Below are 282,224 nucleotides of genomic sequence, written 5' to 3'. Positions count from 1 at the left end.
AAACAAGCTTATTCCGGCCAACAGCTGGCCAGTAAGAAGTATTCCATAAATGTCTATTAAGTGCACACTGAGAGGTGGCGATGGACTGGGGAGCCAGTTCAGACTCTGGGGTCCAAAGGCAGTCCTGCTGGCTTCTCCCTGTGGAACGAGCTTCTCTAAGCTTCAGGCCAGACATTCAGTATTTTCTGTTTGCAGACCATCTATCTCCTCCCGGACGTAGTCTTAATATATCCACTAATGGGCATGGCTGCATGCCAATAAAACATAGGTGCGGACACCTATGAAATTCAATTTTCATAGGATGTTCACATACCGTAAAATATCCTCTGTTTTCCCCCCGACCATTCATAAATGTAAAAACCACGCTTCGCTATTAGCCCAGCCAAAGCTTGTGGTCCCATAGTGTGTGATGCCGTGTATCCAAAACGTTCAGAAGAGAATAGCCACAGAGACAGCGAGCAGATTGGTGGTTGCCAGGGGCGAGGGGTGGGGTGGCGGGGTGGGGGGTGGCTGCTCATGTGGATGGGGCTTCTTTTTGGGGTGATAGAAATGTTCCACAGCCAGAGGTGATGGTTGTACAGCACTGTGAATGTCCTAAATGCCGCTGCGTTGTTCCCTTTAAAATGGTTAATTTTATATTACGCGAATTTCACCTTGATAAGAAAATTATATACACATGTATACATGTGTATAATGAGCATGCATATAATTAGCATACGCACAACATGCAAAGAATAATACTATGAATGTAGTTTTGATAAATATATGTTATTTTTCGGGAGGGAGCGTGCGGGAGCACGTGCATGTGCGGGCGCACACGAGCGAGCGGGACAGGGGCAGACAGAGGGAGAATCGTAAGCAGATCCACTCCACGCTGAGGGTGGAGCCAGGCGGGGGCTCGATCTCATGACGGTGAGATCGTGACCCGAGCCAAAATCGAGAGTCGGACGCCTAACCGACTGGAGTCACCCAGGCGCCCTGACATTTTGACTTTTTTTTTTTTTTTTTTAAAGCTGTAAGCCAGCGTGGGCCAGCCCTTGATTTAGACAAATAAATACACGCAGCTACCAGCACTGGAAGGCCTCTTGCAGGAAAAGTCCTTTATATGCAATGTCTCTTATCTTCATCAATATGTGATGAGGCATTCTCATGTCCCTTTGATGGATGAGGGACTGAGGCTCAAAAAGAGAAAGCCATTCAGTCAAGGTCACTGAGATGCCTAGGGTTCTGGCTGAGCCCCCCTGTTCCTTCCATCGCTCACCATGCTACACAGACCTTCTGTGAGGATTAAACAAGAAAACTACACGTAGGGGCACCTGGGGGGCTCAGTCGGTTGAGCGTCCGATTTCGGCTCAGGTCATGATCTCACGGTTCTTGAGTTCGAGCCCCGTGTCGGGCTCTGTGCTGACAGCTCGGAGCCTGGAGCCTGCTTCCGATTCTGGGTCTCCCTCTCTCTCTGCCCCTCCCCCACTCACGCTCTGTCTCTCTCTCTCTCTCTCTAAAAATGAATAAACATTAAAAACTTGAAAAAAGAAAAAAAAGACAACTACACGCAGTTCTTCAGTGTATCGCTTGGCATACAGTAGGTGCTTAATAAGCGTTGTTCCCTCCTCCTCTCCCGTCCTCTGTATCAACAAGACTAAGACCACTGTGGCCTCACTGGCAGGAAGACGATGCGGGATTCTCACAGAAGTCCATCGGTCATCAACCAAGTGAGAGTCAGCACCCTCCCCCACATACTCACTACTTAATTGTCCATAAGCACCAGGAAAGTTCCGGAGATGGTGAGGCAAATCGGAAAGCGCCCTTTCTTACTGGGCCTCGGCTCTGAGCACAGCAGCAGCAAGGTGCTGACCGGAAACAAGAAACCCACTTGTAGGGGCATCCTTGCACACGTTACTTCCCATCCCCGAGAAACGCCGCACTGCCATACATCTTTGCAACATGGGGAGCTGGGTTTGGCAACATGCCGCAGAAAGCTTGCGCAAACCCGGGCAGAAACACCCCAGCCGGCCCAGCTGGGAGTCATTGTCCAGTTGCTGCTGTCCAGCAGCTATAACTCCTCTAAAGCACTCATAGCTTGTCTTGAAAGCTCAGCTGTATTTTAGGTGACGTGTTTTCTGTAGAATTCCTAAGTACTTGCTCTTGGGAGTTGGGCCAAGTGCACACAATAGCTATTTGGGGCAGAACAGCTGGTAAAGGGAGAGGCAGTCTAGACTCCAGGAGAAAAGCAGAAGGAAGTAGAGGATACTGGAAGTGGTCAGGACCCAGTTAAAGGAGACTGTAAGCTCCCTGCGGGCAGAAAGGGGCCGGGTAGTTCTTTAGCTTCCGCTCCCTGTCCGGCAGAGCACGGAGAGAGGGAGCTCAATACTTATCCATTGCTCAGACTAAAATCTTCTGATCTGTAAGCTTCGTGAGCCCTTAAAGATAGATGGCAGGAGATGGTAAAAGCCAAGCAGCAGACGCACCCTACATACAAGCCTCTCACAGTTACAGACATCACCAATCAATCCCAGACAGACATCAGACATCACCAATCAATCACAGCACTGTTTCCGAGCACTGAGGCCAGGTACCATCTCAGAATCTGTGCCCGCCCGGTGCTCAAAACAGTATCCATGGATGGGAGGGAAATGATCTGTCCCCACTCCACCGGCCGCCCGCTTAGACTATTCACATTGACTTGTTAGGGGAGGATGAGAGGCCTTGGCAAAGACATCAGAATGAGGGCATCACCATCAAGAGGCATAAAGCTCCCAACCGTGAGGGTGACAGCAAGGTACAGACACAGAGCCGGTCCCTACCCTTTTGGAACTTACCAGTGGCACTTAGGGAGAAGAGTGGTCATTTACTTAGCATTATCAGCTCACTTACCAATCACATACCCTCTGTAGATGCCCCTTATCGTCCCCTACTTGCCAAGGAGAAGTCACCCAGCTGGAAAGAGGCAGCCCTGGGCACCTGTCTCCTTCTCCAACAGCATCATCACCTGAGACATCACCGGGACACATTCACATGGGTATGTGCGGCCTGGATAGCAGGGCGATGGGAACCGCAGCACGAGGGACGCCGTGCTCTGAGCCCCCCACTGCCGGTCCTCTCCCTCCGCCTGGGATCCCCGACCCGGCTCATCCACTCAGACAGCAGACACACTTGGGTGTCTACACACACCATCTCCCATGGCACAATGCAACCGAGGCCCAGAGAGGTTACACGACACACCCAAGGTCACACAGGTAGAGTGGCAACCAAAGGCCACATTCTCTCCGTTCACTGGAGGCTCTGAGGGTGGGTTCTGTTCGCCAGGTGCTCTGCTGAAGTGTCTCACGCTGCCCTGGGAGGTCCTCCGTGGGTGGCCAGCATCCTCACATCAGGTTTCAACACCAGGCCCACAGCTGGGCCTGGGAGATGAATCAAGGGAGGCCCCTGCCTTTGGGGGGGCTCCCTGTCTGGAGAGGAAGCCAGGAAGGAGAACAGCTGCTTACATGGTGTCTGAGCTTCCTGGGGCTGCCGCAAAAAAAAAAAAGAAAAAAAAAGAAACGAAAAGACACACACTGGGTGGCTTAATACAACAGAAATGCATTCTCTTACTGTTCGGGGGGCCAGAAGTCTGAAATTAAGGTGTTGACAGGGTGGGCTCCTTTCAATGATGTTCAGAGGCAGAATCCGTCCCAGGTTTCCAGGGGCTCCCAGCAGCCTTGGCTGGTAGCTGCATCGCTCGGATTTCTTCCCCCCGCCTTCACGTGGCCATCTTCTCTGTGCCGGTGTCTCTGTGTCCTTTCTCGCACGAGGACGCTTATCCTTGGATTCAGGGCCCAGCCTAACCCACGATGATCTCACCTCAAGACCCTTAATTACATCGGCGAAGACCCTCTTTCCGAACAGGGCCGCGTTCGCAGGGACCGGGGGTTAGGACTTGGACGTATTTTTAGGGCCACATTCAAGCCACTCGCTATGGTGACAAGGAAGGTCCCAGGGGAAGGGCTGAGGAGGAGAAAGTGTGGACGGTCCCACAGGAGCAGAGAGCCACCCACAGAAGCTCCCGTGGGGAGCCGCAGGAGATACCTCCAGTCGCTTGCTTGCTCCAGTCCGCCCGTTGAATGTTTACTGAGTGCCTACTGTGTGCTGGGCTGGGCTGGGCCGGGCCTAGAGAACACAATGGATCCGGTGTAGACCTGCTCCCTCCCCTTCCGTGCAGCTCACGCACTACTTGTGGGAGTGACAGAAAAGAAAGCAAACAGTCGGATAAAAATGAGCAACAGTAAAAACTGTTATAAAACAAACCAAGGAGGCAGAGAAAGGAACTACACAGCATGGGCGGGGTCAGCGGAGCCTGAAAAGCCCACACTCACACTGAAATGTACACATGATGAACTCAGACACCCTTTTCTTTTCTTTTTTAAAATTTTTTTAATATTTATTTTTGAGAGACAGAGCATGAGCGGGGAAGGGCAGAGAGAGAGGGAGACACAGAATCGGAAGCAGGCTCCAGGCTCCGAGCTGTCAGCACAGAGCCCGACGGGGGGCTCGAACCCACGAGCCACAAGATCATGGCCTGAGCTGAAGTCGGATGCTTAACCGACCGAGCCACCCAGGCGCCCCTTGGACATCCTTTTCCAGGACCAAATGGTCCTGGAACCACTGGGTATTCACATGCCAAAAAAAAAAAAAAAAAAAAAAAAAATTTTTAATTCAAGATGGGTCATTCACTTATGGATAAAATGCAAAACTATAAACCTTCTAGATGATAACATAGGGGAAAATCAGGATGCCCTTGGGTTTGGCAATTTTTTAGATTTAAGACCCAAAGTACAATCCTGAAAGGAAACTATGATATGCTGGCCTTCCTTAAAACGAAAATTTTCTGCTCTGCAGAAGGCAGAGATTCTCTGCTAGAGATTCAAAAGACAAGCCACAGATTAGGAGAAAAACTTTGCAAAACACCTGTCTGGTAAAGGACTGGTGCCCAAAGTATACAAACAACTCTTAAAACTCCGTAAGAAAACAAACAGCCCGGTCAAAACCCGAGCCAAAGATCTGAGCAGACCCCTCACCGACGAAGATACACAGATGGGAGAGAAGCAAATGACAAGTTGCTCCACATCAGATGGCATTGAGATACCGCGAATTAGAAACATCCATGAGATACCACCACAAACCTATTAGAAGGGCTGAAACACAGAAAACCGACAGCACCAAATGCTGGCAAGGATGCGGAGCAGTGGCAACTCTCATTCATTCGCTGCTGGCGGGAATACAACTGGTGCTACCACGTTAGAAGACTGGGGGGTCTTCTACAAAGCGAAACATAGTCCTAGCCTATGATCCATCAATCGTGTCCCTAAGAGTTTACCCAACTAACTTGAAAACGTGCCCGTGCGCAAAGTTGCACATGAATGTTTACAGTAGCCGTATTCAACATAGATTCGATCGAGCACCTACATCGCCAAAAACTGGAAGCAATCCAGACGTCCCTCAATGGGTAAATGGATACACTGTGGTCCCTCTGTCCATATCACCGAGTATGATTCAGCAACGACAACAAAAAGAAACGAGTTCTCAAACCACAAAAAGACGAGGAGGAATCTTAGACGCGCACTGCAGAGCGAAAAGAAGCCAGGCTGAAAAAACTACCTACTGTATGAGGTACAAGTATAGGGATTCTGGAAAAGCCAAACTATGGGACCTAACCAGGGATTCGGGAGGAGGGAGACAGGGAGAGGTGGATGGAGCCCAGGGGACTTTTAAGGCAGCAAAACCATTCTGTATGATGGCGTAAGTGTGGACACACGACGTGCATTTGCCAAAACCCAGAAAATGGAAAACAGCCAGAGTTTACCCCCGACTGTCAACTGTGGACTTCAGTTAACAACGATGGATCCATACTGGCGCATCAACGGTAACAAATGCATCACGGGAGGGCAGGTGTAAGTGACAGGAGAAACAGTTAACGGGGAGGGGGCGTATATGGGAACCCTGTATACTTACTGTCCATGTTTTCTGTAAACCTAACAGCACCCTACAAAAGTCAAGCTCACCAGTTAAGGAGGTGGGAAGGGAAGATGAGCCCGAGCCAAGCAAGTGGAAAGCGAGAGGAAGAAACGCTTCGTAGGGGTCACAGCAAGTACAAAGCCCTGGAGGGGGGCATGTGCTTGTGTGTTCCAGGACCCGCAAGGAATCCGAGAAGGAAGGGAGAAGGACGAGCTGGAGGGGGCCGGAGGGGCTGCCAGAGGCTGAGGCGGAGGGCCAGAGAATCATACTCCTTGGGGACCAAATTTGATTCCCTCAATCTTTCCCTCATTATCATATGGGGAAACTGAGGCCCAGATAAAGGCAATGAGAAAAACATACAGTTGGCTCATCTAGCCCGAACCTGCGGGGAGCTCACGGGACATCATCAACTCCACACGTCCACACCACGAGAAGCGTGACTCTTACAATACCGCTGTGCAGTAAGGTACCATTACGATCCGCTTCACAGGCAAGGAAGCAAGCCCAGAGAGGCAAGGCCACTTGCCCAAGGTCACACAGCCAGTGGTCAGTGGCTGAGGCTGACGCTGAACCATCACAGTGGCCGCTGCAAGAAGCATGTGCGAGGTCAACTTGGAGTCTCCAGAAGCCCAGGGAAGCCGCACTGGGGATCCCTGCCCCCTCCAGCAACGGTGCCTGGCACTGAAACACCTCTGGATCCCCATCGCCTGGCAAATAGGGCTTATGTTTGCTGAATCTACAGGCGGGTGAATCACAGTGAGGTGACGCACTTCTGAGGTTCCTTCCCGCTGGGGAGGGTCCAGGATTGTGGACCCCGTGCCCGTGTGTGGTGCCAAGGCCACTCACAGGCAGTGCCCCTGGGCTGTGGTGGTCCAGCTGCTGTCAGTGACCAAGCCGTCCTGGCCCCAGAGTTTTCCAGGTCCAGAGCTGCCTGTATCCCTCGCCACCTGGCCATGAGACTGGGGCTGGCCATGAACGCCCCCCGGTCTGGAACAAAGGTTCTGGAGTCAGGAGACCAGGGCTGGCTGTCTCCCGACTGGCTCCGGGTTACACCAGGAGATGCTCTCCCGCTGGCACTGGTGTGGCTCCCCCTTTCTCCAGGTCCTGACTCACACAGCACCTCACGGGTGAGGTTCAAAATTTCCCCATCCTCTCTCTCCCCCTCACACTCACTCACTTCCTATCCCCCCTCCCTGCTGTATTCCATCCCCTGCGATATGTTTCCAAAAGGCTCATATTCCCAACATGCTTGTTCATTTTATAGCCCCCAGTGGAAGCCCCCCGAGGGCAGGGGGGTTTGCCTGCCTGTTGGCTGCTGTGCTCCCAGTGCTCACTCAGTGCCAGCGCACAGCAACAACGGAGCCAGTCCCTTGCAGCCAGGGCTGTGGCGTGGGGGACCCTGCTGGTATATTCGAGATGCCCACCCGACAGTCCTGTTCTCTGTCCTGTGCCACCACCGCTCACTCCCGCCCAGGGCTGGGGCTGTGTTGGGGGAAGAGACTGTCGTCCCCAGCCTCTTCACTTATACAAGTCAGTAAAGGCACTAGGCCTCCCAGCCTCTGGAGAACCACCAGCCTCTCCCCGAGCCCCCCAAGCCTCAGTTTCCCTGGAGGGCTTCCTTGAGGGAGGGCGTCTCAAAGACTTAACATTTGTTGATGTCATCGTGCAAGGTTTTTTGCAGAGTGATGGGCATAACAGTGGGTCGGGCTTAGTGGGTCCCCAGGAAATGAGAGGCTGAGCGTCCCCACCCATCGTGAATCCTGGGGACCCCAATCCCCCATCCATGAGGGTTCCCAGGAACCTCACGCCAAGGCCCTGGGACACAGTCTCCCCATCCATCTAGGATTCTGGGGACCCCTCAGAAGCTGTGGGCCAATCTCTCCAGCGATCAGGGGTTCTGGGAACCCCTCCGAGGCGTTGGGGACCATTCTCCCCATCCATTGAGGGAACCCGGGAGGCCCCGGGACCCAGTGTTCGACTCAGAGCGCCGGGTCCCGGATGCCGCCTCCGCTCCAGGTCTTGCCAGTCCCCGAGCAGGCGGGAGCCCACGGGGCACCCCGGGGATCCCTGGACGTCACGCTGCTGTTGTGGAGCGCGTGTTGACGCGTCGCCGGGGAGACGGGCGGGGGCGGGCCCGGGAGGGGGGCGCGGCCTGGCGGTGCGCAAGGGGCCGGCCCGGCTGCGCAGAGCCCTGGCGGCCGCAGTGGCCACGGCCGCCGCCGCCCGCCGGCTTATATACCGCGGCTAAATTTAGGCTGCGCCCGGAGCTCGTCCCCATCCGGGACGCGTTTCCGCCGCCGCCGCCTTGGCCCGGCCCCCGTGAGCGCCGCGCCTATAAGGCTTGGGCGGGCCCGGCCGCGGGCCGCAGAGCGTCCCCGCCCGCCCGCGCCCCGACCAGCCCGGCTCCGGGCAGCCAGTCACCGGTGTCCCAAACCCGCGTCGGCCCCGGGTCCCAGCCATGGCTCTGAGCGAGCCCATCCTGCCGTCCTTCTCCACTTTCGCCAGTCCGTGCCGCGAGCGTGGCCTGCAGGAGGTGAGGGCGGCAGGGACATCGGGGGCGGCCGGGACCGCGGGGCGGCGGGGGCGACTGGCTCAGGGGAGTGAAACGCGGGCTGCGGGGTAGTAGAACGCAGGCGGCGGGGACCGCGGGCTCCGTGTTGTAACACGCAGGCGGCGGGACCGCGGGCTCAGGGCCGTAGAACGCAGGCGGCGGGCGGAGATCCCCGGGCCCCGTCGCGCGCTCACGCCCGCGCCCTGTCTCCCCGTCACCCGCAGCGCTGGCCGCGCGCAGAGCCCGAGGCGGGCGGCACCGACGACGACCTCAACAGCGTGCTGGACTTCATCCTGTCCATGGGGCTGGACGGCCTTGGCGCCGAGGCGGCCCCCGAGCCGCCGCCGCCGCCGCCGCCGCCGCCGCCGCCGCCGCCTGCGTTCTACTACCCGGAGCCCAGCGCGCCGCCGCCCTACAGCGCCCCTGCGGGCGGCCTGGTGTCCGAGCTGCTGCGGCCCGAGCTGGACGTGCCGCCGGGGCCCGCGCTGCACGGCCGCTTCCTGCTGGCGCCACCCGGCCGCCTAGTGAAGGCCGAGCCCCCCGAGGCGGACGGCGGCGGCGGCGGCTACGGCTGCGCGCCCGGCCTGACCCGCGGGCCGCGGGGCCTCAAGCGCGAGGGCGCCCCGGGCCCGGCGGCTGCGTGCATGAGAGGCCCCGGGGGCCGCCCCCCGCCGCCGCCCGACACGCCGCCGCTCAGCCCCGACGGCCCCGCGCGCCTGCCCGCGCCGGGTCCGCGCGCCCCCTTCCCGCCGCCCTTCGGCGGCCCCGGCTTCGGAGCGCCCGGGCCCGGCCTGCATTACGCGCCGCCCGCGCCCGCCGCCTTCGGTCTCTTCGACGACGCGGCCGCCGCCGCCGCCGCCGCCGCCGCTCTGGGCTTGGCGCCGCCCGCCGCCCGAGGTCTCCTCACGCCTCCCGCGTCCCCGCTGGAGCTGCTGGAAGCCAAGCCCAAGCGCGGCCGCCGCTCCTGGCCGCGCAAGCGCACCGCCACGCACACCTGCAGCTACGCGGGCTGCGGCAAGACCTACACCAAGAGCTCGCACCTCAAGGCGCACTTGCGCACGCACACAGGTGGGCGACGCGCGCGGGCCGGGGTTGGTGGCCGGGGGCTCTGCGCTAGTGGCGCGCGCTGAGGAACACCCCCCTGCCCCCACGCCCCGAGAGGGCGTGGCCCAGGAGATTGGGAAGGGGGTCGCAAGTTTAGGACTCCCTGGAGGCGTGGCTCAAGAGGTTGGGGAGCGGGTGCGCGCTTAGGAACCTTCGGGGGACTCTGAGAATGTTGCGGGAGGGACGCACGCTTAGGACCCTCCTGGGAGCGTGGCTCGGGGCTTTGGGAAGAGGGTGCACGCGCTTAGGAATCCTAGGGGGACGATGGGTCTCAGAACGTTGGGGAAGAGGATGCCAGCCTAGGACCCCTCTGGGGGCGCGGACTGTGCGCACTTTGGGCTCCCCGGGGGCGAGAATCAGGAGGCCCGAGAGCCAGGGGTGAGTGCCTAGGATCCCTCCCTGGAGGTCCAAAACGTAGGTTCCCCGGCGGCTTCAGGGGGCTGGTTACAGGGGTAGGTTGCGCGCGCCCGAGTGGCCACTGTCGCGGGGAGGGTGTGCGTAGCGGGGCCGCAGGCGGGGCGGAGCAGTCCCTGGGAAGCAAACTGAGGCCCGCTCTCGCCCCCTCTCTGCAGGCGAGAAGCCCTATCACTGCAACTGGGACGGCTGCGGCTGGAAGTTCGCGCGCTCAGATGAACTCACGCGCCACTACCGCAAGCACACGGGCCACCGTCCCTTCCAGTGCCACCTGTGCGACCGTGCCTTCTCGCGCTCCGACCACCTGGCGCTGCATATGAAGCGGCACATGTAGCCTGGACGCCCCTCCGCCTCCCCCCGCCCCCCACCGCGCGCGGCCGTGGCGGGTCCCACGCGCCGGGTGCGGCCCCCTCCCAAACTGTGACTGGTATTTATTGGGCCCAGAGGACCGGGCTGGGCACAGCGTGGCCATCGAGGGGGCTCCCCCCCCCCATGACGACGATGACGCCCCGGCCCCCATCAGAGACTGAAGGCCCGGTGGGAGAAGACCACGATCCTTCTTGACGAGTTTTGTTTTCAAAATGGTGCAATAATTAAGTGTCGTCTTCCCCGCCACCGGGTCTACACTAGAGGATCGAGGCTTGATGCCTTGTGAGAAATGCCGCCTTAATTTGTACTGTCTTCGACATTTTTTTTTATAATATTGTACATAGTGACTGTGACAGATATTGTATTACTGTAAATAGGGAGACAGGTGGGCATTTTGGCTCCCTGGTTCATTTTTATAAGACTTTTGTTGTTGTTTTTTAATTAAAAAAAAAAAAGTTTTGCATCTTTGGAAAAAAAATCACAGCTCTGGTCTGGCTGCTTGGAAGCTGGGGTGTAGGGTGGGACTCGGGGGAACCGGCAGCTTTGATGGAAGGCGGGCTGGCAGAGGTGTGGGGGGGGGGGGTAGAGTGCCTCCCACCCCAGCCAGCACCCTGGGTTGTCAGCTGCAGCACCCAGCTGCCAGGAACCGTGGGGTTTTCTATAAATTTAAACACTACATTTTAAGACTGAGGGAGAGTTATTTTAAGGTTGTTCCCTGAGCCATAAATTGCCTCCTTTTCCCCAGAGCTGGGGAAAGTGCTGGTCTCACTGACGTGGCCTCCTCTGGGCTGAAAAAAGACTTACCTCTTTCTGGAAGCTTCTGAGGTTTTAGCCAAACTTCTGGAGTGTGCAAGCTAACCCATCCCCTGCCCCCCCCCACCTTCCTCCACCCAACACACACACACACCTCTTTTTTTTTTTTTTTAAAGGGAAAAAATGCTGAATTTCTGACCCGCTTTGCCTTTTACTACTCTTGCCTTTCAGCGGGATGTTTTAAAGGGTGAGTCCCCCATCCTGTTAGAAAAAAGGAAATCCATGTTTGAGGGCTCTGTATGGTGGGCGCTCTTTTCCAGAGGAGGAAACTGAGGCCCAGAGAGGTAGCTAGGGAGTGGTGGCATTAGGGTGCCTAACCTGGTCTGTCTGCCTCCTGAGGGTCCCCGAACTCCTCTGGAAGGGGCGAGGGGCTTTCTGCAGCAACCCATCTGGTGCTTGCGCCGGTGGGTTATGAGATCCTCCCCAGCAGGTGCCCTGGTGTGAAGGAATCGCATCAGAGCCCCTGCTTTGGTGACTGAAGGTGGCCACTGCAGAGACCCTCCTCCTAAACCCCAAACGTCTCCGTCCGGGCAAGGAGGTGCCTGTCTCCGGCAGGCGGGCTCTCCCTCACCTTCCCCCTTCTCGGGGGGCCCCCGGGTGGGTCACCATGGCTACCAACCATTGCACAAGTTGTTTCCAGAAAGTGAAAATAGCTTGTAAGCAGCACCTATTTTAAAACACTCTCGCCCCATTGCGACAGAGGCTGGGATTTCCTCTCTCCCTCCATCCCCCCCCTCCCCAAGGCAGTCCTGGAAACAGCTGAGAGCGTTTGGTAATCCACAAAAAGCAGAAATGGGAGATGGCAATCTGATTCATCTTTCTCGAGTATATAGCCGGGGCCCAGTTCCGCCGGCGATGAAGCGCGTGTGAGTGTGTGAGCCTCCTGTACCCTCTCTCTGCGGCTTTTGCAGAAACTGTTCCAGAGCGGAGCAGTGGCCCCCTCGACCTGTGGAACCGATCTGCTTTGCTCACCGCTGGTTCCGGAGGCACTGGGTGGGGGGAAGGCACAGAACAAAGACTCACAAGAAATTTAAAATAGCTCTTTGTAGGGTCTGCAGACTTTCCTGTTGAGTTGAAGCTAGCAGGTAAAGCCATTTTTCTTGCTTGCTCAAAAACACCTCCCAGGTTTCCCCCGGAGGCCTCTGAGTCCAAAGAGACGCCAGTTGTAACGGGACTGAAGCTGTTCAGTGTCTGTTTCCTGAGCGCCTCCCACAGATCGAGCAGAGCGTTCCGCTCGGATAGGGCTGTGTGTTTCAGCCTGCGCTGATTAATACAGAAATATCCCTCATCGTTTTTTTCCGGCCCTTTCTGGAAACCCAAATGTCACCTTCTATCTTCTGGAGGCGTGGTTCTCTCCCAGGGGTGACCTGGTCTAGAGATATTTTTGGTTGCCACAACCGGGGCCGGGGTGGTGGCGGGGTGCTCCTGGCATGGGCGGAGACCCGTGGTGCTGTTACCTTTTTTTTTTAAGTAGGCTTCATGCCCAGTGTGAGTCCCAATGCAGGACTTGAACTCACAACCCTGAGATCAAGAGCCGAGCTGAGATCAAGAGTCGGAGGCTTGGGCCGCCTGGGTGGCTCAGTCGGTTGAGCGTCCGACTTCGGCTCAGGTCATGATCTCGTGGTTCCTGAGTTCGAGCCCTGTGTCCGGCTCTGTGCTGACCGCCTGGAGCCTGCTTCGGGTTCTGTGTCTCCCTCTCTCTCTCTCTCTCTGCCCCTTCCCTGCTCATGCTCTGTCTCTCTCGCATGCTCTCAAAAATAAACATTTAAAAAAAAATAAGAGTTGGATGCTTAACCGACGGAGCCACCAGGCGCCCCTGTTAAACAGCTTATGATGATGCACCCACCACAGAGGATGATCCAGCCCCAAACATCAGCAGCGCCTGAGTGGGAGAACTGGAACCTTGGTTCCTAAAAGATCAACATTCGTTGCTTTTATTAGCAAGGAGGTGGCCCCGTCCCAGGAAGCAAGCTTTGATGGCAGATGTCACCCAGAGAGAAAGTAGGGGGGAAAAAAATCTCACTGCAGGGCCCCGTCTCCAATGGCCGTAAGAAGACCGAGCACCTCAACACTTTTCCTTTCCATAAAAGAAGTTCTGGCATCCATTTGAGAAAATATTAAATATCAAAACAAAGAAAAAGAAAGAAAAACAATTTACCCCGCCTTCTACAACCTGATTGCAATCAAAGGTGTTTAGAGGGAGGGGTTTCCGGTTAGTGGTTGAATTGCTTTCACATGGCTACAAGGATCAGCATGCCCCCCCCCCCACTTTTCTTTTTCCAAGCAAGGTTAAAACCATTTTTCCGTATTTTGTCCTGCACGATGCGTTTTTATTACCATTTTAAATGGCTGCATACTATTCCATTAGGTGTGCCAAAAATTGCTTATGCAAACAAGCACGGAGCATATACATGTACTTGGCCATGCTTCATACTGTCTTCTGGGGAGGTGGGTAAAGGGGTTGGAAGCGATGAAGTTTGGCGGGGACTTTAGGCATCGCCAGAGCGATCTCCCAAGAGTCACTCCAGAGGTGGGGGAAGGGCACAAGAGCTGTTTTTCTGTCAGGAGTTTCCTGTGTGTCAGGGAGCCCGGGGCACCCGGGCTGGTGACAGAATATGGTGTGAAACAGAGGAAATGGGAGCTTTCAGAGGGTAAGGTGAGTCCCTGACTCAGCACCCTGCCCCATCGGCAAAGCTGAGTTAGCACCCAGACCCAGCAGCGCCCTGGGGAGTCCCAAGGCCTTAAGCCAGAGATGGCTCAGGGGGGCACCAGGGCCAGGTGGCTCCAACGGCCTGGACCCATGCCGAGCTGGTGGGTGCTGAGGACAGGGTTTCTCAACCATGGCTCTGTCGACCTTTGGGGGCAGGTCATTCTGTGTCGCGGTGGCTCCCTTGTATACTGTGGGGCGTTTAGCAGCGTGCCTGGCCCCGCCCACTGGACACCAGCAGCACACATCCCCTCAAGCTGTGACAACCAAAAATGTCTCCAGACATTGCCAAGTGCCCCCTGGGGGTGCAGAACCACCCCAGATTGAGAACCACTGGGCTAGAGCTTCCATGGCCACCTGAAAGACTTTGCATCTGTAATTTTATGACTCTCCGAGCTCCTCCCATACAGCACGGCACGCGTTTAGATACACCCGCTGGGGGCGCCTGGGTGGCTCCGTCGGCTGAACGTCCGACCTCGGCTCAGGTCACGATCTCACCGTTGGTGGGTTCGAGCCCCGCGTCGGGCTCTGTGCCGGCAGCTCGGAGCCTGGAGCCTGGTTCGGATTCTGTGCCTCCCTCTCTCTCTGCCCCTCCCCCGTTCATGCTCTGTCTCTCTCTGTCTCAAAAATAAAAACATTAAAAAAAATAAATACATAAGCAATAAATAAATACACCCACTGAGGGGGAGAGGCGGTAACAAGACCGACCCGGTGTATGTCATCTAATCGATTGGGACGTATGCTGCCGCGTAGTGTGAGTGGGGACCTAAACCGATCCTTCTCCAAATAACTGACACAGGGTTTCTCTCCCTCGGCACCACCGACCTTTGAGGCTGGATCCTTCTCTGCTGTCGCAGTAGCAACCCCAGCCCCTCAGTCACGACATCACCGAGCATCCCCTGGGGAGGGGGTGCACAGAACCGCCCGCGGTGAGAACCACCGCTTGGGCAAAAGTCTTCTCCGCCACCAAAGCCCCCATGTCTGCCTCGCGGGCCTGCTTCTTGGTCTAGAAAGTGAAGATGCCCTTAGGACAGGATGGCAGGACGGAGGGTGAGGACAGTGCCCAGCACTCGGGTGTGGCCAGCGCCGCGAGTGTCCCCCTGGTGCAATCTGGCCACCACCCCATCTGTCTCTGTGTCTCTGTCTCTCTTGTCTCTTTTTCTTTCTCCCCACCTCTCTCTCCCTCCCTCCCTTCCTCTCTCTCTCTCTCTCTCTCTCTCTCTCTCTCTCCCTTTTCCCCTCCTCTCTCTCTGTCTCTCCCTTTCATTCCCTCAGCAGATGCACCCAATGAGCAGAGTCCTAGGGAAGCAACAGTGACTCAGAAGTGACTCAGCCTCGAGCCATCACCCAGAGCCGATGTCAACAAGTTTGTTGAATGATTAACCCAGTGCGAACTTGAACTGAGCGCAAGGGCTGGGGCAGGTGCTTCCAAATCCCAGGCACTTTCCACCAGTTCTCTCTTTCAGCCCTCCCACCGAGAGGCGGAGGGGCCAGGATCGCCACCCCAGTTTTCCAGATGCAGAAAGCGGGGCTCACAGCGGGAAGGCTAGCCAGGGGCCCTTGCAGGTGTAGGTAGTGGAGCCAGGGCTCGAACCCTGGTCAGCCTGATGTCACAGCTCCTACCCGTGCCTGGAAAAGTCTACATGCTGAAACATATCAAGCTCCAGTGTCTTCCTCCACATGTACGATCATGGTTCCTGGAGGCCCCAGTGAGCCCCTTCGAGACTTCCATCCGAACATCGTGGAAAGCTTATTTTCCAGGAAAGTCTCAGACGGGGAGAAACAGAGTCAGGAAACAGTATTTGGAGGCGCATGGAGTCCCCTGAGATGTTACAAGATGCAACAAAAGGAGGCCTGGGATGGGGAGCAGTCCCCCAAAAAGCTAAACAGAGCAATCACGTGGCCCAGCCATTCCGCTCCTTGCCGTAGACCCCGAAGAATTAAAAAGAGAGACTCAAACAGGGGCTTATACACCCGTGTTCACAGCCACAGGACTCAGCCACCAAAGGGTGGAAACAACCCGCATGTCCATCAACAACTGAACAGATGAACCCAGGTGGTCCATCTATGATTCAGCCACAAGAGGGAACGAAGCTCGGACACTCGCTACGAGGTGGGTGAACCCTGAAGCCATCATGCCGAGTGAAAGACACCAGACTCCAAAGATCACACGCGGTACGATTTCACTCATGCGAGGCCCTTCGAGTGGGTAAATCCATACAGACAGAAAGTAGATGGTGGGTGCTGGGCAGTTAGTCAGTGTCTAATGGGGACAGAGTTTCCATCTGACGTGATGGACAAGTTTTGGACACAGTGGGGATGGTTGTATAACAGTAAATGTGACTAATAGCATTGAATCATATACTTAAAAGTGATTAAAATGGTAAACTTTTTTTATTATGTATGTCTTACCACGAGTTAAAAAAAAAAAAAAAGGCTTGAAAGTCTCCATAGACAGGAGGCAAGGGGTGGGATTTCTATGAGACAGATCCTGTGATGAGTGTCTTCCGGGAGTTTGTACCCATTGTACAGGTGGGAGAATGGAGGTGTGGGGAGGTGAGGCCGCTGTCCACGTGAAGGAGCTGAGCCTTGAACTTGGGGCTGCCCGGAATGGAGGTTTTTCCCCACTGGGGTGCCTCTGTAGTGGGCAGTCACTGAGTGTCTCCAGGCCTCCGTTTCCCCATCTGAAAACAAGGCCATTGGACCAGTGGCTCCTCTACACGGGCCTCATACTGGGGACAATTTTGTCTCCCCCGTAAAATCAGACGGTGTCCTCCAGTAGCTTCTCGTCGTTCTAGAATAAACCCAAAGGCTTCATTGTGGTCTGAGGGCCCCCCCATCTTATCCCACTCCTGCATGCTCACTCAGCCACACCGACCTCCTTACTGTCAGCCAAACACGCTCCCCTCTGGTCCTGCCTCAGGACCTTTGCATTTGCTGCCCCCTTAGCCTGGAATGCTGATTTGCACATTCTTCCCGTAGCCCCCGGTAGCAACAAAGCCAAGCTGTACTGGGGTCACCTCTGCAGCCTTGAAGCCAGGAACCAGATCCTCGGGTGAGAACAGGAGGCCACCGGACAAAGGGTTGGGGCCCTGGCGGCCCTCCGTAGGCAGGGGGGTGGAAGAAGCTGGCTCTGGAGTCTCAATTCCCAGCACCTCCGCTTCCTGCTCTGTGCCTGCCAGCAAGTGGCCCTCTCACTGACCCCCAGCACATCCTTTCTGCCGCAGACCTGTAAGCCTCTCAGAGCATCATCTCGTCCTCGCAGAGGAGGAAACGGAGGCCCAGAGGTGTCTCCCAGAGTCATACACTGATCCTAGGACCCTCCACTCTGAAACTCAGGATTTTCCCTTAGCTGTGCGGGCCTGGAAGGCCAGGTTCACTCCCATTTCGTGAGGGAGACAGAGGAAGGAGGCGAGTCTCGATGCTCCCTACTTCACCGAGTTCAATTCTTTTTTTGGAGGAGAGGGAGGTTGGGGCAGGGTACATTTGTGGCCATTTGTGGCTCTGGGAATAAACAGGTATGCCCTTCAGCCCTGCCTCAGGGCCTTTGCACTTGGCGATCCTCTCGGCTGGAGATTCTTTTCCTCTTCTTCTTCCCATGGCCGGCAACTATTTGTCCTTCAGACACCTGACCATCCAGCTGACCTCACCCACCCCCTGGGACAGAGGGAGGACTCAATGCCCTCATCCTGCTGAATACGTATTTAGTGACTTCTTTCAAATGATTTGGCTCCTCTGGGCCTGACCACACGTTAGCAAGTTACCCAGCCATGTGGAATTGGAAGGCAGATGAACTTTTTTTTTTTTAATGTTTTATTCATTTTTGAGAGAGAGAGAGAGAGAGAACAAGTGGGGGATGGGCAGAGAGGGAGGGAGACACAGAATCCGAAACAGGCTCCAGGCTCTGAGCTGTCAGCACAGAGCCCGACATGGGGCTCGAACCTGTGAACCACAAGATCGTGACCTGAGCCAAAGTCAGACACTTAACCGACTGAGCCACCCAGGCGCCCCGCAGATGAACTTCTTGATGTGCCAGGAGGTGAGGGATGCATGAGGAGGTTCAGAGAGGGGAGCCACCTGCCCCAGATCACACAGCAAGAAAAAGGCAAGAGTCCCACAGCGTTCCACCTCCCAAATCCTTACCCAGACTCCCCAGGGCTGAGACCAAGTGCCGCCCCTGTCCCGGAGGTCTCTGCAGACCTGCCCTTCTGGAACGGCATGACCGATGCCCTCAGTCTCATGGGACACCCACGTGTCCTGCCTCCAATGTTGGCGCTCACAGACTGGCCCACCTGGAAGGGAGAGGGGTGAGGGAGTTGGCCGCACATGGGGGGCTTCTGGGAAGGAGGAGGTGGCTCTGACTAGGACGCGCGGGAAGAGGCAGGGATGAGCCAAGGCTGCAGGACTGAAGGGCAGTGGGGAGCCACAGAGGGATTAAGGCAGGCAGTGACCACCAGCTCTATGCCCTGCCCGTGTCTATGACACGATCCACAGCTGGAAGAGTCCTCATACCTTTCTTTGCCCTTCTCTTGGTTCCCTGAGCATTTTCACCCCAGATTCCTGGGTGGGTGTAGGGGGGTGGGTGCCTGGTCCCTGGCTGGTTCTGACTGGGGGCTCCTGGGGGGCAGAAGCCAAACTGAGGCTGGCACCAACTCAGGGAGCCACGTCCCCCCCCCCCCATTTTAGCCCCTCTAGACCAAGGAGGATGGGACAGGGGTCCTGCCAAGACCCTGCTCCCAGCCTGCGCCCTTTCTCCAGCTATGTCAACCCCCACCACCCCACTGTCTTCCCCCACATCCCTCGTTTTCTTCATCTTGTCATTGTGGTAAAATACACGTGACGTAAACCTAACCACCTGAACCATTTTTTTTTTTTTAACGTTTATTTATTTTGGAGACAGAGAGAGACAGAGCATGAACGGGGGAGGGGCAGAGAGAGGGAGACACAGAATCGGAAACAGGCTCCAGGCTCTGAGCTGTCAGCACAGAGCCCGACGCGGGGCTCGAACTCCCGGACCGCGAGATCGTGACCGGAGCCGAAGTCGGCCGCTTAACCGACTGAGCCACCCAGGCGCCCCCTGAACCATTTTTAAGTGTCCAACTCAGGGGCCTTAAGCGCACTCACACCCCTGTCCCCACCGCCCTCCTCCAGAGCTCTGCCATCGTCCCGAACTGAAACTCTGTCCCCGTCAGGCACCAACTCCTCACTCCCTTCCCCCAGCCCCGGCCCCCGCCCCCCACCACCTGCTTTCTGCCTCCACGACCGGGACTCCTCTGGGGACCTCACATTAGTGGCATCGCACAGTGTCTGTCCCGTTGCGTGTGTGGCTTAGCTCACTCAGCATAACGTCCTCAGGGCGCATCCACGTCGCAGCCTGGGGCAGAAGGCCCCTCCTTTTTCAAGGCCGCGTAATACTCCACTGTGCGGATCGGCCAGTTTGCTCGCCTGCTCCCCCACCGCCGGGCCCTCGGGTGACTCCCACCTTTTGGCGATGGTGAACAACACTGCTGTGCACACGAGTGTGCACAGGACCCTACTTTGGGAGATCTCCCCAGGAGCGGAGCTGCTGACTCCCCCGTTTTCGCTTTCGAGGCTGTATTCGCCGCCGCTCAGAGGTGCTCTCTCTTTGCTGAGCAGGGGATCCAGGTGCCGCCAGCCAGCCCCCCGGCGGGCCCGGATCTCCGTTCCCCACCTCGTGCTCTTCACCAGGACCCAGCTCCCGTGGGCCACGTTCTGGGCCTCTCTGCTTCCTCCTCTGTGAACCACCACGGGGGCGGGCGCTGCCGGTGGCCCAGTTTCGGGGCCACCCCAAAATCAGGTTTTCGCAGCAGCCCAGGCTGTGCAGAGCTTGCACCCCCGGGAGCTGGACAGGCCTGCGGTCGAGGTGCCACTCACACCCGGCACGCCCACCTGCCCACCCTGATCCGCCCGCAGGCTGCAGTGTGCAGGCAGCTTCCCACCCTGCCAGGGCCCCAGGCGTCCCAGGACGGCCTCCTCGGGAGGCCACATCAGACCCGGAGACCCTCCGCTGGGCCAGGGCCTGAGCTGGGCCGGGACTCAGAAACCCAGGCCCTCATGCGGGCCAGCGGCATCCGCGCTCACGCGGGGGCAGGGGAGGCCACTCAGAGGGCCAGGCCAGCCAGGCCTCCCGGGCCCCTCGGCCCTCAGGAGCCACGAAAACAAATGCCAGGGGAGCTGGGCAAGCCACCGAGCTCCAACAGCACGCTGCCTGCCAGGACTCCACTCTGTTTTCACCCAGACCAGCATGAACAGAACATGCTATTGACAAGCCTTTCCCCCTCCCTTCTCCCCCCATCAGCTTCCTAAAAAATTATTTTCAAGCGCAGAGAATCTATAAACCAACTGGATATAACAGACTCGTCTCGAACACTCCACCCAAGAGGAGCAGAATCGTTTTTATCCCCGGGATAGGCCACAAAACCAACCTCAGTAGACTGGCGAGGATAGAGAGGATATAAAGTATGTTCTCTGACCACAACGCAATGAAATTAGAAATCCAAAACAGAGAGAAATCTGGCAGACTCAGAAATACGTGGAAAATAAATACAATAATGCAGGAGAACCTGTCTGGAGCCTTCGGGAGGGCATCCCGGCAGCGAGGGATTTGTCCAAGGGGGGGGGCCCGAGTTCCAGAGCTGGATTTCCATGTTGCGGGGGGAGCGGCGGGGGGCAGATCCGGGTCCTGCACGAGGGGCCTGGGTATACCTGAGACTCACCTCATCTGCAGATCTGGGGAGCCCATGAGGTCTCTGGGTGTCCCTGGGGACTTCCCATAGTTCCTGGCGGGTGGGGGGGGGCATAGCCTCCAGAGTGGGAGCCTGCCCCGACTCACACAGGTGACCCCCCAGCCCCCAAGAATGGATCCTCAGGGCTCCAAGGCTGGCAGTGAGGACCTCACTGGGGGTCGGCTTCTGAGAGCCTGCCCCAGCCATCCGGTCACACTCCTTCCTTGCTTGTTTAGAATATGTCAGAAACTTCTTCACCGGGCATTCCGGGCCCTTTACAGACAGCCACATCTCCCTCCTCTGAGCCTCTACGCCTCCCATGCACCCCCTACCTCACAAGCCTAATCTCCAAGGTCCCCCTGACCCTACCCCGACTCACCCTCACTCCTTCCTCCCCAAGTCCACGCCTTTGCGTAGGCTGTTCCTCATGTGGAAAAGCCCTTCCCGTGTGTCCATGCGGCAAACCCAGTCCACCCTTCAAGGCCCAACTCAAGCGTCACCTCCACCAGGAAGCCTGCCCCGACTCCCCCAGCAGGAGCCCTGCCCACTGTCACGCAGACTGACCTAAGCAGGGCTGGTGGGGGTGGGGGTGGTTGGGATGGGTATCCGGCTCCCCCATTCGACTGGGTCCGAGCAGCCAGGGGTGAGGGGTGTGCATGAGGAGGGGGCCTGGTTGCAGAAGGGTCAGCACCACGAACTGGGGTATTGATTCTTCTTCCTCCTACCCATAAGGAGCAAAACCCCGGCTCCAGGGTTTCCTGAGATGACAGGGTTTCTTATTGACCCCAAGAAAGGTCAAGATGGTAGGTAGTGTGCAGGGTGCAGTGTAGACGTGACTTGAAGTCTGTGGCCCAGATTGACCCCAGTTCTGGCGCTCTCCTCCTGGCCAAAGCCCCGGGCAACCGCCCGGTCCCGTCTGAGCCAAATGTCCCCCTGGGCTGGTCAGAAAAGTGAATCAGAGAATCGTTTCATGCCACACGGTGGGAGCTCAGCCCGTACTGTCCCCTCCTCTGTGTCCCCCAGCATAGACGGAATCCCATGTGGAGGACCCCAGGCAGGGCCCAGAAGTTGGCAGGTATACAGCACCCCAGGGACTCTGGCTTGGCCGCCTGCAGGCCACACTTTGAGACACGCGGCTCTGGATTGTCACAGTCATTCAGGAAATAGTTCTGCAGCCGCGAAACGCCAGGTGCTGTTCTAGACGCTGCCGTCCTGCCTGCTCCAGCACATCCTCATTGCCCTCAACCTTGACCCTAAGTTGGCCTTGTGGGGACTGTCCCAGGTCTAAAAGACTCCTCAGCCAAACCCCACGTCTGCGGCCTCGGGGTTCTATGATGTTCCAGCGCAAGGAGGAATCCGGCCAGCCCCATCTCTCCCTTGGCTTTCAAACATGCCCGGTGGCTCCGATCCCGACTCTCCAGGGCAGAATTCTCCACATTCCCAGTGTGTTTCCGTTGAACCCCAAACCTCAAACACATCCTCATGTCTCATTTCCTCAGCACGGCCGGGGTGACTTAGGCTAGCTTGCCGGGGGCTCGTGGGTTCGTTTTGAGTCATACAGAGGTTTGTCGAAGGAAAGGTTTCTTATCTCAGAAGCTGTTACATCAAGCACAGCCGGTTCCCACCAACCCTCTGCCCGTGTGTGCGCGGGTCCCTGCAGGAGCCCTCAGGCCAGCTTTTCCCTGCCTGCCCAGGTCTGGGCTTTGGGTGACTTGGAGGCGCAAGCCCTTGGCGACAAAGCAGGGGCTGGGGGCGTTGGGCAGGTCTGAACTGGGCTCTTGGGTTCACCACTGTCACCCTGTGGCTCCTGGCCTTCGTCTCCTCTGCTGCAAAAAGGGGGGGGGCCTCAGCAGGTGCCTTGGCGGGGCTCCCTCTGATGGACCCGACCTGCCCTATGCGAGGTACACAGTAGGTGCTCAATGAAGGAAGAGAGAGATGGTGGAACTTCAAAGGAGCAAGCCCACTCATTGTGTTTAATCCGGGGTCTCTGCGACGTGGGACTAGGGGTGGAGGGCACTGCCACATTTGGGGACAATCCCAATGTCCAAGGCAACCGTCCACTCTGAGCGACTTCTGCACGGGAAGAGTCTGAGATGCCCAGTGGAAGCACCCAGAGAGAGTGTCCGTGCGGGTGACCTTGCACTAGTCCTTTCTTGAGTATGAGTGGGTCCCTCATGGGTGCCATTTTAAGTGGGGGGGGGGGGGGGAGGAGGCTCCTTAAAGACTTTTGCCTGGAGGAAAAGTTTTGGCAATTTTTAAAAAAAATTTTTTAACGTTTTTATTTCTGAGGTGGGGGGCAGAGAGAGAGGGAGACACAGAATCCGAAGCAGGCTCCAGGCTCTGAGCTGGCAGCACAGAGCCCGACGCGGGCCTCGAGCCCATGAACCGTGAGATCCTGACCTGAGCGGAAGTCGGAGTCTTAACGAACTGAGTCACTCAGATGCCCCGGCAGTTGTTTTCTTATTATTATTGCTGTTGTTGGCTTGCTGGTTCAAGAAACAATCAGGATATTCACCGCAGCATTATCCATAATGGCCAAAAAGTAGGAAGAACTCAAGCGCCCATCAAAGTATAAGTAAATACACAAAATAATCCATCCACGCAAGGCAGTAATATTCAGCCATTAAAAACAAGGAACGAAGCACCAGCTCACGCTACAAGGGGGATGAACCTTGCAAACATCGTGCCGAGTGAAAGCAGCCAGACCCAAATCCACACGGTATGTGATCCCATTAACATGAAACATCCAGAACAGGCAGATCCATAGAGACAGAGAACAGACTGGTGGTTCTCAGGGGCAAGGGGAGGGGGATGGGGAGCGGGGGTGTCCCTTGGGGTGACGGGAATGTTCTGGACCTACAGGTGGTGGTTGTACAACACTGCGAATGCACCGAGTGCCCCTCAATTGCCCTTTAATTAAGTGGTTAATTTTATGCTATGTATATTTTACCTCAATAAGAACAAAATTATTATCTGAAAGAAGAAAATGGGAATAGGGGCTTCCATTATAAAATGCTGTCCTTCTTCACAAAATTCTTTTGTGAGTGTAACATAAAATTTGGTCTTTTTTTAGTGTCTCTTCTCTTGACGGATGGATGGAAAACAAGACAGGATACACACGCACACACTTAACGCACGTGCACGCGCGTGCACTAGAATATTACTCCGCCTTAAAAAAGAAGATTCTGACGCGTGTTACAACACGGGTGAGCCATGAGGACACTATGCTGAGAGAACTGAGCCAGCCGCGAAAGACAAATACCGCATGACCCTACATGGTATTTGTCTTTTGCTATTTGGGGGAGGGATGGGAAATTTGTGTTTAACGGGGACAGACTTTCAGTGTCACAAGATGAAGAATCCTGGAGACTGGATGGTGACGATGGTTACACGACATGAATTCACCGGACACCGACTGGACTGAGAAATGGTTAAGACGGTAAGTTTTACAGCTGTGTATTTTACCATGATGTGATAAATAAACACAGCATTGGGGAAATCAGACATAACAACAGAGGACTGACCCGCAGCCTCTCGGAACAGTCACTCCTTTATTAACAACAGAAAACAGATACACAGAAAGGGGCGAGTTCAAACCCCTTTTGCATTTCATGAGGTAATGCTGCCTAGAGCTCCACTAACACGCATAACTGCATACTTGAGCGACTTTCAGAAAACGCAACGGATTTCCCATTTTAGGGTTTAAAAAAAAAAATCCTGTTCAGGGGCGGCTGGGTGGCTCAGTTGGTTCAACAACGGACTCTGGATTTTGGCTCAGGTCATGATCTCACGGTCTGTGAGATGGAGCCCCGCATCGGGCTCTGAGCTGACGGCACAGAGCCTGCTTGGGATTGACTCTCTCCATCTCGCTCTGCCTCTCTCTGACCCACCCCTGCGCATACGTGCTCTCTCTCTCTCTCTCTCTCAAAATAAATAAACTTTTTTAAAAAAAAAAAGCAAAAAAAAAAAAAATCTTTTCAGCCCATGCATTTGTCAGCCTTAAGTCAAGATGGGAAAGAGAGCCCCTAATATAGACAGTGGGGGAATCAAAACGATGGTTTGACCTTGACGTTATCATTAGATTCACAGAAGGAGCCATTCTTATTTCACATAATTTCCTTTTGAGCACGTTGACTCTAAGATTTGTGGGGAAACAGGGAGGGGGACCTCTGGTTTCATAGTGCGGCAAACAATGTAGCATTTAATTTTTATTCTTCCAAGTAATGCCGCCTGCACCCCAGAGAAAGATAGAAATCAAATTACAGAGAAATCAGAAAGTGTTCCACCCCAATTAAAAGAAGAAAAAATTCAGCTGGAGCTCCATGAGGGCAGAGAAAATGTCTGGCTCACCACTGCCCCCCCAGTACCCAGCTCAGGCCCTAGATCTGGTGTGGCAAACTATGGCCCGAGGGCCAAATGTGGCCCCCCCAAATGGTTTTGTAAAATAAAGTTTTATTGGCACACAGCCACATGCTGTCTGTTCTCAGGCTGCTTTTGTGCTAGAATGGCAGACTTGAGTAATTGCAAGAGAAACCATACGGCCCTAAAAGCCAAACCCATGCACTATCCGGTCCCTGACAGAAAGCCTACCGGCCCCTGGTCCAGAACAACGTGAGTGAAAGTAAAAGTCTGTGGAATTAAATCTGATTCAAAGTACAGTTGGCTGCTGGCAGCATTTCCTGTTTCTGGAAATACAACCGTAGTCGAGGGCATCTGGTTTCTACAGAAATACAGCAGGTCGACCTGGGATGGTTCTCAGGCTCCCGAGAGAAAGTTACAAATGACAAACGGTAAGGGTGCCCCGGGCCCCAGGGCTTAGACCAGACTCTCAGGTAACGGAGGCAGGTGACTCAGTGAGAATGGCCTCTGCGTCACTGGACTGACTACAGGCGGGAAGAATTTTCTGGATCGAGTTACACAGCTGCCACAGGCCCTCCATGAAGGCCAGGTGAGGAGTCTCACGGCCTGACTTCCGCTCTTACAGATGCCTTGCCAAAGCCTCCCATCTGTCTGGGGGTCCCCACGTCCCCCCCAAGAAGGTCCACGGCACCACGGGGGACCCAGAGTCTGTCACCGGCTGGTGACCGCTGGAACAATTCCTGCTTGTTCGCTCACCCACGCTTCCCAAGAAAAGGTTTCGTTCAGAGAATACATGTGGGCACCGCCCCAAGGATTGGGATGTAGAGTCAGCAAGACAATTTAAGCAAAAACAGGGTTCGAAGCGGACGGTTGGATGTGAGAGGCGGCAAAAGATAAAGAAAAAGAGTTGCTAGAAATATGGCCAATGGCCTGAAGACAAAGTATCAGACATATGCCCCCCCGCAGGGCTTCCTCCCAAGCTGGGGCACGGGCCTGGGGGACAGGGGTAGGAGGTCTGCGAGGGGTAGGATGTGCTCTAGGTGTGAAAGGAGCCTCCGCAGCTGAAAATCAGTTTCTAGTCATTTCCTCTGTTAAATGAACCATCTTCCTTGGCCCAGTCAATGCTTGAGAGAAAAAGGGCAACTGAGAGGCTCAAACAGATCAAGCAGGTGGCACGGAAGATGGAAAATGGGAGAATCTGCCCCCCGCCCCCGCTGCAGTTGGCCAGACGCACTCCTTCCTGGGAGGGCCAGGCAGGCGCAGGTGACAAGGTGGCTGGGGTAAGCCATGAGGGTCAGAGGACTTGTAGGACAGGAGAGTGCGATGGCTCTGTGGCCTCAAGCGTATGTCCAGAGAGAATCAGCCCTGTGGAAGGCTGGGGATCCCCGGAATCCTTCCGGGGCTGGAAGGGATCTACTCTGTGGGATCGTCTTGGTCAAGGACCCGAAGAACCACCACGTCCCGGGGCTATTGCCCTCCAACTCCTCAGACTTAACTGCAGGAGCTATGAATGCCAGGCCACTTCCAGTAAGTCTCATTGTCGGTTATAAAAATAACCACTGTTGAAGTGGTGACAGGCTCATGATAGAGTCCAGCAGTGCCACTCCAAGGGCAATGGCATCTGTCCTCCTCAAGTGGAAAGTCCCCTGGCCAAGCCTCTGAGTCGGCGCTAGCCTCTTGGTTTCGGACATAACCACCATTTTCCCCGTCTGTGGGCCGAAAATGGACTTGGTCCGCCCAAGGCACTCGGGACACGGGAGCCCCCTTCTCTCCACGGGCCTTCGTACCATCTCCGGGAAAGTTAACAGCAGGTCTGAGGGGCCTCCCGGCTCCCCGCCTACCCCACACCAATTTCCCTGGGAACGAGCCTCCCATACTCCACGAAAGAGTGGTAGCTTATGTGGTATAGACGAGAGTTAGCTCTCCGCACGTTCCTGGGTACTAGACCTAGAAGGCACGAGCCCCTGCTATCGAAGTGCAAGGCAATCACTATCGTGGCGACCATCGCTTTAATAATAACCCTCCAAATCAGTAATAACAAAAACCACTACCACCGGCTGGGGGAGAGGGGAAACGGGGAGTTGTTGTTCCATGGCTATGAAGTTTCAGTTTTGCAAGATGAAAAACTTCTAGAGAGCTATTGCACAACAACGCGAAGAGAGTCCACACTACTGAATCACACACTAAAAATCGTTGAGATGGTGCATTTTGTTAGGTGGGTTTTTTTTTTTTTCTCCTTACCACAGTTAGTAACAAAAATAGATGACGAAACAACTAATACTCCTGTTCTTTCTGTTCTTTCCACCTTGAGCGTCTAGAATGTGCTGAGAACACTGCCATGGATTCTCACAACAGCCCTGGGAGATGATGTTATTCTCTCCACTTTACAGAGGAGGAGAAATGGTCCCGAGGGATGGTGTGGGCTCCCCCGGGTCTATCGAGAGGGGAGCTGGGTTGACACTGAGTCTGTCCGACTCAAGGCTGTGTCCTTCCCAGCCCACCCATGGTTTCTTCACCCCTCAGGGTCTTCTCTGGTCTCCCTTAGGGGAAGAGAAGCCAGAAGACTCTTATCCTAGGATCTAGACCCGGAAAGGAATCGCAGATCCGGTCTGTCTCTTAGAACCAGGATCCCCACTTCCTTTCAAAAGTGTGTTTACGGCTGAACAATGGCCACATCTCATCTTGGGTCTTTTTTTGGCTCTCAGAATGGAAACTCTGCCCTTTGTCTCGAGCACAAAGAAACAATATGCACTGCAGACCATTATCTGAAAAGCCCTTATGTTCTGGTCCCCAGAAAGGGTTCTCTACCCCCAGATTGAAGGTCAGTGTAGGAAGACCATTGCAAGGTCACAGAATTGCTCATTTATTAAACTGAGGCTTCTCATAAAATATTTTTTTAATTTATAAGGTACATATTATAGTATTGATATATATCCTTGTCACAATATTTTGATATTGACATGTTATAGACTCTATATGTTATAATAGTATTATCATTATACATGAGAGTCTATTATAGGTCAGACTAATAATATATACAATACTACTACAATTATATATAATAGTATGTGTAGTAAGTATTTATTTGAGAGAGACAGAGTTAAAGCAGGGAAGAGGGGCAGAGGGAGAGAGAGAGGGAGAGAGAGAGAAACTTAGGCGGGCTCCACATTGAGTGTGGGGCTCGATCCCACAACCCTGGATCATGAGCTGAACTGAAATCAAGAGTTGGATGCTCAACCAACTAAGACATCCAGGTGCCCCATGTAGTAAATATATAATAGTGTACACACACACACACACACACACACACACTAGTTATTTAAGCTAGCATTTCTCCCTTAGCTATCAAATGGTTTTCAAGAGTGGAAAAATATTTTTTTCAATTTTTTTTTAAGGCATGGAAAAATATTTTTATTGAAATACATTTGACATATAACATTGCGTAAATTTTTACAACACTGCGTAAATTTAAGGTGTACACGTTAATTTGATACACTTAGGTATTATAATACGATTTCCATTTAGCAAGAATTAGCACCTCTATTGCATTACATAATCATAATTTCTTTTTAGTGGTTGGAATAATTAAGCTCTAGTCTCTTCTTAGCATGTTTGGTGATCAGAATACAATATTGTTACCTACAGGTGCACAAAACATTTTAAGTAAAGATGAGGCTAGCAGGATGGTTTCCGTTTTCTTCTTTATTGTTACCTGAACTCCTAAAATATGTGTGCCTTTCTAGAGACTTGAATCATAATCTTAAGACTTTTAAAGCTAGAAAGGTCTTCGTCCGGTCCAACCTCCTTGCCAAAGGAGGAAAGTGAGTCCCAGAGCAGTTAGGTAGTGTGTGCCCAAGGTCATGAAGCAGGAGCATACTGCTGCTGGAGAGCAAATCAAAGAGATATTTAAAAACCCACTAAACATAAACATGCAAGCCCATATCACGTAATTTCTCTGGAATAAGTCTGTGATAAGGATCACATTTCCCTTTATGTTTTTCCAACAACAGCTCATGATACAATTTGTACAGCTCCTGGTAACTTTTACTGGGGAAAATTTGGGGAAAAAAAAAACAGCAACAAAAGTACCATGTTTCAAAAGGAACCAGATCTGATAAGGCGGCAGAAATATTTACTCCATTATTTCAAGAGGCAGGTTCTTTGTTTCTCAGATGCTTCCTGTTTTAAAAATAGCTTTCCACAACTGTTCCAGGACTAGGATGTCCTTTTAAATGAAATGGGCTTTGAAGATGCGATTTCATTTCAGTGGCAGATAATCGGCCAGCCTTTTGCAGGAGGCGGCTCAGACCGGGTATCCTGGACCCTTGGGTGCCGGTCCCGCGGCAGCCGGGGCTGGGTGGCTGGACGGTGAGGAGGTGGGGAAGCAGCCAGCACAGGTGGGAGCCTAAACAGAGCGGGGCACCTGCTAAGGGGACAAAGGCTTCCAGCCATCGGGCCGCACATCAGTGATGTTGCAAAATCAAAGGTGCTGCCGTTCACATGCAGGATGTGATTGGATGGAGGGAGGGTATGACCCTTAGCTTTAGGTGTGATCGTGGCCTGGTGGCTGCGTGAGAAGGCGCCCGCCTTTCTGAGCGATGCGTACTTGGATGGGGAAGGACGAAATGATGCCGTGACCGAACTGCCTTAAGGCCTGGCTGCAAAGGGATCGGACACCGGGCGACGCGTATGCGGGGGTTTACTGTGCTCTTCTCGCCGCTACTATGTTTGGAGATGCTCATAATAAATGCTTTCAAACTGGATACTCTGTGTTTTAGGAAAGGGTGTGCGTGTTCCCTGCCGAGGAAGAGGCAGAGCGAGCCCGCGGGAGCGGGGAGGGATCGGTGGATTGGAGGCTGATTTTGTGTGTCTGTGTAGGAGCATCCCTGAGTGCGGGGGGGAGGCTGGGGAGAAAGGAAATGGGACTTAACACTGGCTCATAACCGGTTTTGGGGGGGCGGGGTGTCTGGTAACCTTTAACAACCAAATGAAAACATCATGGACACCCTCCACATAAACAAGAAAAATACACAAACGCAACCTCAGGGGTTCGAGGATTCCCTAAAGCCCATCGCACCTCCCTGGGTAAGAGCTCCTAATTCAGTGCACGGTCCTCCATTTCTAAGACGTAAAGAGACTCTTTCTGTGCCTTTTCTAGGTGCAGTGGATACGTAAAAAAGCAGCGGGGCAAGAAGAAACAAACCTTTTCCAAGACCGGCAAAATGCTGAGCCACCGGCGCTTTGGGGCTTTGAGGCTCCGGGCAAATGACTACAAGACGCGGAGCGTCGGTTTTCCCACCAGGAAAATGCACGGTCGCCTTGCCTCGCCTGCCAGGTGGCTCTGAGGCTGAAACAAAATGATGGAAGCTGAATCATTGCAAACACGGAGAGGGTTTCACCTCATGCTCACGTGCGGAGCTGTGACCACCTTGGGGAGCAGTGACACGGTGACTGCCACCTGAGGGGAGGAAGCCTGAGGAATCGCCTCCAGCCACATTCTGGAAGCTGCTGGCTCTTCCAGAGAGGATGGGGGGCACGCCCCTCAGAGGTCAGGAAGCCCACAGGCTTCGTGCGAGGCCCCAGACCCACGTCACTGCCAAGGACAGAGAAGCCAGGCGGTCTCCTGGGCACCAGGGAATCCCACACCCTCCAGGACCCCAGGGGCCCCTCGTCCATAAGCTGGAAAAGGGAGATTTAATTTCCCAATATTGGTTCATTAGTTCTAACAAATGTACCATTATGAGTACAAGAGGTTAAAAACAGGGGAATTTGTTAGGGGTTTATGGGAACCCCTTTGCATTATCTTTGTGATTTTTCTGCAAATCTGAAACTGGGTCTAAGAAGTAAAGTTTACTAAAACGTTAAGAACAAGCAAATAAATACGTCTGTTAGAATGATTCCCTGGAGGTGATAAAGCATGTGCATTGGGGGGCAGGGGGGCTGAGAAGCAGCAGGCAGGGGGGCGGGGGTGAGCCCTGCCTTGGCTGGGGAAGGGGAGCAGGCAGAGATCTTGGCCCAGAGATATACAACAAACACCGAAAAGGAACTTTTCCAAAGAAGGGTCTTAGAATCTGACCCTACCAGAAGGGGCTGGGGCTGGGTCCCCTGAGATTTCCCGGAATGGTTGATCCTGACACTCCCATCTCGACCCCTTCCGAACCTGCGTGGTTTGGGGGTCAGAGGTTCTCTGCTGCATTTTCTCTGGATAAAGCCTCTTCCCAGGCTATGCTCAGGCCGCTCAGATTCGAAAGTTATTATCATCTTTATCTGAAAGAAGTTGGTGGGGGGTGGGGAGTGGGGGGGGTCTCGTCTCCCTGGGGACAGCGAGAAGCAAAGCAGGGGGCAGATCTGCAATATCTTCAGCAACTCCTGAGGTCGTCCTGTCAAGAGTTACATCCAAGCTTCCGGAACATTCTAGGGGAACACAGCTGCATCCTAGGGAGAAACTGTCCCGTTTCCCGATTCTGACTATGGGTTTCGGACTGCCCAGCGGCCTCGTCCCCGATGGAGACCAGGCCTCGGCGAAGGGCACAGGGCTCTTTTTTTCCAAATTGTGGGGCCTTGACAAAGGGCCGCCCCCTCTAGTGAGAATGACCCTGGGGAGCCAGGGCGACCCTGAAAACGTCCCAAATTGGCTTTGTGGCCCTAGAAGCCACTCAAGCGCTTAGGATTCACACAGGAACCTTCCATCTGGTTTTCCGCCCACCGCGGGGCTGGTTTCCCTCTGGGATACCACGTGTGAACGTTAAAGCCAGGAAGAGAACATTTCAATGAAAGGGAAAGAAAGATTGTGTTTTGTATTAAAATACTTTATATTAACCATTCGAACTGAATTTTATACAACGGATGCGGACACCGCCCAGATATCTGTCTCAGAAGGGGGGGTTGGGGAGGCGTCGGGTGGGGGCGCCCCGGCGCCGGCGCGAGCAGGAGACGAAAGGCCGGGAGTCACGGTCCTGTGCTCCGGGCGGAGGGAGAACCGGGTGCCGCCGCTCAACAGGGACGGCACGGCACAGGTGAGCCCCCTGAGCCCGAGGCCCTCTGACCCGCGAGTCCTTGGCGGAACAGTGGCGGCCACGCGTCACCACGTGAAACGGGGGCCACTGTGCGTGCGTGCGTGCGTACAGACAGACTCGAGCTTTCTCCTTTTGCACCAGCGCCCTCGCGGCCGTCCCGCCCGCGCCGGTGGCCGGGGCCGGGCGCCTAGGCGGCGGGCATGTCAGCCTTGCTGAGCGCGATGGCCAGCTCCAGGTCCTCCTGCTCCTGCCGCCGCAGCCGCGCCAGCCTCTCCTGCTCCGCCTTCTCGCTCTCCCGCTTGGCCCACGCGAGTTGCTGCTCCTCATTGCCAAACTGCAAAGGAAAATGGAGGTGGGGTTACTCGGCCCGGAAGCTGCGAGCCGCCACTTGGGGGTGGGGGTGGGGGCGAGGAGGGCGCCTGCCGCGCGCACTGTCGGGGTGCAGGAGAATGCAATGCTGGGGTGCGCTGGGGGGGGGGTGCGGGGGCCGCGTGGCGTGCACGTGAAAACCGGCAGAAGCCAAAGAAGCCCGTGTCTCGGTCGGGAGCGGGGAGGGGACACGCACGCCCCCCGGTCCTGACCCAGGGTCACATGCACTGAGAAACAGTCTGACCTGAACTGCCACCTGGGACCTCAGAGACATTAGTCGCCCTGCCCGCAGGAAACCAAGGCAGGCAACTCGAGGCGTCAGTTTGGGGACACAGAGAGATTTCCTGCAACTCCCCGGGGTCGGGGTCTATGAGGCTTCAACGGGGGTGTGAAGGAGGAGCCTCCGCGTGGCCTCCTCTCAGGCGTCTCTGAAAACGGCGGTGGAGCAGAGGTCTGAACTGAGGAGCTCAAACAGTGAACCTACAAGGCCCGGGCCTCGATGACCGGCCGATGACACCAGTGGGTGGAAGACGCCGAGACTGGAGAGTTCTGGCACGTGCACGGGGCTCTGGGCTTCACATGTGCACAGATGACTGTCTTGAAATGTGGCATCTCTACCCCGGCCACGGTCCGGGGAGCTCTGGGCCTGCTAATCGCCACTTTGTACTTGAACATTTACAGCAGCCAATCGGTCCAGGAGTTCTTGAGGTCCTTTTCCAAAAGTTTCAATTCAAAAAAAATTTTTTTTCAGCAGCAGAGGAAACCGTTCTGATCCCAAGATGGGTGGTTTGAAACCAGTCAAGGCACCTTAGCTTTCTGGCAAGAAAAGCAAAGCTAGATTTCACACGCTCTTCCCGTGGCGTGGGTCGCTGGCTCCCCGCAAGACCCCCGTCACATGCCCCAACGCAGACTCGGGGCCCTTCCCATGTCTCTTCTCTGCACCCGCTCTGCCGGCTCTTCACTAAGTGCTGGACGACACCAAAGAAACAGGCAGGCCGGCCCTTGGAAAGGTGGCCCTCGGGAACAGGCATACAGACAATCCCAATCTGACACGGGCTTTGAGGAGGCCCATACAGACCCCAGGGGGAGCACTGGGGAAGGAAGCACAAAAGACATTCGAGGCTACCTCTCCACACATGTACTGAGCCTGAGTGGCAACTGGGGGCTGAGCTCGTCCGACAGGTGGGGACACGGAGGCCTGGGGACAGCAGGGAGCTCTGGCCCGCAGCACGCTGGACTTTCTCTCTGGGTCTGGGTGGAGGCGGGGCAGGGGCGGTCAGCCACAGCTGCGGAGTTGGGGCTACAGGGCACCTTCGTGAGTGTGGCTTTTGCCGGGGTGGGGGGTTACCAGCCAACCCTGACATTGCCAGAACAGAGCATGGGGTGGGAGGGGCTAGACTTCCAAGGGCTTGTGCACCAGAGTGGGGGAGGGGCGGTGGAGGAAGCCTGGTCTGGACCACATGTGGCCTGGAGAAGGAGGTGGGACAGGAGAGGCAGCCTCCCTCCGTCTGGCCTTGGGAGTCAGGTGGGGACAAGTGTGGGGTCAGCATGAAAAAGAGCCGTCCCCAGGAAGAAAGGCTAAGTCTGACTTTCTCAAAGAAGCTACCCAGAAAAGCGTTCAGGGGGGTGATGAGTCTCCAGGTAGGACTCCCTGAAATCTGGTCCCCACCCGTTTCCACTGCCCGTCACAGAAAGCCCCCACCCCCGCACTCTGGGGAATTTTCCCATACCTCATCAGGAGAAAAACAAGGAAAAAACAACAAATGCTGGCAGAAATGGCAGCATGGTTGACAGGGACCTTGTCCTCTGTCAGCTCAGAGGAGGGGGTGGGTGGGGACTGACAGGCAACGGCCAGGGTGATCCAGCCACAGCCTGGAAGCAAGGCCAGGAGGGGTCAAGTATCGGCTGAGGCCACACGGCCACACCATGATTCCCGCCCAGCCCCAGAGTCTTAGGGTGTCACCACAACGCCTCCTGCTCAAGGGGTCTCCATTTTCAAATTAGATGTGCTGACAGGAACATTCCAGATGCCTTCAGAGCGGACTGGGTTGGGGCCAGCTTCAGGATCCTCTATGGAGACTCGAACCAAGCATATGGTTTGTGCGCACTTGAGAAGCAGGCTGGACCATCGATTCCGAGAGAACACCGGAGGAAGAGGGTTCCTTGTGGCTCCCTCTGGGCCTCATGTCCGCAGAAAATTCTCTCCGGGTCCCAGTGGACCCCGGTCCTCTGACCTGCCCGCATCGTGAAGGCCAGAACCTGGAGCACCTGCGGATGCGGCCGCCACTCCATCAACGGCAGCTGACTCCCGCTTCACCCCTGCGCCGTCCTGGAGCAGAGACAGTGGGGCACAGGTTGCTGCCCTCCCTCGACATCTCGAGGCGGACACTTAGCAGTTTTACTTCAGCAGCCTCTCGGCAGAAATCCAGGGTCCAGACGGCTCCGCACACAAGGCACCCGGGACCGTTCCTCCCCGGGGCCCGAGGCGTGTGACAGAGCCTGTACCGTGCCATGCGCGGAACGCCTGCAGCCACCTCCCGCTGGCTCACTGCTGCCACCGTGAGAATCGCATCCAACTCGGTTGAGGGTGCACGGCGCACCGATCTGATAGCTGCTCTGCACTTCTGGAAAAAAGAGCCATTTTGCTAACCTATAAATGCTACTTCCTAATAAACACATTTGCCTGAGACAGAAAGTCTTGTTTTGAAAGAAATCTTGGAGACGTTTCCCATGAACAGCTCCAAGGACAAGTAACCCATTGATGGAAACTCGGGGCTCATAAATTAGAGGCTTCCAGAGTGGCAGAGCCAGGGCGCCAACGGGGGACGGCACGCGCAGTGACATCGGCGTAACTGAGCTCCAGTGCGGACCCAGAGGCTTCTGTGCGGGGAACAGGGCATCTCGGTGCCACTCTTAGAACATCCGAGCTGAAAGAGTCACGGTGCCAGTGACTGGGCAGGAAGAGACCTGTCAGCGTTTACTTGGGGAAGCTGAAATACACAAACCGGAGGAACTGACTCTGGCCCTGTTTTGAGTTGGCCCAGATCTTCAAGGTCCAGGGAACCAGAAACCAGTGGCCAATGGGCTGCATCCCTGGATGCCATGAAAACGCAAAGACATCCTGAGTGCCCCAAGGTGGGACAGGTTGACCATCTTGGGACTATAGTAGGACCGAAGGGGACAAACCAAACCAGTCAGGTGTCCTGCCTGCCTCTCCCCACACTCCATCCCAGCAGAGTGGCCAAATCCCACTGTCGGGTCATTTCCTCTGGAAAAACTGGGGCATCTGAAGCGGGAAAGGCGATTTCAAACAAAGAACAGCAGGGCTGCAAACTGGGTGGAACCTGATCCCCCACCTGGAAATGAGAATGATCAAATACCAGGGATGTTTCTGGAATGACCAAAAATGTTGGGCCAAATGACAGCTTGAAACCTCAGATTTTTTTTTTTTTTTTTTAATATTTTCCCCAAACCAGCCATCAGGTGGGGGGTGGGGGTCACAGAAACAGAACCATGCATTTCAGAAAGAGAACAGTCGTTTCTCCCAATTGCCAATCACATCTACTTACCCCTCTTCCCTACCCAAAACAGAGTACCCGAATCATGCGTGAACAGCTCTATTTTTCTCATCAGCGTTTAACATTTTTTTTTTCCCCACCAAAATACAAATGTGGTACTATTCAAGAAACTGTAGATAAAGCGGGTTTTGTTTTGGGCTTTTATTAATAATGTTGCCATTTGTATACATCCACAGTGTGCACTGGCTGTCAACAAAATTCAGCTAAGGGCAGTCGTAAAATATTTATAGGTCGCCAAGAGCCGAGAACGTGTCGGCATCTCGGGCGATTTCGGTAACGCCACAGGACGGCTAGCTGTGCACGAGGTGGATCTGAAGCGAATCAGGCACTCACTGGGCACCGACAGGGCAGAGCCTGTGTTAGGACAGAGAGTCTGGGACCAGGAGGTCTATTAGGTCATGCGTCTCCACCCCTAGCCAGGAAACAAAAGTACTTTGCAAATTCGAATGAAGAAAACCTTTTCAAAAACAAACAGTGCGCGACAGACAGACCGTGAAACCAGTTCTGGGAAGACAACATCTGAAGCTCTCGAAGAGAACAAGATTCTCGGTACCCAGGAAGGTACTGAAAACAGCCTGGAGGGACAGCGTTTTACAACCTGGAATCTTTTCTTGCGCTCCGCTCCGAGAGAAACAAAGCCAGGCTTTCAGAAATCCCAGGATTAGCTTCTGAAAAGGCACTTAGCTTTGCTAACTGGCTCCGGGAGGGTTTTGGTTTTGGTTTAGTTTTGGCAAAGGGAAAGGGCGTCAGGGCAGTTGTTCTGGGCTGGACTTCTCTGTGCCTTGTAGCTGGTAACTTAAATAAGCGCGGAGAAATCAAACGGCTCTTCCTTTGCGGGTCCTGCCTGGGTCCGTCCGTCCTCACGAGCCGCTCCAAATGCACTGGGGCGGGCCCATCACAACTCTGGCAACGGAGACCCTTCTGGGGGCAGCGACACCCTAACGAAACCTCTGGCGTCTTGTTTTCAGACTTCGGAAGCGTGCGACACCTCAGCTGCCAAGAGTCCCTGAACACAACAGCCTCTGGGCAACAGAAATAACACAGAGTCTAACCAGGAAGGACAGAAACAGGCCTGTTTGGCCACCCCGCTGGAAGAAAGCATGCCCTTATCACAGAGTATCCAAACTGTAGCTCTTTTTTTTGTTTTATTGAGAAACTGTTTTTCTTACAGAGAGCAGTAGTACAGAATAAATAACACAAGTGAGAGCACTGAGGTACCGGGGGACATAAGCCAAGTTTGCCTTTGGAAAGAGACAAAAAAAACAACCCCAAAGAAGCTGCAAGCGGAGGGTTGGGGGTGGGGGGTGGCGCAGAGGAAGCTCAACTTACAGAGGTGAAGTCTGCAAAGCCCAAGGAAGAGGCTTTAGAAGGTTTAGCTGAAGAGGAGGGAGCAAATGGATCTTTTCCACTAAACGGGTCCCCAAACCCCTTTTTATTTTGGAACGGGTCACTGCTGTCAGCCCCGAGTGGCTGGAATGGATCGGGGGGCTCGGGAAAGTCTGCAGAACCAAGCTGGCTTACAGGTGTACTTTTACCTGGAAAGTTTAGGAGAAAAAAGAAAAAAAAAAAAAAAGGGAGAAAAAAAAAAAGAAATACAAGTTACTGACCACGGACAGAACAGAGTCCTGACCGAGGAGGCCGGCACGCGCTCACGGAGACACCCTCTCCCTCTTTGGAAAGGGCTGGAATGCCGCTCAGTGGTGGGACAGATCCCGGGGAATCCTGGGTGGATCTCGCTTTATGCTCACCTTATCCCAGAGGCTTAACGGGTTTGCGGGCAAATACAAGAAAACCACTTCAGACAACCCCCTCCCTTCCCCGCCCCACACAGCTAAAATTTACTGTCTTCAACAAGCGAACGCAGGCATGTTTCAAAGTGACTCATTTTAGTGTGGCAACACATTTACTTATCACACGGAAAGTCATGGCTGAGCAGAAAAATACACTGTAAAACTTCTAACAAAAAAAGGGGGGGGGTATTTGCAATTAAAAGGGGGAATTGGTTTCACAACATGGTACAGAGTTAGCATTAGTTGTGAGGCTCACCAGACAAACCCCCTCTGCTATCCTGAGATTTAGATTTGCTTTCAGCTCCCACTTCTGCCCTTTGGTGCTGGTGGCTCCAACGGGCAGGATTTGGGCCTTTCTGGGTTCTTGCTGCGAGGGTGGCTCTAGGATGCCTGGGTCCTGGCAAGGCAGATCGCTACGGGATGAGTGTGGGATACACATGCTTAGAGTTAGAGACAGCTGAGGCCCTGAGATCACGCTAGGGGCTGTGGCTTGAGGGCAGGCAGCTTCTCCTAACAAGTCCTGCCAGCGTGCTAGAATATTCCACTAGGAACCAGGGGCCTCCCCAGGCCTGCCTAGCAACACTTGATGAGCCTCCAGGATCCGCCCGTTTTGTAGGCCGGGTCCCTGCCTGACGCCACTCCTTTGCGCGATGGCAGGCCAGGGCGGTCGGGGCGCCCAGAGTGAGGTGTTTAATTCAGTCCAAGCAGGTCTGCGTCCAAGCCCCAGGCTACAGACTAGAGGGCACTTAACATAATTCCAATTTGTCCATCCAGCTGTTTACGTTTACTCTTGCAATTTCAAAACTAATGTGCACAGAGAACCTAAAAGCCAAGGGCCACATTGCACATATGACCTTGGACATCTAGCTGCACATCCAGAAAATGCCTCCAGCTCCGAGTGGCATCTCAGGTGCCCCCATGCAGCACCTGAGCCTGGGACACCTGCCTTCCTCACCCAGCCAGCCTCTGCCGTATCACCTGCCAGCTACAGAGACCGCCCACCCGTCCATCTTCAGGCCCAGCTCTCAAAACTATCCTCTCCATGCTGCTGCTCGGGCTACATTTCGAAAGGCCCTGAGGTGTCCCTAAGAGCTCTGGGGCCACGGCCTGCCTCTGCTTCTTTCAGTGTCAAGACCTCACCAAGGACAAGCACCTCAGCCCCAGCTGGCCGGTTTCCTACGTGTGAAGCGGGAATAGAGGCAGGGGTCAGATGAGATGGCTGAGGCGTGGTGCCCCTAGGAGCAGTGGGGTCTGGCCCCCCACCCCCGAGGCCACCCTGGCATCCTGCACCGCAGTGGGTTCTGCCCTTCTCGGTCACACCGCCCGCCCCAGGCAGTACCAGTAGGACTCAGGTGGACCAAGAAGCGGGGAGGGGGCAGGCTGGCGCATCAGCCCACCTCTCCCAGTGGCCTCAAATCAATTCATAGGCAGATGCAGGGCCCGACGGTGGGCGGGCCCTATGAGCTAGAAGAAGGAGCCCCCACAGAGAGCCTTTGCCAAAGCCCCGGGTGTGCCACGCTGGCATGGGTTACGGGACCGGACGGGTCACTCCCCAGAAGGGTAGTGCAGAGTCCGTGCAGCAGGAATTAGGACCTCCCTCTCCCATAGCAAGTGACTTGCCAGAGAGAAGGCCTGGGGGTGCCCCCCCCCCCCAACATTCTATACTGGCTGCGACTCTACCACTGGGGGCTCCTCCCCCGTCCACGACAGAGCCCAGATCTTCAAGCTGTCCCTCCGGCACCAAGTGCTGCTGCGGGTGCCATCCCCCCTGACATCAGCTCTCCCTAACCCTAACCCTCCTCCTGGACCTCTGCGCCACAGGGCTGCAGGGAGCAGGGTGTTCTGGGTGCTTGCCACAGCTCCCTGGCTTGTCCTGCTGGCCTCGAAGAACCGCCCCCCCCGCCCGCCCCCAACACGGCTGCCGTGCACGGCCGGCCTGCTCCCTGCTCTGAGGGATGAGCCAACGGGTGAGTCAAGGCCTCCCTGGTCCCCAGACTAGGGGGAGAGGAGACAGCTGTCAGGTGAGGCCGGCCCAGCAGCTTGCAAACTCCAGGCTGTCCACCTGAGAACAGTGGGGGGCAGACATACTCCAGGGGCACCCCAAGCAGGAGGAAGGGTGGGCATGCCCACACCACCCGGAGATGCCCTATTTCTCTTTGCAGCTACCGCCCCGAGCAAGCAGCTCTCCTCTCTCCTGGGTCCCTGGGAACCGCTCACCTCACTGGTCGCTCCCCCTCCCAGCTTCCTGCCCCATAGGCCATCCTCATCCAGCAAAACGGCTTTTTAACATCGAGCTGATCCCCACGCTGCTGAGATCTCACTGCTGAGATCTCCCGAAGGCTCCCTGCTGCTCTAGGAATACCCACCAGCCCCGCCCAGCTGAGTCCTTTGTGCCTGCTGTCCCCAGGCCTGGGAAACCCTTCCTCTTGCAGAGCCAGAGGCTGCCCCTCCCCACTTCTGGCCGAGATGCCTCCCCATCTACTGTTCTGCGGCCCGTTACCTTCTGTCATTACGTCACGTGTGTATTTTTGCTCTCTCTCAACACAACATAAGCTCCCTGGGGCTAGGGCCCCGCTGTCCGCTGCTGTGTCCTGATGCTATTGTAGGGCCTGATGCTTTACACCCTCGCTAAACGGAGCTTTCTACTGTACAGGCCCCACTGTACCCCCAGCCCCACCCCAGGCCTATGCTTCTCCCATCGCGCGGTGACTCCCGAAGGCCCTGCAACCCATGCCAAAGTCTCCCCAACCGCATTGCCTGCCACCCCTCCAGGGCTCGAGTGGCACCTCCTTTCCTGGGAACCCCCCCAACGCGGGGTTTTTTTCTGGCTGGTCCCTCTGCCCAGGATGCACTCCCGACTCAGTTGCTACTGTCCTCTCGGGGGAACTCCTGTGCCCTGTGCTCAACTCTTCCAGCCCAGCCCTGGGGCAGGCCAGACCTACCCCTAGGAGACGGGGGGTAGCACAGCAGCCACCCCTCGACCCTGTCCTCAGCCTTAGTCTCCTACTCCATGAAAAGGGGTTGTTACGGGCCGAACTGCAGCCCCCACAAGTTCGTTATATTGTGCCCACCCCCAGCGCCTAAGAACGTGACTGTATTTGGAGACGGGGTCTTGGAAGAGGTGATTACACTAAAATGAGGTCCTGTGGGGGGGCCCTTGTCCCATACGGGTGACTTTATAAGAAAAGGGGATTAGGACACACACGTCCACAGAGAGAAGATGATGTGACGTGAAGACACGAGGAGAGGATCACCAGCTACCAGCCAAGGAAAGAGGCCTCAGAAGGAACCAGCCAAGCCTTTCGGCACCTTGACCTTGGACCCCCAGCCCCCAGGGCCGTGGGACGGTGGTACATTTCCGTTAGGCCGCCCAGCCTGTGGTCCTGCTACGGCAGCCCAAACACACTCACGTGGGGGTCGTGAGGGGCCCACCCCGTGTGGCTGCCAGAGCAGTGACCAAGAGGAGGGATCCACCCACGACAGGGCTGCCTGCTTCTGTAAACCAAGCTTTTCAGGTATGCCAGTGCCAACACGCTGTGCCGACTCGATCCTGTGTCCTCTGTGGCTGCTAGGATAACGTGAGGCCTGCGGGGGATGAACACTGACTCTCTGGCCTTTCATGGGAAAAGCGCACCCGCCCCTGATGTGGAGCAGGCACGGAGCTCGGACAGCAAGCAGGCGGTAAGCACTCACTTCTTCCTGCCATGCGATCAGGCCCTTCTGGGAGACTGGAGCCCCCCGGGGCCCCCACAAGAAAACCGAGGACCCTTGGCTGCAGCTCTCTGCTCTGATGCAGCCACTCAGAAGCCCTGTGTGCAGCACGGTGGCACCTGCAGCCTCCGGACAAGGGCACCTTCGCCTTGGACCGCTTCACAGGCACCCGCCCATCCCCCCTCCTCAAGCTCTCCTTTCCCAGCGTGGAGCACAAGCCAGGGGCCGCCCCCGAGAGAAGACGCACAGCCCCAGAAGATCCCCCTGTGGAGTGTACCAGGAGGCAGACTCCACCTCGCCTTCCAAAGCCCATGCAGCAGCAGCAGCCAAGGCCTGAGCGTGGGGAGACACACGTGCTCCTGAGTGAAGCCCGCTCCGGGGGCTCCTGGACACCAGGAAGACTGGCCCTCATCTACACACTGACCCAGTATATGCAAGGACCCCTAAGGCCACAGGCAGGGGTGCCCTGGGGGACAGCATCCTGAGGGTTGGGGACACAGGCTCAGGTTGCATGAGGACGGGATGCTAACCCAGTATGCATGGTCCTCGTGGCATGGCCACTCCCAGCCTCTTTCCCATTGCCACTTCCACTGTCCATCCTGCCCAGCCAGTCTCTCTCGCCTCACCCTTCCCCGGCAGACCCCTCCCTCAGGGCTCACTCCTCCCCTGTGGGGTCTCCAACTGCCTTGTCCCCCTCCCATGGCACCGATCCTTCCTGGTGTAGCCCCCGGCACACGAGGGTCAGTTCCTCCCAGGTGGGGCTCGGCAACTGCTGGTACAAGGAAATACCGCTCCCTGGCCCTGGTGGGGGTCCTTGTGGGCCCGGGGCTGCCATACAAGAGCCACAGGACTGTCCTGAGGGACCTGAGGCCCTTTCGGGGAGCCCCTCTGGTGAGCTAGAAAAGAGTTCTGGCTTCCGTCCTCTGCAAGAGAGACCAATATTCACTGGTGCCCTCTTGGGCTGATTTTTTTCAAGTCAAAAACTAAAATGACAATGGACCAAAGAAGAAGATTCTAATACAGGAAAAAGTACAGAGTTGCTAGGGACAGGTTGGAAATACCAGGGCACGGCACAGCCAAGTGGCCAGCTGCTTGACTTCCTGGAGCATTTCTTGCAGGGTCTGCTCCCAAGGGCAGACAGCGGAGTGGGGATAAAGGGGTCAGCCGACCCCAGCCCGGCCCCAAGTGCGAGGAGCACAACGGTCCGAATGTTCAAAGGCAGCGCCTACTCTGTGCTCTTTCCTTCTTTTAAATTGGGAACATCTCCCCACCCTGGTTCGGGTTTGTTGTGGTTTTTAAATTGCTTTTGGGGGTGGTGGTTCAGAATCCAGCCCACTAGGATTTCAAGCTGAGGTTTCTGACAAGCAAAGAGGTGATCGGGGAGATGAAAAGTGTCGTTCACATCAAAACTGCTGGGGCCTGGTCTTGCTCTGTTGCTGAAACCGTTGTTATTTAGAAATCATGACTGCGTTAATATGAAACCAGGGCACATCAACTGCTCTTGATTTCAGAGGGGAAAAAAAAAAAAAGAAACAAAACGGTTTTTTCTCGGTTGTCTGTTTTTGTGCTTGGGTGCAGAGGCTGAATTATTGGACCCGACACGTGCAAACTCGGTGGCGACTCTGGCTTGGCCTGACACCGTGCTGGCGACCAGAGGCTTTCTGCAAAGAAACGCACACCGTGACGGCCCTCGGTCCAAACTTCCTACTCTGCACCCCCATTTATTTTTAGCAGCTGCACTTTTCAAACATTCTGGGTGTAGTTCCTGCTTTTACATAACCACTTCTGCTAACGCCTTAATCGTTTTTCCGATTTTCTGAGGTGTAGTTTATCTCGAACGTGACAAAGTCATTCTAAGCTGCCTCCGTGCCCCTGAGCCAACTCACTGCCCGTTTTCTGCCTTTTCCACGACTCCAGGTGCCACAAGGAAGGAAAGATGCTGACTAGAACACGGTGCAGAGGAGGCAACGGCAATCATTTTTTAGAAAGGGCTAGAAAAGAAACTAACCAGGGTGACTCCCGACACATGCCGTTTGGGAGGCGTGGGGTCACCACTCCTAGAGGGCTGCGCGGGGCGCCGCCTGACCCCTTGGCGGAGGGAAGGTGGTGAGCGAGGACGCACCAAGCGACGACCCCCCGGGGGCTGGGAGCTGCGGGCATGTTGCCCACGGTGACTCTCCAATCCTCAGAGGAGTCCTCATTAACAGAGGAGTGCAAGATTGAAGAAAAGGCAAAGTAGGGCTTATTTCAAACCGCAACAGTTTCAACAGCTACCCAAGCGGTGCACCGAAACCGCACACAGGACTGCCTTCGGCAAAAACAATACGAGCCTGATGGTTTACCACAGTGTGTGCTGTTAAAAAAAAAAAAAAAAAAAAACAGTGGCCGGCTCCACCCTGGTAGAAATTTCTTTAATTCTATTTAACTTTTCAAGGCCGTGTGTGCCCCCCCCCTTGCCCCCCGAACCCTGGGCACCCGGGATCGGGGAAGCGGCCGGGCCCCGGGCAGGCGCCCCTGAGTCTCTGACATCAGGGCTGCCCCCTTGTCACACCTTTCCCAACGTGCTTTTCAGGAAACCGCTGCCTGGGAAGGGTCCGCAAGAGCCCGGCCCGCCAATGGGAAAAATGACGGGCTACAAACAGAAGACCGGGAACGCTCAAAACTCTCGACGGGAGGTAGATTCCCTTATTTGAAAGTCTTTACTTAGGAGGAGAGGAAGAGGTTTTGGGTGATTGAGGGTCTCGATGAACCCGAAGGGTAAAAATATCAAAAATGCACCGAAGTGTGAGTGCATTTTTCATCCCAACTGGACATTTGCTGGCCTCTATTTGTAAGATTCAAGGCCGCAGCTGGAAAATGCAGCTACGTTTCTGGAGCTGAGAGACAAATACAAAAACAAGAAAACACAACAACAACAACAACAACAACAAAAAAGAAAGAAAGAAAAGAAAAGAAAGAAAAAAACAAAGGTTTGTGGTCAGGACAGCTGCCCCACCTTAGCTATTACCCTACACAACACAGGACGTTCACACAACTGCCATTTATGCCAACACGGGACACGTCCACACGGCTGCCCCTCACCCTATACAACAGGGGACCCTCGGGCGACTGCCCCTCACCCTCCACGGCACGGGCACCCACCCAATTGCCACGCTTCTGGCTGTCACATCACAAGGGAGGGCTGTGGCTGGGGAGGGGGCACTCTTAGCTTCTCCCTTCCCGCCCCCCCCACCCCCGCCCCCCCCTCAGCAAAACAGCTTCACCGGGGGCAGTGGGGAGAAAGAAAAAAAGCAGCCCGTGCAGAGCACAAGGCTTCAAATTCATAATCCCTCGGGAACCTTTGACTGAAAGAGACTGCTTTTCAACCAACACACTTCAGCCTTTTCCTCCGGCCCCCACCTATCTGGAGGGACCTGGGGGAGGCGAGGGAGGGAAGAAACCCATTTCTCCAACCGCGGCGCTCGGGACCAACTAACGGCTTGCAAGCGAGGAGCCCTGCAGATGCCAGCCGTGCTCGCTCTCACTGATGCACATGTGAGAGAAGGCAAACCCGGCAGATCAAAGCCGTGCCAAGTAGCACAGCCCCGGCAGATAAAATCTGAGGTCCCCACCATCACAGCGTTGAGATTTTCCACTAAAAATATTTACTGAATTTTAAGAAAAATCTGCCTAATGCATTGAGGGGAACAGGATGAGGTTTGGTACTGAATTGTTGAGAAAAGCTGAACAAATATTTACTATTATCCACCAGGCATCTCCACAACTGATATGTTTTTCAGCCTCTACGGTGTCTGGGGTGGTCAAAGGTCATGGAATTGAGCTGGGTGACGAGCCCCGTGGATGTGGGGTCAACCCGCCATCAGAAGAGAGAGGAGAAAAGGGGGAAGGAAAGTGGCCACACTCTTTGGATCCTCAAGACACACGTATCACCGAGAGAGAGGATTTTCAAGAAGTTTCAACAAAAGGCTCCCGACAGGGGCTACTTTAGTTCTGTGCCAAAACAGGGAGAGGAGTTCACGACTTACAAGTCAATTTACCAATCTGTCAAATTACAGATCAGTCTTTACAACAAAAACAATACAGACTGCAGGTCTCATAGTTCTGCTTTTGCAAAAATCACATTTGTTCTTTGAATTTCGCCTTCGACACACTCTGCTGGAACAGCCCCGTGCGCCGACCTGCGCCAACCTCTCCCAGGGGCTCAGGGCGCCCTGGCAGGGGATGGGGAGACGCTCGTGGCTACGCAGCAGCCAGACAGGGGGGAGCCCTGGGTCTGTGCCACAGGGCCGAGGTGGCCCAGATCTCTGTTCGTCCCTACAGAGGAACTCCAAAGCTGCCAAATCGCTACCTCGGCACGGGCAGAGAGGCGTCGTGCCCACATTTAACAAAATCACAAGTGTCATAGGCGGGTCTGAAAGACGGTTACAAAGCGTGCGTGCACTGGAGGTGCACAGCCCCCCAGGAGCTCCCTCCTACTGTGGGGGGCAGCTTGGAAGGAGTGAGTCCAGTCTTAGCAGAACAGGGGACCCCCCCCACTCTTGCTGTCTGTATGGCCAGACTCCCCCCTGCCCCACACGCACATGCTGTTTTTCAGCTGACAAAGGCAAAGGCAAAGGAATGACTCGGTACTTTGAATCGAGAGATGCGGGGATGTGGGACCGTGGAGAAGCAGGGGCCACACCGGGCACACCTTCCTAGGCTCCTTCACGTCGCTCTAAGTGGAACCAAGGGGTTGGGGGAAGCCTGGCAGCAGGCACATGAAGCCCTCAAGATGGCTGGGAAGGGGGCGGGGGACCAGGGACGGGGCAGTGGCTCCTATCCATTCACACCCACGGTCGGTGGCAGGACGGGCAGGGGGTCCAGGCTCCCTAAGCCCACACCCCACCCTGAGGCCCCACAGCCCCCCAGGAACTCGGATTCCTCTGCTCCGGGACCCTACACCACTGAGCTACAGATGACAACTGTGTCACTCAACTCCCACTCAATCTTTCCTCCGGGGTGCAGGAGGGTGGGCGTGTGCTAAGATAGGCAAATGCTTCTATTTTCAAACTCAGCCGACTTTGCAGAGCAGAAATGCACCCCAGAGAACACTCCATCCCCAGGCATTTCTCAAGGAAGAGGCTGAGAGGAAAAGGGCGTTTCTCTGTCTGCGGGGAGCAGGGTCTGCTGGCGAGCGCGTGCTGTCAGGGCGTCACCCCCAGCCCTGACACAGATGCTCGTCCCCTCCCCGCCCCCCCCCCCCCCCAGCTGGCGGGGATGGCGAGCGGGAAAGGAGGGCTCCACCAGGCTGGGCGCCCGCGGCTCCGCTGCAGCACCCCGACCCAGGCCGGCCGGCAAGTGCCAGAATTTTCCAGGCTTCTTGAGATGGCGGCGAACCGCTCTTGTCCCATTCTAGAACTTCGCTTGTACCCACCGAATTATCTCTTTGAAATCATCGTGGGAACGGAATTAAAGTAGTTAGGTTCAAGGTTGAGGTGCTAACCGCACGGCTCAACTGGAGAAGCCATTTTAAAAGTGGATCTCGAGCGACAAACAAGAGGTCCAGGACCCACACGGGCGAAGGACGGCCACCCCGGTTTCAGCCTCAGCCTGGCCTGTCAGAGCAGGTGGAGAGCCGAGCGTGCACACGGGCTGGTGCCGTGGAGGAACTCGGGGCTTCCTCCACGACTGAGTCCCGCGGGCGGCTCACCCGGGACGGGCAGGGTGACCGCCCAGTGAGCGGGCTGGCCTGTGGGTGGGCGGCAGCCAGAACCGGCCAAAGCAAGAAGCCGCAGTCACCCTGCGTGGCGTCCACACACAGCTGTGGGAGGGGACTCCCGTTCCAGGGGGGACAGGACTGCTTTTTTGTTTTGTTTTGTTTTTTAATCATTTTGACTCAAACAGGACTCAGATTAAATGCGATTTCATTTTCCCTGTGTCGGTTGGCGAATTGAGGGCAGGTGGGAGGGGACCAAAAAAGGCAACCTGGGCATGTGCATGGCTTTACTGTGGAGGTGAAAAGGTCATTAGCAGTAATAAAAGGCTAATTAAATTGCGGAGAGGTTAAAGGTGACTTGGGGGCGCTGCAGGGGCCGGGCAGGGCGCAGGGCTGCACTTGCAGGAAGTGGGGAGGGTGGGGCCGAGGGCAGGATCCCGCTATCTGTCGCTGGGGTGCGGAGGCCCAATCACTGACACCCACACAGCCATTTCCTGCCCTTGAAAAAAAATCTGTTTCTCCCTTTGCAAATCAACAACTTTTACCTAGAAACTCTTCAGCGGTGAGTTCTGACTGATCTCGGTCTCTGATCCGTTGCAGAAAATACACCATTGTTTACCTGGGGGAGGTGTGCGAGCACCAGCTTTAACTGACAGGTTTCAGAGGCTGCGAGCGGGGTCTGTTTTGCATCTGCCTGGAAGAAACCAATTCTCTCTACCAAGAACAGGCACCTGCTGCTTACTGAATACCTTGACAGACCTTTCTAGAAAAGAGCTCTGAGCACAGAGAACTCAGTGTGGACCCTGGAGCTCCAGGTGTCCCAGAGGGTGATTCTCAGTGGTCCGGAGGGCACGCTTTCTGGCTCGGGTCAAGACAGAACTACATCTTTAGCAGTGAAAGCCGATGGCCAGCCGTGGGCTGTTCCAGTCACATGTACATGACATCAGAAGTCTTTCACAGGGAACCTCGGTGAGGCTCCCAGGTGGCCGGTCCCCCACCGTGATCGCAACAGGCTGACACTTAAATACGTGAGTTTACTGCACGTCAAACCTCAGTGGAGCTTTTCAAAACAAACAAAAACAACTCCCACAGAAGGGGAATGCTGCAAGATACGGCATGCGAGCGACGGTACCCAAAAGACCATGCGTGACTCAGACCCAAACGTGCACCCCGTCCCGCACAAGCGACAAGAGCTGAGCTTCGCCAGAGAGGACCCTGGAGCCCTCTTTGAAGTTCAGCTACCCATGCTCTGACTCTTTCAGCTGCAAAGGTTTCTGCCAAACTGCAATCTCGTGGGGGAAAAGGTCCCTTGGTAACTCCCGGCGTGCACATGGCTGCCTCAGGCCCAGCTTCTGTCCGCCTCTGGGAAAGGAGCCTGTGGAAGAGGACCTGTGCCCTGGTCCCGGGACCCTGGGGAGGGGATGGGGACACACATCACACACATCACAGCGAGGTCATCACTCTCTCCACACGGCCCCTGCTCGGCCAGAGTCGGTCCCATGTTCAGTCAGGGAAACCGAGGCTTGGTAAGGAGCAGGCGCTCGCCCAGAGCCCCTCAAGGAGATGGCAGAACCACATCGTGACCCTGGGCCCTTGCGCCAATGTCCAGAAACACGGACTGAGCCTGACCTACCATCCTGGGTTCTAGTGGCCTCACATATCAGAGCCACCTCCAGGTGCAGAGACCTGGCAGAGTTCTAGACCCTACTACGGACGAGCCGTGCCTTCAGGTTGGTTTCTGTGAGTGCAGGCATGAAGCCGTGAGTTTTGGTTTGTGGAAAAAACCATTCTCGCCAGGCAGTCTGGACCGTCCACTTGGGATCTCCATGGAGCAGGGCTCCCTCACTAGGACCACAGGCCCCCAGCAGCCGGGTACCCACTTCACCTTGCCCCCAAGGTGGGGCCACAGTGGGGCCTTCCGCAAGCTGGGAAGGCCCTTGAGTGTGACCATGTGGTGTTCCCAGGTGGCAGTGGCCACCTCAGATGCCGGCCGGGTGGCCTTTCCACACAGCAAAAGGCCCGGTCAGTGAGAAGAGTGGAGAAGCACATTCTGTTCCCTCACTTTCAAAAGGTTGGCCTTCGTTTTCTTAAAAAACAAAAACAAAAACAGAAAAACAACAAAATTTGGACATCTCCCTGGCTGCTGCCTGTTGTAAGCAGCCAAGAAAACACGAGTCGTGCCCTCTGTCCTCATAACAAACACTTTGAGCAGGACTGGCTCCAGACTCGTCCACTGACCTGTCCTGGTAATAACCAGCTAACCCCCCGACTGCTCCGGGGCTTACGCGGTCTCGCTCTGTGCAGTGTGGACGTGGAGGGGTGGTGTCAGGGTGCACATCCTCCCCCTCCCCCACGCCCCAGATGCAATCGTTACAGTGTCGACTGCTGGGTTCAGATGTCATGCGTGGGGTGCACCTACACGGCCGGCAATTTCCGTGTTGTTAGAGGTTAGTACGAAATCGCAGCTGAGCCACCGCTGGAGGCGCTCAAACGACAACGCTCACACGGCGTGTACCTACCACCCAGCAGTGTGTACAGCACGGAGTTTTTCTGATCAGCCACTGCTTCTAGGTAAGAGAATCAGACGAGAGACATTTAGACCTCAACGCAGGTACGTCGCGGCTGTTACAGATCAAACACTGAGCACGCATCACCAATCTCCAGAGCACTCTGAACCTCATTCCAACTGTCGACAGGGATGGAGAGGCCCACGGGTGGCAGGTCGCTGGGTCCAGGGCTGGCCCTGCTGCCACTTTGCTGGGTGACAGTGGGTGGCCCATGTGACCTCTCTCACTTCCCTTTCCTCTTCTGAGAAACGACCATCATGGTGCCCGTCCTCTCTTGGAGGTCTTGCTAGGTAAGCTGGCTAGGGAACAGACCCACAAGTGCTCCCTGAGGGTCTATGGACATGAACAGGATATTTGGGGCACCAGCACCTCACCGGCCACGGCAGAGCAAGGGTGCGGTGGCCCAAAGCCAAGAGCAAAGCAGCCTGAGACTCCCCAGAATACAGGCCCAAACCTCTCCCAAATGCGGATGGCTTCTCTGCTTTCTAAGTCCGCGGTGCGCTATGAGCAGAAGCCCAAACGGGGCGTGGAGGCTTTGCAGAGGGTGACACGAGGGGGAAGGGGACAGTGAAGAGCAAGTTTAAACGCAGATCCGGCACTGGTTCAAGTAAGGGGAGGAGGTGGAAATAAGAGTTTCCAAGAAACCCTGAGCGTGAAGTTCTGGAGCATCTCCTTGAGGCCCGACACCTCCTGCACTGTCCCGTGTACGAGCCTGTGTGTGCGTGAGAACGTGCCGTGTGCAACGCACATGCAGGTGCGTGGGAGCACTGTGTGAGAACACATACAGGCGAGGGTGCACGGGAATGTGTGCATGTGTGCACACGCGTCTGCACATGTGAGCGGCACGTGAGCACGTGAGCACGCACGTAGGCACATAAGCGTGAACCCATGCGTGGACGGGGGGTATGCAGGCGTGTGCACGCATGCTGTGGCTCCCTTCTTTCAGGTGGAGCACGGAGGCCTGATGACTTTCCATCAAGAGACTGTCAGGGTCCCCGCAGAGCCGCCCTGCAGGCGGGGCTCCCGTCCTCCTGAAAGCAAGCCATAGCTCGCTCAGGTGATATGACAGGGCAGGCGGCCTCTTAAAAACAACTTCCCCTCCATTCACCTCTGCTAGGAGGAAGACTTTGACGGGTGGACCTTGTGTGGGATGACTGGAGGGCCTGGGACCAATGACCAGGTGTAACTAGAGTGTTCCACGGGCCGCCGAGTGGAGCCCCAGGCGGACTGAAGGGCAGAAGCTAGCTCAGGCAGGACCAAGTTTCGAGGGAGCGTGTGGGTCTCCTATGGCCACCCACTCAGGATAGCGTCGCAGAGACTGCCTGAAGCCAGGGCAGCAAGAAAACAGTAAGCAGGGGTGGAGGAAGGGGCTAGGAAATTGTAGTGAATCCCTCTGCCACTCGAAACAACAGCTTTCTCCTTTCGAGTCCGGCAACCTGGCCTGTCAGCCTGTGGCCATCGTATGAGACAGAGTCCCCACACAAGCTCTGAGTCCTCGGCCTCCTCAGGGGGACACCTGGGCCCTCTCCTGAGAGTGGGGCCCCAGGGGCAGGACCGAGAGAGAGATCAGCAGCACCAGCCACAGCCAGGACGGGCCAGGTCTACAGGAAGCCCCCTGCTTAGAGCTTTTCGGGAGCGACACCAGGCGGGAGCCAAGCAGAAAGGAGCCCGGAGCCACCTGCCTCCTCTTGCATCAAGCACGGCCAAAAGGACCCCCACCCCAAACCCCACGCCGAGTCCTTAACCAGCAGGGAGGCACTGGATCGAGGGGGAGGTCTCAGCCAACTTGGAAAACATCTCGGGTGGGGGGGGAAGCCAGAGGGGCCACCAGATCTTGACCACACACGCCACCACAAGGGCTGAGCCCTGGGCCTTCTGGAGACCACCCTGGAGGCCCACACTGAGCCTGGAGCCCAGGGGCCCCCAGGACAGGGTGAGGGTGGGTGGGGTGGGAGGCGTGCTCCAGGCACACACCGTGCACGGACCCAGGCCTAAGCGGTAGGGAGACCCTCTTGCGCCAAGTGTGGGGCCCCCGACATCTGCTCCACTCTGGTCTGGTGAACAGAGAAGCCCCTGGTCCCCCTACCGCCGCCGGCCTGCGACGGGGGGCGGGCGCTGCGAGAGAAGAAAGCGTACTGACCGCTGGGCGGTTTAGGCCGCGGAGGAGCAGGTTTCTTCGGAGGCAGAGCGGGAGTGTCCTGTTTACTTTTAAAGGGGTCATCTGGGAATCCTGCCCCTCCAAAGGAGGAGGTGAAAGGACCAGAAGTTGGGGGCTGTAAGAGAGGACACGAAAGAGAGGCAAAAATAATCGTTAAAACGGAGGCAACGGACGTCCATTCAGCCAACGCTCACGTACTGAGAGCCTCGGCGAGGCCCCCAACCCTCCGGGGCTCTGCGGCACGGTCCCACGGGGACCCAGGTCTCTCCCAAGACCCCTGCTTTCCTCCACCCTCAACAGCCAGGGTCCTCTGGCCTGTGAGGGGCAAGCCAGCGAACAGAGAGCAGGCGACAGCTGCCCTGTGCCTTGATGGGCTGATGTCAAAAGAGGGGTGTGGCCTGCCACAGGCACCATCCTACCCACACAGGGACACTGAGTCTTTCCTGACCCCAGGGTCCCCTGGGCCTCCTGCTCATGCTTCAGAGATGGGCCCCGCCCAAGCCCTCGCAGTAGCTGCAGTCCCTTCCGTGTGCCGCCTCTGGGCTGAGCACCGGGTCAGAATGGCAGAGGAGCACCCCCTCGCCCCCAGGTGGCCCGAGGGTGCTGCTGCCCCGCCCACTCCAGCCGGCACCGGCTCCGCTGCCTCTGCCGGGCTCCTCTCACCCCCACCCCACCCCCCACCTCAAATGCAACTCAGAGCCGCCCTCCCAGTGAGACAGATGCACGGGTGGGCAGGGGGGTAGAGGGGACAGCTAGGTGCACAGCAGTCTGCAGCCCCAGTGCCCATAGGTGGCCTCCACAGCGCTCTTCAAGGTACAGGGGGACTTCGGCAGCACCCCCCCACTGCCCGATTCTTCCGCCTCATCCCTGCGGCCGCCCCCATCCCCTCGACAACTCCCCGGTCCCTGGAACTCCTTGCGCCCCGCTGCACACGGGGTCTCCAGCTGGGATAAGCTCTACCTCATCCACCCCGATCCCCTCTTGTTCTCAGAGACTGACCGAGCCTCACCGCCGCCCCCAGAGCCCTTTCTGCCAACTGTGCCTGCCTGATATCCTGGTGGGACTCCACAGGACACACGTCACCATGTGCAGACACGGGCCCCCACCCAGGTGGTGGGGCAGCCCTGTGGCGGGCCGTGACTTGTCTCCGTGGGCAGCTCGTGCACAGAGTGCCAGTACGGTGCCGGGCCACGACAAACCCCCAGCGGCAGACGGACGAGCTGCAGATGGGCCAGCGCAGGTTTCGGGTGACAGGGCCTGAGTCCTCCCTCCTCTGGGATCCAGTCATGGCACACAGCTCCCCCTCCCCTGGGATCTGAGCACAGGGACAATGACGTGCAACCCCCGCCCCAGGCACAGTCATAGACACCAGGCTCCAGTGGGGAAGAGGTGGCCAGCCCACAACGAGAGGGACATCCAGCTGGGCAATCCTGGTCCCCTCTACCAGCCCTCCGAGACCTCTAGGGTGGGAGATGTTGGCTCCTTGCTGATCTTCTCGTCTTCCCAACAACCGCTTCCACTTTACACACAGGGAAACTGAGGCACAGAGAGGCGATGCAGCCTACAGCCACAGAGCACCTCAGTGGTGGAGTCAGGGAGTTAGGAAGCCACGTCATCTGCCTCCGGGGCCAGGGCCCTCCACTGCCGGCGGCCTACCCCCTGCGATAGGTCTGGGGCCTTGAACCAGGCCAAGCTCTGTCCTCGGGCCCAGAGAGACACAGGTGGATGCAGCCAAGAGGCAGAACAGGTCGCAGGGTCAGTGGGACAGCAAAAGCCCTGAGGAAGACGGGGGTCAAATGAAGAAGACTCAGTCCCCTGCCAAGACCATGCCAGCCCCCCAGGAAGCTCAGAGCAAGAGGGACAGACGGGGCTGGCAGGACTGTGGTAGGGCAAGGAGGTTCTTCCCTCCGCGGCCACTGCCCCCCCCGTTCTGGGCTCGGTGGACACCTGTCCTTTTAGGAACAGAAGGCAGGGAGTCCTGCAGCTCAAGTTTCTGGAACGTCTGCACTACAGAGTGCAGTGGTCAGGAGGAGGCTGGGAGGCCCTGCCTGGGCTGGAGGCCTGGCCCTGCCACAGCCAACTGCTCAGTGCCTCAGCTTCCTCATCTGTGAAATGGCCATAATGACAGGCCCTCGCTCTAGGGCTGCAGCAAAAATGCAACGAAGTCATGTGTAAACAGCTCCAACAGGCACCCCAAAAACACTGGCCCAAGATGGCAAAATGATCATGCCAAGGGTGTGGCCATGGTCAAATTCTTTTAGATGCCCATAGGAACCTGCGGATGCCCAATCAGCTACTGATGTTTTATTCCTGCCGTTTCCCATTAACCATAGACCCTGCCCCTGGAGGGCGACAGCGTGAGAGTTGAGGCAAAGTGTCAAGGTCTATTTAGAGTCTGTAGTCTGGGAATGGGGGTAAGGGGTCGGGGGGCAAAGTTGCTGGGAGAGCATGTGGGTTCTGCTCCTGCCCCCGCCATTCACCAAACACAGGCTCATGCGATTTCTGCACAACCTGAGACAGGCAGGCGGAATCAAAACCAATTTCTTAGCAGGGAGGTGGCACGACCAGCCCAAAGGCCCCCCACGTGGACCCGTCTTCGTCCCAACTGTTGGGAATGCACCAGCTCTGGAGTGGCAGCTGGAGCCCTCTGGACACACCCCGCTGTGCGTCGGGTACACGGGGTCCCCGTCCATCCAGCCCACGAGCTGCGGCCTGGACCACGAGCCATAAGGATGGTCCCAGCTGGTGGAGGGCACTTGTAGGTCAGGATGTCCCTCTGTCCCCTCTGTGCTCAAACCCACTGAGCTGGTGAGCTCCCTCCAGTGGGACAGGGCTCCACCCATAAAGGCCCACTCCCACCACGTCCGTGAGCCACAGCACTTCTAACACCACACAGCCCTCGAGCAACATTTCCGAATCCCAATTTTCACAACTCCAGGTTTCCCAAGAAGCCTCCTCTGGGACCCGACCGGTTCCTCCTCAGGCTGCAGCTTCAGGGAAAGTCGCTATTTTTAGAAGGGTTTCAGTAAAGCCGGCAGGGGCTCTCCGGGCTGGCACAGCGTGAAGCGTGCTCAGAAAGAAAAAAAAAAAAGAAAACGAAGAGAAAAGCCACTATAAAAAGCACCTCTGAGAGGAACATGTTTGGGTTCACGGTTTAAAGAGTTGGTTTAAAGCAAGCTACTCTCACCTTTTAAGAAACGGCCCTAAATAGAAATGCATAGCTTTAAAAACCACTGGAAAAACGACTGGAAAGGGCCTGACGACCAGCCAAGGACTGCACGGATGGCTTTTTTTCATGGGGGGAGGGAGTGAAATAATTATGTTCAGGTCTTGTTCTTACTCTCAGATGCTCAGGATTTGTTCTTAAAGCAAGGGGATGGATTAACACGGGTCTAAAAACATCTCTGCGGGTCGGGGGGTGGGAGGACCTCCCCTGCCAGCAGCAAGCCCGAAGATTCTCCCGAAGGAATGTGCTGGAACCAGCTCTCTGGCGGTCACCTTCCCTCTGCACCGCCGCGCAGAGGAGGACACCTCGACTTAGGGTGGAGTCAAGAAAGGGCTCCGTGTGCATCGCCTTGCCACCCCACTCAGAGGGGGAAAAGCTGGCAATGTAAAAAACACACACAAAAAAACAAAACCAAGAAGCCAAAAAAAAAAAAAAAAAAAGCCTTCTCGCCACTTTGCTTTCATTTCCTTCAGCATTTTATTTATACACACGATGTTTTTCTTGAAAAACAGAAAGAGAACCAAAGGGGAAAACAGAGTCCTACGAGGTTAGGGCTCGGTGTGCAGCTGGACGAGTGGCAGGACACCGGGAGGTGACGGGAGCGTGGAAACAAAACAAAGGAGCACTGGAGACAAATTTTCCATGGCCCCGTCCAGCTCCGTCCAGCCAGTGCCTCCAACAGGAAGGGGCCACCAGCTCTGGAGTCACAAGTGCACGTGTGTGTGCGGCCTGATCGAGGGACACGAGGACAAGGAGAGGGAAGCCCAGAGCCCATCCAGACTGGCCGCCCGGCGCAGCCCCCGCCAGCCCATGCAGCCTCTATGAGGACACCTCTCAAAAGGGCACCTCTTGTGCCCTTGTCCTTGTCTCAGCTCTGGCCACTGGCGGCTCACTCCCTCTGTCTTTGGGGCCAGCCTCCCAAAGGGAGAGGGCTCGCTCGGACAGCTGGAGAATGCAAGGCAGGCCCCTTCGTTTGGGGACTGCTGCCACCGTGTGGCACAAGTTTTCTGCTTTCAAGAGGTGATTTTCCTGCCTATTAAGCAGGGACGAGAAAGCGAAGGACGCACAGCTCCACTCCAGGAGCAGGGAGGGCCGTGTGTAACAGCCGCCAAGTGACAGGCAAATGTCCAAGCAAATCTCCTGTCCTGGGGCCTACTGGCCAATCCCAGACAGCATCCTGACCGTCCGAGTCCCAGCGTTCCCACACGAGGCATGGAGGCTTGCTCCCCGCAGGCACTGCAGTGAGAGAGGCAGCTACACCAGCACCTCCGAGCTCCCTCCTGTGACAGCCGATGGCTAAGCAGACATCCTCTCTCTGGCCAGAAACTGGGTTTGCTACCTTGACGATGTACGCTCAATGTGCTTCTCTGAAAACCCGGAGTCTCAAAGGTTTCTCAGAAGCCGTGTGCCACAATCACACATTGGCTCACCACAAGTGCTCAGTGCCCAGACGAGTGTGTGTCCCTCAGGCTGAGTGCACGTGGAGCCAGCAGGCCCCCCGGGAGCTGGCTCGGCGGGGACGGGCGGGGGAGGGGGGCGGCTGCCCAGTAGGGGTGGGCAGCGAGCAGGAAGCAAGTGACTCCTTGCTGCGGATGCTCGGCTCCCACGTGCTCCGAGATGCCCTCCCCAGCTCCCTCTCCACCATCTGGCTTGTGAGCCTTCCCCACTAGGAGGTAAGACCAGGGATGGGGACGGGCTCTCACATGTGGCCACCACTCGCCCCCACACACACCACGGCGATGGCACCTGGGCTGGAGCAGGTGGATACTGAAGACTTGCAGGAATGAGTGAAGAAGCATGGCTCTGGGGCCGCGGGCTGTGAGGCCCTCACCTGCCTGCAGGGACTATCAGCAAGCAGCAGAGCACAAGTGGGTCCTCGGGATGGGGCCCTGAGGCCCACATGGGGCACACCTAATGCCACTTTCCCAAATTCTTATCAGAGAAGTACGTACTCATACTTAAAACCAAGGGACACTAAAGATTATAACGAAGATCTGCAGACCCTCGGACCATTGCCTTTCCCACTCACCATGGCTGACGTTTTTGACTTCTTAGCGGTTTCTTCTGAGATTTACCTCTATAATCATGGGCATCTACTGTTATTTCTTGATCTGTCCATTTTGGACATGATTTACTGACTTTTTGCTACACTAAAGATTTAGCATTCTCAGGGCAACGCTCAGTTGGTGGGTGGCTCAGTGGGTTAAGCACCCGACTCTTGATTTCAGCTCAGGTCATGATCTCATGGTTCATGAGATGGACCCCCACACTGGGCTCTGCACTAAGCATGGAGTCTGCTTGGGATATTCTCTCTCTCTCTCTCTCTCTCTCTCTCTCTCCCTCTCTCCCTCTCTCCCTCTCTCTCCCTGCCCCTCCTCTGCTCATGTTTGTGCATTCTCTCTCAAAATAAATAAATAAATGATAGAGCTTCCTAGCCACAACTCCCAGCCTCTCGCACAACAGGACCCCGACACCACCAGGCTATATTCGCCTGACGGTGGCACGCAGCTACTGCCCAGCCCGACAAGTGCAGGAGTGTCATCTGTCTTGAACCTGTGTATTTGTTCACAAAACCCAGCCCTCACTTTCCAAACCCTTCTCGGGTTCTCACAGGCAGCTCCCACTTACATAACCGGCCCAAGTTCTCCGGATCCCTCCCGCCTGCCAGCCTGTAGCCCACAGTTCCAGTCTCAGCTGCACGCACACCAGGCCTGGCACCCGTGACCCTCCTGAGTCCCCTGTGCCTAATGCCTTCTCTTCTTTGGGTCTGTGCAGCCACAACTTTATTGCCTAAGATCTGGCAGCTAACAGACACCAGTAGGACCGGGGGGAGCCCGTGACACGTAGGCCTCGTGGAGGGATTCAGGGCTCTGGCAGTTTCACTCGGAGGAAGGGAAATGGAGCCAATCACAACCACAGGCATTTTCTAGACCCTGCCTGCCGGCTCACGGCCTCACATGAGGATGCGTTTCAGAGTCTGACAGGTGCCGAGGAAATACATACGTGGTATTAATAATTATGCCTGGCTGCTCACGACAAGACCACGACAAGAGGCACAAAGACACTGGCAGAGGCACACGTGCTCCGTGGGTGGGGCTTTACCTTGGACATCTGGCTGAAGTCAGCAAAGCCCTCAGCACTATTGAAGGACCCACTTCCAAAGGGGTCTAAGGTTCCAAAGGGACCTGCAAAGTGGCACCAACAGACGCAGAGTTACAGGGCGCTCAGGGAACACACCTCCTGGGGTCAGGGTCAGGTGCTGCCTCTCCGTATTCCAGGGCCCCCAGCGCGGGACATCTGAGGAGGTGGCCAGGGCCGTGCACCTGGACGCAGGCCCTCAGCAAGGCCTCCCTGGCCCCACCTGTGCTGGCTCATGGTTGGTCTAGCTCGGCCGGAAGTCTCTCGCTGTGACGGCCGCCTAGGGGACAGCCACAGGGACTCTGCCCCATCTGTACTTCCAGCCAGCACTGCTCACGGTCAGCAGACGAGTGACAGGTGCGGAAGCACAGCCCGGGTCAGGGAGGGGGGTGCAGTTCTGCAGTGACCCACCACCAGCGCCATGTATGTGGGGAGCCTGTCCGTGCAGTTTGCCAAGCTTTCTCCTTTGGGGGGGCAATTTGCCTGGATAACCTCCACAGCCACCTATGGTAATGAACTCTGTCACCATCAAGCACGAGCTGCTAGGCAAGGCAGTAGGACCAAGCAGGGACTGTCCCCCAGAACCAGGGGGAGTCCACAAATGCTCCCCTCCCTCAATGCAGAAGCCAGTACCCTCAGCCAAACTTTGGATTCTTTTAGGAAAAAGATCCGAAGGTACAAACCAGAGACCCGTAAGGAGCAATGAGCAGAGAGCAACCGGTAAACACTGGTGTCATTACTGACTTCCTCCCTACTGCCCACCTCCCTTTCCACAACGATGAGCAGTGGCGGGGGCGGGGGGAGGTATAGCTGGCTTTGGCTGAAGTGCTTCCGGCGAGGATCTGGGCACCCCTGGCTAATGACATAAACTCTGAGGACACACAGCTTTGGAAATAAAACCATCACCGGGTGGGCTCTCTCCACTGGCAGCGGGGAGGGTCAGAAGGAAAATAAGCCATCGGTCTCACCTGATCCTTTTGAGGAGACACTGGAGGATGAAAAAGGTTCACTGGATTCAAAGGGGTCGAGCTGAGTGAAAGGAGAGAGGAAGAGTGAAAAGCAGTTCACTCATTTACCCAGCCATTCGTTCAACCACACACTGTCCTGACATCTGGTGCTGGCCACGAGGAGGATAAAATGATTTGTACTAAACCCTGGTGGAGTAAAATCCCCACAGGCCAAACCCTCCTGCAGATAACGCCTCTAAACTCTGGACAAAATACAAAACACAGGTAAATACAAGCAACCACCCGAAAGCTCAGGAAGTGAACCAAAGCAGGAAGACTCTGGACGAGAATTCAAAGTGGGCAGGAACGAACAGAACCAGGTTGAATCTTCTGTCTGGACAGCTGTAATCTGAGGGCTTTGTGAAGCTAAGACCCCAACAGAAAACTCGCCGTCCGGACTCTCTGGAGGAACAGAGCAGTATCCAGTCACCACGAAAGAGCACTCATGATACACAGGATACGTTTCTAAAGAACCAGAAAAATGTGGCCAGTTCTCAAGGGAAAAGACAATCAATAGAACCAATCCCAAGACGCCCAGACGCTGGAATTCTTAGATGAGGACGACTTTAAAGCAGTAACAACTGTGCTCAGTGAAGTAAAGGAAAATACTCTTAAGAGGAACGGGTAGATCTTAGCAGAAAAATAGCAACCACACAAAGAAACAAATGGAAATTCTAAAACTGAAAAATGTACACTATCTAGAATAAAACTTCACTAGGTCAGCTACACAACAGATAGAGAAAAAAGTAAGTGAGACAGAAGACAGATCTGAAGAAATTATCCAATCTACAAGAAAAAAAGAGAGAGAGAGAAAGAAGAATGAGAAAACAGAGCCTCAGGGACTTGTGGTGACATCAGCAAAAGCTCTAACATATAAGTAACTGTAATCTCACAAAGATAGAAGAGAACAGGGGAGACAAAGAAAACGTGTAAGTAACAGCCAAAAACTTGCAAAGTCCAGTAAAAGATATTTAGAGATTTATGAACCTCAGCAAACCCCAAACAACATAAATACAAAGAAAACCACATACATATGCTTCACAAACTACTGAAAGGCAGAGAGAGACAGAGAGACAGAGAGACAGAGAGGGAGAGACAGAGAGACAGAGAGGGAGAAAGCAGCCAGAGAAGAACAGGATGGTACATTTGGGAGAACAAGTGCCTGAGACTGACGGCTTCTCCTCAAGGACAAGGAAGGCCAGAAAGCAGTGGAACAATATCCTCAAAGTGCTGAAAGGGGCAAAAACTACTAGGCCAGGCAGCGATACCCTTCAAGAATGACAACAAAGCAGGCCTGTATCAGAAGAGGTGCCAGACCAAGTTCTTCAGGCTTAAGGAAAAGGATAATGGGAGGAAACGTCAGATCCGGAAGAAGGAATAAAGAGCAAATGGCAAATACATGGGCAAAAATAAACAGACCACTTTTTTCCTCTTTAAAATTTCTTTTACATACATACAGTGGATTAAGACAAAACTTAAACGACTGTCTTCCAGGGTTTATGACGTATTTAGACATATTATATTCGTAGGACACCTGTAACATAAGAGGAGACACTGCTGGCTAGGGAGGAGGTGGATAAAGGGATCTATCCTTTAGACAGGATCGTTATCCTCCCAAGAAAATTTGGCTGCAAGTTTTCTACATTTTACATAAAGTGATGTAACGTTCACTCCTAGGAGCCTATGAAAAGTTAAGGGTGTATATGGTAATCCCTAAAGCAACCTCTAAAAAATAATAGAAATAGATATAGGTAAAATAGGCCAAAAGATACTAGAAAATGGAATTCTAGAAAATATTCAAATAGTCTAAAAGAAGGCAGAGGGGTGTCCGGGTGGTTCAGTCGGTTGAGTGTCTGACTCTTGATTTCAGCTCAGGTCATGGTCCCAGGGTCGTGGGATCGAGCCCCACATCAGGCTCTGCACTGAGCATGGAGCCTGCTTAAGAGTCTCTCTCTCCCTCTGCCCCCTCCCCTAGTGCATTCTCTCTCTCTAAAATAAATAAATAAACAAACAAACAAATAAATAAATAAAAGAAGGCAGAAAGGGAACAGAGTGACAAAACAAAGGGGATAAAGAACAAGCAAATAATAAAATAGACTCAAATCTAACCACAACAATAACTGAATTAAATGTTAATGGTCTAAATACTCCATTTCGAAGGCAGAGATTTCCAGACTGGATTGACCAGCAGCCCCAACTACATGCTCGCTCTAAAAGACCCTTCATATATAGAAACCCATTTACTGAAAGTAAATGGATGAAAAAAGATATAGCGTACAAAGAGTAAGCATAAGGAGGATGAGGCAACTATTTTAATAGATAGAACAGATCTCAAGACAAAGGTGTCACCAGAGGAAGAAAGAAAGCTTTTATAATGATAAAAGGGTCACTGCATCACGGTGATACAACCAGCAGAAATGTGTAGGCACCAGACAGAGCTTCAAAATACATGAAGCAAAACTTGACTGAATTAACGGGGCTATAGACAATTCCACAATCACAGATTTTTAACATTCCTCTCTCAGCAATTGGGAAAGCTATAAAACAAACAACAAACAAACAAAAAACAGTAAAGACACAAATGATCTGAACAGTACTATCAACCACACTGATGTAATTCGCATTTATAGAACCCGACAACCATAGATAAACATTCTTCTCAATTATACAGTGTGGACACCAATGCAAACCGTAAAATAAATATAAATAAATTTAAAAGGACCGCAAAAAATACAAAACATGTTCCCTAGGAGCATATTTAATTAGAAATCAATATTATAAGACACGTAAAAGAAAAAAAAAAAACCAAGTATCTGGAAACAAAACAGTATTTTAAATAATACATGGTTCAACAGAGATATCGCAAGGGAAACTCGAACATACCACAAACAAAAGGCAGTAAAGATAGAACGTATCAAAATGTGTGGAATGTGGCTAAGCAGTGCTCAGGGCAAAATGTGTAGTTTGAAAACACTTATATTAGAAAAAACGGTCTAAGATCAGTGACCTGAGGTTTAATCTTCAGATGTTAGAAATGGAAGAGCAAAGTACTAACCCAAAAGAGGAGGAAGGAAATAATAAAAAGCAGAAATCAGTGAAATAGAAACAAACAGGAGAGGAAATTAACATAACCAAAAGCTGGTTGATGGACAAGCTCAACAAAATTGATCCACAGAGAGTGAGAACACACATCACACACAGCTCAATACCAAGAATGAAAGGGGGTCCCCGCGACAGGTCTCACAGACGGAAACGTTACAAGCCAATCCTGGCCTTCAAGAAACTCTGGGTCTAGAGGGACAGACAGGGCACGTGTAGGGCTTTGGAAGAGATACAGCCCAGAACATGAAAGAGGCTATAAGCCGCCCTCCCCTAGACATGAGAATTCTCTGTTCAATCAGAGTCACTGTTTTGCTTTTCAAATCCTAGCCGACAGCCATTTAATGCAGTGTGTTGGGCCTAACACTGCAAAACACACGGTCCGCCAGATGCTGGGGGTGGAGAGGGGCACGTGAGTGCCTCACACACTAAGTGCTGCCAGGAAGATGGCAGGGTGGTCATGTGGAACGTGTGATGCTTTGTTTGGTTTCATTTTTGTTGGGAGACGGGGTTGCAGTGGGGGCAGGCGACAGAACAGAGAAGCCAGCCAGTGGGCCTGAGCTGAAGTGACAGGGGCACAGGAAGGAACAGAGAAAAGAGAGCTATTCGAGGCCCAACCCATCCTGACGCGGGCTCAGTGCACCTCTGAACGTGACCCCTGATTCATGGGACAAGCCTCACAGGGACTAGTCACCTCACCTTCCAGGAGGAGGACATGCCCGCGGCCCAGCTCCCGGAGAACCGTGTGGCGCTCACGGCCTACGCACACACGTGTCAGGCTTCACGAGCTCAGTCCGCGTGTTGGGAGCCCCGGACTCGGCCCGGGGGTGGGCGGGGGATAAGGAAGGGCCACTTTCGTGTGCGCCAAGGGCACACACGGGCAGCACCTAGGCCTCCCAGGTGACACTCACCTTTGAGGGTAAGGAAGGGTTTTTCGTGAACGGGTCTGAGGTAAATGGGTCATTCTTTGTCTGTTTCTTAAAGAAGTCGTCAGGTGCAGAGCCACGGAACGGGTCGCTTTCTTTGAAAGGATCCCCTCCAAATGGATCTAGAAGGTGTTTTGGAAAGTGAAGAAAAACATGCCCCATGAATAAACAACACTGCGCTTAGTGAAAGAACCCAAACATAAAAGAGTGCGTAGCTGACTGAATGCCCTTTATATGAGATTCTAGAAAAGGTAAAAACCATAATGACAGAAAGCAGATCAGTGATTGCTAGGGACCCGGGGATGGGGGGTAGGAGGCAGAAGAGAACCTTCTGGGACGATGGAAATGTTGTCACCTAACTCAAAACTCATTTATCAAAACTCATCTAATTATACACTTAAAATTGGTGAATTTTGCTGTGTATAAATTACACCTCCCGACAAAGCTGACTTTAATAATGAAAACACAGGTAAATCTAAAGATAAACAGCAGATTGGTGGTTGCCTGGGGCTGGGGGAGGAGGGCGTGACTGCTCATGGGGATAAGGTTTCCTTTTAGGGGACGGAAACGTTCTAGAACTACACACAGGTGGTGGTTGTACATTAAGAATGTACCGAATGCCACTGAATTGTCACTTTAAAAATGATGACTTTTGTGTTCTACGAATTTCACCTTAGCAAAAAAAAAGAAAAAGAAAGTAGTAGATAAATAAGGGTGAGGACCAGCCCATGAAAAACCAAAAAGCCTCTCCCACAAAGGCTTTTACCTGCTGAAGCGGTCTGTTGTTCTGCGAAGGGGTCATTCTGGAACGGGTCACCTAGATTGGAGGAGAGAGGAATGTTTAGCTCTACCGTAGAAATGACCCTGGCATATCCAAGGAGGAGCAGCGACTGGCCGAGGCGGCTGTTCCCAGCTGGGGGGTTCAGGACGAAATGAGGCACCACCGGCTGCTCGACACGGGGCTGCAGCGGGGGGAAATGTGGAACGAGCCAGAATTCACCGCTCGCTCTCTCTCCGCCATGCTACCCTCTTGTACCTCACTGTCCCTCTCACCTCCCCCAGCCAGGACAACACAGGGCCCGACCCACGGCCAGCCCCAGTGTGAGGACGAGCTCCACACATCTGAGCTTCCAGAGCCGCCCGGTGTCGCTTGGGTCCTGTGGTGCTTCGATTCCACACGTGATGCCGGAAAGGCGCTCCCCTCTGCCCTCTCCACGCCTCGCCCTCTCCGTACATTTGCTCAGGGACGTACAGATAACCTTCCTGGAAATGCTACCTTGCTCTGAAGGACCACAGTGAGGAACATGTATCTCTAGAAGCCTTCTTAGTTATTCTGGACTCATGTGGGGCTCTGGGCAAATGTGTCACATCGAGACCTTAGATTTATGTGGGGACTTGTCGCTCACTGGGGAGTCTCACGATCACGACTACCTCTGGTTATCTTATCCATCCCACCAGGGCAGCGAGGGAGAACTTACCACCCCGACAGGAGGATGGGAACCAAAGCGAGCAGAGGTCGAGGGAGGAGCCAGCTGCCCGTGAACATGGGCACCTTGCTGCAAGCTGGGAGCTCACCTCTTCCCTCCCAACTCTAACACCTCAGTTCCGCAGTGGACCAGGCCGAGGTGCAACGCTCTGGTGACCCACGGGGCTCAAAGAACTCCCTTCCCCCTCCATTCCAGAAGGTGCTACTGGCCAACCACTCTGGTCATTGCACAACTCTAACAGGCACAAAGTAAACAGCCCTTCAATGACTAAGTGGGCACCGAGAGAGATACCTTTGAAGGGATCAGCTCCTTTAAATGGGTCGGATTTGAAGGGGTCTTCGGTCTGGAAAGGATCCGGATGCAATTCTTGGGCATTGTTGCTAAATAACAAGGCTTTATTTTTGAAAGGATCGTCCTGTAATTTTGTGAAGAGACAGGACAGGAACTTTATTATTTCAAATTTAAAGCAAAGTACAGAATTCCATACCCAACCTGCATGTTTCTCCTTCAAGCAGTGGGACCCTACGGAGAATGACTAAAAAAATCATTGAAGTGGGGCACCTGGGTGGCTCAGTCGGTTCAGCGTCCGACTTCTGGCTCAGATCATGATCTCATCGTTTGTGAGTTCGAGCCCCACATTGGGCTCTCTACTCAGCACAGAGACCTCTTCGGATCTTCTGTCCCCTTCTCTCTCTGCCCCTCCCCATACTCACTCTCAAAAATGAATAAACATTTTGAGAAAATCGTTGAAGAAATATGGACATCATTTCATAACGTGTCAGCACTAGTTCATTCAGTGACAAATGTACAGGATAAGGTGCTAATGACAGGGGAAGCAGAGTGTGGGGCATGTGGGAACTTTCTGTACCACCTGTTATGTTTTTCTGTAAATCCGCCACTCTTGCGAACTAAAAGTTTATTTAAACATTGAGTGGAAGGCAGTCATGTAAACCACCACCAATGGATGGACAGATACACTGAATGCAGTAGGTAAATACACAGGAGTATTGTTCAGCCTTGAGGACGTGATGCTCAGTGAAACAAGCCAGTCACGAAAAGACAAGTACTGTGTGATCTCACTTTAGAGGAGGTCCCCAGAGGAGTCAGGTTTGCAGAGACAGAAAGTAAAACAGTGGGCTCCAGGGACTGGGGAGTCAGTGGTTAGTGAGCAGAAAAACGTTCTGGGGCCTAGTTGCACATGAATATACTCAGGCATGGTTAAGATGAACGATTTTATGTTCTGTGCGTTTTATCACAATTAGAAATCAAAAATAAGATATTACAAAGTCAGAAGAGAGTGGTATCTTTGGAAGTGTCCAAAGGAAAACGTAACAAGCCAGTCAAGAACCACAGCCTGGGCCTCATTCAAAAGTGTGGCCTCCCTCAACCATCTTTTCCTCATAGAACGTATAGCTAAGTGGGCATGTTTGAAAATGCTGTCCCCACACCAAGAAACACGCTGGCTATTTGCATCTTGGGAGGAAATGAGCTGCTTATGCAGTTGGAACTACTAGAGCATATATAACACTTTGCATTTTGTTTTAAGGTGCTTATTTCTAGAAACAAACAAGCACGTTTAAGCCGGAAGAAAAGACGATTTGCTTTTGAAGAGCACTTTTTTATAGTGGAAAATGGCCCCGATGTGTGTGTGTTGGGGGGTGAGGGGGTACAACCTACACGGGAACAAGGCCCACTCCGTTTAGAAACAGTGAGTGTATTTTGGTTAATGAAGACACACCCTCAGTGAAAACACGAAGGTTTCACTGTGATATGAAAAAGCACAACATCCTCACTGAACCCGGCAGGTGTGTCGGCACCCGTGGGGCTGGCAAACATCCATTATTCCAACCGACCAAAGCCAAATGATTAAAGAGCTGGGGCTTCCGTAAAAATACAGACAACGGTCACAGGGCCATGACGTCAAAGGTGCCAGAGGAAGATTCCAGACAAGGCCCCCAGCACTCTGTGCTGCTTGACTTCGGAAAGCGGGATGGCTCCCGGAGGCCCTGGGCCAACGGGAAGCCACAGGCTCCTGAAGGACGACAAACACCCTGTCCTCTGATGAACACAGGATGATTTTTCTTACCTGGGGAAGATTACCTGGAGCCTCCAGCCACAGGTCTCCCTCCCCAAGGCGGGAAGACCAAGCGGGTTCTTAGGCAAGGAAGTACCACAAATACCGCGGAAGCGGGCGGCTCCGTAAGGACGTCACAGTGCAAACATGCGAGCTGCAGTCGCCCGACAGACGTCCGACGGGCCTCTCACACACAGATAAGTAGGATGGGGTGTCCTGATCTAAAGAAGCCGGGCAGCCAAGACGGAAAATCACCCTCTCACGCTGCACCCTGGGTGAAGGAATGGATCTCACCCCAGAAGAAGAGAGATGATGTCCTGGATACAGCAGCACATTAAGAATGACAGCTTGGTCTCAGAACGAAAGCTTCTATTTAGTTAGAAATTAGCACTGATTTACAAGTTGGTGTTTTTTTGGGTTTTTTTTTCGATGTTTTCAATCATCACTTGGAAGCCTGCCAACTAACAGTGGACGATGGCAGAGAAGAGGCTGTGACTCTAGACGCTTTGGCTGTGAGCCCCCCGAACTGAAAGCCAGGTCTGTGATCTCTTTCTCAGGTGCAATTATTTGCCTAAGGTAGCAATCGCTCCCTCCCCTTCCAAGGAGAAGCCTAAAAAGACCCCAGCAGGATCCACACACGTGAGGTAACCACCGGTGGTTCTGAGTCCATTTCACGGATTCAGAGCAGAAAATTAGGCTTCCCCTGGTACAGAGATGTCATAAACTCCACCAGCCACTGACCACCTATCAATGAGAACTGAGCCACCTGCCACTTGGGAGACACGGGTGTGGCAGACGAGCACTGGGGTAAATGACAGGTCCCTTAGCAGAGGTAAAATATCTTGAACGTGGAGTTCAGTAACTAGTCCTGAGTTCTGCACTTCTTAAGAAACAGATGTAACAACTCTGAAAGGAGTTTCTGTGACTCTCCTTCCCTTTAGCTAGGGGTTGGGCAGTGGTGTGCTGGTGAACCAGCTCTCTGGGGGGGGGGGGGGGGAAGGCCCTGATTGGCAGCTTCGTCCTGTCAATTCCCATGGTGCAAATACTCCCACTGTGGCTGAATTCAAGTCACCAAAAGTTAAACAATCAGGTTACAAAATTCCTATTTAATAATCAGCTCTGGAAAGTCAATAAAAATGGTTCCAGCACACCAGTGGGGCTGGATGAGATGACAAACCAATCTTTCATGATAAGGTCTTGGCGAGGCTGAAGTCGGGGATGATTTATTGCCTTTTCCTACTAGACAGGTTGGTTGAGCGCTGCCTTCAAGAGCCAGAGGCCAGTATCATCGTCGGATGAGAGACAAGAAATAAATCTGGCTTTAAGAAGCCTCAGTCTTTGGGACAAAGTAACACGGTATGAGCTGAAAACTAAAGTTAGTGACTTCAGTAGACCTGCCCAGCCGTAGAAACTTCTGGATGCCCCTCTTTGGTTACAGTATTCTCAGGGAACTAAACCCCTCACTGTCACCCACCTCAAAGAGAACTAATTGCTCTCTGAAGCAGTCTCGAAACATTCAAGAGTAAACAAAAAGCCCTCTTCAAAGTGTTTATTAAGAAAAGGAAACAAACCGAAAAATGCTTTAAAAACTGTATTTGTACAACAAGATAAATATAGTTTTTCAGACACCGGTTGCAAGTTGCTATGTAACATATCTGACATCGACATTCCAGAATGAATTGCCTATCATGTAAACTTTGCCCCGCTCACAAGATGAACAGAAATGAGGAAAAGATGAAAAATCTGTGGGGGGCGGGGGGAGGGAAAATCACTGGCCACTTGCAAACTGCCAACTTTTTATCCAGGAAACCAATCTTATTCGAACCTGCAAAAGGGTTTAAGCTGTTCCACAAACCAAGATGAAGGAGGGCAAGCGGAAAGCTGTGCGAGGGGGCCAGTGACAGACGGGAAAAGTAAAGTCAGGGTCATGAAGCTGAAATGCACACACTGAGCGGCCAGCCAGCCAAGCGGGCAATTCTGTCTCTCCCAGCGAACGAAGAGTGGACAGTCGTAGTCTGAACTCGGACAATCAAGCTGACGGTGGGCTCAAGAGCAGATACGGAATTCACCCGTTTACAATTCCGTGAGGAAAAGGAATCTGTGAGCGGCAGAGGGAGGCAGTGAGGGCCCAAGACAGGAGACAGATGAGGACACCAACAGCATCTTCTAAGCGATTCGGGGAAGGAGGTATAAGCTTCCCCATATATTCTTAGGACTGACTACTTGGCTACTGAGGAAAGAAACAGGTCAAGAAATGAACGTGAAGAGCCAAGACTCGAGTTGAGAAAGACAGAGAGACAGAGAGACAGAGAGAGAGAGAGAGAAAGAGAGAGAAGCTGTGTGACTACAGGAAGAAGAAGGAATCCACGAAGCCCAGGGCCAGGAGCAAGACAATTCAGAGGAGCGGCCCCGGACGAGGGGGCAGCAACATGGGGTGAGAGGTCAAAAGGCTTTGGGAGCAGAGCACAGTGAAACCACCGAGACCAAGAGCATTCCATCGGCTCTGTCAGGAGCACAAAGATGTTGTCATCGGCCAGGCTAAAGCGGAAATGGCACACACTGGGGCTCAGCCACAAGGGCGGGCGCTGGCAGGAAAAAGGGGACGTGATGATATGGGGAAAAAGGGACACCGGCTGGACGTCAGCAGCCCGAGTCCACAGCACCCTGGGACTTGATCAAGGCCCCCGGGGTCATAAGAGCCCAGGATTTCAGCACACCCCAAAGTGCAGGAGAGGGGCCAGTTCACAGGGCAAACAGCAGTGCCTCAAAGGGCTGTCATTTGTCTTGATCTTCACAAATACATTTGGTTTTCAAGGTGCTCCTTGTGGGAACACGGACACACACACACATTTCTCCCATGCCCCGCCCTCCGCCCCCAACTAGTAGGATGTAGGGTTTCACATGTGTGAGCCTGATCCACTTTTGGTTAAGTTTGGGAAAGCCCTCTGACTTTGGGTGGCTGGCTCACCGAAGACAAATATCTTTAAAAACTGGTCTTACAAAGGATTCAGGCCTATCCTTGGCTTCGTCCTGGAAGCAAGGATCGCGCACAGCCACGTACCCCAGGCTGCGGGGCCTGTGTGGACATGCAAAGCGGCAGCGAAAACAAGAAACACCCTGCATTTGGACAAAATCAAGGCTGGCGAGTGCCGGATCCAGCAGGCAGGGCGTTCTCTGATCCCAACGTGGGACCTAATCCCAGGACTGCAATATGCTTATTCAACCTTTACCATGGCTCCAAAACCGCCCCTCTCTGTCAGGGAGATGGCTTCGCTCAGGTCGGCTAAGTTGGTCAGGCTGGCGCCGTGGGCCCCGTCGAGCACCTCGTCATACTGCTCCAGGGTCCTGTGGGCTTCTTGGTGGCTTTCATGCAGCTGGGACAGCTTGCTTCTTGCCTACACGACAAAGATTGCTGACATCACATGGGGTTTAGGGGAAAGGTGTCAGGAGAGATATTTTTTTTCTCCTAACGTCCAACCCTATTGTCCAACTCCATTCACATGGGGAACTGAATTACTCGCCTACACAGTAGAGGATCCCAAGTGACACGACTTGTAAGCCACGAGGTCCTTGTTGCTGCCCCATGAGGCCTGTTTATATCCCTGACCCCTGAGAGAGGCCTGTGTTCAAACAAACATCTGTCAATTCTGAAAAGAACTGAAATTGGTAAAAATCCACATTCACGATCTGTTCCAAGTGATAGTAAACATTTCCCCTTTATGGGGTTTTATCACCCTGTCCACTGCTCCTTGTCCTGGACAGGGATGTGAGGCCAGGGAAAGGAGGACAATCTATGAAGTCAGACAGACCAGGAATGTTATCTTAACTGTCTCATCCTGTGTGAGACACTGTGTGACCTCTGGCGAGTGACCTAACCTCTCTGTTAGCTCTTCTCCAAAAAGGACCACAGGAAGCGATGGGTAAAACACCTCCTGTAGCATCTGGAAGGGTGGGCGTTAATACATGACAGTGAACATCACTATTATTACTAACATACGCGCATGGCTTGGATCCTTTCTATGTTACACAAACTCCAATTGCTCAGATGGAAAAGACCTAAAATAATCTCAGATCTAAGAAACAATGAAACACAACACAGGGAATGAAATCCCGCGTACGTGTTTGCGATCAACTATTGTCTGCAACATGGCAAAAAGAGCAAGGGATCGAGTCGGTCAAGAGAGGAAGCACAGCTGGCCACTGTAATAGTGCCAAGGGTAAGCATCACGCCCGTCTACCGATGGGACACCCAAGGGCCGGCAAGGAGGCCTTGGGCTGTTACATACAGGGGAGCGGGAGGGAAGCCCGCCCTCTGCTGGCGAGCAGCGGCTACAGGCCCCAGGGCCTTCACACCAAAGCAGGATAAGGATGGGGTGCCCAGACAGACTGCAGAACTGGAACAGGGCCCCACGTGGGGTGACGCTCATCACAGGGTGGGGCCTCAGCAATGTACCAGTCCTCAGATCGCACAGGGACAGAGAGGTGCCGGAAAACGTCTCAGACTCTGTCCCTCTCGCTGGTCTGAGAACCGTGCTGGGGAGGGCATTTCTATACCCAAGACTCTCTCCAAAGGAGCCACTGAAGTCCTCACACAGACCCTGCCCATTCCCCAAAGAGGGCGTGCGCCCAGGTGAGGCACAGCAAACAGCCCGCAGGCCAAAGTCAACGTGATGCCGGAGCACACGCTGCGGGACGCTGGGTGCTTGACCTCCAGGCCAGGACAACAGCTTCTAAGAAGAGAGTCTGACATAAACGGGCTGGGTGAGAGCCAAGGTAACAAGTGGCCTCTGTGCAGGCTGGTCACACACCCCGACGTGACAGCTCACCGCAGCTGCTCCACTCGCCAAGAAGGCCCCAGAAGACCCCCCGCCACCAGCAGAGGCAAGGCCCCACCCTCAGGGAGATACCTGGTTGATTTCGTCCTGCGTCGATTTCAGGGACTTGATGATGGTTTCCAGCTGAACTTTCCCGGCCTGAATGCTCTGCTCCAGCTGGGTTTCTTCCTGCTGCAATCGGTTCAGCTCCGATTTGGCCCGGTTCAGGTCGTCTTCCTGGGACTTGAGGTCAGATTCCTGAGACTGGATTTGGGTCTTCAACGAGGAAATCTGAAATGAGATGAAATATGACAAAAGGAGGAGTCTTAATTCACATCATTGGAACAAGCGGACCCAGTGAGGCAGATACCAGCCTGATGGCCGGACACCTGGGCTTCCTTCCAGGGCCCTCTCTCCACTCGCAGAACAGAAGGAAACAAGGCAGACGTGCAAATGCCCATGAACTGACAGAAAGTCAATTTTGGGATAAGTCAATTTTGAGGCCTGGGATAAGCAAAGGCAGTCTACCTGTCTCCCAGGGGCTAAACATCCCCGTGCAAGGCCTCAGAGGAGGAGATGAGGGCTTTCAATCTGCTGAGCTTGCAGCCTCCCCGGTTTATAATGAGCAGTGAAGACACCAGACGGTGGCAGGGGCGGAGGAGGAGCATGCTGGCCCCGGGGTGCTGTGAGGCACCAGCCAGGGTGAGTTTAGTGGGGACCAAGGCCGTTCACTGTATGACTTGGTGGGTGAGACTGAGGTCAGGTCACAGATGCCTGGACGGTTTTTCAGATGGTATGTCCACAACTCGATTAAACCAGTAGGACGCCTCAGCCTTGTGTTTCCAGGTCGTCGTGAGCCCAAAGAAGCCCACAGGAAGCCCCCCTGCCATGCTGGGCGTGAGACTCACCATCTGAGTCTCGTCCTGGCACTTCTGCCTGACGTCGCTCAGCATGTCTCGGAGCTTGGCCTTCTGCTGATCCATTTCGTCGAGGCGGTCTTGGGCGTCCTGCTTCTGAGCTTCCAGCTCTTGCAAACTGCTCGTTTCCCGGTCTAAGTCATTTTGCAATTCCTAGGGAAGAGTTGCGTCAATGTACTTGAGCATGGGGGGTGGGAAGCATGTCCAAGACAGCAGTCTCAGCCTGGGCTAGAGCCCCCTGGATGTCCTACGAGACTGGCCCCTGCCCGTCAGCCTGTGCTCAGCAGGCATCCGGTGCACACTTGCTGTAAATGTGTGCATCTCAGTTGGTGGCCGTGGCATGACCTCTAAGTCCCTTGGCAAATATTTACTGATGGCCTAAGAGTGGCCAGGGTCTGGGAGAGTAGCTGGGTCCCACCAAGAAGAGCTATCCGGTGACATGTGGTCAAGGGTGGGGAGGGGAGAAGCATCACCCAAACACAAACAAACTGGGAGGAACAGAACCGACAGAATGTACGGGTGCTGCTGGGTGGACTCGGGGCGGGGGGTGGGGGCACAGGGAGACCAGACTGACACTGCACGGAAGTGGGGAAGGGGGTGTGGGGCTCCAGCTCCAGCAAAAGGAAGCAGGGCCACGCAGGAAGCCCCCGCAGGACGTTCAAGTATGAGCGTGGGACAGGATGATTCTCCGCTGTTGACGTTGCTCCAAATCGGCAGTATCTACCCAGACGACCAGTAAAGGTACCCTCAGACCCGACCAGGACACCCCGAGGAAGAGCATCCTGGGGGTGTATGGTGCACGTGAAAACATGCAGTCTGTGGGAGCAAAACCTGGGAACCAAGTAAATTCCCACCAGGCGGGCCTGGCTCACAACTTAACGGCGTGCTTGTACCCTAAAGGAAGCTGCACCTCATACTCGAGTTACAATGTGAAGCCCGTGGCCAAGCACATGTGTATGCTGCATTCTGGCGTTCGTGCCAACAGGAAGGAAAGAACACGCACGCGACCTTTCTGGAAGGCCTCGCGGGAGCTAACTGACGACATCTCTGACAGACCAACAAAAGGAGCAGGGAGGGGACCTGGGCCACGAGGAGATGGTGGCCGTGAGAATCAAAGCAAGGGAAAGATTTGAGGGGACCTTTGGGGGTAAGAGAGGACGGGGATGGTGAGGCCGATCCCCAGGGCCGGGCCGGCTGGGGCTTTGCTGGTGCCATTTTAGGAGAAAACCCAAAGCAGGCACAGGGCCTCCTCTCTGCCTTGAGGATGAAAATGTCATGGCTCTCGCCACTCTAGACAGCCAAAACACACCTCTGAGCTATGCTGGGGAGCTAGGCCCTCTCTTCCCCAGTCTCCCTGCCCTTGGCCTTGAATTCAAGAAGCGGAACTTCAGTGTTCAAGTCTGGGGAAGGGAAGAGGATGGTGGTAGGGAGTCCCAGACACAGGTTTGCCACATCTGAGGGAACAACAAGTGACGGAGGAAGAGGACACAGAGCAGGGAAGAGGGCCGGGCCTGCTGTGGTGGCCTGAAACATCAAGGAATCTGAGCCTCATTCTGTAACGAAGGAGGGGGAATCCAAGAGCCCAACGGGGACGAAGACCCAGCTCATGGTCAGGATGGGAGCTGGGGTCAGAATGTGGGAGGTGTCTGAGCAAAGAGAACAAAGAAACAACCCAGAGAACCTGCAGACTTAATTCAAACCCCCCTGGAATCCCCAGCTGGCTCCTGCACAGAAACGGACAAGCTGAGGCCAAAATTCATAAGGAAATGCAAGGGATTTGGAAATGCCAAAACAATCTCGAAGGAGAAGGAAAAAAGTTGGAGAACTTCTATTTTTCAGTTTCAAAACTTACTACAGACATACCTCAGATATATTGTGGGTCTGGTTCCAAATCACTGCAATATAGCACGTGTTGCAATAGAGTGAGTCAAATGAATTTTTGAGTTCCCAAGTACATGCAAAAGTTATGTTTACACTACACCACAGTTTAAGTGTGCAATGGTGTTATGTCTAAAAAACAATGTACACACCTTAATTAAAAAATATTTTATTATTAAAAAATGCTAATCATCACCTGAGCTTTCAGGGAGTTGTAATCTCTGAACACAGATCACCATAACAAATATAATAATAACGAAAAACATTGAAAGATTGCGAGAATTACCAAAATGGGACACAGAGACACAAAGTGAGCAAATGCTACTGGGAAAATGGTGCCAATAAATTCACTTGACGGAGAGTTGCCACAAACCTTCAATTTGTAAAAGAAAAACAAAACAAAACACACAGAATCTGTAAAGCACAATAAAATGACATATGCCTATACAAAGCTATAGTCACCAAGACAGCGTAGTACTGACCTAAAGAGAAATGCATGTGGAACAATGGGATACAACAGAGTCCAGAAATAAAGCCACACATCGATGGCCAAGTGACAGTCGACAAGGGTGCCAGGCATTTGTTCAACAGGGAAAGAACAGTTTCTTCAACAAATGGTGCTGGGACAACTGGATCTCCACATGCAAAAGAATAAAGTTGGATCCCTACCTCACACCATATACCAAAATTAGCTCAAAACAGACCAAAGATCTGAATGTAGGAGGTAAAACGATAAAGTCTTAGAAGAAAACATAAGGTAGGGGCGCCTAAGTGGCTCAGTCAGTTAAGCATCCGACTTCGGCTCAGGTCACCATCTCTTCATTCGTGAGTTCCAGCCCCACATACGGCTCTGTGCTGATGGCTCAGAGCCTGGAGCCTGCTTTGGATTCTGTGTCTCCCCCTCTCTCTGCCCCTCCCCTGCTCGCACTCTCTCTCTCTCAAATATAAATAAACGTTTAAGAAATAAATAAATAAAGAAGAAAACATGGGGTAAAATCTTTGTGACCCTGAATTTGACAATGAGTTCTTAAATATGACATTAAAAGCAAGAGCAGAAAAAAAAAAAAAAAGGAATAAACTGGACTTTACCAAAATTTAAAGCTTTTGTGTTTCAAAGGACACTATCAAGAAAGTAAAAAGACAACCCACAATTTTTGCAAATCATGTATCTGATGAAGAAATTTTACCCAGAAAATATAAAGAACTCTTACAACTCAGCTATCAAAAGACAAAAAAAAAAAAAAAAACTTAATAATGGTCAAAGGGTCTGAATAGAAATGTCTATTCAAAAGATACACAGATGGCCAATAAGCACATGAAAAGATGCTTGGGGCACTTGGGTGGTGTAGTCGGTTAAGCGTCCAGCTCTTGATTTTGGCAGAAGGAAGGAAGGAAGGAAGGAAGGAAGGAAGGAAGGAAGGAAGGAAGGAAGGAAGGAAGGAAGGGAGGGAGGGAGGGAGGGAGGGAGGGAGGGAGGGAGGAAAGAAGGAAGGAGAGAAGGAAGGAAAAACCAGGCAGACACTACGGGTGCTTGCCAGAAGGACAGCGATGGAAATAGAGGTGAAAGACTCCGGGAGGACAGGGAAAGGGCACAATGGGAACAGAGCCGTGGGGGCTGAAGCTTCTGCTGCTTAAGTAGCCTGAGGACAAAGGACTCGCACTCCATGCGGGGCCCTGACCCACAGACTGTGGTAGCCGGCACGGCCAGACCCATCTGGGGACAGGTGGCAGGAACCCCAACCAAACCTGGTTTTCACAGGGGAACTTTCAAAAAATACGTAGTATTCTGTCTGTGCCATCAAGCACTACAGCAGGGCCCCAGCCCGGCCTGCTTACGGACGACGCCCCCACAGAACAGCCAGTCTGGCTGGCTTAGGGCTCCCTCCCAGCTCTGGGGGGCTGTCGGGGCAGACAAGGACCCCGGCACCTCCAAGGCTGCAGGAGCCCACCAGCCAGGGCTCCAGGCAGCCTGGCCGCACCTGCCACAGACCACAGAGGACAGCGCCTCCGGATGTCAGAACAAGTCTCTGCACAGGCCCGACTTCTTCCTCAGAATCACCTGGAGCAGGCGCCAGAGACCTCATGATGGTTTCCTTGGTAGCGACAGGACATTATAGCACCCGGATCCTCAGGACCATAATGCAAACCAAAGCATGTTCATGGCAACCCAGACGCGATAGGAAGGCAGAACCAGCCACACATCTGTGTCACCCAGGCCCGGGCGGGAGGGAAGACGAGGCCGGCTCCACCAAAGGACTAAAAAGATGGAGTGAAGTGACACAGATGATGGAGGCGGGGCGTGGGCTCTACGTCTGGGGGATCAGTTCTAGGACACGGGCGGAAATCAGAGATGTGAGGGAGAATAAAATGACACGATGAAAGTACATACATTCAGAGAAATAAAGTCACTTTGCTTACAAGGTGGTCTTGTAGCTGAAGAAGCTCATTTGAGCAAAAAACCCTTCATATCAGAGGCAGGCCAGTCCCTGCTTTCCAATCCAAAACGTTCCAGGAGACCACCTACGGCCTAGTCCTCACAGCCAACGTGCACAGAGTGAGAAGCCAGAAAAGAAGGGTCTGGATACTGCACGGCAGGCACTGATGAGTGTCCGGACGCAGGGTGGGCACACCCACCCCACCTCACCCGCAGACCACAGCTAGGACGGACAGCACTTCCCACAGATCAGCGGAACGCGCCCTCCAGCACCCTGAGAGCCCAACTGAGTCAGATGGTACTTACTTCCCCCGGCTCGGGTTCACGCCCTAGGAGGTGATCCAGAGAGAACCGGCCACTCTCGCAGCGCACCCGGCAGCCAGCCACTGCTCTCGGCTCCGTGAGCAGCCCGCGCGCTGAGCCTCGTGGCCAGCTGAGGTGATGGAGGACAGGAGGCCGAGCTACCTGCCCAGGTCACTCAGGTGAGACACGGCGGAGCTGGGGTCCTGACCACTTAGCCAGGCTCCTCTCCGGCCACAGCTCGGAGCTCAGAACACTCAGAGTCCTCAAGCAGAGGACGCCGGTCCCTGCGACATGACTCGGCCTCACCCACAGGGCGCCACAGCCACCTCTAGTGTCCCCACAGTGACAGGGCTTTCTCTATCCACCCAGACTGGAGACCGTGGGGACCCAGGTCTCTTCAACAGTGTAGCTGCCCAGTGCTGATGGCTTTGCTCCTGGTGCAGACTCCCCTCTGCTCAAATGATGGAGAAGAGCAGGAAGCGGCCCGAGTGAGCCCTGAGCAGGTGCCAGACTTCGTTTCCCAGCCCCACAACTCAGGAAAGCAGAACGCTCGTAACCAATGCAGTACAAGACCCAGAGATGTTCAGTAACTTGCCCAAGGTCACACAGCTACAGAGAACTGGGTCTGAGCCCAGGCAGCCAGGCCCCCAGTCTCTGTGTCACCACCACCTGCTAGGAGACGCTCCAGGAGGCGGGACTGTCTGAGAACAGGTTAGCAGCCACTGTCTGAGCCTCAGAAACTGAGACTCGAGTGAAAAAAGCCAGACACAAAAGGCCTCACGTTGAATGTCCAGAGCAGGTATGTCCATGGAGACACAAAGCAGATCAGTAGTTGCCGGGGTGGGGAGTGGGGAGGGCAGTGGCAATAGAGTGTGAGGACTACACGTCATGGGGTTTCTTTGGGGGTGATGGAAATGTTCTGGAACTAGACAGAGGGGACAGCTAAGGAACACACCAAACATGCGAAAAACCAATGAACTACTTGTTCTAAAGTAGCAAATTTTATGTTATGTGAATTATATAGCTCAATGGAAAAGAGAGAGAGAGAGAGAGAGAGAGAGAAAAGAAAAGAAAAGAAAAGAAAAGAAAAGAAAAGAAAAGAAAAGAAAAGAAAAGAAAAGAAAAGAAAAGGAAGAAAAAACCCCTGTCTATGGTTATAAGAAAGGTAGAAACCTCACTCAGAAGTGCAAGGGCGGGGCTACCTTCCCCTTGCCCCCCCCCCCCCCCCCCCCCCCCCCCCGCACAGGACAAGACCATCTGCCCAGGGTGAGGCTGTTCTTACCTGTACTTCGTTGGTTTTCTGTCTGATTGCCTCTTCCTTTTCCCTAATGTCCTGTTCCAGGGAGTATTTCTCTCTGGGCACAGAAAAAGAATTCAGGAAAAGCACAGATGAGTGATAGCAGGACTACAGCCATGGTGTATTCTCTCCACGCCGACTTCTCAACACCCAATTCCGTCCATACCCACGGAACCCAACTCAGCTGGTTCCTAGGAATGACCCTCAGGGATCGTGCCCTCTACATCATCCCCTCCCCCATCAGCGAGTCCGTGGCTACGAGGAGGCACTGCTCCCCATGAGACCACTCGAGCCCCTCAAGCAGAGGGAAAAGGAAGTCAGAGCGGTGTCCGGGGCGAGGAGGGTTCAACGCTCCCTGCTGACTGTGCCCATGGAGGGCCAGGTGCTTCCTGGGCCCTCCTCCCTCTCCTAGAACTAACTGGTGGGAGAATGCTGCTTTGAAGAGGAAGCATCTCTTTATGCCAGATTTGAGAGGACAGACACCCCATCCAAAGCCCTTGTTTACAGGTGGGGAGACTGAGGCAGCAGGCACAGAGGAGCCAGAGACCTGGACACAAAGCCTTCCTCAGTTTAGCTGTCGGTCCTGAGCCATTAACTTGCCCTCGGAGGCTCAGCCGTTCTACATGCTGAGGGGGAACAAGGCCCATCCTAAGGGCAGGGGGCAGGGCCTATGGCTACCTAGCAACAACCTGCCTGAGATTCCACAGCCCAGACTGACTCCAACTGAGGATGTCATCACTCGAGCTCATTAAGTCAATTCAGGAACTCGGGGGAATGTGCCCTGCTTTGCTTCTGCTGCATGAACTTGTTGACGGCCGACCTGTGTGCCTCACAAGCCTGTGGTACTTGTGGTAACAAGCTGGGATAGGGCCTGTGTAAGGGCCAGATTCCGAGGGGAAGGAGCTTTAACACACCTCTGTAACTGGGCAATCTCTTGACTGATATCATCAAGTTCCTTCACACCAGTGAATTCCCCTGATCCAAGAGAACTTGAACCATCCTGGAAGCAAATTCAGACACAGGGTTAAAACTTGACAAGCTGATGGGGCGCCTGGGTGGCTCAGTCGGTGAAGCGTCTGACTTCGGCTCAGGTCATGATCTCACGGTTTGTGGGTTCGAGCCCGGCGTCGGGCTCTGTGCTGACAGCTCGGAGCATGGAGCCTGTTTCGGATTCTGTGTCTCCCTCTTTCTCTGCCTCCCGCCCCCCCCCCCCACACTCGTGCTGTCTCCATCTCAAAAATAAATAAACATTAAAAAATTAAAAAAAAAAAAAATTGACAAGCTGAGGGTTGCCTGCCTCCCTCAGTCGATGTAGCCTGTGACTCTTGATCTCGGGGCTGTGAGTTCAAGCCCTGAACTGGATGTAGAGATTACTTAAAAATAAAACTTTAAAAAAAAAATTTTTTTTTGACAAGCTGACCTCACCACCCAGCAGGTGCTAGTATGAGGGATACAATCTCCAATTCACTAGGGCAAGTGGCAAAAGTGCCAGAACCCAGCTGGATAACTATGCCAGTGGCCCCCAGCCCCACCCCCAGCCCCTGGTGAAGGCCAGGCCACGAGAAGGCAGGCTACAACAGCAGGGCACTGGCCTGCTCACATGGGCCACTGCCGCCACCTGGTGGCAGGCTGCGGGAAGCCACAGGAGCATGACAGGGATGTGGCCAGGGGTACTCACCTGGATGGGAGTGCCTCTCTCCGAGGGCGGGACCATGTCCGGTGAGAGGACCTGAGGGGGGTCGATGCCTTTACTGACCTTCTGCTGAATGAAGTACATAGCTAATGCGAATTGGTCTTTACTTAACTTCCCCGTTTGCCTCGTATCAGCCAGGGCCCTGGGAGAAGGCGGGATGCTAATTAGACATCAGACAAGAATTCAGCCCCGCCTGGGAAGTACAAATCACAGAACCTCTCCATTTAAAAAACGAACAGTGACAACACAAACAGCGGGGCACAGCAGCGACTCCTTTTCTGTTGAACATCCCTCTCGAGGACCGCAGTCCCGCCACCGGCCACCCAGGCATCCGGCCCTACGGCTGGTGAAGGAGGGGCCGTCAGCACAAGAAGGGGGGCCCCACCTGGCTGGAGAACCACCGAACCCCACCCCACAGTCCGAGGTGGTGGGCCTTTGGGAAGGCCTCATCAACAATTACCAGGAACGCAACCGGCTCTTTATGGTGTGTGTGTGGAAGACAGTGAGGGTCCGGTACGGAGCCGCTCTGGTGGAAGTGAAAGCTGGGCCCGAGCGTGCACCCTTGGATCTTCAGCAAGTTCCCGCAGCCCTGGGTTATCTGAGCAGCCTGAGCTGCTGGTTTTCAACGGGGATGACAGCAGCAGCGTTTTGGGTCGTCGTCACGAGGAGCTAGGGCCTGGATGGCCACCCGCGGCCGTGCTGCACCGGACGGCCCCTCGCTGCTAAGGGGCCCTGCTCACGTGGCCTTTGGGCATCCTGGTAGACGGGCGGCACGTGGAGCTCCCGCGGAGCCAGGGTGGGGGAGAAGCTTCACAATCAGCCCGGTAACGGAGGAGCTGGCCATTACGGGAAGGAAAGCCTCACGCAGTAGGACAAGGCCTCCGCATCTGCAAAACTGTCTCACCCTGGCCACTGCGCAGGCGGTCTCACTTCCCACTGCAGTCGTGACCGAAGAGTGACACCTCTCTAACTCGCAGCCAAGGAGCTGGGCGTGGTGAGCAGACTCGGGCCCAAACACCAACGCACAGGGCCACGGGGAGCACGGAGACCCCCACTGAATATCGCTGACACGCGCTGGTTTACAAACGTCTTCATTTTTGTCGCAGTTTGAGGGCGAGGTGTGAGGATCCTGCCTGTAAGCGTCGGTCCTGCCGCCTCGCCTCACCCACGGCTGCTCCTGGGCTGAGGCCTCTTCTCTCCAGCCCTCTCCTGCTCCCGGTCTCTGAGGGAGTGTGGGCTCCGAGGCCTGCAGGCGGGGTGCTCGGCCAGCCACCAGCCGGGGAGGCCTACACGCGTGTTCTGGCTCTGTCCTTGTTTCCTCCCTGCCGTCCCTCTGGGAGAGCTATCTGCGCTCCCCCTGGCCCCCCGCAGACAAACCCGGACTGGCCTTTTACTCTCCCAGCAGTGATTCCAGAGCCTGCTCGTTCTGTCTTTCCCCTCTGCTGCTTATGCGTTCCCTCTTTTAATCCGAGCGTATTCGTGATTTCACCGTGCTGCTTCCACGTTGTGGCGTCACTGGCAGGTGGAGGGACTGTCCCTATACTACGACTGGGGCGCCGCATCGCTACCTCTGAATCACATGCACGTTCGCTTCAGGGCGATAAAGGGCACACGCATTTTATCGGTTTCTAAAAGGGGACGCCAGATCTGAAGGGGCCGAGAATGACTGCCCCGGACCTGTCGGAAGCAGTCGGCCTCCACTAGCTGTTTTGGTGACTGACTCTGGGTGTCACACACTTGCGAAGGGAGAGCCTGTTCTCTCAGGTCGGGGCCTCCCGTCACAACGTGGACATCTACGAATTCTTGCCAAGGGCAGCTATTTCCACAAGCTACTGAGTAACGTGCTGTCACTGCTCTTCTACTAGGCGCTTATCCAAAGGATACAGGAGTGCTGATTCATAGGGGCACATTACCCCAACGTTTATAGCAGCGCTATCAACAATAGCCAAATCATGGAAAGAGCCCAAATGTCCATCAACTGATGAATGGATAAAGAAGATGTGGTTTATATATACAATGGAATACTACTTGGCAATGAGAAAGAATGAAATCTGGCCATTTGCAGCAACGTGGATGGAACTGGAGGGTATTATGCTGAGTGAAATAAGTCAGTCAGAGAAAGACAGGCATCATCTGTTCTCACTCGTTAGTGGAATGGAGGATCACGGGGGAAGGGAAGGGGGAAAAATGGTTTTAAACAGAGAAGGAGGCAAACCCATAAGAGATTCTTAAATACAGAGAACAAACTGAGGGTTGATGGGAGGGCGCGAGAGAGGGGAAAATGGGTGATGGGCATCGACGAGGGCACTTGTTGGGATGAGCACTGGGTGTTGAATCATGGGAATCTACCCCCAAAATCAAGAGCACAGTGTATACACTGTACGTTAATTAACTCAACAATAAATTCTATTAAAAAAATAAAATAGGGCGCCTGGGTGGCTCAGTCGGTTAAGCGTCCGACTTCGGCTCAGGTCATGATCTCGCGGTTCGTGGGTTCGAGCCCCGCGTCAGGCTCTGGGCTGACAGCTCGGAGCCTGGAGCCTGTTTCTGACTCTGTGTCTCCCTCTCTGTCTGCCCCTCCCCTGTTCATGCTCTGTCTCTCTCTGTCTCAAAAATAAATAAACGTTAAAAAAAAATTAATTAAAAGAAAAAAATAAAATAAAATAAAATGCCACTGCTCTTGCTTGGAGAGGTTCACTTCTCCAGAATTATACAGAAATTCCCTCCCTGTGACTCCCAAGTGAAGCCCCCTAAGCCCTGAGGACAAAAGTTAGAAAGTGACTTTCACCACTGGCCAATTATAGAAGGAGCCATCCCAGCACTGGGAAGACTGCTCTGGTTCACCCTGAAGGAAAGTGAGGGTGGGGCAGTCCCCATGGCTGGGGACCAGAGTCCTGTTGACCACTCACCCCCCTGACGGCAGTGGAGTCGCTGACCTTCACAGGCCTCCTAGGGAAGGCGGCCACAGCCCCCACTGCCCAGGGTGGCTTTGCTAGAGTCCCTGGAGACGTACCACACACTCACCCCAGAGGGGCAGGGCCATGCGTCTGCACCCTGACTAGCTGTGGCAAAGGCGGGGCCTCCTGCTAGAACCAGCAAGAACTCACCCCAGACACTCAAGCAGATCGCCCCACAGCTTTCCAGAGGGACTAAACAGGCAGTGAGCTGACATGCCCAGGATACGGGGGAAGGGCCTTCACACTCGTACCTCACTCGGCACCCCGATCAGCCTGCTGAGGATTAAGTGACAGGCAGAGGTGGAGGCCCTGACCCCCAGGCCCTGAAGGTCACCCGCCCTTCCTTCAGCACAAAGCTTATTTCCTCGGGGCCCCTCGGAGACACCTGTGGCCATCACCTCCACACGGGAGGCCCAGAGGGAGCAGACGTCCAGCTACCCATCCTTACCATATGTGTGCTAGAAGGTTCTGGGTGAGGCCCGAGTGCATGAAGATCTCCTTCACCTCCTGGCCACTCACGTAGCCATCCAGGTCCAGGTCGGTCTTCAGGAATATCTCGTCAAATCGCATCTTGTCTGCAACCGGCACCACCCAGCTCACTGTTGGCTGAAAGGGGTTTCAAGACCATTAGTCTAGAGCTTCTAGACTATAAACCATAAACACACGCTATTAAAGGGCTTTCACATGCTCCTGATGGATGCTCTCCGTGCATTAGGGCAGCACCATGAAACGAGAGAGCAGACAGGAGCCCCACTCTCTAAACAGGGAAACTGAGGCAGAGAGCAGTGCACACCAACTCGGTCAGTCTCGCCTGGTGGCCAACGTGCACCTCTCCCACCCCATCGCACAGCCCCCTTCTCCTTGTATTCAGAGGGAGGTAGAGACCCAGCAGGTCCAAAGGGACTTGAAGGGAAGTCAATGACCTCCTTCCAGGAGGGGACTTCAAGTGCGCCAGGCAAGACCCTGCTGACGGTCCACGCTAGAAGGACGGCCTCCTGAGAACCAACCAGCCCTTCCTGGCCCTCTCGTTTTCTGCCTGCAAACACTTCTCTGCAGTTGCCAGAAGTATTCTCAATGCCCACAGTTGAGGATTCTGTACTCCACCCTTTGTCCCTGACTCCATTCCCCGTGACATGGCAATCCCCCCGTGAGGTGTCCCACCTGGCACTGATGGGCAGTGAACACGTCTGCCCGTGTGAAAATGGCATCTGCTAGACAGGCAGGCGCTCAGGGCCCCCTGGCGCTGGCTGAGGAGCCCGGGCCCCCGACGAGCATGCCGTCCACCCGCAAAGCCCCACCGCCCCCAAGGGCCCTCACAGGCGGACAGAGCTGAGTATCTGAGAGCCCAGCGTAGCATCATGTCTGCAGTCATGGGGCTTGGCCACACGCTGCACGCGTGACCCCTCACACCGCCTGCTCAAGTCTACGTGAGGAAAGCAAATGCCACTGAGGGTTCACCGGGGCCCGGGCACCTCCTAATCCAGAGGCACCAGGGCCCCTTCCACCGCTAATTCCAGACGCATCACCTCTGACCTTTGGTGTGCTCTCCGAACCAAGTTCCACAGTGCCTCTACCCGTTTTTCTAGAGATGTTCCTCCTTATCTGCTTTTTCTGAACAGGTCTCCCTCGTTATCCAAATCCAGTGGGATCCTGACTCAAGCACCGGGAATCCAGAAAGCAAGGGTGGGAAGCAAGGGACACCACATTACCCGTATCATTTCGGTTCCAGGATTTCAGATAGGGAGTAGAATGATTTAGTCTGCCACGGATTTATCAGAATCCATGGGCCAAATTCAAACAGCAAGGGCTCAGGCAGCATGAGTTCAGAGACCTGCGTTTTACGCGTCCCATTATATGAATTTTGTAAGCCACCCCAGGGGAGGCATAAAGACACACGTAAAGGATCTCTAGCGAAGAAGTTTGCCGCCTTCATATCCAGTGTCTGGAGCAAGCTAAACCTCAGAGGCCAAGCAACCCAGAGAGGAAGTAACAGTGGGTCAGACAGGCTGAGCTGAGGGGGACAACGGTTTCTGTGCTCCGCAGGTCCCAAGAGGTTACCACTCTGGGATGACAAAAGTCCTGATGTTCGGTGTGCAAACAAAATGGCTTGCTGCCTGATTTCTGAGATCTCAGAGCAGGTCGGTGGCCAGACTCCAACGCCCAGCCTTTTCCTCAGAGCTGGGTCTCCCAGAAGGGGCTGGTCTGGCAGCCACAGGCCCCAGTAAAGGGGAACAGACCCTGCTGGCTGGAAGTGCCTACACCCCGTAGCCGGCTGGGAGGACAAGACCTGGTGGCATTAGTCTGGAGGTGAGAGAAGCAGAGGAGGGGACAGCATGGTGACCGCGGGTCCCCAGAACTGCTCGATCTCATGTCTGTGATTCCACCAGCGCCCTCATTCTTAGGGAAGGGGACGTACGTCTTCTTCCCTCCCCCATCCTGACAGAGGTCCCTGGTAAAATAGGTCTAGTGGTAATCAGCAGCACGCTCCCAGGATCCGGGGAGAGTCACCAGATCACCATGGATCTGGGTTACAAGGCTAGTCAGTCTGCACCTGTCAGCAACTTTGGCCCCACCTGCTTCCTTGGCAGTAAAACCTATTACCACTAACCTAACCTACGGTAATTAATAAGAACTCTTGGCAAGAATTTTGCAGACACAAGGCGCTAGGTTGTCTTAGAAAACAATAGCTCACACGGGTCCAAGTTACCATCCTCGGCCCTCGCTTTAACTCCACCCCCACCCTTCTTCCTGTTTCTACAGGTTCCCACTTGAGAGCCTTGGCATATGCTAGTCCTCCGACGGCTTTTTGTCATTCAGGGATCAGCTCAGGGCACCTCATCAGTGACCGTCCAGTTGACCCCACCTACAGGAGCACCTCAGTGCTTCCAGGCTGGGCCCTGTTCTGCTTCTCATAGCTATCTGACCTTCCTTAGTTTATGGTTATGCTTATCATCTATCTCCCCAAGGAGGGCAGAGGCTAGTCCCACGGTCACTGTGCATGTCCACAAAGTGCTGGGCATGGCTGGTGGTTTGCCGAGCTGAAGATGCCCACACTGGACCATCTGGATGCTGGGCTTGTTGACCGACAGCCATGTGAGACTCACCAACCAGAGGGGAAGCCCCATCACCTGTGCCTCTCCACACGGCCGTGGCAGTGACGGGGAACGTATGAACCCCCCCAACCCCCAACCGACCAAACCACCTCAGCCCTCCCTGATGGGACCCTTACTCTTCGGTGCAGCGAGCTCCTGGAAAATGAGCCACTAACCGCACCCGCCCAACCACCACCAGGCAGAATGCTTAATTTTATTTTATTATTATTATTTTTTTACACCCCCCCCCCCCCAGAATGCTTAATTTTAGAATGATGTCACGTGCAAGAGGAACCACTGTCTGATCGTCTATTTCTGTAGCGTTCAGTGCCTGACAATTTGGGGGTTTTTTATTGTAATTTAAGTGCCTGTCATTAAGCTTTTGATTGCTGAGGCACCCATTTCAAAACTATCCATCTCATATAAACACACTGCCAGCCACACAACTAGGAAGCGCCAGGCCAGCCCATGACGGTCCCCACTAAAAAGCTCTGGGTGACCTAGACAACTGGCCGCCTGAGTGACCCTGCTTTTCCCTTCCCCTGCTTTCATTCCCACTCTTATGTTTTAAATTCACCAAGGAAGAGCGAGCCTGAGAAACCCTAGGCCCCCACCCTCGACCCCGAAAGAGGCAGAGTCCCGTGCCCGAGCTCACTCTCTCTCTACCCACGACCTTGCTGTGGTGGCCCTGGGGGTGACACGCACTCTGCAGGACCTGTGAGCAATGAATCTTCTTTTTTCAAATTTTCCGGATGGTTGTTGCGAAATGTAGGTGCACTCTGCAATCCTACCAAGAACCACAAAGACACCTCCTCCAGGCCAGAAGCGTCCGTGGGGGCTCGCCACAAGTCACGGGGGCCCGAGTGAGCGCCACAGGCGCTCCTGGCCGACAGCGCCACCGACTGACAGGCCGAGACCAACACAACACATTTCTACTTTTATCGTTCGTATCTGAACTTGCGTGGCGGCGCTGGCTGGCCCTCTTCGTGTCACCTTCACGGCTCCGCCTTTGAAGCCGCAAGTGAGGCAGAGAGCAAGGCATGACTCAGGATGTACTCACAGCCATGTTCTTCCATGTTTTAGATCATCTCAAAGGTGCCTCTTTATAAAAGAGCCCTCGATGGTGTACTGCATTTGCCAGAACAAGACGCGTCTTTCTGACACACCAGATGTTGCCTGCTGGGACTCAGAGCCCCCACGCTGTCCTCCTGACGAGACAGATGCCTCTGCTGCTGGCTGGTTGTTCAACAGGCTCACTGAGCATCCAAGCACCTGAGACTCTTCCGACACTGAGATTCTAACCAAGGACTAACTGTTCTCATGAAGCTAAGGTGGGGGTGGGGGTGGGACGGGGAGGAGACCGAGGATACACAATTAACTACACACCAAGCCAGGCGTGGGAAATCTACAACGCAGGGTGGACAGAGCCCGGGGCACGCTGGCTGTGGTCACGCCAGGGCCCCCCGATAAGGTGCCCGTGAGCAGAAGCCTCACGAAGCAAAGGGCTGGGGTGTGATCTGGGAACGCACCGCCCAGCAGAGGAGCTACCTGAGGCAAGGGGGACAGAGACATGAGGAGAGAGCCCAGAGGTGGGAGCCAGCTGAGGGTGTCTGAGGAAGGGCAGTATTTGTGTGCAAATGAATGAGAAACTTAATTCTGCATCCCCATTGCAACGGACAGAATGTTTGGGCCCCAACCCCTCCCCAGAACTCATGTGTTAAAACCCTACCCCCAATGAGAGGGTATTATGAGGTAGAGCCTTTGAACGATGATTAGATCATGACGGTGGAGCCCCATGAATGAGATCACGGCCCTTATAAAAAGGACCCTAGAGAGCTCCCTCGCCCTTTCCACCATGTGAAGACACAGCAAGAAAATTCCATCTGTGAACCCAGAGCTGGACTTTCATCAGACACCGAATCTGCCGGTGCCTGGATCTTGGGACTTCCCAGCCTCCAGATTTTCTGTGAGAAGTAGATATCTGTCATGGTCACCTATCCTATGGGACTCCATTACACTCAAACAGCCTAACATACCAATCATAAACATTGTTTTAAAAAACGTAATCCAAGGGCGCCTGGGTGGCTCAGTAGTTTGAGTGTCTGGCTCTTGATTTCAGCTCAGGTCATGATCTCAGGGTTGTGGGATCTCGGTGCTGAGCATGGAGCCTGCTTAAGAGTCTCTTTCTCTCCCTCTGCCCCTCTCCCTGCCTCGTGCACACTCTCTCCAAAATAAAAAAAAAAAATTAAAAAATTAAATCACAAATGTTACCTTTTGGGGGCCGCAAGTTACTTGCTCCCAAGGTGCATCTTGCTGGGACTCTATACGTGCAAATGGCTGCCCTGAGAAGCAGACACTGTACCTGTGTTTGCTTGAGACTGTGCTTGGGGGACAAGCTTCCCGTGCTGTTCAGGCTGCTGACGCTGCCGTGGGAAGGGGTGGAGCGGAGGCTGTCTTTCGGCGGGGGGCTGGCGGGGAGGACAGGCACAGCTCCTGGGAACACGGTCTTCTTTCTCTTGGAAGGTGGGATGAGGGAGGGGGGCAGGACAGAGGGTACAGGCTCCTTCTCGAGGGCTCGGTACACCAAGTGCATCGCCTGTGAATGCAAAAGAGAATTGCGTTCAGGTGGCCAGGCGCAGGCCTGCTCTTTCCAGGGCTGCAGTGATGTGACATGGGCTGCTCTTTTTGAGGTCACTTCCAAGCTGAACAGAGTGAAAAATAAACCTTTTCTGATGAGGTATCTTCCAACGCATAATTTTTCCAAGAGGTGTGTAATCACGCAAGACCCACATGAGCACAAGAGGAGTTCAATCATGCCAGACTCCACACATGTCCCTTCACCACACAGGAGGGCCACCAGCTCCAGGGCTGAGGACTCCCACAGTACTGGAATTTGGAAGTCTAAAGACGCACTGCGATGTGTATACGCCTGTTTCAGGCGGGCAGAGAAAAGAAACTTTCTCTGAAACAAAGATTTAATCCCGTTTTAAAGTGTAATAAAACCAAACCAAAATCACAGCCCTTCTCCCTTAAAAAGATCCCTTGTTATTTGCAATACAGACCAGATCACTAACATAGGTAAAATTTATCGTCACTTAAAAACACTACAAAGGGGCACCTGGGTGGCAGTCAGTTAAGCGTCCAGTTCTTGGTATGGGCTCAGGTCATGATCTCAGGGTCGTGGGGCAGAACCGCTGTTTAAGACTCAATCTCTCTCTCTCTCTCTCTCTCTCTCTCTCTCTCTCTCTCTCTCCCCACCAAATCCCCCCCTCCGATTCTTCTCCACGCACACACATTATCTAAAATAAAATTTTTAAAATTTCAAAAGAAATTTTTAAAAAGTGCTACAAAATGTTAAACCCAGCTAGTGATGAAAAAAAACCCAAATGACACAATTATAAGACCCATTTATAGAATAACATAAATCCTGGCTGAAATGATGGGAAATAACGAAAACAAAACAAAAATGGAAACCCAGGGCTCCTGAGGCCGTGAGGGGAGGGGCACGCGTGCGGGCTCACTCTGGGCCAATTATCCCATTCCTGGGCATCACCCCAAGAGCAGTTAAATGATACAAATACCTCAAGTCAGTGTGGCCAGAAGAAATATAAAAAATAAGTAATAAGGGGCTGGGGGAAGGGGAAGCTAGTGTTCGCTGGGGACAGAGTTTCAGGTGTGCAGGATGAAGGGTCCCTGAGATGGGTGCTGGTGACGGCTGCATAGCTGTGTAAGATTATTAATGGCACTGAATCACACACGTAAAAATGGTTACGATGGTAAACTTCACGTTATATACGTTTTACGATAAAAAAATAAGAATAATGCACGGCCAGTAAAAAGAACAGGATGATGGAGACACACGGAAAATGCTCAAAGTGAAAAAGGCAAAGCAGAGATGACAGGGGAGGTGGGGAAAGACCCAACCAGTGCTGGTGAGGGTAAGGGGTCAGAGGGCGCTGCTGGAGAAACTTCTAACCGACCTGGGAAACGGCTGCAATTGAATCTAAGTTTAAAATCCTCAAAGGCTTTACACACGTATTACAGTAAGGAAATAATAAACCTCAATTCGTGTGTATGTGGTAAATCACATTTTAAGGAGGTTTATGATTTCTAGAATGGAAGATGAATCTTAGGGATACTAGGGAATTCAATTCCAGGTAAGTCACAGTCGGGTTTTGTTTTTGGTTTTTTTTTTGGCTTGGTCGAACTTAACTGCTATTTATTAAAACACTATCCGTAACTACAAGAGACTGCTTTATTCTACTTTGAGATTTAAGGGAACAAGGTGAGTGAATAAATTCCCTGAATGGGAGAGAAAGGCCAAAGGTCAAAGGTCAAAGGTGTGAGGTGGAGGGAAGGGAGGAAGAAGAGGAGGGACAGAAAGACACAGGCCCGGGGTGAGGAGGGCTGGCATGTGAGGATGTCAGTCCGGTTGCTGGGGCAGCTGAAGAGCAGGGTGGGAAGGTGCAGGGGCGTGGAGGGAGAGCAGCTGCCCGGGAAGGCAGTCGGCAGGGCACAAGAGCCCTAGTCAACACAGAGACACGCCACTGCCACTAACAGGAGAAGGGGTGGAGTGCCGGGGCTCTCGCACAGGCATAAGCAGACCCGAATGTAGACGGCGGTGTCTTGGGGCACCTGTGGGCGCACCTACACGTGTACCTACTTCCCGGCTCTGTCCGCTGAGAGGGCCTGAAAGCAGTTGGCACCCCGGGGGCCCTGAGCACCCCAGAGCCTACATGGTAGTTTCTTTTTTTTTTTTTTTTTTTTTTCAACGTTTTTTTTCAACATTTTTTTTTTTTTTTTTTTTTTTTTTGGGACAGAGAGAGACAGAGCATGAACGGGGGAGGGTCAGAGAGAGAGGGAGACACAGAATTGGAAACAGGCTCCAGGCTCCGAGACATCAGCCCAGAGCCTGACGCGGGGCTCGAACTCACGGACCGCGAGATCGTGACCTGGCTGAAGTCGGACGCTTAACCGACTGCGCCACCCAGGCGCCCCTACATGGTAGTTTCTAACACCGTTCTCCACTACGTGGAACCGGGGCTCCCTGGAGAAGTCGGGCTGAGGCAGGAAACATACAGGAGGAGCGAGGAGCGTCCCACCGTGCCAAGAGGAAGCAAGTGCTCAGAGAATGATGGGATGTGACCAAAGGCGCCAGCTGGGAGGAACTCCAAATGGGCAAAAGAAATCATGCCACTAAAAGACTACAAACATGGCGGGGGCGCCCGGGGGGCTCAGTCAGTTAAGCGTCTGACTCTGGCTCAGGTCATGATCTCAACAGTTCGGGGGGTCGAGCCCCACGTCGGGCTCTGTGCTGACAGCTCAGGGCCTGGAGCCTGCGTCAGATTCTGTGTCTCCCTCTCTCTCTCTGCCCCTCCCCTGCCTGCTTCTCTCTGCCTCTCAACAATAAATAAATGTTTAAAAAAAAAAAAAAAAGATTACAAACATGGAACAAAGGGCGCAGCCATGAGTCCACTCGGACACAAATTCCTCACAGTAGAAGGCTCACTGGGAAATGTGCAGGAAGTGCCAGAATTACAAACTCATCTGGCAACCACCACAATCCTCACTGAATCCTGTGAGACTCCTGGGAGGCCTTGAGAACTAGCGGGTGAGAGTGGAGGAGACTGGGGCATCCAGTCTCCAGGTGTCTCCCACGAGAGACTGAGCACAGAGGAGGAGAGTAACCCTGCAGGGAGAAACCCCGGCCTCCGCTCTGACTGCAATCCAGGTTCGTACCATGTCAACAACAAGGGAGAAGACATCCCAGGTCCTGTCAGTGGCATGTACCCCAAGGAAAAGAAGCCATCCCCATGGTGGGGTCCTGCCCCACATATATGCACGACCTGGACCATCACGAGGAAACAGCAGATATCCCTGAGCTGAGGGACACTCTACAAACTGCTGGCCTGCGCTCTTCAAAATGCCCATATGCCCACGAGACACAGAGACAGACGGAGATGCCTCCAGATCAGAGGGCATGAAAGAGACGGAGCTACAGAACATAACACAGGAGGCTAGAATTTCTTTGCTGCAAAGGACGTTTTAGGAACAACTGGCAATGTCCGAACATCCTTAGATAATAGCTTAACGATGTAACAATACAGAAGACAGGACACGTAATAAATACCATAGTAACTTAGACAATGCCAATGTAATTTCCTGGGTTTGAATTGGACACTGGTGACATAAGAGAATTCACTGGTTTTAGGAAATCCACCCTGAAGTATTCTGGGATGAAAAGGTATGGTGCGTGCAGCTTCCTCCAAAATGGTTCAAACAGAATTTTTATGTGTGTACACATATGCACATACGGCAAGAGTTAGGAGGAGGATAAAGCAAAGTGGTAAAATAATAACAGTGGGGAATCTGACTGGAGGGTATTGAAAAGAATTCTGTGTATCACTGCCACTTTTCTTTAAATCCAAAGCACATCAAAATAACTACTTTCTAAAAATCACAGAAGAAGTGGTGCCTGGGTGGCTCAATCGGTTAAGCGTCTGACTCTTGATCTCGGCTCAGTCATGATCTCACGGTTCGCGGGTCTGAGCCCCACAACGGGCTCTGCGCCGGCAGCATGGAGTCTGCTTGGGATCCTCTCTCTCCTTCTCTCTCTGCCTCTCCCCCACCGTCAAAAATAAACAAACTTTAAACAAACAAACAAATAAATCAGAGGGGAAAAAAAAAAAGAATCCAGAAACCCCACATGAGCTGTGTTTCCTTCCTCAGCAGAGTAGGAAAAGAGAGTCACAGCAGGGGCCTACCACAGCAAACTCATCTCTGTCCAGGTGCCCATCCTTGTCGATGTCACTGAGGTCCCAGACCTGCAAGGGAAAGAGAGCAAGGCTTACTAGGGAGGTGGGGGGCACCGAGGCTCCCTGGGGAAGGAAGCATGTCTGCCAGAACTCAGATTCCGTGTGCTCGGTGCACACCGGGGTTAAGGCGAGGCACTCAAGACGTGACCCCTCGGCAGTTTCTCTGCAAAACCATCAGCTGATGAAGCACCATCAATTCCAAGATCCCTCCATCGTATTGTGCTCACTTTCTCTAACAAGCAATTGTAACTACAACCATGTCCACCTTGCTTTTCTCTTTATCGTCTCACAAGGAATTCTTAGATAGGAAACACGGCTTGGTTTCGGCACAGGTGCTGCTCTGAACACAAGCCCCCCCCCCCCCCCGCCCCCATTCACGGTGCGCTTGGCCATGAGCACGCGTTCGAAGTCCGTGGGGTCTCGTGTCCTCTCCCATTGGTGGATGGTGAGGCAGGTGACACAGAGCACGCTTGCACCCTCAAGATGAGGCAGGTACAGGTTCCTATACTGGGTCAAAGGCCATGCGCCAGACTGTCTAAACCACAATCAAAGCACTAGCTTCCCGACCCAAGTCAGCATCACCAGAACCAGCAGGCCTGCCTGACTCGGCAACACTGGGCGGGGCGCCAGTACCCAGAGCGAAGCGGACACCTGGGGTCCAAACGTGGTCCTTCACGTGCTGGTACCTCTTCAATCAGGAGCGACATCAGCCCAGGGACAGTTCTCATGCGCAGGCCCTCCTCCCCAGCCCTGCTGCTGTCCTTGACTTGGGCCTCTCCAATCGTCCACAGAGGCCACAGCCTCCAGTTAGCCTCTTTGCCTCTAATCCTTTCCCCAGGGTTACCACAGGAACTGTTCTAGAATGCACTCTGAGCCTGCCCCTTTGCCTGGCACATGGACCCCAGCCCCCCTCCCGTGCCCTACACAGGTCCCTGTACCACAGCCCAGCTTCCAGGGACTCTACCTTGACCTCTAGGGACCCCAAACTGTTCACAGTCCCTTCAAGCACGTGGACGCCCTTTCGGAGGCATTCTGCATCAGGCCGAGTGCTGTATGCCTCTGGTTTCGATTCAGGAAGAGTAACTTTTCCAAGCAGATGGCGCTTGCTCAGGGAGCCAGGACCAGAATGAGAACTCCTGGCTCCATAGCCTCTCTCTGTCCAGGGGCCCCTCCACCTCAGCACCACGGACATTCGAGACCGCGTCACTCTCTGTGGTGGGGCTGACCTGGGCACGGCACAGTGTTGAGCAGCATCCTCGGCCTCCACCCACCTGAGGCCAGCAACACCGGACCCAGGTGGGACAACCAGAGCTGTCTCCAAACATCACTCAACATTCCCTGGGGGAGGAATTGCCTGCTAAGAACACCAGCCCTCCTGAGCATGCCTCTGCTCATGCTGCCACGCACCCCTTCTCGTCCCATCGCTGGCAACCCATCTCTTTACTCTAGAGAACACAACCCACAAGTGCCTACTCTAGGAAGCCTTCCCTGCCTGCCCCGTACCCCTCTGCCCTGGCAGATCAGGCATCTCCCCTCTGCCACTGTCCTCAGTGGGCAGAATCACAATCACCAGGGAAGCACTGGGTAGTAGAGGCTTTACCAGGGAAGAGTGAGGGACCTGGGGACCACCGAGGACCTCATTCCCATCTCCATGAGACCCTGAGGGGCTTACTGGCCACTCTGAAGGCCCCCATTTCCTCATCTGGAAAATGAAAGTGACGCCAACCGTAACAGGGTGGTTGCAAGTGCTAAAGGACTTCATTCGTGCAAAGTGTTCCAATGGGGCTTGGCACGTATTAAGCCCTCGGTAAAGAAATATTAGGATCTCAACCACTAATTATTTTGGTCTTAACTACTATTTGTTTATTCGACCTTCTGGACTGTATCTAATTTCATCCCCATCTTCCCAGTGCTCAGTACGAGGGCTGGCCCAGGGCAGATTCCAAAACTTCCTGAATGCCTGCATGGATGGTTGGTGCATGGGTGCACAGGTAAATGAATGTATGCATAGGCGCAAGGATGCACGAGTATACTGACGCATTCATCATGGACAGCTGGGAGCGCAGATAAATGGGTGCGTGAATATGGATGCACACACGGATGGATGGGTGCACAGTTACGGATGTGTGTGTGCATGGATACGGATGAACTCGTGCACAGGTGGGCGGGTGAATGGATGTGGATGCATGAGTACATGGATGAACGGGTGCACATAAGGCTGGCGTGTGAAGAAAAGGAGGGAAGGAGAGAGGACCAGATGAGAAGTGACCCCTGTGTCACAAGAGCTGGAGCCAGGGCAGAAGACTGCAGAACGCGCCCTTCCTAGCCGAGCTCCCTTTCTAACGAAGCACGTTCCACCTCTGTCAAGTCTGTCTTGTTCGTGACTTGGCTCTACAACGTGATTATACCCATCATCGGGTACTTTGCGAGGACTGCCAAGTAAAGGCACACAAAGTGCGGGAACGGGTCACCCCATCCCGCTGCAATTAAAACTCAGGCCTTGGAAAAACTATAGGTGATCAGCCAGGGTCCCCATCACAGAGCTCCACCGACACCATGCCACGGCCAAGAGCGAACAAAAGGATTTGAGAGATTCCCCTTTCTTAATTTTTTTTTTTTTTTTTATAAACTTTAGTGTATTTACTTAGAGAGAGAAAAAATGGGAAGGAGCAGAGAGAGGGAGAGAGAGGATTCCAAGCAGGCCCCACACTGTCAGTGCAGAACCTGATGCGGGGCTCAAACTCACAAACCCTGAGACCATGACCTGAGCCGAAATCCAGAGTCGGATGCTCAACCAACTGAGCCACCCAGGCGCCCCTTAGTGGCCTTCTTTCAAAGCAAACTGTTAAGGTGGGCTCTACCTGGGTCCTACTAAGCGGGCCAGTGTCCAAAAAAGTCATAATCAAACAGAAACGTTATTAGGTGAATCCAAGTGGACAGGAATTTGCACCTTTCCCAAAGGTTCTACCAAACGTCATGAGCTAGACCCACAGGCGTGGCCTAAGGTAGCAGGGACCATGCTCAGTCCCCTGCTGGGCCTGTGACTGCCACATCGCCACAATCCAGTCCAGACAGATGACATCCCTCCCATCTCAATCCAGAGCAGGGGACTCAGTACAGCCTTGTGGAACTGGGCTTTGTGCAGAGCAAACACACAGTGCCATGATGCAAACCTCACTGGAGGGAAAGCAATCCGGAACAGAAAGCTGTACCTAAAAAATCTGTATTTAGGGGTGCCTCAGTGGCTCAGTCGGTTGAGAGTCCGACTTCAGCTCAGGTCATGATCTCACAGTTTGTGAGTTCGAGCCCTGTGTCGGGCTCTGTGCTGACAGCTCGGAGCCTGGAGCCTGCTTCAGATTCTGTGTTTCCCTCTCTCTCTGCCCCTCCCCCATTTGTACTCTGTCTCTCTCTGTCTCTCAAAAATAAGTAAAAACAAAAAAAAATTTTTTTAAATTGTATTTAATAGAAACAAAGCTGAGGGTTTTTTTTTTTTTTTAAGCGAATGTATAAATTTTCTCTAAGCTTGCAGCAGAATTTAAAGTAACTTCACCTGGGCATCTGGATGGCTTAGTCAGTTAGGCATCTGACTTTGGCTCAGGTCATGATCTCACAGTTCATGAGTTCGAATCCTGCATCAGGTGAGCTCATGGCCCCGCTTCAGGCAAATAAGAACCCCACTTTGGGTGAGCCCCACTTCTCTCTCTGTCTGTCCCTCACTCACTTGCGTCCTCTCTCTCAAAAAAAATAAAAAAATAATCTGCATCTTAAGTTCTTAAGCAGAAAAAAAGTAATTCTAAATAGACAAGAATTATAGATGGACACTCCCACACTTCTCCCCAGAAGCACACAGAGACAGGGAGATCCCGGGTCTGGGTTCAAATCTCACCCCTGCCCATCTCTGGGCCCTGGGCAGCGAGATCACTTCTGAGGCTGCCTCCCCACGTGTGCAATGGGCCCACACCAGCATCTTCTCCCAGGCTGCGGAGCATCTGTGAGCCACATCCATGAGGCCCTAAACCAGCGTGACTGTAACAAATTCTCCATCCACATCGGCTCTTGCAAAGCCCCCTGATGGTGCACGGCCATGCGTAGAGCCTCCAATGTGTACGTGGGGAGCAAGCGCGGGGCCTACGGAGTTCAGCAGCACTGCAGGGTGTGAGAGAACCACTTACCCGGCCCAGGACATCAAGAGGCAGCTTTGAGTTCATGAGGACCGGCTTGACTTTGTCTCCAGAGAGCAAACCATTGATGGGTAAGAGGCTTTCAAAAATTCCATCAAATTTGGCCTTTTCTTCCACCTAGTTGGAAAGAAAGTGTGCCTGTGTGAGAATCCAAGATGAGCTCTGACCCGCAGCCGGATGAACACAGGCAAGGACCCACCACTGGCCTCGCCGAAAAGCACAGGACAGCCTCACGGCAGTTCAGAGTGAACTTCTGCCCTGAAGGAAACAGCTCCCCGGCAACAGCAACGACAACGCCGGTGGCCAAGGTCAATAGGGGGACAGGGCCTGGCCTGGGGCCTCACTCTCCACCACAGGGGCTGCCTGGAAGACAAGGACCACCCCTCCCTCCCTCCTAGGAGCACACTGGGACGAGACAGATCAAGGCCTGAATGGCTGTTCCTTCTTTAGGACAAACGATGAAAACTGGGCATCAACCTACAGAACTAAAAGAGCTCAAGAACCAAATATAAAAATAAACCAAAGACTTAAGGGGGCTCCTGGGTGGCTCAGTTGGTTGAGTGTCCCAACTTCGGCTCAGGTTGTCATCTCGTGGTTCATGGGTTCAAGCCCCGTGTCGGGCTCTGTGCTGACAGCTCAGAGCCTGGAGCCTGCTTTGGATTCTGTGTCTTTTCTCTCTCTGCCCCTCCTCCACTTGTGCTTGCTGTCTCTCTCTCTCAAAAATAAATAAACATTAAAAAAAAAAAAAAAAAAAAGACTTAAGCAACTAATGACCAAAATCAACTTTAAGCAGAGGAAATCCTCTCACAGCAAAGAAAACAATTCTAAAACCTGCTCCTGAACAGAGAGGTGTGAGGAGGACTGACAGCACAGAGCGGAAGCTACTGAGTCCACTGTCAAACATGAACTGTGGGTCACACATCCAAGGGCCATCGGTGAGGCGGGTCCAGGCAGGGTCCTGAAACCTGCCCTCCTCCAGAAATAAAGCCCACAGCCACTGGCCCCGGGGGATTGCATAATCCTCAGCACCCACTCCGTGAACAAGCCGGAGCTGCTGGGTGCACTAAGAAAACACCCTCAAGGGGCGCCTGGGTGGCTCTGTCAGTTAAGCATCTGACTTCAGCTCAGGTCATGATCTTGTGGTTCATGGGTTCAAGCCCCGCATCAGGTTCTGCAATGTCAGCATTGTGCCCGCTTTGGATCCTCTGTCTCCCTCTCTCTCTCTGCCCCTCCCCTGCTTGCTCACCTTGGCTCTCAAAAGAAAAGACCCCCCAACAAGAAGAACGGACAACTAAAATGTGGTGCACCCACACAACGAACTATTATTCAGCCTCAAAATCAAAAGGAGATTTTGACACAGGCTACAATGCGGATGAACCTTGAGGGCATCATGATGATGGACAGAAGCCAGCACACAAAGGGCAGGGGCTGTATCATCCCACTTATGCGAGGTCCCTAGAGGAGTCACACTCCCAGAGAGAGGAAGCAGATGGCAGGCTCCAGGGGCCGGGGCAGGGAGAGGGGGTTAGTGTTCATGGGGACAGAGTTTTAGTTTGGAGCAATGAGAAAGTTCTAGAGATGGACGGGGCGGAATGGATGGACAACAACGTGAATGAACCTAACACTAGGGAACTATACTCTTAAAAATGGTCAAGATGGTAACCTTTATGTCACGTATATTTTGCCACAATTAAAAAGAAAAAAAGAAAACAGAAAGGAGGGCACAAGCCGATTCTATAGGCACAAGACCCTGGAAGCACTGACGTGAGCGCCCTGCCCCGTGTCGGCCCCGAGGGTCTGGAGAGCTGCTTTGAGCAGCCCAGTGCTCTCCCAACAGAAAAGAACACGTGTCACCTCAGGCTGGTCTGTCCATGTTTCTCTGACTGAAACTTGAAAACAGTCTGCCCCCATCACAGCACCACTCCTTCCCAGCCTGCCGCGCGAGGCCTCGCAGCCTCCTCAGGCAACAGCCCGGCTCCTGAGTCTCCTGAGGCCCCACACAGCCCTGCCAGAAAGGGATCGGAACAGTTCCAGGAACAGGATCTCTCGGGCATTGTTTTTCCATAACAAAGCAGCTCGTTTTCAAAGTAGGTGCCTTGCAACTGGACTACGAAGAAGGAAATCCTTTGGTACTGTGACCACTGCCAGCAAAGAGCTCCCCTGCTCACAGGGGTGACTTCGCAATCCCTTGGTACTTGAGGCCTCCTCCTGCCCTGTCCCTGCACCAATCTCCCCCTGCCCAAATTCTTCCAAGGAGGGGACAGAAAAACTGTATAAAAAACAAGACAGAGGTACTTGAGGCGGGGACAGGGCGGGGGGGGGGGGGGGGGGGCGTGTCTTGATTTTATAGCAACACTGTTATTAATGTCAGTATTTAAGCCAAATAAAAGCAAGGAAACGTGACAGTCCCCTCACCACGAGTGGGGAGTGAGGAGGTCTTGGTACGTGGAGGACCGTCTCCGTGCCCCACATGCATTTCCTTTAGGACTAATTCTGTGCCTATTAGAAGGCACCTCTCATGTCTTTCTCTGCTGCTTCTAGAAAGACGTGGGACGTGGAGACGGTCCCCGTACACTGAGAGAAGATTTTCAAAGAGCAATGAGAGCATGAGAGAGGAAAGAATAACACGTGAACTTGCTAGAAAGAAGAGCGACAGCTACAAAGACGTCTTGGAGGTCTTCGTGCTTGCCAAGTTCTCACAATTGCCCCTTCTGTCCTGACTAACCAACCCAGGCAGCAAAAGCCACAGAATATGGCCTAGAAACACAAAATGTGACTGTAAAATCTTAAGAACCCGTTGCCGGAAACTCAGCTAACTGCTTTAGCAGGGCAATGCCCAAAAAGGTCACGGGCATTTCAAGAGATTTTCATCTGCCAAAGTGTTTTGGCCAAATTCTGTGGCAAATAATCATCCCATGCAATGTTTTGAACATCGTAAATGGCTCAAACGACCGCACATGAAGGACGGCCGAGGGGCGCTGACCGGGGCTCACTTACCCTCACAGCCCAATGGGCCTCTGCGGACGGCGGTGTGACCATCAAGGGGCTGCTGGTGTCGTGCTGTAAAAGGAGAGAAACGATCACTGGTGGCTGGCCCAGAATTAAACTACGGAGGATGTGTTAAGGGAAAGGATACACATCTCAAAGTGCTTTCAAAAGGAGGAAAGACCTCAAAAAGTTAAACGCAGAATTACTGTATGTCCCAGTAACTCCACTCTGAGGTGCAGACCTGAGAGCTGAAAAGAGGTGTGCAAATGCTGGAACATGAATATTTATGTCCACCAACAGATGAATAAATTAACAAAATGGGCTAGACCACACAATGCAACCTGGTTCAGCCATGAAAAGGAACAGAGTGTAACACCCGCGACATCACAGAGGAAGCCTGAAAGAAGTGAGATCACCGGACAGAACAGGTAAATAAATCCATAGAGACAGAAAGATTAATGGCCGCCAGGGGCTGGGGGAGAGGGAACCGGTGAGTGATTACTTCGTGGGAAAGGGCTTCCTTTCAGGGTGATGGAAACGTTCTGGAACTAGAGAGAGGTGCTGGCTGTACAACACTGTGAATGTACTAAATGTCACCAAGTTGTTCGCTTTAAAACAGTAAATTTTACGTTATATGAATTTCACCTTGATTAGAAAGAGAGAGAGAAAACATGGACAGACAGATGATATTACAAGAGCATGAACTTGAACTTACGAATTTAGGTGGTGGCATGTTCAAAGTCAGATTGCTCAAGGTAACTTCGTGGCCGCTCTGTGCACAGGCCACTAGTCTCAGTGCAACATAGAAACCCTGCAAATCCAAGAAAGGGGAAGGTGTAAACACCACCCGGCTGGCAATGACAGGGAGTGAGCTGTCTGCAGCCGTGGGCTTCAAGAAAGAAGGATTTCATGTCGCTCCAACACTGAAGACTGAACGTGTAAAACTCAAGAGTGTTGAGCTGAACTGGTCTCACCCTGGGAGCACTGTTGAAATGAATATAGCAGGGGCACCTAGGTGGCTCAGTCAGTTAAGCGGCAGACTTCAGCTCAGGTCACGATTTTGTGGTTCATGGGTTCGGGCCCCATGTCAGGCTCTGTGCCAACAGCTCAGAGCCTGGAGCCTGCTTCAGATTCTGTGCCTCCCTCTCTCTCTGCCCCTCCCCACTTTTTGTGCTCTGTCTCTGTCTCTCAGAAATAAACGTTAAAAAAAAAATTAAAAATAAATGAATGAGGGGCGCCTGGGTGGCTCAGTCAGTTGAGCGTCCGACTTCGGCTCAGGTCATGATCTCGTGGTTGACGAGTTTGAGCCCTGCGTCAGGCTCTGTCTGACAGCTCAGGGCCTGGAGCCTGGTTCAGATTCCGTGTCTCCCTCTCTGTCTGCCCCTCCCCCGCTCATGCTCTGTCTCTCTCTCTCTCTCTGTCAAAAATAAATAAACATTAAAAAAAATTTTTTTTTTAAATGAATGAATGAATGTGCCAAAGTGGACTTAGTCCATTACATTCTGAACGCTGCAAAATTTCCATTAAATATAGTTTTTATAACTTTATTGTTTTTCAAGTAAGCTCTATGACCGACGTGGGGCCTGAACTCACAACCCCAAGATCAAGAGCCGCATGCCCTCCATATACTGAGCCAGCCAGATGCCCCTCAAATACATGTATTTTAAGCAATAATGAGCTCCCAACATTTAGGAAAATGCTAGATTAGATAAGTAGCAGACCTGGGTTTAAGATTACAAATAAACGATGACTCAAATACATGTTGATTTTTTAAAAATGGTTTGAAATAGACACAGTTGTTTGGGAAGTAACACTCGAGATGCACTGTGATCCCACTGGCCTCGCTGAACATAGCATCTCCCACTCATCCCCCTGTGGCCTGAAATGGACTTACCTCCCACGCAGGGTCAAAGGATCTGAACTAGGCCGTCAGGGGCCTTAACTCCTCCTCACCCTCCTAACCCCAGAACCAGCCACGTTACTGGCTTAGGGGACTCAACGCAGCATAATCGCCTAATTTTAATTGATCGGATAGCCTAAGAACATGAACTGTCTTAAAAGCTCTAAACACCATATGGTCTTTCAAACTTCTCCAAAGAGATAAACACTAGCTCAGCCTTTCTCGGACTGATGTCCACAGAATACCTGAGGAGAGCATACGGAAAAGGGGACGTAAAAAAAGTTTATGGAAACTGCATTAGACAAAGCTAACGGGTTTCTTGTCCACAAGGATCCTCAGAATCTTTTAACGTGCAGATGTACAGTATGAATCTCAAGAAAGGGAGGAAAAGCTGATGGTGCCTTCCCAATGGATCGGCTCATGGACAGCAGGACACCAGGAAAGACATCCCCTGGGATACAGTTTCGGGGAAGACTGGACTAAATTAAAATAGGATCATTTAGGGGCGCCTGGGTGGCGCAGTCGGTTAAGCGTTCGACTTCAGCCAGGTCACGATCTCACAGTCCGTGAGTTCGAGCCCTGCGTCAGGCTCTGGGCTGATGGCTCGGAGCCTGGAGCCTGTTTCTGATTCTGTGTCTCCCTCTCTCTCTGCCCCTCCCCCATTCATGCTCTGTCTCTCTCTGTCCCAAAAATAAAAAAAAAAACGTTGAAGAAAAAAATAAAATAGGATCATTTAAAATCGTTTGTTAAGTACTGTCAATTTCCATTTATAGAACATTCTCAGAATGACAAAATTATGACGGAGAAGGAATGAGTGGTGGCCACGGATCAGGGTGTGATTCCTGTGGGGCAACACGAGAGAGATTCTTCTGGGGGGGCAGGCAGTTCCGCATCCTGACTATGGTGGTGATTACGTGAGTCTATGCAGGTGATAAAGTTACACAGAACTATGCGCATCAGAAAAAAGCCCAAAAAGTGGTCAGCCCTGAGTAAGGCCTCTAGTTCAGTTCTGAGTGTCATGCCTTGGTGACGTAAGCAGCTCTCCCAGCAGGGAGCTGAGGAAGGATACACGGGAACTTCCTGAACTATTTTTGCAACTTCCCTGAGTCTTAAGATATTTCAAAATATCTTAAATATGTCAAAATATCTTTGAAAACATTTGCATCACTTGTGAGCACACAAAATCTTAAAAGATATGCTAACCATGAAAAGACAGCCTCAAGTGTTCAAAAGACCTTTATTTCAAAATGAAACCTTCCCATTTTAACGGTCTGAAAGCCACACTCATTACGTCTAGTAACGCTTGTCAGCAGTGATAACAAGGAAGGAAGTGCAGGGGTGACCCAGCCTGTGGGGGCCCTGGCCCGAGCCCCTCCACTCGCTCTGTGTATACGTGTAAATACCTGTTTGTCCAAGAACCCTTTACCTTCTGGGTCGGCCAAGTCCCATATCTGTGGAAACACAAAGATGTTCGTGAATGCGACTGCCGATCGCTGCCTGTTTACTCACAGGGCAGGAGCGCCCAGCGCCTCAACACGTGGACCTTACGGGTAGGCCAGAGTGGCTACTCCTGGGCTGTGGGTGGGGAGGCAAATTTGGAACGGGTGAATCACCGGCGCCCCCCCCCCCCCCCCCACGGGCACACAGCTGGCCGGTGGCAGGGCCTGGGGAACACTCAGGTCCACTCGGCTCCAAAGCCAGAATCAATCCACCAGCTGTCAGGGTCCGCAAAGCACTCAGGCCTCCCGTCCGCTGCCCGAGTGACAAGTGGGCTAACCCACCAGTTACAGCCTGAGAGGCCCGCCGTGGCCAGCCCACTCCCCAGGAGGCACATCCCCTTGGAAGAGGGGTCTGGCCTTCGCCTGCCGGGGGGAATCCCGAGGGCGGCCTCAGGAGAGAAGTCACTACCGGTCTTCACGTACCTTCCCGAGGATAATGTCTGAGAGCCCGGACTTCTTTAGGAAAAGTGCAGCTTCACTCGCCCCAACGCGCCCTGTGTATGCCGGGTCTACCTGGAATCGGGGAGCGACTGGTGAGACGAGGCTGCAGTCAGTAACCAGAACAGCAGACAAGGCAGCACACGGCCCACTGGCTACTGGCCAATAACGTGGAGGACAGAGAGGGACTCGAGGCCATGCCGGGCTTCCATTCAGCACTGTGCCTACTGAGACACGCCCTCGCTAATTCGATCCCCAAAGACACCCGTGAAACTTACCTGCTTGTAATAAGATTCGTATAAGGGATTTCCAGTGGGAATCTGTGAACGAAACCACAGACACTGGTCAGGAGTGGGCACGTCCCGCCTTCAAAAAAAAGTGCCATCCCCTCAAACAAAGTGTCACTGCTAAAATGTAAATAGTGAAAATCAAAACGTACGCACTTTAAACGTCCTCTCCACACAGACCGCAGCTTGTTTTTAGACACAGATCTCATACTTACCCAGTTTGGGAAGCGGAAACGCTACCGCTCTTTCACAAGTTCTAATTCCTAACAAACAACTTGGCACTCAGGAAGCAGCAGCAGCTGAACTGACTTCCACTCACCAAAGGAGGGGATTTCGACGTATCCAGGGGCTCAGAGGATCCTCTGAGACTGCTCTCTGGTTCCGGAATCAGAACAGGAGTTTCTGCATATCATCACGTGTCACCAGACACGCAAGCTTCAGACTGGTTTCCCCGCCCCAGACCTGGTCTCCACCCATCCCGTCCTCCACCAGCCAAGAGATGCACACTGACTGGCCCCCACTGGGAGACAGCTGGCCAGTGGCCACTCCTACTGTGGCAGGCAGGAAGTACGAAGTCCTCAGCTCAGCACAGAAGACAGTCCACATTCCAGCCATCAGATCCCAAGACGTCACTATTTAGAGAAGGTAACCACCCAGTCGACAGTCATGTGGCTCCCCGATGTGGCTCACTGAGGCCACGTCTGGATCTGGCCTGGTGGACGGCCAAGCCCTCACACTTTTCACCGCGCGTCCGTGGCCTCTCTTCCCGACCCCAGCGAGCCATCCCCCAGAGGAGGTGTCAGCCAGGGAAGAAATTAGGCAGCCACTAGAATGTCAGCTCCAGGGGCACCCGCATGGCTCCGTCAGTTAAGCGTCCAACTTCAGCTCAGGTCATGATCTCTGCAGTCCATGGGTCCAAATTCGGCATCAAGCTCTGTGCTGACAGCTTAGAGCCTGGAGCCTGTTCCAGATTCTGTGTGTGTGTGTGTGTGTGTGTGTCTCCCCCTCTCTGTGCACCTGCCCCGCTTGCGTTCTCTCTCTTTCTCTCAAAAAGTAAACATTAAAAACAATTACAAATAATGCCGAGATTACAGTCAGCTCCTCTAGAGGATCCCAACACCTCTGAGTGTATGAAGAGGTGAAAGTACAGAGAACACCACCAAGACAGGATGGAAATAGAAGGAAAAGAGCATGAAGGTCTGAAGGGGGAGAGAGGAAAGTCAAAACAGAAAGAAAAGGAGAAATCCTGAAAAAACAGGGAAAACCAAACGCAGACCAATGTAAAAAGGAAGGCTGGGGAAGAAGGAGCCATGGCTTGAGAAAGAAAAGGAGACAACACCAGCGAGAAGGATCAAGAGGTAAGCACATGGGGGGGTCCTGGGTGGCTCAGTCGGTTAAGTGTTCGACTTCAGCCCAGGTCACGATCTCACGGTTCGTGGGTTCGAGCCCTGCGTCGGGCTCTGTGCTGACAGCTCGGAGCCTGGAGCCTGCTTCAGATTCTGTGTCTCCCTCTCTCTCTGCCCCTCCCCTGCTCATGCTCTGTCTCTCTCTGTATCAAAAATAAATAAAAACATTAAAAAAAAAAAAAAAAAAAAGAGGTAAGCACATGGCCTCAGTCGCTCCCCGGCTGGCTGCTTCCTCCTGCCTGGTGCACTTGCCCCACACTGTCACTGGGGGAGTCTGTCACCCTCAGCTCCCAGGGGCCTTAGACGGTAGTGCCCGCCATCACACCCCGTGTGACCTCCTGGGTTTAAACCTCTGGCGTCCTTCCAAAGCACATCACATCTCCTCAGAGGAGGTAAGGCCGGCAGAGGAAGCAAAGTCAGGCAGGCTGTTTGTCAAGGGGACAGTGGCCGGGTCCTGACAACACATCCTGTGCCAGTGGTTCACGGGAAGGGAATGCGCAGGCCCCAGGGACCTCCACCTTGATGGCAAAGATCCCCTTCCCACCAATAATCAGAGAGTCTGAAATGCGTTGCCAGTGGGATTTTTTTTTTTTTTTTTTTTTAAGATCTCGCGGCAGGCAAGAAAGAAGTTTCCAAGCTGCTATAATTCCAGGACAAAAGTTACGGTATTGGGGGCATACAGAGTCAACAACTGCCTCAAACTTCCCAAATGCTTCTGTGCTACTGGATCCACAATCAAGAAAAACAAGACCCTGAAAAGCCTCTGCAGCACCAGACCCAAAGCTCCAACCGTCTGTGCTAAGGGCTCATCCCCCAGGCATTCTACGGCCAGGTTTTAATCTCACATGATCCACAGGTGACAGAAAAACCACTGGAGAAGCCTCGACTATTCCTCTCTTTGGAAGTCGATTTAGTGAAGCTGGGACAAAGACCGCAATTAGAGGTTTTGATCTGATTACTCACACTTCAGCTACTGCAAAAGCCGAAGGGGAGAAAGAAGGGAAACCAGCAGATCTAATTGGTACTTGCTCTCACCACACTGCCTCAACCCGGGGACGGGTGGAGTCAGGTCTGCAAGCTGCCCGATGCGCCACCGAAGACACCTGCTGCTAGCCAACACCATGAACCTCCCGAAGACAGGCAGTCTCTGTGGCCAGCTCCTGGGCAAGACCTCCGTCACAACCTGCTCGCAGCGTCACAACCAGCAGAGGCACAGGCAGCGGCTCCCAGAGGGAGTGTTGCAGCTGCTGGGGCAGGGCGCGCTGAGAGTGGACACCTGCACTGTTTGCTTTTGTTTGACCCCAGACAAAGCCTGGGGCACACACAGAAAGGGGGGACGGGGCTTTCAGTGTAAGAGGCTGCGGAGAGCTGGGCGAGGTCTTAGAAAATGGAAGTAGGACAGAGCCGGCCTGGGACGGCAATCTCCTTCACCAACTCACTCTGCTAAGGGGCCAGCTTCAACTTACAGTGACTGAATCATTGATGAGGTTCAGTCAAAAGTTTGATTTTGACCTTTCAGTTGCTTGTGGTATCTTAAAATACACAGAGATAACATGAAAAGTTCCTGTGGCCTCTTTGCTCTCTCCTCCAGCCTAGATGCACTTTACAAGCGGGGATGGCAGGGAGGGGAGCGTAGCAAGGAGTTCACACCCTTCTGTGGGGTGGGCTTTAAAACACCACAGTTCATGTGAGCACATGCAGTTTTGAGGCTGGGGAAACAGAGCTCGAGATGAAGGAAGGACACAGCAGAACCACTTTGGAGGGGAAATCTTCTGAAGATCGGGGTTCCAGCCACTCCTAAACCTCCCAGGATTGAATTCACCCAGTTCGGATCCCCACTTTTGTCCACAGGCAGGACCCTTCCTAAATCCTTATGCCTGGAACCAGGAGAATTCCCACTCTTCCAGGAAAGGATGTGCTCTCATGCAAAACAAAGCAAACAATCGCCAGCCTTGCTCATTTCAAAATGGCATTCTTTAAAGGAAACTAGTTTTTGTTTTAGGACTTTTAAGTTTTCTTTTTTTTTAATTTATTTTTGAGAGAGAGAGAGAGCACACAAGCAGAGGAAGGACGGAAAGAGAGAGGGAGGGAGGGAGAGGGGGGGGGAGGGGGGGAGAGAGAGAGAGAGAGGGAGAGAGAGAGACAGAGAGAGAGAGAGAGAGAGAGAGAGAGAGACAGAGAGAATCCCAAGCAGGCTCTGCACTGTCAGCATAGAGCCTGACACAGGGCTTGAACTCACAAACCGTGAGACCATGACCTGAGCCGAAATCAAGAGTCAGATGCTTAGCCAACTGACCACTCAGGTGCCTCTGTTTTGGAACTTTTTAAAAAAGGTTTAATTTCTTGCACTAACAAATAGGGGATCACATTTATGAAGCACTCACTGTTTTCCATCCAGTACCTCATTTAATCCTCCAACCACACTACAGCACAGGTACCCAATGTACAGGTGCTAAGACTGAGGTTACCTTGCCCAGGGTCACAGAGCCAATGAGTGACAGAGCCGGAGGAACACCCAGGTCACGTGGCCCTAACCTACTCTGCACGCTGCAAAAATAGCCCAGGCAGCTGGGCACTCGGGCACAGCACAGCCTCCCAAGCATGGTAGCCTGGGAAAATGCAGACTCATGATTATATGACTGTGCATTTTATTCCACTGAAGAGGTCAGACTGCAAGACTCAACTCGAGTACATAAACTGACTTGAAAACCAGCACAGCCTGTCATTGATTTCCCCAAGAAAGCCAAGACCCCATAATGGCTGTATCTATCTATCTGTCTTTCTTTCTCTTTCTTTCTTCCTTTCTTTTTTCTTTCTCTCTTCTTTCTTTCCTTCTTTCTTTCTTTCTTTTTTTACTGTCATATATCTTCTTTTTTTAAGTTCCAGTGTAGTCAGCACACGTGTTTTGTTAGTTTCAGGTGTACAATATAGTGATTCAACAGTTCTATATACTACTCAGTGCTCATCAAGATAACTGTACTCTTTAAATTTTTTTTAATGTTTATTTCTTTTTGAGCGAGACAGAACATGAGCAGAGGAGGGGCAGAGAGAGAAGGAGACACAGAATCGGAAGCAGGCTCTAGGCTCTGAGTTGTCAGCACAGAGCCCAACGCAGGGCTTGAGCTCATGAGCTGCAAGATCATGACCTGAGCTGAAGTGGGATGCTTAACTGACTGAGCCACCCAAGCGCCCCACGATAACTGTGTTCTTTACTCCCCACCGCCTGTTTCCCCCATCCCCCAACCTACCTCCCCTCTGGTAACCAACTGTTTATTCTCTATAGTTAAGAGTCTTTTGGGGGGCACCTGGGTGGCTCAGTCTGTTAAGTGTCTGACTCTTGATTTCGGCTCAGCTCATGATGTCACGGTCATGAGATGGAACCCCATGTTGAATTCCGCACCGGGCATGGAGCCTGCTTAAGATTCTCTCCCTCTGCCTCTCTCCTCTGCTCGCACTCTCTCTCTTAAAAAAAAAAAAAAAAAAAAAAAAAAAAAAAAAAAAAAAAAAGGTTGGGCGTCTGGGTGGCTCAGTCGGTTAAGCCTCCAACTCTTGACTTTGGTTCAGGTCATAATCTCACAGTTCATGAGTTCGAGCCCCATGCTGGGCTCTGCCCTGACGGTGTGGAACCTGCTTGAGATTCTCTCTCTCCCTCTCTGCCCCTCCTCACTTGTGTGAACACTCTCTTTCTCTGAAAATAAATAAATAAAAGTTTAAAAATAAATAATTAAAAAAAAATTTTTTTAACGTTTATTTATTTTTGAGAGAGAGAGAGACAGAGCATGAACGGGGCAGGGTCAGACAGAGGGAGACACAGAATCTGAAACAGGCTCCAGGCTCTGAGCTGTCAGCACAGAGCCCGACGCGGGGCTCGAACTCACGGACCGCGAGATCATGACCTGAGCTGAAGTCGGCCACTCAACCGACTGAGCCACCCAGGCGCCCCAAAAAATAAATAATTTTTAAAAAAATTAAAATCTCTTTTGATTTGTCTCTTTTTTTCCATTGTTCATTTGTTTTGTTTCTTAAATTTCACATATGAGTGAGATCATATGGTATTTGTCTTTCTCTAGCTGACTTATTTCACTTAGCAAAATATACTCTAGCTTCATCCACATCATTGCAAATGGCAAGATTTCATTCTTTCTTATGGCTGAATAATATATGCCACATCTTCTTTATCCATCCATCTATCAATGGACACTTGGGCCGCTCCTTCCATAGTTTGGCTATTGTAAATAATGCTTCAATAAACATAAGGGTGCATATATCCCTTCAAATTAGTGTTTTTGTACTCTTTGGATAGACACCCAGTAGGATAGTTCTATTTTAAATTTTTTGAGGAATTTCCATACTGTTTTCCACAGTGGCTGCATCAGTTTGCATTCCCATCAATAGTGCACAAGGGTCCCCCTTTCTCTACATCTTTGCCAACATTTATTGTCTCTTGGGTTTTTGATTTTAGCCATTCTGACAGATGGGAGGTGATAGCTTGTTATGGTTTTGATCTGTATTTCCCTGATGATGAGTTATTTTGGAAGAACAAATATTGTTAAAACGTCTATACCACCCAAAGCAATCTATAGATTTAAATGCAATCCCTATCAAAATACCAACAGCACTTTTCACAGAACTAGAATAAAAAATCCTAAAATTTCTATGGAACCACAAAAGACCCTGAATAGCCAAAGCAATCTTGAAAAAAGAATGGAGGTGTCATAACTCTAGACTTCAAGTTATATTACAGAACTATACTAATCAAAACAGTATGGTACTGCTTAGATAGATCAATGGAAACAGAATAGAAAGCCCAGAAATTAATCTCTGACAAAGCAGGAAAGAATATGCAATGGGAAAAAGACAGTATCTTCACAGAAGGTGCTGGGGAAACTGAACGGCAACATGCAAAAGAATGAAATTAGACCACTTTCTTACACCATACACAAAAAATAAACTCTAAATGGATTAAGGACCTAAATGTGAGACATGAAACCATAAAGATCCTGGGAGAGAACACAGGCAGTAATCTCTCCAACACTAGTCGTAGCAACATCCTTCTAGATAGGCCTCTTGAGGCAAGGGAAACAAAAGCAAAAATAAACCTTTGGGACAAGGTCGAAATAAAAGTCCTCTGCATGGCAAAGGAAACAAACTACAAAACTAAAGACAACCTACTAATGGGAGGAAATATTTGCAAATGGCATATCCAATAAAGGGTTAGTATCCAAAATATAAAAAGAACTGATACAACTCAACACCAAAAACAAAAAAACAAACAAAAAACCCAAATAATCTAATTAAAAATGGGCGCAAAACATGAACAGACGTTTCCCTAAAGACATCCAGATGGCCAAAGCACATGAAAAGATGCTCAATGTCACTCACCATCAGGGAAATGCAAATGGTTGTGTTTCTCAACCCAGTTGCCAAGTTTTGCAGGAATTAGGCATGTAACACTAAGAGACATCCCGTTCTGAGTTTCTACTTGGAAAACCAGAAGCCGATGCAAAAATGCAGCCCAGTACTCACTTAATAATCCTTGCATTTCTGTCTTCCACTTGGCATTAGCTGCCCTCCCTGCTTACAAAGCCATCATCTTGGCTATGTGCACAGTCATATTCTGCAGCTGAGGAAAGTGGGATTTAGCTCAGCAGCATTCAAAAAACATCAGAAAACACTGGGGCATCCCTAACTGCCCAGCAACGACCAGTTCTCTCCAACGGCACCATCGGGGCGGGGGGGGGGGGGGGGAGTCTAAACCCCAGCTAAGGTAAGCATTGCTGACAGAAGGAGAACACTGAGGTGAGAAAGAGCTTTTTATAAGTCACAAGGAAAAAGGCATCTTCATTTAAAAATGAGCAAAGTCAAAGACAAAGGTGACTCAGAAAGAAAAGATGTGGCAAAGTTGGGGGAAATGTTCAATTTCGGTATTACAAGAGAGTGACGCGCCAGCGCCTGCTATCAGCTTGGCGGGGTCAGAGAGAGGTTGCTGGGCAGAGCTAGCAAAGAGGGAACAAGCATCTTGGGCCCTGCCGGTGGGAAGGTGGCCAAGTGGCTTTTCTGGAGGGTAGTGCCACCCCACACACCCCTGATAGGCAGGTTTTAACGTGATTCCTACCAAACCCCAGCAAGATTTTCTGGTAGATAAAAAGAAGATTATTCTAAAATGTATGGAGACAGGCAAGGGAACCAAAATAGCTAAACAATTCTGAAAAAGAAAAAGAAAGCGGGAGGAACCAGTCTACCTGATTTCAAGACTCACTATGAGGCTGCAGTAATGGAGGCGGCATGGCAGCGATGGAGGGGTAGACACACAGGGCCAGGGAACAGAGCACAGAGCCCAGAAAGAGACACAGGTATGCCCAACCAAGAAAGAGGCACAGGTGTGCCCAACCAAGTCCTGACAAAGGTGCAGAGCCATTTAGGAAAAGGAAAGAGGCCTGTTCCACATATGGTGCATATGTCCACCAGACATCCAGTGGACATCCAATGGAAGAAAAAGAGCCTTGGGGCACCTGGGTGGCTCAGTTGGTTAAGTGTCCAACTCTTGGTTTCACCTCAGGTCATGATCTCACGGTTTTGTGAGTTCGAGCCCTGTGTCGGGCTCTGTGCTGGCACCACAGAGCCTGCTTGGGATTCTCTCTCTCTCTCCCTCTCTCTCTGCCCCTCCCCTACTCGCACTGTCTCTGCCTCTCTCAAAATAAACTTAAAAAATGAAAAGAGAAGGAAAGAAAAAGAAAGGAAAAGAAAAGGAGCCTCAACAGAATCTCACACTAGATTTCTACAAAAATTAACTCCAAATGGATCACAGGCTTAAACAGAAAACTATAACACTTTTGGGCAAAAACATAGGAGAAAATATTCAGGATCAAGGGCTGTGCAAAGAGTTCTTAGACTTGATATCAACAGCCTGACTCATAAAGGAAAAATTGATAAAGTTGGACCTGATCAAAATTAAAAATGGTTGCTCTGTGAAAGACCCGGGAAGAGGAGGATAAGCCAAGCCACAGAAATATTTGCAAATCACAGATCTGACAAAGGATTAGTACCCAGCATATATAAAGAGCTCTCAAAATTCAGCAGCAAAAAAGCAAACAATCAAATGAGAACACAGGCACGAGACATTTCACCAAGAGAATGCACAGATGTCAAGGAGGCCACAAAAAGATGGTCAGCATATGTTGGTCATTAGAGAAAATGCAAATCAGAACAACTTGCAGATGCCACCACACACCTATCAGAATGGCCAAAAGAACAGTGACCCCAGTGAGCACGCAGAGAAACTGGACCACTTCCATGTTGCCGGTAGGATGGTAAAAAGGTACAGCTACTCTGGAAAACAGTTTAGCAGTTTCTTTGTTTTTAATTAATTAATATATTTTTTACTTTACTTGACATATGGTGCAGTAATGATTTCAGGAGTAGAATCCAGTGATTCATCCCCTGTGTGACACCGAGTGAGTGCTCATCCCAACAAGTGTCCTCCCTAATGCCCCTTGCCCATGTAGCCCAACCCCCCACCCACAACCCCTCCAGCGACCCTCCATTTGTTCTCTATATTTAAGAGTCTCTTATGTTTTGTCCCCCTCCCTGTTTTTATATTATTTTTGCTTCCCTTCCCTTCTGTTCATCTGTTTTGTATCTTAAATTCCTCATGAGTGAAGTCATATGATATTTGTCTTTCTCTAATTTTGCTTAGCAAATACCCCCTAGTTCCATCCATGTTGTTGCAAATGGCAAGACCTCATTCTTTCTGGTTGCCGAGTTAATACTCCATTGTATGTATGGAGTGTGTATTAACACACACACACACACACACACACACACACACACACACACACACACCACATCTTCTTTACCATTCATCTGTCAATGGACATTTGGAGTTTAGCAGTTTCTTAGAAAGAATTAAACCTGCAACTGTCACGAGACCCAGCAACTGTCCTGGGCATTCATCCAGAGAAATGAAGACTTAGGCTCACATAACACCCTGTACTCAAATGTTCAGTGCAGCTTTATTCATCATCGCTCCAAACTGGAAATACACTAGACATCCTTCAATGAGTTAAACGAACTGTGACCTCCCCCCCATGGAATACTACCTGCCAATGAAAAATGCCAACAAATGAACTACTGATACACACAACAACCTGGAAAAGTCTCTCCAGAGGATTATACTAAGTAAAAAAGGCCAATCTCCAAAGGTTACATGCTACATGATTCCATTATACAACATTATTAAGATGCTGAAATTATGGAAATGAGCAGACCAGTGGTTACCAGGGGTTAAGGAAGTAAGGGGAGTGGCTAAAAAGGACCAAGAGGAGGGATCCTTGTGCGGGATGGAGCCCATCTCCATCTGACCCCAACAATGTCAAAGTCTTGGTTGTGATAGTGTACTACAGATTTGCAAAATGTTACCACTGCAGGAAACTGAGTGAAGGATACACAGGGCCACCCTGCATTATTTTTCCAAACTGCATGTAAATCTACAATTATCCCAAAATAAATTTTTAAAAGACAGTGAGAGAGACAGGAGGCCTCACAACCAAATAACAAGGTCACCTTTTTAGACAATCAGGGAAATTTGAATAGGGACTGCATATCAGTCGGGTAATACTAAGGAAAAATTAAATGTGTAAGGTGTTGGGGCTCCTGGGTGGCTCGGTCAATTAAGCGTCCAACTCTTGATTTTGGCTCAGGTCGTGATCTCATGGTCATGATCACATCGGGCTCCGTGTGCTTGAGATTCTCTCTCCCTCTCTCTCTCTGCCCCTCCCCCACTCATCCATGCATGCACTCTCTCCCTCTCCCTCAAAATAAGCTTTAAAAATGAATGAATGAATGAATGAATGAATAAACAAATAAACAAATAAATAGATAAAATGGTGTTGATAGGGCACCATGGTCATGTAAAGACAAATGGCCTTACTGTTAGAGATGCATATTGAAACGTGATTTCTGAGATTTAAAATAAAAACCTCAGAAATAAAAATGTATATGGCAGAGGAGGTCAAGGGACGGTAGACAAGTGCAGAGAGATTTGAAAAAATGACATTTGTTGTAAACGGGTGGTGAGAAATGGGAGTTCATCAAACTCTTCCCTCTACTTCGAGCGTGTGTAAAATTTTACAGAAAGACGGACATTTGATATGTTTCTGCTTTGGCAAGGATCCTAATGGTACAAGCTGCTTCACGTGTTAAGTATGATGAACAAAGAGTAGCTTTATCACCAGCACTGTCATACTTTTGTCAAAAAGTAAAAACTAGCACTTCTTTCACACACACACACACACACACACACACACACACACACACACACACACCCTTCCACTACTGCAAGGTCTCCCCTTGGGAGGTCTACCCTGGGGAAGTGATTAACTATGCAGGAGGTGGGGAAAGGCAAGACGGACGTATCAGTTCACCCTGCTTGAGGGCAAGCACTGCAGGTGACAGCAAAGTTGAAAACAGGTGAGGAGAATACACCACAAAGCAGTAAAAACAGCAAGGGCAGAACCCTTATGCGTGGGCCATGACCGTCAGGTATTTGCAAAGGGAGGGTCCAAGCCAGCACACACGGTCACGGCCCGGCTATAAGCGCACAGCGATCATATACGCACACGGACCCGAATGTGGCAGGACGGAAGCCACAGGCTAGGAGATGTGGTTGCCCCCTGTGGCTCTGAGTTTGCCAGCGTTCTACATCAGTGCACCCTGCTTCACTGCTTTTGTGAGTAAGACAGAAAAGGGAAAGAGACACATTCAAGGAAAAGAGGGGTCTGAAGCTACGTGATTCTCCCTGGGGACCCTAATGACCGCCATGACGAAAGAAAGACAAGCTGAAGGCGTGTACCTGCCATTCGGCACGGGGTACGGCACCTCCACCCAGCCCGCTGGGAACTCAAGGCCTGCGGTGGGGACGGGAAGCGGGGGGTAAGGGCTGCAGTCCCCAACCACAAGGAGAACCAAAGAGCAAGAGAACCATGCCTGAAAGTTTGGACACACAGTGAAGCATCAAGGCGACCAAGACAGCCAGGGGGAGTTCAGGGCCAGAACTACCTGGAGACTCGAGGCGTAAACGCTTCAGCACTGCCGGGAGCCCACTGCTCTTGCCCCATCTACCAGAAATGGAAGTAAAAGAGAAACCGAGGTCACCCTAGGCAACCTTCCCGCCCAGACATGCCACCCTAGGCAGGAGGCAGGACCTACACTGAGTCCCAAAGGTCTCCACCCACACCTCTTGGCCCCGCACTCCCAGCACCAGGGGAAGCAGACCCACACAGAGGTCAACAGTGCCACCAGACAGATGCGGACTCAAGTCCTACCCCACCACTAGTGTGCTGTGCAACCCTGGGGAAGGTGAGCAGCCTCTCTGTGCCTCAGTTTCTTCATCTGGAAAATAAGGATAAGCATTCCCACCACCAGAGACTGACCTGGGGTGAGCTCTCCTCCAGTGCCGGCTGTTTATAGTTCTGTGCTCTCCCTTGTCCTCTCCTTCCACCGTCTCCCATGCAAAAATGTATCCCATCCCCGTAAATGTTCCCTCAGCCCAGTTCTACCTCAAGCTACTGACCGCCCCTTTCCCAGAAGACTTCCTGAAAGAGTGGTCTGCCCTTGGACTTATAAATTCATTCATTCACTCAATCAACAAACCAAAGGTTAAGTTCACACCATGAGGAGGAATCAAGCACACAAAAGGGTGTGAGACACAGCCCTAGGACTCAAGATGGGGAGACACGCAGGCAAAGTGAGCCTGTGACTGCAGCACAAGGTGCCATGGGACATGAGGGGATGGCGGGATGCACAGCCGAAGCCTCCGGAGCCTGAGTGAGGGGTCAGCGATGGGCAAGGTGGGCTCTAGGACAGAGGGGGCCGCCAGGGACCTGGGCTCATTCAGCACAGTTTCAGCCAGCCACAAGAGTGGACACAGTGAGGTAACAGGGTCTGTGCCCGCCTTGCTGAAAAGCCCGGAACGTGATCCCCAAGGCGACCTGAGCAGATGTGCACACGAGCCAGTGAACTGAATATGTACTTAGCTACGCAGAGTGGGTGACAGGGGAGCACCCACAGGAAGCAACCAGGGAGAGACTTGGGCAGGCCTCCAGGATGATGAGGCCAAGGAATGCAGCCACTCACGGCGCACAAACACGGACAACATGAGCCATTCACCTTCACACGTTTCTCTGGGATGTCCCTATGGGCCATCGAGGTGGAAACCTCTGCCATTTCTACAGAATGCCTCGTGGAGCTCCTAGTCTGGAGGGGAATGTCATTACACGCGACAACACACACTGAGGGCCATTAAGGGCTGGGAGGAAAAGACGGGGACAGCAGGGGCACTCGGCAGCCCAGACACGCACCTGCGAGGGCAGGAAGACCGGCCCTGCCCCAGCTGAGCCTGCCCGAGGGGATGCAAGGCAACAAGCAGGCCAAGGACACCGGTGACACAGACAGAAGGAGGCACCGCTGGCGGGAAGACACCAAGGGAGGAGGGTCCTGAGGGGATCGGGGGACGGGCGTGTGGGGAGCAGTAGGAGGACTGAGTGCAGCCACAGAGGGCAGGTGGATGGCCCTGGAAAGGGTCAGGCAATGAGAGCTCCCGGGACCTTGCTGGGCAGCCAAGGTGGAGCAGGGAGCAGATTCGAGCTCATTCTCCCCAAAGTGCTGTTTAAGATGAAAAGTGGCCCCGGCCTCCCCAGAGCCCTCCCTGGATATGGCTCCTCCTAGCATCCCAGAGAACAGCCCCCATCCGTTCTGTCCTTCCTTCCTCTGTATGGTGGAGCAGGCCCTGAACAGACTCACAGGGGCGACAGCTCAGCAGTAAGGGCCCCACACAGCAGAGCACCCACCACCTTCCTCGAGAATGCCCACTTCCCACAAGGCTCCCAGCTTTCCCCAAGGGGCCCTGAATCTTCCCGAAATTCCTTTCCTAGATCAGACACCCTGGGCCATCTTCTGAGCCCTGGCCCGATATTTGGCCATCCCCCAAGAGAGCCCACTGCCCGGGACTCAGGGCTCCCCAAGGCGGATGGGGTCAGCAGCTCTCCATGCCCCTCCCCTCCACTCTGTGGATGGCATCATCAGCTTCCTGGCACCACTGCTCTTCTGTGGAGCCTGGGGGTCCTCTAGGCACCAGGCACCGAGCAGGCTCCAGATTCCACAGATTCCACGGAGGAGCGGAGCATCACGGTCTGATCAGGGAACAAACACAGAAGAGAAAACATGCTGGCAGGAGCAGGGAGAGGAATTACACACGGTCACGCCTCAGCTCGGAAAAGACCCTCTGTGGTTGGCAAAGAGTGTGAGTTGGCAAAGAGGGTTCCAAGCCTCTGCCGAGCTCTCGAGGTGCCCCACAGCCATCTCCTGCCCCCACCCCCCAGCTAGCTGCACTACTCCCCCCCACACACGCACGCATCCACCTGGACGCTCACACACACACTCACTCAGAGGCCCTTGCACACAACCGCGGGCACACAGCCCTCAATCCCGGCTTTCCTTCCTGCTCTGGCAGAAGCTCTACTACTGTGTGCCTCCCGCTCCTGGTCTCCCCCCAGATCATTCCCTATGCCTGCGGGGAGGGGGGCCGAGCCTGCTGAAGGCCAGTTACCTCCCAGCCCCACAAATGACCCCCTGCTTTAAAAAGCCTCCCAAAGTCCCCCCCAAATGAAATGAGTCCCTCCCTCCCTCCCTCCCCCACACTCCCATAAGCCCCGAACTTACAAATGAGACATTTCTTAAACGTCCAATTTTTGTCAAGGCCTCCCTCCTACATTTTCAATTCGGTGAAGTGGGGGGGAGGTGGAGGTCTCACATTTATTCTACCTCTTGCCATGCTGGCGGGGTAAGCAGGCCTTCCTTAAACGTCTGTTTACAGATCGTTTGTTCACAGATGGAGCCTCAGGAGGGAGAGGGTGGGATGGGTGCAGCGAGAGCGATGCTCGGGTAGAGACACAGCTCCACCGCTCAGCAGCAGAGCGGGGCCTCAGTTTCCGCTTCCATAAAATGGGAACGATACAGTGCCTGCCCAGAGGATCGCTTTCAGCATCACGGCAAAGCGCACTCCACAAGTGGGAGGCACTACTGTACCCATCAGCGCCCTTATTACCGCCACCGAGTCAGAGGAGCAGGCTTTCTTTACAGAGAATCGGCGGCGGGTGGGAAGGGAAGTCAGGCAAGGCTGCTAAGCAGGGCGTGTCCCACAAGCATCAAATCCGCAGTCCTTACAGCATGCCACACCAAATGATCTTGGCCAAAAAAATGATAAAATATTTCACCAAATGCTGGCTACGCTGCAGCACACGTCGTACTCGTTTTCTCTCTCAACTAGTCGGCTGAGCCTCTCCCAACATCTAGGACACCCCAGTCTTTTACTAGTTCTTAAGTCTTACTGATGATTTTTTTTTTTTAACGTTTTATTTATTTTTGAGACAGGGAGAGACAGAGCATGAACAGGGAAGGGTCAGAGAGAGGGAGACACAGAATCCGAAACAGGCTCCAGGCTCTGAGCTGTCAGCACAGAGCCCGACGCGGGGCTCGAACTCACGGACCGCGAGATCGTGACCTGAGCCGGAGTCGGCCGCTCAACCGACTAAGCCACCCAGGTGCCCCTTACTGATGATTTTTTTTAAAACGTGCAATTTCACACACAGAGGGTTAAGTGCTTAGTAGCTGTGAAGCAAAGGGTATTTTCAAGGGGCTCAAAGGCAACAAAAAATTAAATCAAGAGGCCAAATGCCAACGGGACGACGAGCTTGGCTTGAAAGAAAATGCCGATTCCCTGGTCTGGCGTGTGGGCGACAGGAACAACAGCACTGGCTCGCACCCACTCAGCAGCCGTGGGTGTCCGCTCGTCCCTATGGAACCCCCTTCACCATGGAAAGAGCGCCCACGACGGATATGGGGTGCCCTGCGGGCACAGAGACCGTTCTAGTCTTCATCAAAGAAAACTCCCAACGGGAGAAACATTCTCAATAACACACACCTAAGTCTACCGGGTTCTGGCACCTCCAACCACAAACTGCCGCTTCTAGGGTGTGGGGAATTTTAGAGGGCTAATCCAGTCCCTGAGCCTTCCAGTCCAGGTTTAAGCGTGTCCATGTGAGGGCCTCACCATCAACAGTTCTTTCGGTTCATTCTTTCCGCTTTAAAAACAGCCTGGGGGGGGTACCTGGGGAGCGTCAGTTAAATGTCTGACTTTGGCTCAGGTCATGATCATGGGTTCATGGGTTCAAGCCTCGCGTCGGATTCTGTGCTGACAGCTCAGAGCCTTGAGCCTGCTTCAGATTCTGTGTGCGTGTCTCTATCTGCCCCTCCCCTGCTCGTGCTCCATCTCTGTCTCTCAAAAATAAACAAACGTTAAAAAAAAAAAAAAGTGGTCTGAAAGAAGATCGTTTCCTTTTCCCACTGAGTATATAAACTGAAAACAACCTTTGTGGATTAGAAAAGCCAAGTTTCTATGGATCAACAGGCATGCCTGTCACTGTCACTAGTAAATCAGAGAACCCCCTCCCATACCCTCTCATAGCGGAAGTGAAGAGACACCGGGAGTCCTGCGAACGTGTGGGGGCCTGGCCATCAGGATGCTGGTCTCCCAAGGCTTCCCTGACTCCCATCCCCAGGGCAGAAGGTGCCTGCTTCTCCACCCAAGACACAGAAAACATTTCCACTAATCAACTACCATCAAGGGCGGCTACAGACGCTGCTCCTGGTTGCTATTCGGAGCGTGTGGCATCCATCAACAGATGGTGATCACCTGCCTGCTGCAGGGGCTTGGGGCACAGCAGGGACACAGCTGCTCCTGCCCTCCCAGGAGCCCCCCGGTGTGGTGTCCATGGGAGCGAACACCAGCTTTGGAGCTGCGGTCTGATCCGAGCACCCCACCTCCCTGAGAGGCCTGAAACCAGTCATTTTCCCTCTGTCCTTCTCAGTTTCCTTGTTCAGAAAGGAGCTGCAGGGACAGTGCCAATGACACTTCCCTAATGAGGAGTCAGTGGTGAGTGGGCACAAAGTGGGTGTCCAAACACACTCCCTTACTTCTGCGCAATACCTGCACCCCAGATCTCTCCCCGACACCTGGGTTTCCAGAGTCGGGGAAGGGGACTCTGACCGGGTCGGGACCGGAGCGGGGCGGGGCGGGGGGAGGGGGGAGGGGGAGGGGCGGTGAGCAGCCAGTCTGAAAGGCTGTACCCTACTGCCTCCAGTCCTGCCGGGACAGAAGAGGGAAAGGAGGAAGGAAGACCCAGGCCCCCTCTTCCTCCTGTCCTTATTTCCAATCCTCTAGGGCAACTCATTCCACCCATGCAGGCTGCCACCTGACCTCCACGAAGGAGTCTGCCACAGGGGGTCCTACTTATCTGTGTGCCTGGGAGCCCGGCTCCAGCTGAGCTATCTAAAGGGTGGGGGCTGTTTTATTCTTCTTGCTCTCATACCAGCACAGGGTGGATGCTCAGAAAGTAGGCTGCTTCTCAACTGCACCTAAACGTGGGGTCCCACCAGGCCTGAAGGGCCTGCTGCAAGGTGACCCAGCCACCCACCTGGCACTGCCCAGCAAAGCTGGTCTGGCCCTGCTGGCTGCACACACCACACCTGCCCCTTTCTTCTGCCTCCTCCCCCCACTTAGAAGGCCCCTCTGCCCAAATAACCATCCCACACAGTCCTCCAATCACCAACCCCTCTCCTCTTCCAGAAACAACCTCGTGCCAGGTTGCTCTTTTTTTTTTTTTTTAAACATTTATTTATTTGTGAGACACAGAGCATGAGCAGGCAAGGGGCAGAGAGAGAGAGACACGGAATCCAAAGCAGGCTCCAGGCTCTGAGCTGTCAGCTCGCGCTCAGAGCCGGACACCGGGCTCGAACTCACGAACCGTGAGATCATGACCTGAGCGGAAGTTGGATGCTTAACCGACTGAGCCACCCAGGCGCCCTAGGTTGCTCTTTATCACCTCGTGCCCATATCACAACAAGCATCTCTGAGCTAGTGCCCAGCTCTGTGCATTCTCTACACAAGCGGTCAGATCTAAACATCTCACTTCACTCCTCAAGAACGTGCCACAGCTCCTCACTACCTCACACACCGTGGACCTGCCCTACCATTCTGCCATTTGCTCAACAGGATTACTGAGCACCTGGGGAACTAGGACAAATTAGAACAGGCCTTTTTGAGTGTAGTCTAGGTGGTGGGGGAGACTGACCATCCATCAAATAATCCCAGCAACAGGAAATTACAAACTGGTATGTGGAAAAGTACAAAGCATCCCCACAGGCAGAAACAGAGAAGCTGGGCCAATCTGTCAGGGAATGCTTTACCTGAGGAAGTGACGTGCCAGCTGAGGTATGAAGAGGAGCAGAAGTTAACGCAGAGATAACAGGTGGAAGAAAATCCCAGAAAGGAACAATAAATAGCATGTGCAAAGGCCCTGAGGCAAGACAGAATGTCGCCTGAACAAGCAACTGGAAAAGAATGCCAAGGGGCCACAGGGCACAGCAAACAGGGAGGAGAGCAGAACTGGGAACCATGGGATGCAGGTGAGCAGCGCGCTGGAGGGGCAGAAGCCGGCCTCCAGTCTGCAGAGAGGGACAGCCAGGCTTCCTGGCACCACCCTTCCCTGCTTTCAGCCAGTGTCTACAAAAGGAGAACTGACTTTTTATCAGCCAGTCTGAACGTAATCAGTAAATCAATTCTGCCATTAGGAGTGCAACAGTTCCGCCCCACCCCCACCCCTCCAGTAGGCAGAGCCAGGCGGAAGTGCAAGGAGATGGCTGTTTGTGGTCATCTGTAACCTCTCCCTCCCTCCAGCAGCTTGGGACATTAAGGGCTGGCCCTACCACTAGAGTGGGCAGAGCATTCTAAGCAGGAGCGGCCCTCTGGGCCACACAGCAGGCAGGTCTCCACTCTACCCCACCCCCCTCGTCGGCCACTCTAGGCAAGCAGACACCCTGTCAGTCCCTTTTGTCTCGGGCCAATCTGTAGGCCAGGCACAGACCATGTCCCATTTACCAAGCCACCTTCTCCCTTTAATCCCCAAGTCACCCTAACTAAAAGAGGGATGCGGAGCCCAAAGTGCCCAGCCCCGGCCTCACATTCGGCCCTTTTGAGCCGGGATTCCAATCCCTCGGTTTCTGTTCATTCTGCTCTGCCGCTGTCTGAAAAAGCATCCTTCCCTTCCTTCCCAATGTCCCCACGGCCCAACCTCGGCGCTCTTCCTCCTCCATGCAGCCGTCTCCAACACACCCAAGTGGAAGCAAGTCGTCCGCCCCTCATCCAGCTCAGACCACCCGTGGCCTCTGCCTCCACTGTGGCCCAGACCACGCGGACCCTCCTCGTGGGCCGGACATGGCGCCCTCATTTCTGCCTTCCGCCTTGAGGCACCGAACACCCACGCCAGCAGGGAAACCGACCTGCTGACCCTCTGTAAAGACGAAAAGGCAGCTTTTCCGTTTCCCCCATGACTTTCCAGGGAGAGGAGATCAAAACAATAAAATAAAAATTTAAACACGTGATCTTCTCTCCATCAGACTCTACAGCATCTAGCAGATACAGTGCCTAGCACCCAGGGAGCACGGTCGTTGTTTAAAACCAAATGACCTCTCACACTGTTGAATGCTTGGCAGTGAAGAAATAAATAAAAAGAAACTGGAGTGCCGCACAGAGCCCCAGATCTGTGTCAGACGAGCTCTATCAGCACGAGCTTGTGGGGTGTGACTTCTCACAAGTGACCTCTGCCTCTGGGCTCCCATTTACCTCTTCATAGAGGGAGGATAAGACGGACCATGGTGACTTGGGAGGGGGAGGTGAGCAATCCAAATGCCTTTTTTGCTCAGTCCTTGGCGCCTGTGCAGTGAGGCCTCCCCACCTCACCTGTGGGATCGTAAACTCGGTTTCACAGCCCTCACAGCGCGGACCACACGGCCCTGGGACAGACTACATACTAGCTCCTTTCCTGCTGTCTGCACCCACCCCCCCCACCCCCCCGCCGTCCTTAGAACCTCGGCTCCAGGGGACAGAGCTGTCTTCAGGTTCACTGCTACATCCCACTGGCCAGGAGGTGCCCAGCAAAGAGAAGAAGCCTGATACACATCTGCCGAATGAACAGCGCGATCCACAAACGAGAGGCGCTTTCTGACGGCACACCCATCACCCCGCGAGGTGCTGATACTCCGCTGTCAGGAGGCAGATACTTAGAGGTAGGCCCAGTTTGCGCACGGACAAAGTGAGATACGGAAAATACCGCACGACCGAGGGCTCTGAGAGAACATCTGGGGACCATGACACTGAAAACACACACCCCCTGAAGGGACCTCATGGGGTAACGGGGTGGGAGAAGTGTCTTTGAGGAAGAATGTGGAAGAGCTTTCCGAGTGGATGCTGGCTGCTCAGGTGAAGTCTGGGAGGGGAGAACCCGAGGGCACCCCCAGAGTGGCTGACGGGCTGCCTCCTTCGGGGCGGGGTCGGGGGGGGGGGGGGCTGTGTTCGTCCGTCGGCTCAATAACGGCAAGTGGCCTGAGGCATCAGAGAGTGGACGCTCGGCGCTTGGGTACCATCTGATCGAAGACAGTCCACTTCCGGGATCAGCTGATCGGGTAAAGAGCCAGATGTGGGAAAGTTGCTTTAAAGTGCAAAATTGGGGCAGAGGGAGCAAAACTTGTGTGTTCTTGTTCGACTGGGAGCTACTCAGTCCACAAAAACCAGGCCAATGCAGGTCAATACGACAAAGAGCCAGCCGGGGAATTCTGGATCTTACGGGGCAGGGCCAATCTTTACTCTAAACCCTGGCTCTGTCCCCACCAATTTATACCCCATCACCATTAGCATTCTAGTAAGACAGAGAGACTGGCAGTTATTTTAGAGGAAAAAAAACAAGGGACGAAAGGACAACCAAGTGTCCCAAGCACTTGGCATTCACTGCAGACACGTTCACCGGGTGTTGCTCTGGGCGAGGAGCCCAGCGGGCCGCCTGGAAGAGGGGAAAGAGCGGGGCTCTGCAGGCAGGCGGATGTGGGGTCAACCCACCAACTATGGGACTTTGGCAAGTTACTTAAATCTCTGTGGGTCTCAGTTTGTGAAATGGGAACAAAAACCTTCCAGAACATGGCACCCATTAAAAAGATGATGTGTCTCAAGGGCGTGGGCACAGGAAGTACCTGGCGGAGGAGGACCCCAGTGGCATTGGTGGGAGCACCCCCTTGGGCCCAGGACACTCTCTTCATCAGTGAGCCCAACGCTTCCCGCATGCTTCCTAGGTCGAGGGCCACACAAGGGACCCACAGAAGGTACAGGAGGTACAATGACGTTCTGGTGGGACTGATGGAAGACACCTCCAGGAAGGCCTCTGGGAGTGGCCTCCCGTGGGCGGGAGGTGGGGCAGGACGCAGCAGGAGGCCACAGCATGAGGTGGGGGCAACAGAGCCATGGAGGGTGTGGGGGAGCGCTTCGAACAGCAAGGGTCTAAGTGGAGTGGTGCGAGTGCGGGAGAGCAAGCTGGCAAGGTCAGGCGGAGCAGCACAGGGGCGGCCGAGCTGGACATACTGAGGGGAGGGAGACGTGAGTAGCTGGAAGCTTCTGGAGCAGGGGGTGGTTGTGCGGAATGAACTCGGAGGCAGAGGCTGAGTAGGAAGGGGGGCAGTCGCAGCCTGTGAACTTGTGGATGTGGTAAGGAAGTGGCCAATTCCAGAGGTGGCTGGCAAGGGAGAAACAGGAGGCCGGACTCCAGCAGGGTCTTGGTGGGGGAAGCGCACGCTCTGCGGGGAGACCCTAAGATGGGGGCAGACAGAGAGGACGCGGTGCTGTGAGGCTCAAGGGCAACCAGTGACAGGCCGCCAGGGTGAAGGATGGCATGGTGACCAGCCACTTACGAGATCACACGGTACAAAGGGGGGAGGGACACAGGTGCACTTCCAGGCTAGGAGAGGCAAAGGGGAGCTTGCTCAGAGGCAGGGAGAAACGGAAATCACTGAGCCGCCAACGGAGGGAGAAATCCACCCTGACTCTTCCTTCACAAGAGCAAGATTCGTATTCAGGGTCATCAGAAACTGCACAGGGAAAGAGGTGTCACAGATACCGGGGACTGTGGAGCAGACCAGGAAAGATGCCTATAGCAAAAGTGCTGGCGACAGAGGGGAAACACACAGCCCCTCTCCCCTCTGCAACCCTGCGAGCAGCTGCTTTACTCACCTTCACCTGGCCATCCATGTTCCAAGTTCCGTGTTCCAAGAATGTTCCAAGTGTGCTCTACACCTCAGTCCAACCAGAGCACAGCCTCGCGCTCCAGGCGGCTCCCTGAATGCCCCCAACCAGAAATTATCCTGGAATCCTATCCACACATCTCCGCGAATTATCTGTGAACCTGTGTGATCCCTCAGCTAGACTGAAAGCGGCTGGACGGGCTAAGCCTCACACCTTGGCCGACAGGAACACCTAGTGCAGAGCTTCCCATAAGAACAGGTATAAAGAGGGGCGCCTGGGTGGATCAGTCGGTTAAGCGTCCAACTCTTGATTTCGGCTCAGGTCATGATCTCACGGTTCATGAGTTCCAGCCCCGTGCCGGGCTTTGCATCAACAGCGTAGAGCCTGCTTGGGGTTCTCTCTCTCTCCCTCTCTCTCTCTCTCTCTGCCCCTCCCCAGCTGGTGCTCAATCTGCCTCAAAATAAATAAATAAACTTAACAACAACAAAAAAGAACAGGTGTAGAGAAATGTCAGATAACTACCTGAAGGAAGAAAGCCTGGTCACGCCTTTGTTCAACAAACGTGTAAAGGAACAGGAAAAAGCACAGAAGTCTGTGACCTAAACATGTCATGGGCTCCTGGCTGTCAGTCTCTTGCAACTCCCACCCCTGTCCCCATCCCACATACAGAGAAAAGCCACCTGGAAATGGCGCTGGCATGTATAAGTCATGGGTGCTTCAAGAGTTTACCTGACACCTCCTGGGGGCTGGTCACAGGATCAAGAGGCCTGTACCTGCTCTCCCTGGGTGCCTGGGTGTAAACCATTGATTGGTGCCGAGGGGTGTGTGGAAAAAACACATTTCTGGTGGGATGGAAGGGGCTCTACTTATGACAAGCGATCAGCAAAGGCCTCTGGGAAGAATGACATCTGAGCTACCGCCCGAAGGAGGGAAAGGACCCAGGAACCAAAAGCGCCAAGGGAAGAGACAGGGAAGAGCACTTCTGGAAGAAGGAACAACTAGTGAGACACCCTGAGGACAGAGAAAGCTGGGACTGTGGGAGGAGCAGAAAAGCAGCAAGTATGGCTGCAGGGTGGGGACCAGGGAAAGCAGGAGGCGGGAGAGGGCTGGCAGGCACCAGACCAGCGAGGCTTCCTGAGAAAGAACTGGGAATTTATCCCAAAGGGTGCTAAGCACATGAATCACAGGACCCAAATCATGTTTCCATTCCTTAACTCACAGTGGCCTTCCTCTGAACCTAATTCTGCATCAGTAAAATGAGAATTTCCTTCTCCTTGTTGTGGGGATAAGTGCCAACATGTTAGAAAGCACTTAAACTCCAACGCACTCAATAGACATTAGCCACTGTTGTCATCAAAGTTCAAATTAGGGCTGTCAAAATTTGACAGGAAGTCAAAGGAAGTTTCAAAAAGATTCTTCCCCTCCCCCAAAAAATGGGAGCACGTTCTCATTAAGTGAGCCTAAGTGAGTTTCACCCAATGCACATATCCTAAACTATAGCGAGTGGCTATTAATAATAATACCCCCTATCCGTAGAGCACCTAATTTACATAGCACTTTCATACCTGTTATAAGAATGTATTAATTAATAACCACTGGCCTTTAACACTTTTAATTTCGTGACGGCATTACAAATTGGCTAGTTCTTGTAAGATTTAGCAGGTATGTCTCTCTCCTTGGAAAAGCTGGCCAGTCATGTCAACCTACCTATCAGCTCTCTTAAGGTTCGGCATTCTTACTGCTGTGGTCTACATTCCCGTATGTCCCAATCTGCCAGAGAATTAAATGATGGTAATAATTATAGTTTCACGGAGTGCTTTGATGTGCCAGGCACTGTTTACTAAGCGTTTTACATGCTTAATCTTCACATCATCCCTATATGTTTTATATTTCCATTTTCCAGATGAGTTCTAAGCACTTCACCCAAGCACACTCAAAGGAAATAAATGACAGAGCCAAGAACTAAACAGCAAGATGACATGACCCCGTGTCTTCACTCTTAATTCCAACTCCGTGCTAGATAGTTCAAAGTGCTTATAACATGGCGCTTGGTACAACACAAGTATTCAGTAAATAAAGGCAGCTGTCGTTAGCAGGACACAGGTAGTTTCTAGTTCCCATAAGAGTGTCACCTCCAGGAGAGCAGCGACCTTGTCTGTCTGGGTGACTGCTGCACTCCCAGCACCTGGCCCAACGCACATTTGACAGACAAATAAATGAATGAACATCCTTCCCAGAAAGCAAAGCTGCCTGCGCAAGGCTCTTTTTTGCACGTTATATGTCGCGCCGCTGTTACTGCCCCTTAGTAAGACAGACCATCAGGCAGATTTGAAGACGCAGAAAGGAGACGTGCGAGCTCCTCTCTCTCAATTCAAGGGTGGCAGAAACAGCTCCCAAGGGAGGGATGAGTCCGGGATCGCACTGCTGGAGGGTCCTGGCTCTGGCAGGGCTCTGCCCTCCACCCCGGCGGGGACACCGTCCTCGCCGGCGCTGGGACCCGGCAGAAAACAAAGACTCGCGGGGCTGTCGCACCGGCAGAAAGGCTCGCTCCCCTCGCCCACCTCCCAGAGTGAGAGCCCAGTGCCACCGTGCATCGCCCGGCCTGGGAGCTGCGGCAAAGGCCAGACTCGTAGCCGGGCCCGGGCCCCGAACCATGCAGATACATGCAGCAGCCCCGCCTGGACGCCGCCCGCAGAGGGTCTCCAGGGCGCGGGAGGCCGCGGGCCGGGCCGGCCTGTCACCTTCAGGACCGCCCGCCCACTCGCCCTCCCTCCGCGCGGGCCCGTCAGCACGAGCCGCCGCCGCCCGGGTGGGCCTCCCCGCGCATCGGTCTCCCCGGGGCGCCCGCCTCGCGCCTTACGCCCCGGCGCTGCACCCCCGCCCGCTGGCCCATACCTGCTGGGAGAGCGGGATGAGCGGGGCCGCCATCTTCCCGCGGACTCGGGCTCCGAGCGCCGGGGAGACGGGGGCGGGGCCGCGCGTGCGCACTGGTGCGAGGGGCGGCGCGCGCGCTGCTGAGTCCGGGAAGGGGCGGGACCGAGGCAGGGCTGCGCACGCGCAACCGAAACCGAAGGGGCGGGGGCGGGGCCGCGCACACCTAGCCCAGGCCGGGAGGGGGCGGGGCCGGTTAGGCGCGCGGGTCCCACCGTGTGAACCCAGCCTATTTGCCCCGTTACCCCTCCGTCCGCTGCGTAAGTCTGACATGCTGTCATTCTTTCAGGTGCCGTTCCCTTTTCCGTGCGCCTGGCAAATCCTTATGGGAAGGTTGTTACGCACCTCGCGGAGTGTCAGAAACCTCGCCGTGCCCAACTACACTCGCTGTTCCCAGGATAGGGTGTATGTGTGTGGGGGTGGGTGGGTGGGAGGGTGTGTGTCTGTGTGTGTGTGTGATGATTTCCCAGCTCCCATTTCTAGCAGGAGGCAAATCACCTTAGCAAGTCACTTAACTACTTTCTCGGAGCCCCTAGTCCCCCCTTCTGAAAAGTGGGAGTGGTAATATATGTTTGCTGTCGTTCCACCTCCATGTCTCACACTGTGCCTGGCACAGAGCAGGCACCGGACGTTTGCTGGAGAACCGGTACTGGAGAGGGCATTTATTTCTCAGACGTTTTGTCTTCCATTCGCGAGGGACACACACTCCTCTGTGGCCAGATTCCACTAACAGGATGAGTAAGGATTCCACTAACAAGATGAAGAAGGAATCCTGGGCAGCTGACCGCAAGGTCTCTTCAGGGCAGGTGGGCACCCCCTTACCTGCCCTCCTCCTGTGATGGTGGCACAGTGAGTCTGATCAGGCCCTGTTTCTCAGGCAGGCAAGCTAGAAGGCCATGTGATCTCAGGGGTGGGGCACAGCTTCCTGTCTCCCTCTTCCATTTGGGAGTCTCACAAGCTCCTGCTGATCTTATGAGACACCCCTGAGTAAAGAGCAATGATATGAGACCATGTGTCATCTGGTCTCATCTTGAGAGTGTTTTGCTGTCTGCTCTAAGTTTTCAGTCTCATCATGCTCCTACACTTCTCCATCCCCTGTATAAAGATCAATGGGAAGGGGCACCTGGGTGGCTCAGTTGGTTGAGCATCTGACTGATCCTATGATCCCAGGTGGTGGGATCGAGCCCCATGTCAGGCTCTGTGCTGAGCGTGGAGCCTACTTAGGACTCTCTCTCCTGGGGCGCCTGGGTGGCTCAGTTGGTTAAGCGTCCGACTTCAGCTCAGGTCATGATCTCACGGCTCGTGAGTTTGAGCCCCACATTGGGCTCTGTGCTGACAGCTCAGAGCCTGGAGCCTGCTTCGGATTCTGGGTCTCCCTCTCCCTCTGCCCCTCCCCTGCTCTCACTCTGTCTCTCTAAAATGAGTATGTTTAAAAAAAAAAAAAAAAAGGATTCTCACTCTCTCCCTTTCCCTCTGTCCCATTCCCCCCAAAAAACAATGGGAAGCCACAAGAGGGATCTAAACATGATCAGATTTGTGTTCTAGAGTGGTGGCTCTGGATGCAGCAGGCAAAATGTACCGAGCATAGATGGACGGAAGGGAGTGGGTCAGCTGGAAAGCGTAGTGGTGGTCTAGGTGCGGTGATCAAGGCTTTTAGCTGTCTTGAGTGCTTTATTAGTCTGTGTTCCATAAGGAAAAGTCATTTTATTTTTTTAAATATTTTTTAAGTTTATTTATTTATTTTGAGAGAGCAAGAGAGAGAGTGCACCCAGGGGAGGGGCGGAGAGAGGAGAAGAAAGAATCCCAAGGAGGCTTCATGTTGACAGCGTGGAGCCCAACGCAGGACTTGACCCCACGAACAATGAGATCGTGACAGAAGCCGAAACCAAGAGTCAGACACTTAACTGATTGAGCCGCCGAGGCACCCCAGGAAAAGTCATCTTAGGTATTTCCCACAAAGGATGTTTCATACGGGAGAATGAGTACAAAAGTATGCGAAAAACAGAACAGGCATATAAGGTCGCCTATCGATTAGTAACTGTAGGGAGCTTCAAGCGCTTCTAAGACTAAAGGTCAAAAGGGAAAAAGGTGTGGCCCAAAACCCAAAATCACTGGACCCTGAGCAGGAACCCGGAAGCCCGCAGTCCCCAGCCACTGTTGCTTCTGCCCATCATTAAAGCCACTGCTTTGTTCTTACCATGCTGAGATGCCCGCAGAAGCCTGAAAAAAAATGGCTTCTCCTCTCCACCTGCCTTCCCACTTCTTTCTGACGGAACATGACAGGAAACCAATGGGCACGGGTGTCCGTGAAATGGCATATGCAGGCTTCCAGCCTTGGTGTCAGAGCCTATAGAGACCAGGACAACAGAGACTCTCCTGCATCCTCTTGCCTGGACACAGAGGCTTGGTGGTGTGAGTCCCACCCGGCCAGCGGCCGGGGATTCCCTCTTACTCCTGTAACCACCACACTGGGCAGTGATCCCCACTCCTGGGCCTCTCTCGCTGGACAGAGCTGCACTGTCCAACATGGCGGCCACCCATCAGGTTGGCTGACTAAATTCAAATTAACTTAATTTAATTAATCAAATAAGATTGAAAATGCATCCCTCCATAGAATGTACAACACCAAGAGTGAATCTTACTGTAAACTATGGATTCTGGGAGATCACGATGTGTCAGGTTCAGCCGTGGTGACAAACGTCCCGCTGTGTTGTGGGATATTGATGGCGGTGGAGATGTGTGGGTGTAGGAGTGGGGGTACGTGGGAACTCTTTGTACTTTGTGCTCAGTTTTGCCGTGAACCCAAAATTACTCTAAAACCAATGTTTATTAATCTGTTCTAAAATTTATTCCTCAGTCTCACCAGTCACATTTCAAGGGCTCAGGCGTGGCCAGTGGCCACTGTATTGGCCAGTGCAAATGGGCAACATCTTCACAGAAAGTTCTCTAGGTTGGCACTGCTCCAAAAGATGAGCTCTGCGGGGTCTGACCTGGTCTGGCCCGTCTTCATACAACTGCTTACAGCATATTCTCTCTTCCTCAGTAACTTCTTACCCGTTCAGAGATTAAAGAGGTAGACAGTTGAATCCCATCCCTGCACTTCCAGCAAGTGTCTTTCGTTTCTGAGACTGATAACCAACCCCAATAAACTGTCAGCCATCAGCCCAAAAGTCCACATCTGAAGGTCCGCCAACTTCAACCAAAGTGAGAATGGAACTTGCCGGAATTTCACTTCCTCGGCAGACTTTTCACATTAATCACCCAGCAATATGCCACATATAGTTTCTAATGTATGCAGCTTATTTGTAATATCGCCGGATTCCAAATTCCTGATGTCCTAAATTTTATTACTTCCAACACAAGTTTCTGTGTGAAAAACGGGTGTCTTCAAATCAGAAGACTGCTTATGTAGGACTTTAAAAAAGCAAGTTATTTGGGGCGCCTGGCTGGCTCAGTTATTAGAGCATTTGGCTCTTGATCTTGGAGTTGTGAGTTCAAGCCCCATATTGGGTGTGGAGTCTACTTAAAAATTTTTTTCTTTAGTTTTCTAATTAAAATATTAAAGGTGCACCTGGGTTGCTCAGCTGGTTAAGTGTCCGACTTCAGATTAGGTCACGATCTCCCAGTTTGTGAGTTCGAGCCCCGCGTTGGGCTCTCTGCTGAGCGCTCGGAGCCTGGAACCTGTTTGGGATTCTGTGTCTCCCTCTCTCTCTGCCCCTCCTCTGCTCGCACTCTGTCTCTGTCTCTGTCTCTCTCTCAAAAATAAACATCAAAAAATGTTTTTAAAAGAGAAAATATTAGAAAGCAAATTATTTGATTAAAGGGAAAAAATTGAACTGGGAAGTAATTATTATTTTCACTTGAGAAAATGAATTTCATTCCTCTGTCCTACAGAGAATAAAAGGCCACAGCAGTGGGTCACAGAGTGACGGAAAAGAAGCAGGAGCATCTTTACAGCACATCAGAAGTGTGTGAACAAGACCCGGGTTCTCCAGAATAGCCTGCAAAATGCTTCCACGCTAATGATGGTGTATCAAGATTTCATATTGGGGGCGGGGGGGGGGGGGGGCGGTGACGGGCACCTGGGTGGCTCAGTGGGTTGGGCATCTCACTTCAGCTCAGGTCATGATCTCACGGTTCATGAGTTCAAGCCCCGTGTCAGGGGCTCGAACTCTGTGCTGACAGCTCAGAGCCTGGAGCCTGTTTCAGATTCTGTGTCTGCCCCTCCCCCACTCGCATTCTCTGTCTCTCTCTCTCAAAAATAAATTAAAAAAAAAAAGATTTTGTATTGGAAAAGGTTAGCATATGCTATTGGTAATTTAGAGCCTGAAGAAAAAAAGGGCATCAGTTCTCCTTTTTCAAAATCAGTTTTACCAACTTTTTTTTTTAATGTTTATTCTTTTTGAGAGAGAGAGACAGAGAGGAAACAGGGAAGGGGCAGAGAGAGAGGGAGACACAGAATCCAAAGCAGGCTCCAGGCTCCAAGCTGTCAGCACAGAGCCCGATGTGGGGCTCAAACTCACACACTGCGAGATCATGACCTGAGCTGTAGTCGGCCGCCCAACTGACTAAGCCACTCGGGTGCCCCTACCAACTTTTATTTGTAAAACATTTTGGGGGCTAAGAGAAGAGCATCGTGATTTGGGCCAGACTGTCACTGGCCTGTAGCTTCTAGCACTCAGATTTGTGGAGAGAAATCTCTGTGCGCAGCGGGGAGGGGGCCCCGGGGAAAACCAGGCCGACCCCACTGAGAAGCATAGGAACATTTTCAAAGAAAATTGGACAGATTACCACATATGTTGATGTTTGCACTTTTAAATGTAGATTAAAGTAGAAGCAAGGTTTTACCCATCATCTTTATCTGGGGTGGGAATGACTAGAATTCGTCCCTCCTGTGAAATCTCTGGAAACCTTTGTCGTGCCCACCAAACTTGCCCATCAGCAGCTCCTCCTCATCTTCCTCACGGGCCTTCTTCACTTCCTCCTTGGCCTGTATGGCATCCATCTCCCTTTCTGGGCCCTTGGAGAAAGAAACAGACACATGAGACATTAGCCGCTGGGGGTTGTGTTTCCAGGGAGTGGACTGGGGATCCACCTTCAGCCTGCCCTTGCCTTCCATCACTAATGTCCTCATAGGAGACAGGGAGAGATTTGACACATACACAGAAGACCACGTGAAGACAGAGGCAGAAACAGAGCCACATGGCCACAAACCAAGGGACACTAGGGGCCACCGGAGGCTGCAAGAGGCGAAGGAAGGATGCTCCCGCAGAGCCCTTGGAGGGCTGCTCAGCCTGCTCAGCCCTGCTGAGGCCTTGATTTCAGTCCACTGATAGTGATTTTGGACTTCGGGCATCCAGACCTGTGAGATGATGAATCTGTGTTGTGTTAAGCCAGCCAATTTGTGGTAATCTGTTACAGTGGCCACAGGACACAAATACACCCACCCGCTTCCTTCTCTTCCCAGAGTACCTGGGCCCCTGTCCTTCAATCGGCTAAGCAGTGAACGGGTAGTGAAAGGAGTCCTCTGAGCCTAGGTGAAAAAAATCCAGGCTCATGTGATCAACACAAGGGTTAGCAGTGCAGACAACATCAAGAAGGTTCCCGTAGTCATTACTGAAAAAGAGTTTTAGTAAAGCTTTACGGGAGAAATCAGATTCAAGAAGAAATGGCTCCCTCACCATCAACAAAATGAAAAGGCAACCTGTTCAATGGGAGGAAATATTTGCAAATCATGTCTAATGAGAGGTTCATATCCAAATTATATAAAGAACTTATACAACTTAATAGCAAAAAAAAAAAAAATCTGATGGAAAAAACAGGCAGAGGATCTGAATAGACATTTTCTTTTTTTTTTTTTTTTTTTTTTTTTTTTTATTTATTTTTGGGACAGAGAGAGACAGAGCATGAACGGGGGAGGGGCAGAGAGAGAGGGAGACACAGAATCGGAAACAGGCTCCAGGCTCCGAGCCATCAGCCCAGAGCCTGACGCGGGGCTCGAACTCACGGACCGCGAGATCGTGACCTGGCTGAAGTCGGACGCTTAACCGACTGCGCCACCCAGGCGCCCCTGAATAGACATTTTCCAAAGAAGACATCCAGATGGCCCACAGACCAACAGGCCAACATAAAAAAATGCTCATTATCACTTATCAGGAAAATACAAATTAAAACCACAATGAGATATCACCTCACACCTGTTAGAATGGCTATTATATATATTAAAAAAAAAAAAAACACTAGATAAAAAGCGCTGGCCAACGATGTGGAGAAAAGGGATCCCTCATACACTATTGGTGGGAATGTAAATTGGGGCAATCACTACAGAAAACAGTATGATGGTTCCCCCCAAATTAAAAACAGTAATACCATATAATCCAGTAATTCCACTTCTGGGTATTTCTCTGAAGAAAACGAAAACACTGTCTCAAAAGGATATCTGCACCCCCATGTTTATTCCAGCATTATCTACAATAGCCAAGACTAAGAGCAACCCAACTGCCCACCAACCAATGAATGGATAAAGAAAATGTGACACACACACACACACACACACACACACACGCACACACACAGTGGAATATTACTTAGCCATAAAAGAGAATGAAATCTTGCCATCTGCAGCAACACAGATGGACCTTGAAGGCATTATGCTAAGTGAAATAAGTAAGATGAAGAAAGGCAAATACCATATGATCTCACCTATATGTGGAATAATAATAATAAAAAAAAAAAACCAAGCTCATAGATACAGAGAACAGGTTGGTGCTTATCAGACACGGTGGGGGGTGGGGAATGAAAGAGGGTGCACAAAATGAGTGAAGGGGGTCAAAAAGTACAAACTTCCAGTTATAAAATATAAATAAGTCATGGGGATGTCACGTGCAGCATAGACGATATAGTCAATAATACTGTAATAACTTTGTACGGTGACAGGTGGTAGCTAGACTTATGGTGAACATTTCTTAATGTACATAAATGTTGAATCACTATGTTGTACACCTGCAACCAATATAATATTGTACGCCAACTACACTTCAACTGGAGCAATAAATCAAAGGCAAGCGGTTCACAAAAAAGGATATCCAAAGGGCCACGAAAGCCATAAAACAGGGCCAACCTTCATTTGTTACCAGGGTAAGAAAACTAAAACTGGAAACACCCCTACACGCCTAGAGAAGCCCACAATCCCCGTGCTGGTTGAGGATGCGAGACAGCACAGCCCCCCTAGGAACAGCCTGGCAGGTTCTTCTGGGGTTAAACCCCTTTTGTAGGACCCACCTATTCCCAGCTATTTACGCCAGAGAACTGAAGGCCCGCATCCACACAGAAAAAACTGTTAAGTAAATATTCATAACAGCTTTGATCATATGTCAAAAATTGGAAACACCCAATTGTCTGTCAAACTACCAATGGGGTGCCTGGTGGGGGCTCAGTTGGTTACGCATCTGACTCTTGATCTCGGTTCCGGTCATAAACTCACAGTTCGTGAATTAGCGCCCCGCGTTGGGCTCTGCGCTGACAGTGTGGAGCCTGCTTGGGATTCTCTCTCGCCCCTTCTCTCTGCCCTTCCCCCACTTCCATTCTCTCTCAAAATAAATAAATAAACTTTGAAAAATTTAAAAAAATAAAACTGCTGGGGCGCCTGGGTGGCTCAGTCGGTTAAGCGCCCGACTTCGGCTCAGGTCATGATCTCGCAGTTTGTGGGTTTGAGCCCCACATCGGGCTCCGTGCTGACAGCTCAGAGCTTGGAGCCTGCTTCGGATTCTGTGTCTCCCTTTCTCTCTGCCCCTCCTCCGCTCATGCTCTGTCTCTCTCTGTCTCTCAAAAATAAATAAAGTTTACAAAAATAATAAAAATTAAAAAAAATAAAACTATCCAGCAATAAGAAGAAACCAATTACTGACTAATACCCCAAACATGGCTCAATCTCAGACACATTATGCTTGAGGAGCAGGCTCAAAAAGACCACATGCTAGGTTACTCCATTTACATGACACTTCGAAAAGTTGAGGCTGTACGGGCAGATACCAGGTCAGTGGAGACCTGAAGTGGGAGAGGGTTTGGCTCCAAAGGGCCCAAGGAGACCTTTGGGGATGATGATCCTGTTCTACATCTGGTTCTTTTTTTTTTTTTTTTTTAACTTTTTTAATGTTTATTTTTGAGAGAAAGAGCATGAGTAGGGGAGGGGCAGAGAGAGAGGGAGACACAGAATTTGAAGCAGACTCCAGGCTCTGAGCTGTCAGCACAGAACCTGATGCAGGGCTTGAACCCGCAAACCATTATATCATGACCTGAGCTGAAGTCGGACGCTTAACTGACTGAGCCACCCAGGCGCCCCCAGTTCATCCCATTTAAAAAAATTTTTTTAATGTTTATTTATTTTTTGAGAGAGAGAGAGAGACAGAGCGTGAGCGGGGGAGGGGCAGAGAGAGAGGGAGACACAGACTCGGAAACAGGCTCTAGGCTCTGAGCTGTCAGCACAGAGCCCGACGCGGGGCTCAAACTCACGGACCATGAGATCGTGACATGAGCCGAGGTCAAACGCTTAACCGACTGAGCCACCCAGGCCCCCCTACATCTGGATCTTTGTTGGTGGTTTCACAACTGTATGCGTTTATCAAAAGTCATAGGCTTCCACACCAAAAAAGGATAAATCTTACAGTGTGCATATTATGCTTCAGTAAATTTGACTTGTCAACAACTGACAATGATACCAAGCGTGGCCAAAGATGCGGCATAAACTGTAACTCTCAACCTCTGCAAAAGGAAACAGAAAAGAGGATGACACATTGAAAACTGTTGGGCCGTGTGGGACCTTGTGACCCAGGCTGTCCTGTCCTGGGCATGTGTCCACTGAAAGACACACACGGGAATGACGGGAACAGCTTTATTCGTGAGGCCACAAGCTGGAAGCAATCCAAAGCTGCATCAACAGAGAACGGATATATACCTTCTGGAATATTCACACAGTAAGAATGAGCTGCTGCTGTATTCGATAATATGAACCTCACAGCACTGCCTGAATGAGTAACTATTGGATGGCTCCACTTACATGAATTTCAAAAGGAGGTCAAATGTACGGCAATGGGATAGTGGTTCCTCCTTTTGGGGGCAGCTACCGGCAGGGAGGGGGTATGAGGAGGTTCCCAGAACCCTGGTAACATTCTGTACATTGATCTGGGTGGGATGTTTACTAATAGAAATCCATCAAGCCCTTTCCTATATGTTAGATTCAAGTACAGACATAAATGAATGATGAACAAAAAGTTCATTGTGTGTCATACCTTAGTTTCCCCCCAAGTGGCTTTGCCAAAATTCTCAGCATACTCTTCATCGTCTGTGATCAGGAAGTTATCGAAGATGGTTCCTGATCTCACCTGTGGATGAAAATAAGGCCATCCTTATTGATGTGACGAATACAACAACTTTGCACCAAGAAGCAATTGTATGTGGCTCAGGACCCTAAGGGTGATTGGATCTCAACAGTAGCACGTGCCTAAACCCATTTCTGAAGCATCCCTTCCCTCCGAGGCACTGGTTCTCAAACTTAGAAACTCCTGATGCCTGGTGTCCCCCCCCAGGGATGCTGACTTAACCAGTCTGGGGTGCTGCCTGGGCGTGGAGACTGAAGAGCACTCAAGGGACTCGAGCGCTTGTGATGTTCGCCCACCACTGCCCGAGAACTTGACTGTGCAAAGTCAGCCCGCAGCGTCAGCACCACCTGGGAGCTTGCTGGGGAGGCAGGATCTCAGGCTCCACCCTGGACTCTGCTAGCATCAGAATCTGCAGTCTTGTTCTAAAGCTGATGGGCCCCACAGGTCAACTCCAGGCTGAGGAGTGACAAATCCCCAGGGGGCAGCGAGGCAGACGGGAAATGCAAAAAAAAAAAAAAAAAAAAAAAAAGGAGGGCAGAAAGGATGTCTGTTTTGTTCATGGCTGAATTACGTCTTGAGTCCAGGTATGGGTACCAGGTACACAGTAGGAGCTCAAGGAATATCAGCTATGTGAATGCAGGAGTTTAGGCTGAAGCTCAGAGTTATCAAACTGCAGCAAATTTATTTATTTATTTATTTTTCTTTCTTTCCTTCTTTTTTTCTTTCTTTCTTTCTTTCAGCGGGGGAGGGGCAGAAGGGGGGGGGAGAGAGAGAGAGAGAGAGAGAGAGAGAGAGAGAGAGAGAGAGAGAATCCCAAATAGGCTCCATGCTCGGGGGCTGAGCCCGACACATGGCTCTATCCCACGACCCCGGGATCATGACCTGAGCTGAAATCAAGAGTTGGACACTCAACTTCCTGAGCCACCCAGGCGCCCCCGTGTGATAGCAAATTTAAAACCAAGTAACCTGCCAAAGCTCCAGTCCAATGGCACCAATGTTCTCAAATTCTGAGAGGTCGTACTCTGTCAAATAATGGGTGTTTTTCAGCTTCTGATGGAGCCAAACGTCTTTGTCTATACCCTCTGGTTTCAGGCCATCCTGCAACAACAGAACCTAAGTGCGGGTCCGGAGGGACGCAGGCGGAGGCGGGGGAGGGCCATCCTGGGGCATCGCAGGAAAAGATACCACCCACCTGGTACGGAGGCTTCTGCAGCATCGGCGCCTGCCAGTCCCCGTCCAGTTCGCTGTTCCAGTCGCTTGGCTTACTGGCACTGGCATCCAGAAAATGCTTCTCCCAGTCCTTACCATGTGTAAGGAAAAAAACAATCAAATCTCAGATGTGAGAAAAGAAATTCTTAGCTACCCGGAGGCAGCAGCAGGCCCATGGGCCCATTATGCGTGGGCCCATTGCAGGCTGTCAAATCATAATTTGCCCATCAATTTGGTGATCAAAGGGCCAAGTGCTCAGGGTTCTCAGTCCCACCGAGGATGTCAAGGCCCCATGCTGCCCGGATTTTCTCCCTAAGCCTTGGCATGATCACACCGCCCTTCCCAAACTGGTGAGGAACAACAGTCTGGAAAACTCAACATAGTGGCTAAAGTTAAAAAATGTTGGGACGGGGGCGCCTGGGTGGCTCAGTCAGTTGAGCGTCCGACTTCGGCTCAGGTCATGATCTCACTGTCCGTGAGTTCGAGCCCCGCGTTGGGCTCTGTGCTGACAGCTTAGAGCCTGGAGCCTGCTTCGGATTCTGTGTCTCCCTCTCTCTCTGGCCCTCCCCCGTTCATGCTCTGCCTCTCTCTGTCTCAAAAATAAATTAAAAAAAAAATTTTTTTTTGTAATTTAAAAAAAATGTTGGGACAGAAGTGATGTTGGGGGCGAGGGGCCACACAGTCACTGCTGGTTAGGTGGTCTGTCCTTCTACATCACAGTCTTGCGTGGAATGTTCCAGAGAGAGAGGCTGGACAACCAAGAAATGTTCCAGGATTTACCTGGGGATTGCTGGGTAGCAGGAGAAAAGCAGTTATGTTATTTAGACTTTACACATATATTATATAAAATATATACATATGTATATTAACAGTCACAGTATACACATATAAATATATGCATACACATACGTGCACATATGCATGCATATAATACATGCACACACATGTATAATCCGTGTGTATAATAGATGTGGACACACATATACATACACACATTAACACACATGCACACTTGTATACACATATACACATGTAGACATGCACTCATATATATACACATATATCTGAGTCTCTATGTCTGTACGTGGCTCAGGAGGTGTTGAACAAATATTTGTCAAATAAATAAATGGATGAGAATGGGGCGCCTGGGTAGCTCAGTGGGTTAAGCGTCCGACTTTGGCTCAGGTCACGATCTCACGGTTCGTGAGTTCGAGCCCTGCGACAGCTCAGAGCCTGGAGCCCATTCCGGATTCTGTGTCTCTCTTTCTCTCTGCCCCTCTCCTGCTCACTCTCTGTCTCTCTCTTTCAAAAATAAATAAACACTAAAAAAGACTTTATAAAAACATAAATGGATGAATAAAAGGTGCTATGGATTAATATTCAGATAAACATATAAAAACAGGGGCATCTGGGTGGCTTAGTTGGTTGAGCGTCTGACTCTTGATCTCAGCTCAGATCGTGATTTCATGGTTCGTGGGTTTGAGCCCCGAGTTGGGCTCTGTGCTGACATCACGGAGACCACTTGGGATCTTCTCTCTCCCTCTCTCTCTGCCCATCCCCTGCCTGTGCTCTGTCTCTCAAAATACATAAGTAAACTTTAAAAAAAACACATAAAAACTTAAAAGTTGTGTACAATGACGTTTTCTCTTTTGGAATAACTGAAAAATTGTAACATTTTGCACTTAGACTGGGGCACCTAGGTGGCTCAGTTGGTTAAGTGTCTGACTTTGGCTCAGGTCATGACCTCACAGTTCGTAGGTTCGAGCCCCGCATCAGGCTCACTACTATCAACACAGAGCCCACTTGGGATCCTCTGTCTCCCTCTCTCTCTGCCCCTCCCCTGCTCACACGCACTCTTTCTCAAAAGTAACAAACAAACGAAAAAAGACGGGCTTTTTCATGATATGCAATATTTCTTAATGACTGACACGTAGGATTTGGTGGCTCCCAGTCGGCTTTTTTGCTCCCACCTCAACTGGCAACAGATGAGCCACTCTTGTGCTGGGACCAGGAAATGGTTACAATGCAATCCGAGTAGCCAGCTCCTTATAATTGCAGGCTGTCAAATCATAATGCCATAATGAACTAATTTGCTTAGGAGTTCACACAGAACTGAACAAATGGACAAAACACAGCCAGTTTGGAGGCCAGCTCCTGAGTGTATGATTAGGCTCCACCAGGGACCCACCTCAAGTACGCTCAGCCCTAAGGCACACAACACTGCTAGCCCACATCGTTGTAGCTCAGAGGCAGCCAGGACTTTCATCCTAAGACCTGTGTCCTCTCCTGCATAGCCAGAGGGCTGCAAGGTCAGTTTCTTCGCCATTCTGTGACTTGTTTTTCTGTTTGCTTGTTTTTTAATTTTACTGTTTATTTATTTTTGAGAGAGAGAGAGAGAGAGAGAGAGAGAGAGAGACAGAGGACAAGTGGGGGAGGGACAGAGAGAGAGGGAGACACAGAATCTGAAGCAGGCTCCAGGCCCTGAGTTGTCAGCACAGAGCCCGACGCGGGGCTCGAACTCACAAACCATGAGATCATGACCTGAGCTGAGGTCGGACGCTTAACCGACTGAGCCACCCAAGGGCCCCTCTGTACCTTGTTTAAAGTAAGTGCTCTTTCCAGGTGAAAACTACTTTTTTGGTCTGTTTTTAAGGTAGTTCAGTAAGGGAGGGAGAAACTTTGCTCTTTTGCTTTAATGATTACATTGTCTATGACGACATACTTGATTATCAGACAGCAATGCCACTGAGCAGGTTTAAGTTGCCAGAAATTAATCGTAAACACAGACATTGATTGCCGTACAGCAAAGACAACCGTCTTAAGGCAAATGGTTCATGGGTTTGGAGTAGTGTTTAATGCTCAAAACAAAACATTGCGACAATAAATAAATGTAAACTAAACACAAAACAAAACAAAACAGAAGGTAGCTTGTAGTGGGCTGAGTGGTAGCTCCGGGTAAGGGTTTGTCCATGTCCAAAATCTTGGAATCTGGGAATGCAAGCTTATATTGAACAAAGGATCTTTGAAGAAGTAATTAAGGTAAGGATCTTGAGGCACATCTTTCTGGATTATCCAGGTGGGCCTTAAGTCCAATGACAAACGTCTTTATGAGAGATAGGAGAGACACAAGAAGAAGAGGCCGTGTGGGGGCGGGAGGTGGCGGGGCAGAGATTGAGGTCTACCAGCCAAGGAACTCCTGGAACCAACAGAAGCTGGAAGAAACAAGGAAGGATTGTCCTCAAGATCCTTCAGAGGGAGTGTTACCCTACTGATATCCTGGATTTCTGCCTTCTGCCCTCAAGACCCATGAGAGAATACATTTGTCCTTTTTTTTTTTAATGTTAATTTATTTTGGAGAGAGAGAGAGAGAGAGAGAGAGCGTGAGCGAGTAGGGGTGGGGCAGAGAGAGAGAAGGAGGCACAGAATCCGAAGCGGGCTCCAGGCTCTGAGCTATCAGCACAGAGCCCAATGTGGGGGCTCGAACTCAAGAACCATGAGATCATGACCTGAGCCAAAGTTGGACACTTAACCAACTGAGCCACCCAGGCGCCCCTCTGTCATGATCTTTAACGTTTTATTTATTTTTGAGAGCACAAGTGGGAGAGAGGCAGAGAGAGGGGGACAGAGGATCAGAAGCAGGCTCTGTGCTGACAGCAGCGAGCCCAATGTGGGGCTTGAAGTCACGAACCGCGAGATTGTGACCTGGACTGAGGTCGGATGTTCAACCCACTGAGCCACCCTGGCTCCCCCCGCCCCCCTACACTTCTGTCACTTTTAAGCCACCCACTTTGCGGTCCTTTGTTAAGCAACCCTAGGAAAACTCACGCAGACCCATTACGTTAACTGATTCTTGGTTGTCAGTCACAAGTGCGATGCTCAAAAAATACTTCATGTTCAAATTCGGAATAGCAAAATAAGAAAAAAAATCACTTTTATAAAGATTGCTGATGCAATATCCTTAAAAAAAAAAACCACATGGGTTAAAAAAAAAAAAAACTTGCTCACTTTCATCACAAATGTTGTAAGACCCTTTCACGATCCCTGGAAGCGTGAAGCTATGTGACCGGTTTCAGCGGCAAATGCTCCAGGGAGGGCACTTTGGTTGTGACCATGTGGGCATCATGATTACCAGCCATGCAGCAATCACACAGGACCTGTGTGCTTACAAACTCCACTGGCACACTCTGTGGAGATGTTCGTGGAAAATGCACACCTGGGATTTGTCATCTTTCGCCTGGTCCCAATCCTTGGACTCTGCGGAGGACTTCTCCATCTTCTTAAGTGACGTTAAGTTCCAGTCATACTCGATGTCGCCGGATTCAATTGATTGACCGTCAATTTTCACTTCGTAAGTGAGGTCTGGTCTTAAAACCAGAGCATAGAGGTGTGTAAATCCATCAACCTGCACGTTTTAAGGGGAGAAAGGATAACGATGAGACCTTTGACATTTCAGGGCAGGTCTACGTATGTGATTTAAGTCGCTGTTGGTCAAAGCTTTGCTGTAAACAGCAAGAAGAGTGTTTCTAGGGACAGGGGTTGACTTGACTACAAAACGTGGCCCACAGAAGAAATCGCTCCCTTGTAGAAAACTTCCGCGCTACCAGCTGACTTCTCTTGAGTGGCTAGTTCCCTTATGTGTAGACAATGCTTCCCACCTAGAATCCCACAGGTGGTTATGACAGGGTCTTGGTGTAACCCAAACACCACTGCTCTGTTCGGTTTATGAAAAGTTATGCGGAAAACGATTTCCTGTTCTGTATTCTGAAAGATACCAAATGAAGCCCAGTCTATTTTTTCAACACAGCGGGGACCTTTCTAATGCTCTGAGCTGTCTAGCAAGGGCAGGCCTAGTGTCTCTCTTGGTCACAGTTAAAAGCCCCAGACCAGACACAAGGGAACCACTGGGCAAGCATTCAATAAATGACAGATGGGAGGTGGATGGGCAGGTGTCTGGGGAGGTCGGGGCTGCCCAAGATGTGCCTGCCTGTCAGCAGTGGGGCTGCCTGGTCATTGTCACGGGGCATGCCCTAGAAATGTCTGTCGCCGGGTCAGCCTGACCTGCTGTATCAGCACCTGAACAGACCCTCCAGTCTCCTGCACAGACCTTCCAAAGATGCTGGTGCTGCTCAGGGCTCAGGTTTGGGAACCACTGTCTCAGCATCTTAAAGGCTCCATCAGGAGGATTCCCCCCCTGCTAAGAGCCAAAAGTAATAGCTTCTTCAGTACCCCTCTGCTCTGCTCTGAGGGGCATAGGCTGCTGTCCACACCACGGCCGATGGCTCTGTCTGCTCCGTGTTCCTCTCAACCTCTGTAGCTCGCTGTGACAGCTGAGTACAGGCTTCTCCCAATGCTCCCTCCCTGATCTCTGTCCGTCTTTGTCTCCACTCACCTTTCCTAATTTAGACTTTGGGTTCATTGGCCATCCCGAGGGATAACATCCACTCCCACACATATGCAATGGATCCAAACCAGGATCTTTAATCCTAACCATTGGCCTGAGCTACAGAGCAGAGTTTCCAACAACTTTCTGGACACCTCTACCTGGATGTCTGCCAGGAGTCCACAACCAATGGTTCCAAACACATCTCTCGAGTGTGGCCTGGCCCCCCACTGGTCTTTGTTTCCCCTGATTAACAGCAATGCTGCTGAGATTCATCGACCACATACCCAGTAGCCGAATTCCAAACATCACAAAGTCCTCTGGGTCCCACCCCTGTCAAAAACGGTCCCATGTTCTGTATCCCATTGAAGCCTTGGCCTCACAGTCTCACCCTTCTCCCTGCCTATCGATCACCCTGTCCCTCCAGCCCCCGCCCCCCAGAACATCTGAGGTATTTCTCTAACAGGCAGATCTGCCCCTCTCCTTGAAAACCCCTGAGGGCTGACCACTGCCTGCAGGGGAGATTCTCAGCCTTTCTTTCACAGCATCACAGAATGAATCCAACCCCACTGGACGTAGCTTCTCCTCACTGGGAACACCAACAACCTGCTGTGAGTCAGTGCTCCTTCAACAGAAGCATCTTTTCTTTTTCTAGCAGGTGCAGAAATAGCACATGTCTGAGGGCATCATCAATCTGCGGGTGCCACTCGGGGTCCCATAGGCTTGCTGTCCTGAGCTTGTCATGCTCTGACCTCCCCAGCACAGTCCAGGCCAGACTTCATGGCCTCTGTAGTGTCATCCCCAGGCTCTCCCCCACATCCAATGTGCAACTGAACAATTCCTCAGGAATCAGTTGTAAAACCTGTGCACTCAGTTGGCCTTCGAGCTCTCCCTCACCCCCACAGGAGTGATGTCAGGCCTCTCCATTTAAAGAGGACCTGATGATCCTTTGCAGCCACCAGGTCGGCGGGTGGGACCCCAAGAGAGCAACGAGGCTGCCAACGGGAGACTCACTGGGGCTTTGTGAAGAGACCGAACACACCCCTGCTTGGGTCAGGACTGAATAAGTGGCGATTATGGACACTTCCCCTCTGTGCAGTCACTGTGCTCTCCATATGCACCCCGGCCTCCTGCCCAGATTTGCCCAGACTTGTGGAGGCCCCCCATGTTGAAGCTCTGGGCACTGGGGATGCCCCAGGAGTCAGGTCCCTGCTTCCTGGTGGCTACATTCAAACAGAGAGGTTGCTTCGGGGAGTGTACTTCCCTTCCGCGGGCCCGGAGCCAGGGACGTGATGCAAACTGCCTCTTTGGAGAAGCCCTGGGCTGGGCCGTGGAGTTATGAAGGCATCAGTGTTGTTTTCACAGGATCCGTGGTAAAAAGTAAGAAAGTATGCTTCCATTTTAGAAACATTCCCATTTGTAAATGTTTTGGTATGTTGAAGATTCATTTCTTCAGGATGTTTTTGCGTCCCAGCCTGAATATTTTATTCCATAGTGAGGACGGACACTGCTGAAATGTGACTATTCTATTGTAACCCTTATAAGGCAGATTATAATACGATGTCACAGCTCACAGTGAAAAGTGAGTATGCCCTCCTGATGGGTACAAACGTCAGAAAACAAGCCAAAGGGGTAGGCAAGTATCTCTAATAACACTGCTAAACTGGAAACCTGGGGCATGGGGGGTGTGTTTGCTAAGATCCATACCTGGCTCAGTTAAATATTTAAAATTTTTTTTTCAACATTTATTTATTTTTGAGACAGAGAGAGACAGAGCATGAACAGGGGAGGGGCAGAGAGAGAAGGAGACACAGAATCTGAAACAGGCTCCAGGCTCTGAGCAGTCAGCACAGAGCCTGACGCGGGGCTCGAACTCACGGGCAGTGAGATCATGACCTGAGCCGAAGTCGGACACTTAACCGACTGAGCCACCCAGGCGCCCCATAAATATTTTAAGAGCAAAAGGATTTTCTCTAAATTTATGCTGTCATTAAGAGTTAACACAGGTGGCTGGGTGGCTCAGTCAGTTAATCATCCGACTCTTGATTTCAGCTCAGGGTATGATCTCACAGTTCGTGAGTTCAAGCTCCGAGTTGGGCTCTGCTGACAGTGTGGATCCTGCTTTGGATTCTCTCTCTTTCCCTCCCTCTCTGCCCCTTCCCTTCTCTCTCTCTCTCTCTCTCACTCTCTCTCAAAATAAATAAACATTAAAAAAAAAGAGTTAACACAATCACAGATTTGAATACAGAAGCACTTACCTTACACCTGATCGATTTCTTGTTTGAGTGATACTGATTCTTGAAGTGTAAAATAACATGAACTTTCTTGAAATCAAATCCACAAATATCAGGCCCTACAAAAAAAAAAAATATTAGCTGCTCTCAATTTCTTTCTATGATGCACCACCCCAGGAGACCCCCAATCATTGTGAGATAATATACGAGGCACCAGAAGTCTATAGGTGCAGGAACAATCGGACGTTGTCATAGAGATACTGAAATGGACAGTGGCACCCTTCTTGGTTCAGGTGACTTCTCAGTTCACTGCAACTACTTTGCAGTCAAGTGTAAGGCAGCATGTGAGTAAGAAAAAGATTCAACAGTCTGGGAAGCATCCTTGGCACGCTGCCTGAGACTTGGGTCCTTGGTCTGAAGCTCTAAGAGGTGGCCTGTGCCAGGTGAGGGACTAGCTGGCTCTGATCTCAGCTTTCACCGTGCTAAGACATATTTGCAGCGACGCAGCTACCCACGCCCCCGTGTCCTGCTCTCTAAAATGGGGATGTTAATCTTGAGTTCCAAGGCTACTTTGCCAATGAAATGGGCTCAGGTATGTAAAGCATTTAATATGGCAATGCTCAATATTTGTTATTATCATTATGCAGGCACATATTCAGACTAAGACTTTCTGAATGTACTAAACAAGGTTTGCAGGAGGTATCTGGAAAATTTGTCCAACCTTCTGAGGATGTTCGGAATTACCCTGCTGCTGCTTTACTGAGCTTAAGCCTCCGGAATGTACTAGACCCTCTGGGTGTCTTTCTGTCTCGAATCAAATTCCACCACATCCATTGACCCGGGGCTGCACCCGCCCCTGGGGATTCTGTGAGGCAAACCCTATGTAAACACAAGCAGATGACGGCAATTTTTTTTTTTTTTTTTCTACAACTTGCAGTGATGAATCTCCAGAATAAGAGAGATCCAGGCTGCACATAATTAAAGGATATCATCAATTTGCCAGAGTGGATATGACATTGAACTTAGAAGTAGCATCCTGAGGGACCCACAAAGAACAGTATGTCTACCTCCCAGCTGAGTTCTCAGAGGACAATGTTTATGTAATTTCCTTTTTTTTTTTTAAATCACTGGAAAACATTCCAGTTCAATTTTTAAAACAAAAGCTACGGTATGTGAACTATCTGTATGAAAGTCTACCACCTCAGGATTAAAATATGAAATTTTCCCTTCAAAGTTGGTCAGAATTTTCTGATTTCTAAGCACCTACATGCTTTAAATATTAAATTAGGCTTCAGAACATGCCCGGGCATGCCTGGGAAATCTGGACATTTTCCATTAAGAGCGATCATAAAATATTTATGCATGCAATGGATTTTTATGAAGAAATGGGAGTAGACAGATAGGCTCTAAAGCCAGGCTGACCTGATTTGGGGCAAGTAAGTTTAATCTTCGTGAGCCTCAGTTTCTTTATTTGCAAAATGGAAGCTGTGTTACCTGTTTCCTAGGGTTTTAAACATAATTTAAGACTGCATTTGTATCGCTGGCATCCTGTTTTAAGAAAATAAAAATAACCTAAACGAAGACATTTTAATTTCCTTTTTAATCAAAATAAAGATGTTTGTTCTTTGTTCCAGATTTTAAATGCAACAGTAAATTGGAGTCATGGTGGAGAAGACAGCAGGGGTCAGGGACTATGCAATTGGTGGAAAGTTTGCATATATGTAATGTGGTGGCCTTAGAGAAGTCACCTTGCCCTCCAAGACAGGGCAGGATTATATCCAGATTCAATAAATAATATAATATCTATTCTCTCTACTTCTATAACACTGTGACCAGCTGTACATACAAACATGAGAACAGTGTAACAGGTGTCTGAAGGCTGATGCTGATCACAATAAATTCAAAGATAAGCACTGGAAAACCAGGACAGAGAAAACTTCTGCAATACATCCATGTCACGAGAGAAAAGAACTTTAAAAAAGGATTCCTTAAACTTGAATTACAGACAGATATTTTGAAATTACATTTCCAATATTTTTGGGGGGTGCCTGGGTGGCTCAGTCAACCGCTTAAGCGTCCAACTTTGGCTCAGGTCATGATCTCACGGTTCGTGGGTTTGAGCCCCGCGTTGGGCTCTGTGCTGACAGCTCAGAGCCTGGAGCCTGCTTCGGATTCTGTGTCTCCCTCTCTCTCTGCCCCTCCCCCACTTGCGTTCTGTCTCTCTCTCTCTCTCTCTCTCTCTCATAAATAAACATTAAAAAAAAATTTTTTTTAAGATTTTTTTCACTTATTTTTTAACTGTGGTAAAATATACATAAGATTTACTGTCTGGGTCATTTTTAAGTGTACCTTCAGGGGTATTAAATACATTTGCTGGGGCGCCTGGGTGGCGCAGTCGGTTAAGCGTCCGACTTCAGCCAGGTCACGATCTCGCGGTCCGTGAGTTCGAGCCCCGCGTCAGGCTCTGGGCTGATGGCTCGGAGCCTGGAGCCTGTTTCCGATTCTGTGTCTCCCTCTCTCTCTGCCCCTCCCCCGTTCATGCTCTGTCTCTCTCTGTCCCAAAAATAAATAATAAAAAACATTAAAAAAAAAAAAAAATACATTTGCTGTGTTGAGCAACCATCCCCACTGCCCATCCCCATGACTCTTCATCTTACAAAACTGGAGCTCTATATTTATTAAACACTAACTCCCCATTCTCCCGTCTCAGCCCCTGGCAACCACCATTCTATCTTCTGGCTCTATAATTTTGACTACTCCAAGGACCTAAAATAAAATAAGTGGAATTGGATAGTATTTGTCTTTTTGTGACTGGCTTATTTCACTTAGAATAATGTCCTCAAGGTTCTTCCATGTTGTAGCCTGTATCAAAATTTCCCTCCTTTATAAAGCTGAATGATAGTCCATTACATGGATACCACATTTGTGTATCCATTCATTTGCAGATGGACACGTGAGCCCTCTAGTCTTGTTCTTCTCTTTTGAGATTGTTTTGGCTATTCAGGGTCCCTTGAGATTCCACATGAATGTTAGAATGGGTTTTTCCATTTCTGCCAAAAAAAAAAAGTCATTGGAATTTTAGTGGGAATTGGATTGAATCTGTATATTGTTTTTAGAATCTGTAGAATGCTTTGGCTAGTGTTAACATTTTTTTTTTTAACGTTTATTTATTTTTGAGACAGAGAGAGACAGAGCATGAACGGGGGAGGGTCAGAGAGAGGGAGACACAGAATCCGAAACAGGCTCCAGGCTCTGAGCCGTGAGCACAGAGCCCGACGCGGGGCTCGAACTCACGGACCGCGAGATCGTGACCTGAGCCGAAGTCGGCCGCCCAACCGACTGAGCCACCCAGGCGCCCCTTGACCTTTTTATTAATATATAATGTCCTGTGTCTCTTGTAACCTTTTATTCAAAGTCTATTTTGCCTGATATTAGTATGGCCACCTCTGCTCTCTTTTGGGTGCTATTTGCCTGGAATACCTTTTCCCACCCTTTCACTTTAAACCTCTTTGAAAAAAACTTTTTTCATTTTTTTTTTTTTTTTGAGAGAAAGAGCATGAGTGGGGGAGGATCAGAGAGAGGGGGAGACACAGAATCTGAAGCAGGCTCTGGGCTCTGAGCTTTCAGCACAGAGCCCGATGCGGGGCTTGAACTCACAAACCATAAGATCATGACCTGAGCTGAAGTTGGATGCTTAACCGACTGAGCCACCCAGGCGCCCCTTCTTTCGTTTTGAGTTTTTGTAGGGAAATGTTTAAATTCCTTTTTAACTTCCTTTTGTGTATATTCTATAGCTATTTCCTTTGTGGAGGAACCATGGGGGTTACATTTAACACCTTGAAGTTATAGTGCTCTAATTAGAATTTACACCAGTTTAACTTCAATAACACACACAACTCTGCTGTTCATTTGTTTGCACTTCTGTGATCAGAAGCAGCGATCAGAGTTCAGATCCCTGATACTGGGAGGACAGGGTCCTTTTTGCCCACCCCGGCTGTGGCAAGCTGTGTATAGGCTGCTCCAGGAGCACATGCACAGCTGTCTGCCGTGTGGCTTGAAATGGGGGATGGGTAGGTCTCCTGTGCTAAGAGCTGAAATTGCCCCAAATTAACCTTCCCATTCTTCCCCTGGAAGAAGCAATCCTTCCACAGACTTCAGAGTTCCAAAATAGTTGCATCATATTCTGTTGATTTTTGTCCAGGTGGGGAGATGGATTCCTGGTGCGTCCTATTCCATTTTCCCAGAATCCTCTTTATCCTGAAAACTTTTTGAACCCACACGCTTCAGTTATGTCCAGTTCCTGTGGCCCAATGTGCTCCCATGCCAATTCTAGCACAAATTTTAATCAATTACTCCTGGATCAGGAGATATTTAATGTGTTCCAGGGGTCAGCAAGGGCTAGGCAGGAAATGTTTTTGGCTTTCCTACCATTTTCATGTGTCAAAAATATTAGCCTTCTTTTAATTTTTTTAATCATTAAAAACATTAAAACCCATTCTCAGCTCATGGGGCGTAACAAACACAGTCCGTCGGCTGACGTGGCCCGTGGCCAAAGTCTGCTGACTCCTGATGTATTTCAAATACTTGGGACTACATTACTATTGCATAAATAACTCTCTCAAAAGTACAATAGAGGGGTGCCTGGGTGGCTCAGTCGGTTAAGCGTCCGACTTCGGCTCAGGTCATGATCTCACGGTTCGTGGGTTCGAGCCCCGGGTCGGGCTCTGTGCTGACAGCTCGGAGCCTGGAGCCTGCTTCAGATTCTGTGTCTCCCTCTCTCTGCCCCTTCCCTGCTCATGCTCTGTCTCTCTCTGTCTCAAAATAAATAAAACATTAAAAAATTAAAAAAAAAAAAAGTACAATAGAATGGTACAGTTGCCTTTTTATAATGTTAATTAGGTTTCACGGTACTAAAAACCTTCGGTTGGATATACACAACACTACTACTGAGGCCCAGTCTTGCTCTGAGGAATTCTATCAAGTGGAAGGAAGGGTTCAAAGTCATCAGAAATGGTTGTTTTGTGCTATCTGAACTCACCAAACATAATATAGTACTGAGATTTTCCATTCAGGTTCTTCTGATCCACATCTGCAGGGAAGATCTTAACGTAGCCCCCTCCACAGTCCATCTTTTGCTCGTGTTTCACTGTGTACTGAATGACCAGCGTCTTCCCTTTGTTGCTAAACGGTTTGAAACGTGCCGAGATGGCATAGAATCGGCCATTTTGCGTGGTTTGCAGACCTTTAAACAAAAAGGACTCGTGAAGGATGAGGAATGACACGTGCGCTCGGTGCTGCAGGGAATTAAATGGTCACCCTTCCCCCTGCCCCCAGGAATAACCACTCACATCAGCCCAGGGCCTCACACACACCTTCACAATAATATGGGATGGCCATACCACTAAGTCTCTCTGCTGCCAGAAACCTTCTATTTCCACACCCCGTTGTTTCTCTGTGCTCAGTGTACCACTGTTGTGTCTTAAATTGAAACACTTAAGCTTTAGATGACAAATGTGCAGTCTAAGAGGATAAGGAGTTAATTTTGCTTCCATTCATCCTCCAAGGGGTGGGAACACACAATAAAGCTTGTGCGGCAACTTCGTTAAAAACCAGAGCATCCTACGTCTTTTCTTTCATTCCTGTCTTAAAAGAGCTGCTTCGGGGGCGCCTGGGTGGCTCAGTCAATTAAGCGTCCCACTTCGGCTCAGGTCATGATCTCACGGTCCGTGAGTTCGAGCCCCGCATCGGGCTCTGTGCTGACAGCTCAGAGCCTGGGGCCTGTTTCAGATTCTGTGTCTCCCTCTCTCTCTGACCCTCCCCCGTTCATGCTCTGTCTCTCTCTGTCTCAAAAATAAATACACGTTAAAAAAAAAATTGAAGGGGCGCCTGGGTGGCTCAGTCGGTTGAGCGTCCGACTTCGGCTCAGGTCATGATCTCACGGTCCGTGAGTTCGAGCCCCGTGTCGGGCTCTGGGCTGATGGCTCAGAGCCTGGAGCCTGCTTCCGATTCTGTGTCTCCCTCTCTCTCTGACCCTCCCTGTTCATGCTGTGTCTCTCTCTGTCTCAAAAATAAATGTTCAAAAACAAAAAATTTAAAAAAAATTAAAAAAAAAAAAAAAAAAAAAAGAGTTGCTTAGGACACACGACCGTGGATGGAGAACAGAGTGCTGACCTGTAAAAAAGTTCTTCCCTGCCCTGGATGAGCTGGCCCACAGTTGCCATCTTTTTTTTTTTTTTTTTTTTATAGAGATACCACCCTTTTGTCACATGAATCACCTCGTATTTTAGAAGTTTAGGTGTTCAAGACGAACCCTCCCCACCTTTTCAGTAGCCACTAGGCTCTGTACCAAATCCTTATCTTACACTATTGAAAACAGACCCAGTCTTATTACCATCCAGTCTTCCCTGCTCCACATTCCTGCCCCCAAACCTGCCTATGCGGAGATCCATCATAAATGCACTTGACATTTTCTGTCGATACGTCCAAGCCTGAACTCACGACTGACCACCCACACCACACTCGTCTCTTTCTTTCTCCTCCATTCTCTCCCCACCCCCACCCTTCCCTTTCTCAAAGAATTCAAAGGATCTCCCCTCCTTTACCCCTTTACCACCCAGGCAATTCCTAAGGCCAAGATTCACCACCTCTCCGTCTCTCCACCCTCCTCGGCCACCCCCATCGTCTCTCACCTCTTCCCATTTCTGTCTGACTGAATTCTCTTCATCTTTCCATCTATGGCTTCTGTGTGATGGTCCTTGGAGATCACAATGAAAGGGGCCAAACTAATGGGTATCCCCAGTGCCTTGCCCATGTGCTCTCACTAGATGCGTGCTGGAGTGAACGAAACACAGCATCTCAGGATGCCAGATTGGAGGAGGAAAAAATGTGGTGCGGAAAAACCCAAATGGAAACCCCTATCCTTGGACAAGCTTGATGAAACAATCTGTTAATTTCACTCCATTTTTGTCCTATGGGCTGAATCGTGACCAACTCTTTCGGTCCACGTGTAACTTAAAACACAATGCATATGCAATAGAAAACCAGAAGCTGGGGCGCCTGGGTGGCTCAGTTGGTTAAGCGTCTGACTTCGGCTCAGGTCATGACCTCGCTGGGTTTGTGAGTTCGAGCCCCGCATCAGGCTCCGTGCTGACAGCTCAGAGCCTGGAGCCTCCTTCAGATTCTGTGTCTCCTCCTCTCTCTGCCCCTCCCATGCTCATGCTCTGTCTCTCAATAATAAATAAAAGTTAAAAAATTAAAAAAATAAAAAAAAAGAAAGAAAAGAAAACCAGAAGCTGCCGACAACACCGGAGGAGCGGAGTCAAGGTAGAGGTGGAGTGGAAGGCTGGTGAAAAGAGGAAAACTTTTCATCCGAACCAGAGGTTGGACAATCTTTTCTGCCAAGCCAGAGATCAAGTATTTTACACTTCGCGGGTCATACAGTCTGTGTGCCAACTTACTGCCTTTACAGCATGCAAAAGGCCGAAGAACCTAAGTCAATGAATGATCATGGCTGTGTTCCATTAAAACTTTACTTATGGATATTGACATTTCATATGTTTCACTAAATTTTATGTAATTTTTATACATTATAAAATACCATTCCCCTTTTGATTTTTCCCCCAACAATTAAAATATGTAAAAGCCATTCTTATCTCACCAGCCGTGCAAAAAACAAGTGTGTAGTTTGTCCACGTTTGAACATCAGAAATGAGAAGAAGACAGAAGTTACCCTTGGCACTAGGAGGCTACTGACTTGGGGGATGGGCAGTGTAAGGGGGCAGGGGCTCTGAAAACCTTCCCTATCTGATCCAGAGTGTACAAATGTAAACACTCATCTTTCTATACCCGTACGATCTGTACACCTGACAGCATGTAACTTTTAGGTCGATTTTTTTCTCCTTCTTAAAGTGGAAATAAACATGAGAAGTATCCCCTAATCATTTTCCTTTTGCAGGTCAAAGACCTGGAGTCTCCAAACTCCTGCCACTAGTGGGTATACAATGGAGCGACCTTGGGCAAGTAAAGAAAGGAAAGAGAAAAAGTAATGCCAGGCCCTATCCAAGCCTTAGCTTCCCCACCCGTGAAACGGCTGTAAGAGGTGTTATGGGTGTGCCACACCTACCTCGGAAGGTTGCTATGGAGGTGAGGCGTGTGTGTTTGACATTTAGCTCCATTTTCTCACCATTCCTACACTAACCTTTGTCCTTCTCCTTATGACCATAAAATTTCCCCGACGAGAGTCTAAAATGCCCAAATTGAGAGTCATTGGTGGACTGCACCCAGCGGTTCCTCCAGCGCTCTGTGGGGGGAAACAACACCGGTTAGAGCTGAGACTGTTCATTTGAATCATGGAGGTGTGTGTGTGTGTGTGTGTGTGTGTGCGCGCGCGCGCGCGCGGGGGGGGGGGGTGCGGGGGGCTCGAGGTTTCAAAGCTTCGCCACCACCGACCCCGCGGCGATGGGCTGGTGCCAATGGCGACTCTGGCTATCCGCTGGGCAGCCAAGGATGGAGGAGCTTTCGCCCCTACTTTCCCACCACCACGGACATCGCCTTTTCACCTCCGTCTAGAAATTCGTCTTGGAAGTAGACGGTGGCCAGCGCCACCCGCAGCACGCAAACCACCCACAGCGGAACGGGAGCCACAGCCATAGAGTGCGCGCTGCTCTTCTTGTAACGCCCCTTTGCTCCCAGCGGTCTCGGCGAAGTGCCAGACCGTCCCAAGACTACAACTCCCGTCACGCCTCGCGATTGTGACCTGAGGCACCATTGGCCCCTACCGCGCAGTGCACGCCGGGCCCGCCCAGGCACTACCACCCTCCCGACGCGCCGCGATTATGACGTGAGGCCCCATTGGTCCTCGGGGCGCGGCGCGCGCTGGGATATGTAGTCTCTTCCGCCCTGGCGCAGTTGCCGGGGGCAACGGTCCCATCCTGCCGGAGTGTCTAGCCGGGAGCGCAGCGACGGCCTCTGCGGATGGACATCGTGGGCGGAGGTTGGCGGGGTTGGCCCGGTTGCTGCCGGGCTTGGCGACCGGATTTGGGAGAGGAGTTGCGGGAAATGGGGAACGTTCTGGAGCTGGGTTTGTCGGGCTGAGGGAGGGTAGGGGCCTCACGCCTGGTTCCCCGTCGGGGCCCATTTGGGATCGTGGGCCGGGGTGGGTCGCTCCAGGCCGGTGGTGGGGAGCGGGGGGCAGTTGGGGGGGGGTGGGAAGAGCCCGATGGGGTGAGAGGCGCCTGTGTGTTCAAAGTTAGGTTTATTTATCTTTAACAACTTTATTGAGGATGCGTTTACCTACCGTACAATCCACCCCTTGTAAGTGCACAACTCTGTTACTTTAATAAGTTTGCTAAGTGGGGCAAGCGTCACCAAGATCCAGCTTTAGAACTTTTCTGTCTACCCAAGGATATCACTACTGGCCCTTTGCTGTCCCTCCTCGCTCCTCCTCCCAGCCCCAGGCAACCACTGATGCGCTTTCTGACTATAAAGTTGCGTTTTCTGGATGATCCTTATGAATGGGGTCATACAGTATGTGGTTACTTTCCCTTAGCATGATGTGTCCGAGATGTATGCATGCATGTTGTTGTATGTACCCATATTCTTTTTTTTAATGCTGAATAGTATTTCATTGGATGGATGGACCTCGGTTCTTATCCATTCACTAGTTAATGGACTTTTGGGTTGTTTCCACTTTTTGCCTACTATGAATAATAATTAATATGAACATTTGCATACATTTCAATCACCTTTGGCTACATGGGAACTGCCAGACTGTTTTCCAAATTGGTGACTGTACCATTGTAATGCTCCATGACTGTGTATGAGGGCACCAATTTCTTCACATCCTCAGCAACACTTGTTATTATCTACAGTTTCTAATTTTTTAATTTATTTTTTTGATGTTTATTTTTGAGAGAGAGACAGAATGCGAGTGGGGGACGGGCAGAGAGGGAGGGAGACACAGAATCCGAAGCAGGCTCCAGGCTCCACCCTGTGAGCACAGAGCCCAGACTCAGGCTTAACTCACAAACCGTGAGATCATGATCTGAGCCGAAGTTGGATACTTAACCGACTGAGCCACCCAGGCGCCCCATCTGTGGTTTTGATTGTAGGCATTCTAGTGGCTGTGAACTGGGATCTGGTGGTTTTGATTTGCATTTGCCTAATGGCTAGTGATGTTGAACATCGTTTCATGTGCTTATTGGCCGTTTGTATGTTTTCTTTTTTTTCAGCGAGGTATCTGTTCATATCCTTTGCCCATAGGTTTATTTTTAATTGTGTTTTAAAAATATATCGATTTTAGTTGTGATGAAATGGATAGAACATAAAACTTGCCGTTGTAAGCATTGTTGATTTATTTTTAAACCTAGGGAAACTTTTCAGAAAAACTAGACGCTGTTAAACCTGGCCTGGTGGTCGGGCTTTCCCTCTGACCCACAGAATGGTGGGGGCTGAGTCACCTCCTGAGCCTCGGTTAGAAAAATATCAACCAAGGTAGCTGTTGACGTTCCAGCAGTCTCTACTTCCTCTTTGCCACGTCCTTCCTGCTAAAAGCCCGCTAATGCAGGTATTCCAAACACTATTATCTAAATCTTACCATTTATTCCATGTCCTACAATGAACCTAGGAATCTTATGAAGGGAATAATTGTCATCGTTTTACAGATGAGCAAGCCGAAGCACAGAGTGGTCAAGTAACTTGCCCAGCGTCACACAGGCTAGGACTCCTGCACTGTTTCTGTCAGGTGTGGTTGGTTTTGCCTTCGCTGACCCCTGTGGTCAGGCCTGTGCCAGGCACTCTAAGTACCCAGATGGGGATGAGCAAGCAGGTACGCCACGCAGAAAAACAGAGTCAAAGAAAAACGATTCACTCTTCTGCAGACAGAATCTTAGGGCTGGGTTCAATGTTTTTCCTCTCACAAAACATTTGAGTTCAGCTTTTTTTTTTTTTTTTAACAAGTTTATTTATTTTCAGACATAGAGCAAGTGCAGGGAAGGGGCAGAGAGAGGGGGAAGTGAGAGAATCTCGACCAGGCCCCACGGTGTCAGCGCAGAGCCCGATGCCAGGCTGGAACTCACGAACCGTGAGATCGTGACCTGAGCTGAAATCAAGAATCAGACACTTAATGGACTGAGCCACCTCGGTGCCCCTGAGTTCAGCTTTGAAAGGTGCATAAGACAGACGGTTGCCAGATTTTACAAATAAAAGTATGGGACACCCAGTTGAATTTGAATTTGAGATAAACAACCAATAATTTTTTAGTATGAAACTATTTGGAACATACTACTTTTTAGCATAAAAATATGTGGGTCATACTTCTATTTTAACAATTATTGGGGCACCTGGGTGGCTCAGTCAGTTGATCGTCCGACTCTTGGTCATGATCCCAGGCTTGTGAGATCGAGCCCCGCATTCGGCTCCGTGCTGAGTATGGAGCCTGCTTAAGATTCTTTCACCCCGGGTGTCAGGGTGGCTTACTTGGTTAAGAGTCCAACTCTTGGTTTCGGCTCAGGTCATGATCTCACAGTTTGCGGGTTCGAGCTCTGTGTCCAGCTCTGTGCTGACAGCGCAGAGCCTGCTTGGGATTCTCTCTCTCTCCTCTCTTTGTTCCTCCCCTGCTGGCGTGTGTGTGCTCTTGCTTTCTCTCTCAAAATAAGTACATAAACTTAAAAAAAAAAAAAAAGATTCTCTCTCTCCCCCTTTGCTTCTCTACCCTGCTTACACTCTCTCTCTTAAAAAAAAAAAAATTATTTAGTCTCTATCTTAAATTCACATCCCGGGGTGTCCTGTATTTAATCTGGTAATCCTCGTAAGATTGTTTTCCAAGTGGACAGGGATGGGACAAAAGGCTCCTTCAGGTCTCACAGTGAATTCTTTTTAAACAACAAAATAACACTTGGCCTTGTTAAAACACTCAAACAGGATGGAAACGAGCAGTGGTCGTGCACCTGGTCTTTTCTGCCTCACATACTACGCTGGAGACGACATTATGCACACAGATCTCCCTCACTGCTTTTTCACGGCTGCGTAGCACTCGCTTGTCTGCACGTGGTCTTCTGGATTTCCCCGGCTCTTTACGGATGGGTTCAAGTGCTTGAGGGGTACAGACAATGCTGCCATGACATTCCTCACGCATACACATCAATGTGCATTTGAGAGTGTAATCGGAGGCAAATTCCAATTGCCCGGGTGCCGGGCCTCTGCTTTTCACATTTTCGTTGCTGTTGCTGAGTTCCTTACTAAAGGGGCTGCAGCAAACGCACAGCCACCCATGCCATATTTTTCCATGGTTTTTTTTTTTGAGACTTTAAACTTCTTTGAAACCTTTTTAAATCTTGGGGTGGGTCGTTTTTATTCTTTCAGGGGCACGCAGGAACACTGAGAATATGATAAAAGCACTGACCCCGCCCGCTGAAGGCTGTTCACCAGCGTGTGCGCACAACATGTGATCAACGTTGGGTGGGTGCTGCTGTGTCTGTCTGTAGCCCCTCCACCCTTCCAGGGCCGTGGTTTTTACCCTTAAACTTTATTTAAAAAAAATTTTTTTTAACATTTATTTATTTTTTTATTTTTAATTTATTTTTAATTGTTTTTTAACGTTTATTTATTTTTGAGACAGAGAGAGACAGAGCATGAACGGGGGAGGGCCAGAGAGAGAGGGAGACACAGAATGTGAAGCAGGCTCCAGGCTCTGAGCTGTCAGCACAGAGCCCGACGCGGGGCTTGAACTCACGGACCGTGAGATCATGACCTGAGCTGAAGTCAGACGCTTAACCAACTGAGCCACCCAGGTGCCTCTACATTTATTTATTTTTGAGAGACAGAGGCAGAGCATGAGCAGGGGAGAGGGGGAGAGAGAGAGAGAGAGAGAGAGAGAGAGAGAGAGAGAGAATCCGAAGGAGGCTCTAGGCTCTGAGCTGTTTGTTAGCACAGAGCCTGACGCGGGGCCCGAACTCTCAAGCTGCAAGACCGCGGCCTGAGCCGAAGTCAGACGCTCAACCGACTGAGCCACCCAGGTGCCCCGGGTGGATTTTACCCTTAAAGTGAAGTGAGATTTTCTGCGGAGGGGAGGGTCCTTAAATACACAGGCTGATGTTAAGCAGTTCCTTGTGAGAGAGCTAAGGATACTTGGATAAAGGAGGAGCGCTGATGTGGGGAGCCAGTGGAGAGTAGGACTCCTGGAGTAGTGGTCGTGTCACTGGCCAAGCAGTGGAGCTCTGTCGGGAACAAGGGGGCCTTTGGAATCAGACCTGAGCTTTGAATTTGGTTCTGTTGCTCACCAGCCAGGGGACCTTGACCGGTGACCTTAACCGGTGACCTAACCTTCAGGTGCTTTTATTTCTTTCACCTCCTCTTTATTTTTTATTTATTTATTTATTTATTTATTTTTCAACGTTTTTTATTTATTTTTTGGGACAGAGAGAGACAGAGCATGAACGGGGGAGGGGCAGAGAGAGAGGGAGACACAGAATCGGAAACAGGCTCCAGGCTCCGAGCCGTCAGCCCAGAGCCTGACGCGGGGCTCGAACTCACGGACCGCGAGATCGTGACCTGGCTGAAGTCGGACGCTTAACCGACTGCGCCACCCAGGTGCCCCTCACCTCCTCTTTAAAACGGGAGCTGGCAGGGGGAGGTGACACTAGCTGCCTCAAGGTTGCATGAGGATTAAAACAGATAATACAGCTCTGAGCAGAGCGCCGGGCTCACTGTTGGAGGCTGAGAGGCTCTGGCTCTTCTGTCTGATGTGCAACGTGTCTCCTTTAAGAGCTTGGCATCAGGCAAACCCTAAGAGACTCTTAAACGCTGAGAACAAACTGAGGATTGCTGGAGGGGAGGTGGGTGGGTGGATGGGCTAGATGGGTGATGGGCATTAAGGAGGTCGCTTGTTCGGATGAGCACGGGGTGTTATATGTAAGCGATAAATTACTAAATTCTGCTGAAAGCAATACCACGCTACGTGTTAACTAATTTGAATTTAAGTAAATGTCAAAAAAGACCTGGCATTGAACGGCAATTCAGCCAGTGGTACTGGGTGTTGACATTTTCATTGCCATCATGGGGCTTGAAGGGAGCGCTTCAGGCAGACTGCAAAGAAAGGTTTGATCTTTAAAATGGGAGGTGCTGAGGGGTGCCTGAGTGGCTCAGTCAGTTAAGCGACTGACTCTTGGTTTCGGCTCAGGTCATGATCTCACAGTTTTGTGAGTTCGAGCCCCACATCGGGCTCCGCGCCGACCTTGTGGAGCTTGCCTGGGATTCTCTCTCCCTCTCTCTCTCTGCCCCTCCCCTGCTCGCTGTGTATGTCTCTCTCAAAAACAAATAAACTTTAAATAAATAAAATGGGAGGCCTTGAGAGATTTGAATGCATGGTATGAACACCAGGTAGATATTCTTACTCTAACTTTTCTTTCTTCACCCCCGCCCCCCCCACCCCCCCCAGAATGGCTTCCAGAAGAAGAACCGGCCATCCCATGTGCAATATTTTTGGTGATTTTAGTGATCTTTCCTTAGAGGATTCAAAAATGGAAGAAATCAGAAACTTGAAAGTCGGTAGAAGTCTTACCCAAATAGCACCCGGCCGCAGCAGATTTCTCAAAGGACACCCAACTATGGGTGTAAAATACTCATTCCCGAAAGAGAATGCTGTTGTGGAGGGTGGGCTCAGACTGTCTTCGGGGAGACCCCCGATCACTGCCTCGAAGCTCAGGGCCAGCGCTGCGCTCACAAAACTGACTCAGCTGGAAACCAAGATCATGAATCGGAAAGCTCAGGCGGATTTGTCTGATGTGGAATCTGACCTGAAGACCCCCGAGGACAGTCTTCCGAGGAGCGCAGATACAGCCCTTCCCAGGAGCACAGTCGGACTTTCCTCACACGGCCCAGAGAAAACCCAGAAACAAGCCCATGAAACTCCCACGGCCGGGAGCAGCACACAGAGTGGGAAGGTCAGTAGGTTTCTAAAGAAGAGGGAACCACGCGTTGAAAATGGATTCCCTGAAACACATTGTGGAAAAGAGAGGAGTTTTCAAACACCCAAAGAGAAAAAACCCACTAGAAAACTAGATTCTCCAGACAGCGATGAGGAGGAAATGAAAGAGTTGCTAGGAGGCTTGATAGAATCTTCTAGAGAAAAAGAGACATACACGAATCGGCGTTTCATCAGCTCCAAAGTCAGTGAGAAAGAACAAACAAAAGTATTCTCGGTAAGTTTTTACGTATTCTGTTTTGTTTTTTTTTTTTTTACTATTTATTTGTGAGAGAGAGAGAGAGAGGGAGCGAGCACACATGAGTTGGGGAGGGGCAGAGACAAGAGACACAGAATCTGAAGCAGGCTCCAGGCTCTGAGCTGTCAGCCCAGAGCCCGACACGGAGCTCAAATTCACGAACTGTGAGACCATGACCTGAGCCGAAGTCGGACGCTTAACCGACTGAGCCACCCAGGCGCCCCTGCATGTATTTATTCTTTGTTTTTTTAATGTTTATTTTTGAGAGAGAGAGAGAGAGAGACAGAATGTGAGCAGGGGAGGGGCAGAGAGCGAGGGAGACACAGACTCCAAAGCAGGCTCCGGGCTGTGAGCTGTCAGCACAGAGCCTATCGCGGGGCTTGAACCCATGAACCGTGAGATCATGACCTGAGCCGAAGTTGGACGCTTAACCGACTGAGCCACCCGGGTGCCCCTGCGTGTATTTATTCTTAACCAAGCCTCGCGTCTGCACTCTGTCACAGCGCTTTATAAAGGTTTGACAGCAGCCGTCACCCGTAAGCTACTTGAGGAAGGGATTTGACAAGGAACCGTTGGGCTCCAGCCAATCACGGCTGCCTGTTTTGGGCCTGCCGTGAGGTGACAGGGTTTGGGACATTAGGCAGTTTTGCAATATCTGGAGTAAGTGTGCGCAGCGCAGGCCTGCACTTTGTATGACGGATCGTGGTGCCACACAGGAAACTTGGGACAGCTGCGTTTCTGTTTTTCAAAATTGAGATGAAATTCACATAATCTAAAATCCACATTTTTACTTTCGTTCCTTTTTTATTTTTTAAAGTTTATATATTTATTTTGAGAGAGAGAGAGAGAGCTCGAGCAAGGGAGAGAGAGGGAGAGAGAGGATCTCAAGCAGGTTCCACACTGTCAGCACAGAGCCCAGCTCAGGGCTCGAACCCACAAACCGGGAGATCAAGACCTGAGCTGAAATCAAGAGTCAGATGCTTAACCGACTGAGCCATCCAGGCATCCCTCAAATTAACATTTTTAAAACAAACGGTTCAGTGCCATTTAGTCCATTCGTGATGTCGTGCCAGTGTACTACCTCTGTCTAATTCCAGAACGTTTCCATCAACCCCTGAGGAGACCCTGTACCTGTTAAATGATCATTCCTTGTTTTCCCCCCCCTCCAGCACCTGGAAATTACTAATCAGCTTTCTATGTCCGTGAATTTGCCTGTTCTGGACATTTCACATGCACGGAATCATCCAGTACATGGTCCTATGTGACTGGCAGCTTTTCTGAGCATAATGTTTTCGAGGTTCATCCACATCGTAACATGAGTCAGTGTTTCCTTCCTTTTCATGGCCGAGTAATACTCCATCGTGTCAATATACTACATCTTCGGTATCCACCATCCACTGATGGGCATTTGGGTCTTTTCCACCCTTGGGCTATTTGTGAATAGTGCTGTTAGGAGCATTTGTGTACACGTATCTGTTTGAGTCCCTGTTTTCAATTTTTGGGGCTCTCCCTACCAGCGGAATTACCGGGTCCTGTGGTAATTCTCTGTGTGACTTACTGAAGCAGTGCCAAACTTTTCCAAAGCAGCTGTGCCGTTTTGCGTTCCCGGCCGCAGTGCACGAGGGTTCCAGATTCTCCACACCCTCTCCAACGCTGCTTATTAGAGCTAGCACTTGTTACTAGAGCCATCTTAGTGGGTATAAAGTGATGGAAAGGCTGCATTTTAAGGGGGAAAAAGTCTGCCCATTTATTTTGATTCTGCTGCAGGCTCAGGCTTTCCTAGATCATGCACTCAGGGGCCTTAATTTAGAAACGGTGTAATTAACCAAATTTGTTTGAAAGCCATGTGATATTTCTGATTATTTGTGCAGTGTTTCTGCACTGCAGTCCCAATATTATCTCGTCTAAATGTTGTACCTTGACTTCTAGAGATGAAGGGAGAGAAAGAAAGGGGCCCAGAGAGAGAGAACTCTTTGATCGCCAATCCTTGGCCTGCCCTACTCTGGCCGCATTATTCAGTGATAAGGACTTCCTTGTCACCTGTTCGATGATTAATTTCATTTATTTCCGCCAAAGTAGGATCAGATCCCAACTCAACCAAGAATCCTTTCACTACCCAGTGAGGAACCTCCCGGCCCGAAGCCATTTCGGACATCGTGTCTGCCAGCCTCACAGTCAGCAGACGGGACCCTTCGCAGCACGCGCTCAAAAGCTCGCTCCCCACAGACTCACGCTTCAGGGGACACAGCCGCCTGCACAGCATCACTGTCCATCACTGGCGCCTTTTCAAAATCAGCCTCCATGACGCCACATGGCAAGCTCTCCCCCGGAAGGAGTGAGCCTGAGCCTCACGATCAGTCGCCCTCAGAAGCTGCCGATGACAGCCTGAATGGTAACCCGTGGCCCTGTGCCCACCTGTCACCCTAGGCAGGAAGGGCAAGACCACCTAGAGGGTCCCTGGGGGGGGGGGGGGGGGGTCACTGGGTATTGCCGTGGGGAATGCATTGGTCATGCCACCCCCTCTACTTCCTGACCACCTTTCCTGGTGGAGGAGCCAAGTCAGATTTTTGCTCCTTTTTTTTTTTTTTTTTTTTTTTTTTAATTTACATCCAAGTTAGTTATCATATAGTGCAACAATGATTTCAGGAGTAGATTCCTTAGTGCCCCTTACCCATTTAGCCCATCCCCCCTCCCCCCCCCCCCAGTAACCCTGTTTGTTCTCCATATTTAAGAGTCTCTTAGTTTTGTCCCTCTCTCTGTTTTTATATTATTTTTGCTTCCCTTCCCTTATATTCATCTGTTTTGTGTCTTAAAGTCCTTATATGAGTGAAGTCATATGATATTTGTTTTTCTCTGACTAATTTCGCTTAGCATAATACTCTCTAGTCCATCCACATAGTTGCGAATGGCAAGATTTCATTCTTTTTGATTGCTGAGTAATACTCCATTGTATGTGTGTACGTGTGTCTGTATATGTATGTATATATATATATATATACATATACAGACACACGTACACACACACACATACAATGGAGTGTATATATATATATGTATGTATACACACAGACACACACAGACACACACACATATATATATATACACGTGTACATATATGTGTGTGTGTGTGTGTGAGAGAGAGAGAGACTTGGTCCCTCCATATATGTGTGTGTGTGTGTGTGTGTATACACACACACGTATATATATGTATATGTACACACACACACACACACACACACACATATACAATGGAGTATTACTCAGCAATCAAGAAGAATGAACTCTGGCCATATATATATGTATACATCTTCTTTATCCATTCATCCATCAATGGACATGTGGGCTCTTTCCATACTTTGGCTATTGTCGATAGTGCTGCTATAAACATGGGGGTGCATGTGTCCCTTGAAGCAGCACACCTGCATCCCGTGGATAAATGCCTAGTAGTGCAATTGCTGGGTCGTAGGGTAGTTCTATTTTTAGTTTTTTGAGGAACCTCCATACTGTTTTCCAGAGTGGCTGCACCAACTTGCATTCCCACCAACAATGCAAAAGAGATCCTCTTTCTCTGCATCCTCGCCAACATCTGGTGTTGCCTGAGTTGTTAATGTTAGCCACTCTGACAGGTGTGAGGTGGTATCTCATTGTGGTTTTGATTTGTATTTCCTTTATGATGAGTGATGTTGAGCATCTTTTCATATGCTGGTGGCCATCTGGATGTCTTCTTTGGAGAAGTGTCTATTCATGTCTTTTGCCCATTTCTTCACCGGGTTGTATTTTGGGTGTTGAGTTTGATAAGTTCTTTATAGATTTTGGATACTAACCCTTTATCTGATATGTCGTTTGCAAATATCTTCTCCCATTCCGTCGGTTTTTAGTTTTGCTGATGGTTTCCTTCGCAGAAGCTTTTTCTTTTGATGAGGTCCCAATAGTTCATGTTTGTTTTTGTTTCCCTTGCTTCTGGAGACGTGATGAGTAAGAAGTTGCTGTGGCCAAGGTCAAAGAGGTTTTTGCCTGCTTTCTTCTCAAAGATTTTGATGGTTTCCTGTCTTATGTTTAGGTCTTTCATCCATTTTGAGTGTGTTTTGGGGTATGGTGTAAGAAAGTGGTCCAGGTTCATTCTTCTGCATGTCGCTGTCCAGTTTTCCCAGCACCACTTGCTGAAGAGACTGTCTTTGTTCCATTGGATATTCTTTCCTGCTTCGTCAAAGATTAGTTGGCCATACGTTTGTGGGTCCATTTCTGGGTTCTCTATTCTGTTCCATTGATCTGAGTGTCTGTTTTTGTGCCATGTTCTGTCTTTAGTGTTTTCATTCAGTAACCCTGACCAATTACAGAGCAATAACCTGAAAACAAAATCCTAGAGCCACATACGACAAAAAGGCAACGCGATTTTTCTTTTGGTGAAAGAGGAATTTACCTCCTTTCCTTTTTATATTCAGAAAAGGGAGTAAATCTCTAACCAGTCACAGACACTTCTGTTATTTCAAATTATTCAATATTATTTTTATCCCAATATTACACATATTTAAGAAAGAAAGGAGAAAAAGAAAAGATGTATACCCAACACTTAATGTCTTCCCTCTGGGGTGCTTCATTGTGAGACCCAAATTAAAATGTCTTTATTTATTTATTTTTAATGTTTATTTTTGAGAGACAGAGAGACAGAGCATGAGCCAGGGAGGGGCAGAGAGGGAGGGAGACCCAGGATCCGAAGCAGGCTCCAGGCTCTGAGCTGTCAGCACAGAGCCCGACGCGGGGCTCGAACCCACGAACTGTGAGATCATGACCTGAGCCGAAGTCGGACGCACGACTGACGGAGCCACCCAGGCGCCCCTAAACTGTGTCTTGAGGGCGTGCTGGGCACTGGCACGTGGCAAGGGTGGTGTTAGCAAGAAGACGATAGCAAACAGGCCAACACAAGCCCTGCCCCCTGTGTGCTTAGTGACCCGTAGCTCGTGACTCTGGTAGGGGATGAAAAAAGAGCTTTTTCCTGCTACCCTTCTACGTTCCTGGTGGGAGCTCTGCAACAAAAGACAGATTGAGAGAAAAGCATACAGTTATTAAATAGATGTTAAATATTCAACGTAAGTTTTATGGGACACAGAGCCTTCCTAAGGAAACCAGACCTGGAAAAAAAAAAAAAAAACAGTTAAGTGTGTGAGCGTTTTTACTCTAGGCTCGATGAGGAGTGGAAGGTACTGGAAAAACGTGATCAGACAAAAGGAAACGAGCTAAGGGTGGTAAACGGGGCCAGACTTGGCGAGGCCTGCTGTGATTCCTCTTGGGGTCCCTCTGTCTTGGAAACGGGATGCTCCTTTCCTCTGGGTGGCGGCAGGGGGTGCACTTCTCACATGAGACCCTTGCAGCAGGTCAAGGGAGAAGGGCAGAGGACTCTTGCAGCACGTGCCATGTTCAAGTTCCCTCCCATCTGAGATATTCAGTAGGCCAGGGTGCTGTATTTTGGGGTAGCGTGTCCTGAATCCCATCACAGACTAACGTGGGTGTTCATGCCCCGGGAGGTCAGCAGTAGAAGCTCTATCGGGGTGGGGTTTGAGGGGAAGTATTGCCATGAAGGGTGGTTCCTTCCGGTGCCCTTGTTAGGGTCGGAGAAAGCAGGGGGATGGGCTCTTGGCTGCCGACGTGAGATACCCCTTTGAGCTCCCTCAGTGGCTCTGATCCTTGGGCCCGAGAGTTTAGTAAGTGGGTGTCCCTGCTCCCCTGGCCCCATGTCACCTCCCTCATCATGTGGATGGGAAGACGGGTATAGGCTGGTGGGGCAGGTGACAGACCCAGGTTTCTACTGTTTGTCCACACTGCCGGTCCCGGCAGCCCTTCTGTCCTCACTGCTGGCCTGGGAGGGGCCTCTCCTGGTGGCCAGCCCCTGCCCTCCCTTGTCCAGATGTAGCTTCGAGGGAGGGAGGCAGCTGGCAGGGGTGAGCACATTCTGAGTCTGACGTAGCTGGGTGGGCGTCCTGGCCCTGCCTCTTACCGGTTGTGCAGTCTCGGGCACCTTGTGCCTCAGTTTTCTCATCCGTCAAGTGGGGGCAGAGCCACAGAAGTGGCTGTGAAGCCCCTCAGCTGGCCCTCTGCTACAGGAGGCGCGTGCGTGCTAGGGTTGGCCTACATGACGGTAATGTTCCTCGGCCAGTGCCAACGCTGTTCCCAAGTGCTCAAGTTCAGAATCACCCCTATGCCTTTGCTCTGGGCCAGCCGGATGCCTTTTAGTTCAGACGCTTTGTCCAGGGATGTGTCTCTGGACCTGCCTGCCACGTGAATGGCAGTGACAGAAGCAGAGAGCTCGGAGGAGACGTGAGCCCCCAGGACTGGGGTGACGGGGGGATTCACTCTAGGGCTTAGGATGGGCAGGTGCGGGGGGCAGGTGGTGTGGACCTCCCTCTGTCTTCTCTCTCTCTCTCTCTCTCTCTTGCTTCCAGCCCTGTGCCTACTGCCCAGAGGACCCTACTCTTGCCTGTTCCTTCCAATTTTCTCTCTCTCTCTCTCTCTCTGTCTCTCTCTCTCTCTCTCTCTCACCCCGCCCCCTGCCCGTGTTTCAGGGCCTGAACTGAACTGTGCAATAAAGTTGCTGCCAACTTTGGCCGATGTCCACTGCCCACCCACCTAGAGGAGTGGGCTCATCTGTTGGGTTCCCAGAGGTCTGTTTGGAACACGAGAACTCCACAGAGGATTCTAGACTCCCAAGTCTCAGGCACTGGCGACTGGCCAGCTGGCATGCCGAATGCTGGTTCTCCTTGGGCTCCTGTGCCCTTAACTTGCTTTAAGCAGGAACTTACGACACTTCGGGTCTAGTTTTATGTCTGCTTGAGTTGTCCCCACACCCCACACCCCCTACCTTGCACACACTTGGCACCACACATTCTTTACTGTGTTGCTGTCATCTACTCATCTGGCTCAGTGTCTGTTTTTATAACTAAAGAGGCTTTTATCTTAATGTTTATTTGTTGGGGCGCCTGAGTGGCTCAGCCGGTTAAGTGTCTGTCTTTGGCTCAGGTCATGATCTCGTGGTCTGTGAGTTCGAGCCCCGCATCGGGCTCTGTGCTGACGGCTCGGAGCCTGGAGCTGCTTCGGATTCTGTGTCTCCCTCTCTCTCTGGCCCTCTCCTGCTCATGCTCTGTCTCTTTCTGTCTCAAAAATAAACATTAAAAACACTTAAAATGTTTATTTTTGGGGGGGAGGGGCAGAGAGAAAGGGGTACAGAGGATCCAAAGGGAGCTCTACACCGACAGCAGCAAGCCCGATGCAGGGGCTTGAACTCACGAACCGTGAGATCGTGACCTGAGCCACAATCCAGAATTGGACGCTTAACCGACTGAGCCACCCACGTGCCCCGAAATGAAGCTTTATTGGAACCCAGCCCCATCCATTTGTTTACACGTGGTCTGTGGTGGTTTTTGCACCATAAAGATAGAGCTGAGTTAACTGTGGTACAGTCTAGGGTGCAAAGTGGAAACCATTTGCTAGTTAGAGAAAACACGTGTAGATCCCTGTGCTGGCTTATTAAGGACCGAGACTGCATGCTTCTGTGTTTCTATTCTTAGCACTTAGCCCAGTGCCTATGACATAATGGTAAATACCGTGTGGTATGTAAATGAGTGAATGTCATGTTGTATTTTTAATTACAGATTTTCGAATCAATCTTTTATCCCTCGATGATCTGGCTCCAGCTGTCAGTGAGAACTCAGACTTGGAACGGAAAGTGAGTACAGCCAACTTAATTTTTCACGGTAGGTTACGTGGAGATGCTTGGTAGCATTGTGCTTCCTTTAGGCCCGTGGGTCTTGACCTAACCCCCGGGGGAACCTTGGCAGGTCTGGAGACAGTTTTGATTATCGTGACTGGGGTGGAGATTGCTGCCGGCGTCTGGTGGGTGGCGGCCAGGGATGCCGCTCAGTGTCCTGCAATGCACAGGACAGTCCCCACTGCAAAGAGTGTTTAGGCTTCAAGTGTCAGGAGTGCCCCGGGTGAGAGATCCTGATGTAGGTGAAAACAGAATAAAGCTAGTTAATGTGGCAGGTGATTAAAGCAGGTCCCACTTAGGGGTGCCTGGCTGGCTCGGTCGGCGGAGCATGCGACTCTTGACCTTGGCTCAGGTCGCGATCTCACAGTTCGTGAGTCTGAGCCTCATGTGGGGGCTCTGCGCTGACAGTGTGGATTCTCTCTCCCTCTCTGCCCCTCCCCCACTCATGCTGTCCCTTTCTCTCAAAATAAGTAGTAAATAAACTTAAAAAAAGAAAAAAGAAAAAAAGCGGGTCCCGCTTAAACTGCCCCATAAGAACACCGCACTGACCTGTACTCATCATAGTGCCCCATTGTGGTTCTTGCCATATTAGTAACCTCCTCACTATGGAACCTGCAGGCACTGTTTTAATAATATATAATAATGACATTGTAACGGATTTCAACCACGTGCCCCCTACACATGCTCACACCATCAGTGTTAAAATACAGCAGCCCCAAAGCATCTCAAGAATATTGCTTATGGTACTGGGCCTGCTCAAAACCCCTGAAGGACCAGCGTGGACCCTTCCCTGCTGGGCCCCCTGGGTACCCTGCACTCCATTCTAATGCGGTGGTACTCTGAGTGTGTTGATGGTTTGAAACCACTTTCCCGTGACCTCTGTCACCCTCCCTTTAGAAAGAAGGCCAGCGGGAAAAGGCATCCAGCCAAAGTCCCCAGGCAGGGGGCCCTCCCACTGGAAGCGAGGTCTCAGAGTGCCTGAGCGAGCCATCGGCTTCCTCTGCCGGGCCTGAGGATGCTTCCAGCCCGAGGCCAACGTCTCAGGAGCCCACGGCCAGCACAGTGAGCTCGGCTTACTCAGAAGATTTTGAAAAATCCCCAAATTCGACAGCATCCGAGTCAAGGGCCCGTTCCGAGTCTCCTGAAAGGACGCTGGACACTCTGTCAGAATTCTCTGCAAGCCTGAAGACAGACCTTCCCCTGCCAACGCTCAAGCCTTGGAAAAACCAAGTCGGGGACGTTACAAGAGTCATCATGAAGGAGACGGCTGTACAGACCCTCGAGCCTGCCTTCACCTACCAGTGGGTGGAGGGTAAGTGTGTGGGCCCCGGGGGGAGGCGCCGGCTCCCAGGGTGCGTGCCGCGGGCATCCTTGGAAGCATGACGAAGGCTTCAGGGTCTGTCATTATTAACCAGCTGGGGGGCCTCGGTGCCCCGTTCCCTCTTGCAACGATGAGGGGCAGCCGCCCTGGGTGTCTCCCACTGCCTCCCGAGCTCTAAAACCTCCGGAAAGGTTTCAGAATCAGGGACTAAGGCGGTGGTTCTCAGCTGTGGTGAGCCTGCCCCCGGGGGACCTCAGTGAGGTTGGAGCCAGTTCGGGCTGTCATGACTGGGTGGAGGCCAGGGATGCTGCCCAACGTCCTGCAGTGCCCAGGCTGGCCCTGCCAGGAGATGACCCAGCCCCAAATGTTGGCGGTGCCCAGGGCGAGCCTGGGGACGGCACTGAACGTGAGACCACTACCTGGGACGGCGAGTCCTCAGGTGGCTTGGGGGTCCCGGTGCGGTGTGTTGTGGTGGATTCTCTTCTGTGGTGCAGGGGACATTGCTCTTCATGGCCGGTGTGAGTTTCCAGGCGTCTGTCTTGTCTCCAGTTTCAGTCTTGGCCCTTCTGGGTGGAAAGGTCCCTTGCTTTTAAACGTCCCCCCGCTCTCTTTTCTTGCCTAGGTGGCTGCCCACAGCGTAGCCAGGGTTATTCCTGGACTGCACGAGGGCGTAACACTCTCACCTGCTGTATTCATTTTGATTCAGGGGGGCTTAGCCGTGTCTCAGCCTGGGCTGCACGCTGGGGTAGGTCATGACCATTTTCTCATTTCTCGGGGAGGAAAGCCAGTCAGACGTGCCAAGTCAGATCACTAGAAGGCCTTCGAGGGTAGTGGAGGCCCAGTTCTGACGTAGAAGCCTCTGTGCTCCTCTCCACGTCCTCCCGCTGCCTGACAACGTAGCCTGTTGTTGACAAATGTGCACGTTTCTGTCTCTATTATTTTGCGACTTAAAGAGCCCTTTGGTAAAACCCAGCTGGTGCCGTTTTCCTCGACTAGGCCTGATATCGAAAGAGGAAAACAGCAGTCTAAATCAACCAGCTTATCAGAGTCCCGGGAACATTCCGAAGCCTTCGTGTGGCCCCAAGGATGGAGGGGAGAAGGAGGGGAGGGCATGATGTCACGGACTGCGGTGATGGCTTGAGCCCGCTCAGCAGACTTGTACCAGAAGACGCCTCCAGGAAGACGGAGGCAGGTTCGGGGAAATCGTAAAGGAGGTTAACAAAGCAAGAAGGTGGCTGTCCTGTTCGGGAGAGGAAAGCACAGACTCGTGTAGCTTATTTCATCCGTTGATGAAAGTCGCTCTGAATCCTGCCCACCGGCCCCTCCCCCTCTGTCTCTGGGACAGGGCCCGGTGTGGCGGCCGTCGGACCGGCTCTGGGAGGTGCCTACGTGGACCCCGTGCCCATTGCCAGCCACGTCGTCAGCGCGGACTCCATAGAAGGTAACAGTACCGCTCAGCGGGTCCTTGCGGTGAAGCGGACGCATCTTAGCTGCAGGGCTGCCCTCGCCGGGAGGGCTGCTGCCCCGCTTCAGTGCTGGGTTTGGGGAGTCTGTTGGCGACATGGTCACAGGCAACTGCCCCGATTCCTGGGACCCCTGGGACACCCCTGGGTGTCTGAGAACCTTTGGTCCGTGTTGCCAAAGGACACCCGTGTCGGATAAGACAGGAATGTTGGGAGTAACACACCTCTAGGCCCCCCACCCCCGCCGCACTGCTTTTATTTTGCGCACTCCCTTCTGAGCCTTCGCGTCCAGAATACATGGTGCTTTTTCCCCTGAAGACGCTCGGCAGGTCCTGAGTGTGAGCCAGCGTGGCGGCCACAGGCCTGGACTCCTTTCAGAGTCTGGGGGAGTTGTGGGGTCCTAGGGAGGCCCGGTCCAGCCTGGGGCAGGGAGAAGGCCCTCCCAGCAGCTGCCGAGGGAGCCCAGGCCGCGTCAGGTCCCCACGGGGCCACTGGTGGCTCACGGGGCACAAACAAAGGTCCATCTAGGACTTGGGTTTTTGGGGGTTTTTTTCCCTTTTCAATTAAAAACAAAACAATTTTTTTAACGTTTATTTGGTTTTGAGAGAGACAGAGTATGAGTGGGGAGGGGCAGAGAGAGAGGGAGACACAGAAGCTGAAACAGGCTCCAGGCTCCAAGCCGTCAGCACAGAGCCCGACGCGGGGCTCGAACTCACGGACCGTGAGATTATGACCTGAGCCGAAGTCGACTGCTTAGCCGACTTGAGCCTAGGCGCCCCTGCCATTTTCAATTTTTTTTAAGACGAAGACATTAAAATGCACAGGTTGTAACAATTGAAATGTTTGTATCCTTTCAAAAAACTCTTCCATTTAGCTTGCTATTACCTCAGAGATTTTTCTGTTCTCTTGTAGTCTGACAATGATAATTTCTAACAGTTACACAGCTTCCATTTTTCAACATGTTTTGAATTTAATTAAAACTTTTATTTTCATTTTTAATTGTACTTTTCAAAGTTTACTTATTCTTGAGAGAGAGAGAGAGAGAGAGAGAGAGAGACAGCGCACGCAGGGAAGGGGCAGGGAGAGAATCCCAAGCAGGCTCTGTGCTGTCAGCTCAATCCTACACACCATGAGATCGCGACCTGAGCTGAGACCAAGAGTCAGACGCTTAATCGACTGAGCCACCCAGGAGCCCCTTTAATTGTATTTTTAATTTTAAGTATTTTAGTTTTATGTTTAAAGATACATAACAGGATTTACCCTCTTACCCATTTCTTTAAGAGTTTATTCGAGACAGAGACGGCACAAGTTGGGGGAGGCAGAGGGAGAGAGAGAATCCCACGCAGGCTCCGCACTGTCAGTACGGAGCCCGACGTGGGGCTGGAATTCACGAACCGCAAGATCATGACCTGAGCCGAAACCAAGGGCCAGGACGCTTAGCCGACTGAGCCCCCCAGGCGCCCCTCCTCTTACCCGTTTTTCAGTGTCCAGCTCAGTGGTGCGATCAGGATTCACATCGTGCGGTTGCAGAACTTGGGGTTTCCTAGACTTCTCCCCGCGGGTGGGACGTTTAGTTGAGGCTTCCGTTTCTGCCTGGGAGCCGAGCATCCCACGTGCAGCTCCTGAGGGTCCCACACAAGCCCGCAGACAGCAGTATTTCTGGTGGCAGCACTTCCAGAAGGCAGCCCCCCTTGGCCCTGCGGGGACGCTGCTGAGGGCGGGGTGAGGGCAGGGGGGGGTGGGGGTGGCCGAGAGCCTCACCCTTGGGGAGACAGGCGGGGCAGGTGGGCGGAGTGACACGGAGCTGGTACAGCCCTGACAGCTTACAGCCCGGCCGCGTTGGCGCTCAACGACATGCTGAAGCAGCAGCTGAGCCTGACGCAGCAGTTCGTGGAGGCCAGCCGGCACCTGCACATGTCCCTCCTGCAGTCCCTGGACCGAGAGTCCTTCCACTACCACACCCTGGAGGAAACCAAACAGGTGACCGCAGCACACACCCCCTTCCTGGGAGAGAGGGCAGGGGCCTTTGCACGCGAAGGGGCACGGGGCTCAGCCTGGGCAGCAGGGACACCGTGGGCCCAGTCACCTACAGTCCTAGGGAAAGGAGCTGTCCTCGTCCTTGGCGAGAGCAGTATGGGACGGGGGCAGCGAGAGGCAGCCTGGCGCGGGCTGCGGCTGGCTAGGCTGTGTGTGACCTTGGAGCAAAGGGGACCTCCTCGGTGGGGGCTCCTGTCCCTCTGCAGACCCGTCCCCAAGCTCTGCCCAGTCCTGTGGGCTGAAGTGCGAAGACTGTCACACTCACCTCTCGCTCCCCCCTGAATTTAAGTTTTGTTCGATTGTAAAAATTTTCTTCTCATTTTGTAAAAATTTTGTTACAGAGGTAGGTAATTTATAAAGCCCTCCATAATTTCAGAGAGAATTCGATATTCTTTAGATTTTCCCTGTGTAAAATAGGAACATTATGTATGAAATACACAATATTATGTATGTTTCATACTATATGTTATAAGATATATAGCATACTAGGTATTAGATATGATAATGTTTATAGAGATGTCATCACACCACATGAACTTCTGCACGGTCATTTCTATCCTTTTATCCACAAATATCTTGCTTTGTAGTTCTTAAAACTAAGGACTTTGAACAAGATGGTCACAGTATCATTGTAACATCCAAACCAAATGGACTTTTCTTATTTTCTTAGTATTGGTGGATATCCAGGGGTAGATTCCCACTTGGCTCATGCAAGTCGAACACTTTGTTGCTATTTGTTTCTTCAGAATCCAAAGCCTGTACGTCAATGTTTGGGGTCTTTTTAGCCTCCCGATTAGGGCCTAGGGGCGATGGTTCTTGGCTCGGAGCGGCATCGGGCCCCGAGGGCCACCAGGGTTCCGCTGGCAGCAGAGGTGGGCCCGGGAGCGGGTGTTCCCCCTTGTGCCCACAGGGGACCCACTTTGAGAACCCCTGCTTACCGGTTTCCCCTGCCCCATCTCTTTGATGTTTCCTTGCAGTTCATTTGTTCAAGTAAACAGGTTGTTTCTTTGACGGTTTCCCGCATCCTGGACTCTGATGATCACACCCCTGCGGGGTTCTTTGACTTCAGTTGGTCATACACATCGATTGGTGGGATACAGCTGAAGTGATCTGATCATGTCACCTGTCTATAGCCCCCCGTGGCTCCTCACGGCCTGCTCTGGGCCCTTCTGCCCGCCCCGTGTACCCTGAGGGCGCCCCCAGTAGCCTCACTCGCCAGCTCCCCCCACCCCCAGCCGTGGTCATGCTTCCCTCTCAGACCCAGTCAGGGCGCATCCCTCGCAGGTGCCTTGGCCAGAGCCTGTCTGGGTTTGTCTCTCCTCTTCTTTCCACAGCACTGTCACGTGGCTTTGCGTCATGGTCTTTCTCTGCCCACCTGCCCGGAAGCCACTGGGGACAGGCGCTGCCTCCAGCACCCAAAGCCTCAGTGGACTGAGGTGGCGGTGGTGACGGCCCCCTGTCCTCTGCCCCACAGTACATCAGGCACCACAGGCCTGCCCCGCTGTCCATGGAGGATGCCCTGGAGGAGGTGGAGGAGGAGCTCTGGGGACCGGAGGTGAGGCGGGATTCGTGGGTTTGAACGGACAAGCGGGTCCAGAACACCGGCTGCGAGGCTGCGACACACGTTGGTTTCCAGGGGACAGTGGCGGGGGGCAGGCGGTGCCGAGGAGTGGAATCCCAGCTCCAGCCTTCTTTAGCAGAGTAGTGGAACTCGCCCGGCCCCCGAGGGGACGCGCGGGCCGGTGGCAGTGGCCCCACGGGTGGAGCGGTCACCACTCACGGCCGGACGGAGGATGCCAGCCTGTCGGGAGCCCCGCGGAGCGGCTGTGCCGGCCGGGTGCTGGCCGCCCAGTGAGCGGACATAGACGGGAGGGGCCGCAGCCCCGTCTGCTAAGCAGGAGCCCAGGCCAGGTGTCCACGCCGGGCACACCCACATGAGGCGCCAGGGCAGCTCCTGACCAGACCGCACGACTCGGACGCAGTCTCTGCGTTCCAGGCACGCCTGCTCCCGACTCGGCTGGAGCACACTTCTAACTTGAACACGCAGAGAAAAAGGTCTTTAAAAAAAGTTTTTATTTGAAGGCAAAACAGTAAAATCCACAAGAAATTGTTAACAGCACGTGTTTACGTTTTATCCTGAATCAGACACGTTTGAACAATTCACAGCTACAGGAAACCTAGAACAAAATCAAATATTTTATCACATCAGGTTGAAAAGTTGGAGAGGACTTTGCATTTTATTGAAAAGAATTTTTCAAAAATGTTTCTGTACAAATAAACGGCACCGCACGAGCTGCCCACAGACGCCAAGCGTGGCCTGTCCCACGCCGTCCCCAGCGTCACCCAGCAGACCCCACTCCCTCCTGGCCTCACCTCCCTCGATGGTGGTGGCTGTGGGGGGGCAGCAAGGGGAAATGAGGAGCAGGAGGCACAGCCAGGGGTCTCTCTCCACACCCTGGAACGAAAGGTCCAAGCAAGCGCTGGTGTTGGGTTCCTCTAAGTGGGAAACACAGGCCGAGACGCTAAGGGTACAGACTCTCCGAGGGTGTCATTCTGGGACCTGAAGGTGCCTCAGGTCCGTGTCCTCAGAACCTCCGTTTCTGCAGGTACAGCAAACGGCTGACGTTTGGGGGAAAAAATTTCAACACAAACAGCTAAAATAAATGAACTAAGGGCCAGCATGTCTCAGAGGAATCGGGTTTCAAATTCTCACTGGGATCCTCTCAGAGCAACATTCCCTTCTCCAAAACTAAAGACCTGGAGTAAAAACGAGAAGAACCCTGTGTAACTTTGCAAATCAAAAAGGGTCTGTTTTTCTGTTTGGAACCAGTGCCTGGCCTGAGCTTCCCCATCCACCGCACGTCGGCGGGGCACAGGCGGGCAGGGCCGGCTGGCCCCACACCGGCTCCCAGGCTGCCGGGCCACTCGCCCAGGGCCTCTCCTCCACACGCTCCTACTGGTTTAAGCAGAAGCTCAGATCTGCCCGAGGGGAGAGGTGCGAAACAGCCGTGCCTTAAGATGTCAGGGATTCTCATCCAGGGGTGGAGGGTCTCGTGTTTCTCACTTCGCCGTCAAGGGAAGCAGGCTCTGGCCGCGCGGGCCCGGGCATCTCCTGGCGGGGTCGTGCTTCTACGTTAGAGCGGTTTGCAGGCGGGGCCCGGGGCCTTCCAAGCTATCGAGCATGGCGCTCGTCACTAGGCAGGCTGTGGCCTTCCTTCTCTTCTGCCGCTCCCCAGAGATGGAGGCTGTGTGAGAACTGAGCTGTCCCTACCATCTGTCACTGCCAGTAAGCCAGGAAGGTCCCGGTGGCCAACGCGGTGGCCGAGGCGTGGCTCCCGCCCGCAGAGCGCCTACTTGCACTCGTCCCTGGCCTTCATGCGGGCGATGAAGGAGTAGCTCTTGTTCCTGCGGTAGTTCTCGTAGGGGTCGTCCAGGGCCACGCCCACACCCTTGTACTGGTCCCACTTGTCCCGGACGTCCCCCCCCTTGATGGGGTCCTGGATCCCTTGCTCTTTCACGCCGAGGCCACCAGATCCACTCCAGCCTTAAGAAGAAAGGGGGGAGGGCGGTTATAACCCACGAAAGCCGACATTTGGCACATTTATGTGTGAAGTGAAACAGGACTCCGTGTGCAGAGCTGAATGATGTGCACGTGTGTGGTCGGCAAGCGTGTAACTGATGAGGTAAGAAAGAATGGCCAGCAAAAACCGCAGGCTCGCCCTCTGTAGAAGTTCTGGCAGAGAGCCGGAACCTTCTCTGGCTCCCCAGCCCCAAAGGCCCAGAGCGGGTGGTGGTTCTTCCCAGGAACCTTACCCATTTTCACCAGCATCTGATGTCCTTTGTTTTCTTCCCCGAGCCTTGAATCAGGAATAGGAGGTGCTGAATTAGAACCAAGACCAGCCGAGGAACTAAAATTAAGACAGGTTACGTTTTTTAAAAACGAGCGGATACATTTATTGGAATGAAAACTCTTAGAACATTACAGCGTGTGGCGTACGTGGAGGTTCACCAGTTAGGAGGACACACACACACATCCTGGGTCTCTATCATTCTTCTTCGTCATCTTCGCCAGCCAGGTAGGGGAGCTCCCTAAGATGGCCCCTGCCCCACGGCGAGCGGTGAGGGCAGGTCACACGGAACCCCCAGAAGGGTCAGACGCAGCCCAGGCGCCGCCTCAGGCTTTACAGCGTTACCACAAAAAAGGCAAGAGCGTGGTGTGGGGCGAGGCGGTGCCACTGTCACCGCGCTAGAACTCGGGGTCCCCGAGGTGCCACCTCGGCACGGGCCACCGGGAGCACGTCTTCTAGCGACAGGTTTCAACATTCACAGCAAAGCATCAGAGGGTTCCAGTGCTACCAGCGGCCACTGGACAGTTAAGACAGAAATCTTACGGCGGGGTGGGGCTCCTGGACCGCGACCGGCGTCTCCGTCCCGGGGAGTAGGACTTGGAGCGGGAGCGGGACCGTGAGCGGGAGCGGCTCCGGGAGGAGCGAGACCGGCTGCGGCTCCTGCAGGGAGGACAGGGCGGGCGGTCGGCGGCAGCCACGGGCCATGGCCGCCACGGAGGGGCCTCGGTCCGCGGGCGGCACCCTGCCTACCTGGAGCGGGAGCGGGAATACGAGCGGGAGCAGGAGCGAGATCTGGACCTGGAGTACGAGCCGGAGGACTTGGATGACCTTGAGTTGGAGCGGGAGGAAGAGCGCCCTCGGCTCTTGGATCTGCTCCGAGACCGTGAGGGTCCGCTGCAGGGAGAGAGCTGGTGAGCGGCGCCCCCGGCTTTCGGGAAGACCCCGGGCAAACCTCTGGTGCTGGCGTCTCGGGTTTAACTTGGGCCTCGCGTGAAAAAACCCCCAGGCCCGGGCAGGGGCCGGACTGACCTCCCTCTGCCCCCTGCCCCCTGCCAGGGGGAGACGGGCCAGCCTGGGGCAGGACGTGACAGCGCGTCTGCCCGGCACAGGCAGGGCCCCGCTGTAGTTTGGGGAGGCGGGTGGACCGTGAGCGGGCCCCCGTGCGCTCACCTATTCCGCTTTTCCTGGCCCTTCCTCCGCCGCGCCCGCATCTTTGCTCGGAAGAACTCATAGAGGCCGTTCTGCTCCCAGCCTTCGCTGTAAGACACAGGCCTTCCCGTGTGACTCCGTGCGCCTCCCTCCCGCACCCAACTGGGGAAAGTTCACGTCCGGGTGTACGGCCCTCCCTTCCCTCGTTCATTCGGACACTGAGCAGGGTCCCTCACCCGGGTGAGCAGAGGCCGCCCTTCTTCGCACGGAGAAGCGGGCCGAGAGGCTGGGCCTCCCACTGGGAAGCAGTCAGGCTGGGCTGCACGCCCGGCTCCCGTGCCTTTTCCACATCAGCGTTTCCCCAAACAGCTCAAACGGCTGTTAGGGCCTACGATGTTCCTAACAGGGAACCTGGAGCTCTGACTCCCAGATGACAGGCCTGTGGCCCTGCAAAGGGCAGGCCACGAACTGTGAGATCATGAACTGACCCGAAATCAAGAGTCGGACACCCAAACGACCGAGCCACCCAGGCGCCCCTACGCCTAGCGTTCTATAGGCCACCACTTTTCCTCACCTGGACCTCACACTACCCTGGGCAGAAGGCGTGGAGTCTTTCCCATAAACTAAACTCGGGAGAGTCAGGCCAGGAGAGGGGACAGGGGCCACCCTCCCATCACCAGCTGCATCCCCAGTCTCCCCGAGCCCCGTACCTGTTCCTGGGCCTGTCGTGGGACGGAGGGCTGTAAAAGGCCTCCACAGCCGCCAGCAGCCTCTCGCTGGGCGGCATGGGGGGTGGGAGGCGGATGTCTTTTGGGTCCAAAGGCTTGTACTCATGGTCTTCCAGCTGCAGTGAAGAACACAGGTGTCACGCACGCCAGCCGGAATCCCCATCAGGCCCACCCAGGGTGCTGTGGGCACCGGGGAGTGGGGTGGGGGACACAAGGGCCTGGTCTGATGAGGGTTACCCCGGGCACGAGTGTTCCTCATCCTGTCCTCCTTGAGAAATCCCACTAGGGCTGCGGCCACACCAGTCATCTGATCCCTCAATGAGGCGGATGAGGACTTTTTGGAGACCAATAAAGGCCAGAGTTCTCCCTCCAGAAAACACGTGAGACGCAATCTCCAAGGTGAGATGATGGAAAGGCCCCTCGGTTCACTCACAGACATGATGCAGATCGCAGATACGGCCAGACTTCTGCCCTGTGCCCCCAGCTCCTACCCCAGGGCCCCCTCCCGGGTCAGAGCAGCATCAGCCCGAGCCAGGGGACCCCCTCGCCAGAAACCAGGTCAGTTTGCCGCCCCGGCGCAGCCCTTCTCGACTGCCAGTCTGACGGGGCCTCAGAGTAGACGAGAAGTGGCTCCTCTCTCAGCGCATCTCTTGAGCGGTTCGCAGCCCGACCTTGGTCCCCTTGCCCCCCACCCCCAGCGCTGCCCCTCCCTGGGTTTCCTGCAGGCCCAGTTCAGAGGCCACACCTTCTCTGAGAAATCCCTCTGCCGTCAGCCACTGGACAAAGTGGCTTCCCAGGGCCAGGGTCAAGAGGGCTGCACCTCACACCCAGCCTGGCCCGCTGCTCATGGCCACAGAACTTGGGGCACCGGGAGGGAAACGTGGAGGGGGCAGAGGAGACACGGGCCTTGCTCATTCTTGCCCCAGGGATTCAAGTCCAGGTAGAGGCGTTGGCTTGGACGCATTCCCACTGACCACTCAGGCTGGCCGGGCGTAGGGAACCAGAGGGAAGGGGCCCCGGGCGGCAGCATTTGCAGCCTGCGGGGAAGTGGCTCCCACTACTCCTCACATGCGCGAGCAGGTGCTTGCCATGGTGACCTTACCTTCACGAGGGGCGCCATCAGCCCGGCAGGCAGATCGAAGTAGGGCACGTTGGGGACCAGGCTAGGGTCATCATGGTTGATGTGGGGAGGGCCCTGTCGCCGCATGTGGGGGGGCTGCCCATTGAAGCCGTGGGGAGGAGGGCCGAAGTCGGGGTGCTGGGGCCCACCCCAGGGTGGGTGCTCGTTGATCCCAGGATGCGGCATGCGGTGGCCAGGGTGGTGGTGAGGGGGTCCCATCTCTGCAAAACAGAAACTCCTCTCAGGCCCGTGGCGGGTCGTGATCTGGGTGGCGCTGACAGCACAACTGAGATCTCCAAGGTGACAAGCGCCCGCGGAAGGGGGTCCAGTGAGAGGCAAAGATGCCAACACCTGCTCGTGGGCAGCCCTGCCCGGCACCTTCTCTCCAGCTGCTTCTCGCTATCTGGGGTGTTGCCGCCAGGTGGGGAGGATCTGGGTTCGGGGGGGGACCAGTCCTGCACCCACACCAACACCCGTGGGCTCAAGGCAAAAACAGGGAACCATAAGGGAAATCACAACATTGTACCAACATTGTGGGTGAATTGTGCCTCCCCGCCCCAGTACCCCAGGATATGACTGTTATTTGGAGACAGGGTATTTAAAAAGGTAACTTTCAGTGAGGTCCCACAGGCAGGCCAACACGACCGTCCTGGTGAGGCGAGTGGGACACAGGTACACACAGAGGGAGGCCGATGTGAAGACGGGGAGAAGACCCCCTACTCTCACAGCCCCCAGAGCGGGGTTGGGGCAAGACGCCCTGTGCTTTGGTGCAGCCCTGGGGAAACCTGTACTGGCCATCAATGTGCTCAGTGGTCCCAACTGAGTTTAGGGTCAAGAACGAATTTTAAAACAAACATAGCAGCAGTGACAGAGTAGAAATCATTTTTTAAAAAGAGAAATTTAACTAAACTAGACATTCTTTCCAAAAGAAAAAAAAAATTGGCAACGAACTAGAAAAGATGGTGAAAACAGCCAGACAAGGGACCGGGAAGGGGCACCACGTGCCCACTGTGGGGCTTGGGAGCTACTTTCCTTCCACAAACCCCCACATCCTTCCTCATGTGCAGGACGGACAGACGCAGCGCCCTCTTCCCAGGCTCTGTGGGAAACGGGAGCAGGACTTCCTACCCTGCCAGCCAGCCGGCTGTGTGCCACATGCCTCCGCCGGGGCCGCCAGCCTCTGCGTCTCCCCGCCTTCCCAAGGGCCCGGCCTGGGCTTCCACAACATCCCGTGACCCTCTGCTTGTCACCTTGACTCAGGGGACGTGCCAGGTCCCGCGGCAATGACCCCGAGCTGTGCCATGAGCCCGCGCAGGAGGGCGATCCGTGAGGCGCCTCCTCTGAGCAGAGGACGGGAACGAGGGGCAGGACAGGGAGGGCGTGTACGGGGCCGAGGACAGTCCCCACGGAGGGTGCCTTCGCACTCACCGGCGGGGAAGTCCCCCTGGGGGTAGTCGAAGCGGTGGGGGTAGGGCGGCCGCTCGAAGGGGTGCCGCGGGGGAAAGTCGTCCTGCATGAAGCGAGGTGGGAAGCGGTTGAAGTTGTGGGGGTGCGGCGGCTGGTTGAACTGTGGGTGCTGCTGGTGGGGCGGGAAGGGTCCCCGGAAGTGGGGCGGCCGCTGCATGCGGAAGGGCGGCTCGCGCTGGCCTCCGCCCCATGGAGGCTGCTCGTGCTGGCTGTTCCAGGGGCCCTCGAACTGGCTGTTCCAGTTGGGGTCGGGCTGGCTGTTCCAGGGCGCGTCCCGCTGGCCGTTCCAGCCGGGGTCCCCACGCTGCTCGCCCCACATGCCCTCATGGCTGTTGTTCCAGGGTGGGCAGTGGGGCGGCCCGCCCTGGTGGTGCGGGTAGGGGGGCTGCTCGGGAGGCTGCAAGGCAAAGGGCGGACGTGAGCCCCCCACGAGGCTGGGCCGGCACCGGCCAACCGCTCTGCGGCACTGGCCTCCGCCCGTGGAGGCGGCCCGGCCCCGACCTGGTGCCACCTCCTTCCCTCTGCCGCGTGGTGGACGCCGTGCTGCCTGGGCGCACCCCGGGCTCACACTCCCAATGCTGCCCCCGCGTCTCAGCAGAGGGGGCTCCCTGTGCCCGCATCCGGGCCAGGCAGGCCCCGGGGCCGCACGACCACCAGACACAGAAGCCGGCGGATGCCCTCTTGTTCCCCCGCCCCCGGGTGCTTGCAGAGCAGCTGGGCCCGGGGACGCGTGGCGGCGGATGCTGCTCTGACGACACTCCCTTCCCTGTCACTTCCCCTCTGCCCTGCACGGTCCTCTGGGCCCCCTCCCGTACGAACTCAAATCCTGTCTCAGGGTCTGCTCCCGAGGGCCCGTTCCAGGAAGTGTCTTCCTGCAGGGGGAAGAGAACATGAGCTCTGGATCTCACCCAACTGCTGCTGTGAGGCTGAAAACGGGGATTCTGACCCCAAACAGGGCCGGGGGGGGGGGGGGGGGATGTGCCCGGGAGGACGACCAGAGGGCCCATCTCTAGGGTCACAGCTGGGAAGCTCCGCTGACCGCCACCACAGAGCGGGCCGAGGCTGCACCACACGCTCAGGTCCTTCAAGAAGTCAGAAAGCCAGACTTTAAACGTGGGAGTTACTTCAGAATGTGTAAGATACCACGTGGGCAGGCCAGGCCAAGCGTGCCTCTGCCTCTGGGCAGACCCTCAGGGAGGTGGCCCTCGTCACGAGCCCATCCGCCAGTCCCCAGAGAGAAGGTGGAGCCTGGAGACACTGAGGGCTTCTGTTTTCCACACCTACAGAATGGGGACGAGAACTGTTCCCTCAGTAGAGGGCACCCACAAAACGCCCAATGGCACACGGCTCACAGCTGGCACCCAGAGGCGCGAGCCGTCTTTACGGAGATGCCCAATCTTTGGTGAAATTAAATCTCTTGTCCTAAAGCTGGGGTGGGGGATGGGGACGCAAAGCCACAGACCCCGCCCGTCAGTCCCAAGCTGACTCCCTCCCACCCCCTCCACAGAGTCCCCTGGCAGGGCTGCATCCATCGGGGGCCGCGGGACGTGCCAGAAGCTCTGTCTAATCAGATCCAGTGACCAGAGAGCAGGCGGATCTTTCCAGTATTTCCCAGTCATGCGAAGCTGGATGAGATGACCCCAGCCTAGAAATTCTGACCCCAAGGAACCAGAGGCAATGGGCAGCATCTCTGCCCCAGAAAGCACTGCCAGCCTTCCGTTTCTGACCTTCCTTTTCTATGCAAGCACCATGTTCTTTGCAGGGTGACAAAACGTTGGCACTGTGCTAGCTGAACCAGTTAAAGGGGCAGAAACCGTTCACCTGGCTGTACTCAAACCCTATGAAGCTTCCCAGCCCTCACAGAACACGGGGTCCTGTGCTCCTAAGGCCGGAAGGTAGTAGCAGGGATGGGTGTGAAGAGCTGACTTGCCTTGTTCTGCCCCTGCCCCTCAGGAACGTGGGGCTGGTCTCTCTCCCCTACCCGCTCAGCCCCAGGGCCGTGCTGCAGAATCTCAGGTTTCCCCAGCAAGCCAGGAAAAGCCCATCGACCCACACAGGACAGCGCCCACCCCCCCCCCCCCCCCCCACCACAAGTCTGGGAAAATACCTGCTGCTGGCCCCAAGGAGCCACGGGATGAGGCTGGTCAAACCACGGGGGCTTGTTAGGTGGGATCTGATCGTGGGGTCCAGGGCCCCGGGGGCCGGCAGCGGCAGGATCCTGGACTCCCCCGGAGGCGTCGTACTCAGAGGAGCCAGGCATCTGGATGGGAGGCTTGCTGTCATCTAGAGCCAGGCAGGAAGGTGGTTAGCAAGGACAACAGTCAGCAGGAGGCGCCGCCCGAAAAGATGTTCAGCGACCACTGCGGGACCAACCCAGGCGGGGCCTTTACCTCTCAGTAAACCCCTGCTGTGTGACCCCACTGGAAAGCGATCGCCTACAGGACGGCAGCGAGAAGCGGGGGGACTGACCTCACACACGACATACCCCCTCCTCTGAAAGCCTCCCAACACCTTAACTTCTGCCCCATCTCTCGTTTGCTCAAAAATTCCCACTACTGATTTTTATTAAATGCCCTTTCTACATCTTGTTGAAAGATCGTTCTTCCCCAGCTCATCTGTTATCTCATGACACTCTTCACATGTCGAACCATCCTTCCGCATTCCTGGGGCAAACCCTATTTGACCGTGATGTGCCTTTAAATACTTTGCTGGATTTCAGGTGGTAAGTAGTTGTGCATTTGTATTCAGAAGTGACGTTGCAGGACCTTTATCGCTCTCTTTGTCCATCTGATGTAAAAGTTATTCTGGTTTCAAAAAATGATCTGGGCAGCTTTCCTCTGTCTGCGTTCTCTGGGGTAGTTCGTACAGGAAAGGAATCCTCTGACTTGTAAGGGTTTGGTCATATTCACCTGTGAAATCTCCGGGCCTAGTGTTTGGAAACAGGTTAGAATCTGGCCCTGGGACTGGGCCCGGTTTGGGGCCCACGGAACCGGAGTCCCTCTCTGCGGGAGAAGGCTGCCTTCCTGAAGCTGCCTCCCAGGGTGGGTGCTGAGGGAGCCCCGTACCAGGCTGGGTGGTTGGCGGGATGGCAGGGGTGGGTGTGGGGGCCGGAGGCGGGGCAGGCGGCGGCGGGGTGGCCTTGACTTCAGCTTCCATCTGTGGCATTTGGATCTGCGGCTGCGGCTGCTGCTGCTGTTGTTGCTGCTGTTGCTGGGCCAGGCTATTCACAAACTCCTCGTGCTGCGTCTTGAGGGTCTGGATCTGCTGCTGGAAAGCTAGCTGCACCGGCTGGACCACCGAGGAGTACTCGTTGATGAGTGTCGCCTGGCAGAGAGAGAGGAGAGCAGCCGGCGCTCAGGACGGCAGCCTCAGGGCTCGCTGCCTCGGCCCAGACCTTCTGGAGCAAACCCCGGAAAGCCCCTGGAATCTGGGACAGTGCCTTGGGCAGTGAGGCCCAGGAGCCCGGAGCAGGCAGGCAGGTGACTGTCACGTAATAGTCTCGACAAGCACAGAGCCTTCGAATCTAGCCAAAAACCGGTGACGAGAATGTTCGTTGCAGTTAAGTAAATCCCTAGTAAAGGGAACAAGCCTCGACAGCCATGTCCTTGACTGTCACACGACTGTTAAAAACTCAACGCTGAGGGGCCCCTGGGTGGCTCAGCCAGTTAAGGAGCCAACTCTTGATTTCAGCTTAGGTCATGGTCTTCCAGTTCTGTGGGTTTGAGCCCTGTGTCGGGCTCTGCACTACGAGCCTGTGATTCCTGCTCTCCCTCTCTCAGCCCCTCTCCAGCTCGCACTCTGTCTCTCTCAAAATAAACTCAAAACAAAACAAAACAAAAAACCAAAAAACAAACAAACAACAACAAAAAACCCACAAACACTGACAAAATTCTAGGTTACGGTCCTCACTCGCTACACAGCTCTGAGCAAGTCACAACCTCCCTGAACCTCAATTTCCTCATCTGTAAAATGTAACGGTAATGGGACCTACCTCCAAGGATTTGAGGGAGAACTCAGTGAAATAACATACGCAAAGAGACTAGGGCAGCACCATGAACATGAGCTGTTGTCACCAACTCAGCAGGAAAAAGGCAGTTAACGTCACCGACCGGGTGTTTTATTTCACGACAACAAAAAACGGGGAAGTGTTTTTTTAAAAGTACACCACGCACTTGCTCCTCCTGCCTCTCTGAGCATGAAAGCTTCTCCCCTGCGGGGAGGTGGCATTCAAGACCATCAAGAGGACACAGCCAACACAGCTTCTGACACTCCCACCAGATCTCTGCAGAAAAACGCTACCTTTCAGCCCAAGGAAAGGGGTAGGAGCTCTGCTTTTTCTTCTAGCAGCTGTGGATGGGGCAGCGATGCCGGTGCCACAGTAGAGGTGACCAAGGACACCCGGCTGGTCCTCCCCTCCCGGCCCCGCACCCCTGTCCTCAGAGAGGAGGCAGACATGCACGTACGGGGCACGACCACGACGGCTAAGACTGCCTTGAGGCTTTTTGACGCTTCCGTTGTGCAGAAGTCAGCCCGGAGGACCGGCGCCAACAGGCCAGAGACTGCCAACAGCAGGGCCTGAACGGGGCAGCCCGGTCGCCAGAGCACCAGGGAAAAGGCAGGCGGGCTCAGCAGGCAGGGGCTCCCTGGCTACTGTGGACAGGGCGGGAGCCCCCACAGGCTGCTGTTCGGAGCCCGGCCTCCCACTGCTCACCACCGCCCCGGAGACACGTGCAGGAGCCCAGTTTGGAAGACGCCACCCAGCCTCTGAAATCCCCACCCCACCCCACCCCACCAGCCGTTCCTGGCCCAGGCGGGGGCTGCGGTCCCCTCGACTTGTGGCAACGTGCTGGGGTCGCAGACGCCCCACCCTCCGGGCCCTGGGGGGGATCTGCACCGGTCCCGGGGAGCGGCGCGGGTGGAGGTGGCACCCACCTGGTACTGGCCGAGCCCCAGGGCTGGGCTCTGTAGCTGCTGGATGATGGAGTCGTCAAAGTAGCCGTTCTTCTCCCAGAGCTGCAGGAGCTGGACGTGGGGGGAGGAGGGAGAGGCCGTGTCAGAAGAAAATTCAGCACCACCACCCCCTCTCCCCCCACCCCCCGGCCCTCTCCCCCTGCCTCTCCCGGCTGCCCCACGTACCCGGGCGATCTTCTGCTGCTTGTCCTCCTCCACGGCCAAGAAGCTGGTGCAGTAGATGGGCACCACGACTTTCTGCAGGGCGGCCAGCAGCTCCCTGGCCTGCTTGCGCTGGCTGTGAGGGAGAGACCTTCCGCGCGTCAGGGCCCTGGGGCGGGACCCGGCCACGCGCCCGTTACCATTGCGGCTCCAGCCACAGCACCCTCTGCCTTCTCGGGACACGGGCCCCCAACCCGGCCGGGACGAGGGCTGGGCTCCCCACAAGACCTATGCTGGCATCTGGGCCCAAGTGACAGACGGACAGCAATGGGAGGAGGGAAAGAACAGCCTGGGGACCTTCAGGGCGAGGCCTGTCACCCTGGTCTCCTGATCAGTAAGACAACCCTTTCCCCCCGGTGATGGACACAAGGCCTGTAGGAACCCCAGCTGTCCGTGTGGCCTCACTCAGCCCTGTCCCCCCCTATGCACAAGGAGACCTTGGCTCGAGCTCCGCATCTCAGGAGGCAGAGGGAGCGTGCTGGCCATGCCAGCCTGCCCGTCCTCACAACTTCCTGGGGGGCACTCTGTGTACATGGGTGTGGAGGCCCCTGTGGCCGTGCAGTTAGGTGGCAGAACCCGGTGGTACACGTTGCCTCCTGGAGGAGGATGCAGGGCAGAAGACGAGCAGCCCGAGGCCCTCCCAGCACCTAGCTCACCAGAGAGTGCTCCAAGAGAGCAGGGAGTGCAGCCCTGGGAAGAGGGACAGGGGAGGGGAGAAGGGGAGGGCAGTCCTAGGAGGAGGACAGGGTGCAGCACTAGGCTTCTGGACAGAGCAGAGCTCAGGAGGAGCATGGCTGGACAGCTACCAGAAACAGGGCCGTCTCTGCAGAGCTGCCCTGGTCAACACAGTGGCTGGTGAAAGCAGGAGAGCAGAGAAGGTTCTGAGCGGCTGCCTATTTCCCCACAGCAGAAGAATAATGGAGGGACAAAGCAGGGAGTGGCCAGGTGGTAGCAGAGCCATCTGCCTGGCACAGGAAACAGGGAGCGGAGGGGCGGGGACCCAGACCACACACTTGCGGCAGGAGATGGGACGAGATGGGGTGAGGGTCGGGAGGGAGGCGGGCAGCTTCTGCTGCTCTCGCGGGAGCCGTCCCCTTCGGCCAGGCCAAGCTCAAAGCCAAACTTGGCAGCCAGCCTTGACGGCTAAGCGCTAGCCTCACCAGTAACCTGTGCTTCTGCGGGTTTCCTCTCCAGGCCTGCTTTGGCTCAGGTGTCTGATTTTTTTTAAGTTAACCTTTGTCGTACGGTGCCAAAGAGGCTGTGTAGAACTAAACGCTGGCCTGGCCTCGGGAGGGCTGTGTGTGTGGTGGGGGCGGGTTTCAGGGCGGTGGGACAGAGGGTAGCAAAGAGGACCCCATGGGAGGGACCTGAAGCAAAGCAGAGTCGGGCAGCAGGGTGACTGAGTGAGCGAGTGTGTGTGTGTGTGTGTGTGTGTGTGTGTGTCAACGAAGAGAAGCGGGCAGCTGACACAGATGCCTAAAGACACCCAGAAGCTGCCCGAGGAAAGTAAGGAGTCAGGGGACAGCGGCCCGGGTGACATGAAGGGTCTAGGGAAGGGGCCAAGATGTCGGGGATGGTGGGGTGTCCTCCCGACGGAGGGCTCATGGCTCAGACCAATCCTCCTCTGGGGTCTTTGGACACGCGACGCCCACGGTCCCGGGCCAGGCCAAGCTACTGAGTGCAGAACAGCAGCCCAGTAGAGGGCCAGAAGAGCGGGGACAGGCAAGGCGGAGCCTGGCGGGGCCCTCACCAGTGGTGCAGCACGTCGTTGATCAGGTAGATGAGGTGCAGCCGCAACTCGAAGTGTGCCCCGTCGGCTGTGATGCGGTTCCGGAGGTGGCCCGCCATCAGCTCGCAGTGAGGAGGGGACTTGGCGTTGCTAAACATCCAGTTCTTCCCGGCCTGCAACAGCCAGGCCGATGGTGAGCAGGGATGAGCTCGCGGCCGGGCCACCACGCGGGCAGGCGCCCAGGAGGCCGAGGGCGGGCCCTGAGGGCGTGGCGTCCAAGCGCTCCGCTGCACACCCAGGCCTCTGCCTGCCTCGTGGCTCCCTCTCCCCAGAAGCAGCACACCTGCCCGCAGTGCTCGAGAGCGGAGACAAGGGGCAGATGGGGTTCCCCCCCGGAGCACTGCCACCCGACGCAGGCCGCAGGAGGCTCCCACCTCATCGGGAGCGCCAGATTCTGGGAGCGCCCGCCCAACCCCCCCTCCCGCACTCACCGAGATGGCATCTTTGGTGCACGTGTCGATGATGGGTTGAAGCAGGTTGTCAAACTCATTCATGTCCAGCTGGGTCTCCTCCAGGAGCTTCTGCATCTGCTGCTCCACCGCGTGGGCCACGGCCGCTGTCACCTGCTCCTGGGAGGCCAAGCAGGAGGGAGGCTGAGTGAGGAGGGGCCTCGGCCCAGGCTGAGCCGGGCCCATCCACGCCCTGCCCCCGGCATCAGGAGGTCCTGTCCCTCACACCTGAAGCCCGAGACACGCATCGGGGACAGTCGTGGTCACAGGCGTGACCAGGGCAGGCAGGGAGAAGATAGAACGAGACAAAACGTAGCAAGAGATGGTATCTGCCCCCGAGGCGATGGATGGAAAAACGGACACCCAGAGGGGCAGCCAATCAATTCAACAAAAACAGAATGAGAACTGAGCGACCAGTGTGGACAAACAGTCCAAAGACAACATACAGTCACCGGTCAAGGGAAAAGAGAGCAACCACACTAGCAGTCGGGGAAACGGGAGTTAAAATGTGGCGCGGGGTCTCGCACACTAGATTCGCGGACCGCGAAGCGGCTGGGGCCCAGTGCTGCTGTGGGCTGGGCAGTCAGCTCAGGGCTGGCCGAGCCGGGCCACCCGGTCCCGGACGAGCTCTGCATGGGAACCGAGGGGGAGCGTTCTGGAAGGTTTTGTTTTCGGCAAAATGACAGTAGTTTTACATCTTGAATCTAGTAGCAGAAACGGAGCTGGCGTTTCAGGTGTTTTATTTTTTATTCATCCTGTTTTTCTGGCAACTCGTCCTGCTGTACTTTGCCAAAAACTCAAACCGTGACAAATCAGGACCACAGGGTCCTTCCCCGTGCCAGCCTGGGGTGGCCTAGCTAGCGGGAGCTGGGGCCAATGGCACCAGAGGCCACCCGGCCTTCGAGCACGTGGCCCCACCTGTGGACGTCCACCCCATCACGAAGGGTGTCCGCGTGTCAAAGAGCTTGTGGAATGTGTCCCGCATCAGGGGCCCCGCTAAACACATGCCAAGGGGTGGCAGCCCTGCCTTCAGGGCTGGCACATGGTGGCGGATTCTTCTGATAACCATTCTCAGTCCCAACACACAGATGCAAACGCTGAGGCCCAGGCTGAGCTCCGGCTACCCGCCTCAGGACCGAGAGGGGAAGCAGGGAGGGCCCCAGGCCTCCTCGGGACCCCCCCCTCCTCCCAGGGCCAGCAGGGGAGGGAGGGAGAGGGCAGAGGAGGAGCAGGCCCCGTACCTGTCTGAGAGCTAACAGGTGCTGCTCCTGCTGCTGCAGGTTCCACTGGCTCTGCTGGATGAGCTCGTCCATGGAGGGGGCTCCCTGGGCCGGCGGGATGGGCGCAGCCGGGGCCAGCGGGGGCTGCGGCAGGGGCGGCAGGGCCGCGGCCGGCTCCAGCTCTGGGGCCTGCTGCTTGCAGATGACTGGTGACAGAGGAGGAAAGGTGGCCCCCATGAGGAGGTGGCCAGGGCCCAAGCGTCCCCTTGGCTGCCCGTTGGGCAGCTGCAAGGCGCAGAGACTTCCCCTCCCTATTTGAGCCGTCCACAAGAGGACCCCCATGCTGCACGGCAGCCCCTCACTCTGAGCCCAGCTCCTCCCGCTCTGCCCTCAACTTGAAGGGCCCTAGTCCTGCCCTCGACCCTAAGGGCCCTCTTCTGTGTGACGTCACCTTGCCCTTCCCTAGCCTGCCATCTGGCCTTGCCAATGGCCTTCCAGCTGAGACTGAGCCCATCACCCCCCACCCTCTCCACCCCTCACCCAGGCCCCAGCCCAAGTTGAACCCAGATCATAAACAGCCCCACCCCAAGGGGGTCTCTCGTTCCCCAGCCTCCTCAGCAGTTTCTGTCTGTAAAAACTTTGTCTCACGCCTCCTCTCAACAACTTTACAGCTGAGGCTCATCTTTAATTCTGCGCCTCCCGTTTATCTCGTTCCGTGGCGGTCTGGCTCTGCACCCCCCTCCCGCCAACCCCTGTGGACATCCTTCTTCAGGCCGGCGGCCCGGTCTCAGGTCCCAGTCTCACTTGGCCTGTGTGGCTGCCCCCAGGCCCCGTCGTCTTTCCCTGCCCGACCCTGGGATGCTGGGATGCCTAGTTCCACCCTCTTCTCTGCGCGAGCCCACAGGGGAGCGTGACATGGTAACTTGAGGCTGCAGTTACGTTTGCAAGCCACGGCTCCTACCTCTGTTGTCACCATCCTGTATTCCTTGCGCTGTGGATCCGATTACAGACCCAACAGCCCACGGGCTTTCCACAGGCACCTCAAACAGGCACACGTGTCCTCTCGCCACGTGCTCCACCTCTCCAGGGCCCTTCCCAGGCTCCGTGGCTGGCACAGTTAGGCCCACGCCCGAAGCCCAGGAGGTCTGGGCACTCCCCACTCCCTTGCACCCTACACTGACAGGTCACCCCGGTAGTCAAGTCGGAACCTCCTACATCACACTCCGATCTGTGTCCCTGCCGTCACTGCTGTGACTCTGCTGTCACCTGCATCACCCTTGGAACTGGTCTCCCGAGTCCAGTCCTGCCCTCTACACCTCTTCACAATACCACAGCCAGAGTGCTGCTGGTGAAAGTGTGGTCCGAGGGTCAGCCCTTGGCGAAACCCGGACCGAATATACAAATGGCCAACGATCATTCTGGCATCTTCATAGCGGCTTGATGGTTCGCAGTTCACTTTATTGTATTTTGCAATAGTACACTTTCCACAACAGGTTGGGTTTTTAAAAAATGAAAAATAAAATCTAATTCTTCACCAGAGTTTGTGAAGCGCCATTCTAGAACAGTCTTGGGCTCACTCTTCTCAAACTACCAGGGTGAAGGGCCAGCTACACAGTGGCTAAGCCTGCTCCAGAACACAGTACTGAAATCCTCCAAGATCTCTCCAAAAGCTTCCAGAATTCCTAAGTCCCTGGCAAGCCAGCCCTCCGTCGTCTGTACCCTGGCCTCTGTCCACTCCAACAATCCTTCCTTCTCTGGGTTTTAGCCACCCTGAGCTGTTGCTCCCTCCACTCCCAACCCTTCCTAAGGCTCTTTCCTTTGCCTAAACACTGCTCTCCTCTGTTTCCATCTGACTAACTCTGACATCCTCTTTAATCTCAACAGAGATGTCGTTACCAGCAGAAGGCATTTCCTGAGCCAACTTCCCCTGTTAGAAGCACCCCATCCTTCCCCCCCCCCCCCCGTTATAATGCCAAGTCCCAAGCAGCCCCCAATTTCTGACAGTCCAGGGAGGGAGTGGGCTCCCTTGCAGGGAAAACAGCACCTCACCTCATGGTCACTTGGGCCAAAGCACTGTCCTCCTCTGCCTGGTTATGACACCCTCATAAATATCCAACTGGGGCCCTAGTTCATGGATTTACCCCTTAACCCTACTTGCCCCCATGCCCACTCTCTCTGACCCAACCTGCTGACCTAATTCAGACCTTACCATCAAATGCCCTGTTCCATCACGTGCAGACCTCACTGGTCCCAGCCTCCATTCATGCTCCCTCCACCCTGTCTTCCACACTGGCCCCACAAACCTGACCCACCTCTCCCTTCTTTCAAACACTCTCGTGGCTTTCCACTGCCTGTAGCAGCTGTTTTCAAGGTGATGTGCTGGGGCTGATGAATGGTTGCTCCAAAACACTTAAGTGCATACAACAATTTGCCTACAATTGCAGGCAACCCCCCACCTACACCTCAAACCTAACTCCTAACTGGCACCAAATGAACTACTGGAATGAGGGAGAAAATCCAAACTTTCCCCTGGTATTTATCACTCCAGCTCAAACCCTTCCCTCCTCTACACACGTTCTAGGCTCTAGCCATGGTGGGCTTCTCACAGTACTCTTATGGCTCTCTAAACACACCGTGTTTATTCAAGCCAACGCACATTTGCTGTTTCTTACCAACTTTTTATTGAACACCTACTACCTACCACGTATTATATAACACAACGACCCAAACAAGGTCCGGTTGGCTTCAGGAAACCTATAGTCTTAGGAAATATACACCTTTCGACGCCTACCACTTGGCAACCCCCTACTTATTCATTTAATGTCATCTACAAGCATGAAATGTGATACTAAACAAGACAGATGTGGGCTCTTACCACGTGGTGACTATTATTCAAAGGCCATTCTAAACCCATCTTAAACTCTTTCAGAGCAGAGCTGGAAGCCTGATAAACAACTCAGTGAACATAAATAAATGGCAAATATCCGCTAAGAACTAAAACCCAAAGAACAAGTCTTTTAGATCTGGACTGCAAACACCTGAAATGCACAAAAATCTTGCTAGACCCGAGAGTCCCGCAAAGGGTTCTGGACACCTGCCGCTAGGGTCCCAGTCCAGCCTCTATCACTTCCGCTCTGGAAAACACTGAAGCAGCCACTCTACTTCTGCTGACCGAAGTCATCACATCTGCAAAACAATACAGAAATCCTTTATCCGGAGCCCAGGAAGAGGATCAATAACCTCGTTCTCTATCACACTCGGACCCAGCAGCCGCTCGGGGCAGGGCCCTGGGACTGTGAAGGCCGAGCTGTCCCGTTTTCAGAGACTGAGCATGCGGCCGAAAGAAGGCGGTTTGTGGCAGAGCACGAACTGGAGTCGGAGAAAGGAATCGCTTGGAAGGGGCGGCCTGAGAGCTGGAGAGAACTCACGCTGCTGCTGCTCCAGCGCCAACTTGCACTTGTAGTAACTGTAGAACTCGCCTCCGAACAGAAACGAGAATTTCGGGTTGTCCTTCTGCTTTTCCATCGTCATCTTCTCAAACTCGGGCCCGTTGCGAGCCACGAACTGGGCCAGCTTGTCGATGACATTTCGAAGCTCCTGGTCTGGAGGACGGAGAAAAGGCCACGCGGGGCGTCAGGGAGGACCGCCCAAATCCGGGAGCCCTGGCGTCCCAGCCCCCGTCCGCCGGGCCGGGGTCCCTGGGGCTGGGCCCCGGAGAGGCCGCCCTTGTACGGGTCCCGATAGAGGCCACACGCGCGCCGGGGATGCGGGGACCCGCGGGAGAGGCCGCAGGCGAACCCGGGCGGCCGAGCCCCGCCCCCTCCTAGGCCCGGAAACCCCGGAAGGCGGGGCGGGCCAAGAAGGGATTCCGGGGAGAGAGAAACGGTCCCCGAGCCGAGGCTGGGCCTCACCGTCGGGCGGCAGGGGCATCTCCATGGCTCCGGCCGCAAGGAACGTCCTCCGGCGCCTCACGATCGCCCACCAGCCCCGTCTGCGGAAGCCGGCCGGAAGTGGCGCGAGGGAGCCGTTTACGGCTGGTCTCGCGGGCGGCTTCCGCCCTCCACTTACGGCCGTCGCCGGGAAACCGCGGAAGGGAGGGCAGAAGGCGGGCGGGAAGAAGCCGCGCGATACTGGTCGCTAGTGATGCGCACGCGCAGGGGCCTTCCCGCGCTTGCGCGGAGTGGGCCGCTGTCGCGCTCCGCCCCGGAACGTGGGGAAAGGCGCGGACTACCGTTACCCGCCGCCGCGGCGTTCTCCCGAGCCGGCGTCGCAGCTGGAGGGCCTGGCAGGTTGCGTGCTCCGCTGGACAGCTGCCTGGGGAGTCCCTGCGCCGGTCAAAGCCTGTGTTTCCTTCTCGCGAGGCTGCGGTGAGAAGACTACGAGGTGAGGTGCGTCCGGGAGGCTCCCGGACCGTGACGCCGGTCACATCTTCCCGGGCGTTAGAACCGGGAGGCGACGGGCTTGGCGGGGATGGAACTGGGCTTGTTGAACTTCACAAGATTCTTCCGCTCAGTTTCTTTCGCTCGACCCAACGGTTTGGTAAGGAAGACTTTGGGGCGGGGGACCTACGCCACCCTCGCCGGCCTCAGACTGCGTCCCCTTGGGGCTCGCGTGGTTTCCGTGCAGTCATTCAAGCGGCGTGGAACGAGCGCCCACGACCTGCGGGTGCCCGGCCTTCTAGACTGCGCGCCCAGTGGGCTCGGCGCCTTCCTGAAAGATGCACATTCCTTCTCAGATGATGAGGAAGCGAACGCGTGCTGATGGTGGGGAAAGATAAAAGCAGCAGCCGTAAACGTTAGCGAACGTAGACTGGACGTCCCGGCCATCCGACCTTCTTGAGATTTGCCATTAACGCTTGGTTGGCTCTACGTCCCTATTTTTTCTGTGCAAATAAGCGTCCATATATTTTAGATACTTTTCGGTTACAAATTTCGCCATCTGACGCTCATGGATTATCTCCTGTATGTCAGATACTGCTCTAGGCCAGGAATTGGCAAACTTTCTCTATAAAGGGCCAGATAGCAAATATTTTAGGCTCTGTGGGCCAAGAGGCAAAACGGAGCATATTATGTAGGTACTTGCGTAATCAAAGAGAAGACGTCCCTAACATTTTTTTATTGGTGGTATTCAGAATGTAATGATTAAGCAGTTTTTAAAATACAGGTCTGCTGAGAAAAATAGAATGCTTTTTTTGGCGGTTCTAAGTTGGTCTTCCCTGGCATGAGTTGATTGCAGATGTTCCCTAGTAGAGACTATTCTTGGTTCACGGAAAAGCAGGCTGAACGTGGCTTGTGATGTCCCAGTGATGCCTGAACTCTGCTCTCCTGAGCAGGCAGCCGAGGAGGGGCAGAGACCTATAAATCAGTAGACAAATACGTCATTCCAACAGTGTTATTAAGGAAAACAGCTGGGTACCGAGACCTTGATGAGGGAGGGGGGTATGGCCTGCCCCTGGGAAGTGAGGTTTGCACTGAGATCCTACTCTGCAGCAAGCTGTGTGACCACACCAGGCAAAGGGAGCACGGATGTTGGTCTGTTCAGTATAAAGCCCAGTAATCCGGGGGCTGCAGGTGCCAGTAAAGATCTCCATCAGGGTTTTAATTTGTGATCCGCCACGGGTGGAATTCAGAGATAGCACGCTGTTGTACCTATATGTGTTTTCGTGAGTTAAAGATACACAGTGTTCTTTTAGAGTCTTAACAGGATCTGTGAGCCAAGACAGGTTAACGAATCTGTATGGTCATTTCTCGTGACTGCTCAGGACAGTGTGATGTGGGTGTACAATAATTTATTCAAGCCAGACTCTATGGAGCCTCTTTGATTGATTCCACTTTTAGGCCACTGTTAAAATGATTTAGTGTAGGATGTGCACATTTAATACTGATAATGCTCAACTGTCCCCTCAAATGATTATGTAAACCTGTGACCACTTTTATACAGTCATTTTTTTTAAGTTTATTTATTTTGAGAGAGAGACAGAGAGGGAGGAGGGGAGGGACAGAGAGAGAGGGAAAGAGAGAATCCCAAATAGGCTCCACACTGTCAGTGGTACTCAAACCCATAAACCGTGAGATCATGACCTGAGCTGAAATCAAGTCAGATGCTTAACCAACTGAGCACCCAGGCGTCCCTACATTTATTTTTTTTAGTTTTAATATTTTGTTTTTTCGGGGGAGGGGCGGGGGGGAGGACAGAGGATCTGAAGTGGCTCTGACACTTGTGGTGCTGACAGGCTGACAGCAGCAAGCCCGATGTGGGGCTCGAACTCACAAACTCACGAACCATGAGATCATGACCTGAGCCAAAGTCAGATGCTCAACTGGCTGAGCCACCCAAGCGCCCCACTACATTAATTTCTTAGTGTTTAAAATGCCATTTATCTGAAACTGAACACTTAAGCATCAGGCGGCCTCACGCAGACTCCTTTCAGTGGGCCAAATGAGAATCCACTGGTCAAAAGAAAGCAGTCGAGTTGCCAAAAGCAGAGGCTGCTGCACCGATGGTCTCAAGAACCTAGAAACAACTCTTAAGGAAACCAGTAAAATGCATACTCCTGGGCGAGATGAACTTGAACAGACCCCTCCCGCCCACCCCAAGAAGCAGAATGGAAAAATGTCTAAAGCCATATGCATACCTGCTTTGATCTGCAAACACACTGTGAAGGATTTATCCCAAATCAGAAGTATGTGCTATGCTGTGCACTGCAAAGTTATCCCATAAAATGGTGTTTAAATGTGCAGCAGTAGGGATCGGTTAATTACAGCACATTCCCTCAATAGAATGTGTGTACACAGACGCACGAAATCAAGAGGATATTTAATAACATGAGGAAATGTTTCTGGCATACTTTTTTTTTTTTTTTTAAATGTTTATTTATTTTGAGAGAGTGCGTGAGCAGGGGAGAGGCAGAGAGAGGGAGACAGAAGATCCAAAGCAGGTTCTTGCACCAAGTGCAGAGCGCCCAGTGCGGGGCTTGAACTCACAAACTGTGAGATCATGAGCTGAGCTGAAGTTGGATGCTCAACTGACTGAGGCACCCAGGCACCCATGGCATATTTTTTAAAAGCGGGTTATAAAATAATATGCATATGGCATGTTTTGAAAGAAACATGTATATAACAGGGCGCCTGAGTGGCACAGTCGGTTAAGCATCCGCCTTTGGCTCAGGTCATGATCTCGTGGTCTGTGGGTTCGAGCCCTGTGTCGCGCTCTGACAGCTCAGAGCCTGGAGCCTGCCTCTGATTCTGTGTCTCCCTCTCTCTCTGCCCCTCCCCTGTTTGCTCTCTCTCAAAAATAAACAAACATTAAAAAAAAAAAAAAAGACGCATATATACCCTTCCCACAGGCAACTGCTGTGTTGTCTTTTGTGTGTCTTTCCAGAACCATACTGTGTATTCACAAGCACATTTATATATCCATATATCTTGGAAATTGTTTCCTTCACACACAGATCTAGCTCATTCTCTTTTTTTTTTTTTTTTTTAAGTTTATTTATTTTGAGAGTGAGAACACAAGTGGGGGCAGGGCAGAGCCCAACTCGGTGCTCCAACGTTTTTTATTTATTTTTGGGACAGAGAGAGACAGAGCATGAGCAACTCGGTGCTCTATCTCACAACCTTAAGATCGTGACTGGAGCCAAAACCAAGAATTGGACGCTTAACTGACTGAGCCACCCAGACACCCTTAACTCATTCTTTTTGATGTCTGTATAGTATAGATATTTTTTAGCTTTAACAATTTTTTTCAAGCTGAAAAATACATAGACAATAAAAATTGTTATTAAAAAAGTGGCGGGTGACTAAGGAAGTCTAATGCCCATCCAGACGTGTAGTCTCAATAAAGCCAAAGCTTGGTGTTACTGTCAATCTCGTTTCCTACAGTAACTGAACCCCGTGTGGTCAACTAGCTGAAGCCACAGCAGGAGGAATGATGTGGGAACAGAGAAGGTCCTATCCAGTCTTTGAGGGAGCAGCACTCCTCAGGGCCTGATCTTGTCACCGAGCCAGCCTCTGGTCACAAAGGAGTTGCCCTGGGGAGATAGATAAATGGGAGTATTCCAGTCCCTGGAGTGTTCAGTCCCAGGTAGGAGTTGAGACTAGCGTCTGAACAACAGGGCCGCATGCAGCATGAGCTGTTATTCTCCGTAGGACCAGGTCTTGAGTTGTGAGGCAGCAACTCCATCCTGGGGCAGAGCCTCTGGAGGCCCCGTTGCAGCTGCAGTGGTGGACTGCCAAGCCACCAGGTCGCCCAGACAGGAGGGCTCCGTCAAGGTCTTACGGTGGCAGCATGGCCCACACAACTGGAACGAGAGGACACACCCCTGAGGACATCACCTCCTCTCATGGCGAATACGTGACAAAGGTGAGGAAAAACAAAACCGCTCACTTTATCTCGGCCGCTCTGCCGGGCAAAGGGCCCTGGCTTGGAGTCAGACACTCCTGGATTCCCGGCTTGGTCCATGGGCTTTGTTTCCACTTCCCTGGAAAATGGTGCCAGTATCTCCCTCTTGGGTTCTGATGGTTAAATGAGATGTGTATAATATAAAACATGCAAGTAAAATAACCTGAGGATTGTAAGTGTAATGAGGCAAACATTTCCATTCCATTCCCCTCAAATAATTATCCTGTACTTTCCTTACCGTTTTCCGTATCTCCAGTATAGCCTCTATATGCTACTTAACTTAGTTACACATCTACAAATTAAGCCAAGCGTGCTCTGAGGCCTAGGCATCTGTTTCCTGTACTTGACTCAAATGAAGTGTTCAGTAAATCAGTGAACAAAAGGATTATGAATTAAAAGGATGTGGGCAGTTGTAGCAGAAACTCCTACTCTTCAACTGTGGCTGAAGGAAATTCTGTAGCTAATGGGTTTCTGAGTTAATATGGGGGGGGGGATGGGCTTTGGAGGCAGACTTCCTGTGTGATAACCCCCTCAAGCCTCATTTTCATCTGTAAAATAAGGTTAATAAACCTTGTAAGGATTGTGTGGGGAAAATCCACCACTGTTAGGCGTGGAGCAGGTCTCACTATTAGCCATTATTCCTCAAAAATACGCTCCATGAGCACAGCTGCTACACGTTCTTGGGTTTTCCGTGTTATTTTGTTCAATAAAGGCATGTCATTAACTGCTGAGCTGTGTCTCTGGTTTTATTCTCCCATGTCATAAATTCACACATCACATGTCCTCATCTTTGGCTCAGGGAAAAAAGTTGCAGTTTACTCAGATGTGAGAATCAAGTTGGTTCGTTCTATCTCTTACAAGTTTTGTTGCCGGGCACACTGAAGACAGGGTCACTCAGACCCTCACTGACAAATTAGGACCAGTCATGATTCCCTGGAGACCATCGTTTATTTTTGGTAAATGCCATCAATGAATATACACACAGTATCAATCCCACAGAAGTCTATAGCATTTAATTCTTGAAAACAGGTGACCACTGAAAAAAAAGAATTCACAATTTTCAGTTCCTTTAATAATTTAATGTTCTATCCCCTTAAGGCTGTTATACCTTAAGTTACCCGGGTCTGGTTGTATCCCAGCAACAATAAAGGGCCTGTTGCATGATGTATACCAAATACACAGCAAAATTGAGAAATCCCAAGTGCTTCTTCACTTCAACATGTTTGGTTTCTCTCCTTTGTAATAGGGGTTTGATTTTCCCTATAACGAATGACTTAAAATAAGGTGCTTAAAAAGTCCACACCAAGTCTCAAAATAGTGAACAAACACTATTCGAAAATGCCCTCTGAGCCTCAGTTTCCCCTTCTGTAAGATGAAGGAGTTGGGTTCGAGTTAGTGTCCTAGGCAAGACCACACAATGGATGGGTAGATTAATTTCCTGCCACAAACCCCAGCAAGGGAGAGGGAGAGGGGAACAGAGCTGCAAATGGGAATGTGGGAGTGGGCGGGGGTGGTAGGCCAGGGCCAAAGTGGCTGGAAAACTGGCCTTCAGGAGGTCAGTGTCAGCTCTGAACCTTCAAGTCTCAAAAGTATGTCTTTGTCTTTTGATCGGATGATTTGGTCTAATATGATTGTCTCATTCATTCCAGTGTATGTACTTGCTGCAGATTTATGTACAGAATTAAATACCCCATTTATTAATTTATAAACCGTAATAAAACCAGTCCGTTCCCCTCGCCAGCAGATCTTGCATTGGAAAAGGGAGACAATATACAAATTTTAGCAACATCATAAATTTCATTAAACCTGAAAAGACACACAGTTCATTTTGGAGTTCAATTATCTGTTCAAGGACTCAGTCACTATAATCATAAAAACAACTACCACAGTATCTTTGTGGTGCAGAATTACCCCCATTTGTTGCTAGTCACCAGTGAGAAAAGTTCAGCTACAGACTGTAATGCCTCTGTGAAGACACTTAGCAAACTCTTTTCACAAATGCCCTTCAGATTTCCCCTTCCCGTTTTACACAGCAACCGTCTCAAAACTTGGGGCCAACCAAAATAACTACAAAGAAAGTGAACGACACGTGAACACACAGGGACCTGAGGCTGGTGGTGCCTAAACTCCAGCCACAAGGGGACCGGGTGACCTCCAGGAACAGCCCACTCATAAGCTGACAAAAATAACCAAACCAGGAGTCCATCATAAGCTATGGTACTCCCTCAGACGGGGAAATGTCTCACCAAGACATAAAGGGTGACCCACTGTCCCACCTGCGCCCTCCTCCGAGTGCCTGTTCAAGAGGTTGGGCACAGCCCCGAAGGAAGGCAGACATCACCAGGGACCCCAGCAGCTGAGCCAGCGGTCCCCTCTGCGAGGACAGCATCCTCTTGTGACGCTAGGAAAGATGGAGACCCTGACCTGAACCTCGGCACATGGGCTATCTGCTGGGGCCACATCATTTTCCTGATACGTGATTTATCCAAACCCAAATCCTAGCTTGGTGCTCACCGCTTCTCCCCTTCACCAGGACATGGTTCCGATCCTAACGCAGACACCCCACCAGATCAGGTCATGGAATCAAAGTGCTGTGGTCTCATCTATTACACAAACTGTTGAGATGACATTCTTGATTCATTCTGCTTTCGGCGGCTGGGGCCATTAGGAGCTTCAGAAACTTCAGCGCTTCCTACTAATGCTGAAATGTATCAAGACACGCATCACCAGAAGGAGTTTTTCTTGTTTTTAAACATTTAAGAACAAAAGCGTTTTCAATCTATAAGCCAGTCCTCATGCGCCCCACCCCCCATAGGAGACAATGGCGTAAACACACACAACTGCAAAATATTCCCTAGAAAAATGCAAGATCCTCATCAAGTTAACATCTCCCCACCAAACATCCTACTAAGTCGTCACAGAAGCGAAGACTCATCAGAAAAGACAAAACGAATATTACAAAAACAAAGCTTGAAACACTGAACGTGATTTCCTAATGCTCTGACAGCCCCTCAGCCACTCCCCCTTTGCTGTCCCCAGCAAGGAGAGATGCCCTGCTCTGGCTAGGAAAGAGAGGGCACAGGAGACAGCAGCTGCCCTTCCCTCTGGATCTGGACATAGACTGACTCTGACTTGCAGGTCAAAGAATTAGGCTCCAAGAATTCAAGGCTAATTGCAGTAGCTTTTCTCTTTGGAAGATCTGCCAGTAACTGCAAACGGCCAAGGGGTTGGTCGGAAACTGGGTCCATCTATGTTGCTGGAGATGCTTTTAATTAGTACCCCTCTGCTCCATGCCTGCCTCGGCCCTTGGCCTATCTGAGCAGCGGAATTGAAGCAGCTAGTTTGTCATTCTCCAGCACCATCCTACTGTCCTTTCCTTGGCCCCCGGGAACCCCCTCTTGCCTGCTCGGGGAGGTCTGCATCCACAGTGATCCCGCCTCTCCGGAGAGTTACCTGGAAATACTATCTGGAAAGCAGAATGAGAACTCTCAAATACATGACTTGGGGAAGAAGTCCACACAGAAAGGTAAAAACCTGGCCAAGATCTCCACAGCAACACAGCCCTCGGATGACAGACTCCAGGAAGAAAGGGCCTGGAACACGGGAGCTTGAGGGCGGTGGCCCTTACTGCAGGGCAGCGTCCTGCTGCCCCCAAGGGGCTGGGAAGCCCAGGGTCTTCTGATGGTTGTGCACCGTCCCCTCGGCTGGGTTGTACATTCACTGGTTGTCAGAAGTTTCTGGTACTGCTAGGGAGTGGGGGAAGGAGTCACACAGGTACCACCCTGCCCTCTACACTCTACACGTCATAACGGTTCAAACTGTATGAGTTTGGGTAGCTCTGCCGACTGTACTGGAAGTGATCTGTTAAGATGTTGTTGCGGCCATACTGATAGTCCCCGTGCTGGGGGAAGAGGATGCCATTGTGGGGTTTTTCCAGGGGGCTCCGGTGATGTTCCTTACTGCTCAGGTCCCCCGTTGTGACAGGGAGGAGGTGCTTCCGGGCTTGCTGATTGGCATCGTACTTGGTCTGCAAGATCAAGAGAGTCAGTGAGACAACTGGCTCCTTCCCCAGGACATGTGCACAGGACAGAGGAGCAACGGGCATCCGAGCAGCCCTTCAAGGCGCCACCGAAGCACTGGCCCTAGCAGGGCTCAGGCATGGCCAGCCCTCCCTGTGAGCCATCTGTGTCTTTACACTGGACTGAACACGGTCTTCTTGAGGAGACCGTGAGATCCCTGACAGAGTCTCCACAGACCCAAAAGCCACAGCTGGAGTATGGCACGGACCCAGAATAATCTACACAGGAAAAGGAAAGCCGGGCTAGGAAGGGCCACACCAACACCATAAACCAGTCAGCCACAAAGCTGGGAGCTGGAACCCCAGCCTCTTGGCTCAGGGTGAGGCCCTTTCTTCTCCCCTCCACTGACTCTTTTTTTTTTTTTTTTTTTTTTTTGGGACAGAGAGAGACAGAGCATGAACGGGGGAGGGGCAGAGAGAGAAGGAGACACAGAATCGGAAACAGGCTCCAGGCTCCGAGCCATCAGCCCAGAGCCTGACGCGGGGCTCGAACTCACGGACCGCGAGATCGTGACCTGGCTGAAGTGGGACGCTTAACCGACTGCGCCACCCAGGCGCCCCTCCCCTCCACTGACTCTTGGTGCCTCCTTGGGTATCGAGGGGACACCCCACCCCACCTCAGACTCACTTTGTTATACAGAAAGACCCCCAGGATGGCTGTCATCATGCCTAGGACGTTGGTGCTGGTGACTGGGTTTTGCAGCATGATCAAGGACACCGTGATGACCATGATTCTCTTGGTGGCATTGGCAACGGAGTAGCTCAGAGGGCTGATGAGGTTGAGGATGCTGAAGGCAATGACATTCTGGGCAAAGTTACAGAAGCCGCTGACAGCCAGGAGCAGGAGCGTCCAGGGCCACTGGGACACATAGGTCTACAGAGACGAGAAAACAAGAACAGCACTGGGGTCACATGCTGGCCCTGGCAGAAGTGGGGGAGAGGCACAAAGTGGCTTACTGGGGTCAGCGTCTAGGCGGGGAGCAGTTCCAGCTGTGTGTTGCCGTGTAATAACAGGTGCCTGATCTGCGCAACCTCTGACCCTCACGACACTGCATGCAGGCACAGCAATAATCCACTCCGTTGCTGCTGAGGACAGGGAGGCTCCAAGAGCCCCAAGGGTGGAGAGCACGAGGTGAACTGGAGCTTCCCTTGTCCCAGACAGTGAGGACTGGGAGCTGTGGGGTTAGCAGAGCAAGGTCTGCTTACTGGACACTGTCTCAGTCCAACTGAGCTGCTATAACAAAATGCCATGGGCGGGTGGGGGGTATAAACAATAGACATTTATTTCTCACCGTTCGGGAAGCCAGGAAGTTCAAGATCAAAGAGACTCAGTGTCTTGTGTGAGCTTCCCAGTTCATAGGTGGGGTCTTCTCACGGTGCCCTCATGTGGTGGAAGGGGCGAGAACTCACTGGGTCTCATTTTATAAGGCCAACCGACCCTGTCTGACGAGGGCCTCACCTCCTCATACCATCATTTGAGGGGCTGGGTTTCAACATAGAAATTTGAGTGGGGGGAACACATTCAGACTGTGGCAGACATGACACGTTCTGTAGGACAGGGAGGCCCTGGGAAGGCAGCCCCTGAGTATGCACAGAACCTAGTAATACAAGAGTCCCAGGCTAGAAGCAAGAAGCCCTGGGTCTGCCCTGTTACTGAGAACCACCCCCCCTCCTCCCCGCCCTTCACCTCCAGCCACCTGACCTTTCAAGTCACACTTTCTTCCTCTGTGCGACAGAAGACACTGACCCTGCTGAGCCCACACAGTGCTGCTGGGGGGACAATCAAAAGGGTTCATGGCCGTGAAAGTGCTTTAAAACAGTCCCAAGCCAAACACGAGATGTTCTCAAAAACTTTAGTTATCATCTGACCCTCTCTGGAATGAGGCACTCTGATCAAGGGGGCCCAGAAGTTAAGAACTCACAACTAACAGACATCTGGACCACAGAACCCCCTTCCCCCACCCATCCCCCTGAGACTGGGTTGATCCCAGAACAGGCAGCAGCTGAGAATTAGGTGGGGGGCTGCCCCCGCCAGGCGGCTGGGAATGCCCAGTGCTGAACATTTACGGACATCTATTCAGAGCTGGATACCGGAAGGCATGTGGCACCACTCCTATGCCTCCCCACCTCCCACAGTCCTACCTCGGTACCAGTCCTGAGGAACCAAGGGGCACCAAGAGGCTGCTACAGGGCAGGGCGGCCAGGGGAAGGGCCCCAGGAGACAGTACACCAGCCACGCACAGCTCCAGGCTGTCCACCTCTGCAGTGTCTGACCTCGTCTGGAGTGCTGGGACAATCCCCACGTCCCCGTGCTCCAAGGGCAGAGCACCCTCAAGACCTAGTGTGGCTCAGTGAAGGTAGCAAAGCCAGCAAAGCTGCGCGGTGGCACCTCCTCTCTGCATCCCAGTCCTCAAGCCACATTGGTACTGGACACAGCTGGGTCCCTCCAGGAAGGTGGCATTTAGTGGCCTGCCAGCATGGGAGCTGGAACGGTCTTAGAATGGCCACCTGATTCCATCTCCACCACCCTCAGAGAGAGAGAGGGATCACAAGGTCCTCTCAAAGGGCAGCAAGATACACTTAGGTGACCTCACGGTCACTCTGACTTTTGCCCCTCGTTGGAACAGCCCCTGTAAGGCACGTGAGCCCACCAGCATGCTTCTGTGGCAAGCTGACCTGTTCACTCCCGAGTCCTTTCCTGAGATGACCGACATGGTCTTATAAGCTGTTTTTATGAGCCAGCCAGCTTGCCTAGATCCCTATTTCTCAGAAAAGGAACCCAGTCAATCCAGCTTTTAAAAAAAACTGATACCAGTCAAGTGTTTCTTCCCCACACAATCAGGATTCAGAACCACTCCCTCACCCCGAAACACCCTCCCAGGCCTCTTGGTATGAATCCCCTTCCCCAATCCAGGTAAACTAACGGTGTGTTCTCCTTCCCTCTAGGTTTGTCCTTTTAGAGACGATCCTAGAACTGGAATGATACAGGATGGAACTTTCTCAGACAGGCTGCTTTCACTCAGCAATAATGCCTGTGACATCCACCCAAGCTGTCATAAGGAACAACAGCTGATGACCTTTTTCATTGCCAAGCAACTCTCCGTTGTATGGAAGTGCCAAAGTGGGCTTGTTTCATTTTTTATTCACTCGCTTGTTGAAGGACATCTGGGTTGTGTCCAGTTTTTGGTGGTCATGAGGTCATGAGTGGAGTTGCTATAAACATTTGTGTGAACTTGAGTTTCATTTCTCTAAAGTTAACACCCACATGTGAGATTGCTGGGTCATACGATTAGCGTATGTTTAACTTCAGAAGAAACTCCCAAATGTTTTCTAGAATGGTTGTACCACTCTGTATTTACTCCAACAACATATAAGAATTCTAGCTGTGCCTTATCCTTGACAAACATGGCATTGTATTTTTTTAATTATTACAGCCATTCTAATAGGTATGAGGTGGATCTTATTATGGTTCTGTTTCTCTCTAGTGCCTAATGATGTTGAGCATATTTTTACTTGCCTATTTACATGCCATCTAGACAGTCCCAATGGGAAAAAGTCTGTTCAAGTCCTTTGCCCATTTTTAAGCAAGTTGTGATCTTGCTATTGAGTTTTGAGAGTTCTTTATATATTCAAAACACAAGTTCTCTGTTAGTACGTCATTTGCAAATATTTTCTCCCAGTTGGGAGTCTATCTTTTCTTTCACTTAGTAGTGTCTTCACAGAGCAAAAGTTTTAAATTTTAATGAGACTCCATTTACCAATTTTTTCTTTATGGACTTTGCTTTTGGTGGAATGTCTTAAGAACTAATCCCAAGTCATGATGAAGATTTTTCTCCTGTATGTGTGTTTCTTTTCCCCTAAAGGTTATCATTACATTTAAGTCTAGAATACATTATGAGTTAAGTTTTCTGTAATGTGTGAGGTCTAAGTCAAGGCTCAGATTTTTCCTTATCGATGTCCAGTTGTTCCAACACCGTTTGTTAAACTACCCTTTGCCCTGTGATTGCTTTTGAATCTTTGTCAAAAATCAATTACCCAAATTTGTGTGCATTTAGTTGCACACGATTCTGCTCCACTGATTTATGTGTCTCCCCCTTAACCAGTACCTGTACCTTAATACTAAGTCTTTAAATAACGTGATTCCTCCAAGTTTATTCTTTCTTAGACTTATTTTGACTATTCCAGTTTGTCTGCCTATCTACGTAAATATTCCAATCAGCTTTAAGGTTAAAAAAACTGAATACCTATCTATCCACACGCGCGCGCACACTCTCACACACACACACACAGATATACAGGCATATATCTTCGCAATATTGCAGGTTCACTTACAGACCACTGCAATAAAGGAAATATTGCGATAAAGCAAGTCAAGTGAATTTTTTTTGTTTCTCAGTGCGTATAGGAGTTATATTTATACTGTAGACTATTAAATGTGCAATAGCATTATGTCTTAAAAAAGGGGTACGCCTTAATTAAATGTACAGAACTTTATTACTCCCAAATGCCAACCATCACCTGAGCTTTCAGTCAGTCATAATCACTCATCATAGATCACCATAACAAATGCAGTAACAATTAAGAAGTTTTTAAGATTGCAAAGATTACTAAAACATGACACAAAGACACAGTGAGCAAATGCTGTTGGGAAAACGGCACCAACAGATTTCCTTGATGTGAGGTTGCCACAAACCTTCAATTTGTAAAAAATGGAGTATCTGCGAAGTGTGATAAAGCTAAGTGCGATAAAACAAGGTATGCCTGTGTAGATTAATGGATCTCAACTTTTCTTCATTACCAGCTTTTCCAAGGAGAAAAACTGAAGTTAAAATTCAAGCAATTATTTATAATTAATACTAAAGAACAAGGTTTTACTGGTTAGAATTTTATTTCTTCCTTTCAAATCTATTTATTTCTTTTTCTTGTCTTATTGCACTGGCCAGGATGTCAAGTATGATGTGGAATAAACATGTTGAGCATGAACATCCTGAAATTATTCTTGAATTTAGCAGGAAAAACCTCCAATCTTTCATCATGGTGTTAGTATTCTGCAGTGGCTGAGAATGCAGTTTTCAGTGATTGCGACTACTAGCTCATGTACTCTTTCTTGCTGTTTCTTTCTTTCCTCTGTTCTCTTCCATCTTTTTTTTATCATGTTCTCATACTTAAGACTTCTTTTCTGTGCCAAAATCAGTAACGTTATACTGGGGAAGGGACACCGTCCTTTCAAATGGGCCATCTAAGGCAGCTAATTATGCATCACATTGAGGTCTCTACTGAGAAAAATTCTGTGACTTGAACTAAATATTTTTAAATGTGGATTTTTTGGGAAAACTAATATTTAACATTGTTTCTCCTGCATGGCAAAACTGCCTATTCTGCTATTTAAAAACCCTCAATGACTTTATTTTCAACTGGCTGCTTTTTTCATGTACAGCCAAAATGAAAACGTCTAAATTAATTATGTTGTACAAATGGGACCCAACACAAACTTTTTAAAAATTAGTAAGACTTTTGTTTTATGTTTGCATTTTGACTATTTTCATAAGGATGTAGGTTGTGTGTTTAACCGTTAATGTTAAAAACTGTGATGTGTGTGCAGAATATTCTATATGCATGTTCATGTTTAAAGAATGGCTGTTGACGTAAGAATCAGCTTTCATGTAAAAAAAAATCAGGTTGAGGAAGTTTCCTTCTATTTCTAGTTTGTTGACTTTGTATTTTATTTATTTTATTTTGAGAGAGAGCATGCATGTGCATGCATGAGTCGGGGAGGGGCAGAGGAGGAGGAAGAAAATCTTAAGTGGGATCTGCGACTCCGGGCTTGATCTTACATAGATCAAGAGTCGGATGCTAAAACCAAGAGTCGGATGCTCAACCAACTGAGCCATCCAGGCGCCCCTAGTTGTGTTTATCTTCATGAATGATGTTGGGTTTTGTCAGATGCCTTTTCTGTATCAGTTGAAATGAATAAGTGATTTTCTTTGTTAAACTGTTAGAGATTACACTGATTTTCAAATATTGAATTAGCCTTGCATTCTTGATTTAAATCCCATTTTGTCATAGTGTATTATGCTTTTTATACATTGCTACATTCGATTTACTAGTATTTGGGGCTTTTAAAAATATTTTTTTATTTTTTTTAATTTTTAGACAGACAGAGAATGTGAGTGGGGGGAATGGGGAGAGCAAGCGAGCGAGAGAGACAGAGAGAATGAATCTTAAGTAGGCTCCATGCTTGGCACAGAGCCCGATGTGGGGCTTGATCCCATGTCCCTGGAATCACGATCTGAGCTGAAATCAAGAGTTGGATGTTCAGCCAACTGAGGCACCCAGGTGCCCCTACTAATATTCTGTTAACTTTTGCCCCAACGTCCATGAGAAATACTGGTTTTGTTATATGGCCCAAAGCATTCCCCTGTCTTCTGTTTTCTGGAGGAGACTGTGTAGAATCGATATTTATTTTTTCTTAAATGTCTGGTAGAATTTGCCAGTGAAACCAGCTGGGCCTGATGATTTCTTTTTAGAAAGTTTGAACCTATGAATTCAATTTCCTTAAAAGCTATAGGAGTACTGGGGTGCCTGGGTGGCTCAGTTGGTTAAGTGTCTGACTTTGGCTCAGGTCATGATCTCACGGTTCGTGAGTTTGAGCCCCACATAGGGCTCTGTGCTGACAGCTCAGAGCCTGGAGCCTGCCTTGGATTCTGTGTCTCCCTCTCTCTCTCAAAAATAAAAATAAAACATCAAAAAATTAAAAAAAAAAAAAAAAGCTATAGGACTATTTAGGTTATCTAGTTCATCTTGGGTAGGTGAGTTTTGATAGTTTGTGGTTTATGAAGAATTGGTCTATTTCATCTATGCTGTATATAGAATAGTCAGTAATATCTCTATCATTTTAATGTCTGTGAGGTCTATAGTGATATTCCCTCTTTCACTCTTGGTGTTTGTAATGTCTTCTTTTCTGTTTTGCTTCAGTTGAAAATATTTTTTATTTCCCTTGAGGCTTCCTCTTGGGCCCTGCATCATTTAGAAACGTGTTACTTAATTTCTAAATGTTTGTGGAGATTTTCCTGTTACTGCTGTCAAAGAAGATACTTTGTATGTTTTTGTATCTTTTTTTTTTTTAATTTATTTATAGAGAGAGAGAGAAGAGAGAGAGAGAACAGGTGGGGTAGGGGCAGAAAGAGAGAGAGGGAGACAGAGAATCCCAAGCAGGCTCCGTGCTGTCAGCACAAAGCCCGATACGGGGCTTAAACCCACAAATCATGAGATTGTGACCTGAGCCGAGATCAAAAGTCAACACTTAACCAACTGAGCCACCCAGGCACCCCTATATGTTTTCAGATTTTTTGTTAAAGTTTGTTTTATGACACAGAATATGGTTTCTCTTGGTGAATGTTCCATGAATACCTGGAAAGAATGTCTATTACACTGTTGTTGGGTAAAATGTTCTACAAATGTCAGTGAGATACCCAGTTGGTTGCTGATATTATCTTTTTGCTTGGTGGGTTTTTTTTTTTTTATAGTTCTATTGGTTCTGGAGGTTCTGTATTCACTGGATATAAAACTATGTGTTGCTAGTTCTTAGTTTCAGTACTTTAAAAATGTTATTTCACCTCTTTCTGGTGTTCATGGTTTCTAATGAGAAATCCACAGTCATTCAAACCACTGTTCTGTAAGTAATGCATCATTTTTCTCTGGCTGCTTCCAGATTTTTTGCTTGTTTGTATTTTAATCTTTTTTTTCTCTCTGTGGGTCAAGCTGGATAATTTCTATTGATCTATCTTTGAGTTACTGACCCTTTCCTTTGTCATTTCCATTCTACTACTGAACACATCCACTGAGTTTTTAAGCTACTCTTTCTGAATTTCCAAAATTTCCATTTGGTTCTTCTGCCTTTCATTCTTTACATTTGTCTCCAGAGAATTCACGTTACCTTTTGGGGCATGATTATAATCACTGCTTTAAAGTCATTGTTCAGGGGGTGCCTGGGTGACTCTGTTGGCTAAGTGTCTGACTTCGGCTGAGGTCATGATCTCACACCTCATGAATTTGAGCTCTGCATCGGGCTTTCTGTTGTCAGTGTGCAGCCCACTTCAGTTCCTGTCTCCCTGTCTCTCTGCCCCTTCCCAGCTGGCGCTTTCTCTATCTCAAAAGTAAATACTTTTTTTTTTTTAAGACATTTTTCAGGGGCGCCTAGGTGGTTCAGTTGGTTAAGCATCTGACTTTGGCTCAGGTCATGATCTGAGGTTTGTGGGTTTGTGGGTTTGTGGGTTTGAGACCTGCATCGGGCTTTACAATGATAGTGCAGAGCCTGCCTGAGATTCTCTCTCTCCCTCTCTCTGTCCCTCCCCCACTTGCCCGCTCGTGCTCTCTCTCAAAATAAATAAACTTAAAAAAAAATAGTCGCTGTTCAATAATTCCAAGATCTGTGTCATCTCAGTGTTGGCATCTGTTAATTGTCTTCTATGAGAAGGGACTTGAAATTTCCCTGGTTCCTCATATGCCTAGTAATTTTGGATTATATTCTCGACGTTTAGGATATTGTAAGACTGTAGGTCTTACTTAAATCCTCTACAGAACGTTGATACAGAATTTTGTTTTAGCAGACTCAGTTGGGTTCAGGCTACAAGCTTGACAAGCCTTCTGGGGGTGTTGGTTCCAATGTCAGTTGTGTTTCCAAAGCCTCTCCAGCAGTACGCGGCTCCATCCTGAGTGTGCGCTACCCAGCAATCAGTCTGGGATGTGGGCAGCAGTCTACCTCATAATTCAGTGTCAGTCTTTGGTGTGCTATTAGGGCCAGATCCTCACATGTACAGCTCGGGGGTGAGCCTAGGATTTCATGGTGTTTCTGAGGTCACTTTCCCAAGTTCCTCCTCCTCCACGATCTCCCTGGTACTGACCGTGGCCTAGGGTTCCCCTAGGAACCAGTCCTCTAGTCAAAGGGCTGGGGCACAGTTATCCCGCTCTACACTATGGCCTTCCCACAACTGTACCTCTACTTGGGACCAAGCAGTGGGCTGATTAAAAGAGAAAAATACACAGTGGGGGCTAATCCCACTCTGACCGCAGAGGGAGGCTGCCCTCACTCAGCATCTCAGGTGCTGTGGGACCCTGCTGCTACCATTGCCACAGGATTGCCAGGGGCCCGGGACACAGGAGAACAAAGAAACAAAAATAACAGAAAAAGCCAGAAGGGCATTTCCCCTACCCTGAGCATCAGGAACCCCCTTTCCTATTCCCTGATCCAGAAGTAGAGGGTGTCTCGCTCTGTTCTCACCATGTGCAGCACCCGGGGCTGCGAGTTAAGGCTGAAGGTACAGGAGGCAAAAGAAAGACAAACTGAGGGGCACCTGGGTGGCTCAGTCAGTTAAGCATCTGACTCTTGATCTCGGCTTGGGACATGATCTCACGGTTCATGAGTTCGAGCCCCATGTCAGGCTCTTCACTGACGGCAGGGAGTCTACTTGGGATTCTGTCTCTCCCTCTCTCTGCTCCTGCCCTACTCACTCTCGCTCTCTCTCTCTCAAAATAAATAAACTTAAAAAAAAGAAAAGAGGGGTGCCTGGGTGGCTCAGTCGGTTAAGTGTCCAACTTCGGCTCAGCTCATGATCTCACAGTCCGTGGGTTCAAGCCCCGCATTGGGCTCTGTGCTGACGGCTCAGAGCCTGGAGCCTGCTTTGGATTCTGTGTCTCCCTCTCTCTCTGCCCCTCCCATGCTCATAGTCTGTCTCTCTCTGTCTCAAAAATAAAAACATTTAAAAAATAAAAATAAAAAAAAAAAAAAAGGAAGAAAAGAAAAGCAAACTGCTGACTCAGTGGTAATTTGAAATCTGGTCTTCAACCCCAGCCTGTCCACTGCCATTTACTTTTCTGTTCTCAAATAGCTGCTTCACTCATCTTATAAAAGCTTTAAAACCAGGCCGCCTGCTTCGGAGTCTGGTGATCCCTGCCTGGCTTCGGTCAAGCTGTCAGCAGTGGGGCTGCCCGTGTGCAGAATTACCCACCACACACAGCCTTTGAATCCTGGTGACACGGCGAGCGGCAGACTCCAGGTGATGCTCTCCTACCTGATCCTTCTCCCTGTACCGCCACGAAGCACAGCACTGGGATGGGGCCACGTCACCCGGCGTCCGTGCCAGAGACACAGGGCAGGGAGGGGGAGCCCAGATAGGTAGGGGCCCTGCCTTCACACCCCAGCACTGTCAAATACAGAGTGCTCCCCGGAAAACTGTTGGAGTGTACGAGGACCCCATCAAGGTAAAAAATATGTATGGGCTCGACAAAGAGAACAGGTCACTAAAGGTATTACAAACAAGGTAATCACTGGAATAAAACTAAAACGTGTCCTGAATGCAAATACAAGCAAAGTTACTAGAGCCGAGCCTGGAAGCACGTGTTTGTGTGCATGTATACAGAGACACTAAGGAGTTGTCACAGGACGTAGTAAGAGAACTGACACGAAACCCACCAGCAGTATCTGCAGCCAATAAAAAGAATGAGAAAGACCTAAATATGTCAATAGGGAATAATCGATCCCCAGGAAATATCACTGAGGGAAAATAGCAAAGTGCTCCTTTCTACCTAAAAAGTCACTTTCTGTGTAAGGAGGAGAAAGGAATATATACAGATGTGTTTATACCTGCAAAAAGAAACCCTGAAAGAATAAACCAAGAGCATAGCGATGAAGAACTCCAGGGGAGGGACAAGAAAGCAGGAGGTGATAGGGACTGAAGCCAGACTTCTTGGGGTTTTTTGTTTCTTAATATTTTTATTTTTTGTTTTTATTTTATTTATTTATTTTGGCGGGGGTGGGGAGTGCGTGCTTGTGAGGAGGGGAAGGCGAGAGGGAGATGGAGAGAATCTTAAGGAGGCTCCACACCCGGCACAGAGCTCCACGCCCTGAGATCATGACGTGAGCTGAAATCAAGACTGGACGTATAACCCACAGAGCCACCCAGGCGCCCCTGAAGCCAGACTTCTTTGAAAAAACCTCCTCATCTCATTTGGCTTTGGAAATATAAAGGTATCTGACAAATTCAGTGTTGGGGGGCGGGGGGAGGAAAGCAATGCCACAAATGGAAAACAGATGGAAGTAAAAGAACCCAACCGGACGAGCTGGTGACACAGGCACATTGTGAAAACAATTATTTCCAGTGCCCTTAGAACACAGCATTCCAACTGTGCATCTTTAACGGGACATGTCCTAAGGACAAAGAAGACCGGCAAAGAAACCTTAAACTCAGAATCCTGTCCGCAGCTGGCCCGTGGGCATTTTCACTCTGAAGCGATTATGTGTGCATACAGTGGAATCTTGTACGTGAGTAATTACGGGAAGGAATCAAGCGTACCCGAAAAGATGTACACTTAAAAATCACAGCCGTGACGAATCCTGTCATGTTACATTGCGATGAACTGGAATGAACTCTCCCCTCTGCCCCAACAGGGCTTTCCTAGTTTTTTACCACAAAGACTTAAAAGCAATGACAACCGAACAGCGGTGAGCACCACGGCCTGTCTCTCTCAGCAGCGCTCTCTACCACAAGCAACCCGGACTCTCGAAGGAGCGGCTGACTGCAAGTCTGGAACAGGAGAGGCACGATATGGGAAACAACATCCTGCTGGACCAAAAGCTACCAAAGGCTGACCTGTGCTGTCAGAAGGACAGGGAGCCAGTGGGAAGGACTCCGTTGGCCGAGACAGGATAATCCGAATAGAAAAAGTGTTAAGATGTGCAACTGACACAGGCGTCCACAAAGATGTTGAAAAAAAAAAAAGAATATATAAAAGGACCTTCCTTTACCCCTCCCACAAAAAACACCCCCCCCCATTCACTGGTTAACATTTACAGTAAGCTAAGAAGTGTTCTCTAAAAATTGGTAATTAAGAAAAAAATGAAAGAAAAGCACTGAACTGCTTTTCGTGTAGTTGAAAGTAACACACTAGTCCTGAGTGATGATGGAAAGCTCTTTACAGAAAAATTACAGCTAATCAATATGGAAAGGAAGTGAGAACAGAGCCACTTTCCTCATCTGGAAAATGGAAATAACGTGCACTATGTCTCCAGGCAGTGCTGAGGGTTGAAGACCAATGCCAAGAACTCTATCGGGCCTCATTAAGCCCTAATAAAATTTACTACCCTCTCTTACCCTCTCTGGAACTCCGGCTTTGAAGAAACCACGCCTACCTCCTCCTTATCACTGTCATCTGCTTAGTTTCTTTTTTATTTATTTTTTCACTTGCTTAGCTTCCAGTGAACCGTCTGGAGGCTGGCCCTGCACGTGGTGGGAAGCTTCACGCTGGTGCTCAGAGAGCTCCGCACACACCCAGAGTAAAGGAAGTACGGACGGAGATGACAACAAGAGAGGAATCAAGCTATGCAAACACAGTTTTGACAAGTCAAAGTGAGATCTGAGCCAGACTGTCAGGACAGGAAAGTCGCCCGTGCTGGCATTTTCCTTCCTGATGCCATTGGCACAAATGAAGCAGCCATCAACACCTGAGATCCAGCGCGCTGGAGGAGGAAGTGCAAAGGAAGACGACTTCCTCGACTGCACGAAAACTGCATCATGACAAAGCTGAGCCTTAAGAGGGCTGGCTGGCTGCCAGGGGCCCCGAATGTCCCAAAGTCAACACAGGTGTAACTGCCCGGCAAAGCAACTGGTTTGGAACTCGTTAAGAAAAGGGTGTGTCCGTGGCACCGGCCAACTCACCAGGTCGCTGCTGACCAGGAAAGCTGAAAGGTCCACCAGGACCCACGTGGGGATCATAAAGAAGACAGCGTGGCAGCCCAAGATGTTCAGCAGCCGGAGATGGTGGATCCGTGAATCTCTTAACACCTGAAAAGAGAAAACCTCTTAACATGGCAAGAAGGGCTCCAGTTACCCAGGCCCCAAACACAGTGACTATACATAAGCCCTGACGTCTGACCTTGACCACCGAACCTACCAGTGCCCTATGATGAGACACACAGCCCGTGCCCAAGACAAATATGAGGGACTGAGAGTGAAAAACACCAACACTCAAAACTGGTAAAGCTGTAGTGAAACAGGCACTCTGAAATTCTACTGGTTTATGTCTAAATCGCTCATGCGCATTCCAGAATGCAACCAGGCAAGGTCTATCAGCAGCCATAAATATCTCATATGCTCCGACCCAACAACGTACGGAAATAACTCGAGACAGAAAACCTGCACACACAAAGATGTCTGTTGCTGCGTTCCTTATAATGAATGGTTGGACAAAGATAGTTTTTTTCTTAAATACTTATTTTTGAGAGAGCGTGAGTGGGGGAGGGGCAGAGAGCAGGGGACAGAGGATCAGAAGCTGGCTCTGCACTACTAGGTTGACAGCAGCGAGCCTGATGTGGGGCTGGAACTCACGAACCGTGAGATCATGACCTGAGCCAAAGTCAGATGCTCAACTGACTGAGCCACCCAGGTGTCCCTAGAGCAGTAATTTTTAATGAAATGGGAGAATGTTGTAATCGTAAATGAAAATGTACTGATTTTACTTTTCAAAAGCACAATTCTGAAACGTACCTATAATATCACAACTCTAAAAACTGTACAGAAAAAGACCCCTACTAGCATTAACAGTAGTTCTCTTTGGGGCACCTGGGTGGCTCGGTGGGTTAAGTGTTGGTCTTCGGCTCCAGTCAAGATCTCACAGTTGGTGAGTTTGAGCCCCACGTCAGGTTCTGTGCTGACATCTCAGAGCCTGGAGCCTGCTTTGGATTCTGTGTCTTCTCTCTCTCTCTCTCTCTCTCTCTCTCTCTCTCTCTCTCCTCTTCTCCCGCTTGCACTCTCTCTCTCTCAAAAATAATAAACATTAAAAGAAAAAAAAAACCCAGTAGTTCTTTAGGGGAAAGTACTGTGATTTTGCTCAATAGCGTGGAAATCCCTGGCCGCAGGGCAGGTCTCTATTGATTAGTCATCTCCAGCACCCACTATGGTACCTGACACAAGTTTTCTGATTTTTGGGGGGTGGGGAGGCTTTTCTCTAGTTTTCCACATTGAATATATGCTAATTTTATAAAAGGAAACAAATTACTTAAGAAAACGAAACAAATACAAAACCAGCAGAAGGGCCACAGGATTTTTGTTTGTTTCAACACCAAGGGAATCCCTCCTTGACCGCATTTTCACAGGCCGCCCACCTGTGCACCCGCAAACCACCAGGCATGTCCCAGACGGTACCCAAATACCTTTTTGGAGAAAATATTCTGAAGCGAGAAGCACAGTGTGGCAGCAAGGGCGCTGATGAGCCCCCACATGTCGAATGACAACTCGGTGACAGTGGCCAGCAGGACGCCGCTGATGATGGGGATGAGCGACAAGTACACCTGCGGGAAGGGGGGCAGGAGGGGCGGATGGCCGAGGCTGAGCCAGGCTGCCCCCCACACGCCCCTGGGCCTGGAGGAGAGCCTCGGTCTCCCATCCCTCACCAAAGGGAAGGTCCAACTTTACAAGGCCCAGAGCGTATGCGATGGTTCCTGAGATCTGGTGGCTAAATGGCTCCAAACTTCTGGAGAAATGGGATCCATTTTGGACCTCTAGCTCACCCTTTTCCTACAAAGGACACTTTAAAAGCACTGCAGGAATTTTAGGAGGTGGTGTAAGGCCCTCTCAAACGCCCCAGAGGGTCAGAACAAGGGTTCCGGACTGGGGGACCTGAATTCCAGCCCCCCCCCCGCCCCCCTGCTGGCTGTGGGCCTCAGGCTATTAGGCTATTTGACTCTCCCCTTTCCCTTTAAGTCCCACTTCTTCCCCTGCGATCAAGAATGACAATCACCTGCCTTATCTGTCTCATAGGGTGGGTCCCTACATGCCTAGGCCATTCCTCAGTCCTTCCCCACAGTGGAAGGTGCCGGCTCCTTGCCCAAGCTGGGTACAATGTCCCGAACGACAGGGAAACCTGATAAACATGACGTGATATCGAGTGATGAAGCTACACACCTCCCAGGCAACTTGGACCCAGGGAGACAAGTCACACCTGACATCACCCTGGGGGCGGGTTCCAGAGCACACCCAGGTCTTACAGACAAAAAAGAGGCTGAAACAAAAAAATCAGCCAGAAGTGGCCCAATTTCTATAAGCCGATCCAGGGCACCGCCACTCCGAGTTACATAAAATACAGGATGCCAGAAACCAGCCACCTAGAGAAGAGGCGCTCTGTCCAGCACGAAATGGATTCCAGCTGGGACGACAGGAGTTGCACTTCCACTTAAGGACAAGGAGCAAGGCCGTCTCTGGCTGAAGCCACAGCTCCTCTCGCCCCAAGCCAGGAAATACCCAGGCTTGGCATCTTGAACAGACACTGGATTGTGCCCAAAGCATCTTCCTTATGCGGTCCTAGGCTCTGCGTGTTGCTTTCGTTTCCAGTCCCAGACACTCACAGTTCCTGGTTGTTTTCATTTCGAAGACTTTGTTGGATTTTGCCAAAATCACTCTTTTGACTAGCACCTCACTTCGGACCCCAGAAGTCCCCAACCTGGCTGCGGTCACTCGCGAAGAAGTGAAACTTTGTGAGAGTTCCAGCAAGACGTCAGATGTTCCATTCCGGGTCCCCCTGGAGGGGCACGTGGGGCCTGGCCGAGATGGGACCGAGTCACCGCCCACTAGCAACCACACAGGGAGGGAACCAAAACACGAAGGGAAGCTGGACCTGAGAGGGACAGGAGTGTCCCCAAGACCACACGGCAGAGACAACTCGGGGGCACACACACTGCACACCACTGCCTCCAAAGTGATTACAGAACATTAGTGAAAGGGCCACCAGAAGCCTCTAAGCAGACTTCCTGATTTGACAGGAAGCCAGGAGCCGCGACCACGTCACCAGCTGGGCACCAGCCAGGAAGACCTTGGGGCCCCCACCGGCCCAGAACCCTCCCAGGTTACCTTGGTGCTTTGCTTCTCCTTCATGATGATCCGGGACAGGAGAACCACCCAGATGGGCATGGTAGCCTTGACTGCAAAGAGAGGCGAGGGGGCTCTCAGGGAGCCGTCTCCGTCCCAGAACCCACCCTGGGACCCTGTCCCAACTCCACTAGTGCGATGGGAGCACCTGGCAGCCCTTCAAGCCTCCTCGGCCCTTCTCTTTCCGGGGAGCTTCCCCGCAGCCCAATAGCTGCGACCCGCCCTGCTCAGCTCCCAGCTCTCTTCCCAGCCACTTCTCTCCCCTAGACCCCTGTGCGAGTCGCTCCCCTGCTAAAAGTCTCGTTGGACCCCAGCCCCTCGCCAACAGAAGTTGACTTCTCGGTCTGGTATTCCAGGCCGTCGGGGCGCAGCCCCGCCAGCGCACTCCTACCCACGCGCCGAAACCCCGGGCGGCGCGTCCCGGCCGCCGCCCCCCAGGCCGGCCGCTGCACCCACCAGTGTGCGCGTAGGACACCGGCACCTTCCAGATGCTGACGTGCGCTGACACGGACGCGAAGTACTTGCCGAAGGCGAGTGGCAGCACGTAGCGCGGGTAGAAGCGCGGCGGCAGCAGCGGGCCGGGAGACGGATGTGGGCCGGGCCCGGGGCCCGAGACGGGCGGCGCGGGGGGCACGCGCCAGGCGCGCAGCAGCGGCGGGAGCCCCGCGCACAGCGCCAGGATGTGGCACAGCGACACGGTCACAGGGAACGGGAAGGCGCTCAGGATCACCTTGTTGACCACGTTACCGCCCGCGCTCAGCGCGTACCACAGGAGGCACAGCGCCGCCACCCGCGCGCCCTCGCGCGCCCCGCCGCCGCCGCCGCCCGCCGCTCCCGGGCCCCCCGCGCCCGCGCCCACCGCCGCCGCCGCCGCCATCCTGCCCGAGCGGCCACCTCTTCCCGCCCGTCCGACGGCCCGACGCCGGGCGGGGGCGGGGCCGGGTGGAGGCGGGCGCGCCGGCCAACGCCGCTCTCCACTGGTCGCCGCTGCCTTGCGTCACCGCCTCGCGCCGGCCGACGCGCCCGCCATCACGTAGCGGGCGCAGGCCCCGCCCCTCGGGTGGGCTTCCGGCGGGGCCAGGCCTATCCCGGAAGCGGAAGGAGGGGACGCGGACCCTGGCCCGGCCGCTGCCGGGTTTCCCCGCCGGTGGGTTGGCCTAGGGGACCCGGAGCCAGGTCTCGAAGTGAACGGGCAGGAGCGCAAAGACCCTGTCGCGTCAGCGTCTGTGATCGGGCCATCCAGCCGGGGGTCAAACCTCGATGTCCACGCTACATCGGCTCCCCTCGGCCAGATTCCTCATGGGCGGGAGGCAGTGGCGGCGGACAGCAAGGGTAAAAGAGCAGGTCTTTACTGAAAAGAAACCAAATTGTGAAAGCTTTCCATAAGCTACATCCTTTTTCTGCAAAAACACGGGAACGGACTCCCGTGGCCGGACTCCGATAGAGGGGCAAGCCCGGTCTCTGGGAGCTCGTTCTGAGAATCACCGCGACGTGCGCTGCGCGGTAGGTATTAATTACCCCATCCCCATTTCACAGACGGACAGACCGAAGCCCAGAGAGGGGAGGCGACTTGGCTCAGGTCCCCTGGCCCATTCGGGAGCTGTGGCCGTGGTAGTCTACTTGGGCACCTGTCTCCAGAGCTCTTGCCGGAGGGAGAGGTGCGAGGCCCTGAGCGCTGATGCCCAAGGCCAGGCTAGGGCAGCCCCAGACCCTAGCAGAGGAAACAGGATGGTGTTTTCAGCAAGATGTTCCTATACTGAAAGACTGATTTGTGTTCCAAACATCACGTACTGACGAACTTTCCGGGGAGGGTGGGGGCGGGAAATGGGGGGTTAAGCTGCCCTTTTACAACGTCCTTACTTGGCAAATTATAAAGTGGCAACCCAATGATTTCCAATATGCGAGAGGGAAATCTCAGCTTAACCGTGTTCCCCAAAGCAGGCACTATGTTTGTCCTGGGCTTACTGGACACTCGGAAGTGGTCCCTGCAGGTGGGGGCAGGGAGCAGGGACCCATCCTAACGCCCAGGTCTGAGAAAGGGAGATGCTCATAAGATGCCAACCTGTACCCTAGTATCTTACAGCTGTGCCTACACAGCTGTGACCCTTTGTCACAGAGCAAATCACTTCCTGGAGAAGTCCACACAGCAGCAAGGCTGGCCCACATTACAGGCCACAGTGGACTTAGAAAGGAACTAGTTTCTCCATAGCAAACAGTTCTCTGACATGGCCTTTTTTTTTCTTTCCTTTCTTTTTTTTTTTTGTTTTGTTTTGTTGCTTAAACTCTGATCATTTAACTTAGTCCTCACAGCTCTGGGGTAAGCACTTTCATCTCCCACATGCGGACACATGCAGAGAAGTGATCAGGGGCGCCTGGGTGGCTCAGTCGGTTAAGCGTCCGACTTCAGCTCAGGTCACGATCTCGCGACTCGTGAGTTCGAGTCCCGCGTCTGGCTCTGTGCCGACAGCTCAGAGCGTGGAGCCTGTTTCGGATTCCGTGTCTCCCTCTCTCTCTGCCTCTCCCCTGCTCACGCTCTCTGTCTCAAAAATAAACAGACATTAAAAAAAAAAATAAAAAAAAAAAGTGATTAGCATAGAGCCACGCCGCTGATAGGCTGCAGGTCCAGAATTCAACCTGACTGTCCTCAAAGCCACTTCGCCCATCCACTGGGTGCCCATCCACTTCGCCTTATCTTAGGGTGGGTGTGCCCCGCACCAAGGCCATGTCATAGATCCCTGCTGGTTCTGAAATTGTGGTTCTGGGTTGACTCCAATGCTCCCGGACCCCTTGTTTTGCCCCGTGGGACTGTTCCCCTTCAGGGGAGGCAGCTCCCTCATCTGTGAAAGGAAGTAGGTACGTCCAACATGACCTGTTCTGGGGTAAAAAAAAGACCTGAAAACCAAAATCTTAGCTTATGGCTTCAGGGATGAGGGAGAAGAAGGAAATATTATCACTTTGTAGTCAAGGCAGAAAAGTTACTTTTAAAAATAGCACCAGCCACACACTAAGACAGCCCCAGGTCTTCGTGGGGAGCTAGAAGCCTGGGACAAGAGCCAAGGGTGGCTTTGCCAGACGTGGCTCTGGGCCATGCCCTGTAAGAACTACAGCTTTTTGTGGGGTAAAACGAGGTTACGGAGACCTGGGACATGGAACCTCTGTGGAGGGCTTCCCTGGGGCAGGAAAGGACCGGACAGAGACGGGGTAACATTCCTGCATGTGGACAGTGACCAGCATCTGTCACCCAATGCTAGTAGGTGACCCCGGAGGCGGGACAGGCAACAAAAGGGCCCGAATGAGTGAAAGGCGGGTGGAGGTCAGTCTTCATGCAGAAGGTTAATAGGCTGACTTCGCCACTCGGCCCTGCCGGCCTCCCTGCAGTCTGGCCGTGCAGCCCAAACCTTGGACACGGGGTCCACATCTTCGCAAATCCAGAAAGGCTGATTTGCCTATAAGGGACCAAATTAATAACGATTCTGAGACTGGTTTGTGCAAATGGTTTTTTTTTTTTTTTTATTTCCACATTTATATCACAAGTTGTCCACTTACTGGACCAAATAGCAAAGTTGCTCCCTTCTGTGTCCTGAGAACACAGAAGTCTAGGTACTGTACATTCACTAAGGCTCCTTGTTTTTGCAAATCGCGTTTATGACAAATAACCATAAGGCAAACGAATCTAAAGGAATGGTTATGAGTGTTTCCAGCGCACAGACAGGTCTCCTCTTGCCCAACAGTACAGCTTACACACCAGTAGCACCCGCGATTACTTTTGTCTTTGGGGTGGGGGTGGGGAGGGGGGGAATCTGGAAAGGTGAACTTTTCAAGATATGTGCAGGAAGGGGAAAACGAAAAGGGAGAAAGAAAGGAAACTTATTTGGCTGATGGTCAGATGGAAAAGGCGGATAAAATAAACTCCTAGAACACTTAAATTTTTGCAGCATTTTTTTCAAAACCGGGTCTTAACCGAAACCAGATAAAAATGTGTGGATGCCCACGGAGCGCAGGTCACAGCAGCCGGCCAGCTGGCCCGCTGCAGCTGCCGAGCTTCTGGCACCGTAACTGAAGCACTGGCCGGTGGGGGTGCAAACAGAGGCCACGGTGCACGTACACCCACTGCCTCACACACTCAGGGCCAAATTTGGAAAAAGAAAACGCAAATGGATGCGATGCGTGCTTCTGTTGCTGTGTTTAAAGGTAACCTCTCCCACAGGTTTTCTGTGCCTGCCTGCAACTGAGGTCCCAGCTTACAGGTGCTGGGAAGTGTCCACACCGCTTCCGGGGTGGGGAACTGACGCTTTTTATAGCTGGTTCGCTATAGAGTTCTGAACTCACTTTGCCGGCCTTCCTTCCACACGGTCCTTCCTTTGCAATTTTGTTAGTAAACTGGTAGCAGCATTTCACAAAAGAAGGAGAATTTTGAGGGAAGGGCTCGGAGAGGCCTCGAAACTCCCGCCCCCTCCCTCTGCCCCGGGCCGGGCTCCCCGGCTTCCCAAGCACTGGGGGCAGCCCGCCCGCCGTGCTGACTGCAAGGTGGGAACGCACCGAGAGGCCGCCGGGCCGCTCAGTCCAAGCAGACATAAGGCAGAATGTTCAACCGCCCGTCGTCGCCGTGCGGGTCGAGCGATATGCACTGCGTCCAGTCATACCAGTTACCCTGTGTGTCCTGACACCCGTTCACCCCAGGCCACCGGTGGCCCTGGATTCTGTCCAGATCGTCCTGTGTGACCTCGCGGCTCAGCCCCGGGCGGTCCGTGGGCGCGCTGTGAGGCACCAGCACGTGCGGCTGCCTGGCCCCGCGCCGGGTGCTCTCCTCCTGCCTCAGGTACTCGGACATGAAGTGGTGGGCGCCCGGGGTCTGCGCGCCCGACGAGGAGAGCAGGCTGCTCTGCCGGCTCAGGTAGGACTGGATGATCTCGTTGCGCGACAGCTCCTTCCAGTTCGTCTGTTCGAAAGGGCTCTGGAGGCTGGCCTTGGCCTCGGGCTTGTCCAGCTCTGTCCTGGGCTGCTCTGTGTGCACGGGGCTGTCAGCCCGCACTGGCTCTTTCTGGGTCAGAGGTTTGATCTGTCTGGTCATGGGGTCAAAGGTGAGCTTCCGCTCTTTTAACCGGACGGGCTTGACGCCCGCCTCGGCCACCTGCCCGTCCAAGTTCACCGTGTAGTCACGAGGCCGGTACCTCTTCTTCTTTTTGCTGTCCGAGCCGCCAGAGGAGGCAGCGTCGCTGTCCGCCTTGGAGGAGTCTGGGGAGAAGCCGGCCCGGGGCAGCAGGGGCTCGGCCGGCGCCAGCCCCACTTTGCAGCCCTGCCCTGCCGGCCGCTGGTGGCCCTCGGGCTGCTCCAGCCAGCGCACCGGGCTCTCCGCACTGGGCAGCAGCTCGAGCCGCCTCACGGGGGGCGTGGACGGCCGGGCCAGCGGAAGCGGCGACGGCACCTGCGTGGCGTCGAGCGGCTGGGGCCGCGGAGAGGGGCTGGGCGTGGAGCCCTTGGGCGCGTACGGGCTCCGCTGCCGGGCAAAGGAGCCCTCGTGCCGTGAGTTCCGGGGACTGAAAGAGCAGCGAGGCGGCCCCTTGGGGTGGGGGGGGCCCGGAGTCTCGTCCACCCGGTCCAGCTGCTGCAGCACCGCAACCTTGGTCTGCAAGCAGGGCCCGGGGGGCTTGCCGAGGCCCGGGGAGCTGGTGTGCGGCCGCACCGCGTTGACGGGAATCTTGCCGCCGTGCCTGTCGTTCTCGCCGTGCTCCAGGCGGCCACCCTCGGGGCCCGGGTGCCCGCTGCCGTCCAGGGGGCCGGGGAAGCTCTCGGGGCTCCCGCCGATCCCGTTGGTGGGGAGGGGGGAGGAGTTGGGTACCAGGGAGTCGTGGCTCGCCTTGGAGACCTTGGGAGGCGGCCCGGGGTGGCCGAGGTCACGCTGGTCTCCCCGGCGCTTGCGGCTGCCCAGCCTGTCCAGCCGATGCCCCCGCAGCCTCTGGAGGTCAATGCGGTTCTTCAGGTCGTGGATGCTCTTGGGCGTGCCGGCCGCCCCCGCCTCCGGCCGGCAGTTGTGAGCACCCCCGTTGGCGGAGCCGGGGCCCCCCGCCAGTCCCCGCAGCGCCGCCTCATTCTGGTGCACGGGCTCGATGAGCTTCTGCCAGCTCCGCAGCAGCTTCTTGGCCCGCTTGGCGAGCTCCTCGTTCTTCGTCTTCTTGCGGACGTCGTTGATGAGCTTCCCAAGTCGAGTTTCCTGCAACCAGAGAGGGACGATGACACGCTTCTGGGACGGGAAGTCCCCGTGAAAAGGGAGCAGAGCCGGAAGCCGTGGAAAGGGCCCCCCCGGTCTTTGGACTAACCCCACTGACCCTTCCATCACAGAATTCCTGGATACAAAACCCATAGGGATTTGGGGGTCCTCTGTGACATCTACCTTCTCAAATTTAGTCCTCAAGCCTTAGGGCCCCAGGTGGCATCTCAGAAGCACCATCCCACAGGCTCCCGGCACCTGGAGACTGGGGACCGTCAAGGCCAGTGCAAGAGCACTTTGCCAGGGAAGCTCTCTGGGTGAGAGCGCTCTATGGCCAGGGCAACAGTGAAAGGAGGGATGGAGCCAGCCTGGCTCACCGGAGACACCCCCAGGCGTGCCTCCCAGCCGGCCCCGCAGCGTGACAGACACCCTGTGCAGGAACGGGCCCCAGCCAGGGAACTAAGGCTACCCAATTCCCACGCTACCCAGAGGAAGACGTGGCTTTTGGCACAGCACAGGTTGGGGGGCAGGGGTGCAGCACCCCCGCCACACGGCACTCGCAAGTCCTCAGGTTGGGGGAGCCTGGGCCCGGCCCACCCGGCTCCTCCCAGCGTTGGATGCCGGGGACACTCACCTCCAGCGCCTCTTTGGTAATGGGGTATTTCTCCAGGCTGGAGATGACTTCCAGCACCGCCACCATGTTCCGGATCTACAAAACAAGAGCCACTCGTCAGACCTCTGCCCTTCTCTCTGTCCTAGCCCACTCTGGCCTCTGCGTCCCCAAGAGCCAGTGGAGTCAGTAACACCAGAGCCCTCGCCCCATGCAGCCTCCTACCTGCTCCTAAGGCCAACAAGGCGCCCAGTGGTCACCCCCATCCACCTCCTCTAGTGCATGGGGTACAGTTTACCAGAAGCCCATCCATGGTCATGCCCACCTGCCCAGGTGCTTGTCACAGAGCTGAGACTTGTGACATGTATGAGCTAGGATCTGCTCTTGCTATGGGAGATGTGCTCAACCCTGCCACCTCATGGGGGGTGGGGGGGGGGGGCCAGGATGCTGAAGGATTTAGCAAATAAAACACTAAGCTTAAAAGATCCATTCAGGCATTCCTCCTTGCAGTGTTCTTAGCTTTAGTGCACTTCACAGATACCGTGTCTTTCACAAACTGAAGGTGTGCGGCAACCTTGCATCGAGCAAGTCTATTGGGGCCATTTTCTCAAAAGTATCTGCTCACTTCGTGTCTCTGTGTCACATTTTGGTAATTCTCACATTTCAGACTTTTTCATTATTATTATTATTTGTTATGGTGATCTGTGGCCAGTGATTTTTAGTATTTATTTATTTTGAGAGAGACAGAGACAGTGTGAGTGGGGGAAGGGCAGAGAGAGAGGGAGAGACAGAATCTCAAGCAGGCTCCAGGCTGCCAGAGTAGAGCCCGACGTGGGGCTTGAACTCACGAGACCATGAGAGATCATGACCTGAGGTGAAACCAAGAGGCAGACACTTAACCGACTGAGCCCCTCAGGCGCCCCTGTGGTTAGCAATTCTTGATGTTACTGCTGTAGTTGTTTTGGGGTGCCACAAACCACACCACACAAGAGGGCGAACTCCGTGATACTGTGTGTGTTCCGCCTGCCCCGCTGCCCAGCCCTTCCCCATCTCTCTCCTCTCCTTGGGCCTCCCTGTTTCCCGAGACACAACAGTGTTGAAATTAAGCCAACTGGCAATCCTACACTGGCCTCTAAGTGTTCAAGTGAGATAAAGAGTAGCATGTCTCTCACTTGAAATCAAAGGCTAGAAAGGATTACTCTAGAGGGGAAGGCGTGCCGGAAACTGAGGCAGGCTGGAAGCCGGTAGGCCTCTTGCGTCAGTTAGCCTGGTTGTGAAGGCAAAGAAAAGTTCTTGAAGGAAATTAAGGTGCTCCTTCAGTGAACAAACACGAGTGATAAGAAAGCAAAACTGTGTTACTGCTGATGTGGAGGAAGTTTGAGGTCTGGACAGAAGGTCAAACCACCACGACGTTCCCTTAAGCCGAAGCCTCGTCCGGAGCAAGGCCCTCACCCTGTAATTCTACAAAGGCCGAGAGAGGTGAGGAAGCTCTCACGTTGGAGGCTAGCAGACACACGTCGGGTCACGAGGTTCCAGGAAAGGCGCCACCGCCCCTGACGCGGCAGCGCAAGGCGAAGCAGCAGGTGTAGACGCAGGAGCCGCAGCAAGTGATCCAGAAGATCGAGCCGAGATCATTCACGAAGGTGGTCGCAGTCTAAACAAGACTTTGTTTTCTCTAAAAATTTTTGGAAGTGTATTTATTTTGAGCACGAGTGGGGGAGGGTCAGGGAGAGAGAGAATCAGAAGCAGGCTCCGCGCACGGTCAGCATGGAGCCTGTTGTGGGCTCAGTCTCATGAACCGCAAGCTCACGACCTGAGCCGAAATCAAGAGTCCACCATAACTAACTGAGCTAAATAACCCATGTAGGCGCCCCAAGCAACAGATTTTCAGCGGAGGCCAAACGGCCTTCTATTGGAAGAGGATGCCATCCAGGACTTTCAGAGCTAGAGACGAGAAGTCAATGCCTACCTTCAAAGGACAGGCTGACTCCTACTGGGGGCTAATTCAGCTGGTGACTAAGCTGAAGCCTGGGCCGATTTACCATTTGGAAAATCTTGGGGCCCTTCAGAGTGATCGGCGCTGCCTGTGCTCTAGAAATGGAACAACAAAGCCCGGAGGACAGCACATCTGTTTACAACATGGTTTACAGACTCTTTTAAGCCCACTGTTGACGCTTACTGCCCAAAAAAAAGGATTCCTTTAAAAATATGATCCAAAAAATTTTAAAAAAATAAAAATAAATATGACTGCTCACTGACAACACACCCAGTCACACACAAGCTCTGACAGGGATGTGCAAGAGATTCACGTGGTTTCCATGCCTGCTGACGTAACGTTCATTCTGTGGCCCATGGATTAAGGAGTAATTTCAACTTTCAAGTCTTATTAAGAAATACATTTTGTAAGGCTGCTGGATCTGGGCAAAGTAAACTGAAAGCCTTCCAAAAGGGTTTACCATTCTACATTGCCATTAAGGATATCTGTGATTCACGGAAAGAGGTCAAAATATCAACGTGACCAGGAGTTCGGAAGAAGTGGATCCCAGCCCTCACGGATGACTTTGAGGGCTCAAGACTTCAGTGGAGGCAGTAACCGCAGGTGTGGTGGGAACAGCAAGAGAACTAGAATCCGAAGTGGAGCCTGAAGACAATAGGCCTGCAGTGCTCCGATCTCGTGACAAAACTTGAACGGAAGAGGAGTTGCTTCTAACGGATGAGGAAAGCAGGCTTCCTGAGCTGGAATCTGCTCCGGGTGAAGGTGCCGTGAAGACTGTTGGAACGACGACACAGGGTTCAGAACGCCACAGGGGCAGAGTGGAGGGGGCGGCAGCAGCGGGATTTGAGGGGTCGGACCCCGATTCCGAGAGAAGTCCCACCGTGGGTGAAATGCCACCAAACAGCATCGCATGCTGCAGAGAAGTCGCTCGTGAAAGGAGGGCTCCTTCGATGCAGCAAACTTTACTACTGTCTTATTTAAGACATTGCCACAGCCACCCCAGCCGTGAGCGACCACCACCCCGATCAGTCAGCAGCCGTCACGTGGAGGCAGGACCCTCCACCAGCAAAAAGATTACGACTCGCAGAAGGCTCAGATGATGATTAGCATTCTTTTTAGCAATAAAGTATTTTTTAAGTTTTTAAAATTTTTATTTAATTTTATTTTTAAAAAATGTTTATTTTTGAGAGTGTGAGCGGGGGGAGGGGCAGATAGAGAGGGGGACAGAGGATCTGCAATGACAGCAGAGAGCCTGATGTAGGGCTTGAACTCACAAACCACGAGATCATGACCTGAAGTCGGACGCTTAACCGACTGAGCCACCCAGGTGCCCCCCAAATTTTATTTGAGGGACAGTGGGCGCATGCACTCACAGGTGCACAAGCGGGGGAGGGGCAGAGAGAGAGAGAGAGAGAGAGAGAGAGAGAGAGAGAGAATCCCAAGGCTCCATGAACCCATGGACCTTGAGATCCCATGAACCATGAGAGCATGACCTGAGCCGAAATCAAGAGTTGGACACATGGGCGCTCAGGTCATGATCTTGCGGTCTGGGAGTTCGAGCCCCACATCAGGCTCTGTGCTGATAGCTCAGAGCCTGAAGCCTGTTTCAGATTCTGTGTCTCCCTCTTTCTCTCTCCTCCCCTTCTCATGCTCTGTCTCTTTCTTCTCAAAAATAAATAAACGTTAAAAAAAAAACAAAAACAGTTGAACACTCAACTGACTGAGCCACCCAGGTGGCTCAGCAATAAAGTATTTTTAATTAAGGTATGTACATTGTTTTTTGTTTTTTGGTTTTTTTTGTTTTTTTTTTTTTTAGACGTAATACTACTGAACATTTAACAGACTACGGTACAGTGTGAATCTAACATCTACAGTAAAACCTTGATCTGCAAGCATAATTCCATTCCAGTAACATGCCTGTAATCCAAAACACTCATATATCCAAGTGAATTTCAAGAACCATTGGTTCAGTTGTGCTCATGTGACATCCAGCGTCATATACTACTTGTATTGCAAGACATCATGTATCAAGTTACAATTTATTAGAAATGTTTGCTCGTCTTGCAGAACACTCACAGAATAAGTTACTTGCAATCCAAGGTTTTACTATAAATGCACCAGGAAACCAAAGCATTCATTGGCCTCCCTTTACTGCGATAGTTGCTTTATTTCGGCAGTCTGGAACCCACCCCACAGTATCCCTGCGTGCCTGCACACAATCATCCGACCGGTTTGGTTACATTAGCAAGACCTTTAGAGTTCATCCAGAGACACCAAAAAGTCACAAAGTGGGGAGATGACAGATGCCACAGTGCCGTGAGGATCTGTATCTGGAACACAGAGAGAACCTGGCCCAGGAGACATGAACAGGCACTGGTGGAATGGGAAACTGCAGCACCTGTGCCCAGCTCTCTCCAGAAGCCACGAGCAGCTGCCCTGCAGACGTGCCCACCAACTGGCAGAAATGGTATCTGATGGTACTAGGTAGTTCAGGGGCCCAGCCAAGCCCGGGGAGGGATGGGCTTTGTCTGGTGGTCTCCTGTTTGCAGATCTGACCCAGCCACTGCATGCCCCCCCCATACGATGTGTTTTCACACAGCCCTGCTTTGTGTAACGTAACCACCCCGTGGGGAAGGTACTATTACCACCACATTTTACAGACAGGAGAAGGCACACAAAGGTGCAGGTCAGGTGGTCAAACGTTATGACATCAATGTCTTCCAAGAGTCAACAGAACAGAATGAAAATTCCAAGAGCAACAGAAATGATCAACTGTAGTTTCAGTGCATCGACAAGACAAAGCTCAGACCACGGGGAGTGAAGTCACAGAACATACAGACTGCATGATTCCATTTACACCAAACATCAGAGCAAAGTCACAAATTAAATTTAAAATTTGTCAGACTTGGCCCCTGGCTGGCTCTGTTGGTAGAGCACGTGACTTTTAGTCTTGGGGTCACGAGTCTGAGCCCTATGTTGTGCATAGAGCTTACTTAAAAAATACACACACACACACACACACACACACACACACACACACACTCAAGCAAAAACTCTTAAGTCTTCTCGAAGAAACAGGAGACTATCTTTGCAACCTTGGGGTAGACAAAGATTTCTTAAGACCCCCCCAAAGCAGTAACTGCCCAAGAAAAAAGCCTGACAAACTGGGCTTCATCGAGATTGAGAACTTCCACTTACCTCAAGAGGCAAACAGCCCGGGAGCACTGACAAAGCGTGCCCAGTGAAGGACGCAGCTCTGGAAGAGGTGAAGAACTCCCTCAGCTCAACAACCCCCAGCAGCTGCAGGTTTTGGTGGGCTGGCCGACTGGCGGAGCCCATATGCCAGGAGGAAGCCCCCGCTCCCTTCCAAGATCACACAGTGAGCCCATCACATGCCCACACACACTGGACGGAGCATGCAGGCGAACGGGAAGGGCACGAGGAAAGGTACATGTCCCACCCAGCCACCACCACCACGGTTCCCTGTAGGTTTCCAAAAATATTCCTTGCATTGTATATACACTTACCGCGCATTAAAAACAACAACAACAACAAAGCAAAACATGATTCTATGCCTTGCTTTTCTCACTAACATCAGAAACAACCAGCATCGCAGACATCCCCCCTTCCCTCTTGCTTCCAGTGGGGGGGGGGGGTACTTGAGCAGAGCTGTGTCCCCCCTTTTCCACTTACTGTTACAAACAAGGTTGCAATCCCTACCTTTACTAGAGGAGATCCTGGGCTAACACACAAACTGCTAGAGGGGCTATTGGCACAAGGACCGGGAAGGATTGTAATTAGCCCCCAGGAAGGCGGCTCCAATTCCAGGCCCACTATAGGAGAGGAAGGCGGGAAAGCCTGTTTCCCAGTCCTTGCCAGTACTGTGGTGTATCAGTTTCCCGTTGTTGCCAAAATGATGCACATGATCACAGAAGGAGAGGCTTAAACAACATGCGTATATATATCATGTCAGTTTGGGGTGAGGGGGGGCGACGGACAGTAATGTGGTTCAGGTCGCCCTGTGCTGAGACCCAGCACAGGAGGGTAGGCAAGCCGCCCTCCTTTCAGGGAAGTTCTCAAGGCCGTTTCCTATTCCTTTCCGTGTTGACAGAATTACGCCTCCTTGCTGTAGAACTGAGGGCTCCCTTTTCCTGCTGGCTGGCTGGCTGGCTGGCACTGAAGGCCATTTCAGCTTCTAGAGGGCAGGCACTGCATTCCCCAGCTCATGGCATCTCAGTTCACTTCCTACATCTGCAACAGCACCACGTCCTCACACTGCACCTCTCTGACCTGGCCAGGGAAGGGTCTCTACTTCTGAGGATCTGATTAGGCTGGGCCCACCTCGATACTCCAGGTATGTACCCTTCACACCCACATAGTCCCTTCTGCCACACAAGGTACCACGTGCCCAGGTTCTGGGGACTAGGATGTAGACATCCTTTGGGGCTTTTACTCTGCTGGCCACATGCATTCCTCGGCTTTTCTGATCTGCCTTCTTCGCAGCTGAAGGCGGCTGTCACCTCCACCTGCCACCTCAAGTTCTTGGTGTCTTTTTTTTTTTTTTTTTTAATTTTTTAATGTTTATTTACCTTTGAGAGAGACAGAATGAGGGGCAGAGAGAACCCGAACAAGGCTCCAGGCTCTGAGCTGTGAGCACAGAGCCTGATGTGGGGCTCAAATGCACGAACCGTGAGATCATGACCTGAGCCAAAGTCGGATGCTCAACCGACTGAGCCACTCAGGTGCCCCTCCTGGTGTCTCTTCAGCAACAACAGTGGCCCTCACTCTGCCTGTCGGAGCTCCCACAAAGCTGCCCCTGTGCCACGGGGTCCAATCTGCACGCTGGCAACAAAGGCCTCCCCTCGCAGTGTTTTCATTCAGGGCTGTGTCCGGGAACACATCTGGATGGCCCCCAAAACCTACTCCAAGCTGCACTGAGGGAAGGGGTCTGAGAGGAGACACTCCATCACTTACATGCCTTTGATGCACCACAGACAGGGACCCTGAGCAAGAGGAGACGGGGCAGTGAGGAGGCCGGTACCACAGGGACAGCGAGGCCGCCCTCTCCCTGTCCCCAGCCCGGGGATTCCAGCCCTGATGGGGTCCTGGGCTTGCCACATGGCCTGTCTCCACCCCAGTGACTTCACCCTGGTATATTTAGAGCCCTGGGTCCCATACACTCCTGAACCTCAAGGCAGGCTTTGGGCAGCTGTGCAGGCCAGCGTCCCAGGGCCACGTGCAAACCTCTTGCTGTCAGGAACAGCCTGGCGCACCTGCACCGGTGGCCCTTTCCTGCTCTGCCTATCTCCCCTGGGATTCATTCTCAACAAAAACAAGAACACCTCTCAAAACCACCTGCCAAAGGGCTTTCCCAAAAGGGGCGGAATTCGTAAATGAAGGATGTCTGAGCGCCCCAAGTCTCTCATTTTCTCATTAAGGTTCCTTCAATAGATGCAGATTAAGTTGTATTTCCTCAACAATTAATGAAGCCGAGTGTCACCTCCCCTTTCTACCGATGATGACTGCCCATGTGAGCTGCTCACCATTCCAAGCCCACTTACTCTCTGTAAGACCACCCTCTTTATTGGAAACAATTAATCACCCGGCCAAGGAGCCCACAGGGTGGTGGTGATGGTTGCCCCACCCTGTGTACATGGCAGTTGGGCAAGGAAGGTGTCAGAATTGGGGGAGGACTACTCTGGAAGTGCAAGGAGCAGGCAGGGCAGCTTGGGAAGGCTGGGCAGTGGTGGCACAGAGAGGACCCCAGAGGTCTGTTCCAAGGCAGGGCAGGAAGTCGGCAGGTGATTACTGGTGGAAGTGACTCCTTAAGTATCTCACGGGGTGCCTTCGGATCCTAGACTGGAGGCTGACGGGCACAATCAGGTATCCTCGATAAGACAGGAAAGTCAACGTCACACAGACAGCTGTGCCAGCCAGCGTCTCCAGCATCAAATACACAGGCACCCCCTAAACAAGGCGCCTCCCAACTCCGGCACAGGGAGAAAGAAAACACATCCTCCCTCACACCTACGGGCCACCCCAGGGACGCATGCTCCTCGGCACCAACCCAGTTCCCAGGGCTCTTATGGGGACTTCCCACCGCATGAGAACCAAGAACAGGCACAAAGGAAGCAGAAAGGCCTTGGTTCCTGGGGGGGGGCCCTCAGGGCACGCCAAGTCACCGGCAGCCAGGCTAACCGGCAATATCAGCTGCTCGACTCACGGCGAACAGGAAGAAGGGGGTCTGGACACGCACAGGCGACAGTCCAAAGGAGAGGACGGCACCCCGCAGCAGCGGCCTGGGTGCGAGTCTGGACCACGGAGCGCAGGACGCTCCCATACTGCTCAGGCCTGAGGCTGGTGACACCCCCGTCCTCCCACACCCACGGTCAAGTGGGAGCAACGAGGAACGTGCACCACACTCCGCAGCACACTGGGCACACTGCTCATCCTCATCTTTTTATGACACGTTTTAGAGTATTTAGTGAAGAAACGAGGCACCCTGGAATCTGCTACAAAATCCCCCTGGATGTGGGGCGCAGAAGGGGACGACATGAAGCAATGCGGATTGGCTCTAAATCGGTACCTGCTGGAGCAGGGGCACGGTTACGTTATTCTCTCTACTTTTATGTTTGAAACCTGCCACAAATCTAAAAGGTTACAAACTACACCCATTTCCTAACACGTGGAAGATTTCACTGGGTCTGGAATGAGACGGCAGTTGGCAGCGGTGCGGAGATGAAGTGAACAAATACTTGTTTTTCAATTCCACACGGTGGCTTCTCACTGCACCACCCGGCACCTGCATGGGCAGAGGGGCCGAGGGCTGCTGGGATGCTGTCTCCCTCCACAGTGAGCCTGTCTCTGGCCCCCTCAAGCTCTTCAAACTACTGGGTATGTTCTACCTGGTGCGATCTTTGGAGCTCCTCACCAAGCCCCCCGCAGGCTGCTGAGCTGCTGCTCGACGGACTCGGTGTAAACACTCCTACTAGAGTGGAAAGGGGTCTGGGGTCTGCTCTCCCGAGGTGGGTCCATGCCTCCCTGCAAAGAGCCCAGAGAGCCAGAACTCCTGCATCCAGACCTGCTCTCTGCCCTCAGATAGGGAAGATGCCACAGGGTCCAGGAGAGCACCCGCCCAGACATGGGACAAACAGCTTCCTGGGGGGCTCTCCAGAGAGCCGGGGATTGCCGTGCCCACGGAAAGGGCAGGTTCTGTGGTTGCGTTCCCAGGGTGCTGAGGCCAGGGAAGGAGAAGTCAGCGAGAGGGGGCCTAGGCTTCTGACGTGACGGCAAGCCCCGAGCCATGCCAAAGCCCTCGCCCATCCGTGGATGCTAGAGTGTCCGTGTCCATACAGGCCTGAGGTCAGAAGCCAGGGGAGGTCAGAGTCAGGAAGCACCTCACAGCAGGGCCAGGCCAGGGCAACAGTAACCCAGGGAAGGGAGAGCTGGCCCACGCTGCCCTGTGGCTGCCCTCTGAAACCCGGGGACGCCGCTGGCTTCTCCAGAGTCCGGGACACCAAACTGGCTTCAGAAAACCTGCCGACAGCAGGGTACAGGGAATCATCTTTAAAACCAAACCCAATGGAAAGACTTTAACTGGCCCTCATCACATGTCTGAAAGTTGCTCTGTGAATAGGATCACTGGTCTGACCCTGGATCTGTGTGCAGAGCTGGGGCCAGTGCAGTGGGGTACACCCACCCCTGACCAGCTTCTCCTCCCCTATTTCAGGGGATATGCAGGTAAACCCCAGGCCCTGAGTAATTAATTAGCACCCTGTGGGGGATTTCCAACCCCATGTGAAACAGGAACTGAGACACTAAGCTTCAGAGTCTCTGAGCCCATGGCTGACCATTCTGTTCTCCACGCATCAAGGGTTCCCACTCTGTCTCAAATCCCCAGTCTCTCAGGAATTAAGCTGGATGTGTGCAGCCACGGTGGCAAAGGGGAAACCCTGTGCTCCTTGAGCTCTGAGCACTGGTGGGGCCCAACGGAAATGAGCCAGGGCAGGCCCACCCAAGCCAGATTCTCATCGGGCTGTTGGGTTCCCCCAGGAAGCTGAGCTCTCTAGCTTTTCATTCTTGAAAGCCCACTTTACAGATAAAGAAACTGAGAGTCTGAGAAGGTAATAAAGATTCAAGGTTCATCACACAGCTAGAAGGTGGCGGAGTGTGGTCTTATACCAGCCTGGCATAGACTCTGCCTATCACACACAGGTGCTTTACTAGGTGAGGTGAGGGAGGGCACCCAGATGCCACCAGGCTGGTGACGTTGGCATCCCGCCCACATACTCTCCCCAACCTGCCCCAGCAAGTAAACGCACAGGTTATGGTTTCTTGAGCCACACAGGGCCAGTGCCCTCATGCCCAGCACATCTCTGGGCTGCCTCTGCCTTCCCTCCAGGGTAGCCTAGAGCCAGGGAGACCCACACACCTATCCAGCAAAACAGGGGCTTCAGCTCACCCCCAGTGTTCACCCTAAGCAGCAGGCCACTTGGTAAACGACCACAGCACTCAAGCCTGCCTCCCGCTAGGCCCCAGCAATGGCGCACACAAGCCTTCCTGCTTCTGATGCACTGCACACCATGTTCCCAGGTGGGTGTCATTCTTTCTGTGACTCAAACTGCCTCTGCCGCGAGCTGGTGCGAGAGATGGTGGCACCTGCACCCCCCCCAAAGATCCTGGCTGAGCCCAGCCCATGTCCCACCCTGTCTCCCTGAGGAAGGAAAAGAAGTCAGTGTGGCTTGATCCTCCCTCTTGGCTCTGGAAGGTGCATCCTCCTGGCCCTGCACAGCCAAGCAGGAGTAAGAGGAACTTCCCTTAGGTCATCTGCACTCTGCCTGGCCAAGATGCCTTCTTCTGCCAGGCCCCCAGTGGCAGCCTTGCACCCACAGGGGTGAAATCTCTCTCATTCATGGCTTCTTATAGGAAGAGGGACATGGGGAGGGGGGGCGGGGGCTGTGTCCCAGCTGCAGCAGCCAAGCTCAACACTTGCAAAAGCACAAAAGCACTTCCTCATCAGAGGGGCCCATCTGCTCCCCAGGAGCGTCCACAGCTGGAGCATGGCCACTGCGTGCATGGCCCTGATTGTCACACCCACAGCCCACAGAGCACCCACGACCAGAACATGTAACTGCAGCTGCAACTCAGCCGAGGGGATGGAAACCCCAGCCTGGGCCCAGAGAGCGAGCCAAGCAGCCTGCATCCCACGAGCAGCACAGCACAGGAAAAGGAAGCCCAGGGCAGTGGCCGGAGCTCCCCGTCAGCAGGAGCGGCCAGCATGAACGGCTGCCATCCTCCATCACTGAGGGAGAGGCAAGCAGGTGAGGGGGTGGGGAGGGCAGGAGAGGCAGCACTCTCCCCGCAGCAGCAGTCCCCAAAATGTTCCTCTCTCCCTCCTACTTTTTATTTCAGCAGCTCTCTCCAGCGAAACTATGTACTTAAACTTTCCTGACCTCTGAATCAGGTCAACAGGACACACACAATTCTCATTACGATCCGGTCCCTTCTGAGAGTACAAGAGCTCTCAATGTGTCATCCGTGAACTGGTTCGTTCCTGCACTGATACAACTGCAAAGTCAGAAAGCCAAGCAGAGCACTTGTTTGCAGGGGGGTCCAGGTAGCAGAGCATCTGACGACAGACAGCACTCCGGTCAGGGTTTCTCCTTCCCACCCTGGCACTCCCAGAGGAACAGCCAGGAAGAATACCAGCTGTGCCAGACATAATGGCCCGATGCCCACGGGAGGGGCACCCACAGCGTTCGACCCACATGCATGGAGAACACAGACAATCCAAAGCGAGACCCAGCCAGCTTTACAGGAACTCATAGGGGCCAACCTCCAAGAGACCGTTAAGCAAACCATCGAGGTGACAGGAGTGCACTCCAGCACTGCCACGTGAAACACCCGGTGGTGGGGCTGGGCGGGAAAGGGCCAGGCGGGGGAGCTGTGCAAAGATGCCACGGGGCTGCACCTGGCCTCTACTGTTGGCCCAATTTGGACTGAAGCAAGAGCAGCCACCAGTCAGCCCAGCTCCTCCCCATGAGCAGGGAAGCCCGAGGGAAATGCTGGGAAAACCACAGATCATCTCTGCAGACCCAGAACGGGTGTGCTGACCACCATCCTGAGAGACTGTGCCCACGGGGCGGGGGGCCAGGTCAGGTGCACCCTGCCTACCCACCACCAGCCTGCTCTGTGGTCTCTAAGATCCCTTCAGGCAGTGCAGTGCCCAGCATGGTGCCAGGCTACCAGTCTACCAACCTGGGCCGCTATAGGATCTTGGGAGCCAAGAATACTCCAGAATTCCCCCAACAAGTCAGCAGTTGCTTCCTAAGCAACTACGGTAGGCCTGGAGTATGCAGGAAGGCAAGTGTGGCCCAGGCCTGAGGTGTGGATGGAGACGGCCAGAGGCAACAACAGAAGCAAGAGGGAAGCACCACAACCAAGGCTCACCTGAGCGGCCAGGAGCCCAGGTGCAGGGGGACCGGAACTGCGGCTACATCCAGAGAGTGCTTTTAAAAAGGAGGAGTAGGCGGGGCAAAAGTGACCACGCCACACAGGAAGTCCAAGATGCCCCTGGTTAGCAGTAAGAGTGTGTAACATGTGCGTAACATTCAGGGTCTGGTGGCCCTCACTTTCCTGAGCACTCCCACGAGGTCACCACGTTCCTTGTGCTGGGTGGACAGGAAAAGAGCAACAGGAACTGCCAGAACCTGAGTGGGGGCCACACTGGTTAAGTCATTTGGCAAGTCTCCAGGTTAGGTATCAAGGAGCTCTTGTCTCCTTTTACTTATTTTTTTTTTTAAAGCTTATTTATTTATCTTGAGAGAGAGAGAGAGAGAGAGAGAGAGAGAGAGAGAAAATGCAAGTGGGGTTGGGGCAGAGAGAGGAGAGAGGAGGGAGGGGGAGAGGGTGGGGGAGGGAGAGGGAGAGAGAATGAAGCCCAAGAAGGCTCCCAGCTGTCAGCGCAGAGCCCGACGAGGGGCCGGAACCCACGAACCATGAGATCATGACCAGAGCCGAAGTCAGACACTCCACCCTATGAGCCACCAGGTGCCCCCTCGTCTCCTTTTAAATAGGAATCTGAGATCAGCAAACCCACCGGGGTTTAAACGTAACTAATGAAGGTGTGCCTGTCCTAAACTGGATGGTAGCCATCAGCCAGGACACCACCTCAGCCCATTAGGCCATGAACTCCATATCAAGTGCTCCAGGGCAGAAAGCACCAGGGAAGACTACATCGGAGGTCAGTGGATGGCCTCTGATCCTGCCCACCCACCCAGCCCACTCAGCTGTTTCCTTAGCCTCTAAGTGGGAGAATGACAGAGGCTTCCTACAGGCTCCTAGAAGGTGAACAAGAGACACACACGGACGTCCCGGATGCTGCCTGGCACACAGTAGCGCTCAGAAAGGAGTCCCCTCCTACACTTGGGAGGTGATCAGGCCCAAGACCCCTCACCTATTGCCCTACAGCTCAAGGGCTCTGTGTATCTGTGTGGAGCTGGAGGAACCACAGCGGGCACAGGGACTTTCTCAGCAGGCAGTCCTGTAACAGGGCCACCGTGGAGAGAACCAAGGACACAGTCACCCATGGAACAGAAAGGTGAATCTGTACATTGTGTCAAATGTCATATAAGGATGGACACGCATAGCCCATGACCCAGCGATTCCACTCTGAGGCACATCCCAACAGAAATGTGAACACCCACGCATGGAGAATGTATTCAGAACAGCCCCAACTAAAAACCACCTGAATGGCCGTCAACAGCATCATGGATGCCCAAATCACGGTCTATCCATTTAGTGTGGAATGAACAAACTGCTGCTACGCACAACATTAAAGATAAATCTCAAAACAGTGTCCAGTGAAAAAGTCCGGTAGAAAAGAATGCATTCTACATTGGATTGAAAGCTCCCAAGCAGGCAAAACTTCTCAGTGGTGACCAAAGTCAGGGGAGCTGGGGATGGGGAGCTGCTTAGACAGGGAGCAAGGGCGGCTTCTGGGGAAGCAAATGCTCTATTCCTGGACCTGGGTGAGGGGTAACTAAGATGCAATCACTGCACATGCAGTCCGTAAAATGTAAAGCTCACAACCGGCGCCCTTCTGGATGATCTTAAAGGCCATCCTGTGCCAGAAACTGATGCCAGAGCTGCGGGGTTGAAGAGCAGGAGAAGGCACTGCAGAGTCAGTCCCTGGCTCCCCCACAGTGGCACAGACCACTCTGAGGTCCCGCAGAGAACTGCCGCACAAGCCCCGGCTACCTGGGACACACAGCATACCTCTGCTTCAAAGCTCACAGAGAAACGTGTCCACACACTCCTGCCCCCGGCAGAGGGCAGGTCTGGGGAGGACAAGTGTGCTCTGCGGCTTCCAGGGAAGGAGTAACTCCGCAGCTCAGTGTCCCCAAGAAGAAGGAAGCTTGAACGTTACTGGAGAGACAGGCAGGCAGCACCTACTGCCTGGGCACTGCTGGCCAGCACTGTGCTGGGCATATGTCTCTTACCATATACCATGGCCTCTTTTGAGGCCACACACCCCCAAGTAGGTATTATGCTGTTTCCCCAGCATGGAAGCCAGGGCACCCATTAAACACCTGGCCACGGGTTCATTTCTGACCTAAGCTGTTAATTCTGGGCAGTCAGCCCACGCCTGATTCCATGCAACAGGCCATTAGCAAGTATACAGGTGACCTGGGCAGAAAACGACAGCCGGCTTGAAGGAGGGCAATGGAACAATTAAGGTAAGGAAAGTCTTCATGCCTAACCCAGGAAAGAAGATACCAAAGAAAACTAGAAATTAGAAGGGGGGGGGGGGGGGGGGGGTGGCAGATAACATTTTAAAATCAAAGTAACTTGTCATATTAAGAGGCTAAAAATGAAAAAGCTTTGTGATTGTTCCAAAAGATATGGAAAAAATATTTGACCAAATTAGGCATTTCTTCCTGATAAAAACTTTGAGCAAACTAGGAACAGAAGAGAACCTCCTTGGTCTAACAAAGTGTTTTGACAATATCCACGGCTAACATCATATTTGATGGTGAATGGCTCCATGTTTCCCCCTAACAGGTACAAGACAAGGTTATGTTCTATTCAGTCTTGTCAGGAGGTTCCAGTCAATGTAATAAGGCAAGAAAAAGGGGAAAACAACAACAACAACAACAACAACAACAACAACAAAAAGGACATCTAGATTGGAAAGAAGGAAGTAAAATGGTCTTTATTCACAAATAACAGAAGTCTATATTGAAAATCTTACAGCATCTCCAAAAAAGTTACCAGAACAAGTGAATTTAGCAAGGCTGCAGGATACAAGTTCAATATAAAATTCGACTGTACTTCTATATGCATTTTCATTCAGAAAATGAAATTTTAAAAAACCAATTCCAGGGGTACCTGGGTGGCTCAGTTGGTTCAACACCCAACCCTTGATTTCAGCTCATGTCCTGACCTCATATTTGTGAGATCAAGCCCCGCATGAGGCTCCGTGCTGAGCATCGAGCCTGCTTGGCAGTCTCTCTCTCCTCCCTCTGCCCCTCCCCTGTGCATGCACCTGCATATGTGCTCTCTCTCAAAATAAATAAACATTAAAAACCCCAATTCCATTTATAATAGCAATTAAAAATATAAAGTACCTAAGGATACATCTGACAAAAGACATGAAAGCCTTCAACAGTGAAAAGTGCAAAATATGGCTGAGAAAAATTAAAAGAAGCATCAATTATCGGAGAGATACACACAGTTAATGGACTGGAAGAGTCAATCGTGTCAAGATGCCATTTCTCCCCCAAACTGATCTACACAGTCAATGCAATCCCAACCAAATTCCAGCAGGGTCTTTTAGAGAAACTGGTAAGTTGATTCTAAAACGTATATGGAATCACACAGGTCCTAGAATAGCCAAGAAATTGGAAAAAAAAGAAAATCAGAAGATTATAATTAAGACAATGTGGTACTAACAGTAAAGACAGACAAACAGACCAATGGGAACAGAACAGAATCCATTAACAGACCCACACATTCATGGTCAACTGATTCTTAACAAAGGTATTAAGACAATTCAATGGGGGAATGAATAATCTTTCAATTAACAGTGTTAGAATAATTGGATAGCCATATGCAAACAACAAGTAAAAAATCCGTGACCTCTACCTCACAAGATATACAAACATTAACACAAGATAGGTCATAAACCTAAATGTAAGGGTTAAAACTATAGAACACCTAGAAGAAAACACGGGAAGAAAATCTTAGTGACCTTGGGCTTGGGAAGGACTAAAAATATGACAGAAAAAGCATAAAATTTAGAGAAAACATAAAGTGGATTTCATCAAAACTGAAAATCTTTGCTCTTCAAAACGTGACACTATTACGAAAAAAAGGGGGGGGCAAGCCACAGACAGGTTGAAAATATATATGAATCACATATCTAAGAATGGACTTGCATCTAGAATACATTTAAAAAAACCTCTTTCAACTCAATGAGTAGGCAAAGAACCCAATTCCAAAAAAAAAAAAAAAAGGAAAAGTGGTTTGAATATTCAAATCTTTCATAGAAAAGACATGCATGGGAAATAAACACATGAAGAGATGCTCAGCATTATTAGTCATTAGGAAAATGCTTAAAACCATCACTACAAAACTATTAGAAGAGCTAACGTGAAAAAGACTGACCACACCAAGTGCTGGCCAAGATGTGAAGTGACAGGAATTCTCATACACTGCTGGAAGTTATCATGTGGTATAATCACCTCAGAAGACATGTGGGCAGATTCTTAACCCGGAAGTCCATCAACACAGGGGGTAGGTAAGTGAACTGTACTATATCCATAGGATGAAGTAACGGATCTTGCTCAGCATTCAAAAAGCAACAAAAAAGAATGAACTCTTGACATAGTTTTCAGATGCACGAATCTGAAAATATGCTGAATGAAAGAAGAACCCAGACCAAAATAAAACAAAAAACAGCACACAGTGCATGATTTCACAAAATTCTAGGAAAGGCAAGCAAATTCTACAGTGACAGAAAGCAGATCAGCAGTTGCCTGGGACTGAGACAGACTAGAGGGAAGATTACAAAGGTGCAAAAAGAAACTTCTGGAAATGATGGATATGTTTATTACCCTGACTGTGGTGATAGTTTCTCAGAGGTATATAGGTCAAAATATATCAAATTACACACTTTCAACGTGCAGTTTACTATAGGTCAATTCTACTTCAATAAAGCTGTAAAACTTAACTGTGGAGGGAGATGATGCATGCAACAAGATGGGTGAAAAGAAGGGGCAGTAGGCAAAGAGCAAGAACACTTTTTCGTTGCAGGGGAGGCATCAGCCCCCCCAGACCTCCCTGGGGGTGGAAGGTGGAGCTGGAAGTTCCTTCTCCCCTCACTAAAATGAAGAGGCTCACGCCTGGTCATCCCACCGGTATCATAAAGACAACAAATTCGATGTTGCATGTAACAAGGCTCCAGGAGGCACCAATAAACATCAGCTTTTCTTTCTGGGACATTCTACATGCCCCTACAAACACCTGTGCATCCAACAGACTGTGAATCTGAACTGTGGCTTAAAATAGGTGATCTGTGGCTTAGAACAGGGCCCCAGCCCTCAGGGGGACACACTATGGCTGAAGCTCGGTGACAGTGTCTCATAGGTTGTGAAATCAAAGGCTTAGCAGCCACCAAAGGCTGAACTTAAGGACATGTGCCCTCCTCAGCCTGTCCTCACGGCTTTGCCATTCTTCAACCGGAGACGCAAGGGAGGGGGCCGCCTTCCCATGCTCACATGGAAGAAAGGCCATGGCCACAAACATCTACAGAAAATCTTTTTTTTTTTTTTTTTATTAGTTTTATTTTTGAGAGACAGAGTGCATGTGGGGGCGGGGCAGAGAGAGACGGAGACACAGACTCAGAAGCAGGCTCCAGGCTCCGAGCTGTAGGCACAGAGCCCGACGCGGGGCCCGAACCCACGGACCGTGAGATCATGACCCGAGCCAAAGTCGGACGCTCAACCGACTGAGCCACCCAGCCGCCCCAACATCTACAGAAAATCTTAGGCGAACGACAGTCCGTCTGTTCTTCCCTAAACAGTGGCGTGAGCAACGACTGGTATCCATCCTCCTGACAAGAAAATAGCCTCTATGTGTCTGAGGTTTCTTTTCCCTCCCACCTCTGCATGGTTTTCTCCAATGGGAACTAAGCTCCTGTGACCAAATCTGTCTGGAATCCTGACTCTCCCTCCAGACAGCTGAGCTAGACCCTTAGTTAGCACTGTCAAGTGTGACCTGGGGCTCAGCAGCAACAAGAAGGGTGAAAAGAAGGGGCAGCAGGCAAACAGTAGGAAGCACCGTCACCCAGGGTTTCTGAAAGAATTCTGCTTCAGCTCCAACAAGGACCAAGTAGCTTCTGCGGGCTGGGCCAATGTCCGATTACAACACCAGTGACATTTCGCAAGGGGAGAGGATACTTCCCAGGTTCCAGTCAACTGCTTTACATACCACTGCCTTGGAGGAACATACCTGGTTCAAAAGGTAGCAGCTGTGAGAACATCACCAAACCCTCAGTTCTGAAAACATTAAGTCAACTAAAATAAAAACACACACCTCACACTCAGCTGAACCTCGCCCAGGACTTGACCGGTCAGCCTGCACCAAGCTGGTGCTGCCTCTGCCACAGATGCCCACCCGTCCACACTCCACCTACCGCCAGGCTCCCGCAAGGAGAAAAGCACAAGTCCCCTGCCACAAGGCAAAAGGCACCACTGCCCGGGGCGGGGGGGAGGCAGAGGGAAAGCCAAGGCAAGAGCAGGAGGAGGCTGGCTATTCCCCGTCCCCTGAGGCTGTGGCGGCACAGACTTTGCTGCTCCTCCAGGCGAGCGTATTTGCTCAGCAGGACTCAAGGGCTTTGGGGAGAATCTTTCGTTTTCAATACAGTGGCCTGGAAGTTACCACAACCACAAATATTTTCTCCAACTTACCTTCTTGGCAACCCTGGAATTATTCCAAAGGGTTACATAAGGAAGGAGAAGAAGCCGTGTGAGGTTTCTGCAAAGCCAGACATAAAAGGAACAGAGAAACCAAACATCACAATCCACCACGGTGGCTTGGTGACAGCAGCGACGGCATTATCTGCCGGGTGGCGGCACTGCTTGCCATGGCGGATGAGTGGGAGGTTGCTGGTAAAGGATGAGGGCACAGTGGAGGGTCACGACAGCTCCCGAGGCCACATGCCACCAAGAGCCGAATCAACTGCTTCCTGCCAGCCTTCACTGCTGGAGGCCTCACTGGGCCAGCGCGGACTCCCGCAGCACTTCCCGTCTTGCTCCAAACTACCTGCATCTCACAGGAGGGGAAGCAGCAGCCAAGCTGACCCTGAGGCCAGGAGCCCACCCCATGGCTGACCGGCGGAGGGCAGAGCCTGCAGCGAGTCCCGTGGTCCCCTTTACCAAGGTCCAAGGACAGCAGGGTCCCGGCTGGAGTCCGGGACAAGCCCTGCAGCGGCTTTTCCTGGTCTTAAGTGCACGCAGGCAAAGAACACTGAGGGGCACTGGGAACAAAGAGGATTTCACGATGCACCGTATTTCCTTTAACGTATCATTTGCTAACATCACTTCCTCAATGTTTTAAACCTATTTTCTGACGTATTTTCTTGAGCCTGTTTTTTCCCCTTTTCATCCTCACCACACAGTTGGGTAACCAAACACGTCGGCCACAGCAAAAAAAATGCAGGAGCGCAATTAGGGGAAGAGAGAGAAGGAGGGATCTGACTGCAACCTATGGTAACACCACAGAGGAGCTTACCTGCCACCACACCGAGCACCCAAACGAGCACCCAAACAGCTTTGCCTGGGCAAGCTGTCAGCAGAGCTGAAGAGGGGCTGCCCGCTCTGCCTCCCCTGCTCTCTCTTCACGGCTCGTCCCGGCCCCCGCCCTGCGGCCTCATCTCCCTCCACCCAGAGCTCCTCAAGCCCCAGCCCCACATCCTTTCCTTCTGTCTCCACATCTCATCTTGGAGCTTCCTGGACTTCCTGCACGGTCCCACCTTACGTGCTTCATATCCGCATTGCAAGCCCCGGTGTTCCATCCACACTCCAACCGCCCACCTGGAGGCTCTTCTTCCGCATCTCAGAGGCACTCGGGATATCCACGGGCCACTGGGCACCCCCCCGCCCCCGCTCGTTGGACCCTGCTCCTGCAAGGCTTGTGTGCTGGGAGCGGGAGCACCCCTGGAAAGAGGCAAGCCCAACGCCCGCTAGCCCCCCTTACCCTCCCCTCTGGCAGGCACTGCGCCTCCAAATAAACCCACCCGCACTAACCCCTCAAGCGTGTGTTCTTTACACTCTCATTTCAACCCCCAGATATGGTGAGCCTGAGCCCACCTCTTTAGCCAACTGTGTCAGGTGCTTTGTCTGAGTGTGCCTGCATATGGCTCCGTAACTTTTTAAAATTTTTTTAACATTTATTTATTATTGAGAGACAGGGACAGACAGAGCACGAGCATGGGAGGGGCAGAGAGAGGGGGTGAGATACAGAATCTGAAGCAGGTTCCAGGCTCTGAGCTGTCAGCACAGAGCCCGACGTGGGGCTTGAACTCCCAAACCGTGAGATCACGACCTGAGCCGAAGTTGGACGCTTTACCAACCGAGCCACCCAGGCGCCCCACGGCTCCATAACTTTTTATGCCCCGAGTCTCCTCAGTCCCTTTGGTTTTCCTCTCCTCCGAGAGCATCTTCTGAGCCACCATCTTTGTCACATGTGTGCCCTCTTGAAGTCCCCAAAGCCCGAGAGATAGATACCAACATCATGGCTCAGGTCTGACCCCAAAGGCCAAACTCGCCAGCACTGTCTCCCCTGAGCCCCTTGCATTCCCGCTGACCTGAGCCATGGCAACGTTTCTGTGGGCGACTTTCTGGCACTTGTCCAGAAACAGTGACAATTACGTAGTTGAAATCGCATTACAGATGCTATTTTCTCTTTTCATTTAACTCTCACTTCCTCTTATTGCTACATAATCTTCATAATGATCATGTTTAACAGCTAAATATTTCATCAATGCATCATAATTTCCCTGACCTTCCCCAACTGCTGGACATTCCATCTCCTTCCAGGTTCTCTGATTGCAACCAATGTTGCAATGAACATCTTCAAACATACAACTTCCTTCTCTCATTTTTTTTTCCTTAGGAATAAACCCCCAGGTGTTAAAATTTGCTCCAAGGGTCCAAATACTTTAATGGCAATGGGTACCGCCGCAACTGTTTTTGATTCTCGGCTTACACAATGCGGTGACCCCTTTGCTAGGGGCCCACTAGAAGTGGGCCCAAAGCAAAGTGTCCCAAAGAGGTGGGCCCACCGGCCAGGCAAAGCTGCACACAGGTTGTCAGGGCTGCTATCCTACTCTTGTCATCTATCCATCGACTCTGCACAAGTATGGCAGTGTGTCTCCAGCTAGGGGTGCCAGCAGGGGAAGGAAAGGGGACCCAGGACAGACAATCCTCCAGGTTTGGCACTGAACCCACCTCCTTGCACAGACATACAGAGAGAAGAACTGGGCTCCGCCCACCCACTGCTCGGCTGCTGGGGAGACAGGCACAATATCAGTGAGACTGTCACCCTACCTAGTGGGGCCATGACACACCTGCATGGACACAACGGCAAAGGGCTGGGGATATTCCTGGAATGTGGGCTGGCCAGGAGGCTTGAAATGGAAGTAACTGGAGCAGATCTAGCCCCCTGCCATCACTCTCTTGCACCCCTCCAAAAAGGAACGGGGGTAGCAGGATCTGGGGTGGGATCTCTAGAGACTCATCTGGGTGTCTTGGGTAAAGTGACGCCCTGAATGGGGGATGACAGCTTGCTGTCCCTTCCTGTCTGCCCACCTCTCGGCCGGTGACTGCTATGTGGCACAGCATACTACAACCCCAAACCTGAAAACTACCCATAAACTGGGCCAACCTAAGGCAATGCAGATTCAAACTCCACAAGAGGACAGCAACCCCACCACGCAGTCTGCATCCTGTAAACCACGCAACAAGAGGATGGCCCGTTCGTGCTCACGTAATGGGGACGTCAGAGGTAACAAATACCCCTGGGCCCATGAGGATGGCAAGCACGAGCCCCTGAGCACTCCATCAGGCATCGCCCGGACAATGAAGTGTCTGGCTCTTTCTCCAGGAGCTCTGGGCATTTTTAGGACCTACGTACAGTGGGTGAGCCACAGCCTGGGATGACAACCCCAGCCGCTGTTCCCAACTCTGTGCCCAGCACTACTGGCTTACAAACACAATCTCTATTCAAAGCAACCTCAAAGGCAAGTTTAATTCTCTTTTCACAGATGAAGAGACAGAGACCCTCACCCAAGGCCAGACCAGGTGAGGCAAGATCTGAACCCACACCTGTCCGACTCCAAATCTAAGGGCTCTGGTGCTGCTACCCTATATACTATATCCCGGTGTAACAAATTCTCCAACATTTCCACTTTTAAAAGTCCACTGTGGCAATCTATTTCTTTGCAAGCAGGAAGCTGACGCCCATACATTTATGATGAGAAACTGGAAGCGACCAGCTAGGACAAGCACACATAGGCAAGCATTAGAACAAGCTCATTTTCAAAAACTGCCACTGGCAAACGCTGGAGAAAGGACACTGAAACTGCCTTCCCCGAGTCTGTCCTCTCCAGCTCCCGCTTGCACACAGAAGTACCCAACTATGTGGGCGACTCGGTGCCTTGCAGCCACTATCCGTCCCATAGTCTTGCAGCATCATTGCATGGCCACTTTCTGAGGCTCTTTTTAAGCTGCCTCCTTGGGGCTCCCAGAGCCCAGGCCCGTCCCAGCCCCAGGCCAGTCCAAACACAAACTACCCCTTTGATCCAGGTCCCATGTGGGTTCTGGGGACACAAAGGTGAGGGGACCCAGCCTGCCTCATAGTCTTCATTACCTCAGCAGCACCTGCTGACAGCACACCCTGCACCATAACCCTGTTTTTCTCTCCCCCAACACAGCAAGTAAAAGTCACAAAACTTGTTACCACTGAGAAGTCACATCAACAATTAACATCCTCTGCATACCCTGTGATGACTGCTAAACTGTGCAAGCTGCATGGCACTAGATAACGGTCCCAGTCTCCTGGGATATTCCAGACCTGGGCCCCTACCTTGCCACCCTGCTACCCTGTGACCCCACGGTCCACAGCTCCCAGGTCACCTGCAGCACCAATGATGAAGACAACCTCACTTCCGACACCAGCGTATCAGGCCTGCCACGCTACGCTGATCATCTGTAATAAGCATTAGGACTAACTCTAAGGGAGAAAATGTGCTAAGATGACAGACATATTAGATACAGTAAGTTCAGCAGTAGCTGGAAACTCAGACACTGTTAATGAATAGAAGTAATGACTACAATAAACAAAACAGAAGTAATAAAAAAATATAGTACACGGACCGGGAAAACAACTGATACCAAATCCCAGGTCCCACTCAAACCTCCAGAGCCCCACACACATCCCCAGAAAGCTCCTGGAGGGGGTCGGCGCTCCCCTAGACCCTGAAGCAGGAAGAAGCCTTATAGAGAGACTGCTAGTCAGGCCAGGGCTCCGAGGGCACCTGAAGGCGTGTCCTTTACATTGTCCCCACTTCACTCCTGTCCTAAGCAATAGTAACTGGCCTTTGGGCAACGAGTTGTATTTTTTCTACTGCCATTACAATAGATGCACAGCTGTGAAAATAAAACATGTTCACCTCCAAACCCACAAAGCCTTTTTCCACGGTGGGCAACACTGATCCCCCCGCCCAGAGCCTTTGCTTTATTTACTGGCAGCCTCTTCAACTCACAGACGGGCTGGAGTCTCTGCCCCTCCAAAACAGATGCCACACATCTCACAAAAAGACCACAGATATGATGCAAAGTGCGTGCAGGCCCTGCCCGAAGCAGAAGAGTGGGACTGCAGCAGCGACGGGAGGGGAGAGCAGGACCACGTTTCAACTAAACACTAAAGTACTAAACACTTCTTTTTCTGCCCCTGAACCCCACAGTAAGGTGAGAGGAGCCAGAAAAAAACCACTCACACACTGCTACAAACTCCTGACCAAGGGATCTTCTCACTTCTCCCTGCTTCTCTAAGACTTGGGTTGGGGCCTCCTCTCGGGGTGGCAGGCACTCATCTGATCCCCGCTCAGTGCCTGCTATATGCCAAATTCTGTGTGGGGGTGGGGTGGGGACTGTCCTCAAGCCCGCGTTGAGAGTCCCATCTTGGTGATGGAGACAGGCGAGTGTACCAGCAGGGCTCCAGTGAAGGCACTGCAGGGAGGGGAGAATGGGGGTACAGAGCCATAGGCATGCACAGACAGGGAAGGGGGAGGTACAGGGGGACTGTGAGGCAAAAAGGAAGAGGCAGGCAGAGGCCTGCTGTGCCAGACATTGGTTTGGGAGGAGCTCAAGCTCAGCCTGTCTCATCGAATTTGGGGTGCTCTGGGGATGTGCGGTGGAGGGGGCTGACTGGGCTGGGGTTCCCAAAGCCCCTCCACATGCTGCTGGTACTGCCCCCCCCCCACTCGCACCAGCCTTGGGCTAGCACTGGGGTTCTGCTGTAGCACCCTGCTGTGGGGCAGGGCCAGCCACTCTGGGTCTCGTCTGTGCCCTGGGACCCCACGCAGAAGTCTTTCCACCAAAAGGCACTAACCGCCACTTGCCACAGGGGCACGGGCTCTGCCTCTGCCTCCCTCTTGGCCTAACACTGGGTTCCCACCAGGGTGAGTAAAAGAATAGGAGATAAACCCCGCTTCCCCTTCACTGATCACCGACCAAGGCCCTTTGCTCCTGAAGTTGGATCTGGACTCAGAATCTTTTTTAATCTGGGTAGGTAAACCGCTGAGCACTGGGGTGCAGGGGGAGCCCAGCCCATCCTCTTCAGTAATACGCAGCAATCTCCCCCTCCCCTGACCTGAGTTCCTCTAACTGTATGTCTGCCAACAACACCCAAAGGGAGCCCGTGTCTGACGGTCTGACCAAGACTCTAAAACACACAAACACACAAAACCACACATGCGCCTCCCTCCCCCCACCCTGACCCAGAGGCCCTGTCATAACGTCGCAGCCCTGCTTTCTAAGCCCCGATCAGCACCTCAGGCTCCTTTCTTCCAAGGCTGTCTTCTCACTGCAACTCTGATACTGCCCCCGCGCCAAGCAGGAGGAGGTCTCTGGGTCCGCCCCCCCCCCCCCCCCCCAGTCTGTCACTCCCAGTGATAAGCCTGCAGGCGCTGCTTGTTGTGGGAGCTTTCCCTGGAAGATGCACTATGAAGAACTGGGTTCTTTACAGCCTCAGTAAGGCCAATTAGGCACTACTCTATTAAAAAATTCTTTCTTTCTACACACACACACACACACACACACACACACACACACACCAGAAAAAAGAAAGAGAATAAATTCTTACACATAGCTCTATAAATTATAGTCCAAGGGGGTCAGCCTCTATCTGCCCTTTTTTACAGGGAGGAAGTTAAGGCACAATGAGGTCACCTACTCTGCCTGAGGTCACACAGCTGGGTTTGGGGCCCAGGCAGCCTGGCAACCAAAAACTGGCTCTTCACCACATGCTCCACTGCCTTTCACAGAAATACACAGATAAAGCACAGCCGTGGCCCTGAAGGTGCTCCCGGTGTGGCTGGGCAGGCAGGCAGGCGGACGGGGCTGTGGGACGTGCAGGGTCTTCTGAGGCCTTCAAGGAGCAGGATGGAGGGTGTTTCTGAGGAGACCTTAAGGGTACACAGGAGTCCGTAGACCAGCCCAGAAAGGTGAGAACTCGGCAGGCTGAGAGCAAAGGGTCAGCAGCACACAGGAGCACAGGTACAGAGAACACTGGGTGGGGGGCGGGGGATGGGCAGGTCACACAGTGGACCCCAGGCCATGCTCAGAGCAAGGAGTTACATGTTCAGATCAGACTACAGATTTTTGGACACAGCTGCCTGGTGGAGAACTCACAGCTGAGGCAGAGAGAAAATCTGCGGGCCTGGCCAGCCCCACAGAGTGAGATGGTGACAAGCAGGACGGCGTGGATATGAGACAAAGGGGGACACGGAGGCAGGGAGGACCCAGGGGCTCAGGCCCTGGCTGAGGAGAGGGACGTGGGCAGGAGGGGATGGCGGGCAGCTGGATGCCAGGGAGCCACCACGTGTGTCTCTTAGCTCGCTCGCTTCCCGAGGTCCTGAGCGTGAACTTCCCACGGACCACCATGATTCACCCATCCTGAGATGCACCGTGTCACCAACCACTAAGAGACAAATGGTGCCAAATGGAAGACGAGGCCTGGCCCCAGAGACATTAAAATGTGACTGACAGGGACACCTCACTCCTCAGTCCTCGTACCCTGAGTGTTCAGAGGCGGGCAGGAGCACACGGTCTCCCTCACACCCAGCACGCCATCGGGGACCAGATGCTGTCCCCAGCCGTGCTCTCCCCTCAAGCATGTCTGAACAGATCCCAAGCCTGGCATCTCCAGCTTCCCTGCCCCCACCAGGGCTGTGGCAGGAGCTGGCACACCTGAACGCCACATCTCCCAGCTCTAGCTCCCCCCCGCCACCCCCAGCTCCACAGGCAACCTTTCCACACTCCGTTCAGAAACCACTTGGGACCCCAGTGGGAGAAGCCTCAGCACTTCCCTCCAGCAGCATGCCTCTGCTCTTCTGCACAGAGCCACTGCACCCTGTCACCCAGGTGATGCTCACACAGCACTGTGGCTGACAAGCACTGCATATGCAATTGGATGGGGCAGCCAAAGGAGTGAAAGGGTGGGGCATGGAACCAGAACCTTCCACTCTAAAGTCATTAGCAAGTCACCTGTCTGGATCCTTGCTGTGTCTCTAAGGATGGCAATGCCTCTCCTGTAGGATCGGGTGAGAATCTGCTCCGCACACGGTCAAGTGCTAGCCAGCCAGGGGTCCCGATCTATGCGGTGGGAAACACTGCAATCATCACCTCCACGGGCTACCGCTAAAGCAGATGTGCTCAAGTGCTCAAGAGCTCTTCTGATCGCCAAAGTGACACTGGACGGGAGCCGCAAGACAGCCAGGTAACGGAGCCCAGCGGTCTTCCCGTGGATAAACAGCAGGACTCTAACACTGGCTGCTTCTGTGTGTCAGCCCCACAGGCCTCCTGGAGCCAATGCCAGCTCCATCTGCACTTGCCCTCTCACGCCCAACCTCCGCTTGAGAGGAAGTGGGGGGAGGAATGGGAAGGTCTCTGGCCCAGTGAGGCTCCAAACGGTGCTCACAGGGACCTGTGGTTGCACAGGAAGCTGTCTCTCCCTGTTCCCCATCCTTCCAGCACAGACCTGAGCAGGGCTATGCAGGAGGCTGCCTGCCCTGCCCTGCCCTGCCCATAGGGGGTACCCATAGAAGTTGCTTCTCCATATCTGCCACCGTGAAAACCAGCACTCCACACTTTTTTTTTTAATGTTTATTTATTTTTGAGAGAGACAGAGCGTGAGTGGGGAGGGGCAGAGAGAAAGGGAGACACAGAATCCGAAGCAGGCTCCAGGCTCTGAGCTGTCCGCACAGAGCCCGACGCGGGGCTCGAACTCACGGACCACGAGATCGTGACCTGAGCCAAAGGTGGACACTTAACGGACTGAGCCACCCAGGTGCCCCAACCAGCACTCCACACTTTTACTGGCTGACAGACCTAGTGGAGACATGCACACAAATATTCAAAAAGCACTGTTTTATTAAGAAAAACTCTGGGAGTCAGCTCCATGACAATGAAAGAGATACTATCACAGAATATTATGCTGCAGTTAAAGGAATAAATTCTACTCATATGTAACAAAGACAGAGCCAGGACATGCTGAGGGAAATGAGGTAGCTTCAAAATGACAGACTTGTGTGCCAGAATTTATTTAAAAGTCATGCACAGTGTTCTAGGATGTGTCTTTACACACAAAGAAGATGTACTCCAGACTCGAGAGTGGTTCCCTCCAGAGTGACAGAGGAAAACTGCATCAGTGACAGAGGCCAAAGGGGCTTTCGCTGTAGCTCACTTACATTTTAAAAGAAGAATGTATTTATTGTTTGTCGTACGGACAGATCAGTGAAAAGGAGAGGGAGACAACAGGGCAAAAGAGGGCCCAGGAGTGCAGGCCACACCTGGATGTGCAGGCTGGAGAGGGCGCCAAGGTTTGGCGGGGGGGGGGGGGGGGGGGTCGTAAGTTGCCAGAGGCCATTCTGCAGAGGGGACATTCTGGATCTACAGGGACTGCAAACAGGGACGTCAGCTTTCAAACAGAGACAGTGGGGTGTGGAAGGTGACCTGAGACCTGGTTTGCCAGAATGCACATTTAACACCTGTTGTCTTGTGTAACTTTTAATAGTGCCTCGTTCACTCTCAAAGTGTCCTGGTCTGGAGGTTGAGAAGTATAGTCGCCTTGGCCATGGGTACAGGGAAGGAATCACAGCCAGGCCTCCTGAACACCTCCAGAGGAGGCGGCACGGGAAACCCCACTGGCCTCTGCCAGCGCCCCTGTGCAGTCCAGTGAGAGCAGCAGCAGAAGGGACTGGCACAGGGCACCCCGACCAGGAGGTGGCACCTCCAAGCTGCCGAGGCACTCCAGGAGTGGGGTCTCCGTGCTGGTGCCGGTAGGCACTACCAGAAAAGTGAGAGGCTCAGAAGAGCGGTGGGCAGGGAGACACGGGTATGACAGGGGAAGGGGTCAGGTGGAATATTCCCAGGGAGAAGAGAACCAGCCCAGATTCCGCAGCGCTGGGAGGGAAGGAGCTAAGGGGCTCATCCTGCAAACGCAAGGCCCTAGGAAGGAAACAGCGGAAGGCTTCACGGAGCTCTTAGTAACAAAGCACCTTTTCACATTGGTCTTCTCCTCCAACTCTTAGCAAATCTGTCACTCAGTGGGGCCAGCTCTCCTCCTTCCTCACTCACCTCACTCACACACATACTTCTTCACTTCTGCCTCCCCGCAAAGAGATGGGCATCAGATCACTGGTCTGCCAGGCAGCTTGACAGAGTGAACCGGTGGCAGCACCTGACCCTTAGCGGATCACCAGCCTTTACAGGCCTGGGCGCATGCACGTCTGGAGACTGCAGTGGACTGGCTTCTCAGGGGATACTATTTCCCTCCTCCCTACAAGATCTGGGATGTGATGGCTTTGGGGCTGGGTCCCCAAAAGCACAAACACCTTCATCTAATTAGGAATGACACTAGTTTGCACGCTGGGCCAGTCCCATCTCACTGACCCGGCAGTGTGACTCTCCATAAAGCAGGGATACTGGGCCCTGTGGCCAGGAGGGGACAGGCTATTGAGCCTCTGGACTCTCCGAAGCTGTCTGGCCCTGTAAACAAGGCCCACACAATTGGCGCAAATTGCAATGGGTCTGAGTTTCATTCTTTCCTTTTTTTGAGGGAGTGGAAACAAACATGGCATTAGCTATGCTGAAACCCAGAGCAATTTTCATGGCCCAGGGGTGAGGTTAGCACCTCACCTTGCTCCGGGAGGAGGAAGAAGCCAGAAGATGGAGCTGCTCATTTCCCACACACGCTGAAAAGGAACGCGTGTCTCTAACATCAGGAAACCTTGGACGTGGGAGCCCAAACCCATCTGGACCGCACACTGCCAACTGCTGCAGACAGCAGAGAACAGACACGAGCTCTCATTCAGCAGCTATCTATTTACGGGGAAAATAAAAATGCATTTCGCACGTGCTGAGGAGGAAGTCAGGGAGCGGACAGAGCTGTGGAGCTTCCATAGACAGGCGAACACGACAATGTGAGTGTACCGAAAGCTATGAAGAAAACAAACATGCAGCGTGTTACAGGAAGGCTTCCTCTGACTGCTGGGCCAGGAGAGGTAGGTGGGCACCGCAGCCCCAGAGAACCAGGACAGCAAAGGATCTGGAGCAGAGTTCTGGCCCTTCCCTACCTTCACTGCAGCTGGCTCACTGCATGCCCCTGAGGGGCTCTGGGCACAGCCTCTGAACCGAGAGAACCGTCCAGGCGGCCAGCTACAAAGGCCGTGATGCCACCTTGGACAAAGAGCCTGTGGCTTGCAGCCCAGATCTCCATTTGCACACATACCAATACTTCTGCTCTTCTTGGGCTGCTGTGCCCTGCAGCCAGGGTCCTAACTGGCTAGCAGGAGGGACTCTACCCAGGACTATGCCGGAGGCAGCTCACACCAACCCATGAGAGCCCGTGGCGAACTTTCAGGAGTCTTGGGAACCAGATGTTAAAACACAGCCACTGTTAAAAAATGCAATGATAGAGACTCACAAGTTATACTGAAAACAGAGGTGACGAGGGGCACCTGGGTGGCTCAGTCGGTTGACTGTTCGACTTCAGCTCAGGTCACGATCTCACCGCCTGTGGGTTCAAGCCCCATGTCAGGCTCTGTGCTGACAGCTCAGAGCCTGGAGCCTGCTTTGGATTCTGTGTCTCCCTCTCTCTCTGCCCCTTTACCACTCACCCTGTCTCTCTCTCAAAAATAAACATTAAAAATTTTTTTAAGGAAATCAAATTTCTTTAAAAAAAAAAAAAAGAAAGAAAGAAAACAGAGGTGATGAAATACAACCCATCATTTCCCATTTACTTTCCCACATTACTATTATTTAGTTTTTGAGTTTATTCATGACTATTGTATCTTCATGGTGAAAACGGTGTGCTACTGAGGCATTTCTTCCCAGCTCCATGTTTGGTGACATCATGCTAGTGGCCTGAAATCAACCCACAGTGGAAGTATTTATACCATGGAAATTGGCAAATACTACAAATCAGGGCTTAACTGTCATGTTGGTGGCCTCTAGACCAGGAGTCTACAAACTCATAACTCCCATGAGACTGCATATCCAGTCCAATGCCTGTTTTTGTAAATAAGGTACTTTTTTCCATATCACCTATAAATTCAGATAACAAAATTAGCCATGTAAATAAAGTTTTATTAGAACACAGTTATACTCATTCATTTTCATATTGTCTGTGGCTGCGTCTGTGCTATAAATAAAGGCAGAGTTGTGATAGACTACATGGCTCACAATATTTACCATCTGGCCCTTCACAGAAATAGTTTGCCAACACCTGGGGTTTAGACTTAAGAAAGTGATGGAGAAAATGTTAATAATGCAGATTAAATTTAAGTTTGTCATACCTGTAGCCATTACATTAGGAATAGCACAAAATAAATGAGGAAATATCCTTCCAGTATTTGAAAACTATTATCTGATTCAGCATTAATATAAACAAAATTATCAATCGACATTCATGTCAGAGCTACACTCACAAGCTGACTACAGATACAAAAGTACAGCAAAAATCAAGGAAAGCAATCTGTGAAACAACTGGTACACAGAACTGACAATAAAAAGGACTGTGTATTTTATTACTTGTAGACTATATGCTATCTGTCCTGTATTATCAGTAAAATGTATAAACTTACGTGTATATGTATATGCCATTTTTTTCCCAGAAAAGCTTGTTGCCAAACATTTACTGGCACACCACACAGTAAATTAGAGTATGTTACTTCAAAGAACTTGAAATAAAGTTTGAATGAAACTAAAATCCATTTGCATAATTACTGTATTTCAACACTACAAATGGAAAAGAGGGAAGAACCTGGATTCATTAGATATAGCAGCTCTTGTCAATTACTAAATGTTTACTAAAACATGAGTGTAAGTTTCATCACCTCCACATGCAAACAGAATTTCTCTACAGTGATTATCAAAGGCAAGCAAAAAAATCCAACCTAATAAAAGTGAGGTTCATGGACATGGCACTCCCTTTCATAAAGATTAATACTACTACTTAGAAAGTCAATACAAGTTCATTATTTAACACATTCCCTAATGCTTTATTTTATACTTCATTTTTCTTATCATTACACTGAAGAAATGTCGTGCTCATGTTTTTTCCTTCAGTCCCACTTGCAGTTCCCCAGGGCACTGTCTGGACACCAGCATCTCCTATGTGTGCCATTACATGAAAGCATCTGGAGGCAGTGTGACACAGCGGGGAGGGGATGGGACTCTCACAATGAGCAGCCAGGAGAGGCCTGAAGGAATCTGATGGTCACAGATCTGGGGAGAGGACCTCGGCAGTCATGAATGAGGGAGAGGAAAGTATACATTGAGGAAAAAAGGGTCTGAGTCACAGAGCATCTGTAGATCATGAAAATAAGGAGTGGGATGTCTACTCTAAGAACACAGGATCTTAACTGGCAGAGTAGTGTGATCTGATATTGGTTTGGAAGCTGCAAGAAGGAAGTTCCCCAACAGGCAGATGGCCAAGCATACGCCAAAGACAGAGAATAGACATTCTGGCTGCAGAACCACTAGGACTTACAGATGGACCAGACATAGTAAGGTGGCAAAAAGCAGGAAGCACAATCACACCAGGAGTTTAACAGAGCCACAGGCATGACTCCACTGACTGCGATGAATAAAATCCACGACTCCAAGCACGTCCTCTTTGTCCTGGTGGGCTGGACCCCAGTCCTCCGAGAGCATCAAGAACAGGACTGGCGGCCCTGACCAGAGTAAGCATTGCACGCCCCTGCTATGAACCTCCTGGGTATGTAAGAGAAGTAAGTCCCTCCTCTCCACTGGCTGTAGTACACACAGGCCCCGCATCCACTCCACATCTGACTGCTCTCAGTGGTTCTTGAGTGCTCTTCAGGCTAAAGCAGTCTACTTTTATTTTCATTTTTTTACTGCTTAATTAAAAAGACAACGCTGGCTCAGTTGGTTAAGCACGTCCGACTTTGGCTCACGTCACGATCTCAGGTTTGTGGGATAGAGCCTTGAGTTGCGATTCTCTATGCCTCTCTCTCCCCCTCCCTGCTCGCTCTTTTTCTCTCTCAAAATAAATAAACATGAAAAAAAATAAAGACAATGGAGCATAGGAAAAACAAAAACAAAGTACTCCTACTGCCTCAACACAAGTGGTTCTCATTTTATCCAAAGCTCTAGTTTTTGTGCCTTTTCTGCTTGTGCTTGGCTAACAAAAATGCTCCTTTTCTTCATCATAGCAAGACTTGTCCATTTTTCTACAGAGGCTTCAGGACTCTTCTTCACAGCCCTATGCCACTCGACTCTGCAGTGTACTGTGTTTCCTAAGCTTCTCCCATGCCGTTTAATTAATGACATCAACAATCACAATCATGTGAATATATCTATTAACAGTGTTATTATTAAAATTCATCGTGTATCTATCTGTTAGTAAGTTCCTAAGAGTAAAACGACTAGATCAAAGGACACCAGTGGCTATGCCTCTCCCTAGGTAAATACTTCCCAAAAGGGTGAAGTATGAAGTAGCTCCTGGATCCTGCCAGCAGGGTGGTGTGGGATGAGGCGAGTAGGGTGGGAGACAGACTGGGAGATACAAAATGGCAACAGGGTAGCTTTAACGCTAAACCTTGATTTCCTGACAACGCCATTCTTCCCACACATTTGAGTACCAGGTATAATTTCTGATTATTAATCACATCAACATCTCTGTCTGCTAATGTCTCTAAGATCTTGGGACTATTGATTCTGCATACCCTATCTTCATACAGAAAGGACATTCCTTCCTAAAGGCGATTTCACACACAAACTCATAGTTTGATCACCCTCAGCTGCAAATGCCGTACAAAGAAAGGGATTCAGAAACGTTCAGACAGATTTTAATCCTGACTGGGAGTTCCAACCCAAGCACCTCTTCCAAAGAAGTGCGCCTTCCGTTCTACCAGTCTGAGATTTTGTTCTACAACCTATTTCTTCCTTTTTCCCACCCGCAGGGAGCTTTTAGAAATGTGTAAAATTATGCAAGGTTGTCTGGTAACTGCTCACACTAAAGGGAAGACTATCTCTGAGGAAGAAGAGCATCAGTGAAAACCAAAGTTAAGTATCTACAAACTCATCCAGGGGAATAACTGCCCCTACTCCCAGGAAAGTGGGAAGGGGCTTATACGTACAGGTTCAGTGCCTTCTATGTACTCTTCAGTATGGTAGGGCTTATCTTGTTCTCACTTTTTAGACAACAGCTAATTTGAGATTGACAGCAAATATCTGATGTGACTTGTCCAATGAAAAACATCTCAGAGAGAGCCATAGAGATTTGAATCTGGATCTGTGAGAAGTGAGATGATTCATTTTCAGAAATACCAAATAAAAGCTGTGCTGTTAACAATAGGTTTACAACCTTTCGGAAATATGTAAGCACCCCCTCCCCCCGCCCCCCTGACAACTGAGTCCCAAACCCTTAGACACTTCACTTCCTGGTTCTTCTTTCCCTCCCCATTTTGTGGGCTTATTTTTTGTGGACTTTGCAATGAGCATGCACCAAAGAACTGAAGTCTCTGTGTTACCTCAAGGAACACACATGTGTTCAATCAGACTTTTTCCCTTACATGGACACAGGCAACTACCTGTAAGGCTGTAACCTCTGTAGTATTCAGCCAATGAGGAACCAGGGGAGGGACTTGCACACTAGGAGATAAATTGCCTGCTGCAACTGCCCCAACTGTGCCCCTGTCCATCAGACACCTGTTCTTGCAAGAATGTTGATTAAACCCTAGCTTCCCTGTGCTCTGAGTCCGTGTCCCTCCTTTGATTGGGGTAGTGGGCTTATTTCTCACAGGGTCTAACTTCAAACCCTTGCATATTAAATACTTTTTAAAAAAATGTTTTATTTATTTTTGAGAAAGAGAGAGAGAGAATGTGAGCAGAGGAGGGGCAGAGAGAGAGGGCTACAGTGGATCCAAAGCGGGCTTTGTGCTGACAGCAGACAGCCCGATGCAGGGCTCAAACTCAGGAACCATGAGATCATGACCTGAGCCCAAGTCAGATGCTTAACTGACTGAGCCACCCAGGCACTCCTAAAATACTTCTCTTTCTGTTCTTCATTCCGTCTGTCCATCTGCCCATCTCTCTTTACTTAGGAGGGAGGCTCCAAGGATATCTATTTAGTTGTTAACAACATTAATCAACCCAGACTTAAGAAATGAGAAGGCTTTCTTCTCCCTAAGAGGAGACCTCACGAATGGAGCGAGCAGATATAGCTCGGAGGCTCTAGAGACATTAGAGACACCAAAGCTGTGTGCCTGGGTGGGGGTTGAGAGAAGAGGATGGCTAGGAAGGGACAGGAGCCCCATTCTGCGCCCCTATGCCAGCTCAGGTGCAAACTCCTCCCCCACCTCTCATGTGGAAAAAGGCCACAACAGCCCCCAGTCCTGACCCAAAGCACAAGTAATCCGAGAGGCCCTAGAAGTGCTCTGTCCTCAGGTGGGCATGAAAATTAAATAGAAATTTAAAAGTCAGTTCCTTGGTCTTACCAGCCACATGTTAGGTACTCACGATCCCCATGTGGCTCACAGCTACCTTACTGGATAGCACAGACGGAGACCATCTCCATCAGGACACAGTGCTCTGGAAGGAAACAAAGACCTCCACAGGGATTCTCCTCTCCTCTCCTCTCCTCTCTGCAGCACCCGCCATATTGTCTCATGACGAAAACAAATGCTCTTAAGGTCAGCTATGCAGTGACCAGGTGACTAGCTATTTAACCTTGCTCATCTATGAAATGGGATAATACCTAGCAGAGAGCGAGGACACATTAACAGCTGATGCTTTGGTCCTCCAGTTTCTATTAAGGTCCAAAGATTAAGAAATAACCTTTACGAAGATTACACCAAAAGACCTTGAGCAGCTGATGTGTTTAGCAAGGCTGCTCACCAGATTGAATGGGATCCAGCCCCTCCCTGGCTGAACTCCACAGGCAGGTCTATTATCACTGATAGGATTATTCTCCCCTTTCTGCAGGGCCTCCAGCATGGACAACCTCCCTCCCACTTTTGCTCACCTATAACAAACAGTACCCAGTCCTTCATGGTCATCTAGGTGACTACACAGAAGCTGGGCACTGTCCCTGCCAGGGATGTGCTGAGCCTCTCGGGACACCACCAAGTGATGGCTCCCATAGCCCCAAGCCACAAATAAAGAAACTGAGCCTCAGAAACATTAAATGGTTTGCCCCAAGGCCACATAGGCAGAGGCCAGAAGGAGCTGAAGTGGCAGCCCTCACAGCTGGTGTTCAGGGTTCAGAGCCCCCTGCTGGGGGGAGTCATCTTGGCCTGGGCCTTGCCCAAGAGAGGGAGGAGGTATATGCTCTCCAAGCACACCCTCCCCCTTCCCTGGGTCCTGTCACCAACTTACAGAATCCCGAGACTCCCTAGAACTACGGGACACACAGGGGACAGGCTTGGTGCCAGAGTGCTAACTATGCCACTACAGTTCCAAGAGAACAAACATACCACGGGAGGACCCCGAAAGGCTGAGGTCTGGAGAGGGCCAAGTACTCCTATCAGGAAGAGGAGACTCCTCCAGGGAACCAGCCACCCCAACCCCCACCCCAATACTCATGAGCTGCGCGCTGCCCTGCCCAGGCCCCACCAAACCTGAACTCTTACTCTAAACCCAACTAGATCCTCCCAAGTTAGGTACTGCTTGTGCTCATCTGTCACTTGAAATTAGAGACGGACCCACATTGGTTCATAAACTGGTCACTGACTCTAACAGAAGGAACAGGCTCACTATGCACCAGCAAAACAACCAAGGCGGTAGGGGGGGAGGGGGGGATGCGACACAGGCATGCTAGATACGTTAAAGATGCTATGAGAAAGATCAGACCAGGACGCCAGGAACAGCCAGAAGACAGTGCTCCTGGAAGATCTGGCCCTGGCCTTGCTGGGGGAGGCACCCTGGGCCCAGAGCCCAGAGAGGCAGATAGGAAGGGAAGGAGGGAGGAAGAAAAGGGGAAAGGAGGAAGAAAAGAGGGAGGGAGGGGAAAAAAGAGGGCAGGACATCCAGGTGTGGGTACACAAGCAGGTCAGGAGCTGACTGATGAGCAGCTGAGCATTAGAGCAGCAGTGGGGGAGAGACAACGCCTGAGCCAGACACTGGGGCACAACGTTCTCGGCTGATTCCGTCTAGACTCTCTTGACTGCAAGTAACAGAAAAGGCAGCTCAAACGGGCCTCATCCAGAAAAGAAGTCAGTGGCTCACTTAACTGAAAAGTTCAGGGCAGGACTCGCCTTGGGCCAGCTGGGCCATGGTGACCTAATCTTCCTTCAACTCTCTGGACAGGTCTCACTCCTGGGCAGGCTGTTCCCAAGCAGGAGATTACAGCAACAACCAGCTCATATCTTCCCCATTCATGTCTACCCCAACTACCCCAGCAAAGTGCTAAAACTTTCATAGGATCTGATTGGGTCATGGGCCCATTCTCAAACCAGTCACTGGCCAGGAAGACACAGCCCCATGATTGGCTAGTTCTCAGTAACTAATCATCCAATAGGCATGGACCAGAGGGGAAGGACAGGAACTGGCAGCTGGATGGGCTGCCCACTACCAAGCCTGTGAACTGTTAGCTACCCTGTATATCAGCACCTGGGACGCATCTGCACTGGGGCCACATCCCATTCTCAACAGCCTTCCTAAGCAGCGTGTGTACATCCTCCTGACAAAACTCAGGCTGAAAACCTGACCTCATCCAAGGCTGCAAGGTGAACAGCAGAATCAAGATTCCAGGTTAGTTCAGTCTAATGACAAAACCCAAGTTTCTCTACCCAAAGACCGTTTTCTCCACTATATGCTACCTAAAGGACTCAGACTTTATATCCAGTCAGCCACGAAGCCCCAACAGAGAGGATGAAACGTCTGTGTTTGGGGACACTCACTCTTTGGCTGGTGTGGAGGAGAGAGCAGGAGGCAGACCAGCTGCTAAGCAGCTGCACTAGACCTCCCTGGAGATCCCATTTTTCAGGAAGGGGGCTGCCATAGGAGGCAGACCCCAGGACAACTCTGAAGTAGCCCAAGGAGTGGTGGCACCACCAACCACCACAGTGTGGCACAGAAAGGCAGGAGGAAAGAAGGTGCCTCCACTTTGGAATGGGCCTCCTGCACATCCAGGACAGCAGTCTGCTGGAGAGAGTTCAGGCGCTGTTGGAAGCCATGGCTCTAAGAACACCTGGGGAAGGCCTTAAAGGCAGACAGGGTCTTGGGCAGTGCAGGGCAAAGCCAAAACACTTGGGGGTAAGGAGGCACCATGGGCAAGGGTTTGGAGAGAATGGAATGGCCAACACAGCAAGGTGCAAGGGGGACAGGGGACGACGGGCACCGATCAGTGTTAGGCCTCAGGCCTCGTTCACTCCTGCAGAGGTACATTCAGCACCAACCCTACAGCAGAGAACTGAAGACAGCACAATGACCCAGGAAGACAGTCTGGAGTGACAAACACAAGCCCAGCAGATGATGCCACTTCCGATAGAAAACCATGTCCACCGTAATCCTAACACAGGAGTTTCATCCTCAGGGCGACAAGCAGGTGCCCAGTCTCCTCTAGGAGGAGCTGACAAGCAGAATCACAGAAACCCTAAGACAGCCCTGGCCCCGCCCCTGCCCCCACCCATTTCCCACCAGCCACCTGGGATAACTATAGCAGTCTGGGGGCACCTACTGTTTCTGTCTGAACTGCAGACCCTGTCTCTACATGCTCCTCTTTGACCTCCTGTGGGCATGTCCATTTCTTCCAAGGTCCCCTCGCCCCCAAGGCAAGCCAGAGCTGATTCTCCAAGAGTTTTCACACTGGAAGTAAGTGTGTGAATCCCTTCTTCAATGGCCTAGCCTTCAAAAAGTCAAACTCTGAGGCTGCTGCATTTCCCACCACATTGGAGAAATCTGTCCACAAGGCAGACAGAAAGAGAGACACACACACACACTAACAGCACTCTGGCTCAGTGATGGGGTGAGAGAAGTTACAAGCAAAAGCAGGGCAGGCTCACATAACACTAGGGAGGGCGATGTTTCTTGCCCTTTGGTGAGAAGTTAGGCTCCTGCATTCAGTGCCAGCACTGGCTTGTCAACCAATCTTCAAGCTGAGAATTTTAAATGCTTGAGAAGCTCAGTTAAAATAGAAGTGAAAGTGAAATAACCATTCACAAACCTTTCCCCCCATGATCATGCCTGAACTAAAACATGTGGCCCACTTCTGTCACTGCCAGGCTGCCAGCATCCAGCAAAGGGGGAGCAGACATCACCAACTTCAGGTGCTTGCTGAGAGCCACCCCTCCCCCCCACCCCAACAAACAGAGGGAAAAATGGAGAAGGCTGTGAAAGATCACCTGACCCTACCCTTCTCAGTTAACCTAAGGGGAAGAAGCCAGGCCCGGAAATGCAGGTACCAGTTTCCGGTTACCCAGGTTAACCAAAGGGAGGGGACAAGCAAGAGGAAAGGGGCAGAACGATCAGATGTGAAGAGACCATCCAGTGTCCATCCATGCCTCTGAGCCAAGAGGACAGAAGTCCAGAGAACTCGGCTCTTGCCTGGGTCCGGGTGCCGCCTCACAACCACAGGAGGCCTGTGTGAGCCCGGGGCCTCCTGGACTGCACCACTTCCCCTGCCTGCACCAGGTGCAGCACCAGGAGAGATGATGGGCTTGGGAGAATGAGCAGCACTGTGGCAGGCTCTCTTAGATTCCCCAAGTGCTCCTCTGCCCAGAATGGGGCAGAAGCTACAAGCCGGCACCCACTTTAACACAAGGTAAGAGCAAAGTACCCAAGTGTGACTACGGGGAAATCAGAATCTGTGGGTGGGTACTCAGAACGCCATGCTGAGACCTCCTATCATCCAAACCACTCCATTGCTTCCTCCAGGCCTTACATTTCAGTTACACCCATTTTGTTTCTGGACCCAAGTCTCCCAGGCCAGCATGCCCAACTATTTGATGGTATGATCACATCAGAGTGGTGATTAAACCCACATGCGCTCAGGGGACATTGTCAGCTTGTTCTCCATACCACTACCCCCTCCCACAAACAGGACTCTGATGTTTCCCGGGAGCATCCCCTCTATTCTGGGCTGGTCTGGGTGGAACTAACACCAGGGGTGAACCAATCAACACAGCCTACTAATTGCATCAAAGCCCACAGACGGCACCAGAAAATGTGTGCTGGGACTTCTGGGAGAGCATCACCTCGTCTTTCTTCCCCTGGCTGATGGTCAAAGAGGGTGAATCCCAAAGCTGCAGGGGTTGGAAGGACAAGGAGGACACCCCACTGCGCAGAGGGAACACTACAAAAGAGATGGAACAAAACCCGGGCCTCACCTGAGAACAGACTCACCTCTGAGCCTTTGAGTGGCATAAGCCAATCAGCCCTTTCACATTTGAGCTCCCTCTGGGGGAGGCTGGCCAACAGAATACTTGAAGCAAATGTGAAACCATCAGCAAAAAGGGTAAACCGTTCCTATTTTATATCCTACACACATCACTGGCACTTGACCCCCACAGACAGCACTAAAAAGTCAGCTTGCCAACGGCCTGCCTGGCACAGTTGTAAGATGCATGGGGCAAATACAGTTGGGAAGGGTCTACCTGATGTGGCTTCCAGAAGGGCTGGCCTTAAGAAGAAGAGGGCAGTTAGTTACCTCGGGGATCACCTGGGGAAAGAGGATGTGGCCACCACCCCATATGCCAACCTGAGCCAGACCAGAGACCTGATGGCAAGAGAGGTCGAGAGAGCTAATGAACCCAGACCCCCTGTGGGCAGGCAAAGCTGCGGCCAGCTTGGCAGATCAGGTGGTTACCCAGAGCCAGGTGTGTGACCAGAGGTGCGGGTAGGGGATGGGGCCAAAGGTACAAGTGCGGGCGGGGCAGGGGGGGGGGCTACCGGTGCCTGGAGTAGGACTGCCAGGCCACCTACCGGGCTCTTGTTGTGAGCTGGGCTCACATACACCTAAGTCTTCCATGAGAAGATCACAGAACCCCCCACCACGGAGTCAAGGCTGGCCACAGCCAACCACTTACAAAATCACTCTGCGCCCACAGTGGATGGGTGACCGGGACCGCCACAGCAGCCACAAGGCTGACTCACTGCAGGGTATGGTCTGGAGGAACCATCACCCATTTTTTGGCCCTGATGAAACCCAGGGAAGCGGAGCGTCCAGAGAGAGTCTTGTTTGTCACGTGACCAAAAGGGCCCCTAGGCAGCATTTGAACAGTATCTCCAGGGTCCACAGACAGACAGGGATCTAAGATCAAGAGTCATCTTTTTTCCCTGTCACAGGGGTAAAAAATAACAGCCAAGAAACAGAAGGGAAAAAAATGCCTCACGCCTTTTCCTCAGCCAGTTCAAGAGACAGCACAAAGCATTTCAGGTACAACTTCCCTCCCAGCCTGGCATAAAAACATCCCATAGACAAACCCAGCATAAAGACCCAGACTCTGGCAGGAGAGTAGAATGCTGACCTTGTACCCACTACTGCGCTCTCTCAGGTGACCAGGGAGGTGGTGGCAGGTGGGTGAGGACTGGGCAGGAGGGAAGGATTCCCGATCCCAGCGTGATCCTTTCTAGCTGTGTGTCTGCTGGGTAAGTGCTGACAGTTAACTCCCGACATTGGCCCTTTTCACAGGAAGATCAACAAGCTTCTGAGCACAGGCTTGCTATGGAAGCCCTGGAAACATGGGGATTAACTCGTGCTCCACTACCAAGGAGCTCGCGATCCCAAGGAAAATGCAATCAACAAGACCGGTTATCAGCAGGAATGTAGGGTTTTTAAGTTATGTACAGTGCCTGAGGGAGACGGTCTTGGATTAAAGCAGGAAAGGTTTCTGGGAGAGGAGAATAGTAGCGATGACAGAAGGTCACAAATGTGAGGTACAGAGAGTCCCAACCTAGGTGTCACACACAAAGAAGGTTAGCTTACAGATTTAAGTAGACGCCGTTTTGATAAGATACAACTTCATTTCAAAGCATGACTAGATTAAGAGTAGCTTCTTTCCTTGAATATTCTCAAAAAAACAGCTACTCAAAGTACACCTGTCAATATATGCAAGTTCCCGAATATTTCTTTTTTTTTTTTTTAAGTTTATTTATTTTTGAGAGAGAGCACAAATTTATTATTTTTGCGTGAGCACACAACTGGGGGAGGGGCAGAGAGAGAGGGAAAGAGAGAGAATCCCAAGCAGGCTCCGCTCTGTGAGCACAGAGCCGGACATGGGGCTTGCCCTTACGAACCATGAGATCATGACCTGAGCCGAAATCAAGAGTCAGACACTTAACCGGCTGAGCCACCCAGGAGCCCCCTGAATATTTCTGATCACAGAACTGGATCCTGACAGGCAAAAAGGTTAGGAGCCATTAGGCTAGAAGATTTCAAAGAGGGAAAGACTGTCCGAACTGGGATGGAAATGGAAACACAAAACAACATTTAAAAACACTTTGTAGGGGCGCCTGGGTGGCGCAGTCGGTTAAGCGTCCGACTTCAGCCAGGTCACGATCTCGCGGTCCGTGAGTTCGAGCCCCGCGTCGGGCTCTGGGCCGAAGGCTCGGAGCCTGGAGCCTGTTTCCGATTCTGTGTCTCCCTCTCTCTGACCCTCCCCCGTTCATGCTCTGTCTCTCTCTGTCCCAAAAAATAAATGAAAAACGTTGAAAAATAAAAAATAAAAAAATAAAAAAATAAAAACACTTTGTATTTATGAGGTTAAAACCACAGAAGACACAGCGGAGTCCAAATTCCCTCCTGGGCACTGCTTATGTAGGAGGCAAGAGACTGTCAGAGTTAAGCCCACTGCTTCTGAGCCTACCAGCACTGGGTATAGGCCCATAGCCTCCTCCACGACAGTGGAGATCATTAATCTCTGCTCTCTCCTGAAAGGAAGATGGAACATCTACCTCTAGGACTAGTTCAGAGAGCAAACAGGAAGCCAAGCGCTCCACACCATACCTAGCACATACTAGGTGTTCTGTAGGCTGCGGCTGTCCGTTTTACAGCCCCCAGTGGATGGATGGAGCCAGGGAACTTCCTTGCAGTCCCAGGAGCATTCGAAGGCTCTCGACCCCACCTGCCTGGCAATGACATGTCACCTGATACAACCTTTCTCCTTTTTAGCAGGCTCCTCACGCCATCACAGAACCTCCAGGAGTTTTTGGGCAGGCGTCTGGGGGTCCAGACAGAGGGCCCAGATACATGTGCACACCCACTTGGCACAGTGGTTCTGGACTGTCGTGAGCCAGCTCGGACAATAATCAAGAGCTCCCCAAGTGCAGCACGGCCTCCCTCCAGGAACTCCTGCCTTCCCCTACTAGGTTTGCCTCGAAAATCCACACAGAGCAAACCTAACCCGGGGTACAACAGCTCTTCAAATACTTGAAAGCAGACCCCAGGTCCTCCACAGAGCCTGACACTTGTCCCCCTCCCCTCCCACTGCTGAGAGGGCAAATTGTTCAAGGGTTTGCCAGCTATTCGTCAAATTCTGTCTCCCTCAGATCAGAAATGAAGCAAGAGCTGGCTTTCTGTATGTGACTGTAAAACTTTTCACTCTGAAAACAAACTATACAGTGCTCTAGAAGTCATTTCATGCTCTTAAGAATTCTGAACTACCTTTGAATAAGAAACATGAACAACTCCTCCATTTGGACCTACGAGCTATAGCCCTGTAAGGCCTCCCCTGACGCTGATCCCCACCCTCCACCCCAGATTGCCCACGTGCACATTCTCTTCCTGTTCCAGGTCCTTCAAGGGTAGGGGCTGGGCATCTCCAGGTCTGCACCCTCCACACCCAACACCATAAGCAATGGCTAGAAATGTTTATTCAACTGCTGAGCCACCTTTTTCAGCTTTACCACATTTCTCCATCAACAGTATATATCAGTTGACAATTGAGATGTTAAGTGTATGGCCTCCTCAGACCTGGAATTCATTCAGAGAGCACTTTTAAACACCACATGCAGAATATTGGTATGTCTTCCTTATGCAAGAAATACTCCCCAGTTCAAGGAATCAAGGAATCTCCATGTCAATACTAGCTCAGTGCTCTGAGAGCAAAAAGGGGGAGTTTCAGATGGGGGCTCCAAGTCTGGGCACTAGAAAGACCAGGCTGAAAACACACTGCCTATGCAGTCACTCACCAAACCACAAACTCAGTCACCCACTCCAACAACCAACTGAGGGGTCCCAAAGGGACCAGACAGACTCAGGACAGCCTCCCATAAGGGAGAAGAAAGGGGCACAACTTCTGATGGAGACAAAGCCCCCAGCTTCCAGAAGGCGATTTACAGTGGGGGTTGGGCAGGAGACATGCCCACAGAACTGCAGTCACCTAGGGACTGGACTGAGGCCTGGTTCCAGTTAAACTGGAGCTCTGTCTGAGAAGATGGCTTGCAGAGACACCAAAATTGAGGCACAGGTGAACAGCTCCTCTCCTTCACCCAACCTCAAGTGCACGTCCTGCCACACGCAGCTACATCTTGAGCCCAGGTGACCATGGAGTCTTCTTACAACTGTATCAGGACAAAGGCCCCTTCCCACAAGCTGATCTTGGACAATCCTCCAGGACTCTGTGACTTCCAGGCAGGACAACATACTATGATTACAAGTAAAGCCACTTCTGATGACCACCAGACCTCTGCGAAGACAGAATGTAAAATCCACCTTCTTCTAAGGGAGAGAGTGAGTCAGAACAAGGACTTACACCTGCGTCACAAGTGACACTTATTACCTGCCTGTTTCTCAAAGTCATAAAATGCCACACTGCTCTCTTCTTCACATATCATGGCCACATATGAAGAACAAAGACAGGAATGTCACTGCCATTTGGGCAACCAGAGTGATCAGAGAGTCCACGTGTTGAGATTTTATAACCTTTAACGTTGGAGAGAATCAGAACCAACAATCTTCCCCTTTACAATGTGTAACAGTCCTCCTTTCAGCAGGATCAATGATGTTTTAAGTTAACATCATGAGTGCTTGTAATCTTGAAGCAGAAAACAAAGCCAGCACACAATACTCATGAAAAGTTCCACATCAGTTGGCAATTGCCACACCACGATATGGTCTGGCCCAGGATTCTGTCCCTGACAGAAACCGTAAGATGTTTCCAGGACAGGCTGTCTAACATCATCACCTTGTTAGATCTCTCACAGGTAAACCTAAACCGATTTGTAATCTCATATAAACTTATGTAGGACAGAAAAGGCTCCCGCATCTTTTCTTACCAGCTCAAGAACACTGACCTCTTGGGCCTCTTCTCAAGCCATCGCTCCACCTTTGAGAGCAGTGTGGTGGCATTTAGAGTTAGAAGCACTGTCACTTAAACTTCAGGTAAGTCCCTAACTTTAGGGCAGTCACCTCAAATTAAGTCAGTAAGAAACAAAAGCGTCTTGTCCTCTCCTGACCATGGGAAGCACCCACTTAAACAGCACCTACTGTCTTTATGCTGTTGGTTTCTATGCCTGCAGGAAAGGGAGATCAGTTGCTCACCATCCCTCCCTTACAGAACTGTTGTGGGGAAGCAGGAGACCCTGTTCAAATGCTGCAGAGTCAGGTAAAGCATATATCTCTGAGTGGAGTTCTGGTATCTGTGAGAATTTTGTTATTTTAGAAAGTTCACATAATGCACCTCACATTAAAAGAAAAAAACTTTTAGAACAACTCATGTGAGCCTCTGCTACCCCTTCCAGAATCTGAACCCTGGATCCGGAAGGAGCCTTATGGGTGCATACACCAGTTCCCAGTCCCACTTTGTACATGAAGACCCTGCAGCCCAGAGAAGCTAGGTGGCGTCTTAATCTTCTAATTTCCTAGGGGGGAAATTATCATTCTTGTGTGTCTCTCTCTGCAGAGGCCCTTTGGTCACCTCTCCTTGGCACCTGACGTCTGCGTAACTGTAAGAAAGAAAAGTCATTTCTGAAGTTTCCTGCCAGAGAGCCTGATCAGTAGGAGGCCTTTACACAGACATCTTGGGCAAGTTGAAGTCCCCTTCTCCCGCAGTGCCTTCTCTGGCCGCTCCCTGTTCTGATTACAGAGATGCTCACCTGCTTTGTGCAAGGCCTGCTTTGTGCTATTATTCAACTTGTTACGGGGATACAGTATCCACTCCACCGTCTCAGACCTATTCTGTCCATGTGCCTCACGGTTCTAGAGAGTTCTGAATTAGAATATTACACGACTAAACTTCAGCACATATAGCAAGAAGGATGCGAGGATTCAGTCAGTTTAACCAGCACTTAGCACCCTAAAGCACCTAATGCTTCAGCCCTGGAGAAAGAAGACAAGAAACAAACCATGCTCACAAAGCCTACATTCTGGTCAAGAAGGCAAAGCCTGAACTTCCATGAAACGAGGAGTGTCCAATACAAGCGAGAAGTTCATCACCTGCTGAGAAGACTGTGCTTGGGTGGATGGACTCCCAATTTCTGGGCAGAGGAAGAAGGCGTGGCCCTTGACTGTACCCACGAAGATTAAGCGGGAAGAAACGCGCACACTGCGCTTCAGAGATTTTCAACACCCTGGCTACATACACCACAAGGAGAGTAAGGCTTAGATCGTTCCGAAAAACTGTTAGTCGCTTTTTGAAAAGAAGTGTAGAGGATTTACTTTATTACTGAGTTGGCAGAAATTATTAACTCAGAGTCTGCTGTTGCAGAAATTCAAATACTCCAGAGACTGGAACTGAAAACATACAGACAACTTTCCCCTTAAGAACTCCTTTGTCAAGGAGATGGTCGGTAAATGTTACTTTGTTATTTCCCTAACTTCTCAGCTACTTGTGGATATTAGGTCAGCTGCCCTGACATTGATTTTTCAAGCAAAAGCTAAGTTTGTTAACCATAATTGCATGTCCATAGAGGTAAGCATTACATGACACAATTCCCTGTCGCTTCTCTCAGAAGAGGTTTAATTTTAGTGTTGGCTCTTCAACACTGTCCCCATTTTTTTTCCATGAGCATCTTAAATATGTGTCAACTAACTATCCCAAAGTAGAGTTCATAATTGGTCAAGTTAGAGAAAAGCTGCTGGGTGCCGGCACTGCCTTCTTGGAGCTACCTCACACTCACCTGAGCCCAGGTCAATCCAGAGAAACTGCAGAATTATGGTCGCACCACCTCTGTCGGCAACCTATTCTGCCACGGCTCCAGTTTCTATATGGGGTTTGCTTCAAGCCACGCTCCTGTCAAAAGGTTCTAACAATGCTCACAGATGGTCACTGGCAATGGCAGCATTTAAAGGAGGCACTTTCCTCATCACTCGTATCCAGAGACAGTTTCCCAATTCCATCCACCACGCTCACATTTAGCAGGACTCTATGCACACCCATCACTAAAGTCCCCCCCCCGACAAGCCATATAACATGTGAACCCCATGCCATTACAGCAACCAGGGGCTCCTATGAATGAACACCACTGTACACACTAAAATACAACAAAAATGAGATTTGTTTCCTTCTCCCGCTTCTGGCTAACCCCCCTTCCTCGTTGCCCTCCTCTCCTCTCCCCCTAAGAACCCTTTAGATTACAGCCTTACACAATACTGGAACCTCTGAGGTCACTGCCCTACCTAATCTACAACATATCATGACCGCCTGTCAAAGCGCCTCCTGATCCCAAAGCTCTCCTAGGTGGCATTAAGGATCAGTGCTAATATCTCAGCAACCTCTCAGATTCCCCGAAGGCAAACAGGCACGTGGAATTCAAGAAATTACACTCTGGACAAAAGATGCAAAAGTCACCAAGCTTTCATTTTTCATGTCATTTGTTTTATTCTCTAATATTTCAGTCTTAGGAACTGCAGCGGCTCCAGTTACTGCAAAATATTCTGGAAGGTTTTATATAGCTTGTGCCTACTCCACCCCCAAAGTCATAACAAAAATGTATACAACATTTGTTGAAGACAATTACCACAAGTCGATCTTAATGGGGCCTGAAGACTAGGGACAAGAGGATTACTTATGATACAAAAACCAGAGACTTACAGACACCATAACTCCTCAATTTCTACCAAAATTATACAAGCCAATGTGAATTATTCCAAAAATACCAGGCTAAAGCACAGTCCTAAGAGTAATTAGTCAAACCAATGTAAAGGAAAAACAAAAACCCTACAGTGAGAGAAACCGGAGTTACCTGGCCCAAGACAAAAAGATTTTTTCCTTGGATCTCCAGCATATTAAAAAGTGATCTCAATGGCCACTTCCTGGTCTCCCAGCAAATGCAGGGGCTCATCTCATACCTGCCACAACATCTTCCTACTGCTCAACCTGCTCCTGCCACAGGAGAAAATGACCCCTACTGCCAACAATCCCTTTGAGAAAACATGAGGGGAGACACTACGAGTCTTCCCCTACACACGCGAAGAGGGGCAGAGAAGATCCCTCTGCAAACAGTAGCCTCGGTGGAGGACCATCTAAGAAAGCAACACCCTGGGGTTGACCCTGACCCTCTAAGTGACAAGCCACCAAGCCGGAACCCTCAGGTGGGGGGAAGTAATAGCCGAAGGAGCGTTCTTGAAGAACAGGAAAGAAAATCACCACCTCTAATTCACACCAAAAAGCGGGGCTCTGGCTTGGTCAGAAGACGCAATGGGCATTTAGGCCTAGAAAGGCAACAGGAAGGATCCCACCCTCCCCACGATCATCTACCGTCGGCAGCGATCCCAGGAGGGACTCGGCAAAGGCATGTCCACTCGCAGAACCAAGGGGGGACTCTCCACGCGCCCTGGGCACCCGGCTAAGGGCAAAGTAGGCTGGGGGCGGGGAGGGGGGGGTCCCTCTGAAGCCAGGAAGATGCTTCCAGCCGGGAGAAGAGGAAAGGAGGACTTTCCTGATCACCCAGAAGGCCGAGACACAGGCGGCACAGGCGCCCGAGTCATACCCCGGACACCAGTTGCTCCACAGCCTTTCTCCCTCCCCTCCCCCCCGCCGGGAAGACTTCCCGGGGGTCGCGGGTCCCCGGGGAAGGGCAAGGCGGGTGAGCTTCGTAAGGAGCAGTAAGGGTCATACATCTGGAGCGGAAGAAAAGGCAAAGCTCTGGCCTCAGTTCCCTTCTGCTCCCTCCGCCCAGGCCGCACGGAAGCCTCGGCCTCACGTACCCAGCGCCGCCAGACTGCCTGACCTGCCCCCGACTCGGGCCCGTGGGGCGAGAGACCGGGATGGCAGCGGCCCTCGGGGGCAGGTGGGCGTCGGGCGGGTTCCCCGGAGCCCGGCGGGCGAGGGGCTTTGGGGAGGGGGAGGGTCCCGGGCCCACGCGGCCTCCGTCCCGGCCCGCGCAGCGGGTTCTTACGTTGCTCTGGGGGTCGATGGCCTGCAGCAGCCGGTCCCTGATCTGCTGCGGAGACGCCGGAGCCGCTGTCATTGCCTGGGCGAGGCGGGGGGGAGCGGCCGGGCCAGCGGGCGGGCGGGCTGAGGCGGGGGACGGGGGTCACTCACTCGCCGGCCTCCGGGAGCGGAGCCTCATGTTCCCCGCGGTGCCGGGGAAGGAGGGGGCACGCGGGGTGGCGGAGAGGGGAGCCGGGGCTCGGGCCCGGGGCGCCACCGCCACCGCCACCAGAGGAGGAGGAGGAGCCACCGGAGCCGCCGCCGCTGCTGCCGCCGCCTCGAGAACCAAACTCCAGTGAGCTGCCCCTGCGCGGAGCACTCTGGGTAACCCGCGCCGCACGCAGCGTCGGCGCCACGCTGAGGAGGTTGGGAGATAGGGCGGGCAGAGACGCCGGGTCTGGGCGGGGCCGCGCGCGAGCCCCGCCCCGCACCCCCACGCATGCGCGCGCAGGCGTACTGGTCCGCCGCCCCGCCCCGCCCACCGCCCGCCGGAGGTAGCCGTTGGGAGGCGGTTGGGCGGGGCAACGGCCGCCGCTTGGAGGCCCCGCCCCCGGCTGGGCCCTGGGGAGCTGAGGTTTCCGACGGAAACGGGCGGTGCGCGCCGAGTCCTTGAACCTGGGCACTCCGGTCGGCCGCCTCAGGGTTGGCGGCGGAAGGACTCTTCCTTGGGGAGAAAAGCCTTCCCCGTACCGAAGGAGGTGACGGGAGTCGCGGGCGGGAGAAGTTGACAAGTTTTCCGAGCCTGGGGTCCCCAGTCCCTCGATCGCCGTTCCTGGAGGCGAGGGAGCCAAGTCCACGTTGTGATAATGCGCGCGGAAGGGTCATCTTTAGAGGAGCAGAGGGATGCCCCCACCCCTCCAGAGGGCGGGGGTCTGCAGTGCTTCGCGTGCTGGGATCACCGACACATGAGACAGCGAAGCGCCTCTCGGGAGAGCCCTCACTCCAGCTAGAAAGCCCCAAAGCCAGCCCATTGAGCCCACCGACCCCCAACGTTGCAAACGTGTGTCAACGCCAGGGTTTCTCATCCTGGGCACCAGTGACATTTGCGGCCGGCTCACTGTTGTAGGGGCCGTCCTGTGCATTTTAAGATATTCAGCATCCTGGGTTTCTACCTACTAAACGCCAGGAGCACTCTCTCCTCCAGTCAGGTCAACCAAAAATGTCCAGTCATCGCCAGAGGTCCCCTGGCGGGCAGAACGTCCCCTGTTGAGAACCACTGGTTTAAAAGACCCACCCTGCTTTGCGTGGAGATGCTGGAAAAAATGAAACCCTCATTCTCTGAACAATACATTTCACAAAGGAAGAAATTGAGGCCCAAGGTCACCCAGAGTTACAGGTCAAACCCAGAATTAAACGTCAAGTCTAGGGAGTCTCTTTCCCATCTCCACTTTACTGCCTTTTTTTTTTTTTTTTTTTTTTTTTTTTCTTCACTGCTCTCTGCTAGCTCCAGCGCTCGCTCGCTCTCTGGAAGCCCTGTTAGAAATACTGTTATGAGAAGGGGTGAAAAGGCAGGCTGAGTGGATTATTAGCCGCAGCCTCAGGAGAAATAAATTTTTTTGTTGTTACAGGAAGACCTAGATTTAAAACAGGAGCGAGGCAGCTGATGAGAACCACACACGTGCCTTGGATCTGTGCTACACCTGTGAGTCTTGCATTTGTCATGCTTCTGGGAAGCGTTTTTGCAAAAACGGCTGTTTCTGCACGTGGTTGTGTCTGCTTCCTTCTGCACATGTGAGAAGTTTTACATCACACTTGCAGGAGAAAATAAACATGGGCAAAAAACTTCTTTTTAATTTACTCACTCTCCCTCCTAGAATGAGGTGCTTTGTGTACATGGTCCAGGTTGGAAACCAGCCCATTTGGAGATACTCTTTATCTCAACTTCAGATAAGCAAAATAAACAAGCTCTCCCCCAAGCATATTCTGGTCCTGCCTTTCTTTTAATTTCTAACTCAGATGTACAGTCTCTTATTTATTTTTTTAATCAAGGATCACATAGACATAAGCAATTTGTTTTGCGTGGGCCAGGTCATTTAAGAAAAAATTTGGAAAACACTCAACTTACCTGCCCTTTTTAAAACTAAGAAGCAACATTAAGATGACTGAGTTCTGTAAGGGCACTGACTCCACTCAGTGTCCCCATTAGAACAATGCCTATTACATATTTTTGAAATAAGTGAATGAACATGTCACCAATACATGACAGCCGTATACACACACCCAGACAGAGGTATTAACTGTTCAGTTCCATAGATGGGGGACACAGTGGGGCTCCATAAATATTTAATGAAATATTAAGTATAATACTATATACACATTAGGATGCACCTATTCATGCAGATAACTATATACATATATACATATATATATACGTATATATATACATATATATATACATATATATACATATATATATACGTATATATATACATATATATACGTATATATATATACATATATATGTATATAGTTACCTGCATAGTTTTAGTTTAGTTATATATATATATATAGTTTTATTCCACATTTAACATATATGTAGTAGTAAAATTAAATCAGATCACCACTCAATGGTAGTCTTGAAAACGTTAGCTTCCCTTAGGTCCAAGATAGATACTGCAGTTCACCTAGCAAGACTTTCTGCTTCAAGGAAGAGACACTTGAAATGGCTCCTATCAGTTACACAAAGGCAGGGCTCAGGGTAAATCCCTTGCTGTAGTGGTTCTTCTTCAGCAATGTGTCCTTTAAATTAGGTTCAGAGGACATCCACCCCACTGTCCTGAGAAGACAAGATATTTTGTGCTTGTAATGCCCCTGAAAAGGCTGCCTTACCTCCTAGTGAGGTGGCTCCCCAAAGGGCAAGAGGCTCCGAGCCCATGACTTGCCCTTGCCATGGGAAGTGGCAGGAAGGTAGTTTTAGGAGCCTGAGCGTAGAGCGTCCTCAGCCAAGCTTGGAGGTAAAGGGAGTGGGCTCGTTTCACTGTAGGCCCAAGCCGCATAAGCAAGGGCATCACAGAAGGGAGCTGCGAGCAGGCCAGTTCACACAACTACTTAGGACCAATCTTCCACAGCAACAGCACATGGTGGCAAGTAATGACAGCAGGGGCTCGCCCAGCAGACTCATTTCTGAAGTGAAAGGAGGCTGTACCCCCTTTAGACACCTACGCCCCTGGGAGCTGCACAATTTAAAGTTCTTGGACTTACCCCAATAAGGTTATGTGAGGCCTTCGATGAATAATAGGAAAAATGTGAGTAAACCACCACCCTACTCGGACCCCTTTGTTCGCTCTGAATTTAACATCTGGCGGGAATTTTTAAAAAACGCTGTCCTCTATTAGCTCCTTCAACCCTATCAGTGATCTCGGAGATGGGCTTCAGAGTTCTGCTTGGCTTTGCGGCAAGTCCTGCTTATTCTAAAAGTGAAACCGATTTCAATTGGTTTTGAATAGTCCCCTGAAAGGTCACTGCTCTTAGCAAGGGCTTCAAAGACAGACAAGAGAACACAAATAATTTCACCGTGGGTCCAAGTAGGGGGATGCAGGCACAGAGCCTGCTCTGGAGGATCTAGTTTTGAAGCCAAGCGCAGGAAACAGGTTGGGGGCCCAGTAATACAACACCGTAATTGTATGGTCTGAGCGGAGCAGCAGGTGCACCCGGGAGGGCAAAGCCACTGCGGATAGGAACACTACGAAAGATGTTGGACAGCAATTCCAAATGTTCATACCCTCTGACCCAGTATTTCACAACTTGCAAAATGTATCCAAAGAAAGCAATCAGGTGTAGACAAACGTGTACATATGGGGAAGTAGACGGCAGCATCATGTGTACGGGTAAACAATTAGAAGCAACCCCAGTGTTCAGTAAAAGCAAAGTATGTAAACAAATCAGGGGTCGATTCGTGCAACTGGGAAGGTTACGGACAGAAAGGGACCACCAGATCCTCTAACTCCACCTGGGTAGTGGTCTTGTTTTATGGTATACGCAACGTGTAGAAATTCACCACGCTGTACGTGACACTTTCAAAATAAATAAAAAGATATATAGACCGATGACAGATAATCTAGGCACTGAAATCAGTGCTGAACAACATGGGATGCTCCCGATTTCATATTAAATGTTAAAATGCAATATATGAACTATATATATTGCGATCATCAGTTTGGTTTTATAAAAACATGTATGCTTCTTGGACATGATGCACAGAAAAAATACTGGAACGAAAGAAGCCAAAATATTTACAGCCGTTATCTCTGACAGGCAGAATGCCAGGTGATTTTTCTTATGACATTTGTGCCCAAAGTTCCCCATTTTCTAGAATGAAGATGTGGTGTGTCCTCGTCCTCTCATCCAGTGCTGGGGTTATTCTGACCTCTAGTAGCCTCCAGCCATCATCTTCTGACTCGGACACAGCTAATCAGAAGCGTGCCCGTAATCTCCAAAATCCTGAACGTGGATTTGCCATCAGGCCTCCTGACGGATGTCCATCTAAATCCTAACAGTGTGCATTTTGCCCACTGCCCCAGTTTTGAATTCTTCTTAGTAATAAAGAGAATGACATTTGTTGAGTCCCTGCTACATGTCAGGTTCCACACTGAGGGCTTTCCATGAGGACCCAGATGAACCCCTCCGGACAGTCAGGCCCCTGTGTCAGTTCCCCCTCTTGACGCTTGATGGCAGTGGGGGGAGGGGTGCTACAATTCGCTCTAGAGAATGCAGTGGAACCATGCTCTGCCCGGTGTAGGTTAAAGCTTTAAGAAGGCCTGGCAGTTACCACCCAACCCAGCAAATCCACTCCTATCAATCTCCCCAAGAACACTGAAAACCTACACTCAGACTTATACAGGTAAACGTCCACAGCAGGACTATTAACAGGTACAAGGTACAAACACCAAATGTCCACCAGCTGGTGAACAGATAAATGAGATGTATATCCACACACTGGAATATTATTCAGCCATGAAAAGGAAACTAAGAGAGAGGCAGCATCCACCTGTGCAGTCCTGGGGGCATAGAGCTGCCATGTCACAATCTAGTGGCTGCGCTAAAAGGCACTTTGGCAAGAGCTAGTGACCCAAGGCCTCTGTGAAGGAGAACAAGGTTCCCGGTGACAGAGAACACCAAGCCCCATATGCCTAACCCCAACAGGCTGGGACAACTCAGGTGAGGTGCCAGGCAAGTGAGCTGAGAACCTCTTGGGGCTCAGAGCTGGCTCCACTGCGCCCCAGCCAATTTCCTGCCCAAAGAACTGTGACTCCTAATAGTAGAGGTTTTTAAGCCACTTAGTACTGGGGTCATTTGTTACTCAGCACTAGCTAAGAGAGACAGGGTTGCTAATGTAACCCTCAAGTGACACATGAGGAAGATCCTGAGCTTAAACAGAGAGGAGAGGGGTGCCTGGGTGGCTCAGTCGGTTGAGTGTCCGGCTTCAGCTCAGGTCACGATCTCACGGTTCGTGGGTTCAAGCCCCTCATCGGGCTCTGTGCTGGCAGGTCAGAGCCTGGAGCCTGTTTCGGATTCTGGGTCGCCCTCTCTGCCCCTCCCCCACTTGAGCTCTGTGTGTGTGTCTCTCTCTCTCTCTTTCTCAAAAATAGATAAACGTTAGGAAAAAAATTAAATAGGGAGGAGACTCACACACAGCCACGTCACCAACAGTGCAGCTGGGATTCCAGATGGAATCTTTCTGATGCGGAAGCATGCTCTCCGGCCCTCATTGCTACTTAACTCCTCGGCCCCTCCCGCCTGGTGTTGGTCTTTGGCCGTGTGTCTCCTGTGTTTCTGTCCTCTCCTGAACCCGTGCCCTGTCTCATTCTTCTTGCCTGCTGACAGTTCTCTCCTCTGACCTGCTGCACACACACGTCCAGGCAGCTTATTTTCTTTTAAGCTTTAATTACCTTCTTTATTACGCTGACCTTCAGCTAAGTACAGGGTAACAAATAATCATACATAAAAACAACACAGAGCACATAGTCTTAACACATACACTTAGGCATGAAGAAAATAAAGGATCAATCTGCCTCTCTTTTGATTCCACTTTTCCACTACTGCCCATGCT

At 52.1% G+C, this 282,224-nt stretch overlaps 7 protein-coding genes and 4 long non-coding RNA genes across 40 annotated transcripts; 6 read left to right on the top strand and 5 right to left on the bottom strand.

Moving 5' to 3' along the window:
* The first annotated feature begins 8,335 nt into the window (after nucleotides 1-8,335).
* On the top strand, nucleotides 8,336-10,921 carry KLF2 (KLF transcription factor 2). The gene is made up of 3 exons (XM_058727599.1): nucleotides 8,336-8,524; nucleotides 8,767-9,610; nucleotides 10,219-10,921. Exons 1-3 carry the CDS (start codon nucleotides 8,450-8,452, stop codon nucleotides 10,392-10,394), a joined length of 1,095 nt encoding a protein of 364 aa, XP_058583582.1. The 5' UTR covers nucleotides 8,336-8,449; the 3' UTR covers nucleotides 10,395-10,921.
* An 18,094-nt stretch (nucleotides 10,922-29,015) lies between these two features.
* On the top strand, nucleotides 29,016-30,952 carry LOC131510445 (uncharacterized). Its single transcript, XR_009261059.1, has 2 exons — nucleotides 29,016-29,741; nucleotides 30,213-30,952. It is a non-coding gene; the product is annotated as an uncharacterized LOC131510445 (long non-coding RNA).
* Nucleotides 30,953-31,842: 890 nt separating this feature from the next.
* On the bottom strand, nucleotides 31,843-128,951 carry EPS15L1 (epidermal growth factor receptor pathway substrate 15 like 1). Of its 12 annotated transcripts, none has more exons than XM_058727584.1 (25): nucleotides 128,869-128,951; nucleotides 104,380-104,421; nucleotides 104,087-104,176; nucleotides 103,568-103,615; nucleotides 100,980-101,075; nucleotides 100,274-100,336; nucleotides 97,268-97,393; nucleotides 93,045-93,104; nucleotides 88,643-88,876; nucleotides 83,637-83,794; nucleotides 80,217-80,373; nucleotides 79,453-79,538; nucleotides 78,524-78,596; nucleotides 72,618-72,779; nucleotides 71,803-72,000; nucleotides 70,126-70,290; nucleotides 65,113-65,236; nucleotides 64,101-64,151; nucleotides 63,320-63,456; nucleotides 59,271-59,331; nucleotides 58,267-58,349; nucleotides 51,921-52,053; nucleotides 49,733-49,780; nucleotides 37,347-37,552; nucleotides 31,843-32,404 (listed from the first exon to the last, which is right to left on the bottom strand). In XM_058727584.1, exons 1-25 carry the CDS (start codon nucleotides 128,899-128,901, stop codon nucleotides 32,258-32,260), a joined length of 2,781 nt encoding a protein of 926 aa, XP_058583567.1. In that variant the 5' UTR covers nucleotides 128,902-128,951; the 3' UTR covers nucleotides 31,843-32,257. The 12 variants fall into 12 exon arrangements, with proteins under 12 accessions (XP_058583567.1, XP_058583573.1, XP_058583570.1 ...); XM_058727590.1 differs by lacking the exon at nucleotides 128,869-128,951 and adding an exon at nucleotides 104,604-104,719 and having other exon boundaries at nucleotides 103,591-103,615; XM_058727588.1 differs by lacking the exon at nucleotides 31,843-32,404 and adding an exon at nucleotides 36,144-37,039.
* On the top strand, nucleotides 104,750-107,357 carry LOC131510446 (uncharacterized). Its single transcript, XR_009261060.1, has 2 exons — nucleotides 104,750-105,746; nucleotides 106,400-107,357. It is a non-coding gene; the product is annotated as an uncharacterized LOC131510446 (long non-coding RNA).
* Nucleotides 128,952-133,703: 4,752 nt separating the features above from the next.
* On the bottom strand, nucleotides 133,704-155,875 carry CALR3 (calreticulin 3). Its single transcript, XM_058727583.1, has 9 exons — nucleotides 155,663-155,875; nucleotides 155,302-155,403; nucleotides 152,143-152,346; nucleotides 147,129-147,223; nucleotides 143,704-143,892; nucleotides 139,474-139,581; nucleotides 139,248-139,379; nucleotides 138,192-138,284; nucleotides 133,704-133,924 (listed from the first exon to the last, which is right to left on the bottom strand). The coding sequence occupies exons 1-9, from the start codon at nucleotides 155,751-155,753 to the stop codon at nucleotides 133,781-133,783; spliced, it is 1,158 nt and encodes a 385-aa protein (XP_058583566.1). The 5' UTR covers nucleotides 155,754-155,875; the 3' UTR covers nucleotides 133,704-133,780.
* Nucleotides 155,876-155,989: 114 nt separating this feature from the next.
* Nucleotides 155,990-177,021, top strand: C4H19orf44 (chromosome 4 C19orf44 homolog). Of its 14 annotated transcripts, none has more exons than XM_058727565.1 (12): nucleotides 155,990-156,096; nucleotides 157,472-157,668; nucleotides 157,766-157,845; nucleotides 159,465-159,560; nucleotides 161,539-162,301; nucleotides 164,402-164,714; nucleotides 169,966-170,039; nucleotides 170,979-171,393; nucleotides 172,748-172,843; nucleotides 174,679-174,845; nucleotides 176,237-176,457; nucleotides 176,600-177,021. In XM_058727565.1, exons 5-12 carry the CDS (start codon nucleotides 161,540-161,542, stop codon nucleotides 176,838-176,840), a joined length of 2,289 nt encoding a protein of 762 aa, XP_058583548.1. In that variant the 5' UTR covers nucleotides 155,990-156,096; nucleotides 157,472-157,668; nucleotides 157,766-157,845; nucleotides 159,465-159,560; nucleotide 161,539; the 3' UTR covers nucleotides 176,841-177,021. The 14 variants fall into 14 exon arrangements, with proteins under 14 accessions (XP_058583548.1, XP_058583545.1, XP_058583550.1 ...); XM_058727562.1 differs by having other exon boundaries at nucleotides 157,766-157,929; XM_058727567.1 differs by lacking the exon at nucleotides 157,766-157,845.
* CHERP (calcium homeostasis endoplasmic reticulum protein) lies at nucleotides 176,958-195,911 on the bottom strand. 2 transcript variants are annotated; one of them, XM_058727560.1, is made up of 17 exons: nucleotides 195,756-195,911; nucleotides 195,273-195,446; nucleotides 191,866-192,050; nucleotides 190,607-190,744; nucleotides 190,137-190,288; nucleotides 188,351-188,495; nucleotides 188,147-188,236; nucleotides 186,280-186,538; nucleotides 185,322-185,497; nucleotides 183,176-183,611; nucleotides 181,730-181,968; nucleotides 180,610-180,743; nucleotides 179,921-180,007; nucleotides 179,501-179,644; nucleotides 179,294-179,410; nucleotides 178,716-178,810; nucleotides 176,958-178,446 (listed from the first exon to the last, which is right to left on the bottom strand). In XM_058727560.1, exons 1-17 carry the CDS (start codon nucleotides 195,778-195,780, stop codon nucleotides 178,253-178,255), a joined length of 2,790 nt encoding a protein of 929 aa, XP_058583543.1. In that variant the 5' UTR covers nucleotides 195,781-195,911; the 3' UTR covers nucleotides 176,958-178,252. The 2 variants fall into 2 exon arrangements, with proteins under 2 accessions (XP_058583543.1, XP_058583544.1); XM_058727561.1 differs by having other exon boundaries at nucleotides 188,351-188,462.
* A 32-nt stretch (nucleotides 195,912-195,943) lies between these two features.
* LOC131510439 (uncharacterized) lies at nucleotides 195,944-208,691 on the top strand. The gene is made up of 2 exons (XR_009261057.1): nucleotides 195,944-196,211; nucleotides 207,269-208,691. It is a non-coding gene; the product is annotated as an uncharacterized LOC131510439 (long non-coding RNA).
* SLC35E1 (solute carrier family 35 member E1) lies at nucleotides 201,174-221,164 on the bottom strand. Its single transcript, XM_058727582.1, has 6 exons — nucleotides 220,696-221,164; nucleotides 220,222-220,292; nucleotides 218,529-218,666; nucleotides 217,036-217,161; nucleotides 204,951-205,196; nucleotides 201,174-204,271 (listed from the first exon to the last, which is right to left on the bottom strand). Exons 1-6 carry the CDS (start codon nucleotides 221,114-221,116, stop codon nucleotides 204,041-204,043), a joined length of 1,233 nt encoding a protein of 410 aa, XP_058583565.1. The 5' UTR covers nucleotides 221,117-221,164; the 3' UTR covers nucleotides 201,174-204,040.
* A 2,558-nt stretch (nucleotides 221,165-223,722) lies between these two features.
* MED26 (mediator complex subunit 26) lies at nucleotides 223,723-276,450 on the bottom strand. Of its 5 annotated transcripts, none has more exons than XM_058727576.1 (3): nucleotides 276,141-276,450; nucleotides 227,082-227,156; nucleotides 223,723-226,450 (listed from the first exon to the last, which is right to left on the bottom strand). In XM_058727576.1, exons 1-3 carry the CDS (start codon nucleotides 276,210-276,212, stop codon nucleotides 224,798-224,800), a joined length of 1,800 nt encoding a protein of 599 aa, XP_058583559.1. In that variant the 5' UTR covers nucleotides 276,213-276,450; the 3' UTR covers nucleotides 223,723-224,797. The 5 variants fall into 5 exon arrangements, with proteins under 5 accessions (XP_058583559.1, XP_058583562.1, XP_058583563.1 ...); XM_058727579.1 differs by having other exon boundaries at nucleotides 276,287-276,423; XM_058727580.1 differs by lacking the exon at nucleotides 276,141-276,450 and adding an exon at nucleotides 273,921-276,106.
* Nucleotides 233,127-246,850, top strand: LOC131510440 (uncharacterized). The gene is made up of 2 exons (XR_009261058.1): nucleotides 233,127-233,407; nucleotides 246,734-246,850. It is a non-coding gene; the product is annotated as an uncharacterized LOC131510440 (long non-coding RNA).
* Nucleotides 276,451-282,224: the final 5,774 nt, after the last annotated feature.

The sequence above is a fragment of the Neofelis nebulosa genome, chromosome 4, assembly GCF_028018385.1.
Source record: "Neofelis nebulosa isolate mNeoNeb1 chromosome 4, mNeoNeb1.pri, whole genome shotgun sequence".
Lineage (NCBI taxonomy): Eukaryota > Metazoa > Chordata > Mammalia > Carnivora > Felidae > Neofelis > Neofelis nebulosa.
The sequence above is the reverse complement of the archived record's forward strand: the minus strand, read 5'-3'. Positions and strand labels throughout refer to the sequence as shown.

Excerpts from the sequence above, each read along its gene's own strand:
- KLF2 (XM_058727599.1), top strand. The coding sequence starts at position 8,450 with ATGGCTCTGAGCGAGCCCATCCTGCCGTCCTTCTCCACTTTCGCCAGT. Across the intron at positions 8,525-8,766 it reads GCGAGCGTGGCCTGCAGGAG|CGCTGGCCGCGCGCAGAGCC; the intron begins GTGAGGGCGGCA and ends CGTCACCCGCAG. Across the intron at positions 9,611-10,218 it reads GCACTTGCGCACGCACACAG|GCGAGAAGCCCTATCACTGC; the intron begins GTGGGCGACGCG and ends CCCTCTCTGCAG.
- EPS15L1 (XM_058727584.1), bottom strand. The coding sequence starts at position 128,901 with ATGGCGGCCCCGCTCATCCCGCTCTCCCAGCAG. Across the intron at positions 64,152-65,112 it reads AGGAGCTGATCCCTTCAAAG|GTGACCCGTTCCAGAATGAC; the intron begins GTATCTCTCTCG and ends CCTCCAATCTAG. Across the intron at positions 59,332-63,319 it reads ACCCTTCCTTACCCTCAAAG|CTCGACCCCTTTGAATCCAG; the intron begins GTGAGTGTCACC and ends CCTTTCACTCAG.
- CALR3 (XM_058727583.1), bottom strand. The coding sequence starts at position 155,753 with ATGGCTGTGGCTCCCGTTCCGCTGTGGGTGGTTTGCGTGCTGCGGGTG. Across the intron at positions 155,404-155,662 it reads AGACGAATTTCTAGACGGAG|AGCGCTGGAGGAACCGCTGG; the intron begins GTGAAAAGGCGA and ends TTCCCCCCACAG. Across the intron at positions 139,582-143,703 it reads CGAAAGATGACAAATCCCAG|GACTGGGAGAAGCATTTTCT; the intron begins GTGTGCATTTTC and ends ACACATGGTAAG.
- C4H19orf44 (XM_058727564.1), top strand. The coding sequence starts at position 161,540 with ATGGCTTCCAGAAGAAGAACCGGCCATCCCATGTGCAATATTTTTGGT. Across the intron at positions 162,302-164,401 it reads AACAAACAAAAGTATTCTCG|GATCAGATCCCAACTCAACC; the intron begins GTAAGTTTTTAC and ends CCGCCAAAGTAG. Across the intron at positions 164,715-169,965 it reads TGCCGATGACAGCCTGAATG|ATTTTCGAATCAATCTTTTA; the intron begins GTAACCCGTGGC and ends TTTTAATTACAG.
- CHERP (XM_058727560.1), bottom strand. The coding sequence starts at position 195,780 with ATGGAGATGCCCCTGCCGCCCGACG. Across the intron at positions 188,237-188,350 it reads AGCAGCAGAAGATCGCCCGG|CTCCTGCAGCTCTGGGAGAA; the intron begins GTACGTGGGGCA and ends CCCCACGTCCAG. Across the intron at positions 186,539-188,146 it reads TGGGGCTCGGCCAGTACCAG|GCGACACTCATCAACGAGTA; the intron begins GTGGGTGCCACC and ends TCTCTCTGCCAG.
- SLC35E1 (XM_058727582.1), bottom strand. The coding sequence starts at position 221,116 with ATGGCGGCGGCGGCGGCGGTGGGCGCGGGCGCGGGGGGCCCGGGAGCG. Across the intron at positions 218,667-220,221 it reads AGGAGAAGCAAAGCACCAAG|GTGTACTTGTCGCTCATCCC; the intron begins GTAACCTGGGAG and ends CCCTTCCCGCAG. Across the intron at positions 204,272-204,950 it reads GGGTCTTTCTGTATAACAAA|ACCAAGTACGATGCCAATCA; the intron begins GTGAGTCTGAGG and ends TTGATCTTGCAG.
- MED26 (XM_058727576.1), bottom strand. The coding sequence starts at position 276,212 with ATGACAGCGGCTCCGGCGTCTCCGCAGCAGATCAGGGACCGGCTGCTG. Across the intron at positions 227,157-276,140 it reads CCATCGACCCCCAGAGCAAC|ATCCGGAACATGGTGGCGGT; the intron begins GTAAGAACCCGC and ends CTTGTTTTGTAG. Across the intron at positions 226,451-227,081 it reads TTACCAAAGAGGCGCTGGAG|GAAACTCGACTTGGGAAGCT; the intron begins GTGAGTGTCCCC and ends CTCTGGTTGCAG.